The sequence below is a fragment of the Marmota flaviventris genome, chromosome 8 (assembly GCF_047511675.1).
Source record: "Marmota flaviventris isolate mMarFla1 chromosome 8, mMarFla1.hap1, whole genome shotgun sequence".
NCBI classification, from domain to species: domain Eukaryota; kingdom Metazoa; phylum Chordata; class Mammalia; order Rodentia; family Sciuridae; genus Marmota; species Marmota flaviventris.
The window spans coordinates 41927585-42206554 of record NC_092505.1 but is presented as its reverse complement, the minus strand read 5'-3'; the positions used below and the strand labels follow the sequence as shown (position 1 = coordinate 42206554).

Here is a 278970-nt window from a genome sequence, read left to right as displayed (position 1 = left end):
TTCTCAGGGCAAGTGGAAAAATTGGCATCTGGATGATTCAATGAGCAGCTCAAGAAGGAATAAGGACTTGGAGAGTGTGAAAGGATTTGGCCTACACTTATTCCTACAGGCTTAGGAAGGATGTGAGTCACAAGAGTTCTCCCCATGTGTCTTTTTATGAAAGTATTTCCTAGTATTAGAAAGCCTACCCTTAAGTTTCTCTGGCCCACTACTGCTAAGGCTGAATAACAGTGCTAACACATTCCCAGGATGCTGTCAATTGCCGCTGCCCTTCATTTCCTCTCCTCACTCCCCTAACGTGCTGATGAATAGAAATGTAAGATGTGTCCTATGCAGGTTAATTTTCTACTCTAGCTCATACCACCCACATAAGGTCACTGTCTTTCTAGAAGTCATGATTGAGTTGTTCTTAACAGCTCTTGCTTCCTCAGAAAGAGCTGGTACCAGGGAAGAGCCTCAGACAAAATTATATTCTAATGACCTCAAGGTCCCAGTATTATGTTATAAAACAGCAATTAGAAAAAAAAAAAAAAAAACAGCAATTAGGTCATGGATTGAAGGTGCTGGGTTTTTTCCCACTAGTAAACTTTGGGACACTGCCTCAGTGCTCTCTCAGATGTGGCTGACAATAAACAATGAAGAATATTTCTGTTTGCATCAAATAACCTCTAGTGATCAAGGCAAACTCTGAGTGAAAAACTAAAATCAAACTAATCCTTATCTTAATTTACCTGTAATTTCAATGACTTCCAATATGAATTTTAATAATCTCCACTACTAACTATGCGGTTCCAAGACTACTTACAGAACCCTCTGTGAACTCAGTAAATCCTGTTCTCGATTCTGGATTCCCTGAATCTTGTTAGCAATGTTCCTTTTCACATTTCTCACTGAATATCAAGAAAAAATGAAAGCTTCATAGCACCAAATACAGACTCAAAACACCAAACATCTGAATACCAAAAAGCAAGAGAAATTGGCAAAGATTAGAAATTAAGCAGAACAGGAAAAAGAAACCTTCAGTGCCACCAGGTCTGAAACCACTGTGAAAAAAACAGAAATGTACCTTTTCCAACTCAACGGTGAAGGGAAGGGAGGTGCTTACACCTTCTCACTTCCTGCTGGAAGGGATGTAGACGTGGAGTTGGGAGTCATGGAGAAGCTGGAACAGCCATTGCAATCCACAAAACAGAAGCCAAGTGTCCAGGATGGCTCCTGACACTGAGAAGCTGCCACGTCACTGCTGCACTGCCCAGACTCAAATTGGTAGAGAGAAAAAATTTTATCTTGAAGCCACCGTTATTAGGGTTTTTGTTATAGCAACAAACCAGCATCAAAATGCAGCCCAACAAAAATGTTCAGACCTAAACAGATTCTGGCATAGTTTTTGGATAGGATACAAATTCTAATAGGCTTACAAAAAAAAAAAAAAAAAAACAAGTTTTTCAAAATAAAAAAGCAAAAAGCAAGCTAGTTGCAGATCTCTCTGTTCTACTGTAAGTGCCAGAAAACAAGTTTTAGAAGACTGTGATTCAAGAATTTGAATTGTCCTTCATGGGTAAAAGCTACAGAAAAATTCTCATTTGCAAGGATCCAGATAATTTAAATGCCTTTCTTAAATAAAATTATATGAAAATAATTTCTATGAACTGAAAAATAAAGCCGAAGGAGATTCATATTAAAAAAAAGACTTAAAGCATTAAAACTACTTTAATTAAACTAGAAATGTTCAAGTTATTGCAAATCTGATTATAATGACTAAATTTACAACTTAATTTAACTATCAAAAATCACCTTTTGAGAGGAAGTAAAATATATTAGTAATAATAAATCTCAAAAATAATGTGTAAATAAGGACCAAAAGACATACAAAATGTACAGGGAACAGCAAGGGTTGAAGGGGGGGTGGCCAGGGTGGTGGCACAGGCCTGTAATCATAGGAACTTGGGATGCTGAGGCAGGAGGATCACAAGATTGAGGCCAGCCTCAGCAATTTAGTGAGACCCTACCTCAAAAACAAAAAAGACTGGGGATATAGCTCAGTAGTAGAGCTCCCCTGCATTCAATCCCCATTACTACAAAAACAATTAAATAAAACTATTCTCACTGCAAATCTTTAGAGATAGTTTAAAAATAAAAAGCACTGTAAAAATCTTAAATTCCATTTAGTGGCCTTGTTAATAGTTATGCTGGTATTGATATTTTTTGAAACTAAAATAGGTATATCTTAGGGAAAATAATTACATTGATGTAGTTAGTGACCAAGATTTTCAGTATTACAGTATAAGATCAAGAAAAACCTTGGATCAGGCTTGGTGGTGCATGCCTATAATCCCAGTGGTTCTGGAGGTTGGGTCAGGAGGATTGCAAGTTCAAAGCTAGCCTCAGCAAACGTGAGGCACTAAGCAACTTTGTGAGACACTGTCTCTAAATAAAGTACAAAATAGGGCTGGGGTTGTGGCTGTAGTTGAGTGCCCCTGAGTTCAATCTCGGAAGGAAGGGAGGAAGGAAGGAAGGAAGGGAGGGAGGGAGGGAGGAAGGAGGGAGGGAAGGAAGGAAGAAGGGAGGGAGGAAGGAAGAAGGGAGGGAGGGAGAGAGGAAGAAGGGAGAGAGAAGAAGAAGGGAGGGAGGGAGGAAGGGAAAGTCCTTGGAAGCCAAGTGTGGCGGCACATGCATATAATCCCAACAACTTGGGAGGTGAGGCAGGAGAATGGCAAGTTTGAGACCAGCCTGAGCAATTTAGCAAGATCCTGTCATAAAATGAAAAATAGAAAGGGCTAGAGATGTGGTTACTCACCCCTGGGTTTAAGCCCCGGTACAAAAAAAAAAAAAAAAGAGGAGAAAGAGGAAAGAACTTTGTCTTATATTTGAAATGGAAGACATTAAAACAATTTTTTTTTAATTCAAAGAAAATCATTTCCTAGTCTGTTGCAAAGACTTGGGAGAACAAATAATCTGGTAGAAATTAACATTAGTAGTGTGCCTTAATTCTAGAATTTCTCACTAAAAGAAATCAGGACACCAACAAGAAATAGCCAGGAAATGGGTAAGATAAGCTTTAACTGTGCTAATAAACAATTAAAAAGGGCTGGGGTTGTGGCTCAGCGGTACAATGCTCGCCTAGCATGTGTGAGGTCCTGGGTTTGATCCTCAGCACCACATAAAGAGAAATAAATAAAGGCATTGTGTTCGTCTACAACTGAAAAAAAATTTTTTTAAATGATAAAAAAGAATAATTACAGGCTGGGAATAGAGCTCAGTGGTAGAGTACTTGCATGGCAGGTAAAGAAGCCCTGGGTTAATACCCAGCACCCTAAGAAAATTACATTGACTCAAAACAACATGTATCCCTCCCTATGTAAATTACATTTCAAGGTAACCAGATAACCAGTTTTTCTTTATAAGCTGGGTGTGGTGGTCCATACCAATAATCCTAGCAGTTTGGGAGGCTGAGACAGGAGGATTGTAAGTTCACAGCTGCCTCAGCAATTTAGCAACACCCTGAGCAACTCAGTGAGACTCTGTCTTTAAATAAAATATAAAAAGGGCTGGGGATGTGGCTCAGGGGTTAAGCACCCTCGGGTTCAATCCCCAGTACTAAAAAAAAAAAAAAAGAAGAAGAAAAGAAAAACAATTTCTTTAGAGAACAGTTCAGGCTACTGATCACAGAAGGGATGTGTTTTCATCAGCTTTTTGTTGCTGTGACCAAAAGACCTGACAAAAATAATTTTAGAGGATAAAAAGTTTATTTGGGGTTCATGATTTCAGGTCTCAGTCCATAGGTGACTGACTCCATAGCTCTGGGTCCCAGTGAGGCAGAACATCATGGTAGAAGCGTGTGGCAGAAGAAAGCAGCTCAGGATGTTCCAGTCAGGAAGCAGAGAGAGCTTGGAAAACAAAATATATACCCTAAAGGCACAGCCCCAGTGATCTACCTCCTCCAACCACACCCTACTTGCCTGCAGTTACCACCCAGTTAATCTAATGCATCTATGTGGATTAACACATTGATTTAGGTTAAGACTCTCATTACCCAACCATTTTACCTTTAAACTTTCTTGCATTGTCTCACATATGAACTTTCAGGGGACACCTCATAACAGGATGATAGAATTAGACAATCACCATTTTATACTTCTAAATGAAATAAAAGATCATCAAATAAATTTAAAACCATATGGAGAAAGATTTATAGGAAACAAGTTGAAGAGTTTAGGCCGACACTGATCAGTCTTAAGCACCAATAAATGGAACAACCTGAGGTGGGCTCATGAGGCAGTAAAACAAGATCACTAATTATCCTTGCTGAATAAATTAAACCTGTGTGTTAGCTTTCTGCTTCTAAGACAAAACACCTGAGAAAATCAATTTAAAAGGTATATTTTGGCTCATGGTTTCAGAGGTTTCTGTCCATGATCAGTTCATTCCATTGTCTTGGACCTGCAGTGAGGCAGAAGAACATGATAGGGAATGTGTGGTTCCACACACGCCAAAGAGGAAGGGGAGGGACCCAAATATCCCCTTCAAGTGACCTAACTTCCTTTCCCTAGACCCATTTCCTAAATGTTGCACCACCTCCTAATAGCACCATCAACTGGGGACAAAGCCTTTAGCTTACAGGACATTTAAGGTGGGACATTTAAGATCCAAATCATGACCACCTGAATCTCAAGCCTTTAAATGAGAACTTATCAATTTACATGAAATACAAGGGACAAAGGAATCAATCACTGCCAAAGAGCTGTAAGTCAAACCTATTATGTAGGATGTTCTACAGGAAAGCACTTTCTGAAAAAAATAGTATAAAGAAGGAAACTGTTATTGAATAAAAGAGATTAAAGAGATAGAAATCTGGGTGGTGGCCCACTGCTGTAGTCCCAGTTACTGAGACCAGTCTGGCAACAGAGATCCCTGTCTCAAAAAAAGAGGTGGGGGGGACATAGTTGCCATAGGCAATGTACAGATTTGACTCCTGTATTACCTTCCTGAGACTGCTATTAACAAATTAGTACAAATTTGCTGGGTTGCACGTGACTAAGATACTCAGAGGTCACTCTAGGGGAACTGGGCTGCGCGAAATAACCACACGAGAGAGAGAAATACCTTTTCCTTTGGGGGTGCTGTGATGGCTCCTCTGACCTTAAGTGTCCGCAGAAAGAGAGAGAGCAGGCGCTGACCCCTTTTATTGAGGAGAAGCTATTCAAATGAGGCAAGGGTCAAGTTTCAAGGGACTGAGTCTAACTTCATGGTGTCTGCTGTCAGCAGGTTGACTGACATCTAGGAAGGCCACACCCAAGGGCAGAGTAAGAGAAGAAGACACACAAAGGGTGTTTCCATGGAACATTTTATCCCAAACAGGGTAAGGGGTTAATATCACAAAGGAACAGGTGAGCATAGCTCCACCCATGGGGATTTAGGAAGGCCTGCCCATGCACGAAGACACAGTCGCTCGCACCCTAAAGATCGGGGCTATCCAGATCACAGCATGACCACCGATGCCGCACTGGTCAGCAGGGGAGTCAGACACAGTCATGTGCTAGTTTGGCCTCCCACACAAATTTATGGGGCTGAGGTTGTGGGTCAGTGGTAGAGCATTTACCTAGCATGGGTGAGGCACTGGGTTCAGCACCACATATAAATAAAATTCCATCAACAACTAAAAAATATTTTTTAAAAAAATTAGTAACAAATTTAATGGCTTAAAACACTTCATTCTCTCCCAATTCTAGCAGTAGAAATCTGAAATCAAGGTGTTGATAGGGCCTTGTTCCTTTTAAGGCTCCGAGGAGGATTCATTTCTTGCTCCTTCCAGCTCTGGTGTCTCCAGGCTTCTTTGGCTTGTGAGTAATGTCTCTCCAATATCTGGCTCTTCCTCTTCTGCAGAAGCAGGGCTGTAGCTCAGTGGCAGGTATTTACCTAGCATCGCACCAGGGCCTAGGTTTGAGCCTAGCACCGCAACAACAGAAGCCTGCTTTCTTATAAAACCTGTGATTATGTGTAGGTCTCTCTCAAGTAATCCAAGAAAAATGCTTTTCTCAGGATCTCAAATTATATCTTTTATCATACAAGGTAATACTTAATATTCCCTCTGCCACATAATGTAATATCCACAGGTTCTAGGGATTAGAATGTTGACTTGTTTTTTGGTGGCCACCTTCCAGCCCACTACCTATCCTAATTATAAGAACAAAACATTCTTTTCCAGTACTGTGATCCAACCCAGGGTCTGGCACATGCTAGGCAAGCGCTCTACCACTGAACTATTCCTCAGCCCCTAAAATACTTTTTAAACAAACAGGGAGATGAGAATATGAAACGAGCATCAGATGATTTTAGCAAATTCTTATTTTGTTACATGTGAAATGACAGGAGTTTCTTTCTCTCTCTCTCTCTCTTCTTTTTTAGTTATAGTGAAGGAGACATTCTGAAGTATTTGGTTAGAATAACATGATGTTTGTTATATCAGAATTTTGTTTTAAATTATTGCAAACGAGGGCTGGGAGTGTGGCTCAGTAGAGTGCATGCTTTCCATGTGCACCAAAAAGAAACAAAACCCCAAATCCTCCAGATCTGACCATTTCCCATGGAAAACATAAATAGGTGAACCAAGATTTAGCCACATTTTCATAACTGCTGAAAGGGCTGGAGTACATAAATGTTCATTATGCTTTCTCTACCTTTTTGTGTCTTGAGATTCCCATAAAAGTCTTTTTTGTATAGTAGCTGAAAAAGATACAATTATCTACTGAGGATCCAAGATGGTGGGCTAGAGAGAGGCTGCATTCTGTGCTGCTCCATGACCTGGGATCAAGTAGGAGTTATTAGAGGACCCCTGACAGCTGTTCCCACACAGGAATCACGGCCTCTGTGCCCACGCAGGTCTCCGGGCCTCAGCTTCAGCGCAGGACTCCTGGGCACTTGCCCATGCAGATCCTCCAGGTGACTGAGCAGGACCTCCAGCATCAGCACCCCCGCAGGACCTCCGGCCACCACTCCTGTGTGGACCCCCATCTACCAACGTGGGGCTGTCCCAGTCACCTCCATCTGGAGACACTGCAACCACTGCCATAGTCCTCTACGCGCAGTAGCCTGCACCTGGGGACAACACACAGCGTCTGGGGACAGTGGCAATGCACAACACTGCATGCCCCAGAGCTGCATCTCTGAACATGCCGCCTAACACCACCACCTGGCCCAACTGGACCTGACACCCCATCGCTGAAACGAGCCACCTCTATCTTGGGACACCTTTGTCACCATCTTTAGTTGGGCAACTCCCAGCTTGGAACAGGGGCTAGGGCCTAGAAGCAATATCAAGGTACCTATCATCCCCAACTGCCTCCTCTCCCTGGCAGCTGCTAACTGGGCACAGTGCATGCAGCTTCACAGCTGTGCCATAGCATGCAAAACCTGGTCATGAACTGCCCACTACAAAACAGCTCTCCGCAGCAGGTGCGCAGCCCCCAGAGCGCAGCCCTCAAGACCCCTGGAGAGAAAGGTTCCTGATTAGGAAGTAGAAAGGGAGGGGATGAGTGAGATACAGTTAAGAGACTAGAGACCAGGAATTGTGACGTCTACAGGTGATGCCCACATCACACCTGTGGACCCCAAAGGAGATCCTTGGGGTAGAGTTTCCAATTGGGGACTGGCAAGTGCTATACCCACCCCACCTCCAGGATCTCCGCCCCCAAAACCAACTCTCCCATCCTAATAACCTTCACCATCTTGAGGGTGGAGATACCAGCAAACAACAGGCAACCCCACCTATTGGATGAGAAGGGAAGCAGGAAAGATACTGATCTCCAATAGAAACCATCCTTATAGCTTCTTCAAGATTTGTTTTTCCTCTCTTCTCCTGCCCTCACATCCCCAACATTCGTAAAACCAAATACTTTTCATGAATTAGGCTACTGAGGACTCGGATGTCTGAATAGTATATTATAGTTGTGTATGTTCTTTTATCTCCCAGTTTTACATTTTTAATTTTCTTAGTATTTCTTTGGTTTTTTACTCCCTCTATTGTCTTCCCACTTACTTGTCTCCCCCCAAATAACTTTCTCTTTCTTCTCCTGCTACTTCTTTTGTTTTTTTTTTTTTAAAAAAAATCTTTATTTACTTATTTTTATGTGGTACTGAGGATCAAACCCTGCGCCTCACGCATGCGAGGCAAGCACTCTACCACTGAGCTACAACCCCAGTCCCAACTTCTTTTTATAATATTTATTTTTTAGTTTTAGTTGACACAATACCTTTATTTCACTTATTTATTTTTATGAGATGCTGAGGATCAAACCCAGGGTCTCGCACATGCAAGGCAAGCGCTCTACTGCTAAGCCACAACCCCAGCCCCCTCCTACTGCTACTTCTTTAGATTCCTCTTTCACACTTCCTAAGATCTAATAGCTCTATATCCTCACCTCTTACCCCCTCAACATCTCATCTTATACCTCACCCCCAGTTCTTTATCCTTCATCAGAAACTGTAGCCCCTTTTGCAAACCTACTATTTATATTATAGATAATAATCGAACTCTCCATTTCTGTGTATTTTGATAAAACTGTAAAAATCTTAATAGCAGTTATTTGGTTTAAGGCTGTATATTATTTGTATTGGGATCTGTTAATACCTTAAAGGAGAGATATTGGAATTCTGCAGGGACACCGTAAACCTATAGGGTAAAAACTGTAACACCTCAGATCTGCAATGCTAGAAGGGAAGACACATGAACAATATGAAAAATCAAGGGAAGAATGTGCCCAAACAAACGAAGATACTATATTATTAGAATCCATGGCCAGCACAACAGAAGAAATGACATGGAGTTCAGGATGTACATAATTAAAATGTTTTGTGAATTAAAGGATGATATAAGAGAGCAAATATAGGCAGCAAAAGATCATTTTGATAAAGAACTACATAAGCAAATACAGAAAGCAAAAGATTACTTCAGTGAGGAGACAGAGGTTGTAAAAAACAAAAAAACAGAAATCCTTGAAATGAAAGAAAAAAATAAACCAAATTAAAAACTCAATAGAAAGCACCACCAACAGATTAGATTACTTGGAAGACAGGACCTCAGACATTGAAGACAAAATATATAATCTTGAAAAGAATATTGACCACATGGTAAATATGGTAAGAAACCATGAGCAGAACATTTAAAAATTATGGGATAACATAAAAAGACCAATTTAAGAATTACTGGGATAAAGGAAGGCATAGAATTACAAACCAAAGGAATGAACAATCTATTCAATAAAGTAATAGCAGAAAAATTTCCAAACATGAAGAATGAATTGGAAAATCAAATATAAGAGGCTTACAGGACATCAAATGTACAAAATCACAACAGATCCACACCACAAGAGAAAGGAATTAGATTACATATAGGGGGGAAACAATTAGGATATCTGCAGATTTTTCAACCCAGACCTTGAAAGCTAGAAGATCCTGGAAAAACATATACCAAGAAGATTACCACTAAATAGGGAAGAGAGGTGGGAGGGAAAAAGAGGGAGAAGGGGAGTTGCAAGGAAAATGGAAGGAGACCCTCATCATTATACAGAATACATGTATGATGTTGTGAGGAGAAAAAGAAAAAAAGTGTGTCAAATTATATTGGATAGAGAGAAATGATGGGAGGGGAGGGAAGGGGAAGGGGGGATAGGAAGGGCAGCAGAATAGAATAGACATTATGATTGCTGTATGTATATAGGTGACTCTATGACCAGTATGATTCTACAATCTGTACAATCTGAAAAATTAGAAATTATACCCCAATTGATTCAAATGTATGAATTGCCAAGATCATTGTAATGTCATGTGTAGCTAATAAAAAAAAATAAAAATAAAATATAAAACTGTGGAAAAAAACAAAAAAACATATACCAAGCTCTGAAAGAAAATGGATACCAGCCAAGAGTCTTACATCCAGCAAAATTAAGCTTTAGATTTGATGATGAAATAAAAACCTTCCATGATGAATAAAAGTTAAAAAGAATTTACAACTAAAAGCCTACACTACAGAACATCCCCAGCAAAATATTCCAAGAGGAGGAAATGGGGAAGAAAAAAAAAAAAACAGGGCTGGGGATGTGGCTCAAAGGTGGAGCATTTGCCTAGCATGCATGAGGCACTGAGTTTGATCCTCAGCACCACATAAACGTAAAATACAGATATTGTGTTCACCTATAGCTAAAAAATAAATATTAAAAATAACAATGAAAATCAGCAAAGGGAGGTATTACACTAAAGGAAAAATCAATCAAAGGAGAAACCAAGTCAAGTTAAATACCAAAAATAAGCAAAAATGACTGGGAATACAAATCATGTCTCAATAATAACCCTGAATGTTACTGGCCTAAACTCACTAATCAAAAGACACAGACTGGCAGATTGGATTAAAAAAGAAAGAAAGAAAGAAAAAAAAAGACCCAACAATATGCTGCCTTTAAGAGACTCATCTCATAGGAAAAGACATCCACAGACTGAAGGTAAAAGGTTGAGAAAAAACATATCACTCACATGGACTGCAGAAACAAGCAAGGGTTTCCATCCTCATATCAAAAAAAAGTAGACTTTAAGCCAAAGTTAATCAAAAGAGATAAAGAAAGACATTTCATACTGCTCAAAGGAATCATACATCAATAAGACATAATGATTATGAATATATATGCCCCAAACAATGGAGCATCTACCTTCATCGAACAAACTCTCCTCAAGTTCAAGAGTCAAATAGACCACAACACAATAATTCTAGGTGACTTTAACACACCTCTTTCACCACTGGATAGATCTTCCAAACAAAAGCTAAACAAAGAAACTATAGAACTCAATAATACAATCAATGATTTAGACTTAACCAACATATATAAAATATTTCATTCATCAATGAGTAAATACACTTTCTTCTCAGCAGCACATGGATCCTCCTCTAAAATAGACCATATATTATGCCACAAAGCAACACTTAGCAAATACAAAAAGGTAGAGATACTACCCTGCATTCTATCAGATCATATGGAATGAAATTAGAAATCAATGATAAAATAAAAAAATAGAAGCTACTCCAACACCTGGATATTAAATAATATGCTATTGAATGAACAATGGGTTGCAAAAGACATCAAAGATGAGATTAAAAAATTCTTAGGGGTAAATGAGAACATGGATACAATATATCAAAATCTCTGGGACACTATGAAGGCAGTACTAAGAGGAAAGTTCATTGCATGGAATTCATTCCTTAAAAGAAGGAAAAGTCAATAAATAAATGACCTAACTTTACATCTCAAAGCACTAGAAAAAGAAGAACAAATCAACACGAAAAGCAGTAGAATACAGGAAATAATTAAAATCAGAGCTGAAATCAATAAAATTGAAACAAAAGAAACAATTGAAAAAAATGACAAAATAAAAATTTCTTTGAAAAAATAAATAAAATTGATAAACCCTTAGCCATGCTAACGAAGAGAAGTAGAGAGAAAACTCAAACATCCATGATGAAAAAGGAAATATCACAACAGACACTACAGAAATACAGAAGATAATTAGAAATTATTTTGAAAATTTGTACTCCAATAAAATAGAAAATACCAAACGCATTGACAAATTTCTAGAATCATATGATTTGCCCAAACTGAATCAGGATGATATACACAAGTTAAATAGATCAATTTCAAGCAATGAAATAGAAGACGCCATCAGAAACCTACCAGCCTAGAAAAGCTCATGACTAGATGGATACACAGCTGAATTCTACAAGACCTTCAAAGAAGAACTAATACCAATACTCCTCAAATTATTTCATGAAATAGAAAAAGAAGGAACACTTCCAAACTCATTCTATGAGACCAATATCACCCTGATTCCAAAACCAGACAGAGACATGTCAAAGAAAGAAAACTTCAGACCAATATCTCTAATGAACATAGATGCAAAAATTCTCAATAAAATATGGGCAAATTGAATACAAAAACCCATCTAAAATATAGTGCACCACAATCAAGTGGGGTTCATCCCAGGGATGCAAGGTTGGTTAAACATACGGAAATGAATAAATATAATTCATCATATCAACAGACTTAAAGATAAGAATCATAGGATCATCTCAATAGATGCAGAAAAAGCATTTAACAAAATACATCACCCCTTCATGTTCAAAACACTAGAAAAACTAGGGATAACAGGAACATATCTCAACATCGTAAAAGCTATCTATGCTAAGCCCCAGGCCAACATCATTCTAAATGGAGAAAAATTGAAAACATTCCCTCTAAAAACTGGAACAAGACAGGGATGCCCTCTTTCACCACTTCTATAACATAGTTCTTGACACACTAGCCAGAGCAATTAGATGAAAAAAAAAAATTAGCGATATGGATAGGAAAAGAACTCAAACTATCACTATTTGCTGACAACATGATTGAATACCTAGAGGATCTAAAAAATTGAGCCAGAGGCCAGGAGTGGTGGCACATGCCTGTAATCCCAGCGGCTCGGGAGGCTGAGACAGAAGGATCACGAGTTCAAAGACAGCCTCACCAAAGTGAGGTGCTAAGCAACTCAGTGAGACCCTTTCTCTAAATAAAATACAAAATAGGGGATGTGGCTCAGTGGTCAAGTGTCCCTGAGTTCTATACCTGGTACCCACCCCCCAAAAAAAATTCCACCAGAAAACTAGAACTAACAAATGAATTCCACAAAGTAGCAGGATATAAAATCAACACACATATATCAAAGGCATTTCTGTATATCAGTGACAAATCCTCTGAAAGAGAAACTAGGAAAACTACCCCATTTATAATAGCCTCAAAAAAAAAAAATACTTGGGAATCAACTTAATGAAAGAGGTGAAAGATCTACTTAATGAAAACTACAGAACCCTAAAAAAAAAAAAAAAAAAACAAAGAAGACCTTAGAAGATGGAAAAATCTCCCTTGTTCTTGGATAGACAGAATTAATATTGTCAAAATGACAACACTACCAAAAGCACCATACAGATTTAATGCAATTCCAATCAAAACCCAATGACATTTCTCTTAGAAATAGAAAAAGCAATCATGAGATTCATCTGGAAAAATAGGAGATCCAGAATAGCCAAAGCAATCTTAGCAAGAAGAGTGAAACAGGTGGCATCACTATACCAGACCTTAAACAACAGCATGGTATTGGCACCAAAATAGACTGGGAGACCAATGGTACAGAACAGAGGACACAAGAGACAAACCCACAAAATACAGTTATCTCATATTAGACAAAGGCATCAAAAACATATTGGAGAAAAAATAGCCCTTTCAACAAATGTTGCTGGGAAAATTGGAAATCCATATGCAGCAAAATGAAATTAAGACCCTATCTCTCACCATGCACAAAACTCAACTCAAAGTGGATTAAAGACCTAGGAATTAAATCAGGGACCCTGCACCTAATAGAAGAAAAAGTAGGCCCGAATCAAAGTGGAATTAGGCCCCGATTTCCTTAATAAGAATCCTAAAGCACAAGATTTTTATAAAATCAAGAATCAATAAATGAAATGGATTCAAACTAAAAAGTTTCTTCTCAGCAAAAGAAACAATCAGTGAGTTGAATAGAGAGCCTACAGAACGGGAGCAAATTTTCACCACACGCACATCAGATAGAGCACTAATCTCTAGGATATGTAAAGAACTCAAAAATCTTAACACCAAAAACCAAAAACAAACAAACAAACAAATAACCCAATCAATAGTGGGCCAAGGAACTGTAGACATATCATCAGAAGATGACATACAATCAATAAACAAATATATGAAAAAATGTTCAACATTTCTAGCAATCAGAGAAATGCAAATCAAAACTACTCTTAAGATTTCATCTCACTCCAATCAGAATGGAAGCTATTAAGAATACATAAACAATAAGTGTTGGTAAGAATGTGGGGAAAAAGGCACACTTATACGTTGCTGGTGGAACTGCAAATTTGTGCAACCAATATGGAAAACAGTTTGGAGATTCCTTGGAATCAGCGATCCCACTCCTCGGTTAATACCCAAGGACTTAAAACTAGCAGCTACAGTGACACAGCCACATCAATGTTTATAGCAGCACAATTCACAATAGCTAAATTGTGGATGTCCTTCAGTAGATGAATGGATAAAGAAAATGAAGTATATATACACAACGGAATATTACCCAACATTAAAAGAGAATAAAATCATGGCATTTGCAAGTAAATGAATGGAGTTGGAGAATATTATGCTAAGTGAGCCAATCCCCCAAAACCAAATGCTTTCTCTAATATGTGGATGCTGATCCATAATGGGGATGGAGGGAGGGGAGCATGGTAGGAATGGAGGAAGAGGATAGGGAGAAGGGGAGGGAGGGGAAGAGAGGGGTCATGGGGGTAGAAAATGGTGGAATGAGATGGACATTATTACCCTAAGTACATGTATGAAGACACGAATGGTGTGACTACTTTGTATACAACCAGAGACATGAAAAAATGTGCTCTATATGTGTACTAAGAATTGAAATGCATTCTGTCATATATAACAAATTTTAAAAAATTATCCACTAAAATGAGACATTAAATCCATTACAGTGAACTGAAGACCTACTCATGAAAAATACTGTAAAACTAGGTCCATCGAGATACAAACTATTGAAGTTGGGCACAGTGGTACACACCTGTAATCCTAGGGACTTAGGCAAGAGGATGGCAAGTTTGAGGCCAGCCTCAGCAACTTGGTAAGACCCTACCTAAAAAAAAAAAAAAAAAAGGACTGGGGATGTAGCTCAGTGGTAGAGCACCCTTAGGTTCAATCTCTAGTCTCTCTGCCCTACAAAAAAAAAAGACAAATTATTACCTGTGCTAGAAAAGTCAAAATACTGATGGGTGGCCAGGCACGATGACATATATCTGTAATCCCATTTACTTCAGAAGTTTGAGGTCAGCTTGGCCAATTTAGGGAGATCCTGTCTTAAAATAATAAAAGGGCTGGGGAGGTAGCTTAGTGGTAGAGTTCCCTCGGGTTTAATCCCCAGTACTGTACAAAGAAAAAAACATAAAGAAAGGGTAGAGGATGGGTAATTTTTTCCTGATTTCTTAATATAATTTTAAAAAATATTTATTTAGCTGGACACAATATCTTTATGTGGTGCTGAGGATTGAATCCAGGGCCTCACACATGCTAGGCGAGGAGCGCTCTACCACTGAGCCACAATCCCAGCCCTTAACATAATTTTTAACCCAGAAATTTCAATTCTAGGAATTTGTCCTAAAAGAATAAGACAAACATCGTATAATGTACTATGTCCAATGATGCTGGAGTATATGTTTATGGCCATACACAGGAATACTATGCAGCAGTAGTTAAAATTATATATTCATTGACATGAAAATATATTCAATGCTGGACCTATCTCAAAAAAATCAAGCACTGGGAATGTAGTTCAGTGGTAGAGTTCAATCTCTAGTACTCATCACCCTAAAAAAGTTCAAGTGAAAAGGAGTTTGTAACTATAAACACATGCATGTGCACACTCTTCTGTATTCATTAACAAAAAGAAAAACATACATCCGAGCATGCACAGGGTAGAGGAAGGGAGCAAGATATATGAAATATTGACTTATTAACTCTGGGTAGTGAATTTGTAGAATTATTATTCCTTACCTTCTACCAATATTTCACTTTTCTACTGTGGATTCCTAATATTGAAGAAAATTACTTGGGGGCAGAGTGGCACCTTGGGACCAAAGACTTTATTATCACCATGCCCTTAGGGAAGGCAGTATGTGTGTTTGGGGATGGTAGTGGCAGAGCTTCCCGGGGTGTGTTTAAAAGCACATCTTTTCAAGAACTATGTATTGCTGCTTCTGGCACTTTCCTAAGTGTGTTCTGTTCCGTCAACAGTACCACAGATGTCACAGAAAAGGGTTCACTGTCCTTGTTTGATAAATGCTAGGTTAAGACATAAGTAGTATAAAACTTAGAATGTTTGCTATGCAGTCCCAGGAGGAAAGGACATGGGACACACACTATTCAAGCCACAGACCCTTTGTTTTGCAACCCATAAAAAGTAACAGGACTGCCAGGCGAGGTGGTGCTCACCTATAATCCCAGCAGCTAGGGAGGCTGAGGCAGGAAGATTGTGAGTTCAAAGCCAGCCTCAGCAATAGCAAGGCACTAAGCAACTTAGTGAGACCCTGTGTCTAAATAAAATACAAAATAGGGCTGGGGATGTGGCACAGTGACAGAATCCCTCCGAGTTCAATCCCCACTACCAAAAAAAAAAAAAAAAAGGTAACAGGCTTTCTACGTAACACACTTGAGGAATGCTAATGTTTACCCAAAGAATGAAGATTATTATGCCACATATTTCTATCCAGGATCTGAGGGCTTCTGGCCGTTTTCCTTGCATGCAAACCCCAATACTGCAAAAAGGGAAAACAAAACAAAAACCCAAATCATCACCATCACCATATAAACCTGTTTCTCCACCCATCAGTGGGCACAGAAATCACCATGATGATCACGATCCTCCCCCTTTTTCAAGCGGAACTCTCAAACCACATAGTAAGGCTAAGAATTGCTTGTGAAATTTTTGTATGTGCACTTATAATTTCATAATATGTGGTTTGCGTTGGTCACAACATAAAATATATTTATTACTATGAGTTGCAATAAAAAATTTGAAAGCCACTGAATTAAAGACATGAAATTTATTGGTAAATAGAGAGAATCAACACCTATACCAACACACCCCAAAATCTACCTTTTAATTAATTAAAAAAAGAAAATCATCAAAGCAATACAGTTAGCTAGATCTCCAACTTACAAGTGAGTTAAGTACCAAAAGTTTGAATTTTACGTGCTCGGAGAAACTGTTAATAAAGAGAGTGGGTCCCCAATTAGTTCACAAAAGGCAATTTAAACAGTGGGGCTTATTAGCTACAGTACTAAAGTTATTACAAACAACTTTCTCCATTTTGCTTGTTTGTGTTGGAGGTTCACTGTATCTTGAAGGAAACATTCTCCCCACACCCATGCCTAGGTCTCATCACTAAGCACATCCTCCCAGCACAAACAACCATCATTCCACTTGGCAGTCCCCAAGTTGTGCTTAGGACTTCAGAGAAGGAAAAGATCAGAGATTCCATAGCTATAACTGAGGTAGAATATGGGGCTCCCAAGAACACCTTCCAGATGACCCAGGTCTATTTCTCTTCCACCCCAACCCCAGCTCTGGCACAAGGTCAAGCATGAGAAAGATACTTACTCACAAATTGTATATGATTTTTATCTTTATTGATTTTTAAAAATATCTTTGTTTTATTTATTTATTTATGTATGTGGTGCTGAGGATTGAACCTAGTGCCTTACACATGTGAGGCAAGCACTCAACAACTGAGCTGCAACCCCAGCCCATCAGTGGTAGAGTGCTTGCCTAACATGCGAGAGGCCCTACACTCAGTCCCCAGTACACAATAAAAAAGGGAAACGTGGTGTGTGTGTGTGTGTGTGTGTGTGTGTGTGTGTGTGAGAGAGAGAACAAAAAGAACCATGGTTTATTGCACCTTTTATTGGGTCCCAAACTACTACAATTTAAAAAATAAAAATCACTGGTTTTAATGCTGCTAACCTGCTACTGATATAATCAATAGCTACTTTTATCACCTGACCATTTCTTTTGTAAACTGTTTAGACATAAAGGTTCTATCACCAACATGCGGCTTTGCATCAAGGAAGACATGTCAGTGCCTAGGGAACCCTGGCCTGCTGTATTTCTCCTTAAATACAGGAACTTACGGTAAAAAAAAATCCTACTCTCTAGCTTAACACTGTGATCCTACCAATTTCATTATGTCCTGGAAGATTATTTAGAGTTTTTCTGAAGAGTAAACATCAATGAAAAGGTCAGTGAAAGCTGCTCTTAAAAGGCCCCTCAAATACTCCATCAGCTTCCAGCGTCTTTCATCTGGGCAGAATACAAACTTCCATTCCAAACCAGACTAACCCATCGTGGCACAAATATAAACCAAGGTTCTAAATTATCAAGTGAAATAGGATGATGCCCAGTGGAAATCAGGTGCCAATAGAGTGCAGACCCAGTAAACCCCCTAGGCTTTTTTGGCTGTGGCAGCTGCTTGATCTCAATCCTCACTGGCCCAGCCCTATGAGCCCCGGGGAGAGGGTCATGGCTTCAGGAAGGGTGCTTTGTGCAGCCCCAGCCTGAGGGAGAGTTGGTACAATCACCTAGCCCTTTAGTTCTCACCTGACCACACAGCCTCTGATCTGGTCACCTAGTAGGCATAGCAGCATCAGTTCACATGGCAGGCACCACATCCCATACCAGGACTTTTAAAGTCACAGGAAAACTGGTTGCGATAGTTATATTGCATCCCAGGCCCTCCAAGTGGTAGACATTTAGATTAATAGCTGACACACACCCAATTTTTCCAGTTTTACCTCTCACTTTTATGTACCAGAACAAGTTTGGAAGGTTAAAGCAAGGAAAGGGTGAGAAATCACTTCAGCATATACTTTTCAGGTTCTGCCAGACAACCTTTTATTACATCATAAAAGCAACACTAGGCACTAGATCTTGCAAAATATGTTCTGACCAACTCTAAACTTTCTGAAATTAAAACTGCATAACCACATCTGTAATATTTTTAATGAACAAAAAGTTAAATACAAACTTTCATATGCAAAATAGACTATTATATAACCTCAGAGCCAAGTGCTACGTCTTCTTCCACAGATCTGAATAGGGGTGGAGTGGGGGATGTTAATCTTAATGAGTAAAAAACTGCATTTTAGCTAAAAAAAAAAAACTTTGAGGAAAAACAGAGCTTTAAACTGAATACTGTCCTGTGACATGGAGAGCTCTGGCCAACCCTTACTGAGGTTTATGTTCAAACACATATAGGATGAAAATGAAGATTTAGGGTCTATAGTTACTTTGAATCCAGTTTCAAGAGTCAGCCAAGTCACCTCAATTCCAGAAAGGGAAGTGTCTCTAAGATGACCATGACACTCTTCTGAAGACACATGGATGGCCAGACCTCCTTGGCCACACTGCTACTTCTCCACAACACTGTGCCGATGCTGGAGTGTCATATTTCCTCTGAAAGGCCATCGGCCCGACAACACAGCATTTTTGTTTATCCTGGCATTTTCCAGCCTCAAAAATGGGGAGATCCCTTACTTCAAGTTGGCAGTTACTGCTCCAGCATTAGAAAAGTTAATTAACATTTCCTTCCTCTCTCCACTGATGTCCCTCCTGATCTTCAGCAGGGAGTGGCAGTTTGATTAACATTCCTTTCAGAAATAAATAGTTCAAACAAGTAATTTAGAGTTAACTGTAAAAGAGCAGTGGAAAATGGCCACTGCCCAATATTTGCAAATGAGTGAGCAAATGAATGCACGTGAACAAACACACAGGAAAAAAAAAAAAAAAAAACAATTCATAGAATAAATCCTGCATTTCCCACATTCATAGGGAAAGAACTCTTTAAAACAAAAAACATAATAATTAGCGTTTGTTCTTGTGTGGGTTGAACAGTCCAGGGCTCTGAGCAGGCACAGCCTTACAGACAGGGTTGCAAGCAGCCCCTCCACACCCCAAGTCAGGACTGTAGTGCAGCGAGGGGCCTCCATGCACTTTTGACAGCTCAGTACCTGTGAGAGAACAGAAATGATGCAGGGACTTTTTAACCCACAATGCATGAGGTATATGGAAACGTCCGTGAAAGAACCACCAGCAGCTAGAGGGAGCAGGCGGGGCTTTCTCACAGCAACTGCTGATGAAGGATTTCCCACACCATCTTCTTCCGGAAGAGAGGCATCTGGTGCTGCAAAAAATCCCATAAACAATGCACTCAGTTACACACTGATGAGGGCAGCATCACAACCTGTAGGTGTCATCATGTAAACGAAGTGGGCTGTCCATGTCCTTATGTCAGCCTTGACATTTTTACATCATGGCATAAACCTTACAAAGCATAATGTTCATAATCATGGGTTTGGACCTCAGCATTGGGGGAAAAAAATACATGTGTATCAAAACCAGAAATGTCCAAGAGACAACAAGCAACTTTTCTATTTAAATGTACTTTTGAGGGGTTGGGGATGTGGCTCAAGCGGTAGCGCGCTTGCCTGCCATGCGCGCAGCCCGGGTTCGATCCTCAGCACCACATACAAACAAAGATGTTGTGTCTGCCGAAAACTAAAAAATAAATTTAATAAAAATAAATGTACTTTTGAAACGTTCTATGGTGAACATTATTTGCTTTTATATGAAAAAAGTGGCCTTTATTTATATAAGGAAAATTTTGATCTACAAATTCCTGTTTTATACACTGCCAATTCTGTTAAAAAAAAAAAAGGTTCTTCCCTTGAAATCTCAAGTTCAGAGAATAATCAACTCCTTGCTAAATTTAGCAGCATCAAAAAATGAAATGTAGCTGGGTGCAGTGGGGCACACCTATAATCCCAGCCATTAGGGAGGCTGATGTAGGGAGATCACCAAGTTGGAGGCCAGTCTCAACAACTTATTGGGACCCTATCTCAAAATAAGAAGTAGTAGAGCGCCCCTGGGTTCAATCCCTAGTACTAAACCAAACAAATAAATAAAAAAAAGAGAGATGTTTTGCTTAATGATACTGCCTTAACTGACAATAACTGCATAGGCTATTTTTTAAAAAAATATTTATTTATTTTTTTAGTTTTCGGTGGACACAACATCTTTATTTGTACGTGATGCTGAGGATCGAACCCGGGCCGCAGGCATGCCAGGCAAGCGCGTACCGCTTGAGCCACATCCCCAGCCCCTGCATAGGCCAATTTTTGAAGCAGCAAAACAAGACAACACCAAAATAACCTGTAACTCAACTGCCTACCCCCTACCTTCTGATGAATTAGAAGTTTACACCCTTAATGTACTATTATAAATAGTTGGGTACATAACTTTATTATAAATTACTAGTGAGTTCCTGGTATGGGGTGGGAAGTCTTAATTTTTTTTTTTTTTGGTACTAGGAATCGAACCTAGAAACCTGGAGGCACTTAACCACTGAGCCACATCCCCAGCCCTTTTTTGTTTTTTATTTCAAACAGGGTCTTGCTAAGTTGCTTAAGGCCTTACCTAGTTGCTGAGGCTGACTTTGAGCTTGTGATTCCCCTGCCTTAGCCTCCTGAGCTGTTGGAATATGCCACTGCACCTGGCTATTAATTTTTTTGAATAGTCAAAACATAGAGTAAAAAAACTGTACATTCATTCTTAGTCAAACTGTGCCTTTCCTTTAGACTGCAATTGTATGAATTCAGCAATTGTATGAACCCTGGTTACTTCATGCTGTGCCAAAGTTTTGTTTGGCAAACATCAGATTGAGATCTGCTGAAGAGAAATATATTTTAATGCGGGTAATACTTATTTGTAAAAAGGTTCAGCATCCACCATTAGAAACAGAAATTCTCAAGAGTTCCCAATATACTTGAATTTTCACTCAAATGTAGAAGCATGGGGAACCCAAACTAACCAGAACAGAAAGGAACAGCAGTATTCATGGTTATGTCTTAGACCTGAGGCTCACGTTTTCACAAGGCCTAATTTTTCCTTTTTATTACATATTCTCACATGCCTCCCTCTTTAGCTAAAAATACATATGAACCAGTGAACAATGAAGTTCAGAAACATGAAAATTATCCCATTTTTCACCAGAGACCAGGATAAACCTGAGAACAGATGCTAGGACAAACTCTGATTCTGGCAAGAGCAGAACTATGCCCAAGGGTTACTGCAATAACACTATATAGCAGAGCAACTACTATAACTGAGGGCTTAATGTGTGCCAGGCACTGACTAGCAAAGTGTTCCACCTTGTACAGTAACAAGGAAGTGGATAAGGAAGGATCTTTACTCACCTGAGTAAATGTGATAGGTTTGTCCCTAGAAATATAATCTGCATATTTACAAGTAAACATTCCACAATCACTCCCATTCAACTGTTGAGGAATCTCCTAAAATTACAAAAACAAAGAGAGGAAGTGGTAAAGTATCGCCAAATACAACAACTTCCTTAGATTTTTTTCTAAATATCTAAATACTGTGGAAAAACAGTATTATAAAGGTAAATGTTAAATCTAACATTGCACAAACACACAGACACACACACACTAACACAATTAGCTTTACTCCTAAAAATCCTAATCATGACGTAAGAGCATGGGACCCCATGGAAAATGTTTTTTAGGAGAAAGGAGAAAAGCAAAGTAAGAGTTCCATCTCTTAGCTCTCATTCAAAGAAACTAAACTGAGGGCTGAGGGTACAGCTGAGTGATATGACAGAGCACTTGCCTAGTTACTTAAGGTCCTGGTTCCATCCCCAGCACTTAGAAAAACAAAAGAAATGAAACCAAACTGGAAGGTGTATTACTAGGAACAGGAATGCTAGTCAGAATTATTTCAGAAAGTTATAACTTTAAAAAAGGTTATGTGTAGGTTAATCAAAGAGACACTTAAAATGTAACTAACCTACTTGGAAATTGCAGTTTATCTTCTCATCCTAGCCAGGAAAACAGGCCTACTGCTTTGGACCCCTATCAAGAGGAACAGACACAAAGCACCAATAAAAAATAAGGGGTTGAGGGTGGGGAGAAAGAGGGACAAGTAAAAAAGCCTCTGATAAGCTTTAACCCATTGCAATCTGTCCCTTAAGCAGAAACAGAACTTGCTGCAAGCATCACAATGCCTGACAGAGTAGTGCACACCAGTACAGTAATCTCAGTCACTTGGGAGGCTAAGACAGGAGGACTGAGCCAAGTTCAAGCCAGCCTTGGCAACTTAGCAAGATCCTGTCTCAAAAAAGAAAACAACAACCCCCCCCCCAAAAAAAAAAAAAAACAAAAACACAAACAGGGAGAGGGGTTGAGTGAGGATACAGGAATATAGCTCAATGATAAAGTGCCCCTGGGTGCAATCTCCAGTACCTGGGGGGATGGGGGAGGAAGGGGAAAAGAGCATCATAAGCCAAAGGTGGAAAATTTCAAACCCACAGGAGGTAAGCTTACATATCCCCAGGGCCTATCTTATCCTAATCTTGACCAACCCTTTATACACTTGGGCTGTTAGTCATAGAGTACAAGATAGTAAGACACTGATTCCACTGCTAGAAAACAAACATACTCAATGACAAAAGCACCATTTTTTATTCACAGAAATACAGTTGATTGCTGTAAAAAGAAAAGACAGAACATGCACACATCCCATACATATGCTAGGTGCCTCATACTTTTCTCCCTGGGCTGGCATCTCTCAGAGGACACAGAACTACAGACTCCAATCTACAAAGGAAGAGTATTTGTTTTTTTAAATTACATTTTCCACACCAGAACACAGTACTGATCCTATTCGACTCATACCTGTCCTCTCCTCAGGAAATTTCAAGGCTCAACTTCCAAATGATTTAATTTGGAAATGGAAATGCTTTTGTATGAAAATAGTGGAGTCATCATATACAGGTTAGGACTAAAATGGAATTCATGTGGCTAACTTTAAAGCGTAGTTATTAGGATTCAAAGAGGGACACATTTTCAAATCTTAAATTGGAAGGAGATTCAGCATGCTTGACTCTTGAAAACCCATGGCATGAGACCCTAAACCCAAATAAACAAATCCCCAGATAAATTTTGGACAACAACTTTAAACTTTCATTAGTACTAAGAAAAGTAACTGACTTAAATTTATTTATTTTTTTGTTTTTGTTTTTCTATTTTTTTTTTTTTTTTTACTGGGGATTGAACTCAGGGGCACTCAATCACTGAGCCACATCTCCAGCTCTATTTTGTATTTTATTTAGAGACAGGGTCTCACTGAGTTGCTTAGCGCCTCGCTTTTGCTAAGGCTGGCTTTGAACTCACAATCTTCCTGCCTCAGCCTCCCAAACCGCTGGGATTATAGGTATGTGCCACCGCACCCAGCTTGTTTTTCTAATTCTGAGATGTGCTTGTGTGTGTGTGTGTGCACGCGCTCGCGCGCACACTATCTATATTTTAATTTGACATGACTACAGCCATCTTGAGCCATAACTGCCCCTGAGTAACTCTCAGTTTTCCTCACTTGTCTCCCAGCATACTTCAAATAGACAAAACAGTAGAGTAATACGTGGAGTATTACAGCCAGACTCTGGCAGAGTAAGTGAAAGCAATGCATCTAAAGTCTTTCATAGTCACTTGAGATAAACATGATTATCTTGGCTTGAATTAAGTCACCTACTTCCCAACTACTTTATAAATTATTCTGACCCAAATCGTGGATATCTACCCGTCTTGCTGACACCTAGGACCATGCTTCTGTCAGTAAGTGTCCAATTACTAGCACTCTGCAATCCTGGATCTATCTACCTCTTTCTTGGATCTCATGGTACCTTGGGACTGATTCTCATATAGTGGAACTGGGTTTTTCCAAAAACCAGTTTTAATAGAGTTAATAGATTTGGAGCAAGATAGTGTTAGATAAAGACTAAGAAGGAACTATTTTGGTTAAATAAATGGCTGAAGATTTGGAACTAGGTCATTTTTAAGATCTATACTTTAGGACTGGGGGTGTAGCTCAGTGGTGGAGTGTGTGCTTAGCACTCATGAGACCCTGAGTTCAATTCCCAGCACCCCACACACACACACAAAGATATACATTTAGGCGGCTGGGGTGTGGCTCAGCTATAGAGCACTTGCCTCCCACTTAAGAGGCACTGGGTTTGATCCTCAGCACCACATAAAAGTAAATAAACAATAAAGATACTGTGTCCATATGTAACTAAAAAATATTTTTTTAAAAAAAGATGTATATTTAGGAGAATGCATGCTATGCATGCTTAAAGCAGTGAGTGAAGTGAGGATAAGAAAGAAGCCAAGACTGAATAAAATGATACTGTCAGTAAATGAAACAAAGTAGGCCAAATATAGATAAACATCACTTACATGTGGCTTCATGCTGTAGTGGGTCCACTCTAAAAGATTTAGATCAATATTTCTTTTGGTCTTACTTTCATCCTGTAAATACTGACTAAAGAAAACAAAAACAGCAAAGAATGAATATATCAATGAATTCCTAGGAAAATGACCATTGTGACAAAGGATTTTGTGATGTTTAACAGATATGCCATTCTCAATCCCAGTTACATTAGATTTTTTTAAAATGTGACTGCTTTTGTGTCTTTAATTTTCTAACAAAAATTGTACATGAAAAGACCACTATAATAACCACTCCAGAAATAATTACTATTACCAAATTGTTGTAATGTACCTGCATACATAAGTTTTTGTTTGCTTGTTTATTTATCTGGGTACTGGGGATTGACCTAGGGGTGTTCTACTAACAAGCTACATCCCTGGCCCTTTATATTTTTTAAACAGTGTCTTACTCTAAGTTGCCCAAGGTAAACTTGAATTTGCGATCCTTTTGCTTCAGCTTCCCAAATCACTGAGATTATAGGCATGCCCTACTGCACCTGGCTATACACACAATTTTAAAACACACACTTTATTCTCAGTGGTGCACACCTATAATCCCAGCAACTTGGGAGTTGAGGCAGGAGGATCAAAAGTTGGAAGCCAGCTCAGCAACTTAGCAAATCTCTCTTCAATTTAGCAAGACTCTGTCTTAAAATATAAGAAGGATTGGGGATGTAGCTCAGTGTAAAGCACCTCTGGGGTTCAATCCCAGGTACCATTAAAGAAAAAAAAAAGCCCTCATTTAACAACTTGCTTTTTCTCAGTTCAAAATCAATATGACATAAGATACATGTCCTGAACTCTTGAGAAATTAAAAGGCAAGAAGACTGTTCTGAATTAAAGGAGAGACTAAAAAAGACATTAAAAACATGTCTGCACCCTGATTGGCTCTTGGACTGATGGGAGGATACAAAGGATACCTGGAGAGGCTGTGGTTTTGGCTCAGTGCTAGAACACTTGCTTAGCATGCGTGAGGCACTGGGTTTGATACTCAGCACTGCATATAAATAAATGAATCAAATAAAGGTCTGTCAACATTTTTTTTTTAATTTTTAAAAAAGATACCTGGAGGTATCAGAATATGGACCATATATTACATATTAATGATTGTTATAAGTGTGATAGTAGCATTGTGATTATATAGGAGAATTTCATTATTCTTAGGAGAATATATATTTACCTACTAGGAATGATTAATTTTATCCACATCTTTAGGTTATCAAATTCAGCAACCTAAACATCAGTCCTAATCCTAAGGTGCATAGAAGGTAAGCCTGCATTAGACCAGGACATACAGTTTCAATGGGTGCAGTACTGTTCCAAACAGGGTAAAACATAGTTCCTAGGGGATAAAAATCATAGATATTTCAGTGGGTTGTAGCCTTCCAAAACTCAACTCACTCAGACTTAATCATTAGTATAATTTTTTCTTATTATGGAAAAATTAAATTAAAATTTTCTCCTGGTGGGTAAGATAATGAAAAAAAGATTGAGAAAAATCGGACTAGGTGCATCAGGAAACAAAAACTATATGACTATAGTATGACTATAAAAAAGTATGGACTTTTTTTTTTTCTTTTTGGTATCCTGTTATAAGCAGAAAACAAAACTGTATTGTGTGATTTCAATAAGCAGTAATAAGCAGTTCCTATGTATGCAATAATATATTAGTACATGTGTTTATGCACTCACAAATACATATGCACATTCTATATTTTACATAGGAAAGACTAGAAGGATTATATATAATTTGGTGTATCTTCTGATTTTTAAAAATTTCTTTTTTGTTCAAGATAAACAATCATAAATATAAAGATCATTTTTTTTTTTTTAACTGGGAATTGAATTCAGGGCCTCATGTGTGCTAAGCAAGTGCTCTATCACTGAGCTTTAGCCTCAGTGATTTTTTATTTTTAAATGGGGTCTTGCTAAGTTGCTATGGCTGTCCTCAAACTTGTGATCCTCCTACCTCAATCTTGAGTCACTGGGATTACAGGTGTGCAACACCATACCCAGTTGAAAAGATCTTGTACAATAAAACAAATTGCAGGGGGGAGATAAATGAACTAATTATGGTTAAGAACAACTTTTCTTTGTAAGATTCATTTAAAAAGTTTACTCATTCTTACCAAGGTAAAAGAAGGGAGCCTGCAGGCTGGGGTTTTGGCTCAGTGGTAGAGTGCTTGCCTAGCATGTGTGAGACACTGGGTTTGATCCTCAGCACCACATAAAAATAAATAAATAAAGGTACTGTGTTCATCTACAACTAAAAAAAAAAGGAGCTTGTATTTGCTTCCAGCAAACAGAGGAAGTTCAAAAGGGTCTTATCTGGCCAGGTACTCCTGGGTGAACTCCTGGTTTTTTCCTCCACTACCACACACACACACACACACAAAAAAAAAAAAAAGTATGGTGGGGAGTGGGGCTTCTCTTCCTGATGTGCTACTTCCTTTCAAATTCATGTCACCAGTTTACAAGCTAATAATTATGCTTTAAAGGCAGGTTTCTAACAATTGCTACAGGAGGAGTACCTTCTTATCTGTGATTTTACTTTCTGTAGTTTTAGTTACCCATTATTCAAAGACATTAAATAGAAAATTCGAAAAATAAACAATTCATAAATTTTAAATTGCATACTGTTCTAAGTAGCATGAAGAAATCTTACATCATCTGCTCCAGACCATCTGGCACATGAATCTTCCCTTTGCCTAGCATATTCACATTGCATATACTACCTACCTGCATTTAATAGCAGTTTTGGTTATGAGACTGGCTATCCTGGCATTTCAGGGCTTGTATTCAAGTAACACTATTTTACTTAATAATGGTTACAAAGAGTAAGAATAATGATACACAGGAAGCTCCAGGGCAAAAAATATGGAAGGACAGATTAACTCTGATACTATGTGGCAATGCTATAGGCACATAGCAAAAAACATAGTATATGTAGGGTTCAATACTGTCTGTGGTTTCAGGCATCCACTTAGAGTTTATACCAACAGATACAGGGAGAACTACTTTCTGTATTTGAAATAGCTGCCTACAAACCACACATTATAATTTAAAAACTGCCTTTGGGTTCTATGAGATGAATCCAACTACTACGGAAAGCACAGAGACAAGAGTGGATTTCATAATTGATAGGACCAATACTCCCCAACTAATAATTCTTTGAATATCCAGAAGAATGTATCAATCCCAAAGAAATCTAATTTAAATCACAGGACTATATTAAGATATATTTTACATTATAAATACAAGATAAACTTTTTTTCAAAGATGCTATTAAATACGACTTCTCAGGTTCGATCAGCCAATGGGAAGACAGCTTTAACTGTATATTAAGGCTGCCATCCAGGCCTGGTGAGGTGGTGCATGCCTATAATCCCAGAGGTTCGAGAGGCTGAGGCAGAAGGATTTCAAGTTCAAAGCCAGCCTCAGCAACTCAAGTGAGGCCCTAAGCAATTTAGTGAGACCCTGTCTCTAAATAAAATATTTAAAAGGGGTGGCGGCGGGGAGCGGTGAGTACTTGGGGTTTGGCTTAGTGGTTAAACACCTCTGGGTTCAATCCCTGATACCAAAAAAAGAGACTGCCATTCAGAGCTTACTAAAATTAAATAAAAGAGATATCAACAAAAAGGGCACAATGAGACAACAGTGAAGTTTTCTAGCCTTACTTACAGGAGAATCTCACAGATCCTGTGGCCCTTTTGTCCCATAGAATCCAGGTATTTAAGACACTTTTTTCTTAGGTCCATCACCTATAATGGAAAGATGGCAACATGGAAAAGCTGAAATATCTTAAACATTAACAGAAACACAAAATTTAATTCCAAACAAAAAGCATCTTTAAAAAAATCAACACATGTACAAACATGGATTAATTTAGAAACATGTTGAGTTTTTAAAAGTTATAAAATATCACAGAGATATGAGTTTAATATTATATATTTATATTTCTAGATAAAGACCTAGAAGCTTTTTTGTTTCTTCTTCACCTTCACCTTTCTTCAACAAACCTATACCACCTTACCCATCTTATAAATGAAACTAAATATACAAATAAAATTACAAAACTTATCTCTTAGAAATGAAAGCTCCACAAGTATAAGAATCATTCTTCTAGCTTTCTAAGTTGTCCAACTTAAGAACTGATTAGGAAACTGGTGCAGTGGTACATGACTACTATTTCAGCAACTCAGGAGGTTGAGGCAAGAAGCCCAAGTTCAAGGCCAGCCTTTACCTGGGAAAGACTCTGTCTCAAAATAAAAAATAAAAAGGGCTGGGGATGTGGCTCAGTGGTGGAGGGCCTCTGGGCTCACCCCTCAGTATAATAATAAGTGAAGGATGAAATACGTAGGGAGCTGGGCACAGTGGTACATGCCTATGAACCAAGGAAGGAGGGTTGCAAGTTGGGGCCAGCCTCAGCAACTTAGTGTAACCCTGTCTCAAAATAAAAATAAGAAATAGAAAAAGGCTGGAAATGTGACTTGGTGATAGAATGCATGCCTATCAGGTAAAAGTACCTGGGTTCGATACCCAGTAATGCCAAGGAAAAAAAAGAATTAAGAAAAGACTCTTTAGAGTATGCCTTTCATACATATTATCGGCCTTTCACTGGACAAAGAATGACTTTCATCATTTAAGGAAACAGTTTGCATCCAAACTCCAACAATTAACCCTCTGAACTCACCACAAGGCTCCAATGTACCTTCCGATGAATAGGCACCAGAACAAGTTCTTGTTCAAAGAGATTAACCCCTTTGGTCCATCTTTTCACTGCTTGATAACCCCCAGACTTTAATTTAGGATAGAAGAAAGTGCTGAATACATGAAGTGCTGGATAGCCTTGCTTTTTATTTCTTTCCACTAGAAGATTCATGTAAAAATTAATAACCTATAAAATACCAAAAGAATAAAAGTTGGAACATGGCAACTTTTACTATTACTATTACTTTTACTATTACTGAAACTAAGTTTCTAACTTGAATTAATATGAATTAGAAAGTGAGGTGCTTGTTGGCTGGGGCTGTAGCTCAGTGGCAGAGATCTGAGGTTCGATCCCTAGCACCATATAAAAATATATAAATAAAGGCATGTTGTACATCTATAATAAGAAGGAGAAAAGGAAGGAAGGAAGATGAGGTGTTTAGGAAAGGTACTAAGGGGAAGTCTATGGAAGAGGACAGAAATAAACTGATCGGTGTAAAATGGGAAAGATTAAGAAAGAATGAAGGGCTAGAATGTATCTCAATAATAGAGCACTTGCCTAACATGCACAAGGTCCTGGGTTCAATTCCCAGAATGCCAAAAAAAAAAAAAAAAAAAATTGATTCTCAGATGCACAAGAGAAAAATTACAAAGATAGCAGAAGTAGCTACCTTTGTAAGATTCAGGATGTTTTTGTTTAAAAAACAAGCAAAAAAACCCTAAACCTTGTTTTACCAGCCTCTTATAATTGGACACAAAACACTCATAAGAACCAAGAAGTCTGTGCAATAATGAAAAGGTGAATATAACTCTATCACATAAGATTTTCAGAAAAATTAACTATAAGCAAATTTTACAGTATAGAAATTATACCACAATTTAAAAAATATTAACTGGAAAGAGTTGCCAAAATATTTATAGTGTATTTGAAAAATAATTTATTTTTCCTGTATTTTCCAAAACAAACACATTAAATTTATAATGTAAAATAAAACATTCTAGTTTTACCAGAATGTTTACCAAGGCAGGAGGATGCCACGTTCCAGGACAGCCTTGGCAATTTAGAGATAGCCTGTCTCAAAATAAAATTAATAAAAGGACTGGGAATGAAACTCAGATGTAGAATGTTCCTGAAGAGGAGAGGAGGAGAATGTGTTTATAGATAACTAAGCATGGGGGAGTGGAAACAAAGGCAAAGGGAAACAATGCAATGACTAAACAGTAGAGGAAAGGAACAACTAGAAATTTGCCAAGAATGAAGAGCTATCTGTTGCTAAACATGTACGTGTTCAAGACGACAATTAGGCAACTCTTTGAAGTTATCACTTGTTATGGTTTGAATCTGTGTATCCCTCCAAAATTCATACCAAATGGGATAAGAGGTTGGACTTTAGGGGAAGTGATTAAGGTATAACAGCTCTAATCTTATGGGTAGGATTAGTGCTTTTATAAAAAAGGTTGAATGCAGACAGCCTAGTTCCTTTTGCCCTCAGCCATATGTGAGGATTCTGTGTTCCTTCCTCCCACCATCTTATAAGCAAGGGATGGGGCCCTTACCAGAAATGAATCAGAGGTGCCCTGATCTGGGACTTTCCATCTTAAAGAGCTAAAAACAATAAATTTCTACTGTTGAAAGATTACCTCTGTAGTCTGTGGTGTTTTGTTGTAGCAAGATATCATTCAAGCAAGTACCTTCCATTTATTAGGGATAACCAGGATTCATAAAAATGTCATTAAAGACTTATAAATGAAGTGGTAGATAAGGACAGATGCACAAGAGAAGAATTACAAAGATAGCAGAAGTAGCTACCTTTGTAAGATTCAAGATGTTTTTGTTTAAAAAACAAGCAAAAAAACCCTAAACCTTGTTTTACCAACCTCTTATAATTGAGCACAAATCACTTTGATTATAGATAATAGTTAACCATGATAATAGTCAAAAGGGGAAGAAAAAAAGAAAGAGCTTACCTCATCATTGAGCCAGTGATAGTTCTTTAAGGTCTGGATATCTCCTCGAGTAATTCGCAATTTGAAAGCACTACTTAGGATCTCATCTGGTGGGCCATGGCCTAGGGCATTACTGATTTCTTTTTCCATATCCTGAATTAGAAAGTACAAAGGTTGCTATTTTAACAGAGAGCCATTAACAAATATTGAAAGTCAAACTAAAAAAAGTTTTCATCTCAGCAACACATGACACTTGAGAAAAAATACCATCAAAGACTTAGAAAATTCAAACTTAGAAAATATTCCAACTAAGCTGGGGGCATAGCTCAGTGGTAGAGTGCTTGCCTAGCACGCTTGAAGCCCTGAATTCAATTTGCAGTACACTAAAAATAAATTTTTTAAAAATTCAGACTTAGAACTACAAAGCAATCTTTATTAAAGATTATATGCTTGTTGACTAGATGCCTTCATTATTTTAAAGAACCATGTAGGCCAGGTGCAGTAATCCCAGCAACTTGGGAGGCTGAGACAGAGTTCAAAGCCAGCCTCAGTAATGGTGAGATGCTTAGCAACTCAGTGAGACCATGTCTCTATACAAATCAGGGATGGGAATGTGGCTCAGTGGTTGAGTGCCCCTGTATAGACAAATGCACATTTAAGCTACAAAATGGAATTTGTAAATACATTCAAAGTTATTTTCATCCTAATGATTTTTCTTTTTTTTAAATTTTTTTAGTTGAACATGGACACAGTACCATTATTTTGCTTATTTATTTTATGTGGTGCTGAGGATCAAACTCAGTGCCTCACATGTGCAAGGCAAGTGCTCTACCACTGAGCCACAACCTCAGCCCCCCAAATGATTTTTCTACTGATTCTCTCCACTGCACACAATTTGGTTACTTTATTTAGCTCTCTTTCCACCTCCATGTCCAATATATAGTTAATGCTTGAGAAATATACACTAAATAGGACCACCAATAACAAGACATCATTGGGGGGCAGGATTATGGGCTCACCTTTAAAATAAGAATTTTAACTATTTTCATTTCCTCATTTTCTGTTAAGTCTTTACTATTTTCAAATATAATAATCAATGACAGAGATGTTTCAGTAAGCCATGATCATTACTTAAAAAAACAGAAATACATTACATTTTTTCTTTTCTTTTGTCATACTGGGGATTAAACCTAGAGGCACTTTAACACTGAGCCATATCTTCAGCTCTTTTTGTTTCTTATTTTGAGACAGGGTCTTACTAAGTTGCTGAGGCTGGCTTTTAGCTTGGGATCCTCCTGCTTCAGCTTCTCAAGCTGCTGGGATTAGAGGAATGTGCCACTGCATCCAGCCCTAGACTTTTTTTGTTTGTTTAATTTTGTTTTAGACAGTCTTGCTAAATTGCCCAGGCTGACCTGAAACTTGCAATTCTCCTGCCTCAGACTCCTGAGAAGTTGGGATAATAGGCATATGCCACCAAGCCCAGCAAAGCATTCACTCTTTTCTCTCTTTTTTTTTAGTTGTAGTTGGACACAATACCTTTATTTATTTTTATGTGGTGCTGAGGATGGAACCCAGGGCCTCACACGTGCTATGCAAGTACTCTACTGCTGAGCCACAACCCCAGCCCCAAAGCATTCATTCTTAATGCCAATCCCATATCATATAACTCAATTTATGTTTGAAGAGTACAAAAAGAATCTGCAAAGAATCCATTATATTTGATCCATTAGGCCACCTTCCGAGAGCATCAATGACCAAGGTAGTCAAAGTGTGAAACAATCTTGACTCTATAATTTTTTTCAAACATTCATTCCTTGCCTGTAGAAACTCCTTAAAATAAAACATAACAAGTTAGGAGTAACTGAGGTTATTTTAAAAACTTGTGTCTTATTCTAATCAGCACAATATATAATACCTCTGAAAGTTCAAGGAGATCATCTGTTCTTCTATCCCTTTCTTTGCCTGAGAAATTCTTTTCCTTTGCCTCAAGTATTGACATTTTCCTCCTGAGTAATCCATTGCTTCCACTGCCCAGGCGGAGTCGAGCTGACACTTCTTCGGATAGGTCAGGCTCCATTCGGTGTCCCCTCCTCTGATCAAAAGTTTCTATATTTTATTGATATGCTTGATACTTGAACACATTACATATATTCCACAGGAAATAATATATAAAACAGTGTCATCTTAAAAGAAAAGAGAACTAGCAGATCCTCCAAGTGAATAAAGTAGATTTAGCAGAGCTGTCGTTCTGGCGAGACAGAATAAACAAGCTCTAGAGTTAAGGCTCAGAGACACTTCAATTACAAACCATAGAAAAGAATGCTCACCACTTTCCCTTAAAGTAGCAAGATAAGTAATTTCAGTTTTTCTATCCCAATTGAAATTAATGTGTTAATTTTTTTTTTTAAGTTTTAAAGAGTTTTTAAAATGTGACCTAAAAATCCCATCAGTGAGAACAAACTACAGCTACCCTTATGCTATTATAATTATAGGGGCTGGAGTTGCAGTTCAATGGTAGAGCACTTGCCTAGCATGTGTGAGGCACTGGGTTCAATCCTTAACACCACATATAAATAGATAGATAGATAGATAAAATAAAGGTACTGTGTTCAACTAAAACTAAAAATATCTTTTTTAAAAAAGTAATTACAGGACTGGGGTTGTGGCTCAGTTGGTAAAGCGTTTGCCTAGCACATGTGAGGCACTGAATTTGATCCTCAGCACCACATAAAAATAAATAAAGGCATTGTATCTGTCTACAACTAAAAATAATTTTTTAAAAGTAATTATATATTACATAAAAATGAATAAAATAGGAAGGTTAAACTGACCACCAATAACCAATAATATAACCAACCATGCCTACATAAGGAGCCTCCATCAAAGCCCAAAGATTGGGTTCAGGCAGCTTCTGTATGGCTGACCACATGCAAAAATTTGGAGTGGCATGACCACAAAGAGCATGGAAGTTCTACACCTATGCATCTCTTTCATCTGGTAGTTTATCTGTGTCCTTTGTAATACTGTTTATTGAAAAATGAGTAAACATGGGGGAAAATAAAAATGTACAAGTCAGTAATGTACCTCTTTAATTAATAACTACATTCAATTCAATAAAAAGAATTCTGCCAGCACCCCAGAAACTATGACAAGCTTTTTCCCTATTATAACTCTATGTAAACCTTAATATTAGATTTAAGTCATCTAGTAGGAGAAGTATTTTTAAAATAGGAAATTTATTTAGAAATAGAGTTTTGGACTAAAACCACCAGTCCTAAAACCCCTAGCCAGTATTCTTCATTCCAGCCAACTGTCAGGTATATTAGTCCTTCCCTCTGGTTCAGCAAAGATGGAAGAAGGATATTATTTCCTAGGCAAGTTCCAAGTACCTCCACTTTGTCCTCTCATGTTTAGTTCCCTTCTTCTTTCAGATTTTGCTCCACAGATAAAAACTGACAAACACAAAAGACTCTACTCTGAATCACTGAAAATGAAGAACTTAGAAAAAGGAAAGTTCTAAGATTTATGATGTAAGACCATGACTTAGCCTTTTAATTATTGGGGAAACCAAACTTGACTAAACTGATTAACACAAAGCAGTCACCTATGCTTTTATAATTTTATGTATCTAAATTGTGAAATAACATAAAACTTCAAGTTTGGATCTAAAAACACATCTCTTTTGGACATTGAATGTTTATCAAAATAGTGTGCCATTATTAAAAATGTTATTACTGCTATGGAGATCACTGAAACACTTTTTATTCCTAAACTTATGTAGAAATATAAAATCGGATTAAGCATTAGATTGCTAATATTTTCAAGTAAATCTGAAACCTTGACTCTGAAAACAAACTTCTGAAATATCTTTTCTAGAGACTTGTATGTTTTTTAAAGTTCTCCAAAAGATGGAATACAATACAGATAAGGGTTGGTATGAAGTCAGGCTGGTCTCTCATAAAGAAAGGTGACTGCTGAAAATATAAAAATCAGCAAGATATACACAAAAAGTTGTATATCTTCAAAGCTTCTTGCTTTTTGAAAGAAAGTAACAGAACAGAAATCAAAGTAATATATGCCTTCTATCTTATTTTACAAAGGTATCAAAACATAAATCCAGTGAATTTAAGAACATATATAAAACCTAACTAGGGTTTCTACTTACACCTTCATTTTCAAGTCTGATTCCCACCATCTTCTCTGTATCAGAAATTTTCCCTTTTGAACACCTGAGGGGGGAAAAAAATTAAGAGACTACAGACTTCTGCTAGATAATTTTAACTTGGTCCATATTAGACTACTTTTAGAAATGACTAATTTATAAACAAAAAATCGTCTGGATACATAATCCTCTATACCAGTGGTCAGCAATCTTTCTAAAAAGGACCAGATAGTAAACACTTCAGGCTTGGTAGATTTTATAGCTTCCATCACATCTTCTCAACTCTACCACGATAGTTTAAAAGCAGGAACAAATAGGATGTAAATGAATGAGCATGATCATGTTCCAATAAAACTTTTACCTGTTAAAAAAAAGCAGGGCTGGCTTGTGGCTCAGTGGTAAAGCACCTGCCTAGCATGTGTGGGGCCCTGGATTCGATCCTCAGCACCACATAAAAATAAATAAAAATAAAGGTATTGTATCCAACTACAACTAAAAAAAAATTTTTTTTAAAAATAAAAAATAAAAAAAAGCAGGTGGGCCAGAACTGGCCTGGTCCCTAGGCCATAGTCCACAAACTCAGATACAAAGAAACTATATCTAAAATCCTAAGACATACAGAATTACCTTCACTGGTCTTATATTAGAGATGCTCATTACTAAATATGCCGCCTTGCCCACAATCCTAAGCAGCAGCTACCCTTCCAAGTCCTAATGCCTAGGAGATTAAGGGCACACTCCAAAACCAGGCTAAGGCATGATTCAAGAGCTACTTATGGAAATGGACATCGTGGTGCTTACCTATAATCACCGCTACTTGGGAGGGTAAAGCAAGAGGATTGCATGTTTGGAGCCAGACTTGATAATTTATCAAGACCCTGTCTCAAAATACAATTTAAAAAGGGGCTGGGTGCCGCAGTCTGGCTGGGCACAAAATAACCGAGGCACTCGAGGCACTCGTAGGTTCAAACAGGAACTCCTTTATTGCCCGAACTCCACCGGCACTCCAAGTGCACTCCCCGGGAACTCTCCCAGCTCTCCACCGGGCTCCGCGAGAACTCAACGGGAACTCCAACTCCGAGAGAACTCAAAAGTAGCGAACTCCCGAGGCAGCAGGAGCCGCCCTATGGCCGGACAGCAGGGGTCTATATACAACTGAATACACAGCAGGTTTCAATCCAGCATCATCCAGTCACAGCAATTATACATAGCTTAACTTAATTATCATCATCTTAATGGCTCGCTGGCATCACCTCTCAACCACTCCTTCTGGCAAAAAGCTAGGCACCATCCTGACTCGACTCGGCTGTGGCTCTCAACAGCTGGGTAGGTTAGCTCAGTGGTCAAGCATTTGCCTAGCATTCACAAGGTCCTGGGTTCAATCTCCAATACCCTCCCCCACCACATACAGCTATTTATATACATGCACATATATGCCTGACCAGCTACCAGAGTTGAAGACAATTAACAATTTCCTCAAACCTAGCTGCTCATAACCTTATAAAGTGAGAAAATACATAAGAAAACAGAATTAAATGAACAATGTACCTCTTTTCACTTCTCATTGGACATAGAGGTCCTCTGGTTTCAGCAACTCTATCTGTGGGGATGGTAAAGAAAAGATTAAATGTTTCCTTTACTTCAATCACAGGCTAGAATTTCAATTTCCAGTTTTAAAGTATCAGAACATTCATTTACTCTGAAACACTGAAGTGAACTCTAAAGATACCAGCCTCCTCACAAACTAAGTAGTCTAAAATTGCATCAAACTAATCTTTAGCATAGGCTGACTGATAATAGTTCATTTGATAAATTATAATTTAGTATCATTCAGTAGACAGTTGATGAAGAAATATAGGCAGTTAACATAAGGAGTATAAGTAAATTAATTTTATATTCATAAAAAAGCCTCGTATTCTATGAATCAAATTCATCTTGAAACAGCTTTTTAAAAAATGAAACTCCTGGTACTAATAAGTATCAGTCAACGTCTTGAGGTTTAACAATATTTAAAGGCTTGGGACATCACCTGCCACTTGTATGCCAATTTTCAACCTCATAGGCACACTCTAACATGAACTAAGGTCCATACATTAAGACAGAGCTAGATCTGGGAACTCACATTGTTTTGGAAAAAACTGAGTTGCTCTGACTCCGTGATTCTGCTCCTCCCCCCAGGCTTTGGTCTTTAATGTGTCCATCTGACTTCTTTGAGAACTTAAAAACACAAAAAGCAAGGAAGATCAGATACAAAAGGAAAGGCTACCTTAAATATTCATTACCTCTGTCTGACAAGATTCTCCAAACGGACTACCTTTTAACATCTCACAACAACAAAGACGCAGCAACACAGTAGCATCTGGGACTTGGATAAAAGCAATCTAATCTTGATTCCAATGTTTCAGCCAAACTCTCTAACCTCCATTTTCTGTATTTGTAGACTAGATGTTCTCTGCTGGGCACACTGGTGCACACCTTATAATTCCAGCCACTTTGAAGGCTAAAGTAGAAAGATTGAAAGTTCCAGGCCAGCTTTAGCAATTCAGTAAGATTCTGTTTCAAAAGAAAAAAATAAAAAGGGTTGGGGATTGCCAGGTGCGGTGGTGCACACCTGTAATCCTAGCAGCTTGGGAGGCTGAGGCAGAAGGGTTTCAAATTCAAAGCCAGCCTCAGCAAAACCGAGGCACCAAGCAACTCAGTGAAACTCCGTCTCTAAATAAAATACAAAATAAAGCTGAGGATGTGGCTCAGGGGTTGACTGCCCCTGAGTTCAATCCCTAGTACCAAAAAAAAAAAAAAAAAGATTGGGGGTTGTTCAAAGGTAGAATACCCCTGGATTCAATACCAACATTAAAAAAAAAAAAAAAAACCTAGATGACTAAAAGAAAATTCTATCTGCTTACTCAGATTAAAAGATAAAAAAGGGCTGGAGACTATAGCATGGTGGTAGAGCACAGCATGCATGAGGCTTCAGGTTCAATTCCCAGAACCACAAAATAAATAATAAATAAATAAAAGATGAAACAACTTCAACTATATATTAAAACAAAACAAAACAAAACAGGGCTGGGGATGTGGCTCGGGCTGGGGATGTGGCTCAAGCGGTAGCGCGCTCGCCTGGCATGCGTGCGGCCCGGGTTCGATCCTCAGCACCACATACAAACAAAGATGTTGTGTCCGCCGAGAACTGAAAAATAAATATTAAAAAATTCTCTCTCTCTCTCTCTCTCTCTCTCTCTCTCTTAAAAAAAAAAAACAAAACTCTAAAGCAATACATTAAAAGCAGGAACCTAAAAAAGCAAAACAGTTTTGAGGATTTTGCCAAAATGACAAAGCCAGTAGTCGTTATCAAGCCTATTGCTGTTTTTTTTACAGTGGCTAGTCAAAATGGAGAACATACTAACATTCTTAAGAGAATTAAAACACAAGAAAACAAAACATGTTCACAATCAAAGTTAAAATTCTTAATGAATTTATTATTTCTGGCTTTAACAAGCTAAACAGTCCTGTGACTCTTTCTCCTTCAATTTGCTGCCACATATAATTTGTGGAATCTGTGTTTTCATACAACCTATTAGATTTACCAAGTGAATCTCAATCCTGAGCTCACACATTTTTGTCCTCTTATCACAGGCCAGACATCTCCTTCTGCCACTCTAGTTTATTTAATTAACAAGCAATCTTATAAGGAAAATCCTTATGACTTGGGTGACTTTAATCTTATCTCTAAAGTAGAGGGTTTCCACGAATGCTAAAATACAATCCATGAGATGCTTCAGGGAGTGTGTATGTGTGTCTTGCAGATGGGGGTGAGGCTGGGGGCAGAAGGAAAGAAAAAAACAAAACTTGAGGAAGTGAAGGAGATAGAAAAAGGAAGAAGAAAAGAGAAATGGGTGAGCAGGAGAGAAGAAGCAGGGGAAAAAAAGAGGCAGAAAGAGAGAGATTATGGAAAAATGTATGTGTTGGGAAGGCTGGAAAACTGCCCTTGGAAACTGACTTCAACCAGTAATCCACTTTTCTAGATTAGAAGTTCAAGTAAGAGTTCACTTGGACAAAAGATTCTACAGCTAACAGAAGACTCAAAAAACACTGTTCTATATAACGCGTTATTAGATATAATGTCCAGGCAAATTGCAGTGTTAAACTTTTTTTGTTCTGAGGAGGAACCTGTGCCATCAATCTCTCTCCAAAAACAGAAAAAAATGTCTAACAAAGAAAGCATTTGTCTTTTAATTTTTACCTGTGATGATGTGAAGTCACAGGTGAGATAGAGTTTCCATGACCACCTTCTTTAAGTCGCTCCAATAATCTTCGGTACTTCTCTCTTTCCTCTTTTTGAACACCCTGAATAAACGAAAGCAGGGTAGATAAATACTAACACATTAAATGTAAAAGCAAATCATAATCAGAGGTCAAATGCAGCCCTAAGATGCATTTTATTTGCCATCACAATCTTTTTAAAGTTTCTTGAATTAGCCATAAACTTTATTAATTTTTTTAAAAAGTCCAAAAACGCGGCCTCTTTTGAAAAATTAGATCATCAGCCTAGAGCTATATAGCACTATTCCCTTTAGATGGGCCATTTGCTCTCCATCTCATTTCACTCATTTAGCCATTTGCTAAATCTTAATGGCATCTGAGTTTTTGAATGAATTAGATTGAACAAAATTGGGTTAACTGAAAAAAAGATTAGCAAAAATAATCCACTTGCAAAATCAGAATCCGTAGCTTCCAAAATGGAACTGGTTTCTGTAAAATCACAAATGGCCTTTTACTGGCCACATCCAATGTATTTTTTCAGCCTTTACATTATAAAGATCTCCCTTTAGCATTTCACCACCAGCTGACCTCGCCTTGCCTTCCTAGACAATAAACTCTTCTGATTCTTCTTTTCTTTTCAGTCTCCACTGAAGGTTATTCCTTTTCTGCCTGCCATAAATGCCGATGGTTTTGCCCATATTGTTTCTCACACTACGTTCTTTCCCTGAATAATCTCATCAGCTCCCCTGATTTGAAAAACATCAATTGCAGAAAATTCAAAAATGTGTCTCTAACCCTGCCTTCTTCTCAAAACTCCCATCACCTATATCCAAGAGTCTACAGGAGAGGTCTTCTTGCATGTTGCACAGGCACTTTAAACAATGTCCAAAACTGAAGTCATCATCTTCCCCCTAAACACATAGGGTATCTTGGTCAGTGACACGTATTTATCCAAGACTGAAATCTGGGACTTAGGCTCTTCCCTCTATGTTATATAACACTTAATCAATTAAAAAAAAAAGTCCTTGTTAATGTTACCTATCACTATTTCTAGAATATATCTTCTCTGTCTACCCCACAGACATTTGCTTATTAATCCTCTCTCTAGTTTCTCACCTAAGAGACTGAAGTCTTTAACATTTCTTCTTAAAGTTCCCTCAGAGACTGTGGTCCACTCTTCTCTCTGCCTAAAAGTTTGCTGAATTACAATTTATCTAAAAACTCCTAGAGGGCAAAGACCATATTTTATTCAAGTTTGAATATCTCACAACTATCATATCATAATACCTCAGACCCAAATAAATACCTTTTTGATGAATAATTGACTCAGAAAACTATCTAGCAAATTGAGATAGCTAATGGTCCTGGAATGCCAAATACAGAAATAATTCTAAATTTTCCTAGACCCAGTAAAGACCTCAAAAGAGAAATGAAGAGAAAAATGTCTCTTCATCATGCTAAATGCTCTGAAAGGGGAAGGAAAAAGCTGAGAAGCACACCATTTACTCTCTTACTAATCAGTTCTCAGCATATAAAAGAAACAGAATAATTCAGGCACTCAAAAAAAATCTATGATTTTATCTCTTCCTAATATGATTCCTTTTCCTTCTTTGTAGGGAAAAAACTACATCTGAAAATTGACTCAATTATTTACTCCAAATTAGCTCTAGAAGAACGTATACAGTAACAGTCATTGCTTGCTAAGAGTCAAACAGGGTAGTAGAAGACAGGTATGGAAGGCATGTTGGGAAATGTATAGCCATTGTACCCACTTTTGTACCTTTAGTATTCTGCACCATAGTACACATCATTCATCACCCCAAATATTATTTATTTTTATTTTTTTAAAGAAACCAGGCTAAAAGGGCTAAAAGGGCTTACCTCCTCCACGGTACAATGGGGACGTCTCAGACCCTTGCCACCCTCTTCAGAAATCATTTCTGTTACAGCCTGTTCCTGAGGTTTCCACAATAAGGAACTCTCTGGATTGGTTTTGCTATGGCGACGGCCACCTGGTCTTCTATTATAGCCTTCTGAGTTTAGAGTAAAGCTGACAAGAAGAAAAAGAATGTATCACAAAACTGCCTAAAGTGGTAGAATTCAAGCTCCTATATCAGCCTGTGATTATGCTGTCCTAACTTAAGCTTGCTACTTGTCAGAGAATTACCATTTGTAAAAGTTAGATCTATCTAGATACAGTTACCCCAGCATTCCACTAGAGAATGTGTATTTCCAGTCACAAGGGCTGTCACATGAAAGCTTTCTTCCTCATGACCAATCATCCAACCCCAAACCCAGATTTAGGTCCTACTGCATGCAACCCCATAACACCCATATTACACTTTTCCTTTAGTCACTGGGCACCACAAAAATTAATTATTGGTGTGACTATTTAATGTCTCCATACCACATTATGTCTTAACCACACTATGTCATAAAGCCTATGAAGAGAGAGATTATATCCTTTTATCATTATATCCAAGTATAGGACCTAAGCCAAGAGCCACTCAAATAATCTGAATGATAAATTAATAAGTATTAGGCTAGGCACAGATGCTGTGCACCCAGAGTCCCAGTCACTTGGCCCAGGAGTCCAAGGCCAACCCAGGCAACATAGCAAGACCCTTTCTCAAAAAAAAAAAAAAAAAAGTAAATTAATAAATGCTAAAGAAATTGAAGGCATGGAACCCTTCTTGAGTCATTGTGCTGGTAAAAGTTATCTGCTTCTCCTACCATTACCAATAATGAAACTGATTTAACTTGCCCCCCATTTTGAAAAGAATACAATGTCACTTATATAATACTACTACAAAAACACTACACAATCTGAAGTAAATCATGAGTAAACATCAGACAAAATTAAAACACTAGGTAGACGCAATGGCACATGCCTATAATCCAAGCAACTGAAGAGGCTGAGGCAGGAGGATTGCAAAAGACCCTCAGCAATTTATTGAAACCTGTTTAAAAAAAAAAAAGAACCAGGGATGTAGCTCAGTGGTAAACCACCCCTGAGTTCAATTCCCAGTACTTTAAAAAAAAAGATTTAAAAAAATTAAAATTAAAATTAAAAAGCCACTAAAGACAAAGACACACTAAGAAGGTGTTCCAAATTAAAGTACATCAAAGAGACATGAAAAACAAATGCAATACATAATCTAGCACTGGATCTCAGTTCAGGTAGGAAAAGAAAGCTAAATGAAAAAATTTAAGACCTATAGATCATATGATAAAATTATAGCAATGTTAAATTTTCTGATTTCATAACCTGTTTATGTAAATCAAAGTTCTCATACTTAAGAAACAACTCAAGAACTTTGGATTCAGGGGCAAGGTTATTTACCTAATAGAGTTTCAAAATACATGGAACAAAAACTGACCTACATGGAAGGAAAAATAGAAAAATACAAATTACAATAGAAAACTTTAAGAGTCACTCTTCACTCATCAATCAGTAAAGTAGAAAAATCAGTAAAGTCAAATGTATGATATGTCAAGATCATTGTACTGTCATGTGTAACTAATTAAAGCAAATAAAAATAAATCAGTAAAGTCTATAAATCCTATCAGTTGACTTGATGTAATTGACGTTTACAGAACATCCTATCCAGCAACAGCAGAATATAATACATTCTTTTCAAGTGCACATGGAATATCATCCAAATAGACCTTATTCTACACCAAAAAAACAAACACCAAATTTAAAAGAACTAAAATTATACAAAAATAGTCTCTGACAATAAAAGAATTAAACTAGAAATCAGTAACATGACAATATCTGAAGTGTCCCAAATATTTGGAAATTAAACAATATACTTCTAAGTAAAACAGATTAGAAAATATTTTAAATCAAATAAAAATGAAAATCTACATTTCAAAATTTGGGAGATGCAGCTAAAGCAGTGTTTGTAAGGAAAATGATAACATTAAAATGCTTAAAGAAATAAGTTCACTTTTAAATATTTATCGCCCAAGAACAAGAACATCGCTTACCTAACAATACAATTATCAAATTTAAATTTCTCTGAAGCTATTAAAAATATCCATCACAGGGCTGGGGCTGTAGCTCAGTGGCAAAGCACTTGCCTAGCATGCCTGGGGTACTGGGTTCGATCCTTCTTCAGCACCACATAAAAATTAACAAATAAAATAAAGGAATTCTTTCTATTTACAGCTACAAAACAAAAATATATATATATATCCTTCACAGAATTCTAGGATCTAATTCAAGATCTTGTGTTGCATTTTGTTGTCATATATCTTTGTTTTCCATTAATCTGAAAAGTCTTCATCTTTTTAATAGAGTATACAGATCTATTATTGATAGAATGAACTTTAATTTCAGACTGACTCACTTTCTCACAGATAGATTCAAATTATTGGTTTTTGCAGAAATAATACATTAAATGATGGCTTTCTCAATGCAATATATCTGAGGGGCCATGTCAGTTGGTCTCACTTTTGGTGATTTAACTTTGATCCTTTTTGTTAAGGATGTGTCAGACAGGTTTCTCTAATATTTTTCCCTTTAAAATTAATAAATAATCTGTTGTGAGATATTTTGAGTTTATATAAATATCCCATACCTCATCAAACTTTTACTAACTAGTTTCAGCTTGAGATTCCCATTCACATCAATTATTACTGATAATCACAAAATGGTGAATTCTCTAATTTTATCATTCTTTCTGTGCTTATAGTAGGCATTCTATTACAAAGATGATCCTCTCTACATAATATAGATTTACTTACTTATATCTATATTCCTGTCTTTATTCATTTTGATACTTAAACTGTCCCCAGTTTGGCCAGTGAAGTTTCCTCTTTGGTTGGCATTTCAACAGTCTTGGAGCCCTCCTTTCTTTCTGGCACAAGATAATCCAGTCTCACTGTGTATTTTCCTCTTAGCCCTAGTCATTCATCCAACCCCAGAGGGTTAGTTAGTGTCTCACTCTTAAATAAGTGGACAGTCAAGGATTATCAGGTATTTGAACAAAGACTCTTCTTAACTTCAAAGGTAAGATCAAAATAAACCAAAAAGAAGACCACTCAAAGCAAACAGATAAAGCAGGCACAAGAAATTTCAAAACAATATTGAGATAAGATATTTTGCATCTTTATAATAAGAACAAGATATCTGGCAAAGGAAACAAACTTGAAATGGGTAGGAAGAGGAGGACTCTTTCAACTTAAAAACTGTGACAGCTTAGAAAAAAAAAAAAATCAGTAAAAAATGGTTTTGAAAAGAGAAAATAGCCAAGCACAGTGGTGCACGCCCGTAATCCCAGCAGCTAGGGAGGCTGACGTTGGATCATGAGTTCAAAGCCAGCCTCAGCAACTTGAGGCTCTAAGCAACTTAGCAAGATGCTGTCTCCAAATAAAAAATTAAAAAGGGCTGAGGATGTGGCTCAGTGGTTGAGTGTCCCTGTGTTCAATCCCAGGTCCCCCCCTCACCAAGAAAAAAGATAAAAAAAAAAAAAAAAAAAAAAAGAGAGAGAAAATGAAGTCAAGCTTGGTGGCGTATGTCTGTAATTCCAGCCTCTTGGGTGGCTGAGGAAGGAGATCAGTAAATTCAAGGACATCCTGGGCAACTTAGAGAGACCCTGTCTCAAAATAAAAAATAAAAGCCAGGTATAGTGGAGTACACCTGAAATTCCAGTGACTCAGGAAACTGAGGCAGGAGGATTGTAGGTTCAATACTAGCCTCAGCAATTCAGCAAGGTCCTAAGTAACTTAATGAGTCCCTGTCTCAAAATAAAAAATAAAAGGGCTGGGAAAAAATGGGAAAGCCCCCCATCGATCCCTAAAATAAATAAATAAATAAAAATAAGAAGGGCTGTAATATGTCTCAGTGATAGACACTTATCTAACCTGTGGTGTAAGTACCCAGTATACCCTCCAACCCGACCCCGAGACACACACACACACACACATTCTAAAAATCAGATCAGATCACGATATGGGCATATATAACCCAAACTCAGTTCAAGTCTCTCAATTAGCTATATAATATTCAGCAACTTACTAACCTAAGAGTACTTCCTTACCTATGTCCCATAGTACAAGAGTGAAAATGCGTAGTAAAAGTAAAGACTTAATAATTGCTAGGTCTCCCCTTCCAGAAAGGCAGAATTTAACACTTACCCAAAGGAAGGCAGGACTCTACGTGGTTGATCTCGGGTTACTGTCACTCTGATCTTTGGATAGTCACTTATTCCATTAGGAGATTTATTACCTATTTGAAGAATGTATTTGTATTATGAAAGAAAAAGAAAACTTGTGAACACACTGAACTATGACAGGAATTTGTGAGCAATTTACATTTAACTGAATAATTTGTTTTTTCAAATTCTATTAATAGATGGCACAGAAAACCAGAATAAACATTGTAAAAAGTTAAAGCAAAGTAATAGGAGAGGCTGGGGATGAAGCTCAATGGTAGAGCACTTTGGCTAGCAGTGCATGTGGCCTTAGATTTGGTCCCCCAGCATCACAAAAGAAATAATAACAAATTATTTAATACTCAAACATTATGAACAGATTAAATTGAATTTAAATTAACTTTTTAAAATGATATATATGACTTCAAAGAATTAACAACTTGGGCTAGAGATGTAGTTCAGTGGTAGACTGCTTGCCTAGCATTCCTGAGGCCCTAAGTTCACTCTCTAGCACCTCAAAAAAGGAAAAAAAAAAAAAAGGGGGGGGGGGAGAGAAGAAATAAAGAAAAGAAACATCTTTGTTCCAAGTCCTCTAGAACTAGATTCTCAGCTGCAACAGCAGTATCCATTTACCTTTGCTCTTCTTTGCCACCAGAGGCACTTTACCATAAAATTTTGAGCCACATAACTCTAAGGTATTTATCATTTCCTTAGTTTCTTCCACTTTTGACTTTTGTACACACAGCTTCTCTACTGCTCATTTTCCCTAACTTCTCTCACTGTTCTCAAACTTTACAACTCTACCAACATAGCAGACATCACAACTATTTCTTAGAACTATGGATTCCTCCCACTATTCCCCATCATATTGTTTCGCATAGTATGGAAATAACTATAATTCTATTTTTAGGGTTTAATGATGATATGAAAGCCTCCAATCCATAAAACTACAAAATTGCTCTCCAAATAGATGATGAATTTCTCGATGGCAAGAACAAAGTTTTATTATTCTATTACCTGTGATAATAACTTAGCACAGTGCTTGGCACAGAGTAAGCTCTCAGGAATTATTTGTTAAATAAATATATATATATAATATATATATATACCCACATGTGTATTATTATTTTTAGTTGTAATGGACTCAACACCTTTATTTTGCTTATTTAGTTTTTTGGGGGTTTGGGGGGGGGTTTTTTGTTTTTGTTTTTAATGTGGTGCTGGGGATAGAGCCCAGTGCCTCATGCATGCTAGGCATGCGCTCTACCACTGAGCCACAACCCCAGCCCTAGGAAATTTTTATTCTAACAAACAACTCTTAATCTAAGTCACATTAAGGAGACTGATAATATAAGTAGAAAACACAGCAGTAATTTCAACAACAATTCCAAAGGAAAGCTACAGGTAGAACATTCCTTATCCAAAAACCTGAATGCTGATGCTCAAAAAATTTATAGCTTCAGATTTTGGATTTTTGGCTCAGGGATGCTCAACTGGTTAAGTCCATGCAAATACTTTAAAATCTGAAAAACTCCAAAACCTGATAAATGTCTGGTCCCAAGTATTCCACATAAAAATACTTACTCAACCTGTATTTGATTTTTAGAATGGTAGAGAGAATATGTCTTTATTCTCATCCCAATCCAAATCGGTGTTTTCCTTTCATATTCTCAAAAACTTAGGGAAAAATGGGCAGAAGGAAGTACAGGGAAGCAAAAATATTTTTGAGCACCTCACCCAGTTTCAGCATGGTGTTCCAGGATCCAGAACCTGTCAGTTCACAAGATGAAGAGTTCGAAAATACCTTAAAACCAAACAGAATCACCTCTGTAGCATCTAAATTTTGCAAATAAGTTTCTAATATGAAAAGATCACACTATTTGTAATTATTTTCTTAGCTGGCTCAAAGAATCAATGTCATCAAGATTAAAGGTTTAATTTGTCAAGATATACAAAATGATGTAAAAAACGACAATAGCAGGTTCTTCACACAAAAGCAATTATATTATTAATACTTTTTAAATGTTTTTAAATTATTAAGTTTTTAATCTTTAATTTCTTGATCTTTATCAAGAAACTTCTTGATCTTTATCACAGCTAATAAGACACAAACATTTCTGGGAAGAAGTCATTTACATTAATTCTAAAAACAAAAAAAAATATTTTTTTTTTCCTAAAATTTAACTTTACTGATTAAATACAAAGATCAGCAGCCTTTGGGGCTATGGGTGTAATTCAGTGGTAGAGCACATACTTAGCATGGATAAGGACATGGGTTCAATCTCAGCACCAAAAATAGAAAACAGAACAAAAAAGGTCAGTATCCCCACTGACCTCTTCTGAAGGGGCCACATTCCGTGTTCCATTACAAGCAGAAGTCACCATAGGCTTTGTGGTCAGCTGGAATGGGAATCCAAATAAGCTGGCAGCATTGTAGAGACTGTTTTTCACTTGGTGAATAAAGCAATCTAGAAGATGTCAACAAACTTTAAATACAGAGTAATAAACTTCTAGGAAAAAAAAGTTATATCTTGGAAAGAACCTCTCGCAATTTTTATTAAAAGTCCAATTTCCAAGCACTAAAATAAAAAGGTATATATAAAAATATTTTTTTCTAAATGAGTAACTGGAATTCAAGTATTGTGATTTTTAAACAAAATATCCAAGATGCTAGAAAAACATGGAACCATCATTTTAGCAAATCACAGATTCACAAAGAAATGTGCTGAAATGGCAACTTTTAAGAAGTGACTTCTCCAGAATACATAAAATGAATTTTTACCAGAGAGGTGAGAGCATAATTAAACAAGGATCATATGCCACTAGTTATGACAGAATCCTACAAGAAGCAGTCTCATTTCTCCCCTGATTTGTCTTTATTTCCCAGGCAGGTAACATTTGCTCTCAACAACTACTTACTAAGCCCTCATTCTATCTTGGCTAGGTGAAGAATAAAATATGAAACTCTTAAGCATCTATGGTGAAATAAGGCCATCCCTCTCTCTGCTGGATTAGATGTGTTGAAAGATCTGTTTTATCTCTTCCTGCCACCAAAAATAAAGACCACAAAATTAAGAAGTAAATAAATAAGGAGGAGGGGTAGATTTCAGTACTTTCCCACTTCCTCCTTTTATAATACTACCTTTATCTCAATTCCTACACACGTATATTTTCCATAATTTCCTTTATATATCCTAATTAAGGGTATTTAAGCTAACAGTTTCTGCTTCAAAGCCTGCAATGGTGGCTTTAGCCAATAAGAGCTCCAGAATATGTAACTATAAAATACTTTTCAGAAAGACAGGAGAACAACTAAGCAAATGGGAGGATGTGATGGCCAGGTAAAGTAGAATCCAACTTGAAGTAATTTATTATACGATGATAGTTAAAAATATCAAAGTTTGCAAATGAGTTTTTTCTTATTTTACAATTCAAGGTTATTCCTACAGTGCTGAAGGGTGCAATTTTTATTCTGCTATGAATATAAGTAAGAGAAAAAGCATATTAGGGATTGATGCTTAACCCACACTGTCATTTAGATACCAGAGAACAAGAGGTACCCCTTAATAACATATTAAATAGTAGTCACTAAAAAGTACACATTTTATCCAAAATTTGGGTATGACCTGAGATTAAGTCAAAAGATTGTACTGATTTTTTAAAAAAGGAATGAAGGCAGTCCTGCCTTATCTGTAACATGGGAATAAGATTACCATATTTTCCTGAGATTAGGCTAAATTTATCTCTTATAATCCCTTTTAACTATAAAAAATCATGAGTCTGTGATTCTGAGATCTTTTCTTTTACTCTTGTTTCTTGTTTCCTCTCAAAAGCAACCAAGAATTGTATTGTTCAACATAGCTACAGGTAGGCAGGCAGATGTGGTTACCTAGTAATTTAATTAAAGTTAAATATTCAGTTAGTAGCCAGATATGGTAGCACACATATGTAGTTTCAGCTACTTGGGAGGCTAAGGCAGGAGGATCATAAGTTCAAGGCCAGTCCAGGTAACCTAGCAAGACTTTGTCTCAAAATAAAGTTTAAAAATGGCTGGAGATATAGCTCATGGGTAGAGCATGTGCCTAGTAAGTACAAGGCTCTAGGTTCAATCCTCAGCACTGGGGGGAAAAAAAAAATTCAGTTACTGAGTCAAATTAGCCATTTCAAGTGCTCAAGAACCATAATCATAGGAAGTTCTAGCATTTTATAGACCTTTAATAACTCCCTAACAAGTACTGCCTCTGCTACCCACCACTTCCTCTTTGGTTTATTCCCTTCTATAGTAGTCTGCCACTCAAAAAATCATAGTACAAGCCAGGCATGGTGGCCCACACCTGAAATCCCAGTGACGTGGGAAACTGAGGCAGAAGGATCACAAGTTCAAGACCAGCCTGAGCAATTTAGTGAGATCCTGTCTCTAAATAAAATTTAAAAAGAACTGGGGATGTAGGAGCTTAGTGGTAAACACCCTTAGGCTGAATCCCCAGTATAAAAACAAAAAGAAAGTCCTCATGCATATTTAATAAAAATGACAGAATGGGTGATCCTTAACATAGAAGGCCATAAAATAGGTAATTACCACAAATAGTTCAGGAACTTTCTGTAATACCACCAACAAAGGTTTTTTTAAACTACATTCAAATACAAGCTAATATTTATTTATGCTTTTCTTTAAAGTTGACTCACTTTTTTTGCTTAAGTAAATGTACATATGATAATTTTAAACTACCACTATAAATATAAAACCAACATCATATGATTTATAAAGAAAAGACTATAACTTTCTTATTATAATCATGATTCAAAGGTAACATGTTACAAATGTTATATTCTTTAAAACCATTAACTAAATTGGTATCTATCCCATGCTTTGGGACATAATGTAATGAATACAGTAAAAATTCCTTTATTAAAAATCTCCAGTGATTTGCACGGCGCAGTGGCACACACTTGTAATCCCAGAGGCTTGGGAGACTGACACAGAAGAACTGCAAGTTCAAAACCAGCCTCAGCAATGGCACGGCCCTAAGCAACTCAGTGAGACCCTGTCTCTAAATAAAATATAAAAAAAGGGCTGGGGATGTGGTTCAGTCGTTGAGTGCCCCTGAGTTCAATCCCTAGTAATCCTCCCCGCTCCCAAAAACAAATCTCCTGTCATTTGACCTGTTTTCAGTCCATATTTCCCCCCAGCTTTAATAACTATTGCCTAAATCTGCACAATTTGCCCATGCCTAGATTGCTTTTCCTTCCTATTGATCTCTTTTGATATCCTACCTATCCATCTTACATTCTACATCCTTTCTCAAAAATTATGAGACTCAACCAGTTGAAAATTGGATACAATTTTGAAACTGCCTTTCTTATGTCATTTACCATGTCTTCACTGATATTAGTATTAATTATGTATTTTATTTTACACCCCTTGCCATGTAATCACATAAGGCCCTTAAAAAATAGAGAACCTGTTTTACTAATTTTTGTATTTCCTGTAGAACCTAACACATTTTCTGTAGAACCTAAGGGCTGAAGATGTACCTCAGAGGTAGAGTGCCTAGCATGTGTGAGGTCCCCAGTACAGCCAAAAAAAAAAAAAAAAATCAAAATATCTAAATAACTATCACATCTGGAATAGACCTAAATTCACATTACTGTTGAGAAACAGTAGAATATAGTATTCTACTGAGCCTTTTCCCTTTAACCTAGATTTATTCTCTTCTAACCCTGAAGATACATAGAAATAAAAGATTTGTGACAACAAATTAGATCACTTCATTTAATCATCTGAACTTCATCACAGTTTGAAGTCATTTTTGCAATGCTGTTTTAAAGAAGGACTTAAAACTTCAAAATGCAAATTCCATAAATTCATTTATTTATCTGGAAAGATATACAAGTTCCTAGTAACAGTGGTTACCTCTGGAAAATAACTGAGTAGAAAAGGGACAGAAAAGAGACTTTTCACTGAATACACTTTTTATCTTTTGAATTTTGTTCCATGCATGTTTTCCCATTAAAAAATAATTTTGAAAAATTATGTTTAGTACCTAATCTTGGTCTTTTAGCAGGTATTTCATCAGTGTCCACTGTAGAAAACAGAGTACTGAAAAAAAAGAAAAAATATATATATAATCCATTTCTAAAAATAAACTAAATAAATAAATAAATCCAAATCTATAAATAAACTTAACCAGTCAAGACTGGGATATAACTCAGGACTAAAGCTGTGTTTAGCATGCACAAGGCCCTGGATCAAAACTCAACACCAAAACAAAAAATATTACTGTTCTTATCATACCAAACATCCCTCTTTCATTCACTTTGTCATAAAATGAGATCCAATTGATGTTTTAAAAGATAGTCTCTTAAAGTAGGCTGCTAGCATTTGAGGGTTTAACACTATGGTTTCAACTATTTGAGAGACCCAAATTCTTTATCACATAATAATGAGTAATCTGGCTAAAATTCAAACAATAAATAATTTCCTTTTGAAAGATGACCCACCTGAAAAAAAAAGCCATCTCTTATTTCAGGGACAACATAAGCAGCCTTAAAAGATAATTCCTAGCTAGGTATGGGGGTACAAGCCTATGAGTCCAGCTACCTGGGAGGCTAAGGCAAGAAGATCGTAAGTTCTAGGCCAGCTTTAGTGAGAACCTATCTAAATAAACAAATAAATAAATAAAATTTAAAAGAGCTGGAGACATAGCACAGTGGTAGCTGTACCTCTGGGCACAATCCCAATATTGCGGGGGGAGGGGGAGGCAGCTCTTAGCTAGAAAAAGGTGTTACATTTAACTGCATTTTTATAATGGGAATTATATTACAGTGGTAATAATTTGGAAATTCAGGGAAGTTTCTGGCCCTATATATCAAAAATATTAAAGGTTAGTATATTAATCATCTTTCTGAATCCTTCACCTTAATCAGGCAGAAAGGAAGAATGAGTTGAAACCATATCCAATTTTATCAATGACCTGCATTCCAGACTTATGTATTAATCATTTTACTCTCTTAAGCTCCCCTCAAACCAACCCTTTGTCTACCTCTCTTGTCTTTGAGACTTAATTAAAACATGAAATTAGGCTGGGCATGGTGGTGCACATGCTATAAGCCCTATTACCTGGGAGGATGAAACAGGAGGATCTCAAGTTGGAGGCCAGCCTCAGCAACTTAGGGAGACTTTGTCTCAAAACATAAAAAGGGTTGGGATATAGCTCAGTGGAATACACTCTAGGCCAGGCATTATGGTGCTCGCCTATAATCCCAGCTACTCAAGAGGCTGAGGCAGGATGATCTCAAGTTTGAAGCCAGCCTCCACAACTTAGCAAGACCTTGCCTCAGAATAAAAATTTTAAAAAGGCTAGTAAACCGCCCCTGGCTTCAATTCAACCCCTAGCACAGGAAGAAAAAGGAGTGGGGGAAGGAAGTAATTGACACTTGATCATCCAAAATTAGGAGGTATACAGAATTTGTTTCATTTTCTAGATTAATTCTTAGGTAAGGCATAATTCTTCGGCAAGCAAAGATATTATAAAATGAGAAGCAAGGGAGCAGATAATGAGCAAGAACGATCTGTAGTTTCTCTTTTAAGTGAATGAGAATTCACACTAGTGATTTTATTTAAGAGGAGGCAGGTACTTTTTTTCCCCCTTCATACACTAATTCTAAAGGAATTAGTTAGTTACATTTAACTGCATTTTTATAAACACCCTTCTCCTTCCGGCCCCAACACACACACACACACACACACACACACACACACACACACACACTGTTCGACAGCTGTTTCAGAACAAGACAGCTGCTGTTTCTTGGTGCTAAGCGAACAGTACTTGCAGTCAAAACGAGCTGGGGCAAGTTACCAATCTCACTTCCCTTAACTGCGTTAACTGTCCGCAGATGACACTTCGGAGTGTGCATGTAAACAGAGGGCCACAATAAAGGCAGTAATTCTTTAATTTTTAGTTTTTAGCTTAAGAGCAGTAAAATACGAGAAAGCCTCATTTGTTGTCAGTAACCAGCTTGGACTCTGACAAGAATATTAAAGATCCTATGATCAACGACCACTCCAAAGACAAACAAGCTCCTTCCTTCCATCAAGAGCCGCGTCCCCAACACCTTGGCGGGAGCGACTACGTCACCAGGATACCAGCGACCCGCAGCTCCTGGGCTTCAGCCGAGCGGCCGGTTTAGGGGGAACAGGGCCTGCGGGGCTGGATGAATGCTCTCCTGACCAAGGAGCCGCGGTGAAGGAGGGCGAACAGCTAGGCCGGCACTCAGCCTCTGCTCTTCTCACCTGTTCGAGCGCCGCCTCTTCAGGAGAGCCCTGGCAGGGGGCACCGACCGGTCGCAGAAGCGGAAAATGGTGCCGAGAATCCTAACCAGCCATCTGTACATACCAGGCCCGAGCAGCAGCGGCGGCCGACACACCCCGAGACGCAAACCCCAGAGCTGTCGCCGCCGCTGCCGCCTTGGCCACCACCACCAAGGATCAGTCGCTGGCTTGTGACGCGATCCGTGGGCCCATAGATACAACGTTCTCCGGGCTAGGGAAGGCCCCCACCCGCCACCGCTCCCGACGTCACCTCCTCCCGCCCTACCGGAAAGCCTCATCCTCAATCTACGCACGCGCAACCTAGCACCGCCTTTTATCCTCGAGCCTAGCAACAAGAAAGCCTGTTAGACGGCGGGGTCCAATCGCTGGCCAGACTGGAAGAGTGGTTGGCGGGACTTTCTCTTTGGCGGAGCCAATCCAAATCCGCCCGGGAGACAAGGCCCACGGAGTGGAAGTGCCGCAGCTAGGCTCTGGAGGAAGAAGCGTTCTGGAGTCGTGAGCGCATTTGGAACCCAGCTAATGATTGTGTAGTGAGCTCAATAAAAATAGATCAGAGCAATTAACAAATGTTTACCGTATTAGGGACCCTTTATTTTGCATATACCTGTGCCTCATATTTTACGTGCATTGTCACCATACTTCCTAGGAACCGAATGCGATAGGAAGTCTTACGCCCAGTTCATAAATAAGGAAAACGAGGCATAAAGAAATTAAATAACTTTCCTCAAAACACAAAGCTAGTAGAAGCAATGTTGAAATTTGAGCCGGGGTCTGACTACTAGCACCAGTTTCACACCCTTGAATTCACACTACCTGGAAGAGGATTGTACATAGATAATTACAAATTACAAGATAACTGACTGCTATGATAAAGGAGTGTGCAAAGTGCAGTGGACCTAGAGGAACGAAAACCACATGCTAGGAGAGAGGGAAAGGGCAGAACTCCTGAGGATGGCTTCACAGTAATAAGGTTGAAAAGATACCTATGGCTTTATAATACACTTGTCTCCTCCTCTGATCTGAGAGGGAGTAATTCTTAATACCCTTCCTGTAGAATCTAGAGGTCAAACTGTGCGTGGTAGAGCTGTCCTGTAATCCTAACTACCACTCTGGTGGCTAAGGCAGGAAGATTCCAAGGAGGCCAGTCAAGGCAATTTATGGAGACCCTGTCTCGGGAAATAAACAAAAAAGATGCGGTAGTGTGTGTTACAGGATTCAATCCCAGTTACCACTAAATAAATACATAAATAAATCTAAAGGCCACACTTCTGATTATCAACTTTTGAACAAATTACACCCTATTTAACCCAATGTCTGCCCATAAACAATACAGGGAAACTTCAAAGGTTTTTGTGCTCCACAATAATTCACTGACTACTTTTTCTTGGCCTGTGATTCAGTGAAGAACAGGTTTCCAGACTTTATTGAACTTAACCCAGGTGACTGCCTGTCCAGCCTCCTTCTCTCAATAGCATTCTAGAATTCTGCTACATGTCACCCTGTTGTAGGGACAAATGAGGCAAGGCACCGAAGATAGCAGGAAATAGTTTTATTCATAGGGCACAGCTTTTGGTATAATCAATCAGTCCCCTGAACCCCGAGTTCAGGTAGTATCAGAGTTTTATACCCAGCATGTAAAGGGAGGGGCTCAGAAGTTCACAGTCTGTAGAAGTTCACATGGAAGCAGCTTTTTCTTTCGCTGTTTTAGGCAAGTTAACCCTTCCGGGACAACATCTTTAGAAGGGGAGAGCTTTTTCTTCCTTTCCTTTCCTCCCCCTGCCAGCTGTTACCATGGAGCCCAATTGGTAACTTATCTTGAAAATGTAGACATCTCTGTGAAGCCCAGCTCAAGGCCAGAGGCCTTGTTTGCCCATTTCTACAAACTACTATACTGGATACATTTGTGAAAAACTAGTAAGGGGGTGTTCAGCACCTGGAGTACCTTCCGGGCCAGTGGCCAAATAAGACAGGGTGACATGAAAATAGGAAGTTTATCTACATTGAACTCTTTTGCAGATACTCTTTTGCTAACAGTCCTAAAATCAGCCATGGTGAAGATTTCTGGAGAAGCCCAGTTAAGACTTTCCTGTGGAGAAAGGGGGTGCCACTTCAACCTAACTAGAGACACCACAATCCTGCCCTGAGAGGTGAAAGGCAGGTCTTAAGAGGGTAGAAACCAATTCTAATGTGCAGACACTTCCCTTAATTTCCCTAACGATAGCGAACACCAACACATTACTGAAAGTTTTAAAAGGGAAGTTTTAAATTTATTCTTTTCTCTCTGAAGCCTTGATAATGTTAGTCTATGTAATAAACCAGCAATAGACAGATTAAAAGGGAAACATTTAATATATAAAAACATGGGAGTCATACACAAAATAGGAGACTCAAGAAGGGATAGAGAATTTAAGCTTAAATAGAGCTAAACAAGCTGGACAGGCATGGTGGCACATGCCTGTAATCCTAGCAGCTTAATGGCTGAGACAGGATGATAGTGAGTTCAAAGCCAGCCTCAGCAATGGTGAGGCACTTAGCAACTCAGTGAGACTCTTTCTCTAATAAAATCAAAATAAGGTTAGGGATGTGGATCAGTGGTCAAGTGCCCCTGAGTTCAATTCCCGGTACAACCCACCTCCACTCCCCCCACCCATGCCCCCACCCCCACATACCACCCACCCCTGCAAAATAGAGCTGAACAAAGGGAAAGGGGCTTAGTGTCCAGATGAAAGGGAGGTGGGTGGCAACTGGCTAAGGAAGTTTGAGGGAAAGCTAGCACAGAAAGTGAGGGTTGTCTTGTGTAGTAAAGTCTACTAGGTAATAGCCATGTATCAGATGCCTGTGTCACAGTGTGTGGTGTGTTTCACTGGGAATCAAACCCAGGGATTCACAAAGCTAGGCAAGTGCTCTACCATGAAAACTACTTCCCCAGCTCCTCAATCTCTTCTTGCCATGAAAATACCTTTCTTAGGCAGAAAAGGGGTTACCAAATAGAAAAATCTTTATATATATATATATATATATATATATATATATATAGAGAGAGAGAGAGAGAGAGAGAGAGAGAGAGAGAGAGAGAGAGAGGGAGAAATACATTTCAGAGCCCGGAAGGGTAGCGCACGCCTGTAATCCCAGTAGTTCCAGAGGCTGAAGCAGGAAGATAAAGCCACCTTATTTAGTGAGGCCCTAAGCAGTTCAGGAAGACCCTGTATTTAAAAAAGGGCTGGGGATGTGTCTAAGGGGCCCTGGGTTCAATCCCTAGTACCAAAAAAAAAAAAAAAAAAGAAAATATTTCAGAGGAACATTTGAAATAATAGAAGAGTTACAAAACTGAGAAGACTTGAAAGTGGCTATTAGATATACAGTGTTTATAACCCCTTGCCTATTGTCTCCCAAAGGGACTCCCCTCTACCTTCAATTTCATCTTTGCCCCTTTTAGGGTGGATTCCCTGTATACTTGTAACAGGGGTTCACTTGATACTTTGACTATATCCCTTGTGGGTTTGAAACTTACACTTTTTTTCTTTTTCCCAGCCTTCATTCTCCCTGATCTTCTTTCCCTAATCTTCTGCTTCCTGATCTCTACTTCTTTATTATTATTATTATTATTATTATTATTATTATTATTTTTTTAGTTATAGATGGACACAATATCTTTATTTTGTTTATTTATTTTTATGTGGTGCTGAGGATCGAACCCAGTGTCTTACATGTGAGAGGCAAACGCTCTGCCACTGAGCCACAATTTCAGCCCCTCTACTTCTTTTTTTAAAATATTTCCTTAGTTGTAGATGGACACAATACCTTTATTTTCTTTATTTATATGTGGTGCTGAGGATTGGACCCAGTGCCTCACACATGCTAGGCGAGTGCTCTACTGCTGATCCAAAACCCCAGCCCTGATGGTTACTTCTTTTTTTTTTTTTTTAATTTTTTATTGTTGGCTGTTCAAAACATTACATAGTTCTTGATATATCATATTTCACACTTTGATTCAATTGAGTTATGAGCTCCCATTTTTACCCCATATACAGATTGCAGAATCACATCAGTTACACATCCATTGATTTACATATTGCCATACTAGTGTCTGTTGTGTTCTGCTGCCTTTCCTATCCTCTACTATCCCCCCTCCCCTCCCCTCCCCTCCCCTCTTCTCTCTCTGCCCCCTCTACTGACATTCATTTGTCCCCCTTGTTTTATTTTTCCCTTTCCCCTCACTTCCTCTTGTATGTACTTTTGTGTAACTCTGAGGGTCTCCTTCCATATCCATGCAATTTCCCTTCTCTCTCCCTTTCCCTCCCACTGATGGTTACTTCTTAATTTCATTTTCTCTGAATCACCTCTTTAAAAAGCCCCTGAATACTCTCTTTAAAAAGCTGATGGGCAGAATCACATCCTTTGGGACAGGAGTCCCCTGTGTTTCTCCTTTGCTAGCAAAGCAATAAACTGTCTTTTTCCTTTTTCTCAAAACCATGTCCTCATTATTGGGTTTGCATCAGGGACAAGGACCAATCTTTCCGTAACATACTTAATGAAGAGCCAATTAAAAGAAGACAACTGTTAGCATTATTATGCAGAACAGTTTATTTATGTCTTAACCATTAATTCCAGTGTGAAAACTGTTTTTTGCTGTTGCCAAACCAAAAAGCCCACCATTATAGGAAGGGGATACTCTAAAACAAAAGAGCAGTTTTTGTTCAAACAAATCAGAAAACTGAAAACTGCATCAGAATAGCAATCTATCCCAGGTCTAGCCACAGGGATTTAGGTCACATAGCACTCCAGTGCAACATCACAACACAAACATTTTTTCCTTTGTTCCTTGTTAATAGTGCCAACATAATAATAGTGCAATATTGAAATATTGGTTATCTGTCATGAAAGTTTCAAGGCTTGGGGTTACAAACCTCAATCAGAATTCCAGAGTGTCATCAGCAAAATAACTCAGGAAGGAAGTGTGGAAACCCCCAACCAGTTTAGTTACCCTCTGAATAAAGAAAAAGAGGGTATGTTTGCTCTTATGTTTGCTCCTACCAGAGATTTGTCCTGAAGTTTTTATCTTTGATGCCCTTTGATCCACAGGAAGTGCAGCAGCCACTGCTTGTCCACTGACCAAGAAGCAGGCTTATCCTTAACCCCAACCCCACCACTACCATAGCCATTCCTGAACCAAGGAGCTCTTTATTGAAGGGTCAGAGGAGAATCCCAAGGTCACATAGAGAAACATGAATATGGAGATTTCTGCCCTTGACTTGGCTAAACTGAAACCTTGTACCAGTACTGCCTCATTGTTTAAACTTTTGCAGCATGTTCCAAACTGAAGTTCCAATTTCCCAAAAACCTTCTCCTGGGAGCCCTCACTGAGGTCTTCTTCAAGTCCTTCCACAGCCCTACCCTCATTTCCTCAAAATCTACTTCCCCTCCACAGAGCAGTGAAGACCAGCCTTCTGATCCATTCTTGGAAATTTTCCCTTCTGGTGCATTCCCAGAAGATTCAAAGATTGGTGTAGGAAGGAGTGGGGATATAGCTCAGAGGCATAGGACTTTCCTTGAATGTGCAAGGCCCTGTGTTCAACCTCCAGTGTGGCAAACAATAAATAAATAAGTAGAAAGTAAATCAGATTGGAAAAGCAGCCCATAGGTGAGATTTTGTTCGGTTTGATCTTATGTATCTTAAAATTCCATTACAGCCTAATGTATCTAAAATTCAACTTAATTGACCATCCTAAAGATTAATTTCCCTCTGGGGACCAACTCTTCTGGTACTAAAGAAGAATATATCCTAATTCCAAGACTTCAATTTGATTCAATTATCTAATAATAATCTTGGTCCTATTATAAGTTGTATTATAAAAGCAAGAATATTCTATTGTGGGGGGCCACCCTACACATGAGGTAGGCCCACCCACCAGCCTTGAATAACAAGAGTATTGAACTGGCATCACAGGCTGTGCGAAGCAAGTGGGCCTTACCTTTGTTGGGCAAGTAAGTGCCTTAGCTCTGGGCTTGGACATTACCCAATGAGATTGGGCTACCTATAAGGTCCTTGCTTTAGCATCTGGACAGCCATCTTAAGTGACAGCTGCCATTTTAAGGAAAAAGTTGGGCTGGGGATATGGCTCCAGCGGTAGCGCGCTCGCCTGGCATGCGTGCGGCCTGGGTTCGATCCTCAGCACCACATACAAACAAAGATGTTGTGTCCGCCGAAAACTAAAAAATAAATATTAAAATTCTCTCTCTCAAAAAAAAAAAAAAAACAAAGGTGAATTTAAAATCTAAAAAATAAAAAAAGGGAAAAAGTTTCTCTTTCATGCTCAAAGGCGGTTCTGAGAAGGCTTACCACTCCCTCAAACCAACCCAACCCCTAACCGCCTGCATTAGGACCCACCTGACTCTGATTTCTGAGCCTGCCCCATAAAAGTCCCAGAATCAAGCCTGTTTTGCCTTTCTGTCCCATAGAGAGAGGGCCTTTATTTGTCAGTTCTGACAAACTCTCGCGTGTATCCTGCCTGGTCTCTGTATTCCATTTCTTGCTTACCCATCTCTCATTCCTCGCTTTCCCTTCACCACCCCCCTGTTTCTTGTAACACTATCCCTTGCCTTATTTGGGTGGAATATTCTATCGAATGTCTTTTCCCTAATAAATAGAAGGGTTCCAGGTGCGCTCTCTCTCTTGCTCCTCTTGCCCTCTTTCTAGCGCTGTCCAGCGTGGGAGCTGACTTTTGAGGTTGCAGAGCTTTCCCCAATCCCCACAATTGAGAAAAAGGTACTTCCATGTTCATGTGGTCTTTTTGTTGCCAGTCCAAACCACACAGAGTGACTCTGATTCCATCGCCCTAACGGGACGTGAGTGATTCTCTATTTATTTGTTTCGTTCAAGGAATTGAACAGAGCAGTGCTTTACCACTGAGCTACATCCCAGTCCTTTTTAGTTTTTGTTTTGAGGTACGGTTTCCCCAAGTTGATGAGGTGCTCCTCTAACTTTGGATCCTACTCCCTTGGCCTCCTGAATCACCAAGATTATAGGTCTGTGCAATGGTGCCTGGCTTATTGTACAGGCCCATTCCACAGTGCCCTGCTGTGTTTTTAGAACTTTCCATAAGAAAAAGCAAATTGTCTATGGTTTGGCTTGTTCCCACAGTCCTTGAAGTTTCTGTGCTCTGAAAACCAGCAGTTACTGAAAGGGCTGAACCACATTGATTTTATTTGACACATTGTAAGAAGTCTTGGTTTTTAAAACAAGGTAGCCCTATGCCATGAAAAATACTGTTTCGTTTCGTTTCTTTTCTTCTTCCTTCCTTCCTTCCTTCCTTTCTTTCCTTGTTTCTTTCTTTCTTTCCTTCCTTCTCTCTCTCTCTCTCTCTCTCTCTCTCTCTCTCTCTCTCTCTCTCTCTCTTTCCTTCCTTCCTTCCTTCCTTCCTTCCTTCTCTCTCTCTCTCTCTTTCTTCCGACAGGGTCTTGCTATGTTACCTAGACCAGCCTGGGAACTCCGGGGCTCAAGCAATCCTCCTGTCGCAGTCTCTCAAATAGCTAGGATTATAGGCTCATATCATTGAGCAGCTATGGAGTAAAAAATATTTAAGCCAGAAACACAGTATGCAGAGGTTTTTCTCCTTGTTTTGCAAAAAATTACCCCCTCCCAAATTTTACTTGTATAATATATATATATTTATTTATAAATATAGTTTTTATATTTATTATATGTTGTGTATGTGTGTGTATTAGGGATTGAATCCAGGGCCTGTGTGTGTTAGGAAAGCACTCTATCACTGAGCTACATCCCCAGTCTTATTTGTATTGCATAACAATAATATATTGACATAAATAAGTTTACAATAACAACAAAATCAGGTTCCCACTACTGAGACAGGGACCATCACAAGGATGGAAGACAACCCCCCCAAGAGCTCCCTATCTCAACCTTAGCCCCTGTCTTGTCATCAATTAAAATAATAATATGCAGAAGGGAAGGAGAAAACACCCTAGGCCTTAAGCCCCTAAACTATCATTCTTTAAAATTGACATTCCCACCCCCCATTTTCTTCTCCTTCTCTCCCATATTTTCAAAAACTTTATCGCAAGGCAGGTATACCATAAAAGCCAGAATATTGGTGCCATAATGTCTCCAAGAATAATGTAAACAACTATTGACCCAAACCTTTTGCAAGGAAAATGTTCATTGAAAAATTGAAAAACTACTACACTCATGACCAAAGAGAAACACCAGACCCTACCCACCCCAGCAACTCCATAAAAAGCTGGCCCCTTCCTTTGTTCCGGAAGCAGCCTGGTCCCTTATCCATCAGTGCTGTCTCCGTTTAGCTGAAGCCACAATCAAAGTCTTGCCTGTGAATCTCATAATACTCAGTTCAAACTTGTTTCTATTGTTTTTGTACCTAAAGATCTCATCTCTGTTAACACTATATTGAATATAAAATCTCATATCTTAAGCATAGCATATGAAGTTCTTTATAGCCTATCTTCAAATCATTATTGGTTTCCTATTTATACACACCAATTCTAAACCACACTTTTTTCCATCTTCCAAGACTGTTCCCTGTGCCTGGAATGCTCTTCCCCAACCTTCTTCATCTAGCAAAACTTCTACCTGGTCTTTGGAGCTGAAATCAAAGGGTCCATCCTCTGTGAAGCTTTCCCAATGTCTCCTGCCTCTGGGATTCCCAACATCTTTTTATTTTCCCCTCTGTTCTCCTATAGAATTTATATCCATGTCCCTATGTTAGCATTATTATTGATGTGACTCTCCTTGACAGAAGGACTTGTGTCCTATTTTTTCCTTATAAGTTCTTTTAATGGGAGCTTTAAAAATGTTCAGTAAATAAAAGAACAAAGAAATGAAGCAAAGGTGTGGTTTGGGGAGAAGTTACCCTAATCTCCTTGTAGGATATGAATTGAGGAAACAGACTTTTCTAAACTTGGACTGTAAGAGAGATAGCAGCAGTCACTGATGCAGATAGGGAAACAAAAGGATTTTATAGTTAGTCATATACCAACTTGGAGCACTAGACCAGAGTGGGTAGGGACATAGGTCACCTTTCTGGCTACTGAAACCAATGATAGTTATAAAACCACCTCTCCTCAGCTCCATTACACTTCCATACCTGTTTTTCCTGTCCATGTAATTGGAAGGCTACCTGCCCCTTTTTATTTTGCTTTCTATGGCAAGTGATTTCTAGGTTAAAGAAGGAGAAGGAGAAGGCAGTACAAAATACTTGGTTGGCAATGAGGAAAATTGTGGCATTCTGGAGTTGTGATATTTATCAAAATCATAAGACTGATAGAGTCTTTATTAGCTAGTGAGAGATTTAAAAATTTTTTTTCAGAATATCTTTAAATAAATGTCCTTTCCAATGATTATAAGGGTTTGTAACAGGGGTTCACTTGATGCTTTGACTATATCTCTTGTGGCTTTGAAACTTAACATTTTTTTTCTTTTTCCAACCTTCTTCTCCCTGACCTTCTCCTCCCTGATCTTCTTTTCCCTAACCTTTTCTCTGATTTTCTCCAATCTTCTTTTCCCTGATTTCTCCTTCCTGATGTCTCCTCCCTAATCTCACTTTCTCAGAATCACCTCTGTAAAAATCCCCTGTTCCTGCTGATGAGCAAAATCACAAACCCAGGAGTCTTCTGGGTTTCTCCTTTGCAATAAACAGTCTTTTTACTTTTTCTCAAAACCATGTCTTCGTTATTGGATTGGTGTGGGGGACAAGGACCAAGCTTTCTGCAACAAGTTGACATATTTGGGGGAATTTTAAAAATACCTTCTATTTTGAAATAATTATTGGTTCACAGGAAGTTGCAAAAATAGTGCAGAGGTCCTGTGTACCCTCACTCAGTTTCTCCTAATTATAACATTTTATATGATGAGTAATGCATTATCAAAACCAAAAACTTGACAGTGGTATAACCTACTGATCATTTAGATTTTATCAGCATAACATGAATGAGTGTGTATGGGAGTGTAGTTCCAAGTAATCTTACTGCATGCGTAAACTCCTGTAGTCACCACCACAATCAAGGCACAGAACTATTCTATCACTAAAAGTCACTGTAGGTCTGCAGAAAGAGCTCAGTGGTATAGCACTTGCCTAATATCCTCATCGCTGGGAGAAAAATTTTCTTGAGCTATCGCTTTATAGTCAGACCCATTCTCCTCTTATCTCCCCTAACCTTTGGGAATGTTTTGTTTTCTTATATGTGATGTTTCTCACTGATCAAAAAAAAAAAAAAGAAAGAAAGAACAGGTTCTCCCCTTGATTCATGTGCTATTTCAAATGTTGGAAGAAAGGAGCACACAATTAGAAAGTCGGGGCAACTTCTGTGCCCTAACCATGGATGGTAAAACAGAGATGTCCCAACTGGAACGATCATTATTCCTATAATTGGCTAGTTTCAAAAAAAAAAAAGTACACTGGCTCTGTCTAGATAAGCATGTGACATGGTAATTAAAACTAATAGGAACTCAAAAAATATTTTTTAAGCAAGTACACTGATCCAACAGGGAGCAATGTGCCCCATAACGAGTTCCTAAGAGAAATGGGAAACAATTCTCCATTTGATCCAGAGGGCAGTTGTTTTTAAATTACTAAGGTTAGAGGAAACGGAAAAAAAAAAAAAAAATAGAAAAGCTGGTGGGTCATCTATTTGATTTTCCTACTTATGCTTCCTTAATTTATTTCTCCAAGCAGGAAACAAAAACAAAAACAGACTGAAGTGCTGACTGAAGTCTTTCACTTGAAGTATCATAACTCTGATGAGCCCTCCCTTCCTAATTTCCCACCTGGTGCCCTCTGCTCACACTGTGCACTCTGTCTCCTGATGGGAGGGAACTGTACTACTCTTGTGGCCCCGTAGTGATAACAGTAGTTACTAAGGGGTGACAAAGCTCACCTTGACAGTAGGCACAGTGCTAGGATTTTAGTTGCTACATCCCATTCAATCCATTCAGCAGCCCTGTGCAAGGAGTGATCTCACTATCTTCATTTTATGCTTGAGAACACTTACATTTATAGAACTTAAATGTTTTGCTTAAAACGGGGGGTGGGGGGGTGGGGGGGGGCAATGCCTGTAATGCCAGCTGCCCCAGAGGCTGAGGCAAGAGGATCAAGAGTTCAAAGCAAACCTCAGTGAAAGTGAGGTACTAAGCAACTCAGGGAGACCCTGTCTCTAAATAAAATACAAAATAGGGCTGGGAATGTGGCTCAGTGGTTGAGTGCCCCTGAATTAAATGCCTGGTACCAAAAAAAAAAAAAGTTTTGCTTAAGGCCAGTAGAAGGTGTGGGGTTTGAACTCTCATTAGTGGACCAGGTAGTCTGAGGCATGACATAGTCATCTACATATAGTTCTTTTTCTTTTTTTTTTTTTAATATTTATTTTTTAGTTATAGGTAGACACAATATCTTTATTTTATTTTTATGTGGTGCTGAGGATTGAACCCAATGTCTCACGCATGGCAGGCGAACGCTCTACCTCTGACCCACAACCCCAGCCCTACTTTTAAAATCTCCCTAGGTAATTGTATTGTGTTGACTCCTTGAAAAGCATTACTAAAAGATACTTTCTGCAAAGGAATCTCCTGTTACTTAAATGGGGTGCAGACACAAAGAGAACTGATCGATTTATGAGAGATGGTATTACTTCATAAAAAAATATATTTCTGATAGACAATGCAAAGAGACTGGTGGCTTTTGTCTGATGCTTTGGATGAAAATGTATTATTTTTTTAAAAAAAGATATTTAATTTTTAGTTGTAGTTATTTTTATTTATAAAAATAAATAAAATGAATATCTTTATTTTATTTATTTTTATGTGGTGCGAAGGATTGAACCCAGGGCCTCGCACATACTAGGCTTGTGCTATACCACTGAGCCACAACCCCAGCCTTGAAAATGTATTCTTAGATTATCTTTCTATATTATTTTTTGGTGTTGCAAGCACTTTCACCATAAAGGGAATTAAATTACTTTTTTTTAAAGTATTTTTTTTGTAGTTGTAATGCCTTTATTTTATTTGTTATGTGGTGCTGAGGCTTGAACCTGGTGCCTCACATGTGCTAGGCAAGCACTCTGCCACTGAGCCACCACCCCAGCCCATTAAATTACTTTTGTAGCTATGTTCTTGTTGTTTTTCAGTGCCCAAACCCAGGGACTTGCACATGCTAGGCAAGTGTTCTAGTACTGAGCTCCATCTACAGTCCTTTACTACTTTGTAGCTAGGAACACAAGTGTAGTTACTTCTAACACTGAGGTGGATTATATTTTGGCATGGTTCTGTATTTAAGTTTTTTGTATCTCCTTTTTTTTTGTGGCGTGGGGGAGTGCTGGGAATTGAACCCAGGACCTTGTGCATGCAAGGCAAGCATTCTACCAACTGAGCTATATCCTCAGCCCCTTGTATTTACTTTTCCTTTAAAAAGAGAACTTTATTTAATTTTTTTTTTAGTTGTAGATGGACACTATACCTTTACTTTATTTATTTATGTGGTACTGAGGATTGAACCCAGTGCCTCACACATACTAGGCAAGTGCTCTACCACTGAGCTACAATCCCAGTCCCCAAAAGAGAAAAACTTTAGAGATCAGAACTCTGGAGGGAACAAAATAAAATAAAGATATGTAATACAGTACAAAAAAAGTTTCCTTTAATATGAAACATATATTTTACAAATACGGATATGTAGTTGGTCTTAAAGAAATGTGCTTAAAAATAAATAAGACTGCCCTATAAGGAATGAATGCATGAATTAACATAAAAATGGTTTTGTACACACAGGTCAACAGAATCCTAAATGCAGTTGGCATTTCATTCACAAGGAGTTGGCCAGGGAAAGATTTCAAGACACACTTGATTTCAACATACCAAGCCAAACAGCTAATAAACCGCCCACAAAGAATGAAACTATTTTGAACTCGTCATTTGGCAAATACAAATTATAATATCTTAATATGCATAAAATTGTGTAAGGTTGAAAGTACCTGACCTTTTATTGAAAGGAGGAGGAGTCAAGGACCGGGAGAGACAGGGCTACAGTCTGTCCCTTGGGAACTTCCTGTTGTCACCACACCTCTGGATTAGATATCTGAGCTCACTGTGAGCAAAACCCCGAAGTGAAAATTCTAAGGCTCTGCGAAGTAAATTATCCTTCTGTGAATGTGACACACGCTCTCTGCAGTTCCATATGCTGAGGTTATTCTTACTTATCGGTTTGACATGCTTGGTGAGATCAGGTAGGTCATTTAGTGAATGGTTTTCTTAAGTATTTAAAAAATAGTAGTAGTCATCTTGCATTTATCATGCCATTTCCTTCAGTGAACTTTTTAAGTTCTATGGGATCATTTTTAAGGAAGACGGGGGTTAAATGCACTTTCTAATCTTGAAGATTTTTTTTTTCTCGGTAATTAAAGAATCTTTTAAAAATTAACTTTTGTACAAATGTTAAATATGCTAAAAATATAGGAAAATATATTTTCTCATAGCTAAAATTTTTGTGCTTTTTTCCCTCTATGAAATGAGATCTCTTATTATCTGGAAAGTTATTTATGTATTTATTTATTTTTGAGAAGCTGGGGATCAAACCCAATGCCTTGAAGCATTCTTGGCAAGCACTTTACCACTGAACTACGCTCCCAACCAGTACTTCCTGGAAATTTAAAAATTTGTTTTATTATATCCAACATGTACAGGATGGGTTTTTATGCTTTCACGTATTAAGGGAATATTTAAATTGCTCTTATAAAAATATAATTTTATATACATAAAGTTTATACAATGGTAACTGTCACATTGATGATTTTAAAAGTATTAATCATAATGAAGAAATAAAAATTAAAACACGAATATATGTGGTAAAGGAACAAAAATAAAGTGAAATGCTGAAATGAAAAAAAAAAAAAAACCACCACCAACAACAACAAAAAAAACCTGTACCTGTCAGCCTTTTTAGGAATTTGATTCTTTTTCATATAGCTTGTGGTAATGAAGATTGGTGTAATTTTTGAATAGCAAGGGGAAAATATGTTATATATTAAGATTCATAGAGATGGTCATAACTTTTGAACTTATAAAACCAGTGCTGGGAATTTAAAGTAATAAATTTCTGGGAATCTTGAAGTAATAACTTTTACAAGAAAAAAAGGGATATAGCTCAGTGGCAAAGTTCTTATCTAGCATGTGGGAGACCCTGGGTTGGACCCCAGGAGGACAAAAATTAAAAAAGCTTCATATACGGGCTGGGGATGTGGCTCAAGCGGTAGTGTGCTCGCCTGGCATGCGTGCGGCCCGGGTTCGATCCTCAGCACCACATACAAAGATGTTGTGTCCATCAAAAACTAAAAAATAAATATTAAAAAAAAAAAAAAAGCTTCATATGCAGAGATAATTCTAATTATATTGCTTATAGTAACTTGGAACTAGATACAACAGAAATGTTCTTACTTACAGGAATGGATAAAGTATAAATATCAGCTTGATTTTTTAAAAGTAACTTTTAAAATAATTCTGGTGCTCTGTAGAAATGTACAAACATGTTTTAAAAATAGTACAAAGCAGACAAAAACAACTCAAGTTTGTAAACTATCACTATGTTAAAAACTTGTAGGTATGCCTGTAAATACAAGTTAAACGGGAAATGAATAATTTAAAATACATTATTAGGATTTTGGTGTATAAATACATTTTTCTTAATAATGCTTTTGAGATTTTAATAAATTAAAATTATACTAATGATGAAATTTTTAACTGAGAAGTTAGCATTTTGAGGTGTATATTATCATTTTTAAATTTAAAAATTGAACATAAATTTGGGGATATCTTATGGGAAAGAAGGCTAATCCTAACACAAAAACCTGTGGTGTTGGTGTTGTGGGTAGTTTCTTATATATATCTAGTGCAAATTTGGAACAATGATAACTTAATTTTTTTAACCTGTCTTTTTTTGGAAGGTAATACTGGGGATTGAATTCAGGGGTGCTCTATCACTGAGCTATATCCCCAGTCCTTTTTATTTTTTGAGACAGGTATCCCTAAATTGCTGAGGCTGGCCTTGAACTTATGACCCTCCTGCCTCACCCTCCCAAATCACTGGGATTACAGGGCTGCACCACTTCCCCTGGTTTATGACCCACCTTTTTACTTAACATCTCCTCCTAAATGAAGTTTGTTTCAGATGATTCTATTATTCTTTCTTTTCTTTTCCAAAGGTATTGACAGGGGTTTATTTTAAGAAAGCAGATATATATTCAAGGGGGAATATGCATTCAAGGGAGAATCCGGGCTATCCCCACAGGCAGAAAAATCTTCAAAGACTTTAGAAAAATGTCACTGCAGCATGATAGAATCTAAGCAAAGATAAAAAAACAATTAACTATAGCTAGAAGGAAAAAAAATATATAGCCGCAAGCTAAAACTAGATTTCTCAGTGAATACAAAACCAGAACTTGGATCTTTGGCTGGGGAGAGTGTTATTCATGCAACCAATACCAGAAGTTATTTTGTTTATTAGTGTATATACAAATACTTTGACTTTTGATTTCTCCCTTCTTTTGTTTTGCAGTTGAAAAATGAGCAAATATTAAACTGGGAGTCAGAATTCCCAAGGTCACAAGTCATTCACCTTCAGAGATCTTTGTTTTGTTGTTCTTATCTCTTTTGAAGTTATGTTAGGAATGTTTGCCCTAATTTTACCAGTGAACAAAGCAATGGGTAGCTTTTTCTTTTCCTCTTCTCCTCCTCTCTCCTCCTCCTCCTCCTCCTCCTCCTCCTCCTCCTCCTCCTCTTCCTTATTCTTCCTACTGGGGATTTAACCTGGGGTTGCTTAAACACTGAAATACATTCCCAGCGCCGCCCCCTCCTTTTTTTGAGACAGAGTCTCACTAAGTTACTTAGGGTCTTGTATTTGCAATCCTCCTGCCTCAGCCTCCCAAGATACTGGGATTACAGGCATGTGTCACTGTGCCTCAGCTCAGTTTCAAACTCTAAAGAGAGGAGGGTGCCAAGATTCAGCAATGTAGATAAGTGATTTTTAATACAATATTTTATAAAATCAAATTCAATGTTAATAAATGCATAATGAACAAAATTTCAAAATTTTGCTTAAAAGTCTATTTTTTATTTTCTAACCCCAAGTTATTGTGCAGTGGGAAATGTTTCCAATCAACTCTGTCCTGGGCCCAGGCCACCTTCATTTTCTTGCTAGGCAGTTTATGAGCATTAACACAGGTGTGTATACACGCAGGTGTATGTACAGACTGAATAACACAGGACTTTCTATATACAGTCATATATTTTTATGATAGAGCTTTCAGAAACTTTTTTTTTCTTGTACTTTAACTTGTCCCCAAGGAGATTAAATAATAATAAAAAGGCTGGGGATGTGGCTCAGTGGCAAAACGCCCCTGCGTTCAATCCCTAGTATCCCCCCACACACATAAAAAATTAGACAGCATTTCAGTTCTTTGGGTGCCATTATAAGCCATGAAATAACCAATATGGCTGAAAATTCTTGCCAGGAGTTAAATATTTGTGGGTAGTTCAGGAAGCAAAAAACGTGATACTAATTGGCTCTTACTAAGTGGCTGAAAAGGATGTTCCTTAGAATGGGAAAGCTGAAACACACAAAGTAGAACATTATTTTGTTCAACCTCAGCAGAAAGGTTGCATGTCAGGTGGTTCAAATTGTTTGCTACTATGTGCATGTCCATGAAGGATTTGGGGATTACAAATAAATTTGTGGACCTGAAATCTGCAAATCATGAGGATTGACTGTACTTTGACAATGGGGAAAAAAAGGTTATGTTTGTGCAAGAGTATGTTTTGAAAGAGGGTCAGGGAGGATATGAGAGGCAATAGAAGTGTATTAACTTTCTCATTTTTTTTTCCTGGTAGAGAATGAATAGATAGAACAGCTTCAGTAAATAGAACAGAAATTATCTGTGATTGATGCCCCAATATATAGACACTTAGATGTTTATTTTAAAACTACAAAGGAATTGTCAGATGAACTACAAATAATTTTATAACTAATGAAAGTCAGGAGGTAGCAATTCAGTTAGTGGGGAGAAATATAAATGTATTAATGTCCTTGTCATTTATAACAGAGGATAACTAGATACTATCTCAGGTTACTTCAGTAAGGACAAGGGCAGAGAAAGGAAAGAATTGTTCTGGCAAAGATCGGCAGCAGAACACATGGTAGAAGCCAGAACATGCTCCAAGACAGTCTGAAATGCAGTTTTGATTTTTTTGTTTGTTTGTAGTTTTTTTTTTTTTACAGAACCCAGGGGGGCTCTATCACTGAGCTCCATTCCCAGCCCTTTTTACTTTTTACTTTTGAGATAGGATCTCAAATTTGTAATCCTCCTGCTTCAGCCTCTCCAGGGGCTTGGATTACGGGTATGTACAACTGCACCTGGCTGAAATAGTTTTTCAGATATTCAAAAATCTTGCCAGGGATTACGCTGGTGGATAACAGTGTTAATAAACATATCTAATCTGCAGCAATTCTGCATGTGGTTTGCTTCTGACATATAGCCCATACATTTGAGTCTTCATGAAATATCATTTTAAATATTTTATATAAAGTCAAATGTAAATACCGGAAGAATTAAAACAGAGCATAAACTTCACAACATAAGGAAGAATACATAAATAAAAAATAAACAAACCTCAAAAGAGGACAGTCTATATAGCAAATGATAGTGAATCTAGAAGGCACTAAAACCAGCAAATAAAGCATCACAGTAGTAAACTGACTTGTCCATTCGGGTCCTCTGAGAAGCAGACACCAAGATGGGATTGGATGGGCAAGAGAGCTATTGGAGGGACTGCACGTCCAGGGAAGAGGGCACAGGAGTGGGCAGAGAGCCTCTGCACCGTGAGGCAGGTCTGGCAGCTGGGAAAGAAGAGAGGAAAGCAAGGATTGGACAGGAAGAGCCTCAGACCCCCAGCACACGGTTCTGAGAGTACTTCAGCCAGACTGATGGGAAGTCCCTGAGCCTAAGTAACTGGTTAGAGGAACCCTACATGGGGCAGGAATGGCCTGCCTGACCTGGCACAGGTGACCCCACAGTGCTCAGTCACCTGCTGGGAGTGGCCTGGGGGAGCCATGGCTTCCATATTAATGCTGTGGAGCAGCTGGAGGCCATGGACCCACTCAACTGTGCTCCCTACAGATTTATTTATTTATTTTGAGACAGGTCTTGCTAAATTGCCCAGGCAATCTTCCTGCCTCAATTTACCTAGTAGATGGACCCATAGGCATGCCCATGGTGCCTGGCCTTTGTGCTTTCTACAGAAAGCTCTCTTGAAGGCAGAGCAAGGCACTTCTATGGCCACCATTATATCTGCCAATAAAAGTCAATGAGATAAACTCACCTATGGTTCTTTTAAAGGCTCTTTGCTGGGTCATAAAATAGAGCTGAACTAGAGGTTTAATATAAAATGCCTTAAAACAAAAGGATTTAAAAGGTAAAAAGGATAAATAAAGACATGCCAGGTGAATGTCAACAAAAAGAGGGTAGAGTTATGGTAAAAATATGATTTGGTGATATTCAAGGCAAAAGAAGTACATTAAAATAAAGAAGGATGTAACTTTAAGTTTAGGTAATGGAAAAATCTGTGACACTAAGGCTTAGTAGTTTGGAGAATCTGAATTTGCCTGAGTGTGATGTTATTATACTTTGATATTATTATACTTTCATTATTCTTTTTAAAAATTTCCACAGTGAGATACATTATTTCCAGATGATGTAAGAGAAAAAAAATTTGGGATCCCTAAGTCAGGCCAAGGGCCCTCTTTGAGTTCTTATTTCACACGGTATCTTTGATATGGCTCATTATCACAGGTAGCAATTTTATATTGATTTGTGTGTTTTATTTTACTAATGCCTGATATTCCTTCTAAAATGTTTCCTGACATAGAACCTAGCATAAATTGGACTCTTGGGCTGGGGATGCAGCTCAGTGGTAGAGCACTTGCTTAGCACGCACAAGGCCCTGTGTTCCATCCCCAATGCCAAAATAAACAAACAAAAACCCAACAAAACAAACAAACAAACAAAACCAACAACAACAAAAAAGACCATCAAATGAAATGCATATGCTCTCAGAGGACAAGAGATAATACATAGAAAGCTCTTACATCATTTAAACTGAGAGAAAGAAACAAGAAAAATCTACTGTTTTTCATGCATTACTTATAACACACTTCTCCGGGCACAGTGCCATTACAGAAATAGCTAGGACATTTAAAAAATATATGATGTCAGGATGGTTCTCTCAAATGAAAACTAAAAATCTATTTGTTCTGTCCTTGGTACCTTTCAATGCCTATCAATTTTAAGAGCTGCTACGAAAGACTGAGTCAATCCAGGATGTTGGCCAAACTATTCCTAGATACTGAAGTTGGCAGTTGTTGCTGAAAAACAACTCTGTCCCCAAATTTCACAATTCTTCTTTGAGCCTTTCAAAGACTCAGATATATGACTTATGACACACTGGTCTAAAAAATGTTCATTTGGCTCAAATTGATCAGACCTAGCAATTAAATCATCTTCTTGGGAAAGGGATATCTCTTTCCCAGTATGACGTCATTCAGAATTACTCTCAACAGCATCCCTCCCCTGGGCAAACAGTTGGCAAATGAGAGACAACATGATTTCCCTAGGCCACTTGGTGAGTCAGTCACACAAACCGGAACAAAACCCAGCTTTACTGATGGCCAACAGTGGAGACTCAGCCCTACCCTATGACAACTCCTGTTCGATAAGATGACTAATTGAACAATTATTTGCTCTAAGACTTGCTCCACAAGCAAGCTGACAAGTTTCGGTCCACGTTCTCAGGAGCACATGATCTACAGGAAGAGGAAGTGAAAGAGGTTGAAATGTTTACACTGTCATGCTTCCCTACACCTTACCGGGTGTGCTTGAGTTTGGGGCTTAAAATTAAGCACCTCTTTTTGGGGGCGAAGGGTTTCCAAGCCTCTTTAACTTTTATCCATCTTGGTCTTCTTTTGCTCATTCATTCTATTTTAGAACTTCACTCACTCTTTATATATAACACACACACACACACACATACATATATAGATGTATACAGTAGTTTTAGATGGACACAATACCTTAATTGAATCTGTTCGTTTATATTTGGTGCTGAGGATTGAACCCAGGGCCTCACACATGCTAGGTAAGTGCTGTACCACTGAGGCACAACCCCAGCCCTCTTCACTCACTCTTGAGCACCAAAGCCTTTTATATGAAAGAGGTTTCAAATAAATGCATCCAGGAGAGGATGGAGGCTGTTCTGGGGCTCATAGTTAGGAAGGAATAGTTTCTGTGTATGCAAGTATAGGTGCAGAGAGAATTGGGGCACAGGGCAAATGATTCCTAAATTCTCATTGAAAGAAGTCAGAATAGATGTTTCTCAGGGTTTTTTTTTTTTTTTTTTTGTCTTTCTGCTTCTTCTTTCTCTTCCCCTTCTTCTCCTTCTCTATTCTTTTTCTCCACCTCCCTCTCCTCCTCCTCCTCCTCCTCTTTTTCTTCTTCATCTTCTCCTTCTCTTCTTCCTCCTCCTCCTCCTCTTTCTCCTCTTCCTCCTTCTTCTTATTCCCCCTTCCTCCTCCTCCTCTCTCTCTTCCTCCTCTTTCTTCTGCATGCATGAACTCAAGGTCTCACACAGGCTAGGCAAGTACTCTACCTCTAAGCTACCCTCCTAGCTATTTTTATTTTGCCACAGGGATTCTCTAAGTTTCCCAGGCTGGCCTTGAACTTTTGATCCTCCTGCCTCAGGCTCAGAGTAATTGGGATTTCAGGCCTGTACCAGTGGGCCTCTTGTTTTCTGTTGGCCTGTTGCAAGTTGATAGTCTTCCCCCTGGGTTCCCTCCCTCCAAGAATGGCCATCCACATGCCTTGTGTCTGCTCATGAAGGAGCCTCCCCAGTTTGCTATCTACTTGTTCTCTCTCAGTCAAGCAGGGCAGTGAGGGTGGGATGGTGGTGGTTCATGGCACCTTTTAAAATAATTAATCTGGGGCTGGAGTTGTGGCTCAATGGTAGAGCGCTCACCTAGCATGTATGAGGCACTGGGTTCGATCCTCAGCACGTAAATGTAATATAAAGATACTGTGTCCACCTAAAACTTAAATATAAATATTTAAATTAAAAAATTAATCTGATTTAACTAGTAGTTTCCCAATCATTATATCACTGTGTCTGGGAGCTTCCCAATCATTATATCACTGTGTCTGGGAGCCTGATGGTGGCTCTTGACCAAGGTTTTATCTAATATTGCAAAAGTAAAATTCCTATCTCAATAGCCAAGGATCCCAAAGGTCTTTTTCATTCCTACCCTCTCTTTCATCTTACAACTTGATGTTTCATTATTTCAAAATACCTATCCCCTTTTGAGCAGAAGTTCTAAGGATCAATCTACTTTCTCTTCCTGGTACCAAAATTCACAGCTTCCCACCCCTCTGTCTATTACTAATATGGCCCTGTCTCATTTCTTCTATTTAAGCCTTTTTATTTGGAAATATTTTTTTAAAGATTTTTTTAAAGAGAGAGAGAGAATTTTTTAATATTGATTTTTAGTTTTTGGTGGGCACAACATCTTTATTTTATTTTTATATGGTGCTGAGGATCGAACCAGCGCCCCGCGCATTCCAGGTGAGCGCTCTACTGCTTGAGCCACATCCCCAGCCCTGAAAATATTTTTAAACCTTTGGAAAAGCTAAAACATTAAAAAGGAAAAAGTGACAGAACTCCAATAGCCATTTGCACAGATTCACTTATCAGTTCTTTTCTTTTTAAAAAAGAAAAGAACTGTTCTGTCTAGATATACATGACAGTAGAATTTTTTTGTGTGTGTATGTGGTCCTGGTAATTGAACCCAGGGCCTTGTGCATGAGAGACAAGCACCCTACTAACTGAGCTGTATCCCCAGCCCAGCAGAGTGCATTTTGACATATTATACATACATGGAATATTACTTAGGATCCCACTCTTTGGTTGTACATGATATGGAGCTTCACTGGTCATGTATTCATATATGAACATAGGAAAGTTTTCATTCTACTGTTTCATTCATTCTACTGTCTTTCCTATTCCTACCCCCTCCCTTCCTTTCATTCCTTTTGTTTAATCCAGTGGCTTCTATTCTTCCCTCTCCCTCCACATAGTAGAGAGAACATTCAGCCTTTGATTTTGGGGGGTTTGGATTATTTCACTTAGCACAATAGTTTCCAACTCCATCCATTCACTGGCAAAAGTCATAAAACCACTCTTTTTTATGGCTGAATAATATTCCATTGTGTCTACATACCACATTTTCTTTATCCATTCATCTGTTGAAGGGCACCTAGGTTGGTTCCATAGCTTAGATATTGTGAATTGAGCTGCCATAAACATTGATGTGGCAGCATCACTATAGTATGTTGATTTTAGGTCCTTTGGGTGTAAACAGAGGAGTGGGATAGCTGGGACAAATGGTGGTTCCATTCCAAGTTTTCTGTGGAATCTCCATCCTGCTTTCTGGAAAGTGGTTGTACTAATTTGAAGTCTCACCAGCAATGTGTAAGTGTGTTTCTTTTCTTTTTCACCTCTAGAGCCTTGAGTGTGCTAAACACATGCTCCAGCCCTGAGCCACACCACCAGCCCTAGATTCACTTCTTATCATTTTGCCACATACATTTTATCATTTACTATCTATCCACCTATAATATATTTTCTGAATCATTTGAGAATAAGTTGACCCTTTAACTGTGGGTACTTCAGTTATATCCTAAGAATTAGGATTTTCTCTTACATAACCATATTAGAGTTAACAACTTCAATTAATTTAACACCAAGGAAATACTTTTATTTGATGTGTTCATATCTACTACTGATTTCATAATTTACTTTATGGCATTTTTTCTTCCATTACAGGAACCAGTCTAGGGATAGGAACTGCATTCATTTTTTTTCTGTCTCTTTGATCTCCTTCAGTCTGGAGCATTTCCACAGTCTTTCTTCTTTTCTTCTTTCTTGTTTGGTACCAGGGATTGATCCCAGGAGCACTTAACCACTGAGCCATATCCCCAGCCTTTTTTTTTGTATTTTATTTAAAGACAGGGTCTCATTGAGTTGCTAGGGCCTCGCTAAGTTGCTGAGGCTGGCTTTGAACTCATGATCCTCCTGCCTCAGCTTCCCAAGCTTCTGGCATCATAGGTATGTGCCACCATGTTCAGCATGTTCCATAGCTTTTCTACGCCACTTATAACATTGACATTTTTTAAAGTTTTTTTTTTTTTTTTTTCTCATTTTGTGTGTCTGATTTTTTTCCTCTTGGTCAGAGTCCAGTTCCACATTCCCCATTGCAATCTTACGTAGGCCACCTATAGCTACAGGCACATGACACCTTCCTGCCCCTCACTGTGATGTTGAATTGTATAACTAGGTTGTTAGCCAGTTCTCCTCTCTATAGTTACCACATCTTCCCTGGTACTAAACAGCAATCTGTGGGAGACATTCTAAGATCATACAAATATGCTTCTCATCAAAATTTCCCCACTACCTTGATTTAGAATTTATTAATGATTCTTTCCTAACTAATCTTTATTATGATGATTATAAAATGTGTAAGAATCGTCTTCTGTTCTCCATTTATGTATTTGTTTCTTTGCTTATCATCAGTTTATTGTATGGTTGAAGATTCTTATTTTTTCCCCAAAGCCCTATAAGTCAAATTCAATACTGTCTTTAATAATTTCGTGCTCATCTGGATTGATGGTATATGCCTGTAATTTTGGCTATTAGGGAGGCAGGAGCATCTGAAGTTTAAGGCCAGCTGGTGCAACTTAGTGAAACCCTGTCTCATAATAATATTTAAAAATCAAGGGCTGGGAATGTATTTCTGAGGTATAATGCTCCTGGGTTAATTCGCCAGCATAGGGAAAAATAAAAGTGAGCTCAAGAATTCTCAGATCCGATCTGGCCAATGGAAAGCTCTTCAAGCTCTCTCTTGTGTCCCTGTGACTTTTTTTTTTTTTCCCCTCTTTTTCTAGCGCTGGGAAATTGAATCCAGGGTTTACACATACTAGGGCAAGGTCTGGGCCACTGAGCTACATCCCCAGCCTTCATCCCCAGCCTTCTTGTTTTTGTCGGGTTGCTGTTGTTATTGAGTGTGGCATGTTTTTAAGCTCTCTCTTACTTTCTGGCATAAAAAGATCCTCCTTGCTCATTTTGTACTGTTCCCCTTCTCATCTTCAGCCTTTCTTCCCAGGCCACCTCTAGATTGAGCTCTGCAGGTGGAAGGCTTGAAGGTGGTGCTTCAGGAGTACAGGAGACGGGGGGTGGGGGTGCTAAGAGCTGGTACAGTGCTCAGCAGTCTGAGATGCTGCAGAAGGGCTCAGAGCATGCTCTCTGAGTCCTCTACTGCTGTCCCAGGCAGGTATTCCGCACAGAGAAAAGAAGCGTTTGGGGGCTGGGGTTGTTGCTCAGTGGCAGAGCGCTTGCCTAGCATGTGTGACACACTGCGTTCAATCCTCAGCACCACATATAAATAAATAAATAAACAAACAAATAAATAAAATAAAGGTTCACTGACAACTAAAAAAAATAGAAGTGCTTGGATCTTGCAGATACAGTTACTGAGTCCTCTACCATGTGCAGGGCACTGTGAGCCATATACAAGTTATAAGACACCATTTCAAGGACACTGGTCTAGTAGGCCACACACTCGTATACCTGATAGGGTGATTTCATTGTGCTGCCAGTGAGGTACATGCAGGAATTTGGGGAATTCTGGGGTGAGGATAGTACTTATGTCTGGAGGATTGCAAAAGGCTTCATTGGTGACTCTTGGGTTAGATCCTGAAGGAGGGTAGGATTTGGAAGAATAGTTTTCTGGTGAAACCAGAGGTTGCTACCTCTGAGCACTGAATCAAGAGAGACTTTGCAGCTTCATTTCAGCTAGATCTAGCCCTCGGCCAGGTGCTGTAAGGAGCATGAGTGCTCCTGTGAGTGAGGGACAGCACCCTCTTGCAGCCTTGGTGTCATGATGCCATTTATTTTTTATTTTCAGATGCAGATGAAACATGCCCTTCATTCACCAGACTGAGCTTTCACAGTGCCGTGGTGGGTACTGGGCTGCAGGTGAGGCTGATGCTCTATACGAAGAGAAACCAGACCTGCGCACAAATCATCAACTCAACAGCTTTTGGGAACTTGAATGTGACCAAGAAAACCACCTTCATTATTCATGGATTCCGGCCAACAGGTTCCGCTCCAGTTTGGATGGGAGACTTAGTAGAGGCTTTGCTCTCTGCAGAACACATGAACGTGGTTGTTGTTGATTGGAATCGAGGAGCTACCACCGTCATATACACCCACGCCGCTAATAAGACCAAAAAAGTAGCCATCATCTTGAAGGAATTTATCGACCAGATGTTGGTAAGAAAGACTTCTCTTGTATGATTTGTGGTTAAATTGAAACTGACTAATTACCTGGAGATTTAAAGCCAAGAGATATCTTCAATGAAAAGGGGGCCAATTTTGTGAAATTCTGCAAATCTAAATAAGGCCCAGGGAGGGCTAGAGAAGGACCCTAAGTAAGGTCCACAGGTATTTTGGTGCAGGTTGTGTACCGCACAGGACACTGATGTAAGGGAGCAGCATTGTCATTGTAGATGTTGTAGATTTACATATTTTTCATGTTTACTATGATAATTTTCCCACATATGACAACAAAGTATCATAGCAAGGGGAAGCTTTCTCTCTCTCTCTCTCTCTCTCATTTGTGACACTGGGCATTGAGTCTAAGGCCTTGTGCATGCTTAAGTGCTCTACCGCTGAGTTACATCCCTAACCTTTTAAAATTTTAATTTAGATTTTTTTTTTTTATACCAGGGATGCTCTCCCACTGAGCTATATCCCTAGACTTTTTTTTTTTCCCCCTTAATTTTGAGATAGGGTCTCACTAAGTTGCCCAGACTGGTCTCAAAATTTGTGATCTTCCTGCCTCAAGTTCTTGAGCCACTGGTATTATAGGCATATACCATTATGCTCAGCTCTTTTTCTAGTTCATATAAAAGTGTCTTATGGGTCAGAGACAGTCTGTCTAGGAGCTTCCCGGTTTAAACATCTAGAGCTTCAACTTTGGTAGCTGTTCTTTCTGCTAGAAGTGCCAGAGCTTTAGTGACCCAGTTATCCAAAACTGATCTGATGAGATAATTAATGTTTCTAGAAGACTTACAAAGGTCAGAAATTAAATTTATTTAGTGACCCACCTCATGCATTGTTCCTTTTAACAACAGCAACAATGACAAGTGGCATGAAATCAAGAAGATAGGTGACATGAGTATTATTCTTATCCAAGCCCCCACCTAAACCACCGTCTAGGGAGAAGAATATTTGAATGATTCGGGACAAGCTGTCCCAGTAGCCTATGGGTAGTGTGGTCCACCTCTCCAGGTTTTTCCCTTGTTTCCTTCCCTCTCCATGGTGACTTCATTCTCTGGGCCAGGATGAAGATAAGGGTGTTCATCAAATTCTACTGTCATCCCTTTCCCCAGTCTGCTTAGGGCTGGGGCTGGGGCTCAGTGGCAAAGTGCTTGCCTAGCTCATGTAAGGCACTGGGTTCGATTCTCAGCACCACATAAAAATAAATAAATAAAATAAACAACGTACTGTGTCCATCTACAACTAAAGATGTGTCCACTTAGTTTCTAGCAGAAGCATGAGTGGGAGTCAAATGGTAATCCCAACAACTTGGGAGGCTGAGGCAGGAGGATTGCAAGTTTAAAGTCAGCCTCACCCTGTCTCAAAATAAAAAATAAAAAGGGCTGGGAATGTGGCTCAGAGGTTAAGGGCCCCTGGCTTTAATCCTCAGTACAAACAAAAACAAAAACAGTGTGAGTGGACTCACCATGACACAAAGGTTAAGGTACAAGTTTGGGGTTGGGCTGGTGGGTTTGAATCCTGCTCTACTATGCTTTCAACTTCCCTATCTCTACCACGATTTCAGTGAGCCTCAGATTCTTCGCATAATGAAAAGAATAGTATTTATATTGTGGGGGTCTTGTGACATTTAAATGAGACCATAGATGTAAGACACTTAGAAATATTTCTCCAAAGTCAATAGGTAGGAAATTTCTCCAAATGTAGTCAATTCCTTGACTCTTCAGAATGTGTAACTATGGACTTGTTGGAATTCCAGGCGGAAGGAGCTTCTCTTGACAACATTTATATGATTGGAGTAAGTCTAGGAGCCCACATATCTGGATTTGTTGGAGAAATGTATGATGGGAAGTTGGGGAGAATTACAGGTAAGACTCCTGTGGGTCTGTGGGGTGTAGCTTGGGCCAGGTGGTCACTGGGGGGATATTACACAGGCAGTCCTAGTCCTCGGATTTGAAGCCAGCTCTTCCAATTATCTAACCTCTCTAAGCAAGGACTTCATTCTGCAAAAGATAAACCATAATAATGTTAACCTCAGGTTATTATTTAATCAAATATATGTAAAGCACTTTACAAATTGTATGCCTCAGATAAGATGGGTGGTGACTTAATTTCTCTTATACCTAGGAAAACTGCAATGTCCTGGGGAATTTGATCTATTTGACCTGAAAAGAGTCTTCTTCCTTTATTTAATCTAGAATGTGGAACTATATACCTAGAACATCACGGTCCCCAGAAGTAGTCTCATGGTAGGAAAATGATATCGGAATTTTGATTGCTGAGCCTGACTCTGTAAATATCAGTTTTCCAGCAAACACTGAATGAAAACACTCAGAAATGCAGCAGGTTAAACCCCAAACAAAGACTCCCTTGCTGGGATCTCTTACCTAGAGCTTAGTAACTTTCCACAGCTATTCACAAAGGGCTGAGGGTAAGGGTGGCTCTCTATTTCCAAGACCTTGACCTCTCCCATTCTTTTGAGGTACTGGGGTGCTTTACCACTGAGCTACAGCCCCAACTCTTGCCCTGGGCAAGTCACTTCTATCCCTGTGACTCGGTGTCCATCTCTCTGTCTCTGTCCCTATCTGTTTATCTCCCTCTCTCTTTATCTCTTTTTCTCTTTCTCCCATACATGCACATCTTACATTGACTGGCATCAATTCTGGCTATGTATTTTAGGTCACATTGTTTGTCCTGGTTATTTGTTTAAATTTCGCTTTAATCTGAAGGTTCAGGATTCCTCATCTTGTTTAATCTGCTTTCTTGGGGAAGCAAATTGTTTTTTTAGTTTGAAAATGTATTGTTACTATTTTTGGAAAGCAAGGTGTCTTTAAAATTTTTCCTCCTGTAAAAAGGTCAGATGGCTTGAGTTTGAATTTGTGGGAATTAAAAAGAGAGAGAGAAAAAGAGGCAGAGGAGAGAGGAAGGAAGGAAAGAAAGAAAGAAAGAGGAAGAGAGGGGAAGAGAATAGAAAAAGAGACAGGCTGATAAGCAGGTCCTGATTTGTAGCAATTGCTGATTTTCTGGGGTCTAAAACTCCCACCACGACTGATCTCAAGCTACCAACATGACATCAATTGAGCAGAGTCTGGGTGGAGATGAACAACATTTGTTCTGCAGCCCACCATGTCTCGTTCTATCTGCAAGTCAGGTGCACCCCTAAGCCTCCCAGCCAATCAGTTCCCACAATTACTTTGAAAGTGAACTACAACAGGTGATGTCTCTAACCATGGAAATTCCCAGGCCAGCCTTCCTTTCACTCTGGGCCCATGTGACCCTGCCCCGTAGCCTGGACTCAGCTGATCATCCACAGCTCCCTTTTCAACCTCCATATTCTCTGAATCCCTAGGTTAGTCTCCATCTTCCCCAAGAGCAGCTGAGGCAGAAAGCATTTCCCCTCCCTACTCCCCTTCCTCGGCCTTGCCTGGGTGGGCTCACTGGGTTTCAGGGTGGGAATGGAACCTGTAACCTAAGGACACAATTCACATCTCACTCCCATGGATCAGATGGCTCTGTCTATTACTTACCTTGGTGGTCTTGATGGCTGCTTGATGCTGTGTTTTCAATTTCTTTCTTTCTTCTGCCCCTCTTTTTGCCTCTCTCCACGAATATCTCTTGGTTTTTCCTCTCATAGCAAGTCAAACACTCTACCACTGAGCTACATCCCCATCCCCTATCTTTAACTTCTCCAAGAGAAGATGATGGATGGTGAATGGGTTGCAAACATTTCAAGTACCTGGATAATTTGTGAATACTTTAAATTTGATTCTCAAACTTGACTGTAAGTTTGCATGAAACTTGCCTTGGGGTGCTGGAGAAAATGCCAATGGGGTGGCCTGAGTTGGAGGTAGGAGTCTGTATTTTTGTTTCATATATATATATATTTGATGGTCCTTTATTGTTATTTATTTATATGTGGTGTTGAGAATTGAACTCAGTGCCTCACACATGCTAGGCAAGCGCTCTACCACTGAGCTACAACCCCAGCCGAGGAATCTGTATTTTTAACCAGAAAATATAGATGGTCTGAGCTCCACACTTGGAGAAACTATAGAGTAACCTCTAGTCCCATATGACCACCAAGTACTTGAAATGTGGTCAGTGCAAACTGAAATCTGTTGTAAGTGTGAAATACACATTAGCTTTAGAAGACTGAGAAGAAGAATAACAAAAAACACAGAATATAGAAAATATTAAGTTTTTTACTGGTTACATGGACATGACAATATTTTGCATTAAATAAAATGTGTTTTTGTTTTGGTGGTGCTTTATGTCTGTCTGTTCATACCATGTGCAGGGTTCTTGGGGGTTTTTTTTTGTTTGTTTGTTTTTAAGTGCAGGGGATTGGCCAGGGATTCTTAACCACTGAGCCACATCTCCAGCCCTTTTTATTTTTTGTTTTGAGACAGGGTCTTGCTCAGTTGCTTAGGGCCTCACTAAATTGCTGAAGCTGGCTTTGAACTTGTAACTCTTCTTCCTCAGTCTCCCGAGTTGCTAGGTTTACAGGTGTGAGCCACCATGCCTGGTGAGCGCGCATATTTTTGGTCAATTTTTTGACTGACATTGTCAGCTGATCACTTGCTATGGCATATCACTATGGATATTATAAGTCCAAGTTTTTTGTGACAGTCCTGGTTTGTACCTCTTGTCCTGGTGTGATTATGAACAGTGCCCTCACACTCTCAAAATTGCCCTGTTCTAGATGTTTTCTCTGCCAGTGACCTGGAGGTTGCTGTAAACTGGGGCTCTCATTCTTCATTGTCTTAGACAGGAAGTAGTGCTGTCTGATGTGAGGAGGGAGGAGGAGCTTCCTGGTGGGGGACACATTCTTTCTAAAGCTATGTTGTATTGAAAACAACATATGGACTGGGTGTTTGCCCATCTCCTCCCACACCAGTTTCAGTTGGGAGTGGACAGAAGAGGAAGAAAGGCTGGGAGGGGGAAGATAAGAAAAGAGGGTAGATAAATAAATGGCTCCAGGAAGCAGAAGTGCATTGGGAGAGGAGAAATGGAGAGATTGAAGCTAGAACCAGGAGAGTTAAAGGAAAGAGGCTCAAGTTGGATTTTATATGTAACACGGGGGATGGGAGATGTCATCTAAAATGACATTTGTAGGGACTAGGGGTGTAGCTCAGTAGTAGAGCAGAAACTTAGCATGTTCAAGGTCCTAGGTTCAAACCTTAGCACCCAAAACAAAAATTTTAAAAAGCGATATTCACAGGTTAAAGCTTCAAGGAAGATGTCCCTTGAGATCTTCACTTTACATAGGGCTCTAATAAGTGCCTTTTTGAGCCTCTGGATTTTTTTTAAAAGTTTTTATTTTGTGGTTACAATATCATAGGGGCTGCTCCCCTATGTTTCGAGTTATTTCACAGTGATGTGAGAAACGCCCAGCTAATATTGACAAGATGTTAATGTTAACATTAATATTGGCAAGAATTGAGTCCAGGCACTTATGGAGTGGGTGATATCTGCGGTATCTACAGGGACTGGCAACCTCTTTGATACCTGGCTTGGCCAGTGAGCTTTGCCCTTTCCTGTTGAGCTTGCTAAGCTCTGTGTGGTGAAACCAAGAGCTCAACACCCAGAGGAGGTTGCCCCAAGAGGCAGGGCTCGCCTCATGATGCTTGATCTCCCCAAACCTCAGTTCATTCATCTATAAAATAGCTGCCCTGCTTCTCTGGCAGGTTTGCAATGCAAATTAATGAGCTGGGATATGAATACCAGTGAAGCTATAAAGGAGTTTTATTAATAACAAGAAGGAAGGACTGAATGGGGTTTCTGGATCACCAAAAATGAGATAAAATAAGATATAGCATTTAGTTTTTCTCTTTTATGCACCCTGTGGTGCTTTTTTCCTGAGGAGCCAGTGTATCCCCGCCACTGCCCCCTTGTGTGGGGAGCTCTGCCTGGGCTGTGCTTCCTTCTGAAGTCAGGGTACGGTTCACAGGGCTATGGTCAAGGTAACCATCTCTACTGTGGGAAATAGCTGCAGGGCTGTGGAAAGGAGTCCTGACAAAGCAGGATGGGAATGTGAGTGCTCGCCCACCCGAGGGGAGCCTGCAGCCTGTGAACCATCCTCCCTGGGAGGCATCAGAGGCACAGTGCCAGTGACTCATGGAATGAGGCTGCCAAGCCACTCTGTTTTCCTTCCAGGTCTCGATCCTGCGGGCCCTTTATTCAACGGGAGGCCCCCCCAGGACAGATTAGATCCCAGCGATGCGCAGTTCGTTGATGTCATCCACTCCGACACTGATGGTAACATTCCTGTCTTGGTGGGTTAGTCGCCCCCCAGACCCACAGAATCCCCCTGGGGCAGATTGTCATGCAGGGGCAGAGCGGGTTTCTCCAGCTGCCTTTTTCCTACCAGGCAGGTTCCAAATCTGCGGAAACATTGAAAGGAAGAGGTAGCTGGTGTAACCAGACCCCTGGATCCATGCTGCAGTGGGGATGATTTTCCCATGGTCTTTTTTTCCCCTTTTTTTGGGGGGGGGGGGTACCAGGGATTGAACCACTGAGCCACACCCCCATCCCTATTTTGTATTTTATATAGAGAAAGGCTCTCACTGAATAGCTTAGGGCCTTGCTGGCTTTGAACTTGCAATCTTCCTGCCTTAGCCTCCCCAGCTGCTGGGATTACAGGCATGAGCCACTGTGCCTGGCCTTCCCAGGGTCTTTTATCTTAAATATACCATTGTGCCCAATCACAGTCAGGCCAGTTTGCATCCCACGTGAACAGTGTTTCCATATATGCAACTGGGTTTGGATGCATAATTTCCTGGGTGTGTTGGTTACTTCTCATTATTTCCTTAAGCTGAAAGGCGAGTTCAGGTGTGTGTCTCTCCACACAGAGCAATCCTCCCACCAACAGCTCTCAGCTGTCTGAATCTTTCAGGCCATTTCTGTCTTTCAAGATGCTGATTTTGCATCATGGATTGTTGGCATATGCCATGGAGGCTGGGGTGATGTTCAAGGATGGGTGTCTACTATACACAGATGTCTGGGAGAGGAAGTGGAGTACATGTTTGAGAAGGACAGAGAGAAGTGGTCATTTAAACATTATCTTCTTTATAATGCCATCACCTTGACCCGGGGCTGGGGATGCAGCTCAGTGGTAGTGCAGCTTGCACTAGGATGCACAAGGTCCTGAATTTGATCCCCAGCACCACAAAACAAACCAACCCCTGACCCTCTCTCCTGGGCATTTAGTGTGGTATTCAACAGTTGTTTGACTTAAAAGAACCCTCTTGGTAAAGCAGCTGCATTGTTATTGTGGAGTTTGTAAGGTATTACTTAAGTGCAGTACTGCAGTGCCATTTGGATGCCCAATGGAATAAGGCAATTCACTTTTTATTCTTGGAACATGGAGTCTGAAGGAAAAAGTATAAGTTTTGCAGTCCCGACAGATGTGGCCTCAGATCCCAGGATTCCGTTCTTTCTAGTGATGTCATGTTAATTTCTTAAGTCTTCTGAGCCTCTATCGTTATTTCATATGAATTTGCCAGTGGCCACTGTGCAGACATGTGAACATTGAAAAGAAGTTCTTTAAAACATCTGCTGTCATACCCACAGAGACATGTAGGTTCTCACTCTATAATAACTGTGATTAATACCATGATGCACTGTGTATATCTGTGCATATCACATGTGTATATATAGATCTAAAATCTTATATTCATTTATTTGAGACAGGGATTTTTTCACTGTCTTGCCCAGGTGGATCTTGAACTCCTGATTTTAGCATTTCTCCTGCCTCAGGTTCTGGGACGACAGGTGTGAGCCACCACGTTCAGATTATCAATAATCTTCAATAGGTTTTGTTTTTGGTTTTGGTTTTTGGTGTTGGTGCTGGGAATAGAACCCAGGGCCTCCCTCATACTAGCCAAGCACTCTAACCCCAGACCCCAGTAATATCTTAATCAAGCATTTAACTGATTATTTTAGGGCTACATGATTAAAGAAAATAAGCAGTTATTAAATTTGCAATTTTTCAGGACCTCATTATCTAATATTGTTTTTAAACTTTCTACTGTCCTGGATCCTAAATTTCAAAAAATTTTGCCTACTAAGTAAAAATTATTTTTTTCTATTTCTTATTCATTAAAGATTTGTACAGTGCAAATTCAAGGCTCAGGAAGCTCATGACAATTGGAGGGTCCCAGCCAAATGTAAGGAAAAAAATATATGATTTTGTCAGCCTTGCTGTGAATGAGTAACCAAAATCCCTATGTTTTTAGAAATAGTGGAATTAAATTCCATTACCATTTGCTCAATCACTTAATAATGGAATGGATGATAGTGGAATTTACTTCCTGCTTTCCAACTAACTAACTGGGTTGGTAACTTTGGGAAAAACATTTAAATAAGTATACCAATAATTATATAACAACAACAATAATGATCCAAATCCTGCCTATGTCTGGCAGGCAAATGAGCTATGAGAGGTGAATGAGTTAAAGCAGTGTGAAAGCATAGTGTGTTCTCTTTTAGCACTGGGCTACAAGGAACCGCTAGGAAACATAGACTTCTATCCAAATGGAGGATTGGATCAACCTGGTTGCCCCCAAACGATATTTGGAGGTAAGTGCAGGTACTTTATATTCTGTAAAATAGTGGATTGAAAAGTACAATTTAAAAAATCTGATATTATCTTCATGGAGTAGTTTTGAATAGAAAACTTTTTTTTTTCTGAGAAGATAGCAGTGGTTTAAATATAAATTATAAATTGCAAACTTAGCTCCTCAAAACAAAAAAATAGGGAGTTGAAGGGCAACATTAAAAGTGAGGTGGGGGATCAATGTTTATAGCAACTCAATTCACCATAGTTAAGCTATAGAACCAACCTAGGTGCCCTTCAACAGATGAATGGATACAGAAAATGTGGTTTATATACACAATGGAATATTTACCATAAAAAAGAATGACTTTATGACATTTGCCAAAAAATGGATGAATCTTGAGACTATTATGCTAAGCGAAATAAGCCAATCCCAAACAACCAAAGGTCAAATGTACTCTCTGATATGTGGTTGCTAACACACAACAAGGTGGGAGGAGGGGAAGAATAGAAGTTCAGCAGATTAGACAAAGGGGAATGAAGGGAAGGGAGAGGGGGACAGAAATAGGAAAGACAGTGGAATGAATCTGATATCACTTTCTTATGTACATATGTAAATATACCACAGTGAATCTCTGCATCATATACAACCACAAGACTGGAATCCTAATTAGAATAGGATAGACTATAATAGATAGACTCTGTATTTGTATAGATATGTCAAAATATACTCTACTGGGCTGGAGTCGTAGCTCAGTGGTAGAGCACTTGCCTAGCATGTGTGAGTCACTGGGTTCGATCCTTAGCACCACATAAAAAATAAATAAATAAAAGTAAAGGTATTGTGTAAAAAATAAATTCTACTGTCAAGTATAACGAAAAAGAACAAAGAAAAAATAAGTGAGGGTCTGGGTTGTAGCTCAGTGGTGGAGCACTTGCCTAGCATGTGTGAGGTACTGGGTTTGATCCTCAGCACCACATAAAAATAAGTAAACAAACAAACAAATAAATGGTATTGTGTCCATCTACAACTTAAAAAAGAAAGTGAGGTGGAGGATAGATTTTAAAGTCCAACCCCTAGTGCTCTAAGTATATATTTCGTCACTGCTAGAGAAAGTCAAACAACTATGGAAATGATTCTAGAAAAAGGATGGTCTTGGCATGAAAAGGTAGTTGTCTATGGCCCCAGCTGATTGACATAGTGTTTGAAAGTGATCCGGCTGAAATGGCACAAGCAGGGATACCCATGTTGTACCATAGTGAGGTTCAAATTGCATCCTGTGAGATAGTGTAACCATATCCACAAACAGCCAAAGAAAATGTGCTTTGCTGGTAAAGGACATCCCCCATATTGTTATCAACTCCACTGTTTCTCCGTGACTTTTTTCTCTTTTGGTTCAGGGGACTGAACCCACTCTACCACTGAGCTACATCCCCAGCCCAACTCCCTTGTTTCTGCAAAAGGAAGTTCCAGGAACAAAACAATAAGTGTTGGCTTGTCAGGTTTGACTCCAGTCCAGCTTGGCCCGTGCCAGCCCCATGCTTCGTCCTTCTTACCCCAGTTGATGTCTCTGTTCCTCACTGATCTGTTGTATGGGCACAAGTGAACCCTGGAGGAATAGAAAACGCTGTGATCTGATGCAGCAACCAGTGCCTCTCCAAACCACTCGCAACCACAGCTCCTCTTTTCGTGGGGTTACTGTTTCCTCTTCAGATCCTTACCCACACTGATTGCCCTTTTGTGTAATTAAGCCTCTGTTTTGAGTGACATCAGTAATTCATTATCTCTAGTTCTTTTGACACCCATCTCTGTGTCTCCTCAACCTCCTGTCTCACCATCGCACCACCTGGCACCCGCTGGCACCCCCTGGGAGCTAACTTGAGTCCTGCCTGTAACCTCTTCTTGTCCGTTCATGACTTCTAGTGCCCACTCCTATCATTTAGCCCCTCCCACTTCACTCTTGTATTGGCAACAGATCCCTGCCACTTGGCTACTATGGGGAATGCCCTGTGCACCCCCAGACCTCTTAGAGGTGAGCTAGATTGGACTTTCGTCCTACCTGAGAGAGCCATTTTATCTATCTTCATCTGAGTTTACACGGCCAGTGTTCACCCTCATGTTCCCTCCTGACCCAGGGTAGAGGCATCCCACTCCCTTTCCAACATGCTCTCCTCTGCTGACCCTCCTTGGGAGCTTCCCCTATCAGTTACTCCCTAATGTCTTCTTTTCCTAGTGTCTGTACTTGTTCTTTTTCAGTGGCTCCTATCCTCAGCCTTTGGCTTATTGTCTTTGTTGTAAATCTGTAGGGAATCTCTGACCACTATTGAAATTTTTCTCCTCCTTTTCAGTGATCAAACCATGCAACGAGGGTCTTCATTTCTGTTTCCATCTCCTGAGTGTCCTATGCTAACCCACACCTCCCCACTTTCTACCCACACTGCTTTGCTGGAGGTGACTTCTTTAAGTTCAGCGCAGCCTCCCAATCACCAGATAACCCAGGGTCCTTTTCCCAGCTTCAGCTTTCCATAAGTTCTCCAGCTTCCGGTTCCACTAAGCCTGCACTAAAACTCTCCCCTTCTTGCTTCTGTGTCATCGGGTGATGTCGTCTGGCTGTTCTTTCCGTGGTTGCTCTTTTGAGGGCTCTCTGAAAGTACCTCCCCTCAGGCTGGGTCATCTGATTTTCATTTCACTTTCCCTTTTTTTCCTTAAATATTTTATCTATATTTCCAAGTTCAGAATTCACTATGAAAGTAGAAGGGGTAGATTCTGATCTAATTGACTTCTATCCACCCTGGACTCTGCTCCACCCAACAGCCCAGACCTGTTTAGGAAGACTTCACTCTTAAGTGACCCACTTCCATGAAGCTGCTGCCCTTTGGTGCCCACTTATAGTTGAGGTCAATTTCAGGGAGGAGATGCTCGTGGGAGGATTTACAGCCCAGGCTCATCCTTTTTCTTATGTGATCTTCCTCCTCAGAGGGGTGTGTGTTTGAAGTGTGTGACATGCATGTAGGTAATTGAACCCAGGCCCTCCTGCATGCTAGTCAAGTGCTCTGCTACTGAGCTACACCCCCAGCCCTCCTCAGATAACTCTTGATTCCCTTCTGTCCTTTTATATCAGCTGATCCTATTCCTTGGCCCTCTGTTATGGTTGTGAGCATTGCAGGCTCACCATGCAGAGTGATTTCTCACAACACCCCTGCCGTTGGGTTTTTGATAAGATAGAAGGTAAATTCATCCTGTGGTCCAGCTAATGTGTCATCAAGAACTACAGCGTCTTAGTAAACCTCAGGCTCAGTCCTTGATTAAGATGTAAGACTATGTGCCATCCCCCACCCTCGTCTCCTCTGCCCTGCTGCGTAGACTCCCAGCCTCTTCTATTCTGCAGCACAGCAGTGGTTCTCAAACTTCAGCATATATCAGAATCATGTAGAAAGCTTGTTAAAACAGCGATCACATTGGCACGTGCAAGGCCTTGTGTTCAGTCCCATTAACAAACCAAATCAAACCAAACCAAACCACAGACTGCAGACAGCTGCAAGCCTCTCAGGGGAAAGTACTAATAATGTCCATTTCTAATAAATTCCCAGGTGATGCTTACACAGCTGGTCTGAGACAGTATTTTGAGAACTTTAGTAGTAGTGCAACAGATAGATCTGAGAGCCCCATAGACCACAGGTGGCAGAATTCCAACTCTGCCTTTTTTAGTAGGTTCTCTGTGCCTCAGCTTTCCTATCTATAAAATGACACTAATATTGCCTCCCTTACAAGATTGTGAGAGCTAGCAACATATTATATAAAGAACCTAGGCTATTATTACCCACCATAGTATTTCTGATTTTGTTTTATTACAGTGATTATAAAAATTTATAGGTTCCTGGCTTTAAAATATTTGAAACAAAGTTGGGATACTTTACTTACCTGTCTGGTCTTTGTCCACTGCCAGGACCTGTTGCTTTTAAAAAAAAAAAAAAAATTTATTTATTTTAACATAAAGAAATTTTCAAGGAATATACACATGTGCAATTTTTAAATGATTTTTTTTAATACAATACCTTTATTTATTTATTTATTTTTATGTGGTGCTGAGAATCAACCCAGTACCTTCCATGTGCCAGGCAAGTGCTCTGCCACTGAACCACAACCCCAGCCTGGCCTGGTTGCTTTTGACATAATGAAAAATGTGGCAGTAATCAAAACTACTCTCTTGCTTTTGACTTTGCAGTCATTGAGATTATTAGGACTTACCTGGAGCAGATGAGGGAACCCATAACAACCAGACTTTTAGTTAAAGCCTTGAGCAGAAATGAGGCAGAAGACTGGATGGGGTTGTCTGCATCTGTAGTCCCAGCTACTCAGAAGGGCTGGGTGTGTAGCTCAGTGGTAGAGCTCTTGTCTAGCATGCGTGAGGCTGTGGATATCCCCAACACTGAAAGAAAAAAAAAATAGACAGAGGGGTTTCAGTGTGTAGCAGAACCTGCTGGAGATTGCACTTCCAAATAATTGGTATTAATTTTCCATGTGCCTGGCACTGTTCTAAGATTTAAAGCTACAATAGTAAATGAAATATGCAAGAATGCTTATTTTGGGAGAAGCAGAGTCAAGTTATTCAAGATAAAAGACTGTATGTGATGAGATCTAATGGTTGTATTTAACAGTGACATTATTTTTTGTTTTTGTTTTTGTTTGTTTTCTGTGTGCTGGGGAGGAGACTCAGGGCCTCACAAATGGTAGGCACCTGTTCTAGCTACTCCAAGCTATACCCCTGGCTCTACAGTATTTAATTAAAGTATATTTGCTTTAACTCCTGTCACAACCTTAATTTAATGTCATCTTTTCTTCTGCCACCTGCCAGCATGAATCCTTATGTATGGCTTTTTGTAAGGACTGAATGGGATCAAGTACATTGGAACTTTCAGAGCCATGCAGGAGATGAGAAATTGTGTGTGTAAAACATGTGATGTTCTTCTTTTAAATGCTTCTACTGCTCTATCCTTGAATCACTCCCTTTCCAACTAAGGAATAAAGTATTTCAAGTGTGACCACCAGAGGTCCGTGTACCTGTACCTGGCTTCCCTGAGAGAGGACTGTGAGATCACCGCCTATCCCTGTGACTCCTACAGGGACTACAGGAACGGCAAGTGCACCAGCTGCGGCACACCAGAGCAGTCCTGTCCCGTCCTGGGTAGGTCCAAAGCGGTTTCCCCCTCTGCTTTGGTACAAATTTTTGGTACAAATCCCAGAACCATTTTGCTATCTAAAAATGGCTCCAAAATTGTTTTCTAACAACAACAACAATTTAAAAAACCCATAAAACATTCTAGGCAGCTTTTTTGAGCCAACTTTCTAGTCTCCTAATTACAAAAATTGGTAGAAGAGCAATCTGTGTAGGATTCCACCCAGCAGGTAGCGCAGCCTACTCAGAGCACAGCCACATTACACAGCCTGTTCCTGCGAGGGCTGGAACACCCTCTCTACTGGGCAAGGGTCCACAGTGAGACAGAGACCTTCTGCCAGATGACATAGCTGAGTGGTCCCTTCTAACTAGTGTCCATAAATGCCTTTACTGACAGCTGGGCATGGTGGCTCACATCTGCAGTCCCAACTACTTGGAGACTGAAGCAGGAGATTAAAAGTTCAAGACCAGACTAGGCAACTTAGTGAAAGCCTGCCTCAAAATAAAATGTAAAACAAGCTGGAGATGTATGTAGCTTAGTGGTAGAGTGCCCTAGTTCAATTCCACTATGGGGTTTGGGGTGGGGGATGCCCTCACTCCATCCTCTGGCTCTTATGGGTATACAGGGCTGGGGTGGGGTCAAAGATGCCATGGGTACTGCTTGGATATTTACTAGGGGTTGGTGGAAATATCCTAAGTGGTTAAAACTATGAAAGTGGAAAGCCATGAGGATTTTCTGATTTTTCCTAAAAGGAAATCCAAGTTAACAGCAGGACATACTATACATAGGGGTTCTCAACCCTGATTGTACATTAGAGTCACTGAGAGAGGGTGATTTTTTTTTTTTTTTTAATAGCAGTGTCTGTGTCCTCTGCCCTATCAGTTAAGTCAGAGTCTGGAGGCCATAGGAGAGAAACAGGTCGTAAAACAGCACCCAACCTTGCCTCCTGCAGGCATAGATATAAAGGGAGACATTCACCTGCTTGGTGATATAGTTATCTGGCAAGCCCACATTCTGTACAATATTCTGTAATAATAAAACGTTCTTCAAGAAAGCCCAGGGTCTGGGGGGTGCAGCTCAGTGGTAGAGCATGTGCTTAGCATGCATGAAGCCCTGGGTTCTATTTCAAGAACTGCCAACCCCCCAAAAATGGAAAATAAAAAAGCACCTTGCCTTGCAATAATGATGCTATTTTAGGTCTAAACCTAAATCTGTTTTAATGTAGAAAATGAATGTATTACTGTAAAACATCAGTCCTATTTTTAGTTCAAAACAGTGTGCTGCTCCCCATCCCCCTACCAGGTTAACTGAGAACCAGTAAAGGGGTCAAAGCCATTATAGGGTCCTTCTGCACCCCAGCTCTTAGGGATGGAGACAACCGGCAAGAATGGTGGTCACTGGGGTGACACTGTCCTGGACCCTGCAGTGCTCACATGGCGCTGGCAGGTTGTCTCTGTGGTGGCTGCAGGTGTCTCAGTGTGCTCACCCCTTTGTTGCTTTCATGTTTATGTAACCCGTGTTCACGTTACGTTTTTCCAACTTGTTTTATAGGCTATTATGCTGACAATTGGAAAGACTACTTAAAGCAGAAAGATCCTCCGATGACTAAGGCGTTCTTTGACACAGCTGAGAAGGAGCCATTCTGCAGTGAGTGGTGTTTGACTGACCCTTTTATTGTGGGGATGGTTGAGTCTCAGCTTCCTGGCTGCTTCTTGGCAAATGAAGGGCGTGGTAAAGCTTGGAGTTTGGAGCTGGAAGGGCCTAGGTAGAATCCTGATTCTATCACATAATAGCTGTGAGACCTTGGTCAAGTCTTCTAACCTCTGTGGGTCTCAGGGTCCTGGTTGGCTAAGTGGAGATAATAATGCCTATCTTCTGGGCTATTAGGATTAAAACATCAATAAATCAGTGTTGCTAGCATCACCAGTGGCCATAGTAACCACTAAGATATTCCAGGAAATCACTTGATTCCTCAAGAGACATGATGGACATTGGGGCTAGGAAAATTAAGGTGGCAGGCACATCTTACGGGTCAGTCCTAGCTCTACAGCAACCATGACAAATTCAAGACATCAAGAGGTTGAGTATTCCAGATGGAAGGACAGCAGTTGATTAAATGCTCTATATGCCGTCAGGATTTGCCTGGGAAGATGTATGCCTTTCTTGCAATCTTTTTTTTTTATTGTTGTTGTTGTTTGGTATTGTTGTTGTTGAGCACCAGGGGTGCTCAACCACTGAGCTGAGCCACATCCCCAGATCCTCTTTTTTTAAAATTTGGGACAGGGTCTAAGTTCTAAGGACCTTGCTAAATTGCTGAAGCTGGCTTTAAACTTGTGATCCTCCTGCCTCAGCCTCCAGCCACCAGTAACACAGTCATGTGCCCCCATGCCAGGCCTTCCTTGCAATCTTTTACTCCTTATCACTTTTCTTGGGAGCAACTGTCCTAAAAGACAGCAGATCCCTGGGTTTCCCTCTTTCTTTGGAGCCATACATGGCAGCCCAGGGTTGGGCATCTGCCTCATCTCTATGGGGCAATCCCCTGAGCAATAAGGGCCATGAAAGGACATTCCAGAGCTGGCCTTATCTTCACGGAACCATCATCTTCCTGAGTCTCTTTCACTTTCCTTGCAAGTCTGACCAAGAGAGAGCAAATCTGCCTGTCACGTAGAGATCCTTATCTGCCCCAAACCACTTGACCTTTAAGAGCAAATAGTAAGGAAGAAAAAATAGTTCTCTGAATGCATTGTGTATCATTTATTCAAGAGGAATTATTGGGTGCCTGTAAGATTTACTGAAGGGATTATAAAAAGTAATAACGATTCATTGTTGTAGTATATTTTAATTCTACCTTGTTTTCTGATTTTTTTTTTGTTATTGATGGACTTTATTTTTATTCATTTATTTACATGCAGTACTGAGAAGAGAACCCAGTGCCTCACACATGTGAGGCAAGTGCTCTACCACTGAGCCACAACCCCAGCCCTCTGATCTTGTTTTTTAACCCATTTTTCAGGCAATATGTACATAGATGTACTCATCTTTACCACTTTTTTTCACTTTGTATTTACAGTGGAGCATGATGGGTTATGATGGAGAAAGTCCAGAGCATAACAGGGACTCAAAGAAAGGAGAACTGACTTAGTCCGAGGGCCAGGGAGGGGCTCCTAGAGGAAATGACATTAAGCTGAAACCCAAAGGACAACTTCGCAAAATGGGCCATTAAGGATGTCCAGGCACAGGGAAGGCCCAAGAGCAAGAGAGAGCTTGGTAGTGCAGGAGGTGTGGGTGGCATGGCAGAGGTAGGAAGGAGACTTCAAGGTGCACCAGGTAGGTAGTAGACATGACTCAAATTATGGAAGACCTTGTTGGCCATGGAGTATCTCCAAGTGGCAACTTGATCATTTTAGCATAAGATGGGCTGGATGGAAGTGAACCAATCACATGTAGCCATAGGCCAGGAGACCTTAATCCATTTGGTGGGAACCTGGGATGCCTGAACATGGTGACTGGGTCCCAGTGAACTCTGATGTCACTCATGCCATTTTTGCCAAAGAAAAAAAAAAAAGAACAATAGAAAATATTGCCCCGGATCTTTTCAGAGAAACTTCAAAGGAAGAGAAAAGGAAACTCAATTATTAGGGATGTTGGGCTTCCAGGAATCGGCCCTCCAGTGGAGCATTTGGGGCTACCTCTTATTATGTTCTCTCCCTGTTCTGCAGTGTATCATTACTTTGTGGACATTATATCTTGGAACAAGAACATCAGAAGAGGGTCTATTACAATCAAATTAAGAGACAGAGATGGAAATACCACAGAATCTAAAATCGATCAGTAAGTTGAGCTGCAATAGTTTGCCATTTGCTATTTTCCTCTTGGCTTGAGAAATTAAATCCCAGATATACCTATTTTCTTATTTATAGGTTTGTGCTTTCCCTTGTCCTACAAAAAATATAAGGGGACATGTTGTTTACTTGCTTTCCCCGCTCTTGATCTCTCAGGCTCTCTACAAATGTATTGGCACAAGTGATTTCTTTTCTTCCTTCCTTTATTCCTCCTTCCCTCCTTTACCTTCTTCCTTTCCTGCCACAATCCCTTTTTCTCTTCTAACTCTTCCTCTGGTTGAACATTTAATTACAAAAGTTTTTCTTGCTTACCATAAAGGTTCAAACAACTATGATGATTTAATCATTCCACATTTTATATACATGTATCAAAACCTTACATTGTACCCCATATATATATACAATTATGATTTTTTTCAATAAAAATAATCATTTTAAAACTATAAATGACCAGGCATGGTGGTGCACACCTATAATCCAAGTGACTCTGGAGGCTGAGGCAGGAGGCCGACAAGTTTGAGGCAAGCCTCAGCAACTTAGCAAGGCCCTCAGCAACTTATTGAAACCCTGTCTCAAAAACTGAAGAGGGCTGGGGATGTATGTTTTAGTCAGTTTTGTATTGATGTGACCAAAAGACCTAAAAGAGAACAACTCAGAGAAGGAAAAGTCTATTTTGGCTCATGGTTTCAGAGGTTCAGTCCACCGTCAGCCAGGGTCATAGTTTTGGGCCCAAGATGAGGCAGAAATTCATGTTGGAAGGGCATGGTGGAGGAAAGCGGCTCAGGAAGCAGCAGCCAGGAAACAGGAGAGTTCTACTCACCAGAGAAAAAATATAACCTCAAAAGCCACACCCCCAGTGTCCTACTTCTTCCAGCCACACTCTGTATGGCTACAGTTATCACCTAGTTAATCCATAGGTTATGACTCTCATGATCTAATCACTTCACCTGTGAATATTCTTGCATTGTCTCATACATGAGCTTTTGGGGGATACCTCATTTCTAAACCATAACAATATAGCTCAGTGATAAATCACAGCTGGATAATTCACAGTACTAAAAAACAAAAACACACAAATAAAAAACATAAAGGGATATGCCACATAAAAGTACAAGTTCTCACCCACTCCCCCCAATAGGCCCACCTCCAAAGTCCAAAGGCACCCACCACATACATATGCCTATCCTTTTAAGAGCTATACAAGTAGAAAAGTATAGGACATAAATATAACATGTACATATATATTTCTGAAACTCAAAATATAATTTGCAGTAAAAAAATTAAAGACACCCTTAAAATTCAGCAATGGGGAAATAATTAAATATTCTCATGTAATAGAATATTATTCATATATTGAAGTTTTATGATATATATTACATGAAAGCTTATAATATGCCAAGTAAAAAATGTAGAATTATATAAAGATTTAAATTAGCTCCATCATGTAAAAGTAATAAAAAAGAAACTTGCTAAAATATTATATTGCTATTTAGGTGGTGAGACTCATAGCTGCTTTTTTTTTTTTTTTAACAAGTTCTCTTTAGTATTCCGTTTTCTATGATGGTGTGTATAATTTTTTAAAGTTTTAAAATAATTAGCACTTTTAAAAAATCTATTACTTCTATAACCATGTTCTAACTCTATGTTTAGTATTTTGAAGAACTGTCAGACTGTGTTCCAAAACAGTTGTCCTATTTCACATCTCCACCAGCAATGTATAAGGATCCAACTTCTTCACACACTTGCCAGCACTTATTTTTGTCTAAATTTTTTTTTTATTGTGGTAAAGATGCATAACACAAATAACATAAACTTTACCATCTTTTTTGTTTTGGTTTGGTTTTGGTACTAGGGATTGAACTCAGGGACACTTTACCACTGAGCCACATCCTCAGCCTGTTGTTTGTTTTTGTTTTTTTAGGACATGTGTACTTTTTTGTCTTTTTTATTGGCACACAGTTGTACATAATGGTGGGATTTGTTGTTACATATTAGTATACGCACACAATATAGCAATATAATTTGGCAAATATCCTCCACAGAGATTTCCTCCTTATTTCCCCTCCTCTCACTCCTTAGTCCCTTTCCTCTACTAATCTCCTTTTATTTTCATGAGATCACCTCTCATCTTTCTTTTCCTTTTTCTTCTCTGGCTTTATATGAGAGAAAACATATGACCCTTGACCTTCTGTCTTTGGCTGATTTCACTTAACATAATGGTTTCAAGTTCCATCCATTTTCCTGAAACTACATTATTTCATTTTTCTTTATGACGGAATAAAATTCCATTGTGTATATATATCACATTTTCTTTATCCATTCATCTGTTGATGGGCATCTAGGCTGGTTCCACAGTTTGTCTATTGTGAATTGTGCTGCTATAAACATAGGTCTGCATGTATCACTATAGTATGTTGACTTTAATTCTTCAAGATATATACCAAGGAGTGGTATAGCTGGGTCATCTGGTGGTTCCATGTCTAGTCTTTTGAGGAATCTCCACACTGATTTCCCTAGTGGTTGTATTACTTTATAATACCACCAACAGTGTAAAGTGTTCTATTTTCTCCACATCCTCTCCAGCATTTATTATTGTTTGTATTCTTGATGACTACCATTCTGACTGGTATGAGATGAAATCTCAGTGTAGTTTTTATTGGGGGGTGGTACTGGGGATTGCACTCAGGGACACTCAACCACTAAGCCACATCCCCAGCCCTATTTTCTATTTTATTTAGAGACAGGTTCTCACTAATTTGCTTTGAACCTTGCTGTTGCTGAGGCTGGCTTCAAACTCGAGATCCTCTGTCTCAGCCTCCCGAGCCGCTGGGATTACAAGCGTCTGCCACTGAGCAGGGCCTCAGTGCAGTTTTGATTTGCATTTCCCTAACTGCTAATGATGTTGAACATTTTTTTCATATACTTGTAGGCCATTTATATTTCTTTTGTGAAGTGTCTATTTCATTCATTTTTCCATTTATTAATTTGGTTTTTTGGTGTTACATTTTTTTGAGTTCTTTATATATTTTAGATATTAATCCTCTGTCAGAAGTGTAGCTAGCAAAGATCTTTCTCCCACTCTGTAGGTTCACTCTTCACATTCTTGTTTTTTCTTTCCTGTGAAAAAGCTTTTTAATCTGATTCCATCCTATTTATTAACTCTTGTCATTATTCCCTAAGCTTTAAGGGTGCTATTGAGAAAGTCATTCATTGTCCATGCCTACACATTGGAGTGTTGACTATATATTTTCTTCTAGGAGTTGCCTAGTTTCTGGTATAATTCCTAGGTCTTTGATTCATTTTGAGTTGGCTTTTTGTGTAGGGTGATAGATAAGGGTCTAGTTTCATTTTTCTACATATGGATAACCAGTTTTCCCAGCACCACTTATTAAAGAGGCTGTCTTTTCTCCAATGTATGTTTTTGGCACCTTTTTCAAGGATCAGATGACTGTAGATGTGTGGGGTCGTCTCTGTGTCTTCTATTCTGTACCATAGGTCTATGTGTCTCTTTCTATGCCAGTACAATACAGTTTTTGTTACTATAGCTCTGTAGTGTAATTTAAAGTCAGATATTGTGATACTTCCAGCATTGCATTTTTCCTAGACTTGCTTTGACTGTTCTGGGTCTTTTATTGTTCCAAATGAATTTTAAGACTGTATTTTCTAGTTCTGTGAACAATATTATTGGTGTTTTGATGGGGATTGCATTGAATCTGTGTATTGCTTCTAGTATTGGTAGCATGGCCATTTAACAGTATTAATTCTGCCTATCCATGAGCGTGGGAGGTCTTTCCTTCTTCTAAGATCTTTTTCAATTTCTTTCTTCAGTGTTCTATAGTTTTCATTGTAGAGGTCTTTCACCTCATTGGTTAGATTTATTCCTTTTTTTTTTTTAAGCTATTGTGAATGGGATTCCCCCCCTCCCCGATTTCTTTCTCAGCAGATTCATTGTTGATATATAATAAAGCTATTGATTTTTTAAAAAAAATATTTTTAGTTGTAGGTGGACACAATGCTTTTATTTATCTATGTGGTGCTGAGTGTTGGAAGCCATGTATGAATTATAGGTTCATTTGAGCCATTACAAGACGGCAGGGGGGTGGGTGGGGAGTGGGGATGTGGCGGGTGTGGGGTGGGCTGTGTGTGTGGAGGTTGCTTTTCTGAGAACTCCTGGTGTGAATCTACCTGTTGCCAATTGTTCAGATTACAGCTGACACCGTACCTTACGTATGTTCAAATGCAGCCCCCAGTGGGGGGGTGTGTGTGTGTGTGAGTGTAACCTCCCTGGCTCCAAACAAGTTGCTTTTCACATCTTTATCCTGTTTTCCTCAAGAAGCTTGCCACAGTGAAACCTTTTGATGTATTTCCCTTAAATAAAAAATTTGGACCTTTTTCTTTGTTCAGTTCCTGCTCCTATCAGGGCTGGAAGACCCACCAGGCACCCAGCTTTTAAAAAACTATTTTCTGTCTATTATCTTCTGTTCCTTATTATTTTCAGACTTTTTATTTTCCCTCAAAGCAGAAATCTGCTCTGTCAGGGTGCTGGTAACCCCAGCAGAACCCAGTGCCTCACATGTGCTAGGCAAGTGCTCTATCACTGATCTACGTTCCAGCCATTTATTTATTTACTTATTTGGTACCAGAGGTTGAACTCAGGCACACTTGGCCACTGAGCCACATCCCAGCCCTATTTTGTATTTTACTTAGACAGGGCCTCACTGAGTTGCTTAGTGCCTTGCTGTTGCTGAGGCTGGCTTTGAACTTGGGATCTTCCTGTCTCAGCTTCCCGAATGCTAGAATTACAGGCATGTGCCACTGTGCCCAGCTCAGCTATTGATTTTTGCATGTTGATTTTGTAACCTGCTACTTTGCTGAATTGTTTATTAGCTCTAGCAGTCTTTTGGTGGAGTGTTTTGGATCTTCTAGGTATAGAATGGTATCATTTGCAAACAGGGATACTTTTACTTCTTCATTTTCTATTTTTATTACTTTTATTTTTTTCTCTTGCCTAATTGCTCTGGCTAGAATTTTTAGTACTATATTAATATAAGTGGAAAGAGTGGACATCTTGTCTTGTTCCAGATTTTAAAGGAAACACTTTCATTTTTCCCCCCATTTACTATGAAATTGACGTGTGTGTGTGTGTGTGTGTGTGTGTGTGTGTTTGTGTGTGTGTGTGTGTCTCATTTATGGTGTTGAGGTAGGTTCCTACTATTTCTAGTTTTTTCAATGTTTTTATCATGAATGGGTGTTGAATTTTCTCAAAAGCTTTCTCTGCATCTATTTAGATGATCAAGTGATTTTTGTTCATAGTTCTATTTATGTGATGAATTACATTTATTGATTTGCATATATTAAACCATCTTTGCATCTCTATCCCCAACCCAGCCCTTTTTATGCTTTGTTTTGAGACAATCTTACTAAATTGCTGAGGTTGGCATTGAACTTATGATCCTCCTGTCTTGGCCTCCCAAGTAGCTGGGATTATAGGTGTGTGCCATTGTACCTGGCCAAGTTTATCATTTTAATCAATTTTTGGTGTACCATTCAGTAGTTAGTGTATTCATGTTGTCATGAGACAGATCTCTAGATTTTTTTTTTCATTTTGCAAAGCAATAATTCTGTACTCATTAAACAACTCCCCTTTCCTTACTCTTCCCAGCCCCTAGTAAACACTATTTCTCTTTCTGTGAATTGGACAATAGTAGATAGCTCACATAAGAGGAATCAATACAGTATTTGTCTTTTTGTGACTGGCTTATTTCACTTAGTATAGTATCCTCAAGATTCGTTGATATTGTAGCATGTGACAGAATTTCCTTCATTTTTAAGGCTGCATATTATTCCATTATATGTATCGACCATGTTTTGTTTACCCCCATTCAATTATTGATGGATGCTGGTGCCTGCTTTGAATTATTTTGGATGTTCAAAGTGGAATGTCTGGCCCATGTGGTAATTCTATTTTTGACATGCTGTCATCCAATTTCCCATGACTGTTGCATCATTTTCTGGTCCCACCGGTACTGCACCAGGGTTCCAATTTCTCCACATCCTCACCAACACCTGTCGTCCTAATGGGTGTGAAGTGATTCTATACCTATGGAATTTTTTCATCATTCCCTGAAGCACTTCCTTCCTTTTGGGCACACAGACAGTCTTAGGATCACCTTGCACTTTCCCTGCCCCAGCCTGGGAGTCAACTCTTTCTCCAGGAAACCCTGGTTTCTTTTAGTGGAGATGGTATTTAGGAACCAAAATCTGGGCTGAAAGTGGTAGTGCATACCTGTAATCACAGCTGCTTGAGGGCTGAGGCAGGAGGATTGCAAGTTCAAAGCCAGCCTCAGCAACTTAGTGAGGCTCTAAGCAACTATGTGGCTCAGGGGTCATGCGCCCTGGGATTCAATGCCCCATGCCATATATATATATATATGGGTACCTTCTGTATTTCAAGACTCAGACTTGATTCCATTGGGGCTGGGATGACAGATACCTGCTTACATCACTAACCCTCCAAATTAAGAATCATTTCTGATGTGAGCCCATTGTTCCTGAGCCTAGGAGACTCCTCGGCTCTCTGTGACCTCCTCTTCCAGCTCTGCAGTGGGACAAGGACTGTGCTGAACCTCCCCAGTGATTTCTCTTGGGACCTCTGGGGTTCCATGTATAGAAAACATCTTCACATACTTGAGGAAAGTACTAGAACATAGATTTAGCCTAAGGTTCATCTTGAGAGACAGGACTAAAAAAAAAAATGTGCTTAAGGATAACTTCTCTGTTAGTGTCCAGTTTGGCTAGAAATCTCTGTGTGTCTCTAGCAATGCAGTTTAATGAAAAGACCATAACTTTGAACTTGGAGTTGAGTTCGTAACCCCTGTCTTGTGGGGAACTTAAGCTCTTCAAGCAGCTTTTGCCCTGTCTGTAAAATAGGAAAAAAAATACCCACCTTGCAGAATGTTTCAGGGATTGGAGAGATGTGTCAAAAGATGAGGACACCAGCTGGGTGCAGTGGCGCACACCTGTAATCCCAGCGGCTCGGGAGGCTGAGGCAGGAGGATTGAGAGTTCAAAACCAGCTTCAGCAATTTAGTGAGGCCCTAAGCAACTCAGAAAGACCCTTTTTCTAAATAAAAATTTTTAAAAAGGACTAGGGAGGGCAAGGATTGGAGCTCCGAGGCAGAGCGCTTACCTCACATGTGTGAAGCATTGGGTTCGAGCCTCAGCACCACATAAAAATAAATAAATAAAGACATTGTGTCCATCTACAACTAAAAAAATAATTTTTAGAAAAAGGGGTCCAGGGGGAGCTGGGGATGTGGCTCAAGCGGTAGTGTGCTCGCCTGGCATGCTTGCGGCCGGGGTTTGATCCTCAGCACCACATACAAACAAAGATGTTGTGTCCCCCGAAAACTAAAATATAAATATTAAAATTCTCTCTCTCTCTCTCTTCTTTTAAATTTTTTTAAGTTCTTTTTAGAGAGAGAGAGAGAGAGAATTTTTTAATATTTATTTTTTTAGTTTTCGGCGGACACAACATCTTTGTTTGTATGTGGTGCTGAGGATCGAACCCGGGCCGCACGCATGCTGCCAGGCGAGCGCGCTACCGCTTGAGCCACATCCCCAGCCCTCTCTCTCTCTTTCTAAAAAAAAAAAAAAAAATGGGGGGGGGTCCAAGGATGTGGCTCAGTAGTTAACTCCTCTGGGTTCAATCCCTGGTACCGCCCCCCCCCCCCCCCCCCCCCGCCAAATAAATAAATAAATAAAGACAGGAGCACACTGCCTGGTGCACAGCATTCTTCTCTGATGTCACTTTGGGGTAAGTAGATTCACTTAGGCAGTTGCCTGGACTTGGTGGACATGAAATTCAGCAAGTGCAGGAAATGGGGCCAAGTAGTAGGCTGTGTACCAATGATTTGCAGGCTGCAGAGCTGCTTTCTCTCCTTAGTCATCTATACTCATTTCTAAATGTTATTTCTTTTTTCCAGTGAACCAGCCACGTTTCAGAAATATCATCAAGTGAGCCTGCTTGCAAGATTTAATCAAGATCTGGACAAAGTGGCAACAATTTCCTTGGTGTTCTCTACAGGATCTGTAATAGGCCCTAAGTACAAGCTCAGGATCCTCCGAATTAGGTTGAGGTCCCTTGTCCATCCAGAGAGGTGAGCCTCAGGCAAGGTTTACCAAAGATTTTGTTGGATCCTCGGCTTCTTCGGATATTTTAATGGAACTTCTTCATTCACAGGGAGGGGAGTTAGGGGTTTTCCAAAAATAGTCTCCATTTGAAACAAGTTGCTCAGTAATCCAAGAAATTTATACTGGCATGTGCTTAAAGATAAATGGCCCAGTAACCCAAGGAAATAATGGTGTTACATGCTTAGAGTTACATAATTTCCTCCCTAACCACCCGTGTTCCTTGTAGTTGACAGTTTGTTGTAGAAAAGAAATTTTGTATCATTCAGCAGACTGAGAAAACAGAGATTAATATATATAAGGTTAAAGAAAAATTGGATTTTTTCCCTTTGACAATGTCAATATTATGTGTTAAATTTGATAAGTACATTGAGAATCTCCTTATTCTTAGAAAATACACACAGAAGTGTTAAGAAATATTGAGGAGCAAACAACCTATTATCAACGGATTCAGAAAAAGTGAATGTGTGTGCATAAAGAGAGAGAGGGGATTTTTTTTAAAGTACAGGGCTATATTTGTATGTTTTGTGATAAATGCCACTCTACCATGTGGTCTTAACTTTTAATCTGTGGGCGGAAAAAGAGACAGGCAATGATGTAATCAGCAACTTTTTCTTGAAGGTTAAGGACACCCTAAAATATTTAATACAAATTTCCTCTAAGAGAATAGTCATTACATCTTAAAATGGTGGGATTTTTTTTTGTACTTTCCTAATTTTCAAAGAGATAACATGCCAATTTTATAAAGTCTGGAAAGTACAGAAAGTGTTAGGAAGCAGGAAAAGATCACTCCTAATATCATTCAGAAGTAACCACTGTTAACAGTTTTGGTTATTTCTATCGTTGCTTTTAGACCTAGTTGAAGTCAGATGGGGATAACATTTTATGTTCTGCTTTCTGGCTGTGGATGTTTTACTTACCGGAAGCGTTTTTCCTATTCCATTAGAAACATCTGCTGCATAATTTTATATCCTAAGGATATAATGCAGTTGACTTGACAAGAACGTGGTATTGCTATGATTTTATTGACAAGGGTATTTCTGTCGTGTTTTCCCAGGCCCCAGTTATGTCGGTATGATCTTGTCCTGATGGAAAATGTCCAGACAGTCTTCAAACCTATTCTCTGCCCCAAGTTGCAAATGTAACTGCTGCCGCCGGGGACACGTGGGCAGCAACCATGTCAGGAAAGCTGCATCTACGGCCTCTTTTAAAGCTTCACCTGAACTTTTTCTCAAAGCTCAAAAAGCATGAAAAAAACCAAGGTTATTTTCAGCAGCGTCCTACAGATGTCACATTTCAGGATGTCACATTTCAGAACGTCAAACGACCTTGTGATTATAAAACGATACTGGGAAGGGTGGCCCTAACTAGGGCAAGTCAGAAATAGCCAGCCTTCTGACAGCCCAGTGCTTTGTCTGGCTGCATCCTGGGGCCTGTTTGTTCCGACCTGTCGATTCTGCTGCCCATCACACGGGCTCTTTGTTCCTCAGGGCTTCGGGTACTCATCTTAAGGCTAGGTGGGGGGCTGGAGACCTCCCTGTGGACTTTCTGTTCCCTGTGCTGAATTCTGCACAGAACCCATCACGCAGAAGGGAACAAAACTGACCTACCTCTCAGGGCTGCTGTGTGGGTGTGGAAGACAAGTCTATGAAGGGTTCTTTGAAATCCTATGGGTACCACATCTGTGAAGGTGTGATGAATGTGAATATGTTGTTATTTATTTTAACGTGGCTTAGCTCATATCCTTTGATCATATCCTTTGATAGGGGTGGCCCCTCCTTATCAATACAGCTTCTCTCTGGGGCAGCAAGAAAGCCACATACCCCTGTCCCACCCGCTCTGAAGTAATGCTGGTGCAAAGGAGGTAGAGATGGGCTGGTAGCCTGAGGGCAGTGCTGGGTCTAGGGAGGAAGCAGCAGCCCCACACCCCTGGGACAGGGGACCAGCAGGGGAGGAAAGGGCTTGTTTTTCACCTAAGGTGGAGAAGGATCATTTTATAGGCAACCCTTCTCTTTTTTTATATATTTATTTTTTTAGTTATAGGTGGTTACAATATCTTTATTTTTATGTGGCGCTGAGGATCAAACCCAGTGCTTCACATGTGCTAGGCCAACGCTCTACCTCTGAGCCCCAGCCCCAGCCCGGCTACCCTTCTTTTCCTGTTTAGGTTGTTTGTATGTTTGTTTTGGCAGTGCTGGGGGCCATCCCAGAGCTGCACCACGGAACTACACTCCATCCCAGGCAACCCTCTTTCTTTCTTTCTTTCTGTACTGGGGATTGAGCCCAGGGATGCTCTACCCCTGGGCTGTATCCCCAGCCCTTTTTAGTTTTTATTTTAAGTCGGGGTCTCATTAAGTTGCCAAGGCTGGCCTCGAACTTGTGATCTTCCTGCTTCAGCCTCTGAAGTAGCTGGGATTACAGGTGTACAGTGCATAACCATTAGCTTAAACAGTCTTTAAGAAATGTTTATATTTTCCTTACTATCAATGTAATCCCTGTTTATTGAAGGAAATTTTTTAAATGCACAGTGCAGAAAAACAAAACAAAAACAATGATGCTATAACTTGTTTTGCTAACATGGGGATTCAAAGCATAAACCAGTTTGTTCTCAGAGCATCTGCAGCCTCCAGTTTGAGGAATTCTCAGACTTCCCTGGAGGTAGGTATGACCTCCGAATCTGGAATGACAGCAGAAACCACGTCAAGAAATCCCAGAAGACCAAGTTTAGAATGAAAGGAGGGCAATCCCTGGGGCCAGATGCTCAGCATGAGAGTGGGTGCAACTGTCTCAAAGTCCTCTACCGTTTTCTATGAAAACAGCCTTATTGTACAGAAATGGACTATTTCATAAATGATATAAATCAGTATGTGGCTCGTTCTTAGAGATTTGTATCTTAGATTCATTTGTATCAAATACAGCCTATTTTATGTAAGGGATGGATGGCTGAACTCTGAAGGGAAAAAGGCTCAATGGCACTTGGACATCTTGGCCTCTCCCACCACACCTTTCCTCAGCAATTGCGGACAGAGAGATCAGCGTGCTGAGAGGCCCTGATTTCTTTTTAGAGTTTTATTGTTCCTGCATTTTGATTAGCACAGTTACTTTTTTGTCCTCTTTTCCTTATCTCCAAGCAGGGAGTCAAAACAATTGTAAGAAAATGCCAGCAGTAGAATTTCTATTAAGTTATAGACTCTTTGGGTCACTGGGTGCTGGCATAGGACCTGGATTACCATTGTCTGGGCATCTGTGGGGTGGTGGATGGATGGATGAAGGGAAGAATGAACGGATAAAGGGAGGGAACTTGTTTATTGGTATGGAGATGAATTTCAGTGAGTTTCAGAAATGGAGAGAAGAAGAAGTGAAGAGAGTCACAGGAGTGGTCACTGTCTTCTCAAAATCTTCCTCCTGACCCCCCTGGAGCTTGTGACTCTTGTTTTCTGTGCCTCTCCTCCTTTTTCTTTGTCTGTATATCTATCTGAATCCCCAATCCATAACACAATTAAATTACAGTCTACCCCTTTCCTCCTCTTTTCACCAGTTCTCTCCTACTGGTCATTTGAATCTTGGCTCAGGGGCCCCTGCTCTGTTGAGTCTTCTCAGGTCTCATTTCCACTCAGAGCTCACCATACTTTTTCCTTCATGCACTGTTTATTTTTACATTTATTTTTGTAATTATGTGATTAATGTCCATATTCACTCGTCTGTGAGGCACGAACCATGTACCTATGATATAGTCTGCCTTCAAGAAATATCTATTAAATAAACACTCTCTATCATCTTCTGAGTCCTATGGTTTGTTCTGGAGCATGGCTCGACTGAGAAAAGACTACCTCTCACTCTAACCATATCCCATTGCCACAAGGGCACCTAAACTTCTCAGCCTTAGATTTTTTCCCCCATAGGATCTTTGTTTTTTTTTTTTTAAATTATATATGATAACAGAATGCAGTACAATTCATATTACACATATAGAGCACAATTTTTCATATCTCTGGTTGTATACACAGTATATTACACCAATTTGTGTCTTCATACCTGTATTTTGGATAATAATGTCCATCACATTCCACCATCATTTAAAACTCTATGCCCCCTCCCTTCCCCTCCCACCCCTCTGCCCTATCTAGAGTTTGTCTATTCCTCCCATGCTCCTGCTCCCTACCCCACTATGAATCAGCCTCCTTATATCAGAGAAAACATTCGGCATTTGGTTTTTTGGGATTGGCTAACTTCACTTAGCATTATATTCTCTAACTCCATCCATTTACTTGCAAATGCCATGACTTTAATCTCTTTTATTGCTGAGTAATATTCCATTGGGTATATATACCACATTTTATTTATCCATTCATCTATTGAAGGGCATCTAGGTTGGTTCCACAGTTTAGCTATTGTGAATTGTGCTGCTATTGGCTGTGTCCCTGCAGTATGCTGTTTTTAAGTCCTTTGGGTATAGACAGAGAAGAGGGATAGCTGGGTCAAATGGTTTAGTCTTAGACTTTTCTATGATCTTGGTCCATTGTCTTTAGAGGCCATTTCCCAGGCTCCCCAGGAAAAAAAAAATAGAAGTGAGCTCTTTTTTCACTTCTAATCACCTCTTCCAGGGGACCCCACCACCATTTCTCAGCAAGCCCATCTGTCCTGAAGTCTGGGATCCCCACCCCCCATTTCAGCACTACTGCTAACACCCTCCAGGACATGGTGTTACTGGGTGACTCCACGCCATGGTCCCTAGGCTTCCCTTGGCTTTACTGTGACTCTCCCTTGGCCACCCCAGTTGTCACTGACTTCATACACACTTCCATCACTGCTTTTATGATACCATGCAGTGACTTCTCTGTGACTGTAACTCCCTGGATACTGTGGGCCCACAACAGCCCCTGCTGCCTGTCTTTGCCTCCCTGGCACCAAGCACAGTCCAGGCACAGAGTAAGCGCTCCATGAACACCTGTTGAGCAGAATGGAATGGATTCCATGCTTAGGAATTGGAGAGAACCACCTGATTTAAACATTAATTTATTTCACTCTGCAAGTTCCAAAGACCTGAACTTAGGAACGTGTGACCTTGGATCTCTACTCCAGGCTCTCGTTCCTGCAGAACCCCATCTTAGCTAAAGAGGCTTTGGGGACCAGGGGCCAGAATCCACTCACATTGACCCAAACTTTATAGATTATTGAGAGAGAGGGCAGCGGGGGGACACTCAAGGAATCCCTGTGCTGTGGTTTGGAGGTTGAATGTCCTCTGAAGACCTTAAAGGATTGGTCCACAGGGTGGTGCTCTGGGAGGTAGGGGAACCTCTTATAGGGAGCTCCTGAGGTCGTTGAGGGTGGGTGCTTGATGGGAATTGTGGGATCCCAGGCTTCCTCGTCCTCTCTTCGTTTCCTGGTTCATGATGTACGTGGTTTTGCTTTACCACATGCCCCTGCCACGATGAGCCATCCCTGCCAGGGGCCCAAAGCAATGGGGCCATCTGATGCTGATGCTTCTCCAGAAGCAGGAGTCAAAATAACCCATTTTTCTTTATAAGTTAATTGCCTCAGATATCTTATTATAGTGATGGACAGCTGACATGCCTAGAAAGAGGTGACTATCAGACCTCAGGAAAGGGAAGAGAGGGGTGGCCCTGGAGCCTGCAGCAACAAGAGGTTGTAGGCCCATGTTAACCCTAATGTTCTCCCACCAGTTCTCCGATTGAGCTCAGCTTCTTCAACAGGACAGCTTCATTGGGTGGTTGGCTACTGTTATGGTTTAGATAAGACAACACAAGAAAATTTAGAGGTAAGAAAATTGTGTTGTGAGAGTTTTAACCTAATCAGTGTGTTATTCCACTCGAATGGATTAACTGGGGGATAGTTGTAGGCAGGAGGGGGGGAATGGCTGGAGGAGGTAGGTCACTGGGGGCCTGCATTTGGGGTTTATATTTTGTCCCTAGTGAGTGGATCTCCCCCCCTCCGCCTTCCTGTTGCCACGTTCTGAGCTGCTTTCTTGTGATGTCCTCTGGACCACTTCAGGTCCAGAGTTATGACGGTGGCCACCTATGGACTGAGACCTCTGAAACCATGAACCAAAATAAATTTTTCTTCCTCTACATCATTTTTGTCAGGTCTTTTGGTCACAGCAACAGAAAATCTGACTCAAACAACCACTCCCTGTATAGGTGATCCCAAAATCCAAGAAGTGGACACTGCCCTAGGGTCCTTGGGGTGGGGAAGATGTCCATCCTGTTCCATTCAGTTATGTGTGGGGTGGGTAAGGAGCACAGTCGCATGGTGTTCAGAGCTACTCCTTTCAACTGCTCTGGGCAATGAATCCAGAAAAGGCTGCGTGCTACTGACCAAGAGCCCTGATGGGTGCCTTGCTCTTCACTCTCCCTTGAACCTCCCGCTTTCCTCCAGTTTCTCAGGCCACATGTGCCCTGGTGGGGGGTTGTGGTTGACCTGGTTGGGCTGCTTGGGCATGTGCTGTGGATGAGTGGCTCAGAGGAAGCTGCTGCAGGTGCTGGGTCGGGGGCCAGGAGTGTGGAGGAGACTGAGACCAGGGTGGAAGTGGCTGGTGTAGGAGAGCCCAGGCCAGGTCTTCTTCACCAAGCAGGAATCAGCCTAGGACCCCAGTGGGGCAGGTCAGGGGTAGCAAGGAGATGCTTGGGTAGTGAGCCTATAGAAAGTAGATCTGAACCTCTTGGAAGAGTTGGCCAAAGTCCTTCTCACCTTGTGTTGGCCAAGTCCTATGACATTCAGGTTTTCTCACTGGATTTATCCAAGGACTTTGACACTGGCTATTGAAAGGAAAGTGACCACAACACTCGGAGCGACCAAGAGATCTTTATTGCAGCAGTTCAACAGAGGAGAAAAGAAAGAAAGAGAAGAAGAAGAAGAAGAAGAAGAAGAAGAAGAAGAAGAAGAAGAAGAAGAAGAAGAAGAAGAGAGAGACCGTAAGAGAGACAGAGAGAGCAAGGGAGACAGAGAGAGCAAGAGAGACAGTAAGAGAGAGAGAGCAAGAGAGAGAGGGAGCAAGAGAGAGGGGCCCGGCAGGAGGGAGTTTTTATAGCCCAAATCTAATAGGGTCTCTGGGTTTGTCACACAAGGGGGTTAAGTGTTCGGCTTTAAGCGGCGAGCTGAGTGTTCAGCCTTGAGCAGGGGGTGCGAAGCGCTCAGCCTTGAGGGGGGCTTGGGCGTTTGGGCTTGAAGCAAACAGGTGATAAAGAACCAGACAGAGGGTTTGAGAAGCCAGGTCATCCTGCAGCTAACTTTGTTTGGCATGCCCTGCAGACAACTTATTCAGCCTGTCCTGCACCTAACAGCTATGGTTCCTTTTCTGAAAATCTCTCTTGGGATCTCAGGACACTTAAAAAAATTATTTATTATTTTTAGTTTTAGGTGGACATAATATCTTTATTTTTATTTTTATGTGGTGCTGAGAATCGAACCCAGTGCCTCATGCATGCTAGGCGAGTGCAATACCACTTGAGCCACATTCCCAGCCCCCACTTTTTTTTGTTTGTTTGTTTCCTGTTTCTCCAACATCCCTGAATGAGTCATCTGTTCTCTTTGGTGGATTTCACTGTTTCCTTCCCAGGTTTCTAGTTTCAGTCTTTTCTTTCAAAAGGGCATGCATGGTCGGGGAGGAGTGTGTTTGCAAGGTGTGTGACCTCCACTGCTTCTTTGACGTACTTGCTTCCCTCTTCCTAAGCTTCAGTTTTTCTGGACTATGAAGAGGGGTAGTTAAGAGTCCCTGCTTCATGTTATATGGAATAAGTAAATTCATGCATATAAAATGCTGCCTTTGGTCTCTAGACTTAGTAGATATTCAATGAATGTCACCTGTAGTCATTTTCTTCTCATGGAATCCCTAGGAGACCTTCCCTCTTCCCCTCATGATCTCAATGATCTCCTCTAGACAGATGGTTTGGATAAGTGTCCCCCAACAGCCCATGTGTTAAACTGTTAGTCCTTGGCTAGGCAATACTGGAAGGTGGTGGAAACTTTGAGTCAGGGCCTTGTGGGAGATCTTCAGATTTTTGGGGATGTACCTTTAAAGAGGATAGTGGGACCCCAGCCCCTTCCTCTTCCTCTCTATCACCTCCCAGCTTCGAGGTGAATTGTTTTGCTAAGCCATGAGCTCCCAGCCAGGATGAGCTGCCTCACCATTGGCCTAAAAGTAACAAGACCAACCAACAGTGGACTAAACCCTCTAGAACTGTGAGCCCAAATTAGACTGTTCTTCTTAAGTTACTTATATCTGTTGTTTTCCTATAGTAAGAGAAAGCTAATATGATCCTCAAATATATGACATTCTCTTGGTTATAACAATGTTCACTGTGTCCTGGGGGGAAAGATGATGAACCTGGAGCATGGGTTTGCAAAAGGAGCGCAGGCATTTCTGAGGGATTCCTAGCCACAGAGAAGGAATGATGGCAGGAAATAGGAAAGCTTTCTTCAGGTGGGTGGCTACTGTCTTGAGTATGGACAAAGGAGTAAGAATTTGCTAGGCAGAAATTGTCAGATAGAGAGAAGAATGTTATCAGAGGTATGCATGTGCATGTTCAGCTGAAATGGAGGGATGAAACTGTTTCTCCCATTTTCTTAAATGAAGAACTTAAAACACATACAGAAACAGAGAAACCGGTACAGAATCTGCCTCCCTGTGTCCATTACTCAGCTTCAGCAACAGTCAACTCACAGCCAATCTTGTTCTATCTAAACTCTACTCACCAAACCCATCTCATTTTTTGATGCAAATACCTGACACTAAATGATTTCATTTGTAAATATTTTAATATTGTGAGAAGATAAAATATAATCTCTTTTTCCTTCTTAAAAATGAGTCATGGGGATGGGATTGTGGCTCAGTGGTAGAGCGCTCACCTCCCACATGCAAGACCCTGGGTTCGATCCTTAGCACCACATAAAAATAAATAAGTGAAATAAAAGTATTGTTTCCAACTACAATTAAAAAATAAATATTTTTTAAAAATGAGCATAATACACTTTTAACCCTGTGGTCCTGGCTCATGCCATATCCTGTCTCATCAGGACAATTGCAGCTGTTAACCCTACATATTCTACTCACCTGCCAACATGACCCCCAAACCAGACCTGACTCATTCTGACTCATCAAACACCCCCTTGGTGTTTCACCATTTACAATACTAAAAAATCAACTCCCCATCCTACCTTCCAGTGATCTTTAATTTGTCCCCAATTTCTCATACACTTTGGCCTTCACTGAAGCTGGACTCACCCTGTCTTTCCTTTTTCTGCTTGTGGAGCTTTTGCTCATCCTTGAGGGTAAACTCAAACCAGAACCCATGCAGTGGAAGGACCACTAGCTGTGGAGCCAGGTTGACCTGGATTCTTATCTTGGTTCTCTTTTGAGGGATGTCATTTAATGTTTCTGAGATTTAGTGTTTTTTTTTTTTTTTTTAAAACAGGGATTGAACCCAGGGCGCTTAGCCACATCCCCAGCTCTTTTTACTTTATTTTATTTTTAAATTTTGAAACAGGGGCTCATAAATTGCTTATGGCCTTGCTAAGTTGTGGAGGCTGGCTTTGAATTTGTGAACCTCCTGCCTCAGCATCCTGAGCCGCTGGGATTACAGGCAAGCGCCAACACCTCCAGCTTTAAAAAAAAAAAATTATTTTATTTTTTTTTGTGCTGGGAATCCAACCCAGGGCCTTGCACATGCAAGACAAGCACTGCACCACTGAACTACATCCCCACCCCCAAGACTCAGATTTTTCATTTGTTAAATACAGACAAAAATAACTACTTTGCAGCATGGTTGTGAGGATTAGGGTTAATGGGAATATAGTAGGCACTGAGTAAAAGGCAACATTGTGATTTGCCTTTTGTGGTCACCCTTATTGTCCCACTGAACTTGATTGGAGCTTCGGTTCTACATTTGTGCTGTGGGTGCTCAGTGCCTGCGGAACAAATGAAGAAATGGACAGGGATAACCATAGAAGATCCAGGCGCGGTGGCCCATGCCTGTAATCCCAGAGACTCGGGAGGCTGAGACAACAGCATCACATATTCGAGGCCAGCCTCAGCAAATCAACGAGGCCCTCTCAAAATAAAAAATTAAAAGAACTGGGGAACGGCTCAGTGGTAACGCGCCCTTGGGTTAAATTTCCAGTACCAAAAAACCCCCCCAAAAAACAAAAAACGTAGAACACCCACAGATGAGAGGACACACAGACACAGACACACACACACACACACACACACACACACACACACTGAGCGAGGGTTTTCCAGGAGAAGGCGGGGTCTGAAAGGGGGGCGGGGCTTGGCGTGGACCCCGCCCCGGTCCGTCCGCGAAGGCGCTCCGCGGGCTCAGTCCGCGCGCTGTCAAGTTTCCGCCGCAACCAGTATAGCGAGCAGTCGCGAGGCCCGGCTGGCCCGGGTGCGGCGCCGACATGCGCCCGCTGCTCGGCCTGCTCCTGGTCTTCGCCGGCTGCACCTTTGCCCTGTACTTGCTGTCGACGCGACTGCCCGGTGGGCCGAGACCAGGCTCCCCCGAGAAGCCTGAAGGCAGGTGCGTGGCGGCGCCGGCGGGACGGGATTCCCATCAGAGGAAGGGAGCCGGGTCCGAGGCTGGGCGCGTTGGGGACCGGGATGTGAAGTTCATTTTCCGGACCGGGGAGCGGGACTTCGGCCTCGGACAGGCTGGTGGACGGAGCCGGCTTGGGACCTGTGTGTTGAGGGCTGCCCGGGCTGGGTTTTGAGGGAAACCGGGCGCCTACCCCGGGCGGAGCCTCTGCTCGCGTGTATCACCGCCTCCTCTTCAGCGAGGAGCCGGTTTGCAGCCAACCATCGCTCATGTGTGGATCCCCAGCCCCTCCTCGACCGCCTTCAGGTGCCCCCCTGCGACCCCCGCTCCACTTCGGGCGGATCAGCCCTTGGGTCTTCGGGAGATACGTTGCGTGGACAAGTTTGAATTATTCACGAAATAATGTCGGGTCTGCCTGTCCTGTTCCTGGTTGTCTCCACTTTTCTCCTTCTCTTGTGGACAACTCGTCAGGAGGAGGCAGAACAATACCTACCCGACCGGTTTTCAGGATTGCTACATACTTTTTTTTTTTGGTACTGGGGATGCTGGGAAAGTGCTCTGCCACTGAGCTACATCTCTAGCCCCTTTTAATTTTTTTGTTTTTGTTTTGAGACAAGGACTCGCTAAATCGCCCACACTAGCCTCTAGTTTTCCATCTCCTGCCTCAACCTCCTGAGTAGCTGGCATTGTGTGTGCCACTGCTCATACTATTTGTAAAGTGCATGGAAAGATGCCTGGCACAGCATTACATTATCAAGGAATTAACTGATGTTTGAATATTAAGAGAATTGTTGTCTGTATTCTTTTGCTGTAGCTGAGAAGGCTTTTTTTGTGGGTGTCAGACATACTAAGAGAAGTATTCTCATGAGAACTAGGAGGGGTTATTCATAATTGATCACTGATGGATTCAAGGATTGTTCAGATGGCAGAGACAAGGTAGCCTTTATACTGTGACCTTTGGACAGTATTCAGAGTGCACTAGACACCAGTTTTAACCAGGGTGAAAAAGTAGTCTCTTTGGGAGCGTTGGCTTTAAGCCTGACATATATCAACAAAGTTATGTTTATGGTGTTAGGTCTACTTCTCCTAAAATCTTGAATTGGCTTTTTAGTGAATGATTTAAGTCAGTTTACCTAGTACCTCAGGAGCAGTGTGAAGTCTGAATTATTTTTGTCTTGCTGGGGAAGGGATGTCCTTGAAAGGAAGGCAATTTAAGAAGTTTAGTGCTTGCCTAGAAATGAATCCACTTGCTGCTTAAGATCATAAAGGGGTTGTGGGTGTAGGTCAGTGGTAGAGTACCTGCTTAATATGTAGGAAGCCCTGTTTTTAATTCCCAGCACCAAAAATTAGTCAATTCATCCATTATAAAATCTGAGAGCTAAGGGAAATTTACTGATTAAATAATACCAACTTTTCATTTTTTGATAAGGAAACAGACCCATGACCAGGCAGGGTAGGTATACCAACCTTGGTCTCTTGCTTCCCAACCAGAGCTCTTCTGTCTGTCTCTGCTGATTTCTGTCAGGTGACTTCTTACCTTGGGCCAAGTTATATATGTGTCCCCAGCAAACCAGATGATGTTTATAAACTTTTTGTTTGTTTTGTTTTTGAGAAGGGGTCTTGCTGTGTTGCCCATACTAGGCTTGAGTTTGAGATCTCTCAGCCTCAGCCTCCCAATTAGCTTGGATTATAGGCATGTGCCACAATGCCCAGCTATAATCCTCCTTTGGAAAGAAAGACACAACAAGTAACTTTCTTAGGCATTAGGGTGATCTGGACTCATGTTTTCATTTGCTTTTCCAAATCCCAGGTCACTCTGGTTCCCCTCAGACCTAGCAGAGCTGCGGGAGCTCTCTGAGGTCCTTCGAGAGTACAGGAAGGAGCACGAGGCCTACGTATTCCTGCTCTTCTGCAGCGCCTACCTCTACAAACAGGGCTTTGCCATACCTGGCTCCAGCTTCCTGGTCAGTGTCCTGCCCTCCTTCCAACTCTGTTTTCCTTATCTGGAAAAGCTGCTATTTCTCTGGCATCCCCTACAATTATTGGAGGATGAAATGAAACAGTGGGTTTAGAGAGGCTGGCACACAGTGGCTCTCAGCACTTATTGAATGATTGAGTGACAAACAGGAAACCCTGTAGCTTCTTTTTGTCCTGCCTCCCTCTCTTACCCCAGCACCTTTTCTCTACTCTAGGCTCAACTCAGATCTAGGCTCAACTCCCTCTCTTACCCCAGCACCTTTTCTCTACTCTGCTCAACTAAGCAGTTTTTTCTTTTTTGGGGGTTGAAAACTGGAAAAAAGCAAGCAAACATTTCAAAGAAAGGCAGGGAAGCATTTGGTGCTTGAGGTCAGAGGCTCACTCTTTGGGGCTGCCCCTGTATTGTCTTCCCTGTTGAGCTGAGCCCTGTTTAAGGTAGAGAGCCAGTGAAGGCTCCATACCCAGATCTAGGGATGTGTTCTCACTCTACTGGGTATGATCTTGACCACAGTTGTAGAATGTGGTCAGGATAGTGTATGACACAGGGGTGGAGTGAGGATTACATAAGACATGTAGTCAAGCACTTCAACATGGTAGGTGCCCGGCAGGTTCCCACCTTCCCACTGCTAAGGCCCTCTTTTGGTTTCTATCTTGGATCCCATGCTTTAGCAAGATGATGTTTACCAACCAAACTGCATTAGGAAGTTTTGGTTCACTTTTCCATTTTTGTGGAACTAAGGCTTCTTTAAGTGTCGTGAGAGCTTTGGTCAACCTAGAATCCCAGTGCTAGCATACTACTTAGATATAATCCAGCAAAACCCCAAGAAACAACATTATAGCTTGTGGGGTCTTACCAAAGAAACACTCATGATTTGTTTCATCCTTTGAAATAGTAAAAATATTTTGTGAATTTCATGATTTCTGCCTTCTTATAGCTCTTATAGTTGATTTCAGGTCTATGCTGTAGACTGGATGCTGTATACACACATTATCCCTTTTAATTGGCTTCTGTCCTCTGAGGCTTTACTCCTTATTCTTGTTTTAAAGGTAAAGAGACTGAGGTTGGTGTATGATTCCTAGGAGGATGTGGATGATAGCTACCAGATGTTTTCATGGCTGAGGGTTTGCTTTCTTTGCAGAACGTATTAGCCGGTGCCTTGTTTGGGCCATGGCTAGGACTCGTGCTATGCTGTATACTAACCTCGGTGGGTGCCACATGCTGCTACCTGCTCTCCAGTATTTTTGGCAAACAGCTGGTGGTCTCTTACTTCCCTGATAAAGTGGCCCTGATGCAGAGGAAGGTAAGGAGTAGGGCACATCCGAGTATTGGTTCCTTGAGAGTCACCTCATGGCCTACGGGGAGTGAGGAGCAGAGATCTCCCATAGTTCTCCTTTGCCCTGCCTCCCAAGGACTTAGGGATTCTGTTGTCTTCAGGATAACAGACCTGGGATCAAATTTCTGTGGCTTTGGGCAAGTTCCCAGGCTTTCTGATCCTTAGGCACCTCTGATTTTAAAATGGGGAAAACAGTCTCTACCCTAGAGGGTTATGGAAAGAGTTGGGAGTAGTATATGTAAAGTGTCCAGAATAGTGCCCAGATGCCTTTCTGCTTCCTAATGTCTTGTCCTCTTTGCTGCAGGTGGAGGAGAACAGAAACAGCTTGTTCTTCTTTTTACTGTTTTTGAGACTTTTCCCTATGACACCAAACTGGTTCTTGAATCTCTCAGCCCCGATTCTGAACATCCCTATTGTGCAGTTCTTCTTCTCAGTTCTTATTGGTAAGATGCTAGAGGATTAAGTTGGAGTCTTCAGAGATGTTGTGTTGGGGAACTTCCCTGGGTCCCCTGCCACATGGGCACGTGCTTACCTCCAAGAAGATGGGGGCAATCTACTGAATTAGAGGACATCTGATGTCTCCCCTTGGTTTGACAATTGTACGACCTCCATTAGAGCAACTCATCCTCAACAGGCTGCCAGATAAAGGGCTGGGACTAGAGCAGTGTTTTCAGAGTGTAGGCTTTGAATCACCTTTATTAGAATGGTAAAACACAAACATCCTGTAAGATCAGTGACTGTTACTTTCTCCATGCTAGAAGTAAACCACCCTATTTAAGCCTAAAGCAAGTATTACCTTCTCTTAAATCTCGGAACTAAATTCAGTGTGGAGGGAATGACATTCAGGGCTTTTTGGTCAAACATAACAAATCTGTAGTGGAGTGGCTGCTATTAATAGGCAATGCCTGAGAGAAAGTGAGATCTTAAATCGAAGCAAGATCAACCACAGCCAAGTCTGGTCATATCAGCTTTCAGACAGAGTGCCTCCGTACCTCAGCTAATGGCAGTTAACAGCTTGAAATTACCTAGGTAGAATGAGGCTTAGAAAGATTCTGGAGACAGGGTTCCTGCCTGCCCAACTGTATGACCTTGAGTGTTCTATCATCTCCCATGTACTTCCTCTGCTATAGAGAGGGAATGGATTATAGGGGTCCCAGACCAATCAGAAGCTTAGGGGTGGGGGTAGGAGAGACTTAAAACACAGGTTCCTGGGCAGTACTCTAGAACCAAGTAACTAGAATATCTGGGAGTGGGGGGGTGCTCAGGATGTTTTTTTGTTTTGTTTTGTTTTTTTCAGTGCTGGGGATAAAACCCAGGGCTTCATGCATGCCAGGCATGTGCTCTACCACTGAGCCACCAAGCCACATCCCCAGCCCTGAGAATGTTTTTAACTTGACCAAGAGATGCTTAAGTGACCAGCCTTTCCAGCTACCAGCCAGACTTTTGGGATCTAGTGGCTTTGATGACTTCTTAGAGAATATGAAAAATAGTACTCCTTTTAAGAAACTGTTGTGTGTGTGTGTTTATAGTGGTGGGGTTAGAACATGGGGACCTGTGCATGCTAGGCAAGCACTCTACCACTGAGCTACACCCCCCAGCCCTGTTTGTATTTTTAATCTTATACTGTAATCTTATAATGATGGTGTTTCTCTCTTCTTTGTGATTATAGGGTGCTCAGGACCAAATTCAGGGTCTACCTTTAGCAAATGTGTGAACCTCATGCATTTTCTTGTTTTTGCTAACTTGCTCCCTTATTTTACTGTTCTGCATTCATTTTGTCTTTCCAATTTTAAAATTTTTATCTAAATGGTTTATGTATAATATGTGTGTGTGTAATTTATACATATAAAATTTGGAAAAATTTAATAAAATTTTAATTTGGAAAAATTTAATAAAATGGATTTTATATATGTAAATTATATACACACATATTTATGTATATTTGTGTAGACCATCAGAAGTTCTTTTGCTGAACAAGACATGTATATGGGAAGTGAGGAAAGGAAGGAAAAGAATGGAAAGGTGGAGAGGAGAGAATATGTTTAGGGGTCAGGGGTTGGGCAAAAAGCTGGTATCACTGTTCTGAATTCTATGTTATTTTCTTCATTTTCACTCTCCTGTTAACAGGTTCTTTCCCCTTTTCTTTTTCCAGGTTTGATCCCATACAATTTCATCTGTGTGCAGACAGGCTCCATCCTGTCAACCCTAACCTCTCTGGATGCTCTCTTCTCCTGGGGAACAGTCTTTAAGCTGTTGGCCATTGCTCTGGTGGCCTTAGTTCCTGGAACTCTCATTAAAAAATTTAGCCAGAAACACCTGCAATTGAATGAGCCAAGCAACACTAATCATATAAATAGAAAAGACACGTGATCTGGATTTTTTGTTTGCCACATCCTTGGACGCTTGATGATTTGTTACTGGGTGTGGTCCTTTGAAGGTCCTCATTGATTTTTAATTACCCTCACCAGGTAATCTGGACACTGTTCATCTGTGTGCAGTGTCTTGTCACAAAGGGCACTCAGCTTTAAAAGGTGAATCGTATCTAGTTTGGTCTGGCCTTGCGTTGGCAGGACTGGGTATGGGTGGCCTCCTAGAAAATCCCATCTCTTGTTTTATTAATTAAAAAGGAACTCAGGGTGGTTTGTTGGGTTTGCCTCTTGCCCACTCCTGGGCTGCCTTGGGAGAAGTTGGTTGTCCTTGTCCAGAGTACCTCTTGCAAAATGATAGGCTGTGTGTGACACGTGTTCTTCTGTTAAATCTCCATGGATGTTATTAGGATCACTGCTGACTTGTGAACCCACATTGCTGACATGACTCTCCACCTGCTGTTAGTCTCTTGAAATGTTTCTTATGTACTTTTTTTTTTTTTTTTGCTGCTGATCTACCTCTTCCATAAGCCAAGGGAAACGGCCTAAGACTTCCACATGTAGCTTAAGTGTAAAGTGATTTCTGTGATGCTCTGTGTTCAGACACAGTGATGTTAACCATGTATGTCAAATCTCCTCATGGTTATATGTCCTGACAATTAAGCTAACTATAAACAGATTATTAAATATGAATGGAACAAACTTTATGTTATGGATCTACAGTAGGGAAATCCTTACTCTTCTGGACAGGGCAGGGCCCTTGAGTCACCTGAATGAAATGACAATTTGTACATTATCTAATATGTCCTTTCAGTTGGGAATCCCTTCTACCTCCTTCTGGAGAATGGATTCAGTACACTAGTATACCTATGAATGTTTTTGTTATTTGTTGAGAAAAACTGATAAGTAATTGTATTTTTTAATTCAAAGAGAAAAGTTGGTCTTATTACTTGGTTGTGTTGTATTTTAATTACCTAAGGCTGTTATTGCTTCCTATAGCTGCAGTATTGGCTTGGCAGGGACCTACATTACTGCCTCTATGGACAAATGGTGCTTGGCACCTAAAGTGACCAGCTCTGCAATCCTGTATTCTCATAATTTATCAGAACTGCTACTCTTGAGCGTCATCCATTGGGTTTTTGTTTGTTTGTTTGGATTGGCCAAGAATCTCGCCAAGGCTTTAATCTGAGCCTCTTGTTCTACATGAATTCTTTGGAATACTTACATTCCATAGGAAGAATGGGTTCCAAAATAGTGTTTTGGGACATGGTATGGTCTTTTCACAGCAAAGATTTCATTTTTAAAAATATGTTTGCTTTTTTTTTTTTATAGCTTTTTTCCCCCCAGGGCTGAGGACTGAACCCAGGGCCTTGCGTGTGCTAGGCAAGCACTCTGCCACTGAGCTAAATCCCCAACCCTTGTGTGTGTGTGTGTGTGTGTGTGTGTGTGTGTATTTTTAAAGCCTTGATAACAAGAGTTGGGGAGTTGGGGTGAGGAGGAGGCCTATCTGGACTTTGAAATCAGTGGCTTTTGTTTGTGTTTGGGAGTAGAGGGAGGGAAGAGCCAGGGAGTTCTCCACACTGTTGCAAATGTGTGCTCTTTGCCCCTTTACAGATCCTTAGATCTGTCTCCTTCCTGCATGATTTTGCAACAATGTGCCTTATCTGTTTACAAGTAAAGTGGTTTACCAAATAAATGGATATAAATGTTATGTAATAAATAAATGGACATAAATCTTTGTTTGTACATGTGGCTTTTAACTGCCTTTACCAGTGGGAATCACGATTGACTGAAAATTGTAAAACCCCAAATGGTGTTTTAGTGTTCCACTATCACCAGGCCTCTTACCAAAATGATTCCAGATTCCTGTTTTCCTTTCTCTGCTCGTGTTATAGTAGGGTCACTAGTAACAGAAGCACCTGCAGGATGGGCAGCAGAGTAGCACAGGGAAGAAGCAGAGTGCCCATCTAGGCTTTTACAGAAAGCTCAAAAAGAGAGTCTAACAAACATGATGGCTCCTTTTGTGCTTGTGACTGAAACCCCAGGGTCTCAGAAACCAACTTTCCCCATCATTTGCTTTTCTTGGCTGCAGAAAACCTACTCATGTAAAGTCTTTTATTGTCTGAAGTTCTGACAAATACTGACACATTTGTTAAGGCAGCTCACAGGATACAGACAGTACCGTTCTAAAAAGGAAGAACCAGAAAACAGTGAAGTACACTTTTTGTTTAATTTCATGCATTTGTTTGCTTTGATAGTCATTCTCGTTCCATTGCTGTTCAATACAAAGAGGGGCCAGCATCAGAAAACAACACAAGGAGCAGGGGAATGGACAGTGCAGGTGACTGCAGGAGAGACAGATGAAGGAGTTCATTTTGAGATCTACCACAAAAGATTCATTTGCTCCAAATTAGAGTAACTCAAATTATTGTAAGAGAATCTTCCTACTTCCAGAGTCTGGGATGTGGTCACTCTGGAGATGGAGAGCCACTGGGGTGATATGGTCAAGATGGGACATTTTCCTAAAAGCTTGCAAGTCCTGGCTGGGGTTCCCTCTGGCTTGCAACCATCGGAGGACCATGGTCACTGGACAGCAGCCTGAGGCCAGGAGCCAGTGATCCCCTGAGTGCTGTGAAGTGGCTCTGGGCAGGCCTGTGATTCTGCTGGAAGCTTCCTGATAGTGGCCTTGCCATCTGCTTGACGCTTGGCTTGTGTAAAATCTTGCTATCATGCCTTGGCCACATAACAGTTAACCAAAGCCTTAATCCAGTTCCTTTTCCTGTTTCTCAGAGCTACAATTTCAGAGCTCCCCTCTTCTGCCACCTGTCCCTGAGAAATACTCCAGGTTCCACAAGGGTCCTCCACTTAGCAGCTTCATCCATTCCAATTTGCAGTATCAGTTGTAACATGCAAATAAGCAAACTAACGATTCTAATGGGCCAATCTCTAAAGTGGGTAACATTGGTGGTGTGGCATTTGTTCTATGAAATCAGCAAAGAAAAACCTTGCTGCCTGGAAAGGCACTAAATTCATACTGACAGTACAAGACAAGTCTTGAAAAGAATGTCACGTTAGTCTCACAGCATCTTAGGAGGAAGCAAGTAACCAGGACTTAGAACATTAACTCCCTGTTTATAGACAGTGAAGGAAGAACATGTTTATTCAACACAATTAGATGATTGGATGAGGAGACATTTGGAGGTTGATCCATCAGCAATTGGTAAGTGTTCAAGTGGAAGTGTGGTCCAAAAGGGCAGTGAGTAGAGGTAAGTGGCCGTTTCCCTGTCTTGGTATGCCCCTGCCAGCCTTGTGTGGGATCCAGAAGGAAAACACTGGTGTGATCCTGTTCTTCCATCAGGGCAAACTCAAGAGCTCAAAAAGCTCAAGAGCTCACTTTCAGAAAGTAATTATGAGTTTAAAGCTGGGATAGTCAACAGATTTCCCTTTGTTCACCAATTCCAATCAAGTGGTAATTGTTGCTCCAAGTGCTGTGTTGGGAGTAGTAGATGCAGTAGGAAAGAATATGGTGCTCCTTAAGTAATGCTGGTCTTCAGTGTTTAGGACAGAGATGGAAGAGGGTGGTATATGGTGGTTCTGGTTTCTGGCTTAGTGGGGAAACAAGATATACCACATATACTGAGCAGTAGGACAGGAATGCCTTGGATTCCAAATATTCTATTCTGTTCTGGAGAACTAAGTTCTAGGAAGTTCAAGTAGGAATGTTTTAAGGAAAAAACTGAGATATAAAGGCATTAAAAAAAAAAAGTAAAGCATCTCATCAATGAGGAAGCATTCACATACAGGATGCCAGTGCTCCACAATGGATCGGGGCATTTAAATCTGGTAGGATAGTACCAGGGAAATCCCAAACCATCACATCTATTACGTAGGGTAGGCTAGAAGAAAATTTAGCACAAGGAGACCTGGAGTAAATGTCCAGTACTTATTAAATCCTACTATATACGATCTTCATCCTAGAAGGATGAATTTGTTGATACTAAAGTTTTAAAATATTTGAACTTCAAGTAGGCCAAACCAAATCAACTTATGACAGCTAGCTAGCATCTTTATGTTTCTGGGTGGGAGCTCCCCACAGTCTTGCAAACAGGTCTAAACTTGAGTGGTGGTAAGAGATCCATTATAATTTCAAAGTCCTTCTACTAACCAATTTTAAGAGAAATTTGTATTTGAGGACATGATCTAGAAAAAGAATGGAGATCAAAACCAAATACTCATCTGCAATATAAATTGAAACTCATCTTGAAGTGAGCCAAACACAGATGCTCAATGAATGTAGACGCTGAACCCAAGAGGTTTAGACTTTCAATTGTGAGGAAGCCTGAAGTCATAGTCCTGTGAGGTTCCTTGAAGCACTACTCAGGCTGATAGGACCCAAAGAATAAGCTCTTAGATTCCCTGAGCTCTTGATTCAACTCTTCTGGATTGAATTCAGTACATCACACACACTAGGCAAGCCCTGTACTACTGAACTACATCCCCAGCCCTCCCTTTTAACCTTGACTGAGGACACCATTCTTTTCTGAAAACTCTAGTCAATTCTACTCAAAAGTTATTCAATGTGGACTTTATTAAAATCTTGACTAACAAATGGCTGAAGTTTCAAGACTATCTATTTCCCTAACATGCTCAAAATAGTAAATCAAGATAAGGTGGCATTAGTATGACAGATAGCCAAGATGAGAATTCAAAAAATTGATCAAAATTATGAGGCATCAGGGGTGGACGTTCTAGGAAGACCATCACTGAAAGATCTAAAGACAAAAATTGACCCTCATATTTCTCTGTTGACACTAAAAGTGGGTATAAACCTAAATGAACAAGTGTGGGTATTTTGTATTGAACAGAAGACACAGTTGTAGCATTCTGCATTCCAAGGAGCAATGAACCACAAAGATGCAAAGTGCAGGGAAATCTGAAGTCAGAGAATGGAAAATAGCATCTTTCAAGGTACTCTTCTAAGCCCCATGATCCTCTACGTGACTTGGCCTCCTTGAATTTCTTTATTCATGATGGGATGACATCATGGCCAGGAAATATATATGTATATATTCTTCTTTTAGTCTTCCTGCTACTCTCATTTAGGAGAGAAGGATGGTTTTGTGGGCTCTGGCAGGAAGGAGATTATAAACCATAATGTCAATTCTTGAAATTAATCCATGAGTTCCATGAACTCTCTAGGTTTGTTCTTCTTGGGGGGATTAAATAATTCTTTTTTGCTTCTAATGCAGTCCCATGATTTTATTTCTTAAGAAATTTGAGAAAGTTTACAGTTTTGAACAATTTGTCCACTCTCTTAGTCATCTGCCCACTGAGAGCTTTCATGATGGAGTCAAACCACACTGTGTCCATTGGACTTTGGGGCAGAACATGCATCTTCAGATGATCGTTGTACACAGAAAATTAGGGACACAACTACAGTGACTACCAGGGAGCTCCTAAGTGGCAGTCCCATGTTCACACCTTCATTAAAATCATAAAATCCATAATGATTCATGGTTAGCAATAAACACAATCATTGTGCTACATCATAAACTGCACCTTCTGGTCGACAGAAAATGAGAATGATAATATTATAAAATAAAATAACAATGATAATAATGCCATAACTTAAGATCTTTCATGTAGTCCAGCTACAGAATTATACAAAATGGAATAATTTAATGCAAACAATACTGCTCTCTGTATAAGTTAAACATTTTCTTTCATCCTACTGATGAACTACAAATTATAGACACTAAATTTTAAATCAATTTATCAACATAAAGTGTAAACAAATGGAGGGATCAAACAAACAAAAGGAACTGCTCTAAATTCCCTCCTGCCTTTCCTTTTTGGCTGATGCAATCACTGGCACCCAGAGGAGGGTACCATTTTCTTTTGCATTGGAAATGGTTTAGTATTTGCAAGTCTTTCCTAACATCCAACAGGACACACTGTCAGAGGGTCTAGAGCAAGTGTATGTTTTCTTAGAGACAGAGACAAGAATTAGGTCAACATCTATTTGTATATAAAATTCTAGATAAAATTTTCCTTGAAGCCAGGCACCATGAAGTACCTTTTGATGCTTTTTAGAACCCATGTCCCTGGAGATAGGAAAAACCTCAAGCTTTTGACAAAGTAAAATCTTTCCAATTCCCTGCTCAGAATCAGTTGTGAAATTCTTTCCATGAATTTCCAAATCCAATTAATCAAAACTGCACTGATTTAGAGTGAACTAAAACATATTTTACAAGTAGCATTTAACAAAAATGCTACTGTGGTTCGAAAAGGGTTGCTTTTTGCAAGTTGATTATTTTGCCTTTATTCTAACAATGACAGCCAGTCACTAAAGCTTCCAGCACAGATTGGGTTAATGAATCAAAACAAGGGGATGGTTTGGGATTGGATGCTGGACAGACAGACAGACACACACATACTCACACACACACACACACACACACACACACACACATCCTAGCTGCCTTCAAATTCTATTCTCCTATTTGAATCAATATGATTCTAGCAGACAAACCACCTGTTCTAGAGAGGGGTGGTTCCATCTTCTCCATATAGCTGAACTGACCATCCTGAGAACATGCTTTCACAAATTTCACACTTGCTTTTCTAACATTGCTGTGGGTGGTCTTTCTCTCTCATCCTTGTCTCCTCAGCAACTCCTCCCTTTTTCCTAAAGGAAGTGGTCAACAGTAGAAAGGAAAAAAGCTATAGGAAAATGGCACTTGAATCTGAAAGATCAACACATTGGTCAAGGTAATACATTTGCCAAGGTAACAACAATGACAGCATTAAAAAGGGAAGTATTTGCCAGGGACAAGGTGTGATGCAATCTGTAAGCCTCACTACCAAATGCTGCTTAAAGTTTGAAAAATGAAGTCAGTTTCCATGTTCAGTTTTGTTTGTTTATCTCCTCCTAGAGGAAGCACATGCCTTTAATACCTCTGGTCACCGAACTTCTCTTGGTCATTTCCATCACCCACCTGGACAAGCTGGTTGAACTTAATGTGATCTGTTCACAAGTTACCTGGAATTGTGTTTTCTTTTGCTGTTCTTTGTGTTCTAAAATGCTCAATATGTCTTGCTCTGGCTCTTCAGTCACTTATGGCCAAAAGACCTGGTCCCCTGTGGAAGCAGCAATAATACCTCCTGGCCCCAAGTATTCCCAAGTATGTTGCTCTTAAAGTCCTCTTCTTTCTTTTTCTTTTTTTGCAAGAAATTATTGTGTCTCTCTCTATATATCATATATAGTTCACTCTTTACAGTACAAAGTGTTAAAATGTCCAACAAAAATAAATATCAATGTTACAGTAGCTAGAATATTCAATAAAATAGATCCCTGCCATTCTTGATTGAAATGTTCAGTGAGACTTAATTTCATTTGGATATTTTTTTCCAGAGATTTGCCAAGTCTCATGTTCCTGTTATTGCAGCTCATTTCTAGGGGTGGTAAAGATGGGGCAGTTCTCTTCCCTGACAAAAAGCAGGAAGAGAAAGGGAGGAGTCTAGGGGGTGGAGGATTTGAAACACCAGCACGCCATGAGCTCTTCTGGAGGGGTGTTCCTTCATTACCAGGTAGCAGAGCTGTAGTGTTTATTGGTCCTAACTGTGGCGTCAGAACACTCCCCATCTGAAGAGTCACAGTCTGATTCTTCAAACTGCAGAGGGTTCTGTAAAGCCAAGACAAGAGAAAATTCAGTTCATTTCTACAATTCCTCAGTGAGCCCAGATTGAACATCTCCCCCATGACAGGTACTGTGTAGGGTAGGGTATATAAAGATAAATGAGACCAGGTCCTGTCCTTGGGGCTTATGGGGAAAAGAGACATGAAGTTGATAATGATGGTGGCTAGGCCCATTGGTATAGACCTCCACACCTCCCACTTAGTGGTATTTACTATAGTGTTATCAGGCACTATTATTAAGTGCTTTACAACTGTTAATTCATGTAATGCTCACCACATCTCTGAGAGAGATCATACCTCATAGATATGACAGGTAGTTAAGGTAGATAGATATTATTATCCCCACTTTACAGATAAAAAAATTGACCTTCGGAGATTCAGTGATTTGCCCATGGTAACACAGTAAGTGGGAGGTCTGGGATTTGCTTTTAGACAGTATGATGCCTCCCTCTCTTGTCCTGCTTTTTTGTCTGTGAAGAGAACTATTCCATTTTTTTAAAACATTTTTTTTAGTTTTAGATGGACATAATACTTTTATTTTATATTTTTTATGTGGTGCTGAGGATCAAACCCAGTGTTTTCCACATGTGAGGCAAGCACTCTACCACTGATCTACAACCCCAGCCTCTGCTCCATTTTTATTACTCCTTTTAAACATGATGCTAGTCTGTCTCTCCAGCTGCATAATACACGACATGCAATAAAGTATTTTATGTGCTGCAACAGCATCTTCCAGGGGAGACTAGGAACACAGAGGGAGAAGGTTCTGCTTCTTAACCAGATTGGGAGACGGTGTGGAGAGGAGGTGAGGTTCTAGTTAAATCTTGAAATGAAGGGTTCCTGAGCATTTCAGTGTTTATGCCTCATTTGGGGAAACTGGCTTCACTTCTGGGAGCTCAGTTATCTTGTGCTTCCACGTCATGGAGGCAGCTGTCATATTTTATATACTAAATGGAAACTGTAAAGGCCCTAAGGGCTGGAGCACATCCTGGCCCAAAGGAACCAAGAGGGAAAGAGAAAGGAAGGAGTGGCACCTACCTCATAGCCACGCTCCTCCACACACAGCTTGCCCAGAGACATCTGCGTCTTCACGCGGCGCACAGCACACTCCTTGTCAGAGAGCCCATCTGAGTGGGAGGATATCTCAATGGGGATCTCCGGAGTCTGGGACAGCAGGTCGTCCAGCTTCTCTGCCAGGCTGTCTTCAAGTTTATCAGCTAACTCATCAGGACTGTTTGAGTGGTCGCTAGTATTTCCCTCCTCTCCGTCAGACACAGAGAAATTCTCAGAGCTAAAGGTGGAATAGGACTGGCAGCTGCTGATGCAGCGATGGGGCCTAGAAGTAGGGAGAAGCACAAGAACTTCGTCACAGGGGCAGCTACTTGCCTTTTCTTTATCTGTCAGCCAGTCTTGGTGAGAGGTAATCTAGTTTATTTTTGCCATCCCTGAGGAAGACTAAAAAATCAAGATGGGTACCATTTAATTTTAAAGTAATAGAGAGGTGCTAAGGACTGAATTATGTCTCCCCAAGATTCTCGTTCCTCATCTTTCCCTCTTTGCCCTGTGAGGACACAGCAAGAATGTGGCTGTCTGCAAGCTTGGAAGAGTGCCCTCACTGGCAACTCAATCAGCTGTTACCTTGATCCCAGACTTCCAGCGCTCAGAATTGTGAGAAATAAATTTCTGTTGTTTAAGCCACCCAGTCTGTGGTTTTATTACAGCAGCCTGAGCAGACTAACTCAGGGAGGTCCGCTAGGAACCAATAAATGTACCCACAAAGAGTATGGCCATCCCTCCCACTGTCTTCTCTATTGTAATGGTGGATCTGCATTTACATTCCTTATTTTGAAGTTCCTATGAAATAAATTCTGATGAACTAAGATCTACTGTGTACAGGGAAATTTCAAAATATGACAATGGAAGAACATGAAAACAGTGAGATCAAGTTTCTTTATAAAGTGTCTGTTAAGAGTGACCTGTGGTTGCCATGCGGGGTGGCACATGTCTGTAATCTCAGCAGTTTAGGAGTCTGAGGCAGAAGGACTTCAAAACCAGCCTCAGCAACTTAGCAAGGCCCTAAGCAACTCAGTAGGGCCCTGTCTCTAAATAAAATATTAAAAAGTACTGGGGATGTGGCTTGGTGGTTAAGTGCCCCTGGGTTCTATTTCTGGTACAAAAAAAAAGAAAAAGAAAAAGAAAATGACCTGTGGGTTGAACAGCCAAATGCAACAAACTCAAGATTTACTCCGTTACATTGAAAGCAATCATGGACAGTTTGGTTTTACCTCTGTCTTCGTGGAAATTCAACTTCACTATCTACTTCTCCTTCTTCTTCTTCAGAGGAATCATCTCCACTCTGAGGAGAATAAGAAGAAAAGGCTTTTATTTATTTTGGCATCTCTCTCTCTTCCCCACACCCTGTACCATCTGTAAAAAAAAAATTCATTATTATCAAAAACATTTGGTAGTGGTTGGCTGGATTTTTTAAACATATGTATTCTTATTCATTCATTTAGTAACTTGTCCTGGGTGTCCAAGGTGACAGGCCCTATCCTAGATGTGGAGAACATACAGAACTGAGTAGAAAATTTATCTTTGCCCTCAGGGAGGAGAAGCCTCCAAGAGTTCAGTCAGAGGTGATGATGGAGGGGAACCAGGAGAGGAGGCCATGGAGTTGTGGGCAGACTCTGATTTTGTCATTAGCAGTTCCAAGCATTGTCACTGCGATTCTCCAAGAATGATCTCTCGGTTCTTCAAAGCCCAACAATACGTTTTCCCCTCACTTTTAACTAATATTATAGTTACACTAGGACATACATTATTTGAGGATCAGACCACAGCTTGTTTGTATTTTATTCCTTACTCCAATGCAATGCTGTATTCAAAATAGGTGTTTATTACCCTAAATATATATTTTATTCATCAATTTTTTTAAAAAGGTGGGGGCCTAGGAAGAAGATCAGTGATAGAATGCCTGCTTAGCTTATGAGATGCTCTGGATTTGACTCCTGACACCTAAATAAATAAATAAACAGAACAAAGTGTTTTGTGCATTTTTATTGAATGAGCATGTTGGCAGGGATAAGGTGGCTATGTCTGGGACACTGAAGACCCCACAACAGCTGGGATCTGTGGTCTAGCTGGAAGGCTGTGTAAGTGTCCCAGTTGAAAAGGTAAATTTTCCCTTCCAGGGAAAATCTCATCTGGCATCAAGGCAGAAAAGCAGCCACACTTAGGAACAACCATGCTCAGCGATGTGACACCCTGGATTATGTAATTTTGTGAGCTGGGTGACTGGGTCCAAGTCATACCAAATATTGAGGATAATTTACCTTTTAAAAAGTCAGTTCTAAAATCCAATAACTCTTACTCATTTGTATTCTGATATGCTTTTTTGAATATGAAAGGCAGGGATGGAGTTATCCTGACTGCTGAGATGAGCAGTTTACCCTTGGAATCCACATGGGAGCGGATCTCAGTTACAGGAGGTGAGCTGCTCTGCGGGAGCGTGGGGTGAATGAGGACGAATGCGCGAGGTGTGTGTACTGGGGCCTGCACTCCCATAGAGGGCATCAAAATGGCATCAGGATGGTTCAGAGGTTACATGTTATTTGTGGGAGACTGGGAAATGGGTTGACTGTCAAAGGGTATGGCATTTCTTTTTTTGGGTGATGAAAATGTTAAAATTGGTTGTGGTGATAGTTGAAGAAATCTGTAGATAAAAACAATTAAACCAAACAGAGATATGAAAAATTATGTTCTATATGTGTAATAAGAATTGCAAAGCATTCTGCTGTTATATATAAACAAAAAACAAAAACAAACAAACAAAGACAAAACAAAAACCCATTAAATCATACACTTAAAATGGAAGGACTGTATGATGTGTGATTTCGTCTTAATAAAATTTTGTCAAAAAATTACATGTAATTTCCCATAGGTGTGGGAGAGTGGGGAATGAATCAGCCCAAATCAACTGCTCCTCTTGAAACACAATTTTATCCCAGGAATGCTTGCTCAGTAGCAGCAACACATGTGCAGGAAGAACATAGTTCTGAGATGATGGACCCCAGGGTCAACTTGTTTTCTACTAAGGTGACCAAAACATACTTATTTACATTTTAGACTCTTTCATTCCTTTAATACATACCTGATGAACAGTGCTGAGATGAAACAGTACTTAGTAACTGGGTAGGTGTTTACCATGTTCTAAATACTTCTCCACTTTTCACATGATCTTTAAAACACACACAAGCAAGATGGGCAGCAGTTTTGGGAAGGTTGCTACATTCCAGGCTCTGCTCTAACTGCTTCCTATTTGTATTAATTCATTTAATCCTCACATTAACCCATGAGGCAGAGTCCGTTATTAGGCTTGTTTTATAGACAGACAAACGGAGACAGTGGAAGAGGCTGGCTTTGAACTATGATCTCCCAAACTCATGATCTTAACCACTAGAGTAGACTGCTTCCCAGCTAATAAACCCCACACAGCCAGTGGACGAGAAAGAAACAAATTTCAATGACTAGTTAGCTCATTTCAATTATTAATTAAGAAAATGTTTTCCAAAGTATACTGCAAAGAAAGCTAGTTCCACGGGGGATTAATAGATGCTATTTTTAAAACATGGTGTGGCACAATAGGTAAGGAAAATGCTGGATTACAAAAGTTTATCAAAACCTGGTTTCTCAAAACCTGTGGTGATGTGTACTAGGAATCTCCAAGAAGAGGCTGAGAATACTATTTCTCAAATTTAATTTTATGATTCAATCCTTCCAGTAGCCCTCCAGATTAGAGTTCTAGGGTAGAGGTTTCCAAACCGTTCTGATTACATATCCCTGATATATGGTTATCCATGAATTATAAACAAATCAGTCCCTAGGTGAGTAGTTCTCAAAGTGTACTCCCCAGTCCACCGCTTAAGCAATGTGGAAAGTATTTAAAATAAAAGAAATTTCTATTTGTGTTTTTGTTGTCTAGTTCTTTTCCAAAATGTATATTTTTTATGTACATTTTATAATGTGCATAATAAGATAGGCTCTGATATTTTTTGAAGGCAGTGACATAGACTACTCTTGTCATCACACCTTACCTTCTGAAGGGGCCTTGATTTTCGAGGTAGTGCTGGGGGGGTGATGTGATGAGGGGTGCCAAGGGATGATGCAGACCCACAGCTGTTGAATTCATTTTCTTTCATTTTCTCAGAACCTTGGGCATTTTCTGAGAGGGGATTGTGTGCTGGTGACTTGGAAAGGTTGGGGTTCCTCCCCATTGGCTCAGTAGTGGGTATATCTAAGGACCCACACTGTTCTGGCCTGCATTGGAGGCAGGGGTCATAAGGGTCAGCCTGACAGCAGCCCCAGGGGTCAGCCTGGCCTTTGTCGGGCTCAGGACTTCTCCAGCAATCTGCTGCCATGGCTGTGGAGATGAGGTCAGGGCTAGAGCCAGGCATCTGTCTTTGAGCATGGTTGCTGAGAGGGCTCCGCAGGGCTGCTGCTGGGCCAAAATACCTCAGGTTGTTGGCGCAGGTTGCAATGTCCTGTCCGTGCATACCAAGTCTGGAATGGTGACTCTGAGATATGGCAGAAGGGGGTTGCTGGTATTGCTGCTGCAGAGGATTATGGTGATGGAGAGAAGGGTTCTGGGACTGAGCCTGATGGAGGTAAGAGGGCTGGGGTGAATTTTCCTGGGCTGGTTGGTTTTTCAAGATTGCTGCAAAGTCACTATGGCTGCCTCTACTATTCCCCCGACGGTGGCGTGGTTTGCTCCGATATCGGCTCTTGCTGCTTGAGGTGGACATTTTGGGACTTCCAGATAAAGGGGATGCAGTAGGAGCTACCTCGGTACTGGGGATACCTTCAGATCTCAACAGATCTGGCCTAGGAGAAAAGAACAGGTTTAGTTTTAGACACAAAAACATATTCAAGGGCTGGGGTTGTGACTCAGTGGTAGCACTTGCCTAGCTTGTGGGAGGCTCTGGGTTTGATTCTCAGCACTGCATATAAATAAGGTAACATAAAGGTCTATTGACAAGTAAAAAAAATACTTAAAAAAAAAAACATTCAAATTTGGGGAAATGTACCCCAAGCTCTAAAATATGCTCTTTGAATCAGCAGTCCCATGTACAGGAATTTATCCATTGGATATAACAATGTGCAAAGATGTATGTTGTTATATTACTGTATTGTTTAAAATAGCAAAAACTTGGATACAACCTAAATGTTCACTTACAGAGGATTTCCTTTGTTCCTCCTGAATTTTATTCTGTCTTCCTAATGTAGGTATTCAGTCCTCTTAAAATCATAATTTTACTCTACAGTGCTCTTGATCTCTTCCTCATAATCGTGTGTGTATATTGGTACCAATATGCCGAGGTAAGGGCCTGGGTGTTTACAGCTGGGAATCTGTCCAGTGATGGAGCTGGGCAGATCCCTCAGGGCACCACATGGTAAGAAGTCTGGTACCACAGAAAGGAAACCTCAGGTTCGCTGGACACGAAGCTAAGTTCACAGAGCCTAGACATGGTCCCTTAAAGAGCTGGGACTATGTTCTGCCTATCTTCATATGAGAAAGGAGTCTTATTTATAGGAGTACTCAGTAAATTTTGAGGAAGAAAAGGAAGGGTCAGAGAAGGGGAAAATGGGAGAGAGCTCATTTTGAGCAGCAGCAGCAAGAAAAGGATTGGTGGGAAGTGACACTGTCATTCTACTTTGATCTTAAAGGATGAAGGTTCTCTTTCAACCCTATTTCCAAGTTCCCACTGGACCAGTCGTGCGCAAGAGGAAGGAGGCCTGAGGTAAATCCTGCCCACTCTGACTCCAACGTCCATAGGCAAACAACAAATGGTTCCTGGGCTGATGAACTGTCCCAAGCCAGAGACTGTAGGATTACCAGAAAGTACCACCGCTTCCTTCCTCCCAGCAAATAGCCTCACCTGTCTTTGGGACCAGACAGATACAAATCAGTAGGAGATTCTAGAACCGGAGAGTCCAAACATTTTTATTTAACAACATAATTCTCTCAAATGAACTATTATGAGAAATCACTATATAAAATGGATATAATAGGCTGGTTGAAAGGGGGTGGGAAGAAGCCTCTGCCACATATGATGAGGAACCCAGAGTCATCCAAAATGGTTCAGGATCTCACAGCCTGCTAGTGACAGAATCCAGATGAGTAGTATGTCCTAGTGTCCTTGGACAGCCAGAGTACAAACTTGATGGTAAATGCAAATTACTTGAGGAGTTTGTTAAAATGAACTTTTTGGTTCAGTAGGTCTGGGTAGGGCCTAAGAATCTGTACTGCTACCAGGCTGTCAGCTGGGCTGTGCTGACAGCCTCACCAAGCACAGCCCGGGCTCATAGGGCCTTAGTAGGCATTGAGCAGTAGGAGATGGACAATCAAAAGCTTATCTTAGTACAGAAGTTCCATGTATTACTAGTTTATGATAAGGGGAGTAGGGTCCTGAGGTCTATCAAAAGCTTTCTGTCCCAGAGTTGAAATTGATGTCCAGGTGGCTGACATGTACTGCAGAAATTGTTTGGACTGAAGAAGTTCTGGGTCTTTTTCTGAGATAAGGGAGCCCTTCCTAGCCTGGGAGGAGGCATCTACTTACAGGGTAACTAGCTATGGTGATATTTAAAGGAAAGTTGAAGTGAAAGTATCTAAAGTCAGGGGAAGGCTGCTCTTACTGAAGCTGGCAGTGCAAAAATCACAGAGTATCCTTGTTACACAGTTTGCAAAGCACTTTACAATATATAAAGTGCCTGGTTCCTACTATTTAAATGTCCAATTTAAAAATATGGGCACTGAGGATCACAGGTTACTTAGCTTGTGCTCATCATAGAGCAGAACACATAACTTGAACCTAAGGTGCTTAATTCCAAGGCACAGTTCCCATTTCAAGCTTATGACTAGTATATATTTAGACTATCTTCATGGATTATATTCACTTGGGACAGGCTTAGAGGATCTAAAATTGAAATCAGCACTCCTTTAGTCCCTAACTAAACACGAACTGAAACCTAGATGTAAGGATGGTGAATGGTTTCTCCTCTGATTACCTCATAGGTCACTGAACTTCTGATTTAGCAATCACAGGACTCTCCAAAAAATATGAAACTTTAATTATTCAAGGGGCAGTCTCAATGGACAGTACAACACTCTGCAAATTGCCTTCCTGGTGTTCTGCTCATATACTTACCAAGCTTTTCCAAGTCAACATAACAGCAAACATAGGTTCATATTTTTAAAAAGTTAAGGGATGGGGAAGTAGTTTACTGTATAGCACTTGCCTCGCTTGCTTGTGAGAGACCCTGGGTTCAATCCCTAGCACGACAACAAAACAAAGAAGTTAAACAGAACATCCCACTCCCGCCCAAACACACTCCTAGGTTATAAAACTGTAAGCAGAACCAAGGAAGATCTGTAGGTGGACTTTGTCGCTCATTAGCACAAGAAAAGAAATAAAGGCCCTGGGATTTCCGTGAGGATTGTGCCAGGTGCCACCTGAAAAGAGTTTCTTAGAATTTGACCAGAAGATAGTAAGGGCGATAAGTAAAAGCAAAACTGGACTTCATCCATGTTGTTACTCATTAATAGTTTAGATTGACATTAGTCCTGCTGTGGTAGGACAGCCATCATTCAGACAGCCTTAAAATAATCCCTGGTTTGTGTTTTCTCATTACCTTTATTCTTACTGCATTTAGTTCAAATCTCACTATTGAGTCTACACCTCAAGTTTAGGAACACTTCTTTCTGTTATATTAATTTATCTTTATCTAGAATAGAGCCAATTCTTTGTTATTTTGGAGTTATAAGGCTCCAGAGTTTGGTAATAAAAAAGGAGTAAAAAAGTATGACCTTTTTTGTTTTTTTTTTTGGTGCTGGGGATTGAACTCAGGGTTTCGTGCATCTAAGCATATACCGCTATACTATACCTCCAGCCTCTAAGATTAAGATTAAACTAAGAGGGGCTGGGCTATGGCTCAGTGGTAGAGCACTTGCCTAGCATGTGTGAAGCCCTGAGTTTGATCCTCAGCACCACATAAAGATAAATATAGAAAATAAAGGTATTGTGTCCATCTATAATTTTTTAAAAACAATGTGTACTTCTTTTTTTTTTATACATATATTTATTTTTTAGGTGTAGATGGACACAACACAACACAATGCCTTTATTTTCATGTGGTGCTGAGGATCGAACCCAGGTCCCACCGATACTAGGCAGCGCTCTACCGCTGAGCCACAATCCCAGCCAGTCCATCTATAATTTTAAAAAAATGATTAAACTAATAAAAGGCATTTGTAAAAATGGGAAAGGATTTTTAAAAACTATTCAAAACTATATATATATATATATATATATATATATATATATATATATATTTTTTTTTTTTTTTTTTTTTTTATTTATATATTTTAATTGTAGGTGGGCACAATATCTTTATTTATTTATTTTTATATGGTGCTGAGGGTCAAACCCAGTGACTCATGTATGCTAGGTAAACACTCTTCCACTGAGCTACAACTCCAGGCCTCAGAACACTATTTTTTGAACACCTATGATTTGAAAGGTGATTCTACATTATTTAAAATTCACAAAAACCCTATGTAGCATTAGAATGAGGGGGATAATATGGTTAGATATAGGTAATTATCAAAGCTCCTCTTTGGTAATGAGTTATTACATTATTAAAAAGAACTAAGTGTATAAATAAAAGTAGTCCATGTATGAACCATGTGTCATAAATAAAGAATTATGATTAACTCAATTCTGTGTTCTAGCGGTCATAAAAATAAAAATAAATAAATCTCATGTACTGTGATTATACCATTTTACCCATAAGGGCACTGGGGTTGGAAGAGGCTGAATGGTATGGCTCAAGTCACAGAGCTGACAAAGGAGGGCTGGGATTTGAACCCAGGTCTGACTAGTCCCCACTGTATTTCTCTCCTCTATTTAGTTCTAGGACAATAAATATCCATGTCTCACATAGTAAAACCTAGATTTCTAGAGTCTAAGCCATTTTCTTTACCTTCCTACTCTATTTTATCTAAAGCTGATGTGCTATCAGTGAGTTACAGAAGTTGCCACATCTATCATACTATGAGAATGTGTTTTGGGGGATTATCATCCCATTTCTCTGAATATAAAGTGGGAATGGTGTCTCACCGCTTGGTCTGCACCCCAGCTTTGTGAGGCACTCCCTTTCTTTTCATGAGTTTCTCCATGGCATTGGGGTGGATTATTGGACGGACAGGGTGTCGTTTGTAGGTCCCTGGATACTTCTTTTCTACTGCTTGTTCTCGCCTGTAGGATGAAAGAAAAAGCCACATAGCAGTCACAGCAGACAGAAAGGATGGGCAGAATGTTTTCACAGGCGAATTCTACCCCTAAATTCTGGCCACATTTAACAGGTAAAGGCTATTTGAATAAAAAGGTTCATGATAATAATAAAAATGAAGATACTAAATTCAAATTAACCTGACTTCATTCTGCTTTTCAGCTCACAGACTTAGTTGGGCCTTTCTCTTCCTTAACACAACACAATGGCCAAAGTTCTTATTTTTAGTAGCTGCTGCTCTAATCAGGACCTCAGGGATTTCTTGCCACCATTAGGGATACCTTGAAATATTTTTAGCAGCCATTTTACTTCCCCAGGGGGCAGTAAGCTCTCACATAATCACACCAATTTCTTGAAATAAACTTGCATCCTCCTCTGAACCACGCAGGAGGGTGAAGTATTAAAAAAAAAAAAGCCAGTCCAGAGCACGTTCCCAGCTCTGTACTGACTCCACTTATCTACTTGCCTGACCAGGGCAGGGACCTGGACATAGCACTTCCCTCAAGGAATGTTGGGTGAATAAATAAAATATCTTCCAGTTCTGAGTGGCAGCAACATGCAAGAGGAGTAATTTCTGTTGATTGACAGATTCGAATCAATAAGGACCTTCTTTGGTCTGGGTACATACTTAATGAGCTCCTTCTCCCGCATTTCTAGCTGCAGCATGATGGCACTCAGTTCCATGTATAAATTATTAGCCCGCTCAAGTTTTCTTTCATAATGTTCACGAATATCCAAAGCATGCCTATCAGAGAAAACATAGAATCAGTGAGGCTAACTTTGGGGAGAACAAAGGTCAGTTCTAATGAAATAAGAAACAGGACAGTTTACTTCAAAAACCAAGGACACTGTTTTTAAAGCTCCCTTGTTTGACACAATGATTCAGATAAGGAGTGAGAGATGGAAAATCCAAGCTTTTTACTTGGTTTATCCTTAAGGATCCATCCAGCAGGACAGAAAACCAGGAGGGGCCTGGGTTTGTAGCTCAGTGGTAGAGCACTTGCCTAGCACATATGAGGCACTGGGTTCGATCCTTAGCACCACATAACAGTAAATAAATAAAATAAAAGTATTGTGTCCCTATACAACTAAAAAAATACTTTGAAAACAACAAGAAGAAGAATGAACACCAATCTTCTTCAAATTATCTAATGAAATAGAAATGGAGGAAACCCTTCCAAACTCATTCTATGAAGCTAGTATCATCTGGATACCAAAACCAGACAAAGAACATCAAGGAGAAAAAAATTCAGACCAATATCCCTGATGAGCATAGATGCAAAATTCTTAATAAAATAATGGCAAGTCACATACAAAAACATATTAAAAAGAGTACACCATGATCTAGTGGGGTTCATTCCAGGGATGCAAAGTTGGTTCAGCATACAGAAATCAATAAACATAATTCATTACATCAATAGACTTAAAGGCAAGAATCACATGATTATCTCGAAAGATGCAGAAAAAGCATTTGATAAAATACAGCATCCATTTGTGTACAAAACACTAGAAAAACTAGGGATAGTAGAAATATACCTCAACATTGTAAACACTTATATTCTAAACCCAAGACCAACATAATTCTAAGGAGAAAAATTGAAAGAATTCCCTCTAAAAACTGGAACAAAACCAGGATGCCCTCTTTCATCACTTCTACTCAATATAGTCCTGGAAACTCTAGCCAGAGCAATTAGACAAAAGAAAGAAATTAAAGGGATCCAAATAGGAAAAGAAGAACTCAAACTATCCTTATTTGCTGACGACATGATTCTATATTTATAAGACCCAAAAACTCCACCAGAAAACTTCTAGAACTAATAAGTGAATTCAGCAAAGTAGCAGGATATAAAATTAACACCCACAAATTAATTGCATTCTCATACATCAGTGATGAATCAACTGAAAGAGAAATTAGGTTAACTATCCCATTCACAATAGCCTCAAAAAATATTTGAAAATCAATCTAACAAAAGAAGTGAAAGACCTTTATAGTGAAAATTACAGAACACCATAGAAAGAACTTGAACAAAACCTTAAAAATATCTTCCATATTCTTGCATAGGCAGAATTAATATTGTCAAATAGCTATACTACCAAAAGCAGATTTAATGAGATTCCTATTAAGATTTCAATGACGTTCTTCACAGACATGGAAAAAGCAGTCATGAAATTCATTTGGAAAAACAAAAGGCCCAGAATAGCCAAAGCAATCCTTGGAAAGAAAAGTGAAGCAGGAAGCATTATGATACCAGACCTTGAATTATACTACAGAGCTATAGTAACATAAACAATATGGTACTGACACCAAAAGAGACTTGAAGACCAAATAGAATAGAAGACACAGAGATAAAACTACATAGTTATCTCAAACTGGATAAAGGTACCATAAACATACATTGGAGAAACGATAGCCTCTTCAATAAATGGTACTGGGAAAACAAAAATCCATATGTAATCAAATGAAATTAGATCCCCATCTCTCACCCTGCACAAAACTCAACTCAAAGCGGATTAAGTATTAGACCAGAGACCCTGTGCCTATTGGAAGAAAAGGTAGGACCAAATCTCCATCATGTTGGCTTAGGAAAAACATTCCTCAACGAGACTTCTAAAGCACAAGAAGTAAAACCAAGAATCAATAAATGGGGTTGTATCAAACTAAAAAGCTTCTTCACATCAAAGGAAACAATCAAGAACTTGAAGAGAGAGCCTATGGAATAGGAGAAAATGTTTGTCACCTGCGTCTCATATAGAGCATTAATCTCCAGAATATAATAAAGAACTCAAACAACTTAACACCAAAAAAAAAAAAAAAAACCCACAAAACAAACAAACACAAAAAAGCAAAAACAAAACAAAAAACACAAAACCAACAACAACAAAACCCCCCACAAATTATCTAATCAAAACATGGGCACAGGGACTGCGCAGACACTTCACAGAAGAAGAAATACAAATGGTCAACAAATATATGAAAAAATGTTCAACATCACTAGAAATTAGAGAAATGCAAATTAAAACTACACTGAGATATCACCTCACTCCAGTCAGAATAGCCATTATCAAGAATACAAGTAACAATAAATGTTGGCAAGGATGTGGGGGAAAAAAGCACATTCACACATTGCTGGTAGGACTGCAAATTGATGCAACCACTGTGGAAAGTAATATGGAGATTCCTCAGAAAACTTGGAATAATGGAACCAGCATTTGACTCAATTATCCCACTCCTTGGCATGTATCCAAGGGACTTAAAATCAACATACTATAGTGACACAGCCACATCAATGTTCATAGCAGCTCAATTAACAATTGCTAAGCTATGGAACCAACCTAGGTGCCCTTTAATAGATAAATGGTAAAGAAAACATAGTACATGTACACAACTGAATATTACTCAGCCATAAAGAAGAATGAAATTATGGCATTTGCTGGTAAATGAATGAAACTAGAGACTATCATGCTAAGTAAAATAAGCCAATCCAAAAAATCAAAGGCCAAACATTCTCTTTGATGATACTGACTCACAATAGGAGGTCAGGAGGGAGGAATGGGGGTTCACTGGATTGGAAAGGGAAGAGTAGGGGGAAGAGCATGGGGATGGGAATGGGAAAGACAGTAGAATGAATTGGACATAACTTTCCTATGTTTATATATGAATACATGACCAGTGTAACTCCACATCATGCACAACCACAAGAATGGAAGTATGCTATATCAAAATACATTTTGCTGTCATGTATAATTAAAAAGAACAAATACAAAAAAGTTAAAAAAAACACTTAGCATTTCAAAACTGGCCTATGACACATTCTAAAAAAAATTAACTGATAAAAAATTGTACATATTTACAGGTATTTTATGATGTCCTGATACATTGTATAATGTTCAAATCAGGGTAAACATGTATCTCCTGAAACAATTACCATTTCTTTCCTGTGTGTGTATGAGGGGTACTGGAATGTACCAGATTCTCATGCATGCTAGTCAAGTGCTCTACCACTGTACATCCCCAGTCCTTTCTGTCTGATGTTTGATATAGGGTCTATTCCTGTTGCCAAGGCTGGCCTCAAATGTAAAATCCTCCTGCTTCAACCTCCTGGGATTACAGGCAAGCACCACTATGCTTGGCAATTATAATTTCTTTATGGTAAAAATATTCAAAATCTTGTATTCTAGCTTTTTTTTTTTAAATTTAAAAATATATATACAGTACATTCTTGTTATAGTCACCCTACTGTGCAACTTCTTCTTTCTCTTATCTAACTATAACAGTATCCCTTGAAGAACTTTTTTTCATCTGTCCTCCCCTTCATCTCCTCAGACTCTGGTAACCATAATTCTATACTTAACTTCTAGAAGATTGACTCTTTTAGATTCCACAGGAGAACTAACTATTAGGGGAACTTTTAAGGAGCATAATAATAACAAGCAGAGGTGAAAGGTGTGTAGAAAATGAAATGGTGATTCATAAGAAGCATTCCTCATATCTGAAGATCTGAGCTAGGAAGAAGTAGAGGAAGAGAGATCAGCTGACCTGAGTTCTTCTCTGCGCCTCCGAATCAGTTCTTCATCTAATCGGTGTATACAAGTTCCTTCACTTTTGATCTTCTCAAAGTGTTTTTTAACTTCTTCTCTCCATTCAGCCTGGGTGAGAAAAACTTGATTTTGTTAGTACTCAAGGTGTTTTAATCTCTGGTATAATCATAGGATCAGGCACAAGGTATTTTGCCTGAATGCTTCTACATGCTTTTTTCTATGTGCTTCCTGCACGTGCCTAATTCAAAATGGGTGTTCAAGAAATATTAGTTGATTGATAGCAAAATATCTCATGCTATTGAATCTGCATGCCCCTCCCCATGTTCTGTATATCTACTCTAGAATATGATGTTATGTCTTTCCCAGTTTCCCAGCAGCAATGGTCACCAGAAACAACAATATAGCTGGCACACTGGCCATCACCTCTGGAACGAAAGAACTCAATTTAAGTCAATACAGTGGCCGAGAATATGGCCAGAAAGAACAGCTCTGATAACCACTTGGGTACATGTATGTGTCTGTGAGAAAATGATCACCCTTAAAACTGGCACCAGAATTCCTTCTGTGCTTTGTTTAGGAAAATATCTTGAAAAAATATGTGCAGTAGAAGATCCCAGAGCATACACAGCAGAAGATGGGAATAAACATATGGGAAATTATATAGAAATTGGGAACTGAGGGAGAAAACAAGGAGACATTATATAATTTCCCCAAATTATCTGTTTTACATCAATTTTTTATGTAGAAAATAATATAATCATTTAGAAAATGATCATCCTGCTTGCTTATTTACAATATACTAGGTTCTTTTTATATGTTGACTATTGGAGAGGGGTTTCTGCCAGCTGGTTGACTTTCACTGAGCAGGCACCAAACCTGCTCAATGTCTTCAAAATGCCAGGATAAAGAATATAGTATCCCATTGTTGGGCAAGAGTCTTTGACAGCATTTCAACAGTATATGAAGGTTAAGTTAAGCTCCCAGTAATGCTTCTCTCTGAATCATCAGATCAAAGCCATGGAGTAGGAATTGTATTTCAACTTTAAGAGGTCAAAGAATGATAAACAAAAGATTTTAGAACAAAGAAGGATAAAGGAGAGGGTCAGATTTAGGCCTGAAAACATCCTCTTTTGTGCAAAAACATGTTAATGGATTCCAGGGCAATACTTAAAGAAGGTACCAAGAAAAGGAATATCTCCCTCTGGTGGTAAGGAATCAGATATTACAGGTCAGGTTTTAATTCTAGAGGCAGTAAACCTCCGGAAGCTTGCTTTTCATTATAGGAAACTTAAAAGATAACCTTCTGAAGCTTTAAATCTGTAAGAAACTAGGTTTCTACAAGTAAATTCCTCCCTGGGAAAAGGAAACAAGGTCATGGGAAAACAACAGAAACTGACCAAAAGTGTGTTTTCCTCAAAGGTATCATATTCCTAGAAGAAGATAATTTGGAGTTTCATCACATGTACTTAGAATATGTTAATAGGAGTTGTGATTTGACTTAATCTGCCATTAAGAACTACCTGGCTTATCTGAAGAAATGCAGGGCAGGCAGGCCAGAACCCAATTTGCACAGAGACGGAGGAGCTACTGAGAGAGGGAAGAGTGTGCAGGAGCTTGGCCTATAACAGAGCCACTGTCACAGGAATGGATGGGACATTTCCCATAGTTTCACTAACATACTTGTAAAACATCAGGCCATGGCCACCTTTCACACAGTGTAAATCAACAGGGAAAGGAAGAGCTCATCACACAAACAGAACAATATGCAGCTTTGGAATCCTGGGAACTCTAGAGCTCTGCTGCAGCAGAGAGCGGCTCCCAGAGTGGGAGGGCAGTCCCTTAAGGATATGGCAGCATCTAATGGATGGCAACTAGGAATACAATCTTATAGCAGAAAACAGTGAGGGCTCACCAATATGGAAATGCCCAGCTGTGCCAGAAGGGAGAGGGCTGTGTTTATTCAGAGTCAGGAGAAAGGACAGCAGATGACAATATGAGACTATTTGAGATCTCTCCTCCTCCCTGGGAATTCCCTGAAAATGCATAGTGTAGTGTGTAGGTGTGGAAGAAGGAGGGTGCTTCACAAGACCCGTGTAAGCAAGTAAGGGAACAATCAAGTGAAACCTGGATCACTCCATTAATGATATCCCCTTTACCTCCCAGAGAAGGCCTAGGGAAATCTGTGACATTTAGAAGGTTTCTATAGTTACTCAGTAGATGTTTGAAGCTTTTGTATCAAAAAAATTGATTCTATTTATGTCCCATAATATAGATATCAAAATGAAGTTGAATCAACAGATGAATGGATAGAATGTGGTATTATACAACAGAATACTATTCAACTACAAAAAATAATGAAGTTCTGACAAATGCTACAATATATATGAACCTTGAAAACATGCTAAGTAAGTGAAACAAGCCCTAAACTAAGGACAAACATTTTATGATTCCAGTTAAGTGAAATATCTAGAATAGGCAAATTCATAGAGACTGAAAATAGAATAGAGATTATCAGAGATCAGAGGAGGGAAAGGGGGTTATTGCTTAATGGGTTGATGAAAATTTTTGGAAATAGTAGTGACCACTTACAACATTGTGAATGTAATGATGAAAGCCATTGAATTAGACACTTAACCTAGTAAAATGATAAACTTTATACTATATTTATTTTACATAATTTTTATAAAGGAAAAAAATGTCGAGCCAGTTCCAGGTTAGTTCAAGGAATAGAGAAGCAAGATGCTGGGGGCTTAGGAGTAGGAATCATAGATTCTGAATCAGAAAAACCTTAGAGAGCATCCAGTCCAGTTCTTAACTGGTACTCAGTTCCTCTTTACTGCCTCCCCAGTGTGAGGACCTAGCTTTGGCACCTAATCACTCGTGAGAAGCATACTTGTAAGGCAGCACAGGCTAGCCCCAGGACAAATGCAGTTATCTCTTTAACCACTCTCCGGGTGGTTACAGTGTGGTATGATGGGATCTGGAATGTCCCCAAAGTCTCCTGTGTTCAGAGGTGGAGCTTGTGGTTAGTGATTAGATCACGGGACTCTCCCCTTCTGGCTGAATGGACTACTGGGAGGTGGAACCTCATTGGAGGAAGGTCACGGAGGGTGTGCCCGAGAAGGATTTGTCTTCTCTCTGGCAATCCTCTCTCTGCTTCCTGGCTGCCAGGAGCTGAGCAGCTGTCCTCTGCCATATCCTTCTTCCATGCTCTTCTGCCTTGCCTCAGGCCCAGAGCTATGGAGTTGGCTAACCATGGATTAAGTTGTTTAAGTCAGGTATTTTGGTCATAGCAATGAAAAACTAACAATAGTGGCTTTCAAGAGGAAGCAAGAATGGTGCAAAAGCAGAGGATGGTGCAAGAATTTAGAAACTGAGCATAGGACCCAACTAGCAGCTGTTTTCTAAAGGCCAATATGAAATACAGCTGAATACCAGGAACAATAATTGCCTCTTTGAAGAAATGGGTGATTGTCTGGGAGTGAGTAACAGCCTTGGCAGAATCTAATATTGTGCTGAAATCCGTTGCTTTGTCATCTGTTCTATAAGCATCTTTACACACGTGCTGCTGCTGAAGCCCTTTTTCTCAGGAAGGGGTCAGCTGGACACTTGGCAGCACTCCTGACTGACCAGTTTGGTGGAAGGTGGAGTTCAGGAGCTAACAGCCACTGATTGAAAATGACACTGAGAACATCTTGTCAGCAGGTGAAAGGGGGCAGGGCCTCAGGTATAATACTGCTCTGGCAAGAGCAAAACTCCGTGTATGTGAAACAATCAGATCTTCCCTATGGGGGCATGATGAAGTCAAAACACAATTACTAGGAGTTTTTTTTAGCTACCTTCTTATTCATCTCAGGAGTTCATCTTAAAAAGCATCCAGAAGGTAACAACTCAAAGGACGCTTTACTTGTATAGCTTTGTGGGAGGTGAATAACATTTTATAATCACACAGTTCTTAATAGTTTTTGCTGTACCTGCATTTTAATCTTTTCATTTGATTGTCACAGAAACTCCCTAAAAGAAGATACAATTATCTTCCTTGTTTGGATGGGTAAACTGAGGGTTAGAAAACTTAGTGACTTATTCAAGGTCACGTAGTATATAGTGATAGGACAGGGGTTTAGATTCAATGTTCATTGCTTTTCCTAGTAACTCACTAGACAGTTCATAAATATTTTACTAACATTAGTCAGAGATAGTCTCAGTTTCAGACCTAGAGTCAGATCAGCTTATAAATACCTGAAAAAAATCTTGAAACTAGCAAGAATAGCAGATTTGGGGTTGTTGAAGGAGAAGTGAAATTTTACATTGGAAGAAAAATGTGAATGGATTAATAAATATTAAAAGTGCTGTTATGGCCAGAAAAGGTGGTGCATGCCTGTGATCACAGCAGCTTGGGAGGCTGAGACAGGAGGACTGGGGGGTTCAAAGCCAGCCTCAGCAATGGCGAGGCACTAAGCAACTCAGAGACCCTGTCTCTAAATAAAATACAAAAAAATAGGGCTGGGGATGTGGCTCAGTGGTTGAGTGGCCTTGAGTTCAATCCCTAGTACCAAACAAAACAAACAAACAAACAAACAAAGTGATAACAACAAAAAAGGGCTGTTATGGTCTGAATGTTTGTACTTCCCCCATTCCAAATTCATATGTTGAAATCTTAACTCCCAAAGTAAAGGTATTAGAAGGTGGAGTCCTTTGGGGAGGTGCTTAGGTCATGAGAACTTACCTATTTTTAATGGAATAAGTATCCTCAGAAAGCAGGCACAAGGGAGTTTGTTGACCCTTTGCCATGTGAGGACACAGTGAGAGGGCATCATCAATGAACCAGAACTTGGGCCCTTACCAGACCCCAAATCTGCTGGTGTTTTGAACTTGATCTTGGACTTCCCAGCCTCAGAACTATGGGGAAAAAATTTCTGTTGTTTATAAACCATCCAATCTATGGTATTTTGTTGTAGCAGCCCAAACTAAGGCAGATGCCCAATGTACTACATTTTCTCTTCAATTTTCTCCCCAAAGAAATTTTCCTGAGCTCAGTGTAGATACTCCATGCTTTGGGTATCTCAATAATAAAATAGGTTGGCCCTTTAAGGATACTGACTCTTGATATTTAGTTGCTCAAGTTGAACTAGCTTCAGAGTGGGAGAACGCCAGTAAAATTTATTTTACAGAGAACTTCAGTAAAAATCTGTTTAGAATTTGAAATTTTCCAAATATATACAATAGAACTGACTGTCTCAATGGCTTGTCAGTTAAGAGTACTTTAAAATATTTTTATAATTGGGATATGTAGTTTTATTGTAAAAGAAGCAAAGCTCTGATTGCAACCATATGCTAAGGTTTGAATGATTTCCTGGAGTATTCACTATCATTCTCTTTCATTTCACAAAAGGACTGTCTTTTCTGAATACTAGCAGAAGACATTTGAAAGATTTCTTATCCAGTGCCTCATACCTACATGTATTTGAATGGATGGGTTTTAATAGTTCTCAGGGAATTTCTCTGACTACATATCAAAGAATACATGAACTGTCATGAAGTCAACCTCTTAATCATCTTATTTTCTGTGTAAATAAACACTTTACTTACATAATAATTTCTCAGAAACACTAAAAAATATAGGGGCAAGTCTATTTATAGACACAGCTATGGGGAAAGTTAGGTTCAAGGATGTGAGAATGTGTTAGAACTTTGACTAATAGGATAAGTCTCTGATTTATTATTCCTTAGAAACTGCAAAAACAAGCCCATACTAGCCCGCTAAAGGATTAGAGGCCACACAGAGGAGAACGGAGGTACTCCACATTAACAGCCAGAGTATCCCCAGACTTGTGAATAAGTCTGTCTAGAGCCAGCCAGCCTCCTGGCTGACCTGGTAACTGACTGCAGACAGTGAGCGTACCGAGTCAGAGGCAGCAGAAGAACTGCATAGCACAAATCACCATCCCACAGGAAATCTAAATAAAGGCTTACTGTTTTAAACCATGAGTTTTGGGAAGGTTTTAGTACAGTGAAGGCAAACAGATACATTAAATTATATTTTATTTGGAGCTATTACTAGGTAGCACACAGAATTAGAGAAAAGGTTAAAAAAGGTCTGGGCTTAATTTCCTCATCGGATCTTTCTGGTATTCAATCTCTTTCCTCTGTATTTCAACTTTTCTGCTTCAAGGAAAGCAATGTTTTCATGAAGATCAGCCAAAAATTCCAATTCAAATGGAGGTATATTATAGGTTTAGCATCCTCTTTTCTTCTTTTTTCTTCAACAATTTTACCAGAACCCACTATAAGGACAACATTCAAATACATGTTCTTTTCAAATGAGATAATGTACATCAAGTGCTTAACAAACTCCCGAATGCCATATGTATGAAGTATCATTATTATTTAACAATGAATAGGATTATTTAATTGTTATAAGAATGAAAATGGCCTCCTTCTAAGAGTTACCCTTTCTCCTAAAGAGTTCCCTGTCTGGTCAGTAGCATCTGTTAGAAGGTTTCTGAGCTTACCTGAGACTTGAAGTAAGTTTCCTGTGGGGTGGCAAGTACATCTGCAGATGCAATATCTAAATGCATGAGTGTCTGCCGAAAAGAAGGTCTGTTGCGAGGTTTACTTTGCCTAAAAGTAAAAAAGACAGCTTGTGCATTTCAGAATTTGTGTCCAGGAAGATAAAAATTTATTCTACTATAAAATATGTATATGTATATACTATAAAAAATATATATAAAGTATGAAATACACTATTTTAACTCCAAAATAGCTATATCACAAATAGTTTTGATGTACTGAAGGGCAAACAAAAAAATACAATTTAGAGATACCTCTATTGATGAAATGGAAATCTAGGAGCAGTGAGCTATTTGATAATAGTCCACTAGGTCTGGTAAAATAATAATAGCTATCATTAACTAAGTCCTACTATTTCAAGATATCATACCAATTTCTTCACTTATAAATTTTAATTCATCACAACACAACTCCATGAGCAAGCGCTCTCTCTACATGAAGACAGATAGTTGGATGACACGCCCCAAAGAAAAAAGACAGAAAAAGGCAGGGCCAGCTTTTGAAATCAAGGGTTTCAGACTCTAAGGCTCTAATCTTTCCACCACCAGATGGTTGACTGCAAACACACGTTAGAGACTTACCTACTTGTTTTAGAGAAGTTGTATTATGCCTTTGAAGAAAAAAGTAAAAGAGAATGTTGGAAGAGAAATGTATTTCTTACCAAGTCTGTTTCATAAGGATTTTGAATCCATCAGGGCAAGTAGAAGGAACTGGAAGGTGTAGGCTATTGCTTCCAACACCCCAAATAATGGCTGATGAATCTACATCTTTGTAGGGGATCTCTCCTGTCAGCAGCTCCCAAAGCACTACTCCAAAAGACCTACAGTAGTACCAGGAACATGTATAGAAGACATTTCAGAAAGACTGATTTATATTTTAATTTTTAATTAATTTTTGGTCAAATTTATATATATATATATCCAGTTTTAAAATTAGAATATATTGTTATTAAAAAACAGAAAAATTCATGAAACTTTTGAAAAAAAATCAATGAAGGGTAACCAACACTTCCAGATATTAAGACATTATAAAGTCTCAATAATTAACTCTGGTGCATGAATAGACAAACAGACTAATGGACTGGAATTAAAATCTAGAAATTAATAAATACATTCAAGAACTGAAATATAGTAGAAGTGGCATCACAAACTAGCGGGAAAATTTGATTAGTTAATAATTGCTATTGGGAAAACTGGGGAAAAAATTAAATCTATCCCTCACTATATAGTGGTGTATGCCTGTAATCCCAGCAGCTCAGGAGGCTGAGGCAGGAGGATCACTAGTTTAAAGCCAGCCTAAGCAACTCAGAGAGACCCTGTCTCTAAATAAAATACAAAAAAAGGGCTGGGAATATGGCTCAGTGGTTAAGCGCCTCTGGGTTCAATCCCCTGTACACACACACACACACACACACACACACACCAAAAAAACCAAACAAACAAACAAAAAAAACACAAACAGATAAATTCTAAATGAATCAAAGAATTAAATGCAAAAAAAAAAAAAAGGAAAATAAAAGAAAACATTGGGAATTTTTTTATAATCTTAAGAGTGATGAAGGCTTTTCTAACTAGGAAACCTAGAAGATAAAAGGAGAGGTTGATAAATTGAGCTATATTAAAACTATTTTGGCCTGAGAAAAAATGCTATAAGCAAAATAACAAAATGTAAAAAATATCTGCAATTCATCTATACAAAAGGCAAATTTCTTTGACATATAAAATGCTCATAAATTGTCCCAGCGCCTTGGGAGACTGAGGCAGGAGGATTGTGAGTTCAAAGACAGCTTCAGCAAAAGTGAGGCTCTAAGCAACTCAGTGAGACCCTGTCTCTAAATAAAATACAAAAAATAGGGCTGGGGATGTGGCTCAGTGGCTGAGTGCCTCTGAGTTCAATCCCCAGGACCAAAAAAACAAAAACAAAAACAAAAAACAAAAAACAACACCTCATAAATTGATGAGAAAAAAGATCAGAAATCTGAAAAAAAGGATGTGAATAGTTCACAAATAAGAAATGATGAATGACTCTTAAGCATACAAAAATGTATAACCTTACTCATAATAGCAGGGATGCAAATGAAAACTGCTTCCAAGATGCCATTTTTGATCTACATAATAGTTAAAAATACAAAAGTGTAGCACATTTTGTTGAGAAAACACTCTTACACATTTCTGATTAGAACCGAATTGGTATAATCCCTAAGGAGGACACTTTGTTAACTATCAAAACTATGAATACTCTATCTTATCCCACTTACACAGATGCTATATGCAATTTTAACATATGCTATTATTTTCTTAAAGCCTAAAAGTTTCCAGTAGCCAATTTTAAGGGTGGGGGGAAAAAAGCAATTACAGGGAAAATATTGCTAAAACGAAGGCTTATGACCTCAGAGGAAATGTTGATAAAGATAAAAAATAAAAGCATATAACTGGGGTTGTGGCTCAGTGGTAGACTGCTCACCTAGCAGGTGCGAGGCCCTGGGTTTGATCCTCAGCACCACATAAAAATAAATAAAATAAAGGTATTGTGTCCAACTACAACTGAAAAATAAATTAAAAATAAATAAATAAAAGCATAGTTCATAGGAGTTATTCAATAAAAAGGCAAATAGACTTATACACTTCAAATAGGTCTAGAGCACAAAATGTATCATAACAGAGTACATTACAAATATGTGTAATGATGATGTGAATCATCAAAAATAGGTTTTTCTTTTCTTTCTTCAGGTACTGGGAATTAAATCCAGGGGTGTTCCACTACTACATCTCCAATTCTTTTTTCTGTTTTGAGATAGGGTCTTATATGCCTCTATGCCTGGCTTAGCAAACGTAAGTTTTGTTTAATGTATTTTACTCAAAAGGGTGAGAATTATGCAGTACATTTCAGGAAGACTATACTAAATGGTCATTTGAAATAGACTTTTAGTTTTCCAGAAAGGTCAGCATATTTTCTTAGGGAACTGATGATTTACTAACTGGATATTTACCCTAATTCCTCTTCTGATCCTTCCCACCATATAGCATCATACTGGGTACTACCTTAGGTAAATAAGACCAAAATCAACCAGAAGTGAACAACAGTAATGAATATTCTGGATAGTAAAACTATTGCAGGAAGAAAGGGTTAATAGGGTGAATCTATTTGGCATAGATGGCATCACTCACCATATATCGACTTTTTCAGAGACAGGTTCATTCCGTATTACTTCTGGTGCCATCCATGCAACCGTGCCAGCAAAAGACATCTTGGTACTTTTATCACTGAGTTCCTTAGATGTACCAAAATCTGAAATTTTTACTGCATCTGTGTGAGTCACTAAAACACTTTAAAAAGAAATAAAGAAAACATCCAGATCATTAGTAGTAATGAAAACCATGACTCTAAATGGCAATTAAAGATTTTGTTTGCTGCTTCCTGTGGAGTTCAACTTGCAGTTTCCAATGTGACCAAGGCATTAGCTATGCACTGGAAATAGCAAAATGAAGCAGCTTATCAGAATAGGCTTTTAATGCCTATTTAAAAAAATAGTTCAAATGCAATTGTTTATTTGTTCTAATTAGTTATACATGACAGTAGAGTGCATCCTACATAAACAGAGTGTAACTTCTCATTCTTCTGGTTGTAATGATGTAGGATCACACTGGCTGGGTAGTCATATATGTACATAGGGTATTAGCGTCCAATTCATTCTGCTATCCTCATAATGCCTAGTTTTATCCTGTCTCCACCATTTGCAAACTGTGTAACTTTGCCAAGTTACTTAACTCTTCTAAACCAGTTTTCTAATCTATAAAATGGAGACAATTCAGGTCACAATATCTTATTCACAATTCAGAAATATAAAAGGTCTCAAAAATACTTTTCATACGTATAAGGCAAAATCATTATATCTCATTTTGTGTGAATTTCATAGATTTTGCCACAGGTATGTTAATGTGGCTGATTAGAGAGAGTTCCTCTAGACTTCCTTGGATGTCTGAGGTTAGCACTATATTACCTTTTTGAAATAATCTGGCTGCACAAGTCATGGATAAGATATTATGTGCCTGTAATAATGGTCCCATAGAATTTTCACTTGAATTAAATGAGCTTAGATACATAAAACACCAGTGCTCAATAGTTTTGGTTTACTCCCTTGCCAGTCTTGGCCAACCCATTAAGGAAAACACCTCATTTAAAAACATTATTTAAATAATGGCCAGTTATGTTATGCAGTGGACCATGACACTAGATCCATTACATTAAAAGACACATGTAAATGCTGGCAGTTCACTATTGCTGAAAAGAAAAAGCAGGAATAAATCTAAGCTTAAGTAGCTTCCACAGAAGTCATGTTTTACTTTTCATAGGACTTTTCTGAAATGTGTCATGGAGCAGATGCTTTTGCTTGCCTTAAAGGTGAATATAAATCCAAAGTATGGGCAGCCTCATACACTAGTCTGAGTTCACTCCAAAAAACCTGTTCACAACTTCCGAATGTTAATGAGTTAGGGTGCCAGAGCCTTAATGATATAGGGACCTATTAAATTTTTTTTTCATAGTTGTAGATGGACAGCATGTCTTTATTTTATTTGTTTATTTTTATGTGGTGCTAAGGATCAAACCCAGTGCCTCATATGTGCCAGGCAAGTCCTCTGCCACTAGGCTACAGCCCCAGCCCTAGATACCTATTTTTAAAGATAAGAAGCTTAATACTCAAATAGCATCAGACTCAAGGAAAATAGAAAACAGAAAACTTCTGAATTTGTTCCTGCCCTTGTCATTTGAACCAAGGACTTCACACTTGCTCACCTCCACCCCCAACGCCAAATGACTTGCTACTTACTCAACAGCTTTGTGCTTACAGTTGCTCTGGAATACCTCCATCCACATCCTTCCCCTGGTTTTGCACCGGATATGTAAAATTTACATAATTTAGGAGCTTTGATTTTATAGTCTTAGTGTAAATTCATGTGGATTAAAATATTATGGGCTATCTGACATAATTGGAGCATTGATAGTGTCATATGCCATGAAATTAAAAAAACATGATAGGCCTCTAGGAACAGAAAAACTGTAGGAACTTCCTCTTCTGCCTCAGTTGGTATGAGAAAAGGGAGGAGATTAGAGATGATATAACACTGACTTTTCTGAAATCTTCTGAGACAATGTTGGGGACACACAGACTGCAGATTTAATGTTGGCAGTGAAATTTTTCCTTACAACGTGTCAGGTTGATCTTTGTCTTCATATATATATATGTATATCATATACATATGCATATATATACATATATATTTAGTTTTAGGTTGATATAATATCTTTATTTTATATTTATGTGGTGCTGAGGATCAAACCCAGTGCCTCATGCATACTAGGTGAGCACTCTACCACTGAGCCACAACCCCAGCCCTGATCTTTGTCTTCTTGAAGTTCGATTGAAACCCAAAAACCTCAGCCTCTAGGGTTAAGGGTGGCATTGTTAACACTGGATGACCAACTTACTATTCTAACCTTTAATTCTCAAGGAGAACATGTTGGTTTCAAGAGATCATTTGAAGATGCCTTTAGTAAGTATTTTACATATTTTATGCGTATGCAGGGGATGAGAAAGGCAACAGATTGTGTTAAGAATATGAACAGAAGGAATGAACGCTATATAGTAATGTTTATTTGCAAGTACAGGAAGGAGTTTGTTCAATGAGCTAACCATTGTAATAAATATTGTTGAGAATGATGATGATAAATAAGAGTTGCATTAACTTTTTAACCAAGGACTGATTTTATCTTCCCTAGAGGAGAAGAGGCAGGATTCATTATGAATCCCTTATCTTCACATAATGAGGTAGGATGCTGTAGTCTGGCTCAAAAGTTCTAGGTTCAAGTCCTAGTCCCTTTGGGCTGAGGCCCACTTTCTCTTACATAAACAAAAATAATAATGATATTATCACTTCTAACATCCACAGTTTTTGATACAATCAAAGATGTGATAATGGCTATAAAACATGTTGTAAACCAATAAAGCACTATGCAAATGTTTTTGAAAAAAACAGTCTTTCTGCTTCTGTAAACCAAAATGTGATGAGAAATAATAAAAAAATAATGTTTAAAAAATAGAGCTACATGGACATATGCCATTTTACCAATTCATTTCTTTCCTTCATGAAATTTGGGGAGTTGAATACACACTTAAGTGATTATTGGCTACCAAGGAATCATTTGGAAATCAGAGATTAACAGAAATAGCTCTGCTTCTCTTAAATAACTATGTTTCTTATGGCCACTTTGTAACTTGTACCTGTTTATTTTCTCCTTTGTTTAGACTCTCAGAAGCTCAATGCCAAATTTATAGTTCTCAAAAACACCTGTACAGAATCTTATAAGATACTTTTTTCTTTCTTTTTTTAGTAGTGGGTGCTTTACCACTGAGCTACATCCCAAACCATCTTTTATTTTGAGATGAGATCATGCCAAGTTGCTCAGGCTGGCCTCAAACTTGCAATCCTCTTGCCTCAGCCTCCAGAGTGGCTGAATTTATAGATGTGTGCCATTAACACACCTATAAGTTTATGGTATATATTTTGTGAACAAGTTTTGGTACTAATGTTTTTATGTTATTTTTTGCCTCTGTTTCTTATCACCCATTTTTACTCTATTGTATACACTAAGACTATAAAATCACGATGAATAATTTGAGACCACGATGAATAATTTTATGGAGGTGTAAATAATTCATAGAACACCCCTGAGTTCAGTCCCCGGTACTGCAATCAACAAACCAGTAGGAATACAACAAACCAAGCTTTCTGGTAGGGAAGTTTGGTATTAATTATCAGAGATGATAGAAGTTGAATAGTTCAGATAATAATGAATTTTGTACAATTATATGATTTAAAAGTGACAACAAAAAGGGGAAAATGGTGTCAGGTACCTGAACATATCTGCCACATGTAAGGAGCTCAACAAATATTCCAAAAGATAGGCAAATAGAATTACCCGCTGTGCTGACTTTAATCTGAACTCAAAGAATGATGTCTGAAAACTTCAATTATAGTTGATAAAAATTCCTTATTTCAAAACAACAAAGTAAAATACATGAAAAATAAGCTCCAAAACTCACTTAGGTGATTTGAGATCACGATGAATAATTTTATGGAGGTGCAAATAATTCATTCCACTTGCAATTCCTGTGGACCAGTCTACTAGTAATCGAGGTGTGATCTTCCTGCCAGCTCTCAAGACTTCATAAAGTTGTCCGTGGGCACAGTATTCCATGATGATACAATAACATGGGGCCTGAGTACAAACACCCCTTCCAAAAAAAACATAAACATGTACATACATATACATAAACATATATATTATTATAGTTTAAGAATATTTAATAAAGACAAATTCTTTTTCCAATTGATTTAAAAGGTGCACATAGTTAATAGTTCCTAGTTCTTTAGAATTAAAATCTCTCTAGTTACAGGTTTGGCTATTATGCATATAGACAATTTTTGTTTTGTTCTGGTCACTCTAGATATCTATATGCTGGGCTGTCTGATAGTTTTATGTGGAACCATTACACTCTGGGACAAAGAACACCCTTTTCTGAGGCTTATATAGGCTGGATACTGTGTTGTTTTAGATTGTTTAGAATAGCAATATATCTTTGTTAAGAATAAAAATATCTTCCTTTTACACTAAGATAGAGGGTATTATATAGAGGGGACTGAGAATTCAAATTATTTTTATTATTACTTAATGGATTTTAAATTAACTGAATTTAAAATAACAAGTCCATTTTTTAATGTAGTCTGAAAAGCATTTTTATTTAGAATAAAAGTAACATTATATAACATATTATATACATCTATGCAGACTATATTTCCATCTTTCATGAAATGTATCCTGATTATTCCAATCTGAAAAGATCTCTCCCTTCTCTAAATTCCTATAACATATAGCAGCCATGAATATTTTACATGCAGTTTTTCTCTGCTCAGAGAGATTACAGACTCCTTGAAGGGAAAGGTCTTCAAATTCTTTTCTCTCTCCCACAAGACTTGGAAGTTCTTAGTAAGTCCTTGATAAATGTTTCTTGACTTCACCTCAATATTCATAGCTGAAGAAAGCCTTCATAGTAACATGTGCAGAGGCATGGAACAGGAAGAAGAATAATATCAGGAAAAAAATCTTATATATTTTTCAGACATGTTTATGTTTGTTTGTCTTATTTAATATCCCACACAGTTTGTCTTATTTAAGATCTGTCTTACAAACTACTGGAAGATAGGTATTATCTCTTCCACTTTTACAGGTAAGGCTCAAAGTGAAAGTGACTTGTCTTAATTACAACTAGTTCATATAACTAATAAGTGACAGAAGTCAGTTTCAAACTCAGCCTAACTTCAAAGCCTGGCTCCTTCCTCTTTCTGTATGGTACTACCTTCATTTTAGCTTTTAAACTTCAGTATAGACAAGCATATTGGGAATTCCTATGTTAATTCCATTAGCTCACAAAAGTGGGAAAAATGATATTAAGTCTACCTCACAGTTTTATTCTCAAGACAAAAGGAGAATAACTATCATTTGCAATTCTTTGTGTCCCACCTCTTAATGGTGTGTACACCTCCCTTGAAACTTTCTAGAAAAGTTCACAGAGTACTATCTATATGACATCCAGTTAAAGTCTTGAGCCAACTACCAATTCATGTCTTATCTCTTAGGCTGCTGTGAGGAAAGAACTTAGAGGCCATGGTTTAAGGTGCTGATAATGTGAACATCTTGTTATAATTAAAGAAATTTAATTAGACTTCATTTTTTGTGCCTTGATGTGCCTGTCAAATGCCACAAAGCTACTTCTATTACTCTCCTGTTATTTTCTAGGCTACTCAGAATTCTCATCTTGACTTTTCATGCAATTTTTTTCAAGTTTCATATATAACTAAAAAGAACAAATTTAAATTTTTTTTTCAGATTTTTATTATTTGACCTTTAAGAAATCTCAAAAAAAAAAAAAAAAAAAAAAAAAGAACTCAGAGGAGAACACACACCAACTACAAATAGATAATTTAATTATCATTGTAGAGAAATAATGAATAGGACTGGGATTATGTAAAATATTTAAGAATATCAAGATAAATATTTATTTGAAAGTACTCAGCATCCTATTCAACTATGCTTTATTGTCACTCAAACACAGAAAGGGTCTAACAGTGATACGTTTTAAATTTTTCATCTCTCTTGACTGACGAATGAGAAGCGATCGTTCCATGTACTATGACAAGGTTTTTTAGTTGCTATAAATAACAGCTTTATTATCACTTCTAATTGCTACCTTTTCTTCCTTTGGTACTGAATTTATTAGGAACAGTCAGGTTGGATTTTCTTAAAGGATTACTAGAAAAAAAATGGAAGAAAAATATATAACATTCTTATCTTGCACTTCCCTTTCTACACATAGTTCTTACTAACTTCAAAAGAAGCTATAAGCCCAGAAATCAGAATCCAGGGACATGTATTAAAATCTAATAGTGTCCTCATATCTTCCAGACGGTCCTGAATGTGATTCACTGGCCAAGCAACACATGGCACAGATGGCTGCAAATGTAACACTGCACAATGCCCCAAATGCATGGTGTAATGGGCCAGGGACACAGTCTCACTATTGTTTGCCATGTGGAGGTGAAGGCAACTGGGGATCTTCAGCTTAAATGGCTGGGTAGCAGTGCAGCAGAACTTGCCCAACAATGCTGAAAACTGCAAATACAGGTAGGAGGGTCAGAGGATGAGGTGGGAAAAAGACTGGGAGGAAGAAGGAAGAAACAAAAGGATGGAAGGAAAGATAAAGCTTCTTGCTCCTTCATCCTCTTAGGGATACATTTCTACCTCCCATTACCCAGGGCATCGTCCTTGGAAAGATCTCTTACCTGGGACACACAGCCTAGGTCATTTCAGGAGACCAAAAGCCATGCTAATCTATCAAACACTCTTTGTTTCAACCCACTGTTCTATTATCTGAGTTTAGAAGTTCTTGGCCCTTTCTCCCATTTAGGAGGATACAGCATAGAGGGAATCTGATCATTTTAGTGAAATAAAATGAAGAAAAGAAGATGGGGTCTCTATTAGCTGCTTAAAATAATTATCCTGTTATCTTTTGAAGTATATCATCCTTGGAAAAATTATAATTGGTCTCTATAGCACTTAATTTTAGTCATGCATCCTCCTAGCCGTACTAGGGCAACAAATGATGGAATTATGACAGAAATTGAAGCTCACTCTCATGTACTCTACATGAATGTTCTTTGCATGAGGAAATACATCTAAACACTTCCTTTGTCTTTGAGTATGTTTTTCTCCTTTTCACGTTTTTCCCTTTCCACAGAGTCTTCTTAAGCTACGTACTCATTAAAACCCATTCTACAAAACCTGTACCAAAAACTTCTATTCCTTACTTTGGGATTGTGATTCCAGTTAAGACTTGTCACATGACATTTTTAGCTTTGTAACATGAGGTTTTTTTTTTTTTTTTGAGGGGGGTACCAGGGATTGAACTCAGTAGCGCTTGACCACTGAGTCACATCCCTAGCCCTATTTTATATTTTATTTATAGATAGGGTTTCACTGAATTGCTTAGCACCTTGCTGTTGCTGAGGCTGGCTTTGAACTCCTGATCCTCCTGCTTTAGCCTCCTGAGTCACTGGGATTATAGGCATGTACCACCAGCCTGGCTTGTAAGGTGAGTTTTATAGTGAAAAGATCCTCTTAAGGTTGTTGGGAAAGTTGCTCCTACTTTAGGGAAGAGATATGTAAGTTATTTCACTTTTAGCTATATCCTCATTGGTTATACTACTCTCCAGGAAGGAGAAATATTATCAAATATGCCAGAACCTCTAGTTTCTAAACTTTCATCCCACCTAAAGCCAATTAGCATTAATTTGTTCAATACTATGGCAACATGTAAAGGCTGGTGAGAGGGGGAACTCAAGGAAAAGGTACAGGTAGAAGAGGTTAAAATATTTTAGATCTTAGTACTTCCAAGTTTGGTGACTTCCACAAATTTACCTTTGCCTCTCTTCCTTCTATTAGAGATCCCAGTTGATATTAAGAAATAATAGTCTAGACTAGAAATATATGCTCACACACTCTTGAAAACAACTACTTTGTGTTTTTTTTTTAAAGAGACAGAGAGAGAGAGAATTTTAATATTTATTTTTTTTAGTTTTCAGCGGACACAACATCTTTGTTTGTATGTGGTGCTGAGGATCGAACCCGGGCCGCACACATGCCAGGCGAGCGCGCTACCGCTTGAGCCACATCCCCAGCCCCAAAACAACTACTTTGTGAAAGGAATATAACATAAATTAATATCATCAATAACTCCACTATCACAAGATTTAGAAAACTTTTGCATTGATAGAAAAGGGATCTAGTAAAACCTGAGATTATGCTCTGAAAGTACCTGTTTATTATAAGACAATATTAAGAAGGAATGCTAATAGAAACTAGTAAATATCTATTACACAGGGATTGGATATTCTCTGAACACTTCAGACATTAGCTTTTTTTTTTTTTAAACTGAGTCTTGGGATATTAGGTTATTTTGAAGTGACCTCTGTCACCCCGTTGATAAATGAGGTTGTTGCAGAAGGCCTGACTGCTTGGTAGAAACCCACTTCCTTCCTCCCTGCCCCATGTGTGTGTCTCTCCCATGCAGTGCATGCTTGTGCAAAATGAACTTTTATAGTGAAAAGATCCTCTTAAGGTTTCAGGACATGACTCAGATTTTATAGTTCTTTAATGTCCTTCCAATCAATCTAGCACAGTGCTAAATCTACCAGTGATTTTGAAATGTCTTTCAAAGTAAGAACCTAAGTACATATATTGAGAGAAATAAAATATCTCTATTTCTGAAAAAAAAAAATAAAGCCTTGACCTACTTGAATGCAATGATGTTAGGGTGCTTCAACTTCCTCAAGTGCTTGATATCCGTCTCATTCTGTTCTCTCACTTTCTTGATGGCCACTTCCTCTGCTCGGAATTTGCCCAAGAAGACAGCTCCTTGGGCTCCACTACCCAGCCACTGCAGCTCTGAGATCTCCTCAAATGGCACTTCCCAAGTATCTAGGCACACAAGTGAGAAACAGACTTGAAGAGATCTTGAAATTTGCTCAGGGACCATTCTATGAGGCCATTCTGAAGGTACCAACATCACCATCACTGGAACTCCTACCCTCTGACCCCACTGAAAGACAACTTTTCTATGCATCTTGGTATTTTATTTGTGTGTGTGTGTGTGTGTGTGTGTGTGTGTGTGTATTTTAAACCACTAAAATTGAGCAGATTAGAGATATCTTTCAAGCAAAGTATGTCCTAACACTTCTCCAACCCTACCTTCTTACCCTAAGCTTATAAGTTTGGTCAACTTTTCTATCTCTTTTTCTACCACAGGTCCTTGCTCATTGTCCATTATAGATGTGATTTTATTCCTCTTTAAAAATCCTTTCTAGTTTTTATGTTTACAGCTATGTAAAAGTTGTAGTGATATATACTATTTCATGTATTACAGATTCTTCATCTACTTACTGTTTTCATTATAAGTGAGGAGTTTACTAGTTTTGCTGATAGTAGCAATGTCTGAACCTGTTGGTTTCATCACAACTCTGCCAGCAGTATCATCAATTATTTTTTGTTCTAATCTAATTAGGTATAAAATAGTGTTTTTTATGAGTTTGAACTAGTTTAATTGTCAAATACAGACCATTTCTTCACATTTGTTTAATACACATATCTGCTTTGTATGAATTGTCCATTTATCTATCCGGATCCAGACAGGGTCATTCTAATAAATTTGAAGAAGTTCTATAAATATTTTTTGATAAAAATGAAAAGAATATTTTTCATAAGCCTTTTTCTTCAATTTTATTTTTTATCTTTTATAGTACTGGGGATTGAATCTCGGCCTTATGAGTAATAGGCAAGTGTTCTACCATTGATCTATATCCTGGTCCCTTTTTAAAAATTTTTAAAAATTTCAAGATAGGGTCTCACTAAGTTGCTGAGGCTGGCCTTGAATTTGTGATCCTCCTGCCTCAGCTTCCTGAGTAGCTGGAATTACAGGAAACTGCTACCATACCCAGCTAATTTTACTGTATTTTAAACAAAATATTTCATTATAGTTTAGTATTTACTTTGTAATTTTTTCCATTGTAGAAAATGTAGTCTGTCTTCTAAAGCTATCTAGAGCTGATTTTTAAAAATTTAGCCTTTATATCCTTCTGCAGTTTATTTTGGAATGTGTTGTGAAGGCAAATATAAAGTAAATTTTATGGGTATTGCTATTTAGTAATTCCTAAATCATTCAATTAAGTAATTCATCCTTTCTCTTCATATTGTGTTATGATGCTTACATTATAATCACTATATTTTTAAAAATAATGCCTAGTATTTAGTATTTTTATAAAATGAATTATAAGTGAATTATTAAAATGAAAATGGCAAATATATTTGGCATTCGAATATCAACTGTTTATGGTATTATAATAAGGAATAAAATTCTCTTTTTCCAATGATAGCTCATGCCTGTGCTATTCAGCTATATTCAGTCAAGCCTTAATTACCCATGGAAAAAGAAAAGGGATAGCACTGGCCATTCAAGAACAAGAGTATAAAATAAAGAAAGCAATATTTCAACCATGTATCCATCAATCTTTTTGTTGGAACTAATTACCAGAAGTAAAACAATTAATGTGAATTTAGTCCTGTCTGCTTCATCTTTCAGTCCCTGTTGGTAACCAGGAGAAAGCCAAAGAATGGGAAAGTAGCAGGAAAGAGAAAGCAATAAGAACATATAAATTTGGATAGCTGGGTAACTGTCAGGCAAGATAATTAACCTCATTATAAGACAGAACTGGCTATGTTCTCTCTAAAGTTAGTTCCAAGAATTTTTGCTGCTCTTATATCTATCCCATTTGTACCCTTTCCCAGCTTCTCTCTCACACTCTTTTTCTCTCTCTCTGATTGATTGATCACAATAACTACTAACTTATTTCCAATATCCATTGTGACTCATAAGACTGAGGAAAACCCTCACATCATCCACTGTTATAATTTGGGTGTGAGGTGTTCCCCAAAAGCTCATGTGTGAGACAAGAAGGGTCAAAGGAGAAATGATTGGGTTGTAAGAGTCTTAACCCAATCTGTGATTTGATCCCCTGATAGGATTAACTGAGTGGTAACTGAAGTGGTAGGGTGTGGCTGGAGGAGGTGGGAATTGGGGAGTGGCTTTGGGTATATATTTGTATCTGGTTAGTGGAGTCTCTCTACTATCTGATCATGATGTGAGCTTCTTTCCTTTGCCACCCTCTCCTGCCATGATGTTCAGCCTCACCTGGAGCCCTGAGGAATGGAGCCAGCCTTCTATGGACCAAGACCTCAGAAACCATCAGCACTCAAATAAACTCTTCCTCCTCTATAATTGTGTTGGTTGGGTCCTTTAGTTACAGCAGCGAAAAAGCTGACTAAAACACCTACTTTAAGGCAAAAGTTTTCTTTTGTTTATTTAGACGTGGCCATGATAATACCTGCTTCAGGATGGGAAACTATTTGTCCATAAAATATTTCAATAACACATACTACCTTACTTGGGTTTCACCATGAGGATACTTAAAAGGGAGATGAAGACATCATTAAAATTTTTAAAAATCTAGTGAAATTTCCTCTTAAATACCAAGAGTAGGGGGATACATCTGTTACATGTGTTATTCTGTGGTTGATTGCAAATGTAGGATTAAAGATTAGCTCCCTGATCTCAGAGCTGAGAAGGAAGCACTATATTCAGTTTCTGGCTGGTAAATCCCTCTTCGAGCCTACAGCAACACTAGCCCTTAGTGCCTAACTCTTTGCAATCTGCTGAGGAGCTGGGCATCTGCTGTACCATGTTGAGAATTAATGCTGACCAGGTCTGTTTCTTAATTTTTCCTGAAATAAGGTTTCCTGAAAGTCACATAATTGATTGGAACACAAAATTGAATTCAAGTTTGTAGAACTAAAAAAAATAAAATAAAATAAAAAATAAAAGGCTTCATTTAGCAGATGTACAGGATATGTTTGTTGCCCCCTTTTATGAGTCTGAACCTCAGTGATGTGTTTGGACACTGAGATGTTCAAATTATCACCAAAATAAGTACAAGACTGGACAAGTAAAACCCCTCAAAATCAAATATCGTTTTTTACATAAGTGGGTGTTAGTTTTTTATTAGGTTTTATGTCTAAGCAGAGAAAAGGGAACTTTTAAAAAATAATAAGTTAAATATGTTTATTAAGAATGGATTATGGACAGATGCAGATATAGATGAGTGGTAGGGTACTTGTCTTGCATGTGCAAGACCCTGGGTCTGATTTTGAGTACCACAAAAAAGAAAGGAAAGAAGGAAGGAAGGAAGGAAGGAAGTTAATTGTAGGATGAGAAAGAAAGAAAGGGTTTTAGGATGACAGGTAATTTTTATTTTCTTTTTTGTGTTTACCCTTATTTCCTTTTTTTTTTGGACCCGGCATTGAACAGGGGTGCTTAACCACTGAGCCATCTCCCTAGTCTTTTTTATTTTTCATTTTGAGAGAGGGCCTCACTAAATTGCTGAGGCTGGCTTTGAACTTGGGATAGCCTCTGGAGTCACTGAGATTACAAGTGTGTGCCACTGTGCCTGGCCCTTATTTCCAATTTTTAATCCATATTGCTATTTAGTACTGCTTAACACAGGACTCCTCAAACTTTGTGTGACAAGAAACAACTTTAATTTCCTTGGAACCTAAAAATCATGGAAGGCAGCTGAGAGTAGAATGTGTAGGGTATTAGTGTATGCATGAAAGAGAGACAGACAGACAGAATATGTATAACACAAAACTGATGAGGAATTTCTGCATGCAGCAGGAATGGATGCTGTGGTTGAAAAATCCTGAAAAGTACTTAGAACTGTTAGATTTACTAGTAAAAATCCCAATATACTTCTGGAGGATGGGTACAGAGAGAAAGTTGGTATTTGATTTTTTTGGTATTTTCCTATTTCGGAAATAGGAAACACAGATGCATGAGAAAAGGGACTATGGTGACTGATGTCAATAGATTCTTGTAGAAAAGCTGTCCATACTCTTGACTGAAAGATGAACAGACTGAAGGGTCACAGAGTTTGAAATTCAGTTATTTACTTGTAAGATAAATAAAACAATCTCAATTTTGGTCTATATTTTTTTCCTTCCAGAATTTTTTTTTTTTTTTGGCAGGGAGATATTGGGGATTGAACTCAGGGGCACTTGACCATTGAACAACATCCCCAGCCTTATTGTATGTTTTATTTAGAGACAGGATCTCACTGAGCTGCTTACTGTCTCACCCTTGATGAGGCAGGCTTTGAACTCACAATCCTCCTGCCTCAGCCTCCTGAGCTGCTGGGATTACAGGCATGCACCACCGCACCCAGCTCTTTCCAGAATTTCTTGATGCTAGCACTCAAGAAAAGAATCATTTAAATAAGGCCACAAGGACATGTATCAAAAACTTTAAAAATAACAAATCTGGGCTGGGTTTGTGGCTCAGTAGTAGAGTGCTTGTCTTGCAAGCATTGATCCTCAGCACCACGTAAATAAATAAAATAAAGGTATTGTGCACATCTACAACTAAAAAGAAATCTTTAAAAAAACAAAAAAAAATCTGTTGGACTCAATGATTGTTCATCTAGGAATTTATACTAAGAACTAAACAAAGATATATGCAAAAATAAAGTGATAGACAAATATTCATTGCAATGTGACTTATGATCTCTAAAAATAAAAACAAATTCAGAGTTGAGCAATAGGAGATTCTTTAAATAAATGTTAGCACATTTGGACAATTTAATATTGGGTAGGCGTTAAAAATGATGCTTAAAATATATTTAAGAAATAGACACAATGTTCACAATATGAATGAAAAAATGCTACAAATAGTATGTCTCCATTTTTAAAAGTATATATACATGCACAAACAACATACATGCTGATTTTTTTTTTTCTTTTTTGCGGCACTGAGGATAGAACCCAAGGGCTTCGTTCATGCTAGACAAGTGCTGAGCCCAACATAACATATTCTTAAAACATTAATGGTAGTTATTCTCAAGAGAGTAAGGATCATAGATTATTTTAACATATTTTAGGGAAGTTACTTTTATTTTTCAAATTTCATACATATGTTGCTTTTGTTATCAGTAAAAAGTCCTTTTAGAGAATAAAGTTAGGTTATAAAGAACACGAGGACCACGTGTTCCCCCTACTTCAAAAGTATAATACTTGAATTCTAATATATGAATACACATGTTATACAATAATGGCAACTGAAAAATCACTATTTAAAAAACTGTGGGATCTAGACATATTCTTCTCCAGATTTGTTAGATATTTTGTTCTTTCCTCAAAATGTGAGCTTTCTATGCCTTTACTATAAAGTAATAATTCCTTTTTACTGTAATCTAAGGTAGTCCTATGATCTTCAAGGACATTACCATGTGACTTCTGCTTGGTAATGAATTAGCCCAATGACCATCAGACTGTTTTTTCTTTTCTTTTGAGATGAGGTCTTGCTATGTTGCCCAGTCTGTCTTTGAACTCCTGGACTCAAGTGATCCTTCCACCTAGTCTCCGAGTAGTTGAGATTAGAGACTCATGCCACTTTACCCATCAGACTTTTTAAAAAAATTTTTTTTTTTTAGTTGTAGATGGACACAATATCTTTATTTTTAATTAATTTTTTTATGTGGTGCTGAGGATTAAACCCAGGGCCTCATGTGTGTGAGGCAACCTCTCTACTACTGAGCTCTAACCCCAGTCCGGCCATCAGACCTTTTGATTGTATAGGCTAACAGTAAAAAAAAAAAAAAAAAAAAAAAATGCTTAATGCATGAAAATAGAAATTTTAAAAGAGAGAAAAAGAGGAGTTACAATATTTTTTTCTTATAAACTCATGGATTGTGTTGTATGTTCTCTACTTTGGACACCACTAGACAGGATGACCATATAAGATGGGTTCCAACCAAAAAAGACACACCAAATATGCATCTGGTCTATTTAGAAGGTCTGAAGGGAACTGACATGGGGTAATCATCTGACCTAGTTCTTTAACTGACTCACACATTAAAGGTTATCTAGTTTTTAATGTTGGAGGGAATGGTGCTGATGGTGCACTCATGCAAGAAGTCTTTGCCCCGGCCACACTGTCTTACCTTGCTGCTGTAATTTGTAATCGGTGGAGTACGCCTTCCCAATGATGTTCCACACAGGCCTTAGGCAGCCGAACAATCCTTCAAGAAACCCCCCACTGCCGCTGCCTGACCTGCTGAACTGAATCTTGATGTCTTCAGTTGCACCCGTGTTCTCCCCGTCCACGGTGTTGCTGTTCCCCTGAGACACAGCCATCTCTGATTCATCTTGTTCCCTTAGCTGAAGAACACTGTTCTCGAACTGGTCCCTGGAATCCTCACTCACGCTGGTCAACACTGTTGTGGTGACGGGGCTGTTCATGCTGTCGCTTGGCTCTGTTCGCACGACCCCCTTTTCCTGCTGGTCCTCAAGGAGCCTGGGTGGAGGGTGGTTCCCCATGGCTGCACGCTCATCCTGTAGTCCATTGAAGGTTTTGTTTTCACTCGAGGGGAAATGCGGAGAAGAGGAGCAGCTCAGGCGCTCCTGAGGGTTGGCCATCGTGCCATGAGTGTGACCAAGGTCCTGAGATGACACTCAGAGGATTATTAGAATAGAGGTCTGATGCACAAGAGGGCTCCCAAACCTGGGAAAACAAAAGCAGGGCCTGAGATCACTGTTTCTTTAGTGTCCTTACTACTACATCTGTTTATATAATAAAAACATTAAAATGATGAGGAGGATTAAATTGTGGTTTATTCTATTTGATGCAATACTGTTCACAATGAAAAATTATGTTGTGAAAGAATAATTATTAACATGAAAAATTGTTCATGACATATCATTTAAAAGGGTTGGAACTATATATGTGTGTGTGTGTGTATATATATATATATATAAAATTGAAAAATTCATTTAAAAGGGTACACAAACACACCCACAAGAAAAAGACCAGAAGGATTCATCCAAAGAATTAACAGAATTAACAATAGTTAATTGGTTAGATTTGGGAGCAGTTTAGAGTGTTGTGATTTTCAAGGTATTCCAAGCATTCTGTATTAATAACTATCATTCCCCCAACACCCCTCACATACTGGAGACTGAATCCAGGGACCCTCTATCACTGAGCTATACCGCCAGCCCCTGTTATTTTTTATTTTGAGGTAGGGTCTTGCTGAATTGCCCAGGCTGGCTTCAAACTTGTGATCTTCCTTCCTCAGCCTCCGGAGTTATTGGGATCATAGGCATGTGCCACCACACCTCGATCTGTTATCTTTTTAATCAGATAAAATGACTTCCTTTTCCACAAGGGAAATCAGTATATATGTACTTACATTATTATAATTTATGTTACTATAAGTTACAACTATTTTTTTTCTCCTTGTTTTTTTAAGCGTTATCTTACTGGGGCACTGCTTTATTTTCTAAGACATTCATTAAGTCATGTAGACAAATATCTTCTGTGTATGACAAAACAACTTCCTGAGATATCAATGTTTTTTATTATACAGCACCAAATCTGGAGCAACACAACTGAGCCTCAGCTCTTCAAACGTGTTCTTTAGTTCTGATCTGTACATGAGTAATATGGGGCTATCTAACCTTTCAAACAGATTTGTTCTAGATCAGCTAGCTCACGCAACATCATTCTTAAATTTGGTCAAAGCAGGATAAAACCCCAAAAGCACAGGAAACACATGAAAAACACACAATCAGGATTTAAACTAAAATATTTTGCACAGCCAAGGAAAAAAAATCAACAGAATGAAGAGACAACCTCCAGAATGAGAGAACATATTTGCAAATTATACATCTGATAAGGTGTTAATATCCATAATATATAAGAATCTCAACAGCATAAAAAGAAATAATATGATTTAATATGGGCAACAGACCCATAGACATTTTTCAAAAGAAGACATACAAGTGGGGCTGGGGATGTGGCTCAAGCGGTAATGCGCTCACCTGGCATGCATGGGGTGCTGGATTCAATCCTCAACCACATAAAAATAAAATAAAGATGTGCGTCCACCAAAAACTGAAAAATAAATATTAAAAAAATTCTCTCTCTGTCTCTCTCTCTCTCTCTCTCCTTTTAAAAAAGAGACATACAAGTGGCCAACAGGTATATGGAAAAATGTTTGACATAACTAATAATCAGGGAAGTGCGAATTAAAACCACAATGAGATATCACCTTACTCCCGTTAGAATGGCTATTCTTCAAAAGATAAGTGCTGGCAAGGATGTGGAAGAAAAAGTAACCCCTATAAACTGTTAGTGGAATGTAAATAAGAAGAGCCATTATGAAAAACAGTATAGCAGATTCTCCAAAATTTAAAATTAGAATTACTATATGGTCCAGCAATACCACTACTGGTTATTTATCCAGAGGAAATGAAAGCTATATTAAGGAATCTCTTGCACTCCCATTATCACTGCAGCACTATTAATAAGAAATGGAAACAACCAAAGTGTCCATTGATGGATGAATGAATAAAGAAAATATGGTACATTTGCATAATGGAATATTATTCAGCTATGAAAAAAGATTAAATCCTGTCATTTGTGACAACGTGGATGCAACTAGAGAATATTATGTTAAGTGATGATAAGTCAGGCACAGAAAAACAAGTGCCATATGAACTCACATGTGGAATCTAATATAGTTGATCTCATAGAAGTTGAAAATAGAATAGTTACCAGAGATTGAAGTTGAAAATATAATACTAGTTACCAGAGATTGGATCAAGTGCAGGGGAGGAACAATGGGGAAAGGTTGGTCAATAGGTTATTAAGTTACAGTTAGAAGGGAGAAATAAGTTCTGGTGTTCTATTGCACAGCAGGGTGACTATAAGTAATGATAATGGCTTTATTTCGAACAATCTAAAAGAAAGGATTTTAAATATTTTTCCACAAAAAAATTGATAAATGTTTGGGCAAACAGATAGGTTTACGCTGATTTGAGTGTTATACAATGTATATATGTATTAAAACATCACATGGTTCCCCATGGATATGTACAAAGTTTACATGTTAACTAAAAATAGATTTAAAATTTTCATGTGAGGGCCTGGGTCAATCTTCAGCTACACACACACACACACACACACATACACATAAGGTTTTTAATTAAAAAAATCATTCAAAGTATATTTTATGAAAAATTTACTTTTTTTGCATTTCCAAATGCTGGGATTATAGGTATGCACCACCATGCCCAGTACCATTATTAATTTTAATGATAAGTAAGACAGTGCTTTATAATTGACAGCACTGTTTGCACTTTTCAGTTATGTCCTGGTAAATCAACTCTCCAAAACAATAGGCATCTGATTTGTAGTGTTTGCTTATTTCCCCAGTATAAATACTCCCACCATAGCAGATTTAAGCTAATAGTGGTTTAATATCTTGCTTACAAAGTTTTTAAATATTTGACAATTGGCTCCTATAAACTGGCATATAAGCCAGCTCTATCACCATAATCCTTGTCATACTGACATTCACATTTTGCAAGAGAAGTAAGAAAATTTTATAAGGCAATATATTAAGTGGTGGAGCATGAATTAAAATCCATCTCAAAATTCAGGTTCCCAAATCCCCTTGCCTTATTTAAATAACATGATGGAACTTCTTATGATAATCCTTCACTTTATTAGAGTTCTTAATAAGTTAAAAAATGAGGTTGCCTGTAATCATTGGATATAAACATTTGATCACCTGTGTAAGAAACTCAGAGCATGGAATCATAAATCCTCATTTTTTCACAGAAGGAAACTAAGGCCTGGAGAGAGGTATATGCTAAATAAAGATCATAGAGCCAGCACTGAAAAATCAGATTATTTTTCCTGACCCCACTCTCTTCTGTACCATGCACTGTCTGGAAAACTTTTCTATCCTTTCAAAGTTCACAAACCACTTGAGGAGTTATTAATTACGTTAAAGGGATCATTCCCCTCCCGCCCATGATGAATGAACCATATTCTATTATACAGAACTGTGAGAGAAGGGAGACGATAATGAGGGCAGGAGGAGCTATCACAGGATAAATGAGAGAGGTAGGACTTGAGATGAACCTCTGGAGACCATATGTGATAAAGGGAAGGAAATCAGAGAGGAAGAAGCATTAGCAGAGGCAGGGAAGCAGGAATGACCAGAGCATGTGTGAGAGGGCAGATGATCCAGAAATAATGAAATAGCGACTAAGGTTGAGGAGCAGGGCAGAACAAAAGGAACCCCTGCCTCCACACATGGGCTCTGAGTTTTTGATCCGATGCAGGTGATTCTTCCTATTAAACACATTTAGAGAGATCACTTTAACTGGATGAGGTTAGGTTAAGAGGAATTTAAATTCTAGGGCATGGAGAAATCTAGGTGTTGGGAAGCTGCCTAGGAAAATAAGGTTGGAAGAAAAAGAAAAAAGAAACAAAAGTTGGAAGCCTTTTTACAGCAGGAGAGTTGGCTAACTGACCTCCATTCTCCCTACAGCCTCCTCCCCACTTGTTTCTTGGTGCTCATTTCTAAGCTTTGACATTACAGATCTCCTCGTTTTGTTTTCTTGCTGTCACCAGTCACAACCTTGGGCTGTCTCTTGTCTTTGACCTTTCTGACCTTGCTCTGCCTCATCTCTTCTAAGACTGCTGACTTCATACTATCTGACTGGCCACTGCCTCAGCAGTTATTTCCAGTCTGCTTTGCCACCGGGACTCCTGCCTATCCTAGATAGGTCAGGACATACATTAGGCTATTGGCTTACATCAAATTGGAGAATCCTCAAATGTAGATGTGAATTTCAGTCAAATATCTATTTGTACAATTTATTTTTTAAAATCAAACTACAGGACTTCATATTAATTCCTGGTAAATTTCCATTTTTTTCTGTTTTTGAGTTTCTGCCTGATGACATCATATTGTAAGGAGTACATACACTTTTGTTTCATAATCTCTTCTCATTTCTAGGAGGGTAAGGCATGTGTGTTTGGGTGTTTGTTAAGCAAAGAGAAACAAATAGCGAGATACCATGACCACTGATGACAGAAACAATAGTAATTCAGAGTGTTATTCTAGGCCTGGGGTGTGGCTCTGTGGTCGATGCTTCCCTATTCAAGAGGCCCAGGGTTTAATCCCCAGCACCACAAAAACAAACAAATAAAAAACCCAGAGCTATTCTAGATGTTTTAAAGCTACTCCCAAACACAAGCACCCAGAACATCCCAGAACATCCCTGCGCCTCTCCACAGAGCAGTAGAGATTGCTACTATTGGGATCCAGCACTCCTCTGGGTGGGCAGAGGTTAGGTCCATCTCAAGGTGTGTGTAAAGATGCGCAGCCAGATAGGCTTTCCTCATGTTATTCATTTCCTCATGATATTCACCAGGAATATCAAGTCCAACGTGAACCAAGAAAGGCAGAAAATTGAGAGGCGCAAGAACAAAGGGAAAGAAAAATCATCACCATGACTATATTCAAATATGATCAGAACTGACTCTACATTTAAGAAGAGTGTAGGAGGATAAAAATATCTAAATTTTACCTGTGTTTGTATGTACACCCACACGCTGCCACTGCTCAGTGAAGGAACTGGCAAGTGGAAGCGGAGGGAATACAGGAGGCCTGAATCGGGCTGCCTTTTGCTCTCTTAGCTCCTCTCTCCCTGACCCAGTTTGGTTCAGATACCCTCAGGGCAACTGACCATTCTTCTTTGAATTCATGAGTGTTATGGTTTGGCTATGAGGTGTCTCCCCACAGCTCTTGTGTGAGTGAAGGAATATGAGAGCTGTAGCCTCAGCAGTCCATCCAAGTTTGAAGAGACTAACTGGGGGTGACTGCCGGCAGGCATGTGTGGTTTGAGGAGGTGGGTCACTGGGGGCATGTCCTGGAGGAGTGCATCTGCCCATGACCCACCCCCTTCTCCGTTTTGTTTTCTCTCTCCCCCTCCTTCCCAGATGACACCAGGTAAGCAGTTTTTCTCTGCCTCCACCCTTTGGCCAGGATGTTCTGCCTCAACTTAGGCCAACGAGGTTGGCCAATCATGGACCAGATCTCTGAAATTCTGAGCCAAAATATACCTTCCCTTCACTAAGTTGTTCTTATCATGCCTTTTGGTCCCAGTGATACAAAGCTGACTAACAAAATGAGAAATCAATGCTAGTAGTTACTGGAAGGAAAGGAAATGAGGCAAGATTTTGAAACACTGAGAGTTAAATGGAAAAAAAAATAAGGACTGTCAGAGAGGTAAAGGGCAAGGTTAGAATGTCACCTTTCTCAGAAGGACTTGCTATGAGAAGCCCATTGATGAATCAAGGTGATACTTCTGCTGCTACCCTTGTGACAGGTTCTGGGTCTACAGGGAGCACAAAGTGAAGCTCCATATCTTCCCTCGAGGCACACTTCCCCTGCCCTTCGAATTTCTTGTCCCCAAGAGGAGGAAGTGGTTTATGCAAAATTAGTAGGCAAGGGTTGGAGACAGCAGCAGCTGTGCATTTGGCAGAGCCCTGCCAATTTCTGGAAATTACCTTGGCTTTGTGCCATGATCCCAGGACGCAGCACAGAAAAAGGAATGGATGGGGCAATCTGTGCACATGGCCCTCAAAGTCTCAGGTTTTATTATACATATTTCCCCATGTTGCTAATTGAAGATAATGGTCAGAATTTGAATTTTATATCATAAATAAGAGTAAATCAAATATTTTGGAAAGTTGAACACCACAAATACAGTCTTCAGTGTGACTAAATTTTAAATTAAGCATTATTTTTATGAGATGTAGTGACTGGTGATGAACTTTTCCCAGTTGATCTTCTCTTGGTTTTACCTATTTCTTAGATAAATGTACTATTGCCATCTTAACTTTCTGGTCACTTCTCTAAAATTCATATACCAGACTTGAGAGGATAAAGGGAATTTCTGCTATAAGGGGCAATCAATCCCATTTTAAAACTGGGATGAAGTTATTTATTTATAGTAATAACAAAAAAAATGATCTTTCTAGCATAGAAGTTTGTCACCCAGATCTTGGTTTGAACTTTAAAAAGTTATATAGCTTTTTCAAATGGAGTTATACAATGTAACTATGAAATTTCAAATCAGATAAATAGAATGGCCTACAATTGTGCCTTTACCCCACTTGCTCTCTTAACAGAACCATATGTTAAACTCCTTTTTGAAAGGGCAATGATAACTAACTTCACATCAACCAAATCCACTGATCTACTATCTCATTCCATCTTCTTAATAATGCTATATTCAATAATCAGGAATTCAAAAATATTGATTCATTGCTTACCATGTGTTTATATTTTTGGTAAAGTCTATGAATGCTTAATAATATCAATGTACAAATGGTCTCTAACTTACAATGTCTCAGCTTGCTTATTTTTTTCTATAATATTGCAAAAGCAATACACATTCAGTAGATATTGTATTTTGAATTTTGATCTTTTTCTGGACTAGTGATATGTGGTATGACATTCTCTCAAGATGCTGGGCAGCCTCAGCAAACTGCAGATCCCAATCAACCATGTGACCATAAGTTATGATGTTTGTCAGGTTAGGTATATTAAATGCACTTTGATACTTCAGGAGGCTTATAGGGATATAATCCTATAGTGAATTGAGGAGCATCTGTACGTTGGAGTCAGCAAAAAATAAAAATTACAAAAGGACAAATCCTTCATGGTGATGGATTACTTCTGCATATCAGATCTATAAATGTGATTGAAGTTAAAATAAATTTACAGTAGATTTTTTGTTAAAACTAGGAATTTATCCCAGAGATGCTGTACCTCTGAGCTATATTCCCAGCTGTTTTTAAATTTTATTTTGAGACAGGGTATCACTAAGTTGCTGAGGTTGGCCTTGAACTTGTATATGGTAGGTTCTTTTTCATCCACATTTTTTTTATTGGTGCATTATAGTTGTACATAATGATGGGATTTGTTGTTACATATTAGTACATGTGTACAATATAACAATATAATTTGGCCAGTATTATAGTTGGTTTAAAATGAATAAGATGCTTTATTTTCAGAGCTATAGTCTGTAAATTCATCAAAATACAGAAATGTCTATCAATCCCCTGGGTTCAATCCCCAGTACTACACACACACACACACAAACAAACAAACAACAACAACAACAACAAAAAAAAAACCAAAGCAAAACAAAACAACAACAACAAAAAACTTCAACAGTGGTTCTGCATATGTCCCTAAAATTTCTATAATTAGCATGCATTATTTGTTTAATCAGAAATTTCAATCCAAATTTTTGTTGCTTTAAACATTTAAATTAATAAGCCAACTTTTCTACATTTGCAGAAATGAAAAATGATATGAAGTTAAGAACATTGTCAGGAAATCATTGTCAGTATATGCTGTCAACAGGTTTTAGAATAATTATAAATTCAAAACAAAAAATGAATTAAAACAGATGATAATAAGGAAATAAAAGTTCACAGCTCCTCTTTGTGTTTACCTTTTCTAGTGAGAATCATATTCAAAATATAAAAGGTAGAGCAATCATGACTAAAAGAATTGAAATTCAAAAGGGTGATGACATAATAAGAACATATGATTAATTCCAAGTCCTAAGGTCCAAATGAATTACATGTTAAGGCACTAAAACTCCTGCATTTAGGATCCACTAAATAACCTTTTATAAAGAATTACCTTTGGTAGCTGTGAGCAAGATAGTTATTCATGCAAAAGCAGAACGTAGAGAAATACTCTAATTTAAAAAAAAGGAGTAATAAATATATAGAACTATGAACTTGGGTTGGACTTTGACAAAAGCATCAAGTATACATTAAATAATAAATTCTAGTTCCTTTCTTTTCATTTCCTGTTATTTTATGACTTTTCCCTTTTTTATGGAATTCTATGAGAGTTATAGAATTATAAATAGTTTAGGACAACAAGGATTGAAATAACAATTGAAATTATTTAAACATTATTTTTCAAAATTAAAAGTATTTTTAAAATTTCAGGCTAAATGAACATTTTAATTTTGTTTTGCAATCAATAAAATATATTCAGACCCATGTACCTCATCTTGACAGCCATATTGTAAGGGCATAAGAGGGAAGGCACTGGAGGAAGATAAACGTGGATTGAAATCCTAATCATTAACTTGACCTTAACTCTCTTGTCTAAACTTCAATTTTGCAATCCATAACAAGTGATAAGCACAGAATCCACCTCAGAGAGTAGGAGATAATAGGAGATAATACTGGATGATTATAGGAGATAATACTGTACCACACCTGGTATAGAGTGAATCTTCAATATGTTAGTCATCTAAGTCTTTAACAGAAAAGCTAGAATAAACCAATACATGTCAGCATGTTCAACATATATGTGACATCAAGGGGAATAAAAAAGAAGGGCCAGGAAAGACAAGAGTTTCTTAAAGAAAGTAAAAAGATGAGAGAACAAAGGAGGGGGATAGATCAATACATAGATTGAGCTTGTAATATTCATTTAAAATTATAAATGAGAACACAAAAAAATCAATAAGCAGTTAGATACAAGGTCAAAAAGGCAAAAATAATATGAACAGAAGAGAGAAACCTCAAATATATGCAACTTCTTTTTCATATTGAATTTCCTTTGTCTGTAATTATAGAAATTATTTTTACATTGCAGGCTTTAATAAATTGCAAAAAAGAAGAAAAACTCAATACAACTGCAATATTTGAAAGAATATTTACACTGTACAGTTCTGTTATTTAGGAGGAGAAAAAATTAAATCCCATGTTTTTAACATTGCTATATTAAACTAGGAGATGATTTTATCGATTTAAAAAAATATCTCTAGGAAAACACCACTTATGCTTTAAACAAAAGAGCAATGTGAACAAAAGAGAATAATTTCAGAGTTGTGTCCTCAGGGGCGATTTTGGAATTTTTTCCCTAGAGATCTGCAGGTTTCTGCACCATGCTATCAACGCATGAAGCATGCCTGCCTTCTGGACACAGCCATCTTCTATGCTTGTGTCACCACCTTCCTGGCAGTGTTACTCTGTCTTCTGGCAGCTTACTTTTACTTTTCTGAAGAAGACCCTCAAGAAAAAGTCTAAGTTTTCTGTGGCTCTAGGCCTACAGAATTCTGTATAATAGCAACTCCTTCCAAGTTAGAAAAATCTTTTTAAAAATATCCTTAGGCGACAAATTTATCATTGTTGTAAAATGTGTGAATTCTAAATTCAAACTTCCTGGGCCCTCATACTGATTCTGTCACAGGCAAGTTACTTAGCTTGGTTTGTTTCCTTATAGCGTTGTAACAAGCATTAAGTGAGATAATACTTGCAGATTATTTAACCTATTACCACTATAGAGCAAGCACTCAATAAAATTTGCTACTTATAATTTAATTAATAAACATTTGATTCTAAAATGAGAATGTATATGCTTTACTATAATCTATATAATTAAAAGAATAGCTCAAATGAGAACATAAATTTTAAAATAGGGCTGGCGATGCAGCTCAAGCGGTAGCGCGCTTGCCTGGCATGCATGCGGCCTGGGTTCGATCCTCAGGGCCACATACAAACAAAGATGTTGTGTCTGCCAAGAACTAAAAAATAAATATTAAAATTCTCTCTCTCTTTAAAAAAAATAAAAATAAATAAATTTTAAAATAGATTTGTCCTTCGTCATTTTAGGGATATGACTATGGAAAAATAGCAATCTTATAGTGGCCCCAAAGAATGGTTATTTCCTTTTTTTTTTTTAATGAAAAGACCATTTACCTCCAAGCAGTTAAGAAATAAGAAATGAAGAATTCAGTGTCACTATTCCACTACTCTCTGGCCCTAGGCTCTCAGACCATTCTGACTTTTCTAATAGTCTCTATGTCTTATCTAGTTTGAAAAAAAATAATAATAATTTGAAGAATATAGATGTTGAAAGAATAGGTAATCTCCCTAACTGGGAAATAGTAGAAGTAGGCACGTTAGTAATTTGATGATGAAAATAAGAACCTATTTAATAATTACTTCTAATAAATGTCACATTAATATATAACTATAATTACTTATTAGGTCACATATTTCTCTCTTTGTAGATGAGGTGTGTTGCTAAAGAATCTAATTACAGAATAATTCATATTCCAAATATCCTAGGGATTAAACTGAAGGAAACTTTTGAACTTCACATAATCATTTTTCTGAAGTCTTGTCGAATACTGTCTATATGATGCATGAGCATGAGAAGTAGGTGCTGTCACTTAAGTTACTGTATGAGTCCAGGTCCTGGAAATAAACAGATGCCACACTCAAATGGGACAAAGGAGAATTTAATAAAATAAGAGACTACTTACAAAGGAGTGGGCAGGAAAAGCAACAGGGATGGCGCTGTGCCCTATGCGCCCTAGAGCTAACAACAACCAGGATGCTGTTAACCAGGCAAGGGAAAGAATGATTGCCTAGCTACAGAAGGCCATTCAACAAGAACTATGGCCTTTGGTAGAGTATTGAAACCAAAGTGTGATGACCTGAGAAAGAGGGAGCCAGAGAAATTAATATTGAATCCTAACTTCACATTCCTCTTGTCCTTTGAGATCCTGCAGGTGCTTCCCATTAGTTGAACAATGGTCCCATTAGAACCAGAGGGCAAAGAAGCGCACTGAGGCACTCCACGTGTGTCAGCCTCCAGAGGCACAGAACAGGGTGCATGAGAAGGACAGAATAAAGTGGAATCTATCTTAAGTATCACATCAGTGGAGAGAGCCTGCTGCTAAAGGCAGAGATGTCCTGGCCAAAGCTGGAAATGCAACTTGTAGAGCTGAGTCCCTGCTACAGGAGGCCTGCCTCTGGCTTTCGGACTTTCTGGTTTGGTGAGAAAACTGTAACTCTGGTGTCAGTCAAAGGCTATATAGATACTGGCTACCATTGAATAATTTGTTCTTCCTGCCTGGGCTGAAGTCTGAGGAATCTTTTCCCCTCTAAATACAGGAATTACAATTTATTACATTTGGGTCATTCATGTGTCTCAATACCATGTAGTATGCTGAAAAAGCATTTTTATCAATGAAACCTAAATGATATTCATATTATGATTAAATATTTATAATGGAAACAGCTTGCTACACAGGGGTTCTGAAAAATGGGGACAACTTTCCTCAAAGGCTTTGTGTATTAAATGAGATCATAGACATGAAAGTGCTTTTCAAGCTATTAAGTGGCATTCTGATGTGAGCTGTTGTTATTAAAATAGACGCTGGCTCTAGGGAGGTGACAGCGAATGTGCTGCTTATCAAGAACTGGCTAGCTTTGCTGTTGGAACTTTATGACTCTGAGAAAGTGACAGAGGAACAAAAAACTTTAAAAATGAAATTATATTATGAAAGTTCTCATTTCCCATCAATTTCCTTGTCAGTGTTTGGATTGTTTAGTTGAACAGTAAAATATAACTGAAATAGGAATATGAATAAAACACATTCTGCACGTGTTTTATACTTTATTACATCATTGCCAGTTTGACATATAGAGTTACTGAACAGGGTTGGTAACAGACTTCAATGAAATATTTGGAAGTTCTCTCAAAACTACGTTCTACACACTGTTCCTAGTCCTACATGTACTTGGCAGGCAAAGTGCCATCAGGGTCCTTCTGCCATCCTTTCATAGCTTCTGGTTTTGCATAAGAATGCTAGAATTATAGATTGTTCAGATTGGAAAAGGAGCAGTGAATGGGCCATGACTTCTTATTTTTCAGGAGAAACTTCTAATTCTCATAAATTGGTGAGTTTACTAGAGAATCAAGTATCAACCTTGGGATCTTTTGCTTCTTTTTTTCTTCCCTATTCAGCCCCAGCACTTAGTAAAGGACCAGAGATAACATCATAAATTCACTTTTTGGTTAACAGAACTTTACATAAACACATAGCAATGTGATAAACAATATATTGACAACAGCTAAATTTACGGAGATTACGTGTCACCCCTGCCCTAACACTTTCCGTATGTTAACTTCTCCAACCCTGACATTAACCCTTTGAGAAAGGTATAGTTATTACCTCTGGTAACAACTAATGAAAAAACTGGAGCATGGAGAAAATTTAAATAACTCACTGGCAGCTACTAAGTGGTGAATATAGGAGTTGAACCCAGTTCTACTCAAGCTCCAGAGCCTGACCCAAGCCCAAGCCTAAACCCGAGCCCTTAACCACATTCTACTATCAAAACGATAAAGGATTCCACTAAGAAAGGTCTTAGTCAGAAAAATATGGAGTTGACTCACATCTGACCTTAAGACAAGATTTTAATTAGGATGAAAGCAAGTGGGTTATTTTAAAATATGCTCATTCTAGAATGTGTGAGGGGTCTATGGATTGAACCTAGGTCCTCATGCATAGTAAGTTGGCAAGTGCTCTACACTAAGCTACATCCCCAACTTTTTTTTCACATTTTTATTTTGATAAAAGATCTTGCTAAGTTGCCTACTGTGATCCTCCTACCTCCTTCCCAAATAGCTGGAATCACAGGTGTGATTCATTCTGTTTTGATGTTAAGTTTCTATACCTATTCTGTCCAATGTAGTAGCTTCTAGTCATACATGACTATTTAACTTAAAGTTAAAATGAAATAAAATTAACTAGTGCAACTGAGAAGCTGAATTTTTAAATTTAAAGTGCTTAGTAACAGGGCTGGGGTTGTGGCTTAGTGGTAGAGTGCTTGCCTAGCACGCACGAAGCACTGAGTTTGATTCTCAGCACCACATATAAATAAATTAATAAAATAAAGATCCATCAACATCCTAAAAAAAATTTAAAAAATAAAATAAAGTGCTTAGTAGCTACATGTGGCTAGTGGTAATAATTTTGGACAATACAAAATAGAACATCATCACAGAAAATTCTATTGATCAGCGCTGCTCAAATGCACTGTATTCATATTAGCTAATGTATTTGTTGTGAGGATTAATCAGGACTTTTGCTTACTTTTGTACACAGGGATTGCTAATGCCTAGAACTTCACTAACTACTTTAGAATAACAGGTTTTCAACTAAAGTTTAGTAATACAGTACTTGGAAGTGATTTAAGTATGGGTACATTCTAAAAAAGGTTTATTTGGATCAAATTAAAAGAGAGATGTTTTTGCTTGTTTGTTAGGATTTTCCAAGAGTTCACAGCCAGGTATCTAAAGTCATCAAAAGAGCCAGAGGAATAATTTTCAAATGTCTGAATGGGTTCAACAGTCATTTGTGAAAATTTTTAAATTGAAATTGGATTACTGGTACCATCATTCCTTGAAGTTCCTCATTACAGGACTAGTGTAGGTCAAAGGCAGAAAACTAGGGGAGGGCTAATGAAGGGAAAGGCTGATAGGATCTGAGGTTTTTACCAAATCACAAGCAGCTCATGTCACTTCTCAGAGAAGACTATATTACAGATATTCAGGTTAAAAGCTCCAGGTAGAGTAAAACACTCTAGACTAAATCCAATGTCAAATTAAATACAGAAGTAATTAAAATTAGTGAGAGATCCTATTGTTTTTGACTTTTACATTTCTCCTCATTTAACATTGCCTTTGCTCACATAAGTATTTCTGAGTTTTAATTTTTTTAAGTAATGATTCAATCTAGATGATATCCTAGAAAACATATGATAGAACATTTTGAACTTTACTAAAAATAGAAATTTGAAATTGGCAAAGATCAATAATTTTTCACTTATCCCGTGTCATGGTTTTGAAATGTACATTTGACATTGTGCTAGAGATAATCCATATCTATTATTTAATTATTCATTGGGGTAGTTTCCATTTCAACTCCCAATATATAGCTGAAATTTGCAGACTTCTAGAGGATCTTTGATAAGTTCCATCTGTCCAAAATGAGTATGACAAGGAAGAACATCAATAAGTATTAAATATTTATTCTAAGTGTTAAAACAATAATAAAGATATAAAATAGTTCTAGTGGAAAGAATAATAAGAATAATAATCTATGCGACAGCAAACAGTATGTAGTTCCTCAATACAAAGACTAAAATTAGAGGACAAAATTTAAAAATATCTAGCTGCTTCCCTTATTGAAATTACAATTCAAATCATTACAAGTGCACTTTTTAATATAAGTGTTCCAAAAGTCACCTATGAACTTTTTTTTTAAAAGTCAACATTTAAACATTACCAATAGAACTCACTATTTGAAATAACATTGGAAAATCTATTTGCAAAGTGGAGAGTCATTCTAAAATGCTAACGATTGCTTTATTGTTGCACTTGTTTGGTTAATTTTATTTTCTTCTGTTTTAGTGTCTGGTTATCAGTTGATTTATTAGTCACTGACTCTCAGAGAGCTTGGTAAATCTGCCTGAGTAGTTAGTGTTTGTCATGGTCTGGGAAATCAGATAACCAAACCTGTTAGAACTGTGTGTAAAATAATAGGAATGCACAAAGGCTTGAAAGCTCTTCTTATAAGTAAACTGTGAGTTTCAGTTTGTTTTGTTTCCTAAGAGTCAGGGTCTCGCCATGTTGCCCTGGCAGGCATCAAACTCCTGGGCTCAAGTGATCCTCCTACCTCAGCATCCCCAGTGACTGAGACTGTGCGCTTATGCCACTGTGCCCAAGTAATTAAACTATGAAGTTTTTATGCATAAACTTCACCTGGACTCTGTAACATCAATTCTGGCAATGTGAGAACACTTTTTTCCCTTTATTTTCTGTTTTTTACTGGTATTCTAAATAACTGATTGCAAATTCCTGTGTATATACCTAGCTGTTCTTAAAACAGCATTATCTACAATTTCAACATCTTGTAAACTGAGAATGAGAAAAGATAAAACTCTACTTCAAGAAGCTAGGAAATGTCAGTGATCCTGTTAGCCTAATACTTTGCTTCTGACAACAGCTTTGAATGGGACATATTTTTTTGTGATATCTACTGCCAAAAGGAATCGGTATAACACAAATATCACTTGCTTCCCTTAGTAGTCCATTAAAGAATCATATTCACATGTTGAACTTATTTTATATTAAACCTCCCTGCCTTTATTTTATCACTAACACTTAAAATTATAAATGGTCCCCAGATACAGGAGTTGTGCTTGTAATCCTGGCTACTTGGGTGCCTGAGGCAAGGGGATGGATACAAATTAGAGTCCATCCTGGGTAACTTAGTGAGATCTAGTCTGAAAATAAAAAAAATATAAAGGGCTGGGAATATAGTTCAGTGGTAGAGACTGAACTATAGTTCAGGATTCCATTCAGAGTACTGAAAAAAAAAAATATGTATGTGTGTGTGTGTGTGTGCGTGTGTGTGTGTATGTGATCTCTTCAACAAGAATGTTTTTTTCTCACTAGATGAGATATTTATTCAGGGTAGAGACTATCTTACTACTGTTTTCTCCAGAATCTTCCATGGAATCAGGCATTAATATAAAGGTCCTATGAATTAATGAATTACGGTTTAACAAAATGTCTTTCCAAAATTTAAAAGTAATATTTAAAAAAAATTGTTGCAAAATTCTTTCATGTTTTCTCCTTGAAGTCTAGAATTCCAAAATTTGTGCACAATGATTTTTATAAATGCCAATATTCTCCTCTCAACATTGATAAGTCTTAAAACTTCTGGCCTGCAATCCAAAGACAGGGCACTCTCAGTTGCCCTTTGCCTGATCAATCTCCAACTCTAGTCCATCTTTCTGTAAGGTGACCACCAGAATTATGCTCCAAATGCCACTGCTCCCTGGTTGTGGATTAAGGTGGGGATACTGTTTTCTATTTTACTGCTAGACCCTTTCTGATGATTCCCAGCATGGTTAGTGAGTTAGTCAAAAGAGTATATTGAGAAAATTTTGTCAGTATTATCTACCATTCCTTCAGGTTCCTTCCAGGGCTGTAATAAATCAGACTGTAATGAAAAATCCAGCATATTATAAATAGTTGCTTTCCCCATGGCCATTACATTGTGTTTATGATGTACTATAATTGGAAGGAATGTAAGTTTTCAAGTTAGCAAGAACATATTTGATTCCTGGCTCTGCCACTTATCAGATGTGAAGTCTCCAACAAGTTACATAAAAATACTGAACACTAGTGAGCTTGTCACCTTTTTTGTTGCTGTAACCAAAATACCCAATAAGAACAATTTAGAGGAGAAAAAGTTTATTTTGGCTCACAGTTTCAGAGGTTCAATCCATGATTGGCTGACTCCACTGTTCTGGGCTCAAGGTGAGGCACAGCATCATGGCCAAGGGCACAGAAGAAGAAAGCTATTAGCTCATAGTGTCTATGAAGCAGAGAGAGAAAGAGCGGGCCAAGGAGAACAAGATACAAACCTCAGGGGCACATCCCCAATGATTCCCCTCCTCCAGTCATGCCCCATGGACCCAGAGTCACTACACAGCACAGTGATCCTTTCAAATTAGGATGGATGGATTATATGTAGCTTTAATGATCTAATCATCTCACTTCTGAATATTCTTACTTTAACATGGGAATTTTACGGGGGATACCTCATATTCAAATCCTAACAACTACTTGCCTCACATATACACAAGAGATAATAAACTTACTTTTGGGGGTTGTTGTAGATTCAAATCAAACTCATAGGCATTTTATTGAATGCTTACTATAAAGAAAACCATAAAATCTTCAAATGTTTTCTGTTGTCTTGGCATTTCTCACCTGAAATAAGTTTAATTTCAATGGCAAAGCTGGAATTTTCACATTACACTCCCACTTTCTGATATTTTTCCCTAAAACTATGAAATAAGATTTCTAATTAAATATGGCAGATTGAACATAAACATTTCATCTCTGCCTGCCCCAACACCAAACTCCATGCAGATGAAAGCAAGGTAAACTAAAAAAAGATCATGCAATAACATGGGTGAATCTCAAAAGAGTCTAAGAGAAAATCTAAAAATGGCAAACGCAAAAGGCTACTGCATGAGTTCATCTACAGGAAACCCATTTATGAAAAAGATAAAATCACAAGGTCAGAAAGCAGACTCATGGTTAGTGGCACAAAGGAGAGAAGAAGGGACTGACTGGAGCTTTTCTCCCCGCAACTCCAATGTTGACACCAGTGAAAGGCTCTCTGAAGCTCAAGTCCCCCAAGTGTCCTAACTAAGGGCAAAATCAGCAGAAAACAATGGGATTCCAATGATGTGGGTACTTTTCCTGAGTTTACTAGGATGCCTTTGTCCAAGTTCATTCAGTTGTGTTTGTTGTAACAAACTTTGTTGAAATGCAATCACATTGTTTTACAGTTCTAACTTGCTATTTATGTGTATAATATCATTAATTTGGTATTTAGAATCATTTAACACACTTTGAGATAGAACTATCTCGAGTATATCTAAATGCAAATTAAAAATCATGGGTCTAGAGAATAAAATGAGGTAAGAATTTAGTACAGTCAAAGTTACATGTCTTAAGAATTGGAAAGTCTGGGCTGGGGTTGTGGCTTAGTGGTAGAGCATTTGCCTAGCACGTGAGAGGCCCTGGGTATAATCCCCAGCACCACATAAAAAATAAAAATAAATTAATTAAATAAAGGTATTGTATCCAACTACAACTAAAAAATAAAGTCATCCTTAGAGATTCCCACTCTAGATGGAATCAGATCTGGGTTAAGGGCCAAGATCCAGGGTCTGATGCTGGCAAACAAAAACAAAAACAAAAACAACCAGATATTACTCATATCCAGAGATGTCACAAACAAATACATAATCAGCTCATGAAGCCTTTCTCTGGCTTAGCAAAGCAAATCAAATGAGAGCGCCCTTCCCATGATATCTTTAGGAGCTCACCTGTCTTCTTATAATTTCCTTTCCTTTCCTGGAATGCTTTTAATATCAACTTTTAGACTTATTTTTCTTGATGAAAGTTTTGTGGGAACATAGCCCACATCTCTTTTGGGATGCTCCTTTCCCACCCTATGATTTCTAACTTTTACCTGAAGGATTTTTCTCAGAGATCTTTTTTTACTTGCTTAGCAGAAAAACAAGTAGGTTCATTAATGAGTATTGCAATGGGGCATCCAGGCAACCTCACTAGACTAAAAGGAATTGAGCATCCAAATATGAAAATTAACCAAGCATTATGGCACATGCCTGTAGTCTCAGCTACTGTGAGGCTAAGGCAGGGATTGCTTCAGCCCCCAAGTTTGAGATCAGCCTAGATGATATAGCAAGAACCTCACCTCAGAAAGTAGAAGAAGAGGAAGGAGAAGGGGGGGAGGAGGAGGAAGAAGAAGAGAAAAAAATAATAAAAGCAAAATGAATCATTATTAAAAACCCATGAGATCATAAAATCCTTATATCTAGTCTATTAAAAGGCCTCTTCTCATCTTTACTAAAATGACAAAAAGACTAGGATGGTTTATGTCTTGAACCAAAAACTTGGAAATTAACCAACCTACAATACCTTGGGCAATCCAGTCTTTGAGATTAATGGCTTTTCCCTTTATCCTACATATGTCTAATCCCACTGGAAAAAATTAGAAGGCAAGTTTGGCTACGATCACAGAAAAGCTCAAGGAATAGTCTGATTATTTTTAAATCCCAGTAGATTCAGATTCTGATTTATCCTCTTTCTTTCCTTACAACTACAAGGGAATCAAGAAAAGACTCAAATGTCACAGTAGCTAGGATTTAGTCTGAGAGTTTAAGTAGTAGAATAGAAATGCATTTGGCATACTTCTAAATACGCCTTACATGTTACTGGCTTTATTTCAAGCCTTTTCTTGACATGGCAGGATAATTTAATTAAGGAAGGTGCTACAAAAAGAAAAGTTGAGAACAAAATTGCTAGCTAGAAATGGCTAAATTGAGAGTCAAATGGTACCCTGGGCTTCCTGTTTTTCTGACTTCAAACCCTTTTGAGTAATTCTTCCTGGCTTCTCTGGGGCCTCCTACTATTGATATCCTTCTGCTATTGGGCTCTCACTGCTCTTACTCCTAGAGTAACAACAGTGTATAATTCTAGGGAGCTTCAATCCCACTGTCAGGTCTGCTTTTTAAATTTCCCTTTTGCACAAATGATTCTTTAAATCAAAAACATTTCCAACAAGATCAACTGATATCAACTGACTATTTCACCTTAGGGGATTACAACCCAGAATTTTAAACACACAAAAAAATCCCGTAAAGGGACTATAGGAGTCCTTCCAATTCCCTCCTTCAGTAAACATGTATCGAACATGAGCCAGACATTGGGTTACAATGCCATTGATAATGGACTAGACAGTCCTACTCCATGGAGTGTCAGATGGGCAAGTAAACCAGTAACCACCACGTAGGCAGAACAGAGCCTACAAGTGCAGTTTGAGCCATGAAGCAGCAGAGGAAGCAGCAATTAACTCTGAGAATATGAAAAAGCAAAGTTTCACAGAGGAAGAGATTTTTGAGCAATCAAGTGGGGTCTTGATGGAAGAGTAAACACACCAGCAGGGAAAGGGTGGAGAGTAGGAAGACATGGGGATGCTATTTGAAAGAAGGCATACATTCTTGCCTTCACTGCAGAAAGAAATGAATGGAGGCAAGAAAATAAATGGCATTTTCCAAAAATAGCAAACAGTTTGGAATAGTTAGAACATAAGGTTCATGGAGAGCAGTGTTCAGCACTGCTATAACTATAGGGTGGTGTCACATCATGAAAGGTTTTGAGTGCTGGACTTACTATGGGTTTCTTTTCTCTGATCAAAAGTATATGGCTTCATAAAAACATATTCAGTATGTGTGCAATGATCAGAAAGCTGTTGTTCAGGATGGTAATAACTGGAATGAGTAAAATGTGTAGTTTCTGAATCCATGCTATTATATTAAATAATGCATACACAGTTTACACCTTATTAGCAAAGCAGTATTTTAAGGGGCATAAAATTGAGGCAGTATTTTCCTTAAGTTATTCATTGGCACTGACACATTCTTCAGAGCTACTTCTCAAAATCCAACAGTAGCAAGGTAAGAAAAAAAGCATGCTGGTATTGAACAAAAAAAGAGTTATGACACAGGAAGGGTTCCATGTCCTAAGATGTACTCTAATGAGAACACCATCTAAGACCTGACAATAATTTTATATATTGACAATAGGACTGGCTACAAAATTTGTAAGGCCAGTAAAAAATGAAAATGAAAGACTCTTTATTCAAGGACTACTAAGAATTTCAACATGGAGACAACAGAGCATTAAACCAAGTGCAAGGCTCTGTGCCACTGCACAGGCCACACAATGAAGCTGGCCTGATTGCCAACCTTGTTTGTTAATTTTATTTAGTGGTACTAGTGACTGAACCTAGGGCCTTGCAGATGCTAGGCAGGTGCTCTGCCACTGAGCTATATCCCTATCCCTTCTTATTCTTATTTTGAAACAGGGTCTCACTAAATTGCCCAGGCTGGCCTTGGGCTTGCAATCTGCCTGCCACAGCCTCCCAAGTGACTGGGATTATAGGTGTGCTTCACTACATCTAGCTGCAAACCCTAACTTAAAAAAAAAGTTTATTTTTTAGTTGTAATTGGACACAATACCTTTATTTTATTTATTTATGCGGTGCTGAGGATTGAACCTAGGGCCTCACATTAGCACTTTACTGCTGAGTCACAACCCCAGCCCAAACCCTAATTTTTAATGGTTATCTATGCAATTTCCACAGCCTGGCAAATGTAAAGCAGCTCTCAAATCAAGTGGAAGGCTTTGCGACAAATTTATACCCTGCCTGGAACCTATCATCACCACTGTTTTCCTCCTTGGCTTCATTGGTAGTGGTGACTGACCAGAGCCCTTCCTAGAAAGTGCTGACCCCTTCACCTATTCTTATAACACCGTTCCTCTGTACCCTGAAGACCCAGTATTGAATCGAAACGATGCATTATTTAGGGCTGCTTATTATTGATAAGGAGTGTAAATACGGCTGCTACTGCTGCTGCTGATGGTGATGACTTGGGCAGTGGCAGATTCTCTGTGCTGAGTGCCTAGACACTATGCTTCATATTTACAGTCCCCAAAATGATCAGTGAATGATCTAATTCTTATTTGATTCCTTGTTCTTTACATTTTAATTCTATTCCTTGGCACTTTCCTCAAAGGAAAACATATTCTCCAAAGGAAAAGGAAAGGAAGGAGGAAGAGAGCTCAGGTTGAATAATTTTACTACTTGTTAATAAAGTTGGTTAAAAAAAAAACTGTTAATGACTTTTTTTTCCCATTGTGCTGGGGATTAAACCCAGGGCCACATGCATGCTAAGCACAAGCTGTATGTACCACTAAGATGTACCCCAAGCCCCCTGTTAATTACTTTTAAAAAGAGATTTGGGGACTGGAATATAACCCAATGGTAGAGAGCTTGTCTAACGAGTTTGAGGCCCTGGGTTTAATTCCTAGTATCACAAAAACAAAAACATTTTTAAATAAAAAAAATTTGAAACAATCAGTTAATTATAGCTTCTGTATTATGTGTCCATTTCATTTATTCTCCTGACATTTGATGGATATATCAGCCACTAGGTTTATCTATAAGTTGGTCATTTTAGGTAAAAAAAAAAAAATCATACAGGGAAGACACTACCTTATTTTTGTTTTTGCTTCCAGCTTTACTGAGTTATAAATAACAAATAAAAATTATTTACATTTACAGTCAGAAATAAATTGGCAAATGAAAACCGTATAGCTTGATGTTTAGATATACATATGCATTTGAAATGATTCCATGATCAAGCCAATTAACATATCCAACATCTCACCATGACTTTTTGAATTGAATTAGTACAATATAAACAGAGCCTTAATTGCCAAAGGAAAATACTAAAAGAGAGCATTTACTGTAGTTATAAATTCTACTCAACCAATTAATAAGTATGCATGCCATATTTACAAGGCCCAAGTTTTCATAATTGTGAGGGTACTATCACCATTGAAGAACTTCAGATAAGTCTGCCCTGTGGCCCAAAGTTAAAATCAAGGAGATGGATACAGTATTTGGTTCACAGTGGGGTTAATTCATTTAGACTTCACCAATTTTAGAATAGTAGCAGATCTAAAGTCAGATCATCTCAACTGATCCAAATTAAATGCTTTTGATTAAATTACTCCTATTTGCTTTGGCTAGATGGGAATTATTTCAGTCTACTAACAATTTCCAAAGCCTTGTATGTATAGCTGAAGTTGGCACATAGTTTTCCTTTATATCCATTATGCTGTTTTATTTTTTTACTTGGGAAGACTATATATCACTATGCTCTGAATATGAGAATGAGGGAGGTTTTCTTTTTACTTGCATAAAATATATCTAGTACCTCAGGATATTTTGCCTCCTGAGCCACAGCTTAACAGCATTAGCAAAAGCAGTTCAGCCAGAGGGGAATTGAACAGCAGCTGAGTCAGTCTAATAATTTACACTGGGGAAAGCCCTTGGAATTCAGAGGCGCTTTGCCCAGCTGGAGAGACAAATCTAATCTCAGCTAATGATGTTCCTCCCTCTCTTTCCTATCAGGTCTGGGCTTTTTACACATGCGCACATAATTATATATGCACACTCAGAGTCCAATGAAGCCAAACAACACAGCACTCAGGATTAAATTACACAGTAAGACTTCCAGGCATCATCTGGCCTCTGCATCCTGTCTAATAAATGCTGTCCATTTCACATTATTAAAGATTTTTTAAGATTTCAAAGACATATACACCAAAATACAAAAATTCAAATATGAAAATATTATGAGACTGACTATAATAGGCTTGGTTTCTTAAATAGATTTAAATTTTCAAAAATACACGCTGGAAGACTTAGTTCTATAGAATGTGAAATATCAGTAGAATAGGTAAAGAGGTAAGGAAAAATATGAAGAAAATGTTTTGTTTTTAAAAAACAAGATAATGTATATAATAATCGGTAGTTAAAAAGAAAAACACTTTGTATGCTAGCAGCTTTTAAAAATGGTTCACAAATTTGGACCAGAGCTTTCTGTGGATCTAAGTAAAAAGAGACACAATTAATTTATCAAGTAACATAAAAACATATGAATTGTTCAAGAGAGGCAGTTTCTACAGGTAATATGACCTGAGAGGCCTTACTTTCATTCATATCCCCCAAATGAAGAAGATAAAAGAGCCTCAATTATACCCCCAGAGCAAATGTGGTGTCATCTTTCCTAAGACAGTTTTAAGAGTACCTCTTCATGCAAGATGATATTTCCAAAATTCTAGAAAAGCATCACTTACAGTAAAATATTCTGAGTCAACAGTTCTTCGAAAGTCTCTTTTAATCCAGAAGGGCACAGGCTACCTTTCCTTCAGGAAATCTTCCTTGAACATTATTCATCACACTCAAGCTTTCAAAAATATTGAGCAGCTCAAAATTATAGGCTATGTTTTCTGGCAAGAACCTGTAATGCAAATATCCTGGGTTCCCATGTAGGGGACAGACCCATAAGCTTTAACAATCAACTAAGAAGAAAGAGCTGAAACCCTTCTATGAAAATGTAGGAAGTGGACCAGGATTTGTACCTCAGTTTTTCATTTCCACATGGATGTATGCCAAGAAAAAAAAATCTGACTATGTGATTGCTTACTTTTTTATTATGTTGCATAATGTTATTCCTATTCTGATGAAAATTTACCTTTAAAAATATTTTCACAAGTTTAAATATTTTTATACAGAGTCCTTTGCAAATAGCCTCAATTATTTTAAAAAGAGGAGCAATTTAATAGTTAATACCTCTGCTAGTTTACTGAAGTAAACAGGAGTAGTGGGATAGGGAGTCACCATCTGGGTCCATAAATTATAATCTTGCTACATGGTAATGGATGGAAGGCTGATTCACGAAGCTCCCCTAGGAGATTCCATCTATCAGTGCAACCATCCATAGAAGGGCCTGAAGAAAAGGGCAGCTCTGAGTCTAGACAAGAAACTGCTATAGTGGCAGGATACAGCACTGCCAGATTTTCAAAGCACCTCTTGACACTCATCTATTCCTATACAAATTCCTGAATTTGGGATATTATAAAGAAATTTTTCACATTTTAAATATAGTCAATTAAGATGGGTACAGTAGCACACAGTTGTAATCCAGAGACTTGGGAGGCTGAGATAGGAGAGGCCAGCCTGGGCAACTCAGCAAGACCCCACCTCTAAATAAAATTATAAAGGTCTGAGGATATAGCTCAGTGATAGAGCATCCCTGGATTCAATCCCCAGTACTGAGAAGATTATACACACACACACACACACACACACACACACACATTTCCAATTAGAGGGAAGTTTAGAATTCAAAGAACTCTGGGAAAATAAAAGTTCTCAAATGAAAGAGAGCAAAAAAAAGGTTTAGGGCTGTCTCATCTATTTTTGATCAGCTTCAAATATCTCTTGAAAATAACAGCTTTATTATGTACATAAAATGAAAAGTACTAATAAAAAGTTAACCTAGCAAAAAGCTATACAATTTTTGCACGAATGTTCATGTGTAAACTTGTATAGGCCTCAAACAAGGAGCTCTAGTATCTGATAAATTTCTTAACTAAGAGTTTATCTGCTTTGGACTATTGTGCCCAAATATGATTTTTTTTTTTTTTTTTTTTTTTGGTACTGGGGATTGAATCCAGGGACTCTCAATCACTGAGCCACAACCCCAGCCTCCCTTTTTTTTAAAAAAGTAAATATTTATTTTTCAGTTGTACACAATACCTTTATTTTGTTTTTTTTTATTTTTATGTGGTGCTGAGGGTTGAACCCAGGGCTAGGTGAGTGCTCTACTTCTGAGCCACAACCCCAGCACCCCCCAGCCCTTTTTAATATTTTATTTAGAGATAGGGTCTTGTTGAATTGCTCAGGGCCTTGATAGGTTGCTGAGGCTGCTTTGAACTTCTGATCCTTCTTTTTACCTGCCTATCCCATCTTTTAGAGGTATCAGATTTGGCCAGGACCTGGCCAAATCTGATACCTCTAAAAGATGGGATAGGCAGGTAAAAAGAAAAAAAGCCAAGCACAGTGATGCAGCCTATAACCCCAGCTACTCAGAAAACTGAGGAAGGAGGACAGCAAATTCAAGGCCAACTTAGTGAGAACCTGTCTAAAAATAAAAATAAAAATGGGCTAGGATATGGCTCAGAGGCAGAATGTTCCTCGGTTCAATCCCAATCTCTTAATACACACACACACACACAAAAAAAAAAAAAAAAAAAAGACAATAAAAAGGAAATAGTAAGAGTACAGAAAATTGAGTTTATCCAAATCATCAGAAAATTACAAGTTGAGAGAAAACTCAGCCTTGAGGGGCACCAGAGATCATTTTTAGGAAAAGAATACAATTAGAAGTGGTATGGTACTGTTTGGGGAATGCCGCCTAAACACTTAAAGTTTAGATTCATTGTGTTTTCTAAAACATTTAAGGGCTTTTACAGATGTCGCCATATCAGTTCTTGCCACAGCCCTCTGATTTTACTCCTCAGATTTTACACTGGAATTACAAGACCACACCATAAAACTCCCTTTTCTTTAAGGAAAGTGGCGACTATCACAGATTTTCTATTCATTCATTCACTGGTTTGTGAATCACCTATGGTGCCGGCATTACCATAAAAATAATGCAAAGATAAACACACAGTGGACCCCTACTCTAGAGGAGTCTCCTAGAGGAGAAACCTGCGAATAAATAAATAATTGCTATATAATACAAGAAGCTCTCTAAGAGAGATGGGTCCAAGCTTTTGAGGTACAAAGAAGGGGAAATTGCCATCCAGGAAGAACAGGGAACATCAGTCTGAGGGACAGGCAAGCATGGAGGTGTGAAAGGAATCACAAGGTTATTTGGGGAGAGAAGAAACACCAGCAGGACTGGTGAGAGGTGATGAAAGATGTAGAAGACACGACTGGAAAGGTGGACTAGAGGACTTTTTTCCTCCTGTGAGCAGGTAACTATAAAGAGGTAAAGGGAGGAGACATGATTAGATTTGAAAGATGTTCTGCTTAAGGGTAGTAGATGGAGGGAGAGAGGATGGAGTGTGGAAACCAAGTTGCTTCAGAGGGAATGGAAAGAATATGAGGGCTATTTAGAAGACAGAATTGGCAGATTATATGGACTGGTTGGATGTGATGGTTAGAGAGGGTTTTCAGGCATTGAGGACTAGATGCTAACACTAGAAAATCCAGAAGAGGTGCCAGTACAGAATGTCAGTGAGCAGGTAATAAGTTAGAGTTTATACTTTGACATATACTATCAGAAAAGGCAGTTGGAAACTATCAGGAAGTTGCTAAACTGAAACTGGGACAAAGAACTATAAATATTGTTGGAAAGACAAATACAAGGGGAAAGTTTCATATAACATACTCAGGTCAGGAGACATGAATTTTATGGGCTCATTTATCCATAGCTTGGTGATCAGTGTAATTTCTTTCTCTGGGGTAATTTTATCATTTCCCTTGTTTCTTTTTCCTCCTATCCTTAACATTGACACACACAAATAATCTCCTCCCCTTTTCTCAACCCAACAATATTCCTTTCTTGGAAACTCTCTGTTAGCCATAACCCATTCTTTGGTCTCAATAAATCACTGATGACTAAAACATGCAAACAATGAACATGGATAACAAACTCTTCTAATTGTAAAAGGCAAAATCCATATTCCCATTAGCTTTACAGTTATCCTTCAGTATCCATGGGGAATTTGTTGCGGGATCCCACACAAATATAAAATTCCATGAATGTGGATTTGTAAAATGACATAATATTTGCATATAACCTATGCCACCTTCCCATATATTAAATCACCCTTAGATTATGATACCCAATGCAGTGTAAGTATAAATTGCTATACTGTACTATTTGGGAAAGAATGCCAAGAAAAAAATCTGTATATGTTCGGTACAGATGAGACCATTGTAGGCCTAACTACATTTTTGATTGCTGTTGGTTGAATCCATAGGTACAGAGAACCCACAGATACGAAAGGCCAGCTGGATATACTCTTGTTGTTTTACTGCTTTGTTTATGCTTTAAGCCTCCTGAATGGAAGGCATGGCCATCTCTGAGTTCTAATGACAATCAATAATTAGGACTGTCTAAAGTGGGCATTGCTGCTTGAAGGCATTTCAGAGCAGTACTATTTCCACAAATATCAGAATATACGTGCATTGACCCTAAGAGAAAATGATTCTGACTCCATATAATCTGTAAAGGGGAAAAAAAATGACTGTAGAAGTGTAAGAAGGAAGTCAGTACCACAATTCAACAAATCTCTCCCAAGTGCTTGCCACATGCTAGGTACTGTGCTTTTTAGAAGCCATATGGGGATGTTATGGTATAAAGATAGCATCCTGTTTATTTTTTTTTTGGTATGCCTGACATATTTCATAATTAAAAAAGCAAGCAAGCAAAAAAGAAATGGTCTCTGCTCTTCAGAACTCAAGTCTATCCTAGTAGAGAGATAGCAGTATCTAGAAGGGAAGACAGCTGCCAACATTCGTTCTAAATGAAGGCAGAGCTTATAATAGAGGTACAAAGTACAGTGAGATAAAGCAAGAAAAAGATTAATCTTTCTGCCTTTGAGGAGCAAGAGGCTGGCCATCTGTCTTCACAGGGATACAAACTCAAAAGTTTGAAATCTGGGTGGGGGGTGTCTTTCTTACTGATGCATCTGATAAAGCTTAAATGAATATTTTTATATCACTAACTAAAAAGATATTAAAGCTAGCTGACACACTCAAATGTGCCACCAGGTCATCTTTTTAAGGCTCTTGGTTATTTCTCGGAACAGACAGCATCATTCTCAGTTCTTTACTTCACACCATTTCTACTGCTCCTCCTCCTAATCCTCTCAGGTCTATCCAAATACCTCAAAGCCCTCTCAGGGTCTTCTCTCACATCCAATCAATGTCTGCTCTCCCCATTGCGGTCCCCACCCCCATTTCGGGTGATCTTAAAGCCTCCAGCAGGTAATTTCAGAGAACAAAAAGGTCGCAGATTCCCTCTAAGTGCAGTCTTTCCAGGTGGCAGGGGAGGCCAGGCAACCTCACAAAGTCTCCCTGGCATATGGGCAGGCTCTCCTCCAGTCTCATTCACATTGCCACTGACAGGCCTGGGACCAATGCCATGCCACAACCCTCATGTCAGGCAGAGAAATGTGATTTGCATTTTTTTCCTGGCCACTTGACTTCTTAGATATTTATAAGGATAAGTATCAGACTGATGACTTCTTTCTCCCTTATACCTTTTAAAGAAAAGCGAAGAAGAAAACAGTCCTGTTGGAAGCAGGAAGTTTCTCAGGAAGCTTTAAAGAGCTCTTTGAACCCTAACATGAAAGATTTCGATTTTTCTTCATTGAAATCAAAATAAGTTTATCTACAGTGTAACATAAATACTTGCTATGCTAAAATATGCTGTATACTAAAGCATTTATATGCTGCATAACAGAATTTAATACTATTCAACATTTATGACTTCAGCAATTTTGCAGTTTAATGATTTGGAAAGAAATTTCCACAAATCAGGAGTCCCAGCTGTGTCAATAAATTGTTAGGCCTTGGGCAAGTTACTTAACCTCTCTAGGCTTCAATTTCCTCATCTGATAACTGAAGGAATTGAATCAGAACAGTCCTGAAGGTTTTTAAAGTAATTTTAAAAAATTCTGTGAATATAAGAAATCAAAACAATCCAACAATGGAATAGAATATCTCACAACTGCTAATCTCCCTGTCACTGGAAATTCAATGGTAGGACACATCCATCATAAAAATTGTACAAAAGACCCTTATTTTGGTAAAGAGGATTTACCCAAATGACTTTTACAGTGTCTTTCAAATAAGATTCTCTCATCTTTCTAATTAGTTCTGAAGAATGTAAAACAACTAAAGAATGAAATTAATTTAGTAGTAAAAGTGAGGGAGGAAATGCCCTCCTCTAGGTACAGTAAATGTTTGAAGTTATGTTAACAGAACAATGACAGGTATAGCAAGGCACTGTGTGGCTAATGGGGACTGTTTGCCTTGGGCCTGGTTACTAGGAGGTGTAAATAACTCTGCAAACACTGCACCCAGCAATGAAAAGATCTACATGCCTCCAGTCATTCGAAACTGAGCACCTAGAGTTTAGTCACACAAACCCTCTGATCACCAGTCAGAAAATTAAGGCAGAGAGGGAAGAGGATCATAATCAACTCTCTTTTTGTTTGGAGTATATAGAAGCTCCCTACATCAGGTGTGCACCACTGGTTTATGTCCTTGGGACATATATCAAAATGATGGCAAATAATACTAATTACTGTTATCTTACATTTGTAATATTGAGTTGGGTTTCCAGAGTAATTTCATATATTTTCATTTCATTTAAGCCACATAACATCCATGTGAGGTGGATAGATGGGTATTATTTTTCCTTTTTTGAGGAAAACTGTGGCTTAGTGAGGTTTAGTAAGGTACCCTTTCCTCAAAGATAAACAGTTTAAATCCTAATATTTCACTTTTGACTCCTTTAAATGCCTTTGTCACAAGAGGTCTGGAAGAATATATTTATCTGTTTATGATTTCGGTATATTTATGTGTATTCAGGAAATAGCAGAGGAATAAAATATTGATATAGAATTTCAGGAAGTATGCTTTTAAAAAAAGGAAACCAACAGCAATCATGAAGTAATATTTTTAAAAGCTGAATTAAAATACACATTAAATTAGTAATGGTTGTTGCATCTGAGAAATAAAAAGGAGGACAAAACAAACTACAACAAACCCAGCCCAATTTAAGTTACAATCTAACAATGCCATTTTGGAAGCATGTAATAGTAAGGCTTAGAATACTGGAAAGAAAAAAAAAGCCAATATAATAGGAAAAGAAGAAGAAAATACTTAAAATAAGGGATAAATATACCAAGAAACAAGAATCTTTCTACAGAAATTATATTGAAAAGCTAAATCTAGCCTGATTCAGAATTAAGCAAAAGCAGTAACAACTAAATATAGCCCACGTTCAAATAGAGGAATATTTTAGTATAAAGTGCACACGATAAAGCTTTATAGCTTAGGGGAAAAAATGCCAATACCTGATAAGGGACCTATTATGCTTAAACTTTTTATATACATCACCTCATTTAATCTTTATATCTTTTGGGGGTTGGATACTGAGGACTGAGCCTAGGGGCACTTGACCACTAAACCACATTCCCAGCCCTATTTTATATTTTATTTAGAAACAGGGTCTCACTGAGTTGCTTAGCACCTGGCTTTTGCTGAGGCTGGCTTTGAACTAGTGATCCTCCTGCTTCAGCCTCCCAAGCCACAGGGATTATAGGCATGTGACACCATGCCAGGCTAACCTTTTTATCTTAATGGAGGTCAGTAGTATCATTTTATAGATGAGGGAAACAAAGTACAGAGAGGTTAAATAACTTGTCCAAGGTTACATAATTAGAAGATGGTTTATTAGGTTCATTTGATTTCAAACTAGTTTCTTCTAGAAAGTTAACTCTCTTTAGAAAGAGTAGATTTTGCAGTTATATTTAGTTTTTGGCAACATGAGAAACCGAAATAAATAAAGAAATATTTATAAAGTCACTCCTAATAATCGTATGGCTGACAATGCATAAGATGTTGTAATTTAACTTACTAATCCTAGTGACATGAGCCTTAGTCATAAGAGTTAGGTTTGAATCCTGAAATTCTTATGTAAGAAGGGATAAGTTCTCAAATTCTTTAGGCCAATGTCCAATAGACTAGTCTTCCATTTTTTATATTTATGAAATATAACTCCTGGATGTTATGCTAAGCTCCTCAGGAATAGAAAGATGTGCAAGGCATAGTTCTCTGCCCTCAGAGGTTATTTTTATTAAATCAATTTAGTTAAATGGAAATAATTTTTTACAGGTAGGCCCAAATCTTCATCGTGTTGGCTTAGGATCTGACTTCCTGTACAAGATTTCTAAAGCACTAGAAGTAAAATCAAGAATCAATAAATGGGATGGATTCAAACTAAAAAGCTTCTTCTCAGCAAAGGAAACAATACTGTGATAAGAGCACCCACAGAATGGGAAAAAATCTTTACCACATGCACCTCAGACAGAGCACTAACTTCCAGGATATATAAAGAACTCAAAAAACTTAACACCAAAAAACCAAATAACCCAATCAACAAATGGGCTAAGGAACTGAACAGACACTTTACAGAAGAAACAACTGCTCAACAAACATGAAAAAATGTTCATCATCTGTAGCAATTAGAGAAATGCAAATCAAAAGTACTCTAAGATTTCGTTTCACTCCAGTCAGAACAGCAATTATTAAGAATACAAAGCAATAATAAGTGTTGGCAAGAATGTGGGGGAAAAGGTACACTCACACATTGTTGGTGGGACTGTAAATTGGTGCAACCACTATGGAAAACAGTACAGAGATTTCAGAAAACTGGGAATGGAACAACCATTTGACCCAGTTATCCCACTCTTTGGGATACCCCAAAGACTTAAAATCAGCATTTTACAGTAAAGCAGCCACATCAATGTTTATAGCAGCTCAATTCACAATAGCTAAACTATGGAACCAACCTAGATGCCCTCAACAATTGAATGGATAAAGAAAATGTGGTACATATACACAATGGAACTCAGACTTAAAGAAGAATGAAATTATGGCATTTGCAGGTAAATGGATGGAATTAGAGAATATCTTGCTAAGTGAAATAAGCCAATCCTGAAGAAGCAAAAGCCGAATGTTTTCTCAGATAAGCGGATGCTGATCCATAGTGGAGCGGGCCAGGTGGAGGGGATAGGAAGAATGAAGAAACTTTGGTTTGCGTAGAGGGAAGTGAGGGGAAGGGTGGGGTTGTGGGGATGGGAAGGTCGGTAGAAAGAGACAGACATTATTACCCTATACACATGGTTGACTGCACTTCTGGAGTGACTCTACACCATGGACAGCCAGAGGAATGAGAAGTTGTGCTCCATTTGTGTACTATATGTCAAAATGCATCCTACTGTAAAACTAATTAATTAATTAAAAATAATTACATTCTCAATCAACATCATCCTTTTAGGTTTCCACTCTGCTATAGTTTGGCTCTTAACTGTCTCTCAAAGGCCCATGTATTAAAGGCTTGGTCCCCAATTTGGGCACTCCTGGGAGATGATAGAACCTTGAAAAGATGAAGCTTCTTGGGAAGAAGTTAGGTCCTTGGGGTGTGTCCTTCAGAGAGATATGGGGACCCTGGCCCTTTTCTCTTTCTTTTGCTTCCCTGTCATGAAGTAAATGGTCTTCCTCATCCACATGCTCCTGCCATGATGTACCATGTTGCTACAGGCCCAAAGCAATGGGTCATATTGGTTATGGACCTAATGCTCCAAAATTGTGAGCCAAAATAAACCTTTTCTCTGTATAAATTGATTATCTCAGGTATGTGTTCCAGTAACATAAAGCTGACTAACACATACTGTATGCAAGAAGATAACCACTAAAGACAAATGCCCAGAGGGACACAGGATAAATAAACTGTTGTAAAGGAGAGGCCCCTGACACCTATGAATCAGAGCAATACTAGAATAATTCTTCAAACGTTTCAGCCAGCTAATCCCACCTTCCATCACATTCCTGTTCTTTTTTTGTTGCTGCCTAAGATGTAAGCTCCTCTGGTTTACAGTCTCATCCCTATACTTCTCTGTGCATCCTCTTCCCTGACCCCACCTCCCTAGCTCCTCTCCCCCCAAAATTTTGCCATTGTATTCTCTTGCTCCATCTTCAAAATCTTGGCTAAATGTTGCCTTAACCTCCTTGAATATATAATCACATTTGGATTTTCTCTCTTTTTTCTACCCTGGTCACCATCAGCACACTCAATTAATCACCAAAATCTTGTGGTTATTTTCTTGAAGGGAAAAGATAATGAAATGAGCAAAAATACTATTATGTTGTCTATGTGGGGCACCATGTCTGGTTAATATCCACAGGGCAATAATCTGTTTAGTTCATCCTTGATTCTAAGATATTTACAACTCTAAAGATTATAGTAAATAGATTGAAATGCAGCTGATCTTTGCAATATAAATGCAAATGAACTGTGTAGGGTGAAATGTAAATGATTATTGCCCTGTGGATATTAACCAGTTTTACCCCTAATTGTACACTCTTTTTCAACGTTTTGGCATTCCTGATTGGATTGCCTATATATGTGTGGGTTTGAATTTTTCTTATAACATCTTACTATTTCCCTTATTAATATATGAGTTAAGTAATCTCTTTGACACTGCTATTGTTTGAGTGTCATATATTGGAAGTTTTGGCTCCAGTGTGGCAGCACTGAGGTGACAGAATCTTTAAGAGCTGGGACCTAGTGGAAGGTAATTAGATCATGAGGGTACCATTCTTAGAAGGAATTAATGCTGGTCTTGTAGGACTGGATTAGTTCCCGAGAGAATGGGTTGTTATAAAAGAACAAGCTTGACCTCTTCATGATCTCTTGCTTCCTTCCTTGCCATGTGATTGCTCTTGCATGTACTCCTATCATTGTGATGCCATCTACCATGAAGTCCTCATCAGAACTGAGTGCGATACTCTTTAATTTCTAGTACTGGGAGTTAAATAAATCTTTTTTCTTTATCAAGTACCTACCCTCAACTGTTTTGTTATTGCAACACAAAACAGGCTAATACAGACACGTTCATTTTAAATGGGCATGAATCCTTATTTTGCTCTTTAAAAAATTATCCTTTAAAATTCTAAATGTCTCTTGAATTTATGTACCTTTTTACATCCTAATAACTCTTTTCAGCACAAATCATTATATTATCAGTCTCCTAACTGCATCCTTGTCTCTAGTCTCTCTATCCTATTTCATTTTCTCCTTAGTTAGAGTGCTTTTTCTAGTGTGTAATTCTGAACACACCATCCAACTTTGTAAAATCTCCTGCTCCTAGGATAAAGTGCAACCCTCTAGGCATATTTGGCTTCTCTTGACTCATGCTTGATATTGCCCTGCAATTCACCAGTCAGACTCATTTCAGTTCCCCAAATTCACTGCTTTCTCTGTTCCCTCCGGAATTGATCACTTGCGGTCCACTTTGCAAGCAAAAAAACCCTATGATTCTCAGCACTTAATTCTTGCTTATTCTTTATGGTTCATCTATATTACCACTGGATCTCTCATGCCTGTGTTAGATTCTTTCCTTATGTCCTCCTCAATCAGCCTGTACTTGCACCACTTTACCCTCCTTCCAAAGAACACATATTACACTATATTATAATTGCTCTTTAATGATCTCCCCTCCTAGTCTATAAGCTCTGTGAGGGCAGGTCTTCAGCAGCTGTATAATTTAGGGTAAGTCCTTGAACTCCTTAAGGTATAATCCAATAAATAATAAATTTAATACTTTATGTTTTATGTCCAAACCTGCCATTTCTGAGCACTGTATCCCCCGTTCATGACACAGCATTCAGCACTCATTCAAAAACATATTCAGAAAGCTGAGTTCTCCACAGGGTTCCAGGATAACAGAAATTCTCCCATAAAAATTCTTCTCAGCTGGGTGTGATGGTGCATGCTTACAGTCCCACTACCCAGGAGGCTGAAGTGGGAGGAGTTTGGGGCAGGCCTGGGCAAGAGAGCAAGACCCCATCTCAAAAAAAAAAAAAAATTCTTAAGAACCATGACTCATATCATGCACCCCAATTTTTCCCCTTCAAAAAATAAAAAAGTACAAATTATACTCAAATAGAATGTGCTTCAGCTTGTTTGGGTTTTTATTTTATAGAGTTACAGTAAAATATAGAACCCCTCTGCTTTTTAATTGTAAACAGTTCCATAAAATGGCCATTCCTGGGAGAGATGAAAGAGGGTTTTGTTTTACTTTATAACAGGGGAAAGAGAAGAGAAGCAGAAAAAAGCATGAGAAAGGGAAAGGAAGGCTAGAATTAAGTGAAATAGCCACAGTACATGTGATGAGGGTCTGTTGCTTATCCTTTAAAAAATATATATTCTACTGAATTCCTCTTAAATTGACCCAAGCAATATTATGAGTTTTAGGATAATTGTTGAAATAGTAACTTAGAAATAAGGTACAGAAGCAGAACATTATACATTTATGTAGTTTAAATGCTATAGTATTTTACATTCATTAAACAAATAACTGATATTTCTTTAGGTTTTGAAGAACTCAAAAACCTAATATCAAAACAAACAAACAAACAAATCTACAAATAACCCAATCAATAAATGTGCAAAGTAACTAAACAGACATTTCTCAAAAGAAGAAACAAAAATGGCCAAAAATATATAATTTATTCTTAACAAACAAAATCCATCTTTATTATTTGAACTTAAGAAGGAAATTCTAGCACAATGTACAATGTGGGTGAAGTTTGAGTACATTATGCTTAGTGAAATAAGCCAGTCACAAAAGGAAAAATAGTGTATGATTTCCCTTATATAAAGTACTTAGAGTAGTCATACTCATAAAGACAGAGAGTAGAATGGTGATTGCCGGGGTCTCTGGGGTGACAGAAATGAGGAGTTAGTGTTTAATTGCTATGAAAATATTCTGACAATGGATGCTGGTGATGGTTACCCAATGACATGAATATACTTAACACCAATGAGCTGCACATTTAACAATAAGGTTGTAACTGTTATATATATTTAATCATAATTTTAAAAAAGGAAAGTGTGACAAATCTTGTCTTTTGCCTCGAAATTATAGTAACTGGCAGCTACTAACAGAAACCCTGGACAGATTAGGTGCTATTGATTCAGGGGGAAGACAGGAAAGGATTCTAAATGTAAAGTGATTTAGAAGAAACTCATCAGATAAAGTTAAAGGTTGAAAGCATAAGAAAAAAAAAAGCTGCTATGTTTAGTAACAATGAAATGTTTTCTTAAGATTGTGTTTAAGACCCTTGTACTTGTGTAGTCTTTTAGAGAAATGTTTTCTCTGGGAAGTTTTACTCATAGCCCAAGGAGGGAAGCATTTCAGTGACATGGAGAGATGGGACCTTGGAGCCAGACTGTCTGAAACTGAATGTTGGCTCCACCTTGATGAATTTACCTTCATTATGTTGTTTTCCACTAGAAACTAGGAGCAACGGTAACAGCACCTTGCTCGCCGAGTTGGCATAAGGTTTAAATATGTAAAGCACCGTGAACAGCACATGGCATACAGTGAATACAGTGCAGATTTAGCTGCTGTCCTTGCTCTTTACACTCTGGGGATTCCTGTGTAATGCTGTGAACTTTTAGGGGGGTTGTGTGCTCAGACTGATTTAATAATAATATGACATTCTTTTCCTTTTTCATTCACATTCTCTCACATGTAGCAGTGAAATTTCCCAGTGGCCACTATGTGCCATTTGATATTACCACAGGTAAAAAGCAGAAGCAAAGATGAGAATCCAGCTATCATCTGTTATGTCAGCCATTAAAGAAATTTGCAAAATTCTCTTTTCACACTGCCACTCTCCTTGCAAACAAAAAAATTTTTTTAATTTAATTTTTTTTATTAGCTACACATGACATTACAATGACCTTGGCAATTCATACATTTAAATCATTGGGGTATAATTTCTCATTTTTCTAATTGTACAGATTGCAGAATCACACTGGTCATAGAGTCAACTATATACATACAGCAATCATAATGTCTATTCTATTCTGCTGCCCTTCCTATCTCCCCTACTCCTCCCCTCCCCTCTCGTCATTTCTCTCTATCCAATCTAATGTGACACACATAAAAAATTTTTTTGAAAGTCTGGAAAATATAGTTCTTTTTCATTAAAGGCAATATTCTTTATGTTACTATGTAATGAGCTTATTATTTTTAAAATTAATTAATATTTTAAAATTCCTCAGTTTTAATCTCTTTTTTCCACATTTTTTATTGGTGCATTATAGTTGTACATAATCATGGGATTTATGCACACCATATAACAATATCATTTGGCCAATATCATTCCTCAGTATTTCCCCTTTCCCTTCCCTCCTCCTTCCCCCAGTCTCTTCAGTTTTAATTTCTAACCCAGTAAATGTAGAACATACAACCCATATAAACAAGAATTGTTTTATTTAATAATTTTTAAAAAATAATTGTTTTTTTTTCTTTTCTTTCCTCTATTTTTAAATTTCTTACAGACTTTTTACATGGTAAACAATCAACAAAGGGATGGAAGTTAACACATATTAGCAATTGCCATAAATTCAGGGCTTAGTATAGACTGTGCATTGTGCTTAATCTTTACATATCGTTATCTTATTTTTTTTTTTTAGAGAGAGAGAGAGAGAGAGAAGAGAGAATTTTAATATTTATTTTTCAGTTTTTGGCGGACACAACATCATTGTTTGTATGTGGCACTGAGGATCGAACCCGGGCCGCACGCATGCCAGGCAAGCGCGCTACTGCTTGAGCCACATCCCCAGCCCACATATCGTTATCTTATTAACTTGGTTCTATAATGATCTCTATTATATATTATATAGAAGAAACTTAAAGACCATTAAGTAATTTACCCAAAGCATATAGCTACTAAATAGAAACAATAGGATTCCACTCTCAGACATCTGATTTTACCTGCCAAACTGTTAACCATGTTGACAGAGTTGGAAAATGTAGAAACATTCAGAAAGCTATGATTAAGCAAAGTTAATTACTTACAAAGCATGGTTCCAGTAGTACCTATTAAGTACCTACTTTACTTTGCCAGAAGGTGTTACTCTTGGATATTCCCGTTGTCTCTTTGAGCAACTCTTATCTGGTTTAATAAAGAGAGTATATTCTCTAATACTCATATTAAACAGGTCTTTCCTAAGAAGGACTACTCCCTAACCAGAACACCTTACCTCTGCCGCTCAGGAAATGAAAAAGAAGTGCCTCTCAGTATCTCTGAAAGAACTAGAATATGCAAAATTTTAAAGTGTAACATTATTTAGAATCAATATAACAATAATATAAAAAATCGAGAAAGAAAAATAATCACATCACTCTAAATTTTTTTGGTATATTTCCTTCAATTTTTCTATTTGAAAAAAATTAACACATAACTATAATGGTACTGTACTTGGAAATTTGTCTCCTTCCTAAATGAACTGTATTTAACACATATACTTTCTCTATAAGGCACAAGCTGATTTGAATGTGGTTTGTCCCAATCAAAACTCATGCTGAAATTTAGTTGTCAATGTATTTGAATTGGGAGGTAGGACTGTTAAGAGGGATAAATGTCTTTCTCCCAAGACATAAATAGATTAGTTTTCTCAAGAGTGGATTGTTTAAAGCATCTGGCCCCCTTTGTTCCCTCTTCTGCAAGCACCTGTTTGCCCTTCCACTTTTCTGCCATGCATGTGGACTTCACCAGAAACTGAGCAGATGTCAACACTATTCTCCCAGACTCTCAGAACTGTGAGCCAAAAGAAGCCTCTTTCTTTATAAATCTCCCAGTCTCGGGTATTCTGTTATAGCAACAGAAAAGGTCTAAGACAACATACCACAGCCTTCTGTACTTAGGAACACTGGACAGCACTTTAGCACTATGCTTGGGGGCCATTTTAACAGCAAAATCACCAACATCAAGAACAAAAATTGCAAAAATCAGGGCACTAAATAGAGCGCAAGAAAGACATTTGTTTACAATAGGAGAGCCAAAACAAGAAGGCAATGCCTCACCTTAATTGACCTAGGCTGGGAGTATGTCAGGTGCCTCAATTTTTTGCTATTCTGTGCTTCTCTGCAAAAGGGCATAAAACCAGGAGCCTTTGGAGTTAAAAAAATAAATTTTAGCTATTAAGTAAATGTGTAAATATGGTTTCTGTGAGTTAGAAGGATTGACTATATATTTCCTATGGGGAACAATTAAGCCATTTCTTTTTCCTTCTATTAAAATAATGCTACGATCAATATGTTGATGCATAAAACTTCTTCTTTTAGGAGTATTTCCTCAGGAACTACAGGCAGGGTTTTAATTTTGCTAGAGCATACTGATTGCAGTTGTTCTTAGTGTAGTTCAAGACAGTTTTTCCAAGTCCTTATGGGTTAATCAGCTTTCCATAACTAAAATAAATACTTGAAATAATCAACTTATTTTTTAAAAGGTTTATTTTTGGCTTGGTTTTGGAGGTTTCAAGTCCATGATCAGTTGGCTCTGTTGCCTAGGCCCCACCTCTTATAGGTTCCACCACTTCCTAATAGCAGCAAACTGGGAACCAATCCTTAACACACAGGCCTTCAGGGGACATTCCAGATCCAAACTATAAAATATCTTGCTACTCACACAATGTGGTCCTAGAACCAGAGCATCAGCGTTAGCAATTACCTGGGAGTTACTTGACAAAATCACCCCAGACCAAGTGACCAGAATCAGGTTTTTAACAAAATCCCCAAGCAATTTTAATACACATTTAAAGTCAGAGAAGCTCTGCTATAATCAAGGATTCTCCAATTTAGGAATGCATCATCTTCAACTAGCCAGACTGTGAAAACGCAGATGGCCAGACCTCATTGCCAGCATTTCTGATTGAGGAAATCTGGAGGAGGCATTTCTAACAAAATTCCCAGGTGATGCTAATGCTCTGCCACACTGCGCACTGCTTTGGTTGATTCACTGGTAGATTATCTTGTAGAATTAATGTTTATAAACTGCCAATTCACCTTTTGTGGTGGTGAGGTGAAATAACTGATTTATTGCTTATCAAAACAAATCCTTCTCACTGGATAGAGCCAGGCTTTGTGGAGGTGGGTCAAGTCAACCAGGATGGTTGGCCCTAGTCACGGTTGGCAGGTAGGAGTAGGCCAATATGGATGAGTCTAACTGAGAAACAACAACAAAAAAATTTTAATGTGTTTTTCTATTTGTTATTTAAGCATACTCTATAAAAGAATCTATCACTAAAGTCACTAAAAAAATCATATTGAATATTATATTTTATAAATTGCATGCAAAAATAAGAGAATCTGAAGAATTTGCTTGGTAAAGTTTCAAAATTTTCTTACTTTTTCAATTTCTTATAATAAAAAATAATATATAGCAATGAAAGTATAGGTCCAAAATAAGGCCCAGAGTTTACTTTCCTGGTCTCCGGCAAATTTTTGGCTGCCTCCACTCAGGAATTAACTGGCTATTTCTTAGAAGATAGAAATTGCAAGACTATAGTTTCTTCACACGGAAACCTCAAGTCCATCACACAATTGGTCACAAGTCAAACCTATGAAGAAACTTCTGGGTACAGGGTGTACACATATCAGGTAAATCACAATTACCATTTCAAATTGCTTGTGAGCTTGGTGAGGCATTAAAGCAGTATGGGTACTCCCTTGGAGTGACTTCCTTTTTCTTCCCCTGTGATCCCCTTTGCTTTGCCCTAATAACGAGATTCTCCTATCACTCCTCTTTATTTTTTAGACCAATCCAAGGATTCTTTTTCCTCCCCACTGAAACATTTTTATTTGTATGAATGTAATACAACCCTAGAAAAAGAATTCTAAGATTTTCCTTCACGTGTGTTTTCATCCTGCTTCACCCTGGTCCGTGATGCCAGCTGAGGCAGTCAGTAGAATGGAGCCAAACTGACAGGATGGGAGCAGACTGTTCTGCCACTTTTGTAGATCTTTCAGTAACAACAAATCTCAACTGATCATGCCACAACTTGTTTAACCTGCCTATAAGGTTCACAACAAATTTCCCAGCTCTGTGATCATCAGTGATTTCAAATTTGCCATTGTAACCATGCTTCATCATTATAGGAAGAAACCAGATGATGACTTTGGAGCAAGGCCTAACAAGCACTTGGTATTTGCCTCTTTTTTCATCTTTGTTAATACCGTTGAGGGTGTCAACACCGGCATTCGTTAGTACCATTATGGCAGCAGGGAAACATGGAGAAAAGGGTTGGTCCAAGGCTTTTAGAACTTCAGTGACTGCTTTCAAAACCATTTCATGGCCTTTTAAAAATTTTATTTATTTTTTTATTGGTACCAGGGATTGAATCAGGATGCTTAACCACTGAGCCACATTCCCGACATTTTATATATATATATTTGAGACAGGGTCTCCCTGAGTTGCTTAGAGCCTCGATGAGTCGCTAAAGCTGGCTCTGAACTTGCAATCCTCCTGCCTCAGCCTCTTAAATCTCTGGGATTATGTGTGTGCTACCATGAACTGCTTCATAGCTTTTTAAACAGTTGGCAGAGAGAAGGCAAAGGCTATTTAGAAAACAATTTGTGGCAAAAGAAGTTGGATTCTTACTTTGTATACAACCAGAGAAATAAAAAATTGTGCTCATATGTGTATATGAATTGAAGTGCATTCTGCTGTCATGTATAACAAATTAGAACAAATAAATGAATTAAATTTAAAAGATTGTACTCTAACAAAAGCCAGTAACAAAAGTGTAAGATTCAGTTAAAAGAAATATTTATCAATGTAGATACTCCCTTCATTTGAAAAACCAGCCTCTATCTCAGAGCAAAGCCTGTCCAAGGAAGGGACATGACCTTAGTCCTTGGAAAGACCCACAGAGCACTCCTAAGCACATTCCCACCCTGCTGAGTTGCTTATCTACAAATAACAGGAGAGATCTGCTGCGCCAGGTGTCCCTGACTCAGTCAGGCTAGGTGGGGATCCATAGCAGCCCCCTAGCAGCCACCAATCAGCATGAGACAGGGAAATACCTGGGATGCTAGATGACCCTCCCAGTGGTTTATGGTGGTTGATAACAAGTTGGGAAACCATGTAGTTCAGCACGTACACCCCTCTTGGCTCAAACCAATCAGTTCAAACGAATACCCTTTTGTACTGACCAATCACCCCTACCCAACTTGTTACCGCCAGTGAATGTGCTAATCATGTTTTAGAGTTGTTGTTTGATTTTCCCTCGGTGTGTGATGATTTGCTAAAAGAGGCTATGATGTATGTGAAGTCCCTGCCCTCTCCAAAAAATGTATAAAAATGCTGCAAACCCTGGGCTGGGGCCTCTCAGCGTCACCAGTTGCTGTGTGTGCGCGCAGAGGACCGAGGACCGAGCTAGCTCGAAATAAACACCTCTTTGCTGCTTACATCGATCTTGGGTCTCTGGTGGTCTTTGGGGGTCCCGAATTCGAGCATAACACATTCATTCATTTATTCATTCATTCAGACCCAAGCTGGCTTCAAGCTCTTTTGAGCTCAAGCAACCCTTCTGTTCCTCAGTTTCCTGGAGTAGCTGGTACTTTAGGCACCAACACACTGGGAGTAATGTAGATAGCCTGATCAAAGAAGAATAGATGATGGTGCATGGTAAGTTCTGTTTCAATGTGTCATGGAGAAATCATTGCAGAAAATAAAAAGGATTATGTGATTGTTTTTCTTTCTTCAAGAAACCTAATCTGGTCTCTAGGTCCCTGAGAATACTTTAAGATTAGATTAGAGCATAGCTTCAAAAATTAATGCTAGCAGTATAAAGCAAATGTTCAGTTATTTTTTTTTATAGACAAACAGATGGAAGGGATTCTGCTCAAAGATAGCCAGAAAGGGGGTGTGGGGCTAGCAAAGTGGTAAAATTTGTTTTCAAATTGGCTCTTGAGCCCTAACAGCTGTACTGTCAGGTGGATATTTCCCAGGAGTTTCTATGCTAACAAAGATTAAAGTGAGTCCATAATTTAAGTCTAAAAGAAGTGACAGGAAATATCCAAAGGTACATTGCATCTGTTTCTCCTTAGTGTGCATATGTATTTAAATTTGTTATGTGAGAGAAAATAATTGGTAATTAGTAAAATGCTTAATCTCACTTTCACCAAGAGATTATTTTCTCAGGAAAATGCAATCCTGTCTTTGTGTTTTGGTGAGCTTTATCTCACTAGTCTCAATTATCCATGGTTATCCACGCCTGCAGATAGCCTAATGTGTCCCATTAAAGGCAGGCGGGCCAGCTACTAAAAATGCAGGCACAGTGCCTCAGGGTAATAAGAAGCCTCAGTGGGCTTATTTTGCAAATTGAGCCCTCTTTAGTAATAGTAACTGTGACAGCCCCTTTTAGGACTCTAAAATAGAGTCTTTTTTCAGTCTGGGTCCCAGATCCACTCCCTTTAGTTTAAGGTGAAAACTGCTGTCCTGGCTGCCACCTGCCTCATCCACTCAGCACCGTGTCCCTGGGCTCTGTTTTTTTTTGTCCTATCACCTTTCTTTAGTCCTTCATCTTTGGCTCCTTCCTCAGTCCTTCACCCTCAATCAACTCATTCTTTCACTTCTCTGACCTTTTTCGAATCCGGAATTTCACTAAAATGTTCTCTTAGAACTGCTCAGTTCTATCATTACCCCTAGCCCAGGAAATCATGATACAAATTAGCACATTGGAGACAATCACCATCTGTCAGCAGAAAGTCCTACATTGTCTTTCCTTAAAAATTTTAAACAATTAAAATTGCAGTTACTGAACATTCTCTTTGGGTTTCCCTGCAATACACTATTGCTTTTTTCAAGATTTTTTTTTTTACCACACTGCCACACAGATAAAGTATTGTTACTAAATGGAACCATTATATAAAATTATTACAGCAGTTAAGACTAGGCATCGGATCTCTCTGGTTGACAATTATACAAAAGAAAAAAGATGTAAGAAAAATTCTGGACTAATGAACATAAAAATGAAAAGGGGGTTTTCTATTTTGTTATTTTTAAATTTAATTTTTAAATGCAATTTAATTTTTTTCTTTGACAAATCTCCAGATCCAAACACTTATCCATCAACAACTTGTTATTTGGGGAATTATGAAAATAGTTTCCAAAAGCCAGCAACTGTTATACAAAATAATAGAATCTTGTTTTTATAAAGACTCATTATACTGTTTATGGATTTAGGTGGTCTTCATTTTCTGATTTAATACAGTCTTCATCCTTTATCAAGCTTGAGCCTGAGTTAAAAGACAATAGAAAAAAATGAGGGATGGACAGAAACAGCCAATATGATGAATTGCACTTAAGAACACTAATAAAGGTCACAAGGAAGGCTACAACACACAACCAAACTGAGATTATTGGATTATCTTCTGGCACATCCCTAATAGCCCAGACCACCCAAATCACCAGTCGAACAAAGGCTCTCTTTTGACTATAGAGAACAATGACTAAGATAAATGGCATTTATAATGGGCATACCCAAAGATGGAAAGGTCATATCTATTCAGGACCCTTTCTTGCTCATAAAGAACTCCCTGGGCAAATGTGAAAGTTATTTAACCTTTCTGTCTTGCCCAGATATCTCCATCTGAAACCCTCTGACACTCTTCTCCTCCTTAGCTGTAGCAACATTCCATGGAGGTTAAACTTCTATAAAAGTACTGTGAAAGAACTGGAATAAAAGTAGATTTACATCAGACTGCCTTAGAAATTGTCACTTGCCTATTTGATGTTGGCAAGCAACAAACAGAATCCTACATTTTCAGAGTTTAAAAAAAACATTTGGGATCATTAGGAACAATTTCTTCATCTCATATGTTAAAAACAAAGCTGAGGAGAAACATAACAACCGAGAGGGCAACTGCCTTGCCAAGGATGACCTGAGAGGCTTAGGAGGCCTTCCCTGCTTAGTTCAACTCTTTTTCCATTGCATCGTTGTGCCTTTTAACAGGTTAAACAAATGTTGATTTTTATCTATTTTAATACAATTAATTATCTAGATAAAGAAGAAGGCAGGTAAGTGGTAAAATAATAAGGCTTTATTAACTATAAACCAAGGGTTCAACTCACCCTTTGTTTAAGGTGGTGTTTATGATTCTCCTGGCAAAGTGTAAAAAGCAAAACAAATTTAAGTGTCTCCAGCATTGCCTACACTGGTGGTTCTCTGTGCAATTCATCTGAGAACAGAACATACCCCCTTGTTAACTATGGCTACCATGTGGTGATTGTCAGTGTTGACATGATGGAAGGATACACCACATCCATACACATATTTAGGATCTATCCCAATGGAGTGGCAAGCAAAATTTGAAAGAGCTCTCTAAGTAGTGCCCCTGCCCTGGCCTCCACCTAGTAGAACAATCATTAGTTTCCCAGCTCCCTGAAAAGGCACTTATACAATAAACAAATGTTTATGGAGTATATTCTGTGCCAGGCACTGGGTAGAAATGAATACTAAGTTAATACTAAATATTCACTTTTGAGTTTTAGGACTTAGAAGAAACTCTTTATACTTTATACTTCCAAGATGCCTGATTTGGTCAATCACTGACAGCTCTGTTTGATAGTTCATTCATCTCTTTGAGGAAGCCATATCTGCAAATAAACAACACAATGAAGAAGTCCCTTTTCACTTTACCCTACCTCCAGCATCTCTAACCCCCTCCTATCTTTATTTTTCTCTTATTGCTAAACATAATTTATTTATTTACTGCTCCTGTCCCTCCACTGGAATAAAATAAGCCCCAAAGAATAAGAATTTTTGTCCATCTTCTTCACTGCTGTGTACCTAGAACACATAATAAATACTCGAATGTGTTGCTTAAATGAATGAAAAAATGAATACCACCTCCTCTACAGTTGCCAGTTCTATTTGGTTCATTGTCTATCCCCTCATGGTTTCCCTGTCATCCTTTTCAAACATTCTTTCATTGCCATTATGTTACCCTTAGACCCTCAAGCCAGTTGGGGCTCACCGCAATTATCTGTGACATGATAATCCTCTTTACTTCTATCATCTTATCTCCCCCATGGATGCACCTGCTGTACCAACCCTCAACCTTTTGTGACCACCATCCTCCAACTTATCTTTGTCCAGCCCATAGCAGTGCTAGAGAAGTTATTAAATTTACTCAATACTCAAACTCCGTGGTATACAGAAGAAATAGAATAGGATTAAGAATTAGAGCTGTGTTTGAAAATGGAGTATAACATCCACGACCTGGTATCTCTGGTTGAGTCAGCAGCCTTTCTAAGTCTTTTTCCTCAATGGGAAAATAAAATGGGGATAAAAGCACCTAGTTCATATCATGAGGATTATATTTTAAATAAAATTATATATGTAAAAACTCCTAGCAGTTTTAAAGGCATGTAGAAAGTGCTTAATAAATATTAGCTCCCCATCTTCCTTTAATTTGACATATTTCACAAAACCTCTAATGATACCTCCACTCCCCGATTAACAAGAAATTCTATGCTTTCTGGTATGAATCTTCTTAATTTTCCTTTCTTCCCTCCTTTCAGGTCAGAACTCCATGTTTTTGCTCATTCTCTCTCCTGATTCAGAAAGTGTCTCTCTTCTTTTCTAAGACTAACCCTGTATTCATGCCAATAGTTTTCAGCCCTGGATACACATTAGAATCATCAGAGGAGCTTTTAAGAAATACAGATGACTGGGCCCCACCACAGACCAATTAAATATGAATCTCTAGAGGGGTAATTATGGCATCATCAATTTCTTTTAATTTTCTGATAAGATGCCAAGATATTTCAACAAGGGGAATAACAGTCTTTTAAATAAATATTACTGGAACAACTGGATAGCCACATTAAAAGAATGAAGTTAAACCTCTTTCTTATACCATATGAAAAATTAACTCAAAATGGATTATAGACCTAAATGTAGAGTTAAAAATATAAATGCTTAGAAGAAAACATAAAAGAAAATCTTAATGAACTTGAGTTAGGCAACACTGCTTTTGATATGACACCAAAAGCACAAATAACAAAAGAAAAAATAATAAACTAAATTTTAAATGCTATCATCAAGAAAGTGAAAAAGACACCTCAGAGAGTGAGAAAATATCTGCAAATCATATATTTGATAAAGAGCTTGTATCCAGCATATGGAAAGGACTCTTAATAATAAAAACATAAATTATTTAATTTTTAACATAGGCAAAGGGTTTGAATAGACATTTCTAAAAAAAAAAAATACACAGATAGGCAATAAGCACATTAAAAAGATGCTTGAGCTGAGCTTGGTGCATGCCTGTAATCCCAGCAGCTCGGGAGGCTGAGGCAGGAGGATGGAGAGTTAAAAGCTAGCCTCAGCCACTTCGAGGTACTAAGCAACTCAGTGACACCCTGTCTCTAAATAAAATACAAAATAGGGCTGGGGATTGAGCTCAGTGGTAAAGCGCTCCTAAATTCAATATCCAGTACAAAAAAAAAAAAATGCTCAGCATCATTAATTATTGGGGAAATATAAACCAAAACCACAAGGAAATAACACTTCAAATTCATTAAAATGGCTCTATTTAAAAAGATAGACATTAACAGATGCTCACAAGGATGTGGAGAAATTGGAAGCCTAATACATTGCTGATGGAAATGTAAAATGCTGCAGCCACTTGGAAACCAGTATCTCCTCAAAATGTTAAGCCTATAGTTATTATATGACCCAGAAATTCCACTCCCAAAATGAAAACATGCTCATACAAAACTTGTACATGAATGTATTACTAATAGCAAAAAAGCACAGACAATCCAAATGTCCATCAACAGATGAAAGGTAAGTAAAATATTATTTGGCAATAAAAAGATATAAAGTACTGATCCATGCTATAACATGGATGAACTTTGAAAACACTACATTAAGAAGATAAAGAAGCTAAACACAAAAGACCACATATTATATGATTTCATTTATATGAATGTCCAGAATAGGCAAATCTATTTATAGAAAAAGTAGCTCCATGGTTGTCTAGGGCTGGGTGTTAGGAGAAATGAGGAGTGACTGCTAATGGGTATGTGGTTTCTTTTTGTGATGAGGAAAATGTTCTAGAGTTGATTGTGGAGATGTTTGCTCAACTCTGTGAATACTGAGAACTACTGAGTAGTGAAAATAAGAGCAAGGAAGGGAGGGAGGGAGGGAGAGGGAGGAAAAGTTCCACAGGTAATTCTAATGTTAAAGCCTATTTCTGATAACTAACCTTCTAGATTCCTTGGGAGTAAAGATTGTATCTTCTAAATCTTTGTCTCTTCCATATCTTTACAGAATAATAACCAGTACAGAATAGGAGTGTGTTATATTTGAATGACTTTTTGTTTGTTTTGGAGCAGCTGAGTATTCTTGGGGAATCTTCATTTTAATCAAAATTATAAGAGTCAGGTTGCCACTTGGCAGATTTGTTGTCTTGGCTATCTTGATTCATTTGAGCTCCCCAAGCAATTAATTCAGCTGTAGCACACAGAAAGAAGGCAGGTAGACAGAGCAAACCAAACTGACCGGTTCCACCATCAAAGTATGGTTGTTCTGTCATATACCAGTGTATGTGGCCTCTGGCCCTTAGGAACCATTCTTTTGACAGTTCCCCAGGACATGGTTCTGGTTTGACTGACTTTGTTTACTAAATAAATTAATTCCTTCTTCTGGAGTAGTTTCAATTTTTAAACAGAAAGCCATCTATTGACAGTCACTGATACACAGGATTTTATTGTTTGATATTAAACAATTAAGAGTTATTGTTTTTTTTCCCTACAAGTACACTATACATGAAAATAAATATAATCTGGAACACAGCCACTAGGAGTAGGGAGAAAGGGGATTCTACATCCACCCTGTGCCTTAAAGGGACAGTTTTACTTTAACAAATCCAAGTGCAGACTGTATTTCTTTCAAGGAAGTAAAACTCTCTTTTGGCAAGATGTGCATAGAAGAGTCTAGTGAACATTTCTTTCTTTCTTTTTTTGGGGGGGGGTGGTGCTGGGAATTGAACTCAGGGTCTTGTGCATGCTAGGCAAGCATTCTACCATGGAGTTTCATCACCAACCCCTGGTGAACATTTTTTAACATGAGTTTAGTTATATAGACACAATATTTTTTTTTCCAGTGCTAGGGACTAAACCCAGGGCCTCATGCACTACCACTGAGCTATACCTCCCGCCCAAAAACACAATATTTTTTAAATGTCAAGAATTTGATCTTTGATCTGGTAAACATCAATAATTAAAAATAAGCTTGAAATTGCTACTTTCAAAGTCTCTAAAGGTACACACAAAAAAAGGAAAACGCTGAAATAAGTGACGATGTTTACAAATATAGGGAGTTTTGTCTGAAACATTATCTTGTTTGTTCAACCCAGCAAATAAACCACAATAGTCTGAGTATAGGACAAAGATTTGATATGAAATTAGGGAGAGGTTTTCCCTTCCATAACTTGAGCAAGTTCAATACACTCAGAAAAACAAAATCAGGAAGTGAGATGCCAATCTGAGAAACAAAAGAAAGTGTTACATCCTTAGGTATGATAATTTTGAAATTAAATTAGTTTACAGTTAGAAGATTCATTAAGAACAATTCAAAAGATATCATTAGAGCTATAATTTAGAAGCACTGCTCATGAGAAAAGATTATAATATGAAAGTCTCAAACTATATTGATTGCACAAGGTAAACATAAGGCTAGATAATAAATAACTGGCATTTTGATGTCTCTCTCACTAGAAAGAAAAAACAAGGGCATGTTGCTGACTAGCATATAAAATACTCAAAGTGAGATAGTTGGAAAATGCTACAAGATTATTTGGGTTGAGGAGTTGCCCCAGGGGTAGAACATGTCACAATGTCACATCCCTCTTTTTTAGTATCATAACTTCCACCAGAATAAACAGAGGCTTGGAAAATAAATTCAATCACAGATACTTTTTGTTAAAACGACAAGCAAACGATAAAATCAGCTTCATACATGTCACACAACAGAACTTTTCCATATTTCCCAAACACAGTGTAATAAACTAAAGTTGGAAGTTCATCTTAGAAAAATATTCATCTTCATTTCTATGCAATATAATTTTGGAGCTTAGCAGGAAATCACTTCATTAGGGGTATTTTTAAAAATTAGAATTTAAGGGTAATTTCTCTTTTGCTTCTGGTGCAGGTTTTTAGGTCTTTGATGATATAAATAAAGTATATGGAGTGACATAAGAAGAGCTCCAAATACATATAAATATAACCCTATAACTCCCATCATGAAAGCTGCTGAAAAATGGTTAGCAAGAAGTATTCATCTTCCCCAAAGTGGGCTCTCAAGTTATTGATTGTTACACAATTATGAAACAAAGGCAAGGTGAAGGGTGAATAAGGATGGAAAGGACCGCGGCAGCGAAGGCAAGTGCTCCACAGGATAGAACCTGCTCTGCCTTGCTAGTCCCACTTTCCACAGCACCTTTCTAGTGTTCTCTGCTTTTCCTCTAATACCACCCACATCATCTCAAAGAGAAATGAATCTCCCTTTAAGGAAAGCCAAGCCAGCATCCAGAGGTAACGTGCAGATCCGTAAATGAAAAATGTCCACGTCTAGCAGGCAGACAAGCAAAGGAAAACCAGCTGTCAGTTTCAGCGGCTCCTAGCTGTAACCGGGTTTCAGGTTTCTCTCCGCCTCTGTCTCTCTCACCCTCTCTCCCTCAATAATATCAATTTTCTAATCACCCCAAATCACAAATACATTCTCCATCTGTCCTTGTGAGATAAATAGTGATGAAACAGAAAAATAGAGTGCAATACTCACAACAATGAAGAATTCCTACACATGCTGTTCCATTTTCTTGCTTTAAAAAGATGGAAGGTTATTAAAGAGACTTGCAGAATTAGAAAAATAAAGGGGAGGGGGATTCCACCCGCACAATCCTCCAGCCCACCGCAAAGGAGCCCAAAGGCTTGCTGACGTCACAGATTCATGAATGGATGTAAATTGGGCTGGTTTAGGATTCCGCACAGACTTTGCTGTGGTGTGTGCCATGAAAAAAAAAAAAAAAGGCGGGGGTGGGGGGAGGGGGAGGGTCCTGAGTATGCCCAGCCAATAGGCTTCAGGCAGTCATGGCCAGCCTTCTTTTAGAAGGAATCTGGTCACAGAATAAACAGAGCCTGCCAATCAGGCGTCTGCCACTGCCTTAAGACAGACTGGCAGCTTGAGAGGTGTGTGTGTGTGTGTGTGTGTGTGTGAGAGAGAGAGAGAGAGAGAGAGAGAGAGAGAGAGAGATGTGTGTGTGTGTGTGTGTGTGTGTGTGTGTGTGTGTGAGAGAGAGAGAGAGAGAGGAGCTGTGATAGTCATGAAAACATTATTATTGCTATTAAATGAGGGACTCAAAATAGAATTATGGTGTGATCAATACTACAAAAATGCATGCAGACGAATGTCACATCTTTTATTCATTAGAACTATTTTTTTAACCCTTTTCTTGCTGTTCAGCAATATGTCTGACATGATAAAAACAAATCAAAGTCAGGGAAATAGTTTCTAAAACCGATGAACAGTGGCAACATGACTTGTAACACCAAAACAGTGCATGAGATTAATAATCTAGTGACTAACAAATATAAATATATAAGACAATATTACATAAATCTAATTGCTTTGTATAATAGTAGCATGTTACTGACCTTTTTTTGGTATGTCAAAAGTGAGTGTGGAAGAGTAATTTATTGCTATGTTTAAATAAGGTACAGCATTCCTTCATTGTTTTACTCAACTTCTGACATTCAATTAAGATGGGGCTCCAAAAGGACTCTTAATAAATCCAAGCAAATTGTGGTTTTAGTAGGAAGTCTTATTATTATCATCAGAAAAAACAACTGTATTAAATTCTCCCAAAGGGCTCCTGCATTTCTTTTCATTTAAAAAAATTTTTAGAACTGGGCACTCAACCACTGAGCCACATCCCCTGCCCTTTATATATTTTGAGTCAGGGTCTCACTGAGTGGCGTGGGGCCTCACTAAGTTGCTGAGGCTGGCTTTGAACTTGTGATCCTCCTGCCTCAGCTTCCTGACCTACTGGCATGTACCATGGCATTTCTTTACTCTTTAAATTCTTAAAAAGTTATGCCAAAGTGGAGAGAAATATAATTTACTACCGTATTCCCCATCATTTTACTTCACAGTTACCAACACTTTACAAATACTGACCATGATTCTTTTGAACTTGGGAAATGTCCCCAAATCCTCGAAACTAGAACAATAATGGTCAATATAAGACCTTGATTATTAGGTGTCCAGTGACCAAGAACATTCTACACAGACATCTGCTTTCTCTCTCTCTGAGATAATTTGCACAGCCAAGAGATGGAACATAGTTGCCTGCTTTATGTAGTTCTGTAGGGTCCAAACCTGACCACTACTAAGTATTACACACTGCTTTTTACTCATTTGGAAAAAGACACTTTCCAGGATTATTTTATACACAACAAAGGTGTGTGTACTATATGTACTATATGCTCAAACACTAAAATATCACTGAAAACATAGCCAATAAATTTCTCCAAATGAGTTTATTGTGGAACATCGTTGCAGAAAAGATGTACCAAAAAAGTTTATCCATATAAAATAGGAGTACTCAAGGCCAATGTAGTATTGGTACATTAACTGTAGGTCTGAGGGTACCACATGTGGGCTTATATTAATATGTCCATGTACCAAGGTTATTTTAGAACCAATAAATGGAAAAAAGATGAAGAATGTGCATGTTCTTTTTTTTTTTTTTTATACAAGGGATTGAACCAGGGCCTCTCAACCATTCAGTCACATCCCCAGCCCTTTTAAAATTTATTTTTATTTATTTATTTAGAGACAGGGTCTCACTAAATTGCTTAGGACCTTGCTAAGTTGCTGAGGCTGGCTTTGAACTTGTGATCCTCCTGCCTCAGCCTCCCAAGCAGCTGGGATTACAAGAATGTGCCACCACGCCAGGCTATATAATCTTTTACACACACACACACACACACACACACACACACATTCTTTTAATAGCAATCAAAGCCAATCAGGATACATTAAAAGAGTCTGATCTTTAAAAAACATTTTTTCTTCTCAAGTTATGTACATTAATAAAAGGAATCAATAGTCTGAATAGTCCTATTGTGAACTATGTCAATAAGATGGTCAACAAGCTCATCAAATTGTATATGTTAAATATCTGCAGCTTTCTGTATGTCAATCATACCTTAATAAAGCTACTTTTAAAAAACACAGCCAAAAATTGCATTCAAAAATATATTAAAAAGATAGTGTACCATGATCAAGTGGGATTCATCCCAGAGATGCAAGGTTGGTTCAGCATACAGAAATCAATAAACATAATTCATCACATCAATAGATTTAAAGACAAGAATCACATGATCATCTCAATAGGTGCAGAAAAAGCAATGACAAAATACAGCATCGATTCATGTTCAAAACACTAGAAAAACTAGGGATAGTAGGAACATAACTCAACATTGTAAAAGCTATATATGCTAAGCCTAAGGCCAACATCATTCTAAAAGGAGGAAAATTGAAAGCATTCCCTTTAAGAACTAGAACACAGGGATGCCCTCTTTCACCACTTCTATTCAATATAGTCCTGGAAACTCTAGCCAGAGCAATTAGAAGAAAGAAATTGAAGGACTCTGAATAGAAAAAGAAGAACTCAATCTATCCCTATTTGCTGACGACATGATTCTATATTTAGAAGACCCAACAAACACCACCAGAAAACTTCTAGAACTTAAGTAGCAGGATACAAAATTAACACCATAAATCAATTACATTCCTAAACATAAGTGATGAATCAACCGAAAGAGAAAATAGGACAACTATCCCGAATTCACCATGGCCTTAAAAAAAATTAAAATAAAATACTTAGGAGTCAATCTAACAAAAGAGGTGAAAGACCTCTACAATGAAAACTATAGAGCACTAAAGAAAGAACTTGAAGAAGACCTTAGAAGTTAGAAAGATCTCTCATGTTCCTGGATAGCAGAATTAATATTGTCAAAATGGCCATACTACCAAAAGTGCTATACAGATTTAATGCAGTTCCCATTAAAATTCTAATGCCATTCTTCATAGAAATAGAAAAATTAGTCATGAAACTCATTTGAAAAATAAGAGGCCCAGAATAGCCAAAGCAATTCTCAGCAAGAAAAGTGAAGCAGGAGGTATCACAATACCAGACCTTAAATTATACTACAGAGCTATAGAAACCAAAATGGCATGGTATTGTCACCAAAACAGACATGAAGGCCAATGGTACAGAACAGAAGACCCAGAGATAAACCCACATAAAGACAGTTATCTCTTATTAGACAAAGGTGCCATAAGCATACATTGGAGAAAAGATAGCCTCTTCAACAAATGGTGCTGGGAAAACTGGAAATCCACATATAATAAAATTAAATTAGAGCCCTATCTCTTACCCTACATAAAACTCAACTCAAAGTGAATCAAGAGGTCTGAGTTGTGGCTCAGTATTAGAGCATTTGCCTGACATGTGTGAGGCCCTGGGTTTGATCCTCAGCAGCACAATAAAAATAAATAAATAAATAAATAAAGGTACAAAATAGATCCAGGACATGGGCATTAGATCAGAGACCCTTACCTACTAAAAGAAAAAGTAGGCCCAAATCTCCATCATGGCAGAGTGCAGTGGTGCAGGCCTGTAAACCCAGCAGCTCGAGAGGCTGAGGCAGGAGGATCATGAGTTCAAAACCAGCCTCAGCAACAGCAAGGTGCTAAGCAATTCAGCGAGACCCTATCTCTAAATAAAATACAAAACAGGTCTGGGGACCTGGCTCAGGGGTCTAGTGCCCCTGAGTTCAATCCCTGATGCAAAAAAAAAAAAAATCTCCATCATATTGGTTTAGGAACCAAATTCCTCAACAAGACTCTTAAAATGTAAGAAGTAAAATCAAGAATCAATAAATGAGATCATATCAAACTAAAAAGATTCTTAACAGCAAAGGAAACAATCAAGAACATGACGAGAGACCCTGCATAAAGGGAGAAAATCTTTGCCATCTGCATCTCAGATAGAGCATTAATCTCCAGGACATATGAAGAACTCAAAAATTAATACCAAAAAAATCAATAAATAGACAAAGGACTGAACAGACATTTCACAGAAGAAACATGAATGGCCCACAGATATATGAAAAAGTGTTCAACATCACTAGAAAGTAGAGAAATTAAAACTACATTGAGATTTCACTTCACTCCAATCAGAATGGCAATTATCAAAAATACAAGCAATGGGCTGGGGATATAGATCAGTTGGTAGAGCACTTGCCTCACATGCACAAGGCCCTGGGTTCAATCCCCAGCACCACACACACACACACACACACACAAAAAAAAAAAAAGAATACAAGCAACAATAAATATTGGTGAGAATGTGGGAGAAAAGGTACACTCATACATTGCTGGTGGGACTGCAAATTGGTGCAACCACTCTGGAAAGCAGTATGGAGATTCCTCAGAAAACCTGGAATGGAACCACCATTTGACCCAGCTATCCCACTCCTTGGCATATACCCAAGGGATTTAAAATCAGCATATGGTAGTGACACAGTCACATCAATGTTCATAGCAGCTCAATTAACAATAGCTAAGCTATGGAACCAACCTAGGTGACCTTCAATAGACAAAAGGATAAAAAAAAAATGTGGTACATATACACAATGGAACATTACTCAGCTATAAAGAAGAATGAAATTATGGCATTTGCCGGTAAACAGAGGAGAATTGAGGGGGAGGGAGGAAGGACGGGAATGGGAAAGACAGTAGAATGAATCAGACATAACTTTCCTATGTTCATATAAGAATACGTGACCAGTGTAACTTCACTTCTTGTACAACCACAAGAATGGGAAGTTATACTCCATGTATTCATGATATACATTCTACTGTCATGTATAACTAAAAAGAACAAATACAAATGATTTTAAAAAACAGAGCCAAAATTGTTATAAAAGCTAACACATTTGTAAGGTTCAGTAGTAGTATCATTACTACTTATAAGTCAATAAAGGGTGGGGGTAGTCTCTGCAGTAATTCAACAAAACAGGTCTATAAGTGCTTCTTGTAACAGTTACCCAAAATTGTTGGTTCAATATATAATCTGGCAAATGAAAACTAGCTGACTTTATGGCCTTGCCAGTTTAGTAAGATGAACTTGGTCTGGGTTAGCATACTTCCCTGTACCACAGAAATAACAACCGAACCAACAAAGACTCCTCCATGTAAAATATCATGCGAAACCATTGGGAAGATAAGCTATGGAAGCTGTAGAAGTAATTCTTGAAGGAAGCTATTATTGTTTGGGGAACAGAGGAAGGTAGAGGAGGCATGAAAAATGTAACCACTAGAACAGCACTGCCCAAGAGAACTTCCTGTGGTGATGGAAATGTTCAATAACTTGCACTAATATCACAGCCACATGTGGCTACTGAGCATTTGAATGTGCCGAGTATGCTTGAGGAGCTGAATTTTTAACTTTATAAAATATTAATTTAAAAATAGTCATGTGTTGGTAGCTACCATATGGGACAGTTTACATATAGAAATAGCAAATCATAAGTAATTTTTTTTTTGAGATAGGTTCTATTTGGCCAGGGCTGGTCCCTAACTCCTGGGTTCAAATGAACCATCTGGCTCAGCCTTCCAAGTAGCCAGGATTACAGGTATGTGGCACTGATCACAAGTAAATTTTTATTTCAGCATGTAGGCATGCTGAGCATGGAGAACTACAAAACCATTATCGAGGTGAATAAGTTCTTTTAAGAACCAAATGAACCTCTTCAAATTTCAATAATGACTGGAAGATGATGATGGTCTCCTTACCGAAGAGATATTAAAAACTCATTTCTAGATAAAATCTAAGTATAAAAAGAAATTAAGGTACAACTGTTCTGTCATAAAAATATGAACTATTCTAGTTTTTGTTTTTTGAGGAAATTGTATTCTTAAAAAAGGAAAATGACTCATTTAAGCTAGAATTTAAGAGAAGTTGAAAGTAACATGACTCAGTGGCAACTTTTGTCAAAAATGCTAGGGAAAAATATGATATATCAAGAACTATGTAATGTTTTGAACAGCCAACAATAAAAAATTTAAAAAAATGCTAGGGAAAATAAAGAGTATAGTGACCTCAAATGCTAATGCATGAAGACTCAGATTTCCTTCACAGGCATCAGAATGTAGTGATAAAAGCTGGTTAAAAGATGTGGGTTCACATGCTGTCTCTGCCACTTCTTAGTTATATAATTCCAGAAAGACTTGAGTTTTAATTTTTGCCTTAGTTATATGGGGATAAAAATAGACTAAACTATTATTGGAACATTCAATAAAGTAACATATATAAAAAGTTTAGTACAGTACCAGCATATAGAAGATTAAAAAAAAAAACACAGTACCTATTTTGTTTGTTGTTATTATCCAAATACCATGACTCTTCTACTCACTCAACAAGGGAAATTTCAACAGTTGTGCAGATCCAGGAATCAAAATTATATGGAATAATACAAAAAAATTTTATGTGTGTTTATAATAAAACTTGAGCAGGTCCTTTCAGGATATTTAAAAAAATATCTATTAGGGACACTTTTTCCAAAGAAAAACTAATCCAAATTATTTTCCTTAAAGAGATTGAGGAATTGTCTCACAGGTTCTTTTTTTTTTTTTTAAATATTTTTTGAGAGAGAGAGAGAGAGAGAATTTTTAATATTTATTTTTTAGTTTTCAGCGGACACAACATCTTTGTTTGTATGTGGTGCTGAGGATCGAACCTGGTCCGCACGCATGCCAGGCGAGCGCGCTACCGCTTGAGCCACATCCCCAGCCCCTCTCACAGGTTCTTAATCAAAGGAGAAAAACCTTCAGGGAGTTAAGCCAGCTGATCAAGAACTCTGTTCTTTTTCTTTTTTAGGTAGCTAAATATTTATTTTTACATAAAGATATAGTTTTGGGGCTGCGGTTGTGGCTCAGTGGCAAAGTGCTTGCCTAGCATGTGTGAGGCACTGGGTTCGATTCTCAGCACCACGTATCAATAAATAAAATAAAGGTTCACTGACAACTAAAAAAGATATAGTTTTTAAAAAAGATATAGTTTTATAAATTATATGAACTAATATGGAAAGTGATCCGTCTACTAGGTGGGAATACTGGTCAAAATTCTCTACTTCCATCCTAGAATGTTAAATGTTATTGTTAACTTACTGTTTTCTATCCAAAATATTAGGATCCTTAGTCAACAAGTGAATTTCAAAGATTTCAGAAGACTATTTTTTTTTCTGTTCAGCTCTCAACAAATGCCTGTCTGAAAAAGTGATTCTTAAGAAACATCTAAGGAAAAACATTCTTATAAGTATCCTTAAAATCTATCACTGTATAAAGGAAATAATCAAAAAGCTACATGCTTTCTAAATTAATCTAGTATCCCTCAGCAGAATCAATATCATTGAGTCTTATAGATTTCCTTTTTTGAAGAATTATTATAAGGAAGAGCCATACTGCTTTTGCATTGTCAACTTGTGAGGCACGGGGTTTGATTCTCAGCACTCAGATCAATAAATCAAATAAAGGTTCATTGACAAATAAAAAAATATTTTTTAAAAAAGATATAGTTTTATAAAATGATATGAACTAATATGGAAAGTGATCTGTCTACTAGGTGGGAATACTGGTCAAAATTCTCTACTCACATCCTAGAATGTTAAATGTTAAATTCACATAAGGAATTCATATTACAACTTAATACCAGGGATCTTTCTGTTCTTGCAAAATTATTTGATGTCCACCTTTTATAGAACAATGATGTAATTTGCTGAATTCCCCATTTTTCTGTCCCTACTGCTGGGAAACTCAGAGCTAACTTTATATTCTCTATATATGCTTTTGTGATTAGCATTTTTGCTTTGTCTTCCTTGTTTTGAGTTTGATTTCCCTTTTATTAACCTTGTTGTATATATACATCCTTCATAAGTACCTCAAATCCTTCTTGAAAAGATAGACTACAAATAAAGATTTATACTAAATGCGTATCTGTTAACTTTTAAAAAGATAAGTCTTGTGATAAATTCTACAATCATCTTTCTGATAAAGGAAAACTAAAAGTACACACAATGATGGCAAACTTAGAAAAATATCATGAGTTAACTGGATTTGAACTCTTTAAAATGTTTTTTCAAAGGATAATAAAACATCTAGTCAACCGAAGAAAAGCAATTGCTTGAAATTTTATATGTCATTTAGAATAAATCTTAACAGCTTAATGACATTTTAATATATTATCCTTGTCAAAAGGATGACTATAAATGAGGGATGTAAGAATTCTTCTTTTATCGATACTGCAAACGCACTGAAGCAAATCAAAAGCAAATGGATTTCTCAATTAATAAAATATTTAACATCCTCAAAATATACCATTCCATAATATGCATATTATGGCAAGATGCCATATACCAAACCTTTGTAGGACTAAAAATAATATCTGGCATTTATAAAGGCATTTTACACATTGAAAGAGTAAAATGAAACTTCATACATTATTCTTATACATAAAATTCATAATACTTTCTTGGCTGGGAGTGTACCTCAGTAGTACAGTGTGTGCTTGGCATGCTTAAGGCCCTGGGTTGAAGCCCCAGCACCAAAAAAAAAAGAGGTGGAGGGACAGAGAAACTACTTACACTCACATGAAAAATAAATCTTAACCTCTTAACCATCTAAATTCTGTTCTTCTATCTCAATTTGTTCCCTTTAGCTAGATACAAATTGATATTTCTACTTCAACCTCACAGCACAGGCAAGATAATGAAGATCCAAACATCAGAGTCATGGATGTAGGCCTTTTTAAGTTTACACCTATACCTTCTCCATTTGAGGGAACTGTATCTTCCCCCACTTGAAGATAGGGCTGGAGGAGTGAGAAGGTGGCACGAGGCTGAAACTCATCTCCTTAGTTGAAGAAGCCCATTTTAAGAGTACGATCCACAGGTCTGTGAATAGCAATAAAGGGTCTCTGGCAGCTCCATCTGTGATAGCAGTAAGAACGGTAACAGGCAAATGAAAAACCAATCTGTTAGAACCTATTTCATGAAGTAAGCTGTTCAAGACTACCCAGGCAGACTAATGTGTGTGCTTAGAACCCAGTGAAAAAAAGGCACCTGAAATATTTAGTTTTGATGAAATCAGATATTTGATATATTGGTTTTTAAAAAATCAAACTTGTTTTTGTGGGAGAAAATGAGAATTTTATTATATATGCAAATATAAATATAAAATATTCTTAGCATTGCATAATGATTTTGAATTAATGTTTAGGCAAGAGGTTATTTTTTTTTTGTACCAGGGATTGAACTTGGGGCACTCAACCCCTGAGCCACATCCCCAGCCCTATTTTGTATTTTATTTAGAGACAGGTTCTCACTGAGTTGCTTAGTGCCTTGCTTTTGCTGAGGCTGGCTTTGAACTCACAATCCCCTTAGCATCCTGAGCTACTGGGATTACAGGCATGCACCACCGTGCCTGGCAAGAGGTAATATTTTTTTCAGTGTTTGGGACTACAGAGGTCTTAATCTAGCCTTGGGTTTTAAAACATAATAATCTTACAGATTATTATGAGGTTATTAAAGGTTATTGTGTCCAAAGTGGGAGGTACTCTAGATGCACAGCGTGTAAGAGCAAGCTGAGTGCCAGAAACGTAGCCCAGGAAGATGACTAGCATGGTGGGTCCTCTCAGGAGAACTGCTATTCTATCTTCTCATTCATAGAAACTGTTAAAATAAAGCCAGAGTTTCTTAAAGTGTTACACATATCCCCTCCACATGATACAGTTCTTCTCTTCCAGCTCTTTTTTCATAAAGACTTGCATGCATTTATAGTAGCTTCATTTGTAATAGTTCCCAAATGAAAACAACTCAAACGTCCATCAGCATGTGAATAAATAAACCATGGTATATCCATACAATGGAAATACTATTCAGCAATAAAAAGAAATGTACTATTGATATATGTTGCAATGGGGATGAATCTGAGTAGTTATACTGAGTGAAAGAAGTCACATAAAAGAGTATATTTGGGCTGGGAACATAGCTTAGTTGGTAGAGTGCTTGCCTTGCCTGCACAAGGCCATGGGTTCAATCTCCAGAACCATACACACACACACACACACACACACACACACACAACTCATCTTCTACGATTTAGTTTACATAAGATTCTAGGAAGTTCAGACTAATGTATTATGACAGAAAACAATAATTATTGAAGGCTTGGTCCCAAGGGTAGCAATGTTCAAAGGTAAGGCTTTGGGGAAATGATTAGATCATGAAGACTTTGACATTTTCAATGGGTTAATTCACTGAGGCTGAATGGACTGCTGGGAGGAAGTAGAGGCTATGGGAGGTGGGACCTGGTTAAAGGGAGTGGTCCATGGGGATGTGCCCTTGAGAATGTATATCTATATGTTATCCCCAGTCCCTTTCTCTTTCTCCCTCTCTCTGCTTTCTGGCTACCATGAGCTGAGCAGCTTTTCTCTGCCATGCTATTTCTCCATGATGTTCTGCCTTGCCTCAGGCCTAATGCAATGGAACCTGCTGACCATGGACTAAAATCTCTGGAAGGCATGACCCAAATACATCTTTTCTCCTTTAAGTTATTTTTCTCAGGTATTTGTCACAGCAATGAAAAGCTAACTAGCAGTACAAAAAGTTAAAAAAATTACTATTTACTATTCTATGACATATACATGTAACACATATCTATGTTTTGCTATTCTTGTACTTACACAAACACATGCCTTTTATGCTAAACTATCTTCTTTATATTGTGCTCTTTTTAAATTGTAGATTTTGAAATTCCAGAAATAATAATTAGGAACAAATATGGTCCTAGACATTCTGTTTCTTAAAAAAATATTTTTTAGTTTAGTTGGACACAATACCTTAATTTATTTATTTTTGTGTGGTGCTGAAGATTGAACCCGGGGCCTTGCACATGCTAAGTGAAGTCTCTACCACTGAGCCACAACCCCAGCCCCTAGACATTCTATGTAAACACTCTTGTACTATACTTTACAGCTCATAAAGTACTTTAAAATAGAGTTGTAGCTAGTCCCAAGGCCCCAGGGAGATTAGTTCATCTACTCTAGCTTTATCTAAACTCTGTAACATATTAAAGATTTACTAAACTTTTAAATTCTATCCATGACCCTTTTCCCTCCCTCCATAAAGACATGTTTTCTATATTCAATGAGTAAAAATTAAAAACTATTTTTGTTTATTTATTTTTGCAGTGCTAGAGGTAAAACCCAGGGCCTCCTAGACAAAGCACTCTACCACTGAACTATGCCCCACCCCCTAAAGTTGAATTTTAAAAAGTGGAAATGCAATGATGAAAAAGTCAATTTCTAGTATCAAGGAGCTTTGGTGAGATGTGTAACTACACAAAATGGTTTGAATGCTAAATTCATGGGGCAGACAGCAATGTTTTGCTTAAGGTTAGAAAATGTCAGAAGGAAATTAACTGAAATTTGGAGCAAAATCTTCTTGCATGGGATTATCCTATACACAGCAAAATTCTCAGTACATACCCAGCATTTCTATAACTGCTCCAGTCTTATCACAGTTTAGCAAGTGCCCCCTATGCACTTTCCCCCTAGGCACCAGGGAGACAAGAGACAGCCAATTTAAGACTTACAGGTTAGGTTACCGAGTGGTGCTCTTTGCTGCCCTCTGTTGACATAGAGAAGTAAGAGCAGGCTCTTTGCAAACAAATGTGCTAGTACCCCTTAGAGAAAAATGTAAATCCCTAGGAGAAAAATATACAAAGACAAAGATGCCTCCCACTGAACCTCAGTAAGAGCTCTGGGAACGTGGGATGAAGCTGAAAAAGACTGCGAATTGATCTTCCAAGTTCAGATTATAGCCAGTACTTGTGATTTGCTTGTCTTTGGCAAGGTGGTATGTTTGCAGAGGGAAGAAAGGCTTGTACTTAACACAAACACACCCTGTCCTTACGCTACAGTTTGCTCTACCACTCCTGATTTACACTACTGCCCTTTAACCCAAGGTCTGAATTAAGTCTTTCTTTCATTTCTGATGGAATGATCATTTGGGGCTGGGTGATTAAAGTCAGTTACAATAAGGAGGTAGACTGGAACTGTACCCTGCTGAGGAGGGAGTTAAGGAAACTAGCTAGGACAAAGCAGGGACAATTCTGCCAAGGTAGTCCATATCAACTACAAAACTGGAAGGCTCATGCTTGTACTTTTTCATTCCAATGTAAGATTATAGTGCATAATCTAAGTACAGCAGCCAAAGAACTGGAAGTTAGGGAGGATAAGATGTGAACTGAATCTGTAGATGGTAGCCTTGGTTTTAAAAATGAGCCTTATACAACGATGATTAAACAAGCTTATAATGTGTAGATTCACACTCAGATTTCAGTCATATCTTCATCATTAACACTAAAGGAGGGAGCAAATAAGAAATAAAAAATATTTCAAGAAAAAAATCCATTTTAACATTTACTCATTCCTATATGTTATGCCCAGGTGATACACTTAAAATCAAATAATGAAGCCATACTGAAAAGCTCTTGGTTTTCCATTACATGTAATAATAGTAGTCCTATCTTTATTACTGCCTACAGAAGCAAAAGACAGATTTGCTACCAGTAGTAACCTGTTCCAAATTAATCAATCTATAATATATTTTTAAATTTTACTATTCTATAGGTTCCAATCCTGGCTCCTCAACTAGGCTGAGAATTAAAAGCTTTACATGTAACATTCTCTAGATGAGTAATAAGCAGACAGAGCAGAGCAAAGTGGTAGGGAAACAGGCTGCACATAGTGCATACTTAGATACCCTGAAAATGTAATATCTAAATTAAAAAAGAGCTATGTTTAAGATACCTTAACATGTGTTGTTGGGTATACAAATAGAAATAAACCACAAACCCTGATTTCAGTCTACTTACTGGATAAAAAACACAATAAGTAAAAAATTTAAAATTGCTGTGGAGACTTAAAATCATAGCAAAAAGCATAGTGGTACACATTGTCTCCCAATATCTAATTTTCTCTCTTCCCTTTTCGAGAAGCCTTGATCTCCCCACCCCGTTTTAAAGGTTTACATGGGAACCAGGCATGGTGGTGCGTGCCTGTAATTTCAGCAACTTGGGACTGCGAGTTCAAGCCCAGATTCAGCAACTTAGGGAGACCCTGTTTCAAAAAAAGTAAAAGGACTAGAGATGTAGCTCAGTAGCAGAGCACCCCTGGATTCAATCCCCAATACCCCCCCCCCCACACACACACACAAAGTTGGGGGGATTAGTTGGGTACGCGTTTACTCTGCTAAAGACTCTTCTGTTCTCCTGGCTGTAGATGTGATCACATGAATAAGTAAGTTCTAGCCAATGGGATGTGGGTGACAGTATGTCTGCAACTCCCAGGTCCTCCTTTGAAGAAAAAGCTGCTTGTCCTGGACTCTTCTCCTACCCCATATTCTCATGCTGAATCAGCTTCTGCCATGTAGACAATGACAATATCCCAGGCAATGGCATAGCAACAAAACAGATGTAACCGTGGCTTCGAATAGTTTAACAAATCAGAGCTATCTATCTGTTGTAGAACACCTGTCTACTTTAAGAGCAAAATAACAAAATTCCTTTTTTTGAGCCACCAAACTTTTTGAGACTCTGTTACTGCTGCCTAATGTGTATTCCAACTACAATATCCCACTACTGGTGGTTATCTGCTACTAGTTATTTCCTAAATGAGATAAATAAACAATGATTGTTCTAGACATTCAGAGAATTAATGACTCAGAGAATCAAAGAGCTGGGAGAAAAATTTAAAACAATCTACTTTTCTTTTTCACACATGAAGAAACTGAGGCTGAGAAATTTGTTCCTAGTTGTAGAATCTGTGACAGTCAGGAAGTGACTGAATGCTTTTTCATTCAGGTCTCCTGAATGTTTCTTTAATTATATCTTCTATCTGTGCAACAACAGCAACCACTAATGCTGGCTGTTTTTTTCATAGCACAATTAGTTAAGATTCACTCAGTACATTCCTGGTACCATCTTTAATTCTAAAGGACAGCCAACAAGAATCTTAAAAATCACTTATGCTGTCTCAAAGGTATGTTCAATTTAACATGAGAGAAAATAGTAGTATAAATATATGGTACTACTAAAACAAGAATAAACAAACAAGAAACATAGACCAAGCCATTAGAGTAAGAGATCCAACAAGGTATAAATGGAAATGGTCACAAAAGTCTTATGGAAACAGTTAGTCTCCTGTAACTTAAAATGTTTTAGAAATACAAAAAATATGTATGACTCAATAATACTTGAATCAACTCATAAATTGAAATTTAAACAAACATGCCAGGCACCCGCCCCCCCCAAACCACAGCCTAGGGATCCCTTCTGTGTTGTCTAGTCAGCAACAACCATTCTTCACCAGATCACTCTTTTAAGCTGGGTTTTTGCTAAGGAGGAAGAATCATGAATACTTCATTGTATGTACACAATCTGCTAAAAGCATGTGAAGAAAGGGGCAGTTTTAGGGAGACATGAAAGGATAGAACAAGAATAAGGAATCAGTATGACATTGCTGGTGGGACTGCAAATTGGTGCAACCACTGCAGAAAGCAGTATGGAGATTCCTCAGAAAACTTAGAATGGAACCACCAATTGACCCAGCTATCTCACTCTTTGGTTTATACTCCAAAAACTTAAAAATTAGCATACTATAATGATGTGTTTATAACAGCTTAATTCACAATAGCTAAATATAGAACCAACCTAGATGCCCCTCAACAGATAAATGGATAAAGAAAATGTGGTACATATATACAATGGAATATTACTCAGCCTTGAATTTATGGCATTTTCAGGTAAATGGATGGAGCTGGAGACTATCGTGCTAAGTGAAATAAGCCAAACCCAAAAAACCAAAGGCTGAATGTTTTCTCAGATAAGTGGAGCTGATCCATAATGGGATGGGTGGGTGGGGGGGTAGGGAAGAATGAAGCAACTTTGGATTACGCAGAGGGGGATGAGAGGAGAGGAGGGGGTGTGGGGATGGGAAGGGTGGTGGAATGAGATAGACATTATTACCCTATATACATGTATGATTACACTACCAGTGTCACTCTGCACCATGTACAGACAAAGGAAGGAGAAGTTGTGCTCCATTTGTGTAGAATGTGTCAAAATGCATTCTAGTGTCAGGTATAATTAGAATAATTTTTTTTTAAAAGGAGTCAGTATGAGGAAGTTAACTTCATTTATTCCGTCAATAAAAACTTTTCTGAGTACTCAGTATGTGTAGGCACTGAGCTGAGATCAGGTGATAAATAAATACATGGTACCTGACCTGAAGATACATCAGTCTAGAACTGGAAACTTTCCTTTCTAAACATATCTTCACATATAGAATTCAGGGTGGATGGAATTATGTGTGAAAGAATCCTTTACCCCCAAACACTGCACCTTTGGAATAGGAAAAACTAAACTACTCTAGACCATCTTTATTTTGTTAAATTCTATTCTGTTCTTTCATTCTGAGGTAGTCTTAATAAAGGGTATAAGTAAAAGTTACTGCTTGCATATTTTTCTTATAAGGCCCCTTGTTGCCACTGGTTCAGAACAATCTGGTCTCTTAGCAATCATAATCACCCTTAGCTTTCAACTGGCCCAAGTTGTAAGTATTCATTTTTTTTACCTTCAAAACCCATAACCATATAATGATAAATATATGCATTCAGAGAGTGTTTTGAAGGGAAAGATGTGAATGAAACTTAGCAGAGGCAAAGGCAGGGCTGAATATCTGGAATGCATTGATGTCAAAATGTCTACATTAAGATGTAAATTTTTAGATTTTGTAATATATAAATTACCAAAAATAAATAAATAAATAAAATACACACAAACATTAAAAAAAAAACCCATAACTATCCTTACAGCCACCAACATGGGCCTATGGAACACAATATCCATCTGGCAGTATAGTTTGGAAATAAAAGTAGGGATGTTCCCAGGCCTCTTGTGGTGGTGTTGCTTACTCCTGTCCTGAATAAATTAAAGACACTATCTATCTAACTTCAGGGGGAATACTAGAATCTAGAGACTTCTACAAGAAATAAGACAACTACAATACTCTGTGAGATATATTGGGCCTGAATTTTAAATTAGCAAAATGAAGCCCCACTGAAAACTATTCATATTGGAAGTAGTAACCTAAATGGGTCATATTTTCTTAGCAAGTATTTTTAGTCTGTTAAATTACTCAAAGCTCTATATTAAATTGTCATCTTCAAAAGGACACTCCTCCAGAAATGAGACTGGTAGACTGGTGTCTTGAAGTGGTTTTCACTATAAATAAACATGAAAGGAGGCAGGAGGGAAAAGTAACACCAAAAAAAAAAAAAAAAAACAACCCAGTAAAATATAATTACTAAACATTACAACATTTAAAAAATAAAATGCATTTTTCCCAGGATAGTATTTGTTGGTGCTTACTATTAGTTGGGCTATGAAATAATCACAAATTTCATGATAAATTTACATTTCTAGAGTAGCTTCCATCACAAGCTCTTCACATTTAGGACAAGTTCCTCTATTTTTTTTCCCCTATAAGTGTCTCATTACATTTTTAATTAAATGAAAAGAATGCTTCTACTGCTGCCACCTACTGCAAATAGGAGAAATATGCTTTAAAATAAGTTAGAATTGCAATCATCAAGAAGATAAATAGCAATAATTGCTGGCAAGGATGTGTGTGTGGGGGAGGTACAATTATTTGCCATAGGTAGGCTACACATGAGTAAACCACTTTGGAAAGCAAACTGGAGATTCCTCAAAAAAAATTAGAGATGGAACTACCATATGACCCAGCTCTCCCACTCCCTGATATTCATTGAAAAGATCTAAAATCTGCATACTATAGTGACACATGCAATTTATAGTAGTGCAATTCACAATAACTAAATCATAGAACCAGCCCAGGTGCCATTCAACCAATGAATAGTTAAAGAAAATGTGGTAAACCCAGGTTTGGGGGTGGACACCTTAATTCTGGCGACTTGAGAGGCTGAGGCAGGAGAATTCCAAGTTAGAGGTCAGCCTCAGCAACTTAGCAAGGCCCTAAGCAATTTATGAGATCCTGTCTCAAAATTTAGAAAAAGGGGATGTGCTGGGGATGTGGCTCAGTGGTAAAGCACCTCTGGGTTCAATACCCAGTACCAAAAACAAACCCAAAAAACGAGTATAAAATGTCACACACACACACACACACACACAAAATGGAGTTTTATTCAGACATAAAAAAGAATGAAATTATGTCATTTGCAAGTAAATGAATGTAACTGAAGACTATTATGCTGGGTAAAATAAGACTCAGAAAGTCAAAGGTCAAATGTTACCCCTCATATGTGAAAGGTAGAGAAGGACCTCATAAAAATAGAATGGAGACCAATAGAATAGAAGAAGAAAATCAAGAGAGAAGGAAGAAGAGAGAATATGGGGAAGTACTGGGGAATGATATCTACCAAATTATGCTATGTCCATGTATAAATATACATGAATCCCACTTACATATAAAATTATAATGCATTGATTAATAATAATAATAACCAATAATAATAATGGAAGGGAGATCAGTAGAGCAAGCAGATGAGGAGGAGGGAAGAGGAGAGGGAAAGAGAAGGTATTAGGAAGTGAAATTGATCAAGTTATGTTATATGCATGTGCAAATATGGAATACTGAATTCCACTATTATGTATTATTATAATAAACTGAAAAAAATAAAACATAAAAATTAAAAAATAAAATGCAACACACTGATAATTAAAGAATATAAGTAAAGCATGCAGACTGATATATTGTCATCTTTTCTCTTTAATTCAACTACTAATTATTCCACAATCCTGAATGATAATTAATAAAGTAATGTATAAGGAAATAGAGTAAGCTACACAGAATAGCATTAAATGGCTTTTTCAGGCTACAGATACACACATACACACACACATAAATAATCTCTAGTCTATTTTATACGTAAAACAAGCTTCCTTTGCACTGAGAAAAATTCTATTTAAAGTTATTAGAAAGGAAAACACAGGGGCTGGGGATGTAGCTCAGTGGAAAAGCACTTGCCTAGCGTGTGTGAGGCCCTGGGTTCAATCTCCAGCACATCAAATATATATATATATACACACACACACTTAATAATTTATATATATGATAATACATTTACTTAATAATTTAAACAACTGTGAGTTCAAGAATTATAAAGGTAGACAAACATACTAATAAGGAGGAACAGGAAAAGATTCATGAGGCAGTTCATATACAAAATGATGCAATCAATGACTAATACAAAAAACCCAATATAAGCATTAAATGAAAACAAAATAAGATACCAGCATCTCTGCAAAGTGACTAAGATCTTCTGTTCGTTTTGTTCATATGCTTTGGAAATGGTGTAGCAAAACAGGAACTTATACACTGGTGATGGTAAAATAATTAAGACTTTTTGAAGTACAATTTGGCAATAGATATCAACAGGCTTAAAATATAACTATCTTTTAAAATGAAAATTTAAAACATTTTATGAGTGAAAATACCTTTTGACCCAAAATTCAACTTTAAGGAATTTATTTTAAATGAATAATCAGGAATTTGGAAGATAAAAGAGGAGAGAATAAAGATTTCATCACATAATTGTTTAAAACAAAAATAACTGGAAATAATATTATGCACTCACAATTGAGAATTTGTTAAATAAATTATGGTAAACTGTATGACAAAATATTTTAAACCTCTATATATGACATACTAAAAGGCTAAGGATGTAGCTCAGTAGTAGAGTACTTCCCTAGCATGAGTGTGGACCTGGATTCAATCCCCAGTACCTGTATATATATATATGGGTATATGGTATGTGTGTTTATCTATATTACATATACAAATACAGGCAAAAATATTCATGATGAAGTGTTAAAAAAGGAAAGGTAACATAGTAAGAGGTATCATGTGATCTGACAGACACACATACATATACATATACATATATATATATATATATATATATATATATATATATTTAGAGGAACATATATATATTATTTTTGGTTATCTCTAAATGTAGGGACAATGTGATTTTATTTTCTACCCTTTTAATCTAAATTTCTAAATTATCCATAATGCACAAATGTACTTACTTTTGGGAAAAGTGTGGAATGTTGCTAAGGTAATAAATATCCACTGCTATTATAACTTTTTAAAAACTTTTCTAGGAGAAAACTGGGAAGATGTTGGTCAAAAGACACAAAATTTAAGTTAGTCGGAATAAATTCAGGAGAGTTGTTGTACAACATGGTGTCAAAATACAATATAATGTATACTTGAAAATTCCTAAGAATAGAATTTTGAGTGTTCTTCCCATAAATAAATGATAAGTATATAAGGTAAAACAAAAACAAACTTAAGGAAGATAGCCTGGAAATTATTCTATAATATCCTAAGTTATAGTAGAGAGTGTGGCAGTCATTGTTAGGATAAGATTTGAAGAGAGGGGAAGAGTTTGGGCCAAAAAGCCTTGACAGAAGGTCTATGTATGTGTGTGTTGAGTGTGTGTGTGTGTGTGTGTGTGTGTGTGAGAGAGAGAGAGAGAGAGAGAGAGAGAGAGAGAGAGAGAGAGAGAGAATGTTTTGTTTTTTGGAAAGAAAATAAAAAATAAGAGATTATGAAATAAGTTGAAAGGAAGCTGAGAAATCCCATTTTCAATAATATTAGAGGAGGCATGGTTACCTGGCAAAAGGAAAGGATAGAGTTGGGATTATGGGAAGCAGCAGGGGTTTGAATAACCACTGTGGAAAAAGCAATAAATATGAATTCAAGGCCACCAATCAGCATTGAGGACCCTACAGTGGATACAAAGTGATCAACATGGTAGCCAAAATCAGGATTAGGGAGGTGTGTTGGGCACAGTTAGAGGACAGCCAAAGGTTGATAGGGGTGGAGAATGTGAGTCTGGAGGAAGAAATTGAATGGATGACCATGTTTCCAAGTTGGATGGGGCATAGGAGAAACAGGTGAAGGATGTATTCAGTTTGGTTACTATGGTACTATGGCATTGCTATGTATGGCACATAGTAGAACAGTAAAATACATGTTTAAGAAAAAAGAGTGAGGTGGGAAGATTACTTGAGTCCATGAGTTCAAGGTCAGCCTAGACAATCGTGGGTAGGGAGAGGACAGATTGTACAAAGAGAACAGAAAGACAACTAGTATAACTGAGCACCTAGTACATAACAGATTATTCTGGCACATATCAGTATGTCATATTTTTAGTCACTTATTGTTTGGGCTTCTCCTTTGCCTAGAGGCACATGTATGTCTGTGTGGGCGGTGGATTCTGGGATGGAGTTCAGGGGTGCATTACATTCCCAGCCCTTTTTCTTTTGAGAAGGATTTCACTAAGTTGGCCAGGCTGGTCTCAAACCTCTCCAGGATTGTATGTGTGTACCGTGGTGCCTGGCTATGTCTCTCCTTTCAAAATTTCTTTCTAACTTGTCTACTCACTCTCTGGTCCTTTTTCCACCAAACTTTTTGAAAAACACTATATGTTAAAAACACTAAATACTAGACAAATGTGCCTTTGCTCTCCTTCCCACACCCACAGAAGGGATAACAGTGGATGGTGGCACTCTTTCCCACACACAAAAGACAGTGGCACCTAGCAAAGGCCTTGCATGTGGGGTGCATTCAGGAGCAATTATCAAACAAGTGAACAAAAGCACACATTAGGGCAAATGTGGGATCTATCCCATTTACTCAAAAAAAAAAAGAAAAAAGAAAAAAGAAAAAAAAAACAGAGCTTTTTACACTGTATCTTTGACCTTGAAAAAAAAAAAAAAAAAGGGCTCCCTATATGCTACTGGCAACAGCACCTTGGGATCCTTACATGCAGGAAGTCTTTGCTTAGGCCAGTCTAACTAGCTGCATGCCAAGCTGTTTCTAGCTACAGTACATTTCAGTTTAAAGCTGTGTTTGGGGGTTAGGTATATCATTTAACCCCTAGCTTTTTATTATCCCATTCCTACTCATTAAAAAACATCCTGCTGGGAGTCATCCATTTGTAGCACAGAGGGGGTTGAATAAAGAGAATGTACACACTGACTTTTTAGGTACAGAAACCATCTTCAGTAAGGTATTAAATTCATCTTGCAAATAGGATTTATATGATCTCTAAGTCCACATGGCAGGCATATTCTTAATTCCCTCTGTTCACATGCTGGTGTGATCCTTTCCCCTTGAGTGTGAGAAGGACTTGCTCTTGTAATCAACAGAACACAGTGATGGTGCTGGGATGTACATGATTACATGCACATCATTATGTCACAATATTATATACATCTGCAGCACCTGTCTGGAATTTCTCTCTCGCATGTTATCTATGAAGAAGGATGTGGCCAGTCCAGGGAAGTAAAACTGGACTCTGAGCTCAGGGAAGACTCCAGACAACAAGAACAAAAAAGTAAAAACAAAAGCTCTCAGTCTGACAACCACAATCCACAACCACTGGCACTGAATATTGTTACCAACTATGAGTTCCCTAGTTGAGTCAATGCCTTGATGTTAGACCCTAAGCAGAAGATACAGATAGGCCATGCCCAATAACCAAAGTAATAAATGTGTGTTGTTTTAAGCCACTAACTTTGTGATAATACTATTATGCAATAATAGAAAACTGATCTACCCACACAACTTGATACCATCCCCACTAGAGACAACTTGGTTTACGTTTACAGAAAGCATCTAAATCTCTTGAGGCACACCTAATAAAAATTATAATAGCATACTCTACTACTCCTTTTTATATAAATAATAGTGAGTAACAGAGTAAACATCCTGCCTGATGACTCAAATAAGCCTGGGTTATAAACCTAAAATCAGTAGCAATGAACATATATAATGTTGTATTAGATAGTAAGGGGAATTACTTAAAAAAATATAGACATTGCCCCTACCTTCCAAACACTGTTTCCTAAAAATCTTGTCTATGTTACCCTGGAATTTCTTTATATAAAGACTCCATTTCCCAGTATGTTTTTAAAATAACAAAAGTTTATGGCGTGGGTAAGATACATACAGAAACTCACAGACCGCATGGAAAACTGTAGAAGGGGAGAATGAGTATATTTGTTATATGTTGAGCATAACCAACTGCCCCAACACTCAGCAGCTTAAAACAACAGACATTTCTTATTTCACAGTTTCTGAGGGTCAGGAATCTGGGTGGGTGGTTCCGGTTCAGGGTTTCTGAGAAGTTACATCAAGCTTATTGACCAGGGATGCAGCCAAGTGAAGACTTGACTGGGACTAGAGGAAGACTTTCAAGATGGTCTTTCACATGGTTGTTTGCAGGAGGCCTTGGTTCCTTGTCACATGAGTCTTTCCACAATGTCCTCATGACAAGGCAGTGAACTTCCTGAGAGTAAGTTATCAATAGCAAGCAAAAACCAGAAATGCTTTTTATAACCTAGTTCAGGGCTGACAAACTTTTTCTTAAAGGGACAGATATAGTAATTATTTTAGGCTCACATTCCATATAGACTGTAGCATAGCTACTCATCTAGGTTGTTGTACTGTAAAATAGTCACATACAATACTGAAACGAATAGGCATGACAGGTTCCAATAAAACTATTATAAAACTGGTAGCCAGCCTGTGGATCATAGTTAGCCAATTCCGACTTGGTGTGCAAAGCTGTATGCCCTCACGTCTTCATTATTCTATTCATTAGAAACTAGTCATTAGGTCCAGCCTATACTCAAAAGAAGAGGAATTAGGCTCTACCTTCTGAAGGGAGAAATAAAAGACTATATATATTAAAATCACCACACTATGGGCTTAATACAGTAAGTAGAATATGTATTAAACAATAAATTTCCCCCCTAAGGATGGTATAATAAATTACTACAAACCAGTTGGCTTAAAACAACAGAACTCTTTTTTTTTTTCTTTCACAGTTCCTGAGGCTGTAAGTCCAAAATCAAGGAGCTAGTAGGCCCAGGCTCTCCCTGAAGGCCTTGCCCAGCTCATTCTAGCTTCTGGTGATCCTAGAAATTGCTGGTGGTCCTGGCTTGTGGCTGTTTCACTTCAATCTCTACCTTTGTCTTCACATGGCCTTCTTCCCTGTGTGTATCTCTCTGTCCTCTCCTCTTCTGCTAAGTATACTTCTTATTGGATTTAGGGTCCATCCTACTCAGTCTGACATTATATTCACTAATTCCATCTGCAAAGACCCTATTTCCAGGTAAAGTCACATTCTGAGGTTCTGATGGACATTAGTTTCAGGGGGGACACTATTGAATATTGTGGTGAGCTGAATAAATCATATCTACTCAGAACTTCTTAGAACCTCAGAATGTGACTGCTGTAATTTGCATCCTAAATGTCCCCAAGGCAAAGGCCCTTGGTGGCAGGCATGGTTCCCAGTCTATAGTATAAGTGGGAGGTGGTGGAACCTTTGGTAGAAGGGGTATGCTTTTGAAGGAGATCTTGGGACCCTGGCCCATCTTCTCTCTCATTCATGTCCTGGCTGCGAGGTAAACAGGCCAGCTCTACCACATGCTTCTGCCATGATGTGTTGTGCTACCACAGGCCCAAAGCAATGCAGCAACCCATATATCGAAACCTCAGATATCATGAGACCAAATAAACTTTTTCTCTTATTAAGTTGATTATCTCAGGTATTTTATTATAGTGAGAAAAAGCTGAGTAACTTATTTGCCAATAGGGTCTTTGTAGATGTTATTAGTTCAGCTAATTGAAGGTCATAATGCATAAGGTGAGTTCTAAATCCAATGAGTGGTATCCTTTAAGATGAGGACATAAATTTAAGCCCTAAAACATTATCCACAGGATAAAATTACAAACTCCTTACCTTGGCACATAAAATCACATGATGTGACCCCACCAACTTGTCTGTCCTCATCTAATACTCATTCCCTTAATAGTTACTCTAGGCTCTAATCAAACTGAAATGTTCCTTCTCCCAACCTACGAAGGTATGTGACCTAGCCATTGTTTTTCCCTAAAGTGCCTTGTCACCTCTTCCTTGAATTTTGGAGGGAATACCATAATTTATGTCAAGTTTTATTTATAATAAAAATGTCACTGAATGTGAACTGCAAATTTGATTCCTGACCCTTATTTTGTACTTAAAAAAATCTTGAATTGATATATAATTTACCTACATGAAATGAATGATCTTAAGTGCTCGGTAAAATAAGGTTGACAATTCTATACACTCATGTAACCACCACCTAAAATGATAGAACATTTCTATTGCCACTAGAAAGTTCCCTGGAGTATCTCTCCAGTCAATAAAATACCTTCCCCCATCCTTCACCAAAAATGTTTTGATTAAAAAAAATTAAAGGTCATGAAACAACCATAATTTTTCCCATTGATTACTTTATATTAAAAGTGTTTTGCACAGTTTCTGCTTACATGATCATCTCTGCTGTCCTATGCAATTGCAAAGTGAGAATTATCTGTATTTTTTAATATTTCATTTTCTTTTTATCATTTCAGTTGTGTGTGTGTGTGTGTGTGTGTGTGTTTGCTCTGAAGCAAAAGGAGGCAAACTATATAGCTCATGGGCTAAATCCAGCTGGCTACTTGTTTTTCTAAATGACACTTTATTAGAATACAGCCCCTCTTACACATTTACAGATTGTCCATGGCTGCTTCTGTACCACCATAGCAGAGTTAAGCAGTTGGTACAGAGACCATATTTACTAATATTTACTAATAGTGGCTATCTGTACAAAAAGCTTCCAACTCCTGCTCTAAAGCAGTGATTCTTAAATTTTACCAAGCATCAAGATCACAAAACAGGTTATTATGCTATAACCCCAGAGTTTCTGTTTCAGGCAGGTGTGGGGTACAGCCCAAGAATTTAATCTCTAACAAGATCTCAGACAATACTGATGCTGCTAGTCTGCAGAACACATGTTGAGAACCACGTTCCAAAGACAACATTATAAATTTATATCTATCTCATATATTATACCATTTCATTTCTGCCTTTTGTGCTGTTGTTACATATAGTTTACTTATTTATATGCTTATAACCCTTTTATACCTTGTTATTTTTTGAAACAGAATGTTTTGAAAGATTTTTTTTGTAAATTAACACAATAAAACTGACAGTTTTTGGTGTACAGTTCTAAGAGTTTTAACTTATATTTGGATTCTTATAATTACCACCACAATAACTCCCTCTATTAAAGCATCTAGTAGAAAAGGGAAGCATGAACAAGTGGGAAATTTGACTACAGAGATTTAAAGTATAAAAAAGAATCAAGAAAAAAATGTTATTAATAATAAATATCAAAAGTGAAGAATTCACTTCATAGGAATAAGGGGAATGCTACTGAATGAGAGTAATATCTGTAAAGAGTTGTAAGGTTTTCATGTTTTTCTGATCTTTTTCTTTGTCCAATGATATTAATACCCAACTACATGTTGGTGATTTCCAATTTGCTACTTATTGCTTCTAATTCATTCTTTTGTATTTCCTTATCTTTTGTGTTTTGGGTACTAGAAATTGAACCTGAAGCTTCACAAATGCTAAGTGTGAATTCTACCATTGAGCTATACCCCCAGTCTCACATTTTTAATATTCTTAAGCATGCTATTTGATACTTTATTCTTGAACCTTTCAGCTGGAAAAAGTTTTCTAGCAAAATTATTATTATTATTTTGCAGCTTCTCAAAGGAGCCATATAAGCTACATGTTTCACATGTCTGTTCCCTTATTATCTAATCATATTCTGGATAATGGATTATACAGACAGCCTTTTTCCAATTTTTCAATTAGTAACTGTTTATGGTCTTTCCTTGATGAATTTGTTCCCTAGTTGTGATTCCTTAGTTATTTGAGGGAACTTGAGTGAGGAAAGCTTCCTACATACCTAGAAGGTATTGTGCTCCCCCCATTCCCACATATTATTAAGTTCTGAAAGCTGAGAGGACAAGGGGAAGAGGGCCTAGAGGTGGGTTCCAGTAGTTCTTAAATTTTCCATTTGGATTTTAATAAAGAATTGGATTGGGCTGGGGTTGTGGCTCAGTGGTAGAGTGCTCGCCTCGCATGTGCGAGACCCTGGGTTTGATCCTCAGCACCACATACAAAAATAAACAAGTGAAATAAAGGTGTTGTATCCAACTACAACTAAAAAAAAAAAAAGAATTGGATTGCTAAAAAAAAAAAAAAAGAGACCAACTTTTCTCTCAGCTCTCAGATCCACGTTAATAAGTATTAGAGTTATACAAGAATCTTACCATTTGACCCCTGAGAACCCCTATATACCTCATTCTTCTAACTCTTCATCTTATCCTAATACAGGTCAAAATTTGGTTTTCAAGTTCAAATGTGAAATTCTTATCACCTTTGTGGCCATCTTGCCTCTACTTATTTGCCTAAGTATTTTTCCTGCCCATTTTTCTTTGATGAAGTATGTCATAAAGTACTATGCAGGGTATATTTACTTTGTGTTGCATTTACTGAGAAGTAGAAAAAAGGTTGGTCTATACTTTCCAGGTGTTCCATAATTGTCTTTGATGTCTGTGAAACATCCTGTGTAAGTTGTTTCTGCTCAGTTTGTATTGCAAATGTTTTTGAAATGAATTTTAATCGGATTGATCTTATCATTTTGCTAAGGAAACCACTGATACACATTTCATAACATGGCATGCAAAATTTATTCTTTAAATTATAGAGTAATGATCAAAGTAGTACGTTATCTGGTTATAGTCACATTGGTTGTTCTGTGAAGGCAGTATGAGGTTTTGGAGGAATCTGGGACACAGATGATTAAATAAGACAGCATATGAGAAAATATCTACAGCAGAGCCTGGTGTGTATGTACACATACACATATACATACACCTGTTTTTTGCAGTTAGAAGGAAAACAATAATTTTTTCTTTTAAAGACTATATTTTACTATAAAAAGACTATATTTTAAAAATTAAAGCCTTAGTTTCTAGTCATGTATACTCTCTAGTAAGCTCTATTCAAATGACATAGATGACATTAGCTATTAGCTTTCCACATTTAGGAGAAACTAGTATCTATTAGAATAGTTCAAGTTTTAAATACAACTCAGAGATATTATTAGGACACTTCCTTAAACTTTCTTTTCTTTTTACATTCCTTCTTGCATTACATGCCATTTTGATTTCTTTCAAACATCTCTTTTTCTGAACAGGATGAGCCTTCAGGTTTCCTTCTACTTTTTCTTTTTTCTTTTTTTTTTTAAATTTTTTATTTGTTTTAATTAGTTACACTGACAGTACAATGACCTTGACATATCATACATTTGAATCAGATGGGATATAATTTCTCATTTTTCTGAGAGTACAGGTTGCAGAATCATATTGGTCATGCAGTCACATATACACACAGTAATAATAATGTCTATTTCATTCTACTATCCTTCCTATCCCCCCATCCCCTCCTTCCCCTCCCATCACTTCTCTCTACCTAATCTAAGGTAACATTATTCTTTTTTTCCCCTCACATCTTCATACATGTATTTTGTATAACGATGAGGGTCTCCTTCCACCATCCATGCAATTCCCCTTCCTCCCTCCCTTTCCCTTCCACCTCTCTTCCCTATCTAGAGGTAATCATCTTCCCATGCTCTTCTTCCCTACCCCATTTTGAGTCACTCCCCTTATATCAGAGAAGATATAGGACATTCGGCATTTGTTTTTTGGGGATTGGCTAACTTCACTTAGCATAATCTGCTCTAATGCCATCCATTTCCCTGCAAATGTCATGATCTTGTATTTTTTAGTGCTGAGTAATATTCCATTGTGTATAAATGCCACATTTATTTTTATCCGTTCATCCATTGAAAGGCATCTAGGTTGGCTCCACAGTCTAGCTATTGTGAATTGTGCTGCTATAAACATTGATGTGGCTGTGTCCCTGTAGTATGCTGTTTTTAGGTCCTTTGGGTATAGACCAAGAAGAGGAATAGCTGGGTCAAATGGTGGACCAGAGACTCTGCGTCTAATAGAAGAAAAAGTTGGTCCTTCTACTTTTTCTTTGGTTCCTTTCTTACTTCTTATATAACAACTCAGATTCCATAAAACTTTAGTTCATGGGCAACAACAGCAAGTAGAGGGTAATGATTAGGTCAGTGAAGTATGAGTCAGAGACCAGGCATGCCACCGAAACCAAGAAGGAATAAAGACTGTCAGTCTAAAGGCCTTCAAGCAATTAGGCACTAGAGCTATAGGAGTTGAACAATCAGAAAAGCAAAGGGTTAACAACCTGAAGACCAATAGGCAAAGAGAGAGCAGGGCAAAGTTGGCTAAACAAGTATATGGAAGAAATAGCAGGGGAAATACAAATGCTTTGTACTCTCAGTCACTTTCCCCTTCTCTTATTATGAAAATTCTAGTTTAATATTATAATGGCCAAGAATCCTACCAATAATCACAATTGCAACAGTTGGCTGGCTGACCAGTGAATGTGAAATGGAGAATAATCACAGTTTTTTGGGCTAAAGGATTTTCTACTTGTTGAAAGGAAATGAATCCAAATACATTAATTTGCCTTCAAAAGGAAGAAACTGATCATTACTTAATACAACTCCCCAAAATAGTATGCTTTCAGGAAGGAGCCAAAGCAATGCTTCTCCAAGTATATTCTGTTCACTTCTGCAATTTAGCTCAATATTCCTGATTTTTTTTTTTTTTAAGGATTCTGTGACCAAATATTTTGGGAAATGTTACATGACCTTCTCATTAGAAACATTAACATGTTAAAGGTTCTGGGAAGTCTTGCAATATGTGCATAAGCTCATTAAATTCTATTTACTTTTATAGTTAGTGCTTTTAATGTCCTGCTTAAGATATTTTTGCATAACTCAAAACTGCAGAAATATTTTCCTTTATTTCTTTCCCCTAGCTTTCTGATTCTGAGTTCTATGGTTAGCTCTATGATCTAGGTCTATTTATTTTTGTGTAAAAAGTCCTTTTCTCCTTCATAAGAAAATTCATGTTTTAGCAACATGTTAAAAAGACTACCCTTTTCACATTGAATGGACTTACCACCTTGTCAAAAATCAATTAACCTAGTTTGGTGTGGTGGCGTATGCCTGTAATCCCAGTGGCTCAGGAGGTTGAGGCAGGAGGATCACGAGTTCAAAGCCAGCCTCAGCAAAAGCGAGGTGCTAAGCAACACAGTGAAACCCTGTCTCTAAATAAAATACAAAATAGGGCTGGAAATGTGGCTCAGTGGTCAAGTACCCCTGTGTTCAAATCCTGGAACCCCCCCTACCAAAAAAATCAATTACCCTTATATGTATATGTCTATTTCTGGTTACACTATTCTATTCCACTGATTCATATGACTATATATAGCAATACATGAGCTTACTGAAGCTTTATAGTTAAGTTCTGAAATCATGTATTCCACCTTGCTGTTCCTTTTCAAGATTATTTTATAATCAACTTGTTGATTTCTTCAACATCTACTAGAATTTTAATAGGAGTTGCACTGTATCTACATATAGATGAATTTAGAGAGAACTGGCATCTTAACAACATTGAAGTCTGGGTTTTTTTGAGGTTTTATTTGTTTTTTGCTTGTTTGTTTTGGTACTAGGGATTGAGCTCAGGGTTGCTTTACTACTGAGTTACATTGCCAGTCCTTTTTTATTTTGAAACAGGGACTCACTAAGTTGCTGATACTGCCTTCAAACTTGCTAAGGCAATCCTCCTGCCTCATCCTCCTAAATTGCTGGGATTACAGGTATATGCCAATATGCCTGGCCAATTTTGAATTTTATAATCCATGATCATGGTATATATATTACACTTTTTATTATAGGCTTCTCAAATTTTTCTTAGAATATTTTGTAGTCTTCAGTGTAGATATTTTGTGCTCTTTTTTAAGGTCTTATTTCTATGTATTTGATATTTTTAATGGTGATATTTTCACTTATTTTCTAACTTCAGCTGTTCAAAATATTTCTAAGGATAATATTGACTATAACCTGTAGCCTTGTTAAATTCATTAATTAATTCAAGTAATTTTAAAAACAGATTCTACAGGGTTTTCCTGTGTACACAGCCACATCATGTATGAATGACAATTTTACTTCATTTCTGAAATTTAGGCCTTTTATTTATTTATTTTTGCCTTGTTGTACCAGCCCTGTACTAAGCATTTAATATATGTTACCTCATTTAATCTTTATAACAGTGTTATTTCTAATTAATAGATGCTATAATTTGGATCCTAAATGTTCTTGGGGGGCGGGGGGCAAGAGCTAAAGACTTAAGTTATCTTGGTGCAATTGGGAAGAAGTGGGGCCTAGTGGGAGGTCTTCTGGGCATTGAGGACATGCCACAGAGGGAACTGGGGGACCCTGGTTTCTTCCTCTGTATTTCACAAGCATCCATGAGGGGAAGAGTACTGCTATGCCAAGCGCTCTCACCATGATGTGCTCTCCCTACTCCCCCAGGTAATAAATTTGCCTATGCATGAACTAACACTTTCAAAACTGTAAGCCAAAACAAACATTTTCACTTTGTAAGTTGGTTATAAAGGTATTTTGTAATAGTAACAGAAAGACAACTAACACAACAGTTAGAATATGAGGCTCAGAAAGGTTCAATGGGTACTAAAGTAATGGTAGTCATCAGGGACTGGGAGGCAGAGGAAATAAGAAGTTGTTATTTAGTGGAACTGTATGTTTCAGTTTTGCATTATGGAAAAGTTCTGGAGTTCTATTGCACAACAGTGTGAATCCACTTAACACTACTGAACTGTACACTTACAAAATGGTTTTCGGGGCTTAGGGTTGTGGCTTAGCGGTAAAGCGCTCCCTAGCATGTACGAGGCCTTGGGTTCGATCCTCAGCACCACATATAAATAAATAAAATAAAGGTATTGTGTCCAAATACAGCTAAAAAACAAATATTTTAAAAAATGGTTTTAGATGGTGAATTTCATGTTTTCAAATCTTAAAAATAACTTTTTAAAACTTTAACACAAATTTCATTATAAATTCTAAAAAACCAAGAGCTATGCTGAAACTGTTTTTAACCTATCAGATTGACAAAACTCCAAGTCTGATAACACTCTCAATTGGTCAAAATATGGGAAACAGTGCCCTTATATGTTACTAGGAAAGTACAAATTGGTACAATCTCTATGGAAAGCAATTAGGCAATATCTTTGATCCTGTTTGATCCAGCAATTCTACATGGGGAATTCAATCATAAAGATACACTGTACACATGTGTGAAATGATATATACACAAGGCTATGAACTTCAGCATTATTTATAATAGGAAGGCACTGTAAATACCAAATGCCCACTGCTATGTGACGGGGTATATAAATTATGGTGTATCCTTACAGTGGAATATATTTAGCTACTTAAAAATGAGGACGCACACTATGTACTGATAGGGGAAGATAGTCAACATATGTTACAAGTGAAAAAATTTGGAACAGTATGTAAAATATAATGTGTAAAAAAGGGGGGTTAAGAATCTATTTATACTTTTATAAATTCTTGCATATATGTTAAGAAGTTTTACAAGGATACATGGAAAAATAATAGCATGGTTTAGGGGCCCTGAATGGAAATTAAATGCACAGGAGACTGGCTGGGGTAGGAAGATTTTTAAGTGTATACCTACGTTTTAGTCTTGGAACCATAGGACTATATAATTTATTAAAAAATTCCTATACTTAGAAATATATTTTAATTACAACAATTGACACTAATCTATTCACACAACTATTTACCAAGTGCTTACTATATATTAACTAGACACTATTCTAGGCACTGGTAATATAGCACTGAATAAGACAAAGTTCTTGCCCTTTTGGAACTTATATTTTAGAAGGAAAGACCCCCAAAATATATGTATATATGCACACATTTATATAAATAAATGATACATATATATAAATATATATTATATACCCAAACACTTTATAATATTTATAAGATAAATTAAATAATGCCCAGTAGCTATTTTTAAAAAAAGGAAAAAGGAGTGATGTGGTAGAAGAGGAATAGTGGTGCTATTTTGTCTAGGGTAGTCTGGGAGGGCTTCCCTGAGGAGGAAGTATGTGAATAGATATCTGAATATCTGAAACAATGGGGTGGCTTGAGGGGGGAAAGCTTTCTAGACAGTAAAAGTCCTAAGGCAAGATGTGTTCAAGAAACAACAAACCGAGTAAAGAAAACAATGGTAGACAATGATGTAAAACAGATGCTCAGAAGCCCGTTTTCATAGGCTTTGTAGGGCATGAGCAATGGCTTGGCAGCCATTGGAAGCTTAAAAAAATTCCCAAAGGGGCATGGTTAAGACTCAGCCAATATATACCTATGTCTTCCAGGTAAATAACTAAAATATTTCAAACCTAGTCAGGAAAAAGCTGCTTCCTTGGTAAAAGTGGCTCATGCATCTTTTCCCAAGACACCTTTACCCACTCCCTATTCTTGCCTCATGAACCAACAACTAAATAAGTAACCAGGCCCAGAAGAGGTTATTGACTTGGTGAAGTTAATCAGCCCAGGAACCTAGAATCACCCAGATGTGAGATTTGGCAACCTAAACAGTGTGCAAAGGTTTTCATTTACAATACAGATCTAGAACCTGCTTAGAACAGTGTGTCCTGGGCTTCCTGAAGCCCAATACTATGGTCTCTATACCCACATGATACATCAGGAATGATAAACAGGTTAGAGAAATAGACTCCATGTCCCTAAGATCTGAAATGACATTAGAGGAAAGGGGAAATTCAGTGAACTTCTGCATAAACAGTTTCTCTCCTTAGGACTCTCCCACTGATTTGAAAGGTTACTGGCTAACAGCCAGTTTTTACAACTTTTATATATTAACTACATCAAACTTTATTTCCATATCCAAAGTCATTTGTCATGCACCAGGAGTTTTTTTTTTTTCTTTTAAATATATTATGGTAAGAGGGAAACAAAACATCAATCTTTGCAGCACCAAATACGACCTTAACATTCTCATATTTGCACTCAATAAAGTCAATATGTTTGTGAAACAATGTGCAGTTCCTGGACTCCTAATCGCAAATTAGAATGAGAAAAGCTAAAACGCAGAAACTCTACTATCACATGAAACTTATTTTACATACTAAAATACTGGGAATTTCATCTGGGAAATCAATACAAATGTCAAAATCTTACCAAAACAAAACTGTTTTCTCCAAAGTTGCATGAAATTTCTCAGGCTGTTCCCACTTCCATCCATTTCACAAAGTTCTTCTCTTTGAAAATACATTCTGCTACTCTGAAATCTAGGATCCTAACGTTTTGTCACAACATTTTTAGTTCTACTTTGTTCTCATTCATTTACTTTCTTTGATCATAAACCCTCCAGTTTAATTACCCCTGAGTAACATTTGCTAACACGAATTCATAGCATGAACCTAAAGGAAAAGCAACTGGAAGGGATGTGGAGAGAAAGCCAAATAGCATTTACAAAGAAATCAATCTCTGGACAACAGACATATATTCACTCCTTTCTATTTTCTAACTGTAAATACCTTCACTCAACATAAGACAAGACATTAAAAATCATTTTCTGCTAGCAGGACCTGCCTTAGCAGAACACTTGCTGAAACACTCCACAGCTTTCCTTTTCATTTTAAAAATACAACTACTTGTGCAATGCTGAAACTTTCAGCAGGTCTAGTACACAAGATTAAGAGCCAAGCAGGAACTTGATTTACTCTCACAGAAATTATTCTTACAATCCTTTTTATATGATAATGTTATAATAAATTTTAAAAACTACTTACACCAAGCTGAAGTCTGGACAAACAGCATGAAATAACCAGCAGCCAACTATTTCCTCACGGACTAAACTTTGTCCTCTTCCTGGCAGTTTCTGGATCAGGTTCACACTGATACGCATTGACAGTGGCCTTGGAAGCTACCACCCAACAAGCAAGGTGGGAGGGTTTGTTAAGTCAACTCCTGCTCCATAACTGCTTATCAGCAACTTCTCAAAGGTCAAGTTAAATGTGTTTAAAGAGACAAACTTAAGGAAGATTACAGGGAAAGCCTGAAAAATCTTATCATTTCTGATGACTGAGCTTTGCTTTCAGAGTGGATTTCTTTTCCATATGTTCCTGGGGCTTTAAAAAAAAAAAAAAAAACAAGAAAGAAAGAAAGGATGGTCTTGTAAGCTATAGTTACTTTGCTGTCTTCCTTTTAAAAAAGGTCTCCCTCTTCTTCCTCAGGCTCTATATATTGTGCAGTCTGACAAAAAGAGGCCAGAAAATTGCTTGTATTCCATTTCCCTCCTCCATCTCCATTCTCCAATTCTTTTGCTAGTGAGAGAAACAATGCAAAATTCTTGGCAAAGTTAAGCACTTTCTGACATTCAAACCACCTGCTGATCTAATGTAAAGTGAGAAACTTGGATCCCAAATTCTGTTCTTTGCAAGATAAAAATGTCATGCTGCTTCATCCCCTTTCACTTCTCTAAGCGTTTTTCTCTTCTGAGCTACTATGTGTCTGTAATTTGTACCATTACCCTTTGAAGTAGGAACAATTCATAATGTACTCACTGCACTAATCACCTTATAAACATTCTTATTCTCTCACAGGCAATACATTCTGGGATCATCTTCAATTTTTAGTCTAATACTCTGTATACAATTGGACTCCTTCAGTATCCTGGTGATCCTCTGCCATGACTTTCCTGCAAAGATGTCCATGTTCTAATCATTGGAGTCTATGAATATACTATGTTACATAGCAAAAGGGACTTTGTAGATGTGGTTAAGGTTAAGAACTTTGAGAGGGGGCAATTATCCAGATGGGTACAACCTAATCACATGAATCCTGTAAAGGTAGTAAATCCTTTCCAGCTGTGGTCAGGGAGGTAAAGGATTCACTAGCTCTTCCTCTTGCTGGCTTTGAAGATGGAGGAGGAGAACCACAATCTGAGGAATACAGGTGACCTCTGAAAGCTAAAAAGGCAAGGAAACAGATTTTCCTCTAGAACCTCCAGAAAGGAACACAGCCTGATAAGACTTTGATTTCAACCCAGTGAGACTCATGTTGGATTTCTGTCCTACAGAACTGAAAGATAATAAACTTGTATACTTTTAAGACACAAGGTCTATAATAATACTATAGCAGCAATAGAAAAATAACCACATTATTTAAAATGCAATTTTAAAATATAATACTGAGTAGAATACTCCAAATAAATTATGATGAAGAAAAAAATGTGAACTATCAAGTTCCTTAATCTGGATGCTGTAAGTTTATTGTTTTAGATTTTTAATGCATTATACTTTTTGTTTTATTTTGTTTACAGTACTGGGGCTTGAATCCGGGGTGCCCTACCACTGAGCTCCACCCCCACCCCTTTTTAATTTTTATTTTGAGACAAGGTCTTGCTAAAGTGCCAAGGCTGGACTTGAATTTGTGATCCTCCTGCCTCAGCCTTCTCAGTAACTGGGATTATAGCATGTACCATCATGCCGGGCTTAATGTATTATACTCTTAACTTAGCAGACTCTTGGGTCTTTGTCACATGATCTATATCAAGTCAGGTACCTGACTCATTCCTCCTTTTTTTCTTTCCTGTGTTGGGATCCAACACATACAAGTTTCCTGACTGCAAATCTTGGTTCAATCATCTATAGGTGACAGAAGAAATCTGAATGTTGCCTAAACATATAAATATACTCCATATTACTCAGTATGGGAGAAATGGAAATTAAAAGTAGAGTGACATCATTAAACCTATATTTTAACATTAAATTGGCAAAGTTCAAAGTTTCATAAAACATAATGTTGGTGAGATTATGGGGAAATAACAGAGGATAAATTGATAAACCTTCAAGAGTAAATGGGCAAATTATTAATATATATGCTTTTTCATGCAGCAATAACTAAAAACATATTTGCACATGGATATTCACTGCCACATTGTTGCCAAAGGAAAAGATATCAATCAGGAAGAAACTGATAAATTATAGTATAGGTATAAAATGGAATAAAGAAATAAAAAATATGGTAAAGCACATCACTCGAGAGGCCTCTTTCTTTTCCACTAAAGACTAAATGGAGGGGCTAGGATTGTGACTCAGTGGTACAGTACTTGCCTACCACGTGTGAGGCCCTGGGTTCAAACCTCAGCACCACATAAAATAAATGAATAAAATAAAGCTACTGCATCCATCAAAATAAAAAAAAAAAGACTAAATGGAATTGGATAACATAAGTCAAAATTTTCACACAAGATAGTACTTCTGAGTTAAAGGTTTTTGGGATTCCATTTACAATCATGCTTCTCAAACAGCTGAAGCAACAGATAGATCTTTATGTAGTATCAGCTTTATTTGGAAGAAAATACAGTGAAACAGAGAAAGATACAGAATTCACATGAGCTTTAAAGACAGATCCCAAGATTCAAGTGTAGAATGTCTTCATATGATGTCACTTTCCTATTTCTAGGGCTACAAATTCACTTTCCACTTTATAAGGAGGTACCTGAATACAATCTTGAGAAGCACTCATATAATGACCAGTTATGTTGAAATGTGTGTTTGTTACTAAAACTCAGGATATATGTAGTTTAAAAAAATAACTTTGTGAATTGTGGCCTCACAATGAAAATTACAATAAATATTTCACATTCAAAGGAGAAAAATGAAGAAAAGTCCACTATTTGTTAATGAGCCCAACTAATATAAACATAGAGGAATGTCAGTGTTGACTATATCAAGAGACTTAATCAAGACTATATGATAATGATAAATTTATACTGAGTCTCAACCAATGTAAATATGTATTATGATATGTACATATCTGTGTGCACATGTATATATACAAATACATATGCATATACATATACTGTCACATACTATAAGTATCAATAAAATAAAGTGGTGACTATGTTTCAAATTCTAATTTATATTAAAAATGTGAAAACATGACTTATGTATAGTGCATAGTATGCCAGTAAAATGGAAATGTAGTTTTCATCTATAATTTTCTGCCAAGTAAATTAAAATAGTTTGGCATTAGATTTTCATAAGAATGAGCTTGAAAACTTTGCTCTGATATTTTCCATCTCATTTTAAACAGCCTCTCAAGCAAGTAATGATTGCTTTTAAATCCTTTCTGTAAGAAATCCATTAAATCAGTAACAGTAGAAATAATATATAAAAGTGCATTGAAAATTTCATGAAAAAAATGATGCCAGGTTAGAGGGGGTTTTTTCCTAAAATTAATTGCTTAATTTGATGTCATCTGAATAGAGAAATCAATATAGTTATTCATTACCTTAATATAATTCTGATAATTAGAAACATTTACTCTTTAAAAGAAAAACAATTTTAAGAAGGATCAAAATAAACTAGCTTCTTTTCTAAATGTTTGGATTTCTAAACTAAAAGTTACTTACATAGCAAATAGCTTTCATTACTCCATCTTCTATGTATTACGTGAAATTACCTCTTGACGCTAAGAAACAAAAAGCTAATGCAATACCAAACCTGGAAGACTGAATTGCAGCTCTCATAAGTAATTCATTTAGCCCAGGCTGTGGCTTTCACAATTAATTACTATGGGGACATGTTGTCACTTCTTGACATCTCCTGCTGCCTACTGCTGTTACATATGTGAGAAATTCTGACATTATCATGTTTGGAGAAAGCAAGTCTGAACTGATATCCTAGGGAATAATAAATAATTTTCTTTTCCAACTTGACATTCATACTCCTGAGATTGGTAAAATTTTCAATGATTCTCTTATTTTAAGTAAAAATTCAGAGAATATGCATTGATAAAAGCACTCTAGATTGTCAGTTAAACAGAATAACTAATATCACTATATAATTTGTATTACATAGAAGGGTAAAGGAAACATGTACCAACAACCAGCAATTCAACTTCCAGGCACACATTCTAGCAAAGCTTCCCATCCAGTGTGCTGAGGTGCCTTACCTAGTATGTAATGAACAAGCCCAGATATGGAACTCAGCCCTCCAGTCACGCAAAAGCTCCCATGTCAGTTACACAGCTTCTTTCTTTAATCCAATGTGTTGTATAAATATTAGCTATCATTTTCTATGTGTATTATGATATGGAAAACATTAAGAAACATTGATAGATAAGTCCTTGCATATGTATGGCAAACACATATACAAAAATACATGTGTATATAGGAGCAACGTTTGTAATAAATAAAACCAGGAACATCCTGAAAGTCCGTCAGTCAATTCATCTGCTAAAAAATTCTGGAATGTTCATACAATGCAATACTACACACCAGTGAAAACTAACAAGCAGTAGTTAAATACATTGACATGGATAAATCTAAGGCTAAAATGTTGAGCAATTTAAAAAAAGACAAAATATTATTTCATTTTATAAAGTCCCCAAACACATAAAAACTAAGTAACACATAGGTCAGGGATAAATATATATGTGATAAAACCACTAAGAAAAAAATTACTAATTATTATTACAAAATTCAGAACTTTGGTTACCTCTGCAGGAGACCAGAGAGGAGTACATAGGAGATATTAGCAGGAACGGTCATATTGCTTTCTTAAACTGGGCTGTAGATATACACATGTTTATGTAGTTATTCCATAAATATTTCAATAAATATCATGGTGTGAGGGGGTGCTGGGGATCACTAGCACTGAGCTACACCTCTAGTCCCTATTAAACATCTTTTTAAACAGCTTTACTTTGTCTAAAGGTAGATAGTGAATGAATCCACCATCTCTAAGGCAGAACAAGGTCTCTGCAATACAAGAAACACAAAACAAAACAAAAACACATTATCCAGAACCTTTCACAAAGTCCTTCTTATACATTTCCAACAATATGAAAGCTCCCGAAATAACTATACTTAAAACTAAATCCAATATTCTGTCATTTTATGAGGCACCATATGTGTAAATTTTAACATTAAATGAAATATGGATTTAAATATTCAGGACTGAATAAACTGCCAGCTTAGCAATAGAGTAACTGTTCTTGCTATTTTTCTAAACAGTTAACATTTCATTGTGTATTTAGACCACACAAAAGACATTGACAGAATGACAATACTTTAATTCATCATGTATATTCAACAATGTTTCCTTAGTCAAATGTCTATCTGTTTGTTAATGTCATTTAAGGGCAGGTTTATAAAGCTTCAAGAGCAAGAACTGGGTATATATCTACCAAGGAAAACACTGAAAATGTTTTAAGAATTCCTGCCTGTACTCTGTCCTGTATTTTATAGGGTAGACAGTAGGAAACCATTTTTCTTTTTTTATTCTAATTTGTTATATATGACAGCAGAATGTATTATAATTTATATTACACATACAGAGCATATTTTTTCATATCTCTGGTTGCATACAAAGTATATTCACACCATTCGTGTCTTCATACGTGTACGTAGGGTAATGATGTCCATCTCATTCCACCATCTTTTTTATACCCTTTGCCCCCTCACTTCCCCTCACTCCCCTTTGCCCTATCTAGACTTCATCTAATCTTCCCATGAGGAAGCCATTTTTCTAAGCACTGGATATTTTGCCAATCCAAAAAGATACAATAAACCACAAAGGTATAAATTTCCAAATTAATTAAATATATTACTTTTTTGCGGGGGGCAGTAACAGGAATTGAACTCAGGGCACTCAGCCACTGAGCCACATCTTCAGCCCTATTTTGTATTTTATTTAGAAACAGGGTCTCACTGAGTTACTTAGTGCCTTGCCGTCTCTAAGGCTGGCTTTGAACTCACAATCCTCCTGCTTCAGACTCCAGAGTTAATTATTATTATTTTTTATTTGAAATATAAAATAAATCCAGTGTGAGCTTTTCCTTTAGTATTAAAACAAATAAAATTAAGAGTTACTTAAAAACAGATGGGTTAATGTTTACACGAAGGCAATTTTTTCCCTTTGTTAGTGTGTGTGTGTGTGTTTTTTTTTCCTTTAAAGTTTTAATGGTTGAATGACCTTGCTGGAATTCCCCTGTCAGCTCTGGAGTATCTATTTGGAACTTTCAAATAGAAACTACTTTCACATGATACATGAGAATGGCATGCCAAGTGGTATCTGTCTCTTGCACCTTGGAACTTTGATATTAGATGGCAGGTGAATCAATAAACTTTACACAAATGAAAGGCTTTATATTTTAACTCTTAGGACATTTAAGATGATTTAAAATAAATGTGACATTATATATTTATAGGGTTAACTGTACACAGAAAGACTTTATATATTTACCAAATTCAAGAAATTCACCCTTCATAGAGCTTCAAGCCATCAAAGGCAGGCTCATTTTCAATTCTTTCAAACAATGAATATAGCATGCTCAGGTGAGAATCTAAATTGATATTTGATTCCTGTTAACTTAATGTAACTGCCAAAAATCTAAATATTAGAAAGCCTTTATTGTTTTTTGCTTTATTTCAGAATTTCTAAAAATATCTATTTTCACACAGAGATATTATTTCAGATTGCCGGTGAAAGGGCTCATGAGAAACCTGTCCTTTCCAGTATAAGCTAGTTTATGAAGCCAACCCTGTACCACTGAAAATCAATAAAGAGTCATAAGTAACAGTGTGAACAATTTAGAGTAGAAACAGAACATTTACCCCATTTAGCCACAACTCTGGTTTCACTGGTGGCACTTTTCTCCCTCATTTTCAGGTGAAAGCAAAGCAAGTGTTGCCCAGGAATTGTAGCCCTGTCTATTTATCCTACTCTCAAAAGGTGCTTTCAGAACAGAAAAAGAATGTAACATTTCACAACTGGAGTTTCTACAGACTATTTTAGTGTTTGAGAAGTTGAGGTGGAGAGCACACTGAGTAGAGAAAGGAGTAGAGTATCAGAGAAAGTTTGTATCAGAAAATGCTGTTTTAAAAATATTTTTTCCTAGAATATCTCAATGTCTACTTTGTAACAGTGGCTGGAATCTTCTTAAGAATACAGGGTTTTGGAGGAAAAAAAATTAAACTCTTAGATGATAAATAAAAATTACACAAGGCCCCTATTTGGGTTAAATTCTTGTATGAGGCCCTAACAGATCAGGCTAAAAATCAGAATAGAGTCACCTAGACTATAGTTCCACTAAAATGTTCCTCTGAGTTTCTGCGAAATCAGGATTAGAAAGATAACAGCCAAATCTCCCTAACAGACCAGTTTCAATTGGCAGGATAATGAAGTTTCCTCCACAATAATCCTTACCCCCACCCCCACCCCCAAAAAAAAGAAAAAGAAAGTAACCTGAAGTAACCTGATGTTAATCAATCATTTATTCTTTTACTCTGTTCCACCCTACGAAGAAAGTAACTTTGAAATGATTATTTTACTTTTGTTTCTTAGTTTTGCTTTCTTCAAGCCTGTCTATAAAACTAACCTCTTCTGCTCAGCTCATCAGAACATCTATTCTATTTTATAGGATGAAGTGTCACCAAATTCTACAATAGAAAATAAAGCCAATTAAGATCTTTAAATTGTTGTAATTTTCTTCTTTGACAAGCATGACATCACAGTAATTACAGAACTAAATTAAAGGCCTGGTCATTGTCCTTCCTTGCCCAAGCTGAGAAAGGTTTCTTCCCTACTGCCTCCGATTTAGGAAAAAGCAGTGAATGGATACTAATTCCATATATAACTGCAATCCTGATTTTTCAAATAAAGCTGGACTAAAAATGTAATAATTAGGAGCAGCGAGGGTGAAAAAATATTGCTTTCTTGCAAGAACTTCTTCCATTTCTACCTTCCTATTCCAATGTAATTAGCAAAAAGAAAAAACTGATTTTTGGAAATATTAATAAAATACTTAACATAAAGAGGTTAATTAACTCCTAACCTCTACTAAGTATTCTTAGGAACTCCTACACTCCACTATAATTAATTCTTAACCTCTACTAAGTATCTCTTTGTATGCTAATGAGCTGACCTATGGCTGGCAGCTCTTAGGGAGCTTCAGGAGATAACAGAGCTTGTCAGTAGAAAGGCAACTTTCAGGGAGGGAAGAGCAGAAGGATAAATAGGCCAGTGATGTAATCAGCCATGCCCACGTGATAAAGTCTCCATAAAACCCCAAAGGAGGCAGTTTTCAGAGTTTCCTCAATAAGTGAACACATGGAGGTTTCCTGAGTATGATACCCCAGTAAGAACATGAAGCCCCTTCCTATGCACCATGCCCTATGCATCTCTTTAGCTGTATTCTTTGTGATATTCTTTATAATAAACCAATAAACACCAAAGTAATTGTAACTCTGAGTTCTGTGAGCCATTCTAGCACCCTGAAGAGGGAGTTGTAGGAACCCTGACTTACAGTCAGTCAGAAACACAGGTAAAACAGCTTGGGCTTGCAATTGGCATCTGAAGTTGGGGAACAATCCCTGCTATCTCCAGGTACAGTCAGAACTGAATTGAAGTGAAGGATATCCAGCCTAGTATCTGCTGGAGCATTGATTGCTTTGGTGTGTGGGGGAAACCATACATTTGTTCACAAAAGTCTTCTGGGTTGATTGTTGTTGAGTGAGAGTATAAAAGAAAACAACTAAGCGCATGTATGAAGGCACGAATGGTGTGAATATACTTTGTATACAACCAGAGATATGAAAAACTGTGCTCTATATGTGTAATATGAATTGTAATGCATTCTGCTGTCACATAACAAATTAGAATAAAAAATTAAAATACAATAAAATAAAAAATAAAAGAAAATGAGTTTGAGTTTGTTTATTCTACTCACTTTTTATAAAAGCTATTCACTCTATAGATGTCTCAAAGGGTATTAATAAAAATGTTGGCATCTGAAAGAGAAAGGGGTGGAATTTCAAGAACATCTTTTCTTTTGGTTATAAATATATTTTGGCTCAAATATAGCCAAATATATTTATAAAAAAAAATCCCAACAAAAAGTTATTTTCAATACAAAGATTTTTATGTGGCTTTATTAAAGAGTAAACTCTCAAATGCAAAATCAAGAAGCATTTTGACTTCTAAAACCCAATTGCATTTTCTCAAGTAAGGAAAAATACACTCAGTTCCTTCTGTTGAGAACTTTCTCTTATTTACCTCCTAGATCCTAATGACTCCCAAATTGATGTCTTCTGTTCAGATCTCTCTCTTTTCTTTAAATATTTTTGAAATATCTTAGCCAAATATGTAATAATAGCAATATAGTAAGCTAAACACTGTTCTGAACACTTAATTCTCATAAAACCCTATGAAAACTCTCCAGTTTGAAGATACACTCTATTGTCCTCATTTTATAGATCAGGACCTGGAAGCAAAGATAATTAATATTGCATTTGCAATAAAAAGCATTTGTGTCAAGACTAAATAATTTGATTTGGGGATTTCTTTTCCCTCCCCTCCTTCCTTCCTTCCTAAAATTTCTTTAGGAGGCCTTCCCAAAGGAAGAAAGCTATATGTGATTTTATTATTTTCATTATATATTTCCATATTTTCTACAGGATATTCCTAATCTAGTGATTCTCAACTAAGATCTATGACCAGCCAGCACCAACATCACTAGGGAACTTGTTAGAAAGTTCTCAGGCCCCTAACTAAACCCAATGAATCAGACATTCTAGGGCAGGACCCAGGAATATGGTTCATTAAAACTTGCATGCACACAGGCTGTGCTTTCTTCTCCAGGGTGATTCTGACACACACTAAAGTTTGAGAACCATTTTCCTAATTTGTAATGTACCAAGAAGTTACAGTTGGCCATATATTTCATATATCAAGGTATAATTAGATATTTTTGTTAATATTATTGTATCTCTTAGAAGGGGGAACTTGCTTGAAGTCATTTCACAAATACCTTTATTAAGCACTTCCCATATGCCAGAGAATGAATGTGAAAAATTAGTAGTCTAGTAAGATAAGCAAAAATCTAATGATTATGATACCAAGTGGGTAACACAGTAATAGTGATATATCAGATGGTGAGGAGGGGAGAACTGGAATAGGTCCACCACAGTGTCTTGAATTCTTAGGAACTCCTACACTCCACACTTCTGGGAAACATTGTTTCTTGGAAGCATATCCTACTGCCCTAACCTAGGAACCCATACCCAAAACAGGAACATTGTCATAGCAGAATTTCCTGTGCTCTAGTGATTAATAAACTCAGTAAGGTCCTTCCTCCTTAGAATCAACAGGCTATGAGGGACCAGTAAAGAAAGCAGCCAATCTAAGCTGCCTCATCATCCAAAGAAACTTCCAATTTTAGTCCACAAGTAATTATAATAATTCACCCTTTTCCCAATACTACTTCCTGTTTTTCATGATTGTAACAGATATTTCAAAAATATTTGAAGTATAAACTTTTTTAACATGTTCTACACCTTTCCAATTTCACATTCCCCTATTAATTTAATAGTTATTCTGAATTTAATATTCATCACTGAAAAGAAGCAGTGGTTCTGGAGGGTCATGTGGCTCAATTGGAGGAGACAGCTTACATTATATTTTCATGAAAATATAAAAGGTGCATTTGAAACTTGTGATTACTCAATATTTTTCTAATAGTCAATGTCTTTATTATTTTTTAATATGAAATTCAGAAAGCATATCCATATGTCTTATTAAAGTTTTATATTCATTTAATATTTGATTTTTCTCACTGGCTATAAACAAGGGATAGGCCTTCTAATAATCATACTACTTTGACAATGGTCAGTTTTCCTTGGAGAACTTTATTATCTATTTTCTTACTGTCCAAAATACCATCTCACACTGATTATTTGCATATAATGCTGTAATTTCCTTGCATCAAGATGATTTTGATTTCAATACAGGGTACTTCCTCAATTGATATTCCATATGTAATGACTTGGTAAGTGTTGTTAATTTGTTTAAGAGCACCTGGATTGTATTTTATGCCCTTCCCAGGGTAGCACAAAGTAGGAAATGTCTGTATCGTATAAATCCACTTCTCCACTGAGCAATTTTCATCCTAATTTGTAATGTACCAAAAAGTTACAGTTGGCCATATATTTCATATATCAAGGTATAATTAGACATTTTTGTTAATATTATTGTACCTCTTAGAAGGGGGCACTACAATCTCCTATAGAATCCTGCTAGGGACAGAGCCAGAAGGGTGATTCCCATTCTCTATTCAGGCATCTCTGAATAACCCTTGAAACACACACACTTGCAGAGACAGACTCACAGCAAAACAGCCAAAGAGATAAAATTAGCACTGAGACCTGAGCCTTCATTTTCCATTGGCATCTTGGAGACTGAAAAGAAGCAGTGGTTCTGGAGGGTCATGTGGCTCAACTGGAGGAGACAGCTTACAAGTAAATGCCCTTCTCCTTGGCCTACAGCCTATGGCCAACTGTCAATCTTCCGAGTATCCAGGAGAGAAATAACTTCATGTGAAAAAATGGAATTCAAAAAGAAAAAAATGGAATTCAAAAATCCCAAGGTTTCCCCAGTCTCCTGAAACTATTTGTGACACCAAGGAATAGTGGTTATTTACCCATTGCCTTTCTAAATAACATTCAGGCTCTTAAAAGAGTGATAAGTTTTACATCTTGTACTCAATATGATTTATTTGTCTATTTATTGATTTATTTGCAGTACTGAGGATCGAACCCAAGGACACTCTGCTACTGAGCAACATTTCCATCCCTTTTTACTTTTATTTTTTTTGGGGGGACAGGGTATTGCTAAATTGCTGAAGCTAGCCTCAAGCTTGCAATCCTCCCACCTCAGCCTCCTGAAAAGCCAAGATTACAGGCATACACCACCAGGCCTGACTCAACATTAGTTTTTGAGATTGACCCATTTGATACAAGAAGCTCTACAATTAATTCACTATTGAATTTTATTCGAATAAATAAATAATCCAGCAAAGCTCCCTTATTCTCCTCTTGGTAGAAATTTAAGCTGTTCCCTATTTTTTTTCGTTTAAAACAATGAAGTGGACATTTTTAATAGGTTACTCAGTAAATATGAAAGACTACCCCAATACCCACTCCCTTTTACTTGCAACCAAAAGTACAGAAATTCTTCCATAATGGTTGAATGAAAAAGAAAAGAGAGTCTAAACTCTAGTTCAAAACTAGTGAGCCAGACTCTAATCTGGGGGATTGAGAACTCTTTGAGACATCAGGGAACCCAGATGTCTGAGGGCCTCCCTGGGCTGACATAAAAATAAATAAAGATGAGTCTATGGCTGAGCATAGACAAATGGAATTGTTAGATTAACAAAGAAGGGAGGAAACAAAGGGTACCACTACCAGGAGTGCCCTGGTCCTGGTGTTAGCAACGGATCTGGGCCTGGAGTCTGTGGATCGAAGCAGTTTCTTTCCTTCCCCTAGTGCCTTACATTGTTTGCTTCATATGAGAGAATGGTAGGTAAAGTGGATAAGGTTTTGTAATTGTAACTCTGCCCAATTTTCTGTATTTCCCTTGAAATTTTTATGAGCACTGTTATGGGTTCAGTTGTGTCCCCTCAGAAGATAAGTTGCAGTCTTAACTCCTAGTACCTGTAAATGGACCATCATTTGAACATAGGCTCTTTGCATATTAAAACAAAGTCATGTTAAAATTATAGTAGGCTCTAATCCATTATGACTGGTGTCCTTACAAAAAGAAAGACCATGGTAGTATAAGAAGCCCCAGACCTCATGTCCCACAGAGACACCAACTTAGTAATATATGGTTGAAAAAGCCGCAGAAGAACTCCCCAGTTAAGAAGTCACAAGAGGGGCTGGGGTTGTGGTTCAGCGGTAGAGCTCTTGCTTAGCACTTGCGAGGCCCTGGGTTTGATCCTCAGCACCACATAAAAATAAATAAATAAAGATATTGTGTCCAACTAAAAAATAAATATTAAAAAAAAAAAAAGAAGTCACAGGAATCCCATGTAAGCTCAAAGCCAAGAGCAGCCACACCGAAAGAGGTATGAAAAGTCATTTCTGCAATGGCCCTCCCCACAAGCCAGCCTAACTTTTTAAAAATGGAAGTAAACACACAACTCAAGGAGTTGAACATGCATCCAAAGTTTTAGTTTTTGGAGGGATTGTCCAAGGGAATGGCTTCCATCTTGCCTGAGCTGGAGCACTGATAGAGTCAGCATACTCTGGATGCTTGGAGGCCACTGAAAACAGGAGAGAGCTTAGCAGTTAAATTTAGATATAGCCCCTAAAAACCTATAGTACAAACAGATAGAAGTTGGCAGACCTTAGAGCAATTAGGAGAAAATGCCCAACCCTGACTTCTCCCTCTAAAGGGAAAGGAAAGAGAAGAAAGTTGTCCAATTTCCCAGATTTTCAGGGGAATGTCTGTAGGACTGGTTTCTATCAAGCCTGACTTGGAGTGCCAACAGAATTGGGAACTTTGGATGCCTAGGAGATGGTGAGAAAAAAAGAAAGCTTTAAGGAGCTTGTTGGAGCACCAGAGAAGATGCAATGCCATAGAAACACACCAGAGGGAGCAACATATCACTACAAGTTAATGAACAGAAACCCACAAAGCTCTCTAATTGAAAAATTATGTGCACAGCTCAGAGAAGATGCATCCCCATAAAAGGTTTGAGGGGTTCTAAAACTCTCTAGCTGGGCTGATTAGTTAAGATCTTCTCTGTATGAAGCCAGCCCATAAGACTGGAAAAGGTGTCTGGCTTTTTTTCAAATGTGTAAATATCAGCCCCCGCTAAAACAAACAAACCAGGAAAAAAACACACACACACACACACACACACACACAAAAAAAAAAAATCAAAATGAAACCAACCAAACAAAAAAACCCAAGGCAGGGCTGGTGTTGTATCTCAGTGGCAGAGCGCTTGCCTCACACATGTGAGGCACTGGGTTTAATTAAAAAATAATAAGTAAAATATTTTGTTCCTTTACAACTAAAAAAATAAAAACCCAAGGCATACAAGAGGGGAAAATGGTTCAATCAAAGGAAAAAAAAATGAATCTCAAGAAACCGATCCTAAATAAATGGAGGTTTATGAATTAACAAACAATTCAAAATATTGTCTTAAACTCAATGCGCTAGAAGAAGACACAGACAACTAAATAAAATCAAGTGAATGATTCACGAGCCAAATTAAGATTTCAACACAAGAGATAAAAATTATTTCAAAAAATCAAACAGAAATTATTTAACTGAAGAATATAACTGAATTGAAAAATTCACTAGAGACTAGTTTCAATAGCAGATCTGATCAAACAGAATAAAAAGTCATCAAACTTAATAACAGATCATTTAAGGTTATTAAGCAAGAGGAATAAAAAGAAAATAGAATGAAGAAAGGTAACAAACATTTAAAGAACTTAGGGGTGGGCTGGAGCTACAGTTAAGTTGATAGAGTGCTTGCCTCACATGCACAAGGACATGGGTTCAATCCCCAGCAACACACACACACACACACACACACAAAGACAAACAACCTTGAAAGCAGCAAGAGGAAAACAACTTGTCACACACAAGAGAGCTCCTATAGGTTTATTAGTGGATTTCTCAGTAAAAACATTTGAGGCCAAGAGGGAGTGGGATGATATATTCAAAATTCCAAATCACAAACAAAAATCCCTGCCATCCGGAATATTACATGAAGCAAAAGAGTCCTTCAAAAATTAAAGGAAAAAAAAACCCTTTCCAGAGAAGTAAAAACTGAGGGAGTTCATGATCATTCAACCCATTTTATAAGAAATATAAAAAGAAATGCCTCAAATTGAAATGAAAGGACACTAGACAGCAACACAAAAGCATATGAAAACATAAAGTTCTTAGTTAAAGGTAAATTATATAGACAAATAAGGAATACTATATTCCTGTAATGGCAGTATATAAATCACTTTTAATTATGGTATTGATTTTTAAAGATGTTCATAGATACAAAATATGTAATTGTGATATCAATAACATGAAGTAGGGAGTTATGCCAAGGAGAAGAGTTTCTATATGTTATTGAAATTGTTTTCTCAGTTTAAAACCAATTGTTAAAACAACAAGATATTTTATGTAACCTCCATTGTAAACACAAAGAAAATACCTATAAAGACATCAAAGAGAATAGAAAGCAATCAAAGGACGTCTTCACAAAAAGTTAGTGAAGACATACGGAACACAATTAACAAAACGGTATTAAGTTCTTCCCTATCAGCAATTACTTTAAATAGATTAAAATTTCAATAAAAGAAATAGGGTGGATGACTGGATTTTTTTTTAAATCAAACTATATGCTGTTTATAAGAGATTCATTTTAGATTTAAAGACACATATAGGATAGAATTCTACAAAAGGGAAAAATATATTCCATGCAAATATAACCAAAAGGGACCAGGGATGGCCACACTAATATCAGACAAAATAGACTTTAAGTAAAAAACTGTCATGAGACAAAGAAAGACATATATAATATTTAGAAGTTGAATCCATCTGGAAGATATAACAATTATAAACATGTATGTACCTAAATATAGCATATTAAACAAACATACATTAAACAAACATTGAAAGACACAAAAGGAGAAATAGTCACATAATGATATACTATGAGATTTCAACACCCCACTATTGACAATGGATAAAGAACCACATGACAGAAGATTAATAAGAAAACAGAGGACTTGACACTATAAGATAATTGAAACTAATAGATAAATTCGGAATATTAGACCCAACAACATGAAGAATACATTCTTCTCAGGCACACATGGAATATTTTCTTGACTAGATCATATGTTAGGCCATAAAACATGTCTTAAGAAATTTCATAAGACTGAAATTATGCCAAGTATCATTTCCAACAACAATGGAATGAAACTAGAAATCAACAACAAAAAGAAAACTTACATAATGTGGAAAATAAACAATGCTTAAAGACTGGCAGGCAAAAGAAGAAATCACAAGGGAAATTAGAAGACATTTTGAGAAAAAAATGAAAACAAAACACAACATACAAAAACTTATAATATGCAACAAAATCAGCACAGCGAAAAGATTTTAGGGATATGTGTCTACCTTAACAAAAAAGAAAAGTCTCAAATCAACAATCTGACCTTTTATATCAAGAAATTAGAAAAAGAATGACAAATTAAACCCAAAGCTGGTAGTATGAAGAAAATAATAAAAACTAGAGCAGGAATAAATAGAAAAAGAATATGAAAAAAAAGTCAATGAAACTAAGCACTGATTTTTCTTGAGAAGATGAACAAAATTGACAAAGCCTTAGCTAGATTAAGGGGAAAATATAGAGAAGATCCAAATAACAAAAATTAGAAACAAAAGAGAAGATAGTATATCTGATGCTACAGAAATTTAAAAGACCATAGAACAAGCAGAAAAAATTATTCACCAACACATTAGATAACTTAGAAAAAATGGATACATTTTTAGAATACAAACTGCCATGACTCAAATATGAAAAAATTTAAAAATATGAAAAGATGTATTACTAGTAAGGAGACTGGATCAGTAATCAAAAATCTCACAAAAAAATAAAGTACAGAACCAAGTGGCTTAATTAGAGAGTCTACAAAATACTTAAATCAATTCTTCTCAAACTCTTCCAAAATTAAAAAAAAAGAAACACTTTCAAACACATTTTATAAGACTAGAATCACCCTGATACTGAAATCAGAGACACACACCACAAGAAAACTAGAAGCCAATATCTCTGATAAATATTAATGTAAAAATCCTCAAAAAAGTACTGGCAACCTGAATTCAATAGCACATTAAAATAATTATACACCATAATCAAGTAGGATTTATTTCTGGAATACAAGGATGATTCATTAAAAAATCAATGGAATACAACACATTAGCACAAAGAAGGCCAAAACCACACAATAATCTCAATTGATGCAAAAACAGCATTTGACAAACTTCAGCACATTTTTATGATTAGGGGGAAAAAAAACACTCAACAAACTAGTAATAGTAACACATTACCTCAATATGGTAAAGGCCATATATGGAAAGCCTACTGGTAACAATATAGACCATAGTGAAAAACTATAAGCTTTCCCTCTAATATCAGGAGTAAGACAAGGACACCCACTATCACCACTTCTATTCAACATAGTATTAGAAGTTCAAGCCAGAGCAATTAGGCAAGAAAAAGAAATAGAAGCCATTCAAATTGGAAAGGAAGAAGTAAAATTATTTTTGTCCACAGTTGACATGATCTCATATGTAGAAACCACTAAAGATTTCACAAAAGAACTATTAGAACTTACAAATTAATTCAGCAAGCAAAGTTGCAGAGTATGAAGTTAATAAACAAAAATCAATTGTGTTCCTACACACTAACAATGAACAACCCAAACAAAGAAACTCAGAGAATTATCCTATTTACAGTGATATCAAAAAGAATAAAATAATTAGGAATAAATTTAATAAAGGAAGCAAAAGACCTGTATGATGAAAACTACAAAACATTTCTGAAATAAACCGAAGATGACACAAATAATGGGAAGATATCTGATCTTCAGGTAACAGAAGACTTTTTTTTTTATAAAAAAGTCCATACCACTCAAAATGATCTACAGATTCAATGTAATCCCTATCCATATCCAGTGGCATTTTTTGGCAGAAATGGGGGAGACATTCTAAAATTCAAATGGAAGCTAAAAGGAACCCAAAATAGCCCAAGCAATCTTGATATAAAAACAAAGCCAGAAGCCTCATATAGCCAGACTTCAAGACATATTACTAGAACTACAGTAATCAGAACAATATAGGATTGGAATAAATATACATCATCCAATAGCACAGCACAGAGATCCTAGAAATAAAGCCTAATAATATATGGACAAATGATCTTTAATAAGGGTGCTGAGGCTGTACAATAGGGAAAGGAGAGTCTTCAATAAATGGTGTTGAGAAAACTAGATATACACATGCACAAGAATAAAATTGGGCCCTTACCATGTACAACATACAAAAAATAATTCAAAATGGATTAAAGACCTAACTGTAAGATCTGAAACCATAAAAAAAATCCTAGAAAAAACCTCGAGGGGAAAGCTTCATAATGTTGTATTTGACAATAATTTCTTGGTAGTAATTTGTACAGGTAATAAAACCAAAAATAGACAAATGGGACTATATCAAACTTAAAAATTTCTGTGCAGCAAAGGAAATGATCAACAGGGTGAAAAGGTAACCTAAAAAATTGGAGAAAAGGTCTAGATTATGCAAAAAGACAAATACTGCACAATTCCACTTACATGAGGTATCAAAAGCAGTCAAATTCTCAGAAATAGAAAACAGAATGGTCTTTGCCAAGGCTTTGGGGGAGGAGTAAAAGGGAGTTGTTCAAAAGGTAGGGAATTTCAGTTTTGCAAGTTGAACAAGTTTGAGATCTGTTTCTCCACAATGTGCATAGAATTAACACCAGTGTACTGAATACTTAACAATGGTTAAGATGGTCATGAGGCCGGGGTGTGTGGTAGGGGGGAATCGGGCAGGGAGAGAACAGAGACACAGACAATAGGGAACATAGCAATGTGAAGATGGAGGGGGACATTAGATTTATGCTGCCACAAACCAAAGGCTGCCAAGGACCAGCAGCAAGCACCAGAAGTTTAGAGAAAAGCATGGGTCATATTTTCCCCTAGATCCTCAGGGAGAACATGGCCCTGCCAACTCCTTGGTTTAAGACTCTAGCCTCCAGAACTGTAATAATAAAATTCTGTTGTGTTGTGCTGTTACAGTTTATGGTACTTTGTTTTGGCAGCCTTAGAAAACTAATGCACTGAATGGAGACTTCCTTCTATGGTTTGAATACAGTTTGCTCTTTGCCCCCAAATCATGTTGACAGGATTCTCTTAACTGTGTTAAGAGGTGGTGGTAAGAGGTAAATATAAATAGGTCATTAAGAAGGACTAATGAGCTGGGTATAGTGGCACATGCCTATAATCTCGTGACTGCCAGTGACTCTGGAGGCTGAGGCAGGAGAACTGCAAATTTGAGGCCAGCCTCAGCAACACAGCATGACCCTGTCTCAAAAGAAAAAAAATTTTAAAGGAGGTGGGGACGCAGCTCAATGGTAGAGCGCCCCCTGGGTTCAGTCCCTGGAGGATGGGTGGGGAGTGGCAAGGGATTAAAGGGATTAAAGCCTTTCTCAAGGACATGGGTAGTTAACTCTTGCCAGAATGACTTAGTAACCTAATGGCTTAGTAACCAATGGCAGTGTTTTTACAAAGTTAGGCAGCCCCTTGTGTTTTGTCTGTTCTGTACATGCCTGCTTGCTTGTCTTTTGCTTTTCCACTGCATTGACACAGCACAAGACCCTCCTCAGATAGGGTTGCCCAATCTTGGACTTTCAGTCTCCAGAACTGTGAGCTAAATAAACCTCTTTCTTTTATAAATTACTCGGTCTCAAGTATTCTCTTATAGTATCAGAAAATGGACTAAGACACTCTCCTTTTGTCTGGGGAGTGATTCAAAAGTATTATTCTAGTCCATAGTGAGTATTTAAAAACTCATTAAAATCTTAGCTGCTTTCTTCTTATTCACTCTTTTGGTGGCTGTCTTTTCTGTGTTCTGTCAAAGATAGCAAAGTTCCTGTGTCCCATATCTACTCAGAAGAGCTTGTCTCTCTGGAATTTCAGATCATTTGATTGCCTTGTGACCTCAAATCTCTAATGGGTTCAAGTAAATTTATGACTTTGTGGAGTATTAAGATTTTTATCATTGTTAGTCTCGCATTCACTTGAGACATTTCCCAACAGAAATGTCTTCTCATAATTCAATAAAATATTTCTTAGATTTGATAGATTTCTATTTTTCAACTTTCACCAAAAACTACAAATGGTTTTTGACATAAAACCATACTGTCTCATTTACTTGCTGTCTACCAACACTGTTAATTTTCTCTATTTTTGACATAAATTGTAACCTAAGAAAATGCTATTATATTTTAATATTCCATACTTATTAAAACATCTCTAAATTGATTTCATAAATTTTCTTTATCTTGGTATTTGCTTCAATTTCTGTATTCACTCTATACATGAATCTGCAATGCATATATTGGTATTTTTCCCTTTGGAAAAATACCAATATATGCCAACTTCACATTCATGGGTTAGCTTTTTGTTTTTCAAAATATTCTTCTTAATACCGATGAATGTGCTTCTGAGTTTTCAGTTTTGCCACTTACATTTTAATATACTTCTATATTAGTAAAACCACATGGTTATGGTTAATATAAGATGTAAATCTTTGGAAGTCATCCTTGTCTCTTGTTGTGTTTTCTATGTAATTTTTCTATTTATTTATATCTGTTCTCTAACTTTCTCCAATTAAATTAGCTACCATTTTATACATACTTATTTTTAAATGTTTTGGAGGCTTCAGAAGAAGATACTACCAATATTTTGACAATTTATATATTTTCCACTTATCTTAGTCTATTTTCTATTGCTATAATGAATATCTAAAGCTAAACAATGTAGAAAGAAAAGAAAGGTTTACTTAGTTTACAGTTTTAGAGACCCAAGAGCCTAGTCCTGCTCAGCTCTGGTGAAGGCCTCATGGTAGATGACACCACCGTGGCAGGAGCACATGTGAGAATGGCAGGTCCTGCATGTGGGGAAAAACAAATTCAGGGGAGAATCCAAACTCCCTTATAATAACCCATTCTTATAGCAACTCATCTGGCCCTGTGAGAACAAATTAGTCCAACAGTAATGCCCCCAGTGACCTAACAGTGACCTAATTACGTCCCACGAGGCTCCATATCTTAGAAGTTTTACTATCTCTCAACATAGCCACACTGGGGACCAACTTTCTAACAGGTAAATTTTTGGGGACACACTCAAATCAAATTCAAACCACAGCTCCACTGAAGAACAAGCTACTGAATTCAAACTTGTCAAAAGTATGAATACTTAATTACATGTTAACACCATATCTGCAAATAGCAAGTATTCAATAAAAATTATTTGAATGAGTATAATATATATTAACATTTTGAAAAATTCTTAGTTTAAACAAACTTTTCCCCATGATCTCAAAACTACTTTGATTTTTGTATAAATTGCAACTTTATTTTATATGCAGCCACATTAAGACAATTCAGAAATATGTGGTACACATCTGTAATCCCAGTGACTTAGGAGGCTGAGGCAGAAGGATTGAAAGTTTGAGGTCAGCCTCAGCAATTTAGCAGGACCCTCAGCAAGTGAGACCCTGTCTCAAAATAAAAAATATAACAGGACTGGGGATGTAGTCAATGGTAAAGTGCCTTTGGGATCAATCTCCAGTTCTATGAAATAATAAAAATAAAAAATGTATATCTAATTAAGCAATTCCACACAAGATTTCATTAATTCACTTAATAAACATCTATTTAGTACTTCTAAATCAAATATTGTTGTGGATACATTTTGTATTTTATGTGTATGTCTATGCATACACACAAATATATAATGTATATATTATTTTAGATTTAATCTAAACAGCATTTCCTAAAAGACTATCCCAAAGGTTGTTAACAGATTTTTATAAGCAGAAAAAAGTTATGGCTATACATAAATTGGAAAAATCTAACATGTGTTATAAATTTCTAAAAAGAAATGTAATATTTTCTAAACTTATGTCAATACAGGACAGTTTTGGATTGTATTGTCTCTTCTAGTTGTGTCAGGCATTCTGAGTTAACACAGATTGGGAAATGCTAAGTTTAAAGTACAGATATATTTTCATCCTCACTATATGGCAAAATCTGTGTCAGCAAATAAGCTGGGAGATATTTTCTTTCTGCCACTTCAACACTTTTACTGAAAATAAGATTGTTCTGCTTCTACATCATTTATGCTAGAAGATATGATGACCTCTGCATTATTTTTACCCCAGAGATTCTGTCTGTTCTTAGGTTTTCTCCTGTTATTTATCAAATGACAAAAAGAAGAGATGCTTATTTCTAAAAAAATGAACATAAAGTTCCATCATACAAACATGTAAGAAAAATTTGATTAAAACATTTCAAAGGATATAAAATAGTGTATAGCTATAGATTAAATAGAATATGATAATTTAGTCAGCAAGGTGTTACGTAAGGCAACATAATGCTTTTGGCAAAATTACTTTTCCTATGTGCACTATTCATTTTAATGGTTCTTTGTGTTCTTATAATATGTTCTCACTTCTTTTTTGGGGGGTACCAGGGATTGAACTCAAAGACACTTGACCACTGAGCCACATACCCAGCCTTATTTTGTATTTTATTTAGAGACAAGGCCTCACTGAGTTGTTGAGGCTGGCTTCGAATTTGTGATCCTCCTGTCTCAGGCTCTTCCCAAGCCACTGGGATTAGAGGCGTATACCACCACACCCAGCATGTCCTCATTTCTTCTCCTTGAAATATGTGAAACATAAATTTATACACACACACACACACACACACACACACACACACTACAGTATTTTCCTAAAAGTCTACTGTTGGTTTAGTTCTTCTCTTTCAAAGCTAAAGAATGGGGCAAGGCAGACAATTCACTTCAAAAAGTACTGTTTATCTCCACATCAAAGAAAAAAAATCATGTAAGAGCTAGCATATCTTCTATGGAAAAAGCTAACATGTGTTATAAATGTTATAGCTAAATATTCTCATCTTTATTCAAAATACCAGTTTTGTTTAGAAAGTTCAGCAGAGTTCACCTACAATCCTGCAAATCATCTCAGCATGCCCTGCTTATTTATCTCTGGCCTGCAGGTATCAACACAATTTTCATATTTTATTTTAAATGATAAAAAAGACAAAATAGAATTAAGAAAATATCCATACCATGAACAGAAAGACATGTGCTATATGTAAATGTCCCATTTAACTTTATACACACACATCAGATAGCTCTGATTTAGGTTATTAAATTGGTGAGAGATTTCTAAAAGCCTAATTCACCCCCTTTCATTTGTCCTCCCCAATTCAGCTGTTGACTATATAAGATCCTATTTCTAAGTAGTTAATTATCTACCTCAAAAAGAAGTCAGGAACTGGGTGTGGTGAACACCTGTAATTGCCTATAATCACAGCTACTCAGGAGGATGAGGTAGGATTGAAAGTTTGAGGCCAGCCTCAGCAACTTTTTGAGAACCTCAGTAATGAAACCCTGTCTCAAAATTAAAAAAAATAAGAAGGGCTGGGGTGTAGCTCAGTGGTAAAAATGCCCCTGGGTTCAATTCCCAGTATCACAAAAAAAGAGGCAGGCTCAACTATTGGACTTTCATACTATTTTATGATCAGAGTAGGAGAAACTAGAGCAGTTATGTGATGGTTGGTATCTTTGACAGCTGACTTTCAAAAACATCCAGTTACTAAATTTGAATCAACCTTGGAAACGTCCTCCATGTGACATAAGCAGAGGCTGATAACCACAACTGCCATCTCTTAGATATTGCAGATTTGTTACAATGGACCCACTGTGTATATTTTATGCCAATAGGTAATTTCCAAATACAGAAAGCAAGTTTTTTCTAGGAAAGGAATTTCACAATCTCTTATAGTTAAATAGGTTTTTAGAGTTTGTGACTCAAGTTATTTGTGACCCATGCCACAGGACAAAGTTCATGATTCCAGACCAATCATCATTTCTGAGCAATAATTACTTCTGAGCAAGCTCTATAATGAGGCAAACTTACAACCTGCCCTTTTTTTAAATATTTATTTCTTAGTTGTAGTTGAACACAATACCTTTATTTTATTTATTTATTTTTATGTGGTGCTAAGAACTGAACCCAGGGCCTCCCAGGTGCTAGGCATGCACTCTACCACTGAGCCACAACCCCAGCCCTACAACCTGCCTTTTGCCACTATGCAGGACTTTCTGCACATTAACTCTACCCACTTTAATATTACTATTATAGTCTGTTTTTTTCTCTTTATGTCTTCCTTCCATTGCACTATAAATGTTTTTGGAAGACATTTCAACTATTCTTTAGACCAAGGCAGTATATAAATTTAGTTAACTAGCCTTTACAAAAACATTCTG

The 278970-nt window shown here is 38.0% G+C and overlaps 4 protein-coding genes across 5 annotated transcripts; 2 read left to right on the top strand and 2 right to left on the bottom strand.

Moving 5' to 3' along the window:
• Positions 1 to 18521: 18521 nt before the first annotated feature.
• On the bottom strand, positions 18522 to 54749 carry Senp2 (SUMO specific peptidase 2). 2 transcript variants are annotated; one of them, XM_027951522.2, is made up of 17 exons: positions 54532 to 54748; positions 52280 to 52335; positions 48570 to 48703; positions 47973 to 48039; positions 46219 to 46309; positions 41956 to 42124; positions 40055 to 40158; positions 37937 to 38031; positions 37363 to 37414; positions 35818 to 35881; positions 33568 to 33744; positions 31674 to 31805; positions 29689 to 29892; positions 28677 to 28756; positions 24963 to 25047; positions 21909 to 22004; positions 18522 to 19837 (listed from the first exon to the last, which is right to left on the bottom strand). In XM_027951522.2, exons 1-17 carry the CDS (start codon positions 54630 to 54632, stop codon positions 19775 to 19777), a joined length of 1770 nt encoding a protein of 589 aa, XP_027807323.2. In that variant the 5' UTR covers positions 54633 to 54748; the 3' UTR covers positions 18522 to 19774. The 2 variants fall into 2 exon arrangements, with proteins under 2 accessions (XP_027807323.2, XP_071471262.1); XM_071615161.1 differs by lacking the exon at positions 18522 to 19837 and adding an exon at positions 22519 to 22583 and having other exon boundaries at positions 21921 to 22004; positions 54532 to 54749.
• Positions 54750 to 79648: 24899 nt separating this feature from the next.
• On the top strand, positions 79649 to 106931 carry Liph (lipase H). Its single transcript, XM_027951563.2, has 9 exons — positions 79649 to 80014; positions 81780 to 81888; positions 86177 to 86278; positions 88511 to 88600; positions 93599 to 93763; positions 95307 to 95402; positions 97475 to 97586; positions 105582 to 105755; positions 106844 to 106931. The coding sequence occupies exons 1-9, from the start codon at positions 79727 to 79729 to the stop codon at positions 106929 to 106931; spliced, it is 1224 nt and encodes a 407-aa protein (XP_027807364.2). The 5' UTR covers positions 79649 to 79726.
• A 9234-nt stretch (positions 106932 to 116165) lies between these two features.
• On the top strand, positions 116166 to 123762 carry Tmem41a (transmembrane protein 41A). Its single transcript, XM_027951500.2, has 5 exons — positions 116166 to 116324; positions 118150 to 118303; positions 119456 to 119617; positions 119955 to 120093; positions 121803 to 123762. Exons 1-5 carry the CDS (start codon positions 116206 to 116208, stop codon positions 122018 to 122020), a joined length of 792 nt encoding a protein of 263 aa, XP_027807301.1. The 5' UTR covers positions 116166 to 116205; the 3' UTR covers positions 122021 to 123762.
• A 355-nt stretch (positions 123763 to 124117) lies between these two features.
• On the bottom strand, positions 124118 to 220712 carry Map3k13 (mitogen-activated protein kinase kinase kinase 13). The gene is made up of 14 exons (XM_027951504.2): positions 220641 to 220712; positions 169390 to 169949; positions 163081 to 163264; positions 158274 to 158465; positions 154339 to 154497; positions 151833 to 151991; positions 151114 to 151222; positions 144600 to 144709; positions 140691 to 140807; positions 139891 to 140028; positions 134809 to 135595; positions 132001 to 132071; positions 130754 to 131051; positions 124118 to 129701 (listed from the first exon to the last, which is right to left on the bottom strand). The coding sequence occupies exons 2-14, from the start codon at positions 169862 to 169864 to the stop codon at positions 129600 to 129602; spliced, it is 2901 nt and encodes a 966-aa protein (XP_027807305.2). The 5' UTR covers positions 169865 to 169949; positions 220641 to 220712; the 3' UTR covers positions 124118 to 129599.
• Between the last annotated feature and the right edge of the window lie 58258 nt (positions 220713 to 278970).

Bases quoted from the DNA above. Each gene is read 5' to 3' on its own strand.
- Senp2 (XM_027951522.2), bottom strand. From the start codon at position 54,632: ATGTACAGATGGCTGGTTAGGATTCTCGGCACCATTTTCCGCTTCTGC. The intron at 38,032-40,054 runs GTAAAAATTAAA...TGTGTTTTTAAG, and splicing joins GTGACTTCACATCATCACAG to TTCTCAAAGAAGTCAGATGG. The intron at 31,806-33,567 runs GTATTATATATT...TTTCTAATTCAG, and splicing joins ATCTCCTTGAACTTTCAGAG to GATATGGAAAAAGAAATCAG.
- Liph (XM_027951563.2), top strand. From the start codon at position 79,727: ATGCTCTATACGAAGAGAAACCAGACCTGCGCACAAATCATCAACTCA. The intron at 81,889-86,176 runs GTAAGACTCCTG...TTTTCCTTCCAG, and splicing joins GAAGTTGGGGAGAATTACAG to GTCTCGATCCTGCGGGCCCT. The intron at 97,587-105,581 runs GTAAGTTGAGCT...TCTTTTTTCCAG, and splicing joins ACAGAATCTAAAATCGATCA to TGAACCAGCCACGTTTCAGA.
- Tmem41a (XM_027951500.2), top strand. From the start codon at position 116,206: ATGCGCCCGCTGCTCGGCCTGCTCCTGGTCTTCGCCGGCTGCACCTTT. The intron at 118,304-119,455 runs GTCAGTGTCCTG...CTTTCTTTGCAG, and splicing joins TACCTGGCTCCAGCTTCCTG to AACGTATTAGCCGGTGCCTT. The intron at 120,094-121,802 runs GTAAGATGCTAG...TTCTTTTTCCAG, and splicing joins CTTCTTCTCAGTTCTTATTG to GTTTGATCCCATACAATTTC.
- Map3k13 (XM_027951504.2), bottom strand. From the start codon at position 169,864: ATGGCCAACCCTCAGGAGCGCCTGAGCTGCTCCTCTTCTCCGCATTTC. The intron at 154,498-158,273 runs GTGAGTTTTGGA...TTCTTTTTAAAG, and splicing joins CGTGATCTCAAATCACCTAA to TGTTTTAGTGACTCACACAG. The intron at 131,052-132,000 runs GTAAAACCAAAC...CCCTACTTCTAG, and splicing joins GAATTTCCACGAAGACAGAG to GCCCCATCGCTGCATCAGCA.